The sequence below is a fragment of the Vitis riparia genome, chromosome 18, assembly GCF_004353265.1.
Source record: "Vitis riparia cultivar Riparia Gloire de Montpellier isolate 1030 chromosome 18, EGFV_Vit.rip_1.0, whole genome shotgun sequence".
Classification (NCBI taxonomy): domain Eukaryota; kingdom Viridiplantae; phylum Streptophyta; class Magnoliopsida; order Vitales; family Vitaceae; genus Vitis; species Vitis riparia.
In genome coordinates this window covers 5,996,166-6,208,276 of record NC_048448.1, presented here as the reverse complement: position 1 = coordinate 6,208,276, position 212,111 = coordinate 5,996,166, and the positions used below count along the sequence as shown (strand labels likewise).

The following is a 212,111-nucleotide window of genomic DNA, read 5'->3' as shown; positions in this document are numbered from 1 at the left end:
TTTTAAATTTTTTTTAAATTAAAAATTATTAAATTACAATTTATGATTGAAATTTAAAATATATATTTAAATAATAAATTATTTATATTTAAATTTAAAAATCTAGTATTACTTCAATAAACATTAATTGATAAATAGAAGATATTATAAATGAATATTTTATTTATTAATAAATTAATAATCTTAAAATAATAAACTTATATAACATATAAATAATATATAAAATTATATAATTTATTAATTTAAGATATTTAATTTGTTGTTTTTTAAGATATTAATTTATTTGTATTATGATAAATTTATCTTTATCGAATAATAATATACTTTTAAGCCGCAGTTGATAACTGAGATTTGAATTATAATTTTTTTTTACTTTCAAATTTAATTAAAAACTATTAAATTACAATTTATTATTGAAATTAAAAATATATACTTTAATAATAAATTATTTATATTTAAACTTAAAAATCTAGTATTACTTTAACAAATATAAATTAATAAATAGAAGATATTATAAATGAATGTTTTATTTATTAATAAATTAATAATCTTAAAATAATAAATTTATATAACATATAAATAATATATAAAATTGTATAATTTATTAATTTAAAATTTTAATTTGTTGTTTTTTAATATATTAATTTATTTGTATTATGACAATTTATCTTTATCGAAATAATAGTATACTCTTAAGTTGTAGTTGTTATATATAGACTTTTTTACAAAATTAGTTAATGAAATTAATTACAAAAAGTCTACTACAAAATGTAATTTTTAATAGTTTAATTAAAGTCACAAAAAATATCCACTAAACATTAATATAGTGGAAAATAAAAAACATATATAATCTCACATGCCTTCACAATGAGATAACCTATGTGTAACTGGTACTCTCTTCCTTTTTGAACACTTCTCTCTAACTATAGTAGGTACTGCATGTGACACATGAATAACATCTGTTTATAATGGGGCTGGAGTTGGAAATAAAGGTGGTGGTGGAGGTAGCAATCTAGGTCGACGTAGGCCCCGCCTACCCCTCGGAATGGCTGGCAATAAATCTAGCTGAGTAGATGTGTCAATCTGCACTGATGGTGGGTCTGAAGAGGTAGAAGGTTGTAATGGAGGTAGGTCTAAAAAGGTAGGGGATTGTACTGATGGTGGGTCTAAAGAGGTAAAGAGTTGCACTGATGGTAGGTCTGAATAAGTAGGGTGCTGCACTAATGGTACGTCTGAAGAAATGGGTGACTGTACTAATTGTGAGGATAAAAAGGTAGAGGGCTGTAATGATGTTGTTACTGACGATGTGATGGGCTGACAACTACTATATCTACCTCTCCTTCGAGATGTCGATCGACCTCGAACAAATGGTGGTCGAGCAACTATCGACTGAGTTGGTGACCTATCTCCTCCATGCTGTACATGTGGGAGACGATAATCCTCCCGAATAATACACATAACATCAGTGGCCATACGAATAATATCAACAATACCAATGCGACAAGCATCACTATCAGAGTCCTCCAATGCATGACCTCCTCGAGATATGATAGATGTCATAGTCTCAATCTATCACATAAAATGATATATAATTATTTGTTGGAATAAATATTATACATAGTATGTACATAATATTAAAGTGATGCAAACCAATAAGTGGGCAGATAAGGCAATAGCCTGGTACCGCATAAGTCTAAAATAATCCATAGGTGTAATAAAACGACGTGTAATACGATGATACCATGTCATGTACGGAGCATGGTAGTCCATATGAGGCTCTATAGGCTCCGCAATGACAATGTGGTCCCCCCTAGCCTGCCACGTAGTCGTGATACAACCTCCAATCAAACTGAGGTCGACCTTGTCGATCAATGGAGTGAAGGTCAGAATCTATAGGAGGTGTCGAAAAAATACCCTGTATGAGTCCAAACTGTCGCAACACATGCTCAGAACGATGCCACTCAATAATATAAAAAAAAAATAAGTGGTGACATCGTCCGCCAGATATCCTGATAAGCTAAACAAATGTTTGGAAACAACGCTAGTATATCATCTGTGTAAGCCTGCCATAATACCTTATATATTCAAATCTTAGTATGTATTTAATAAAGTTTAAATTATATTATTAATATTAATAATCTTGTTAAAGAATACTAATATTTAGCCCAAACCTGATCAGATCATTGTCTATCAAACTCATCTTTGTATATGACCAACACATGATGAGGAGTGTCTGTATGAGATAAGGGAACTCTCCACCTACTCCTTAATGCATCTGGTGGGAATCTGTCATCTACAGGCACTGGTGCATGGGGAAGTGATCTACTAGGACGACCCACATGTAATCACTCCCATGACCATAACTAAAAATGAAATAAAATTATGTTTAAATGCACATAATTATGACAAAATTACATAATTAATAAGACTTGTAGTTATACCTGCAACAAATGTAATGGTCCTGCAATATATTCTGCACTATCTAAGCTAGCTCGACATAACTTTCGATAAAGATGTGCTAGTGTCGCACTCTCCTAACTATACTGTGCAGTCTCACCAAAATCTCTTAACATGGGTATAATTGCTAATTGGATGTAAACCCCCTTCTTATCTGGAAACAATGAACCACCAACTAACAATAAAAGATAAGCTCTAGCATGACGTTGTAACGTGACCTTATCTACAACCCCTAGTGGTAAGTGGGAGAAATGGGTAGTAATAAAACGAACTGTAAGGGATGCTCCACGAATATCGGTCTCTATCGATCGAACACCCAATAACTCCACACAAAGTGCATGCCAATCAATATCTATAGAACCAATGACAGGATGACCATGTAGACGTAATCCAAATAAGATGGCTATGTCCTGCAATGTGATGGTCATCTCACCAATTGGCATGTGGAATGTGTGCGTCTTTGGGCGTCATCTCTTTACCAGTGCAGTAATCAAAGGTCAATCAACCTTAACATGGCCCGCTCGATGAAAGACATAAAATCCTGACTGTATAATGTATGGCCGAACACGATCATCCAAAACCCATTCTCGACGCATCCTGTGTCTGCAAGTCAAAACACTACCCATACCTGGATCAACACAAATGGTGGATGATTGATGTTGATACTGAAGAGTAAGCACAGATGTATCCTTAGGGTCAAGACGAGCACGAAACAACGGAGTATCCATGTTTGCATGTACATCAATACATGATATAAACAAAATATGAATGAATTGACAAGAAACAACAATATCTAACAACATGAATTTCATTATTTAAATTGTAAAAATTTGAACAGCATTTGCCCTAAACAATAGAGATTCAAATTTTTTCAATGTAACCTGATATAAGTAAAATATGAATGAATTGACAAAAAACAACAATTTCTAACAACATTAATTTCATTATTAAAATTTTAAAAATTTGAACAGCATCTCCCCTAAATAATAGAGATTAATATTTTTTTTCATATAACCTGATATAAGCAAAATAAAAATGAATTGACAAAAAATAATAATTTCAAACAAACAAACGTCAATAAGATGTTCAATAAGATAGTTTCTACATATATCTTAAAACGATTAAGGTCAATACTAGTAAATTTAAAAAAAAAGTACAATAAAATGTTCATGAAGTACATCAACTCCTCCTATCATTAGTTTATCTATTAGGACAAGAACGTCGATTGTGACCCTATTGCTTGCAAAGTCCACATGTTTGTGGAGTTCTAGTTTCCCTTGCATCCATCTCATTATGCAAACGACTTGATTTTGGTTGACCATAAGTTAGCCGTTTCATTGAGTCTAAAGGCACAATTATCGGTCCATTATATCAAGACCACTCCAACTCATCAAATATGGGATAAAACAAGGGAGTCCATGTTGATAGGTAAGCACGTGTGGTGTAATAACCTTGTACAAATTGTCGAAAATCAATAGCTCGACAATGACAAGCAGCAAGAATGTGCGAACATGGGAATCCTAACAAAAGTGTTTTGTTACATGTGCAAGACCCCGTTTGAAGGGTAACATGATATGTGCAAGGTTTCCTATTACTGCTTCCAACAGAGTGTCTAGTTTTAACATGAAAACGTCCCGCCACATGATCATACAAAAGAACCTCATGTGTACCCGCCTTAACAACTTTAGCCTTTATCTTAGCGTCAATATGTGGAGTGAATTATTTACCTGAAACGAGCCGACTGGTACCATGCTCCCGCCTGACTGTGAAGTAACTGTTAACCCGATAGAAAGTTAACTAGACTAAGCTGTTATTGGTAAGTTACGAGCACCCTTAAGGACATCATTAAAACTTCAGACATGTTAGTTGTCATAATCTTATATCTCCGCCCACCATTATGTGAGAGTGCCCATTTTTAAAGAAGAATTTGCTCCAACCAATTTCTAGCCTCGGCATTTATCCGACCAATTGTATCCATATGAGAAATAAATTTTTTAACTTTACTCTCCATAGCAGCCCTACACATGAGATCCTTTAAAGTCTTATCTTTGAACTTTGTGTTGAAGTTACTTGCTAAATGACGCATGCAAAATCTATGACAAGCATCTGGCTCAGTCCATCCCGAATATGTTTCATTGACAACAGCTATAATGTCAGGATGACGATCAGATATTAGACACAACCATTTCCTTTGTGTTACTCCAAATCTGATACATGCCAAAAACCAACTCCAACTATCTGTATTCTCTCATTCTGTAATGGCAAATGAAAGTGGAAACAATTGGTTATTACCATCACATCCCATAGCAATGAGCAAAGTCCCTTTATATTTTTCATACAAATGTGTCCCATCAATACTAAGAACTGGTCAACAGTAAGCACACTCTTTAATAGATTGAGCGAATGCCCAAAAAACACGCTGAAAATTTTCTTTGTTCGGGTTGTTTCCAAGAACCATTTTGGAATACGTAATGCATTTAGGATTTGACTACTCCAATGTAAGAAAGAAATGAGGCAACTCTGCATAAGACTTGTACCAATCACCAAATAATCGAGTCATTGTTTTCCTTTTTGTCTTCATTGTTTTTTGATAAGAAATTTGGTAACCAAATTGTTCCGTAACAATAGCTTGAATTGCAGCAACTGTAATGGTCATTTTTATATTCACCAATGTTTCAATATACTCAGATACAAAGCTAGAATCAAACTTTGAATGGTCTTGATTAATATATGGATTGCAATACACATGTATGAGGACCTTTGTACTTTGTGATTCTAAACATACCCGTATCTTTCACTGTCATTGCCCTTAGTTGTCATTGGCACTCTGGTGCTTTTTTACATTGAAGAACTAACACACTTACATTTGATCTATAAACAGTAAACTCCTGGTGCGCCTTTATGAAAAACATCTTCACAACATGTTGCAAATCTGATTTTGAGGGAAATATTTGGTCAATTGATAACTCTCCATCAACATTTCCTAAAGTTGGCTTTTTCCATAGAGTCCAATCACTTACAACACAATTAATTGCCTCGTCCATATTTAAAAATTGTGGTGTAGGTGGCATATGGCATGAAACGGGTGCAAATGTTTCATCTAGGTTGTCATTAGAGATATTAAATTGGGTGCCATGTGGGGAGGCAACTAGTGATGTGTTTTCAACCTCAAACTCAACCTTAGGATTATTAGACCTATCACCAAATTCAAGGTTCACAAATCTTGTGTTTTCTCATTCCACAACTTGTTGGACCATCGCCAAATCAATATTTTATCTTTGACAACAATTTTCATCATCATTAGGTAAATGAATCTCATCTGTGTCGATTGCATCATCTTTATCATCTTCCTCATCTCTCTCATTTTCATCATCAACATCAATATCACCTGTTGATAATTGTGTCAAATGACCCATTTCATTACTCAAATGATAGTGGTTGAGAGTTTGCTCTATGAATAATTGAACTGAAGACATTTCATACTTCGATGACACCAATAGCATACGTGCAATAGTCCGATCATTTCTCACTACTAATGGTTGAAATTTGTTCATTTCAATTGGATGTCGACATTTCAAGACTAATTGATAGTCTCTATCAACATCAATGATATCATATATCATCTTCAATAACTCCACAAAGGTCGTATGAATGGGCACATCTATAGGCTCAATCTCTACATTATTTCCAATATATCTCAAATCGGTTTCTGTCCTCAAAATCGTTCCATTCCAATAACATAACACTTCTATTGTGGAGTCAGTCATAATTGTCTGCACATAAATAATAACAAAAGGTTATTACATAAAAAAAATAATATTTATTCAAGTAAAAAATAATACTTTATGGTCAATGATTCATAAAATACAATAATAAACCAAATAAATATTTAAATCGAACAATATTGGATGCTAATTCTCCCCATAAAAGGAGTCCGGTGGTTCAGTCTCAGTTGCCCTCTTGCCAATTTTCTGTCAACTAAATGAACTATGAATTGGAAATACATTTATGCCTTGAGATCAATAGTTGCTTATTTTTTATTTATTTTGTTTTATTGACATCTCTGATGATAAAACAACATTTATTTTCTTTGTAAACCATTTTGAATCACATTATTGAGTCTGATTTGGTTGGATTATTTTACATCAAGGTTTTTAGTGTGATATTGTTTCATTAGCCGTTTCTCTTTGGCTTCATATTGTCATTGGCTTACTTTGTCCAATTATTTGATATTTTCCTGATTTTTGTTAGAACTCTATTTCTTCGATGTTTCAGGCTTCACTCATTACACTTGGTGGGCGTCAAGCTTTTGTTGAGGAAAAGAGGTCTAAAAACAGTTCTAGAGGCAAGTTGAATTTTATGTTGAGTTATTCATTTAAAATAAGAAATGTCTTTAAAAAATAAATGTCTATGAGTTGCATAGTGAATGGATAACATCTTTTGCTGGATTGAGGTCTGTCATTGTCAAGATAAAGGAAATATGTGATATATTTTCTTGTGTTGGTGCAACGGGGGGTTAGGGGTGGGGGAACACCGGAGAATGGGTATTTGTCAAAATGATGCCTTTGAAACCTATTTTGTCAAAGCAACAAATTGTGGAAAGATAACTATTTCAAACATTCTCTATAGAATTGGTCTTCTTGATGCAGATCATACATTTTTAAATGGTGGATGAGAATTGGTTTTATTCAGTGAAAATTTGGTTGCAGCTCTTTGCTGGAAGGAAATTTTACATCCAACACAGTCCAATTTATCAATCGTGCTTTTAAATTTTTTAAAAATAGCTATTTTCCTCCCCATTTTTCATATCATGATCCAAAGGTTAGGCTTCACCCAACCTTTCTTGATTGCTTTTGAATAAAGAAGTAGCTATTTTTTTTGTCTTGCAGTGAACAACAGAACACGCTTTTCAAACGAAATGGAGTTTTTTTCGGAGAGGACACACGCAGATTTTGAGAGCAGTAGATGGATTCTGACAGAGATCGGGTTGCCACTTTGAGGAATCAAAAGAGGATTTTATTTATTTATTTATTTATAGCACATGTTAGTTTTCACATATCCTGGAATCATAATAAAAAATAATAATGATAAAAAAAAAACACCAGACTCCTGTCAAAGGCAAAGTTGAAGGCAACAACATTCTATATATTTCTCACAAAAACTGTAACCCAAAAAAAATTCTCAAAAATTCTTCTCATGCAAGAAAACACAACACCTGTAACCCAAAAAAATTTCTCACGCATAAATCAAAACCAACCTCAATTGCAGCTCCAAAAACATCTCTGGCCCACTGGTGGGGCTAGGGCTTGAAGATGACCTCTGGATACGGGATGAAGCAAAGGGGGAAAGTAAAAAAAAATTACAGCAGAAAAAGCCAACCGCGGGATGAAGAAATGAGAAAGTTAAAAAAAAAAAATGGTGGGGCTAGGGCTTGAAGACGACCTCTGGATACGGGATGAAGCAAATGGGGAAAGTTTAAAAAAATGATAGCAGAAAAAACCAACCGGGTATGAAGAAAGGAGAAAGTTAAAATATATATATATAAAATAATTATTGGCTTTGCTTACGTGGAAAGAAAGGCTATTTTGAACATTACTTTGGCCTGAAAGCCAACTTTGATATTATGTTTGGGTGTAAGGCCATTTTAGGCGTTAATTCGAAGAATCACATGATAAACTGGTTGGACAAGGATTCGGACGTTGATGGGTACCTCCCCACCAAAAATACGGCAATAAACAAAATAAGATTAGAAGTTATGAGAATATTAAAAGGATTAAAGCCTTGTTATATTTGAAATTGTTAATCAGAGTGCCTTGAAAGGATATCAAATGTAGATAATTGTGAGAAAGTTAAATTTCACTTATCTCCTCTATCCGGTTATTAATTAGTGAAAAAGTCAATGGATAACTCACCCTTACTACCACTCTACAAAACTTTACATTATATTTTCGCCTCATTCTATTTTTTGTTCAATTATTTTGAATATATTAGATCATTTTCCTTTCTCCTCACCTTTTCCATTACGTCCCAAATAATAACTACGACCAATTCAGTCGCGTTTTCATGTTCTAATTGAAGACTTTCCATTTTTTATCATTCTCGAAATCAAATGTCAAAAAATTGCGTGCACTAAATTTTAATATAGATATATAAGTGAAGCCGATGAATTGAATCTTTAAAATCCCGCATCTAAATTCATGGAAAATTGAATATTCAATGGAAAGTTGTAGGAAATTTGATTGTGAAATAATATCCAAAATAATGTAGTTAAACCTTTTATGAACCCACATCTTTTTAGGTGAGTGGATATATATTTTTTCTTTTATTTTAAAACTTGATCTTTTTATTATTTTAAATATCCTCGCTTTTTTTTTTTGGTTTAAGAAAAAAAAATAATAAATATAATATAACCACTATATACGGTCTTGTAATATAAAAACAAATATGTGAACCCCATAATAGAGTAAGGCAAGTTGCCAAATACACTTTGCTAAATCTGAAATGAATTTACTAAGAAAGTTGAGTAAATTTAAGACATTTAATTAATTAATTAATATAAAATATATGATACAATTATAGCAAGTGATGGATGCTAATCTACGAGAAAATGCAAAATGCATTGCCAAATCACCTGAACTTGGTTCGGCGCATGAATGAAAACCAAGTTCAATCAATTGATAAGATTACTTAATTTAAAAATGAATTTTCAATAAATAAATAAAAAATACATTTCCAAAGCATTATAGAGGGTATAAAATCAATAGTATTGAGGTGAATATAATTTACAAATGGCAAAAAAGTAAAAATATATCATAAATTATCTATAATGGTGTCATATGATGGGAATGACAAATTTAATATGATGGGCCGATACGATGCGAGTCCAACATACTTTTTATGAGTTTTGGTTGAGTATAATATAATTTTAGTTAAATTCATATTGATTTACATAACTCGTTTAATAATTTTTTTTGTCAATTATATATAACACAAATATGATCTAAACTGGTTTATTAAATGATCCATTGATTGACATAATTATAAATTTAAATTATTTAACTTATATTTGACTCATTTAAATTTTATTTTTAAATAAATCAATTTGGTTATAAAGTTATTTAGTCGAAACATTAATCATATAGTTTTATACAAAATATAACTCAACTTTATTATTAAACAAGATAATTTAATTATTAAATTAGTTACACGATCTATTACATGAATAATAATTAAGTAATATTCGAGTTTATATTTTTTATATGATTATTGTTCCTCTTATGTTTAATTTAACTCATATAACAAAATGCCTATACCTTTAAGTGACACAAACACGACCATTCAACATATATTACCACCAGCTATCACATGATGTGGATTGGAATTTTTCGAAAATTGATCAATAGTGAATTCAATAGACAAATCGATATAAGTGCAAATAACGATATCAATTTTAATTTTAAGTATATAACCATGACATAAAATCGATAATAACGAAAAAAATACAATTAATACAAAATTTTATGTACCAAATCCAATAAAAAGTACAAATGAGTATAGGATTCGATATCGAATCGAAATAATCTAAAACAATATCACAACATTAGACTAAAATATGAAATCTATTGACGTGAATTTCTTGTCATAATCCACAATGCTAAAAAAAAAAAAAGGAATTTGGTATTGATTTGACATGTAAGGTTGATATTTAAATATTATACCAATATAGTATTTTTGATGTTATATTTGACATCGGTGGAAATCCAACATCAAATCCAACAGCAAATCTAATGAGAATCAAATAAGTCTTGAGACCACAAACCTTACCCATATCAAACCAACATTAAACACATGACATAAAAAAAATTTAATAACACATTTATAGTACTTTCCTTTTGTTTCAAAATCTGTCATAATGATAATATCAATAGAAGATATTTCGATGTATTAATACCGCACGATTTAATGTGACGTGTTACCTGCAGTTAATCACAGCCATAGAATATTTCATTTTGTTATTTAATTTTTAATTTATATTTCATTAAGGATAAAATATTCGTGAAAATTATTTTTACGTCATATCGGTCTTTTAATTTCTAACCGATTGAAGATATTTTATTTGTTTATTAATTATTTTAAAATTTTAGGTTATTTACTTGTATAAAAATATTCGAGTTGCAATTCAAATACACAAAGAGGTTCCGTATAAATTATAAAGAAGAAGAAAAGAGCTGAGCGTCTATTCAATATCTTTAACGGAGGCGCTTATGTTGGGGACAACATAATCACCGCCAAACCGCAGGAAAACCAAAAGAGACAACCTAATCACCGCCAAACCACAAGAAAACCAAAAGAAAAGCAGCGTTGACAAAAATCCGGAGGCAAGTCGGTGAATGAATTGAGAACAGGGAAGCAGGGAGTCACGGAACCCAAAATCCAAAGACCAACAGGCACAAGCACCCGAACCACTCCAGATCCAAGTCCATGCCCACTGGCCACTATTAATAAAAAATAGAAACTCTTCCGCCTCCACTCCTCTTCCTGCTCTCTCTCTTTCTCTCATTCGTACTTCACGGATCCGATCTATTGGTATAAATACCACCATTCGATGTTCACGCCTCGAAGACTGGTTCCTCCCCCAAATTAGCCTTTTCGACCATCCGATCTTGGACAACAATCCGACACTGTCATGTCTAGGGTTTCTCTTTGACATGAAGTTATGCGCACACAATGCGCTTTTCTCCCATTCTCTTCTTCATCTCAATTCCTTGTTCTAGATTCTCACGTTTCTGAGATCGATAAATTATTAGCTTCAAATGGCGGCTTCCCCGGCCAAGTTCTTGTTTGGATTCCTGTTGGTTTCTATCATATTATGGCTGATTTTCATGTAAGTACTTGGGTTCCTTTATTTATTTTTTCATTATATACGTTTTTTGATATACATCCGTTTGTATGTGTCGGAAATTTTTTGTTGAGAATTGGTTTGCATTATAAATTTGTAATGGCGAATTTGAGGGTGTAATTTGCGCGGAATATAATTGGTTGTTGTCCATGTGCGTGTACATGTTCCCAGTTGCAAGACTGGGTGGGTTGTCTTCTCTATATCGTGGTTTCTGAAAATGCTTTTGAGAACGAACTCATGACCGGGCATCATTTTATACTGTATACAATGTATCAATAAAACTAGTTTGCATGACATGGTGGAACCATTCATGTCTACCTTAATAATAATGAATGTATATACATACACACAAATATACAATGTATAAATAAATCATACATAGTTTGTTTTCTCTGTAATCGCTGCTACACCAATCAACAAGAACAAAACAAAAAAAGAAAAAAAGAAAAAAAAAGAACAAAAAGAAAAAAAGACATTGGGAACCTTCCCTCTTCTACTTTGATCCCAACCAATCAACAAAATACACCATAGACATACATGTCTCTTCTTTGCAATGTCTTAACACATTCCAAAAATGATACATAAAAATGAATTTGAATGCTTGCACTGATTGTAATATGTTTTCAAATGCCCTCTGATATTGTTCACTAAATTATCTTAAATAAAAGCAGCCATCCATTTTTTCTTTTGCCTCTTCCTAATGTAGGACCTATTCTAATCAAGGGCTTTAGTGTCCTCTCTTTCTGACTTGCTCCCATGCATTTGCTATAGAAAAATCTTTTGAATTGGCTATGACAAATAAGGTGGGAAAGAATCTCTCACAGGTGAGTTACTGCACCAAACAAAAAGTTTACTCTTTTCCCATCCATTGAAATAAAGTAGAGCCTACTTTTAAATCCTCCCATTTGCTCTTAATTGCTTTCCACAATCCTGCCTTGAAACCTTCCTTTATCACACTATAACGCCAACCTTTCCTTCTTCCCTAGACCTCCAATAATAACTTGTTTTCACAGAGACTCTTTTTGGAACAAATCTCCAATTCTACTTGGTCAGAGGAGTAACATTGAGAACATAAAGATTTCTAATGCCAAGGACTTCTTTTTTCTTGGCAATTCATATTATTGATTTTTTTCTTTTTTTGATGGGTAAACATAGAAGATGGCAATGCATATTATTGATTAGTTGACCATAGGAGATGTTTTCTCAATAGCTCCAACCCCCATAAGAAATCTATTTGAATCTTTTCAAACCTTAAGCTCACTCATCAATAATGACATGCAATAGATTGACAAGCTCGCTCATCTTTTCAATATTTTGTGATGGGTGTGCTTTGCCTTGCTTTTGATTTGATCAATTGTTCGAATGTTTTGTAATAATGCATTCTTTATCTCCTGAGTAGGGTTACCTTAAAAAAAAAAAGGAAGAGTTTTATTTCTCATTAAGTGTTTAGCATCACTCTCATCTTTTTACTTAAATGTCCTTCCAAGCATATCCTAACAAATATACGGTTTGAGTTCAATTGCTCTATCATTATTATTACTATTATCATCACCATTCACCATTATCATCAATATCAATTTTTAGAAGCTTGAAGTGATCCATTTTAACTTTGTACTTTTGATTATTGTTTTGTTTCAGATTTGCTGCCAGATTGTTGGCTTGGATCCTAAGCCAGATTATGGGAGCTTCTGTTGGATTTAGGGTTGGTGGATGGAAATGTTTAAGAGATGTTGTGGTGAAGTTCAATAAGGTTTTTCTTCTACATCATTTCTTGGATTTGGTTTGTTTTATTTATTAAACTTTTTAGTTAGGGTAGCCAAATGGGCATATGTTTCTTACCATGTTGTTAACCCTTTTAAGTGGCGCTTACAATCTTTGCTGGTTAGTGGATCACTTTAATTTATGCTGAGATAATGATTGTTTGGTTAAACAAGTAACATTGATTGCTGAAACTTTACAAGTTTTCACTCTAAACATAAATTTTTGATCTGTAGTTGAAGGGTAGAGATTTGATGTGCGGATGTTGATTTTGAATGATGCGAAGTTTCTTGAATGTTAGTTGCATAATATCTTAAGTTTTGCTAACTCACCAGGGTAACCCAGTTGGTTAGGGCGAACATTGGGAAGTGTGGTCCTAGTAAGTGACACAGGTCCTGGGTTCGAATCCTGTCTTTGATGATATTTTGAATTTACTCGGTGATGGTTGTTGTGTGACGGTCAACACCCTGAGGTTTGGGTCCTTATGGAGAGTCCCAAGGCCTTGGCCATGAAAGGTTCCTCGGTTATAAAAAAAACAAAAGAAAAAAAAAATCTGAGGTTTTGCTATCTATAAAATGTCTTTTGCACCAATTTTTATTGGGAAATAAAATTTAAGAGCAAGTTATATAATTCATTTCTCAAGTAGTCTAGTGAAGTTGTGCTTGTGTGTGGTGATAGGTGGTGATCTTCATGCATGGCATTGTGATTTGGCTTTGTTGGGATTTTAGCAGTTTTTCTATTGAATGGACAAATATAAGTTCAATTCACCAAGAAGGGATGAAAAAAGAATATATGAGAAGGCATAGATTTGTTCAAGGGGAAGCTCCTGGTCCAAAAGGGATACCAACAAGTAAAACATTGTTAGCGGGGTGTAAGTATTACTTTGATCAGGATTTGTACTTTCAAGGAAGGACTTCTCGTCCTTCTCTTATACTTTTATTATCATTAATAATTTTTTTTTTATGATAATAATTATATATTAAAAAAAAGTACCTTCCAAGCTTGCAAAAACAGGAAAACGTGCGTAACAAAGTACAAGACTGGAGGCCATCAATAATCTTTTTCAAGAAAAAAGAGGATGAAAATCCTTTTTTTCTTTGTATTTGAATTTATCCTAAGATTAGAAAGCCCTTTGGGAAGGCACATGTATTGGATTTGTCTTCTATCCCTAAATCTCATGGCAGGTAGCATGGGTTACATGACTTGATGATGATGTAGTACAAATGTACCTTTGTTCAATCACTTATTGTTATTTTGCTTGTGATCTGATACATGTATTAGGAAGTATGGAGTGCTCTATCATTCAAAATGTGATGTGATGTAGGAGAGTCCTAGGGTTGTTGTCTACAATCAAATAGGGTGGGCTGGGTCTTTATTCTTCTAAGGTTTTTAAGGAAGGGAGAGGAACACTGATAGAGGTTGTGTCAGTCGGGAAAAAGGAATTTTTTTTTTAAAAAAAAAAAGAAAAAAAAAAAAAGAGCTGAAAGGATAAAGGGATAAAACAAAGCTTTAGAGTCACTAAGGCCTTTTTGGAATTTCACTTTGAAGAAAAGGTAATAGTGTCTTATCATAAGAAACAATGATGCACCAAAAAAAGAAAAAAAGAAAAAAAAAAGCATTATTTGATTCACTATCCTTTTCGGTTTACATCAAGCCTTATTCATTGGCCGTAGAAAACCCAAGACCTATTAAAACTCTAATCAACTAAGTTGGACCCCGATTCTTTTCCTAAAACTCCTTTATCTTCCAAATAAAGGAATAAAATAAAACTAAGGAAATGCAAAATTTTTTAAACCCTATTGGAACTCAAATGACTACCACTAATTGTGACTATACCTAAATATGCCAAATTACCAAAATACATTGATTAGGCCAAAACTCTGGATTTCTTCATTTTCTTTTCTTTGTTCATGATTAAACTTTGTTTTTATTTTTATTTTTTTAATCAGATCATGAACAAAGAAAAGAATGTTCATGATTAAACTTTCAATATGCATTTTCATTAAAATGACTTGCAGTCATTTATAGATATTATTAACTTTAGGCTAAATAACTTTCATAGATTTTAGAGGAATTACCTCTTATGAGTGTTGGGAACTTCTCTCTTTTAGGCAATATTTCTTGCATTCACTCTCTCATATATGTATGGTGTCCTCATTGCCCTATGGTTCACAAGATGGCAACTCCACCCTCTTAGGCTAAGGGTTGGTTCTATGCATCCAGCAAAATCTACTTTCCCATGTAGATATTGTTTGTTTTGGTTTTAAAATGTAGAGTCACACATCCTGGAAGAGTCGCTTGTTGTGAGTGATAGTAACCTTTTGTTCTAGGCGATCTCACCCAAACCCATTCTCTTGGTTTCTGCTATATTCCTAACTCTTTTATGTAGAAGGTGCAGTGGAAAAAGGCTTATGGGAAATGACTCGCTTTTTATCTTCCTTCTTATGTTTTCCCTTCCTCTTTTGGTTTGAAGCTGTCTTGCCTCAACTGATAAAAAAAAGGTTGTCTTATCCCTTGTTATACATTTCTTTCATTTGAATATAATTCTTTATCTCCTAGAAAAACTGGCCGCAGGCCCTTGATTGTACATTATTGCGTTGTTACTACTTTGGGAAGTTAGAAGGAAAAAATGAATAATCAACATGCAAGAAAAGAAAATTAAACAGCATTTTGATGCAGAACATTTACACTAGTAATGGTTCTATTGAGGAGGATTTGGTTGGTCAGATTTCGAGACAATCCAGAATTGCTCAAATCAGGTCCTACCTGTTGACAAAAAGCAAAGTGGGCAACTTGTGTTAATTTTGTGATTGTGAGAGAGAGATCAATTAGGAGAGATTTACATTCAATGTTGAAAAAACCACAATTGAATGTGGATAATCATGTTGTGCCTGCTCCAATAAAATTGCATGTGATTTCCATTATATTGAATCAGTTACATGCATGCATATCAGTCAACAAGGCTGAGGAAGAGCTGGTCAAGCAAGAAGCCTTGTTAGATAATTTGGTTGGCATTTTATTCCTTAGAACTCTTAGGATGTAGATGTAGGTTCCATGTGGATCTTGGTTCTTGCTTTATTTTTCTTCTTTTCTTGGTTGTACTTTCTTTGTAGTTTTTGGCTAGAAAGGAAGCTCATCCATATATTTCTGATTCAATATTACTAAATTGGTTGTTTCCAATAAAAAAATTGTATTTCATAGAATATAAAACTACTTTCTTATAATTGGACACAAGTTAGCGCGTTGTTAGTTTTTACACAATTTATACTACCATGGATGGAGCAGAATCAAACATCATGTTGTTTGCATAATAGAAATGCTGTTGGTTCTACCTGCCATGCATGATCAAGGATGTTGGTGAAAGAGCTCCAACAAAAGGTGGGTGGGCAGGAATGTGGTCCTTTTTTTCCTTAGGCAAAATTATTTTTCTCTGTTCGTCTCCCCTCAATTGAAGGTTGTCTTTTCAGTGTAGTGTTTGGTGTTATCATGTCCATTTAAGTGCAAACAGGAGGGGGAGTCCTTTGATCATATTCTTCTTCACTGCTCCAAAGCAAGGATTCTTTGACACCTTTTGTTCTCCATTTTCAGTATAGATGGGGTGATCTCTTCCTCGGTTAAAGATACCCTTTTAAGTTGGCATGACTTCTTTGTTGGGAATAAAAGGAAAAAGGTGCGGAAAGCTGCTCCTCTTTGCATATTTTTGACAATTTGGAGGGAAAGAGCTTTTGAGGACAAGGAACAAAATGATCGAAAGTTAGAACTATTGTTCCTTTGTGATCTTTTTGCTTGGGTTAGCTTGTATATAAGAGAAGGTCCAATGGCTTTGCTTGATTTTGTAGAGTGGGTTGGGTCTTCTTGAGTGGCTTGGGGATTTTTTATGCACTATTTTGAGGCCTTCCTTTTGGTGCTCATTGTGTGCGTTTAATGTACTCTAGTGCACCTTTTTTCTATTATTAATTTATACATATCTTTTTTTACCTATAAAAAAATTTCCGTTTAAGGTTTGCTTCTTTACGTGGTTTGCAACTTTGAACAGAAATCTCACTGTTGACTACCTTAACCATAGAGATACGGTACCCTCCATCAGTGTGTTGTTCTGATGAATTACCTGACCAGTTTTCTTCCAGTTTACTTCCAGTGTGGTCCCTAATTGTTTGTCGTTTCATTTGATTGAATTTCTTAAGAATATCTTTTTGAAGGGGTTAGCAGAAGGATGTTCGAATGACTAGTAAAATATGATTTTTGGTAAGCTCTGTGGCCTTGGGAATGACTTGCTCTCATTTGTTTCTGTTCCCTTTGTCCTCTTTGGATTTGTCAGAACCTGGATCCTATGATTTTCAGGGAACTCTGTGGCCTTGGGAATGACTTGCTCTCATTTGTTGCTGTTCCCTTTTTCTTCTTTGCATTAGCCAGAACCTGGATCCTATTTGCTTTCTTTTTGGTTAAAATTTTTGTTTATAAAGTTCCAATCAAGGTAAGTTAGTTTTCAGGTAGCAATCAAGGTGGATTAGTTTTTTGGAAATTAATGCTGTATTGAAGTGTCATTTTTTGAATGTACTACATACATTGTGGATTTTCTATAACATAAACATTGCAGACTAGTGCCTCTACTGGATCATGTCATTCATGTTGTGATTTTTGTAACTTACAGGGTGCAATTGAATCTGTTTCTGTTGGTGAAATCAGGCTCAGCCTACGCCAGTCATTGGTTAAACTTTTTGGTTTTATTTCGAAAGACCCAAAGCTGCAAGTGCTAATTTGTGATTTAGAAGTTGTTATGAGGCCTTCTGGTAAAAGTACAAAGAAGATTAGATCTCAGAAACCCCGTAGTTCAGGCAGGGGAAAGTGGATGGTTGTAGCAAACATGGCAAGGTTTTTGTCTGTTTCCATATCAGATTTGGTTCTAAAGGTAACAATGTTGGACCAGGTCATTCCCTTTTATCTCTTTCTTTTTCTCTTGATCATTATGTTGACACATTTGTTCTTTTGGATCCTTTTAACCATTGATTCAATTCTTAGTTTAGGAAAAGGGTTAGGAAGTATTTTTTTCCATGGTCTTTGGACATATAGAGCTACGGCTAGGCCTATGGACATTGGAATCATAACAGTGGTTGCAAAGTCATATATTTTAGATCTTGTAAATTTTATGACAGGTAAATTGGCCTATACTTTGATATTTGAACATGGATGTGAATGCTGTGCATTTTTTCTAAGGCCTGTGATGCCTGTCTGTTTTGCAGTATCAGAGTTCATTTTGCCCAGTGATGCATTTCCAATGAAAAATTTCATTGCTGAAGAAATGATTTCTAGAGTATGACTCTGTTTTGCATTAGATTTCCATAATGGTGCATTTCCAATGAAAAATTGCCTTCTCAAAGAAAGATTTTTGTTACCTAAGTGAAATCTTTGTGAAACTCGCACTTCATCTAGCTTCTACTTCATAATGACCATTCACCATCAGTTTTGTGATTGCTTCAAGTTTCTGACACCAAAATGAGCCTATTGCCACCTGTTTCTATGACCATCACGTAAATGCCACCACAGTTGCCCCATCACAACCTCAACTGACCTCCAGTTTTTTCCACTTCCATTTTCATTTTATAAATTGTAGTCACTGCCATTATATTCATGTTAATTTTATATATATTTATTTATTTATATCAGAATATAGCCATGATTATTTCTATCTCTACTATCGTTGCTGCTGCTACTTTCACCACAGCAGCCACTATACCATCACTGTGTTTGCCGCTGATATGCCTGTACATTACCACCTGCTCCATGCACTTACAATCACCATCATTATCATTTTTGAGGACCCTGCCACACCCACCATTACCACTACTGCAAGTGTTGCTTCCTCTGAGTGTCACACTGTCACTACTACTACTACTACTACTACCACCAACACAACCATGCTCTTGACACCATACCATCTCCATTTTTATTGATCATTATGGATACCAGCGCCTACTCCACTTGTACAGCTGCCTTTTAAACATTTTCACTGCCACCGCCACCACTATCATCATACGGTTGCAACCATTACCTCCTCTTCCACCACCACTGCTGTTTTGAATACCATCTGCCATTTCTCTGCCAATGTCACCAGCATAACACTGAGCTGTTCTTAATATATATATATATATATATATATATATATATTATGAACTTTCTTTTTTGATAGGTAAACTAAGCAGATATATTAAAAGCGTTTGGAAAAGGCACACAAAGCACATATGGAGTATACAAATAGCACCATAAGGCAAGCAAAAGGATAAGGAAAACAACAAGCCACAACCTGAGACAAAAAACAGCACCCTAAAGGCCTATAAAAACCCGAAAGCCCCATACAAACTTCTTGCTTGCAAACCAGGCCTGCTTACTGCAACCTGAACTAAGCCTTGAAAGCGACCTCCTCATGCAAAAAGGTGATTTCCCTTTACCAAACCTCAGTTTAGCTGCACAACATTGTCTATGTCACCATGGGTCGCTCCTCCTTTTTTTTTTTTTTAAGTAAATAAATTAATATAATGATTAATAAATAACTAAAATATAATTCTACCTTTATTAAGCATCATTTTAACCATGTAAGACATATACTGTGGCATCAATGCATTAGAAGTCAATAATGATTGACTACATGAAGTAATTGATCCATATATCATTCTTCTTTGTTTCTTTTGTATGGATAATATTTTCCAGTCTTGTATAAGAAAATGAAGAAATAACCATAGGGTGGGTCCAATATTGCAACTGCATTATTTCTTGTGTTTCTGCAGGTTTTCAAAGTTGCCTATATGTATGTAAACATAATTGTATATGTCTGAATTAGTTAACATATGAGTGACTTAATGCAACCTTTATGATCAAGTATTTGATATGTAAGGTTGAACATTGAAGGTCGGAAACATCATATTCTCTCTCTCTCTCTCTCTCATTATCTCTTGGATTGCTAAAGCATACTTGTCCGTTGCTAAGGCTTACTTTTTAAGGTTTTTTTTCCTTATCCGTTGTTTTATGTTTCAGTCCACAAGGCTTTTTGTTGTATGTTGTGATTGCTTGAAATGTTGCAGACACCTAAAGCAACTATTGAAGTTAAAGACCTGAGAGTGGATATATCCAAAGATGGTGGATCCAAGCCAACTTTGTTTGTGAAGCTTCAAGTTTTACCTCTAGTTGTTCATGTGGGTGATCCACGGCTTAGTTGTGACCAATCATCCAACTTTAACCATGGTAGTGTTTCTGCTGGCCAGCCATCCTTTTGCATGATGGAAAGGTCCTCTGCTCCTTTTTACTGTGAGGAATTGTCTCTCTCATGTGAATTTGGCCATGATAGGTAGGTTCCTTTTTGGCCATAGAAAATTGATAATTTGTTGTTTATCTTTTAGATGCTATATGATTTTGAATTTAAGCTTTTTTGGCCTTAGTTCTGGGAAAGTTGAAATACAAGCTTATTTATAAGAAAAAAAAGTTATAGAAGATTATTTATTAGAATTTTGAATTCTAATCTGTTGAAGTTGAGATTTTTTTTTTTTTTTAGATAAGTGTGCGCAAATATATTACGAGGCAAAAAACCACAAAGCATACAGGAAGTATACATAGTAGCCTAAGCAAAAACAACACTCACCACCCCTTAGGGAACGGCAAGCCATTCCAAAAAACCTAAAAGCGAAGAGGACTCCTCTCCCATATACACCCTAGCCCAACTCCACAAGTTACAAACAAAAGAATTTTTTAGCTTCTGAATAGCTAGAGAGCCCCCCCTGAAAGCTAATCTATTTCTCTCCTTCCATACCGTCCAAAAAATACACAACGGAATGGAAGTCCAAATCATTTTCCTCTTTCTCCCCACAAAAGGGCCCCTCCAACTGACTAACATCTCTTTGACTTTCTCTGGGAACACCCAATTAGCCCCAAACAAGGCCAAGACAATCTCCCAGAGAGCCCTTACAACTATACAGTGTAAAAGAATATGATTTACATTTTCCTCTTCACAACCACACAAAAAACATCGATTTGGAAGATGCCAGCCCCGTCTTTGAAGCCTGTCCAAAGTTAGGACCTTCTCCCAAGAAGCCTCCCATGCAAAAAAAGCAACTTTGGTTGGGACCTTGTCCATCCAAATGCTCTTTTTCGGGAAGGTAATGACATTAGGGCCTATCAACAGCTTGTAAGCATCTCTAATCCAAAAGCAGCCGTGTCCCCCTCCTTTCCATATCACTGAGTCCTCTTCATGAGAAATCCTCAAATCCCTCAACATATGCAACAGCTCTCCTAGGGCGTCCAGCTCCCAATCATTAGAGTTTCTAGAAAGTCTTATGTTCCAACCTCCTTGATCAAGGCTAGAATCCCACATCTCATTTACCGAGGCATTCCTTTGGGCCGCCAAAGCAAACAACTGGGGAAAAGCTTGGGACAACACCTCATTTCCGCACCAATGGTCAGTCCAGAAACTAACCTTAGTCCCCTTTCCCACTTTGAACTCTATATTGTCCCAACACCAATACGACTCCTTCAAGATATCCTTCCAAACCCCCACCCCAAACGTTCCGCGAGCCTCCTTTGTTCTCCAACCAAAACCCACATGGCCATACTTCACTCCAATCACCTTCCTCCAAAGGATTTCTTTCTCAAAGGCGAATCGCCGAATCCATTTGCCCAACAAGGCCTTATTCAAGAGATCAATTTTCCGAATACCTAGACCCCCTCTCTCCTTTTGTGTACACACCACCTCCCAATTGATTAGATGGATTTTTCTTTCTAGGCTTCCCCCTCCCCAAAGAAAATCCCTTTGTAATTTTTCGAGCCTTTTTGCAACTAGCTTAGGCATGAGAATTATTTATTTTTTATTATTTTTAGTTGGGTGAGGGGTGGAAGGGTCTTGCAATGTCTTGTACACAACAAATAGTTCAATCTCCTTATCGTTTCCCTAGCCATCAATAAAATACAAAAAGAGTGATGTAAATACTCCATAGTGAAATGCAGACCAATGTAAAAGGATTTGGAGCAACAATGTTTTAGGAATGTGTCAGAAAACTCTTCTTTTCTCAAAATTCTACCATTTTGTTTTCTCTAAATGCACCGAAACAAACAAATGGAGCCATTATGTGCACGTTTCTTCTCCTCTTACCCCTTTTTTACCACGTCATACTAGTGACAACATTTTCGTATACCAAGGGAATATCCAAAGACATCCAAATAGATCAAGGAGAAGATTCAACAACATTCAAGTTTATTGCATCGATGAGGATATGGTGTGCAAACTTCTTATCCTTGCAAACTTCTTATGGTGTGCAAGCACCTCATTTCTGCTAAATAACTTCTATCCGTAAAGCTTGCCCTCAGATAGGGTGCTTCCTTTAAGTGAGATTTTTTGCTATGAGGAAATTGTCAATTTATGATAAACTTTAGTCACCATTATAAGGATATAAAAACAAAGCACATGCACGATTTTTCCCACCCAAGTTTTCATGTCTGTGTGGCGCTTAGAGGCTCTTTAAGCCAACCTACACCTTCCCCACGAGATGGCAACAATGCAAAGGCACACACGAGGCTTACAAGGCACCAACCTCAACTTGTATTTTATTAAATCACTGAATAAGAATACAAGACTGAAGAAAGACTCCCACAATAACTTTGATGAGTTCAGGCTTCCCTCATGAACTCTCTCTTTGGATCTCACTATATATCAAGGAGACCTTCCCATCCTCCTTTTATAGAGTGGTCGCCACCCACGCCTAGTTAGACTAGGAGTACACATCTTAGTCCTACTGGGACTCTTATTGATGGGTTATGGCACCAACCACTCCTATTAGGACTCGGAGTCCTAGTCCCACTTAGACTACAATTATGATAGACATCAAGACTCCTACTCGTGCTTGACTTGCAATCCTACTTCGAGTCCAATTCTTCATGCTGCTGCCGCATGCATCTATATATGTGGTTCGCACGCATGCCATGCTCTTTTTTGGCCTGCACATTCAGATTGCATCCATGTCGAGGCAACATTCTCCTACACCCATTTTGTTGCTGTTGTAGCTCCATGCCTTGCCCAAGCCCTCTTCTTGGTGCAACATGTCATGGCATTGCGCCCATGACTCCTCCATGCACAAGGCATTGTGCCCTTGTGTCTTGTATTTGAGTCGGCATCGTTGCTCCGCTTGATGTGTTCTATTAAAGTCTCTCTCTTGGTGTCGCCCCTGCCATTGCATTACACCCATGGTCACTAAGTCATCTCCTTGCACAAGGCATTACGCCCTTGTGCCATCTTGTTATTGTCCTAGGTCACTCATGAGGCCAAGGTGCTGCCCCATAAAGTCTTAGTGCCGTATAGTCCATGTCAAGGGGTTAACACCTACCATATAGTTTTATCTTTTAATGTCCTTATAATATTGATTTTGAAGGATAGATTAGCTTTCCTTGTACGTATATCTATTCTTATTAATTCAATTTCTCCTTTCCTAAAAACAAAAATTATACAAAGGGAACGACTATTCTTTGATAAAAAACAATCTAATTTATTAATATGAATTTTTAAGCATAATAAGTGACTAGAATCCATCCAATGTATATGAAAGCTGATAAAAAGAAAAAAAAGAAAAAGAGAGAGTGAACCTTTTGAATCAGAACAAGGGGACAACTATACATCTTAAGAATATAAGTTGAACTTGTACAAGTTAGATTAGTTGTACACTCCTCAAAGGGGAAAAAGTACCCCCAACAAAAGAAGTTTGATGCTTGGCTCCTTGTTTTGCTAAAAGATTAGATAAACAAGGAACCCAAGAGAAAGAACACCCAAGACACTAGCAATAGAGTTTGGAGAAGCCTTCCGTCATGCCTTTGAGGTCTTCTCTCTGATTTAGACCTCCAAATATATATATATATATTTGAATAAATAAGTAAAAGTATTGTATTACAATGAGGCACTAAAATAGTGACCCAAAGATATACGGTATAGAGACACTCACCCCCTTACAGTTGAACCAAAACAAGAAGATATGCAAATAATACCTCCTTCCTCATCGAGAACCCACTCAATCAATAAAATCTATTAAGATCGAATGACCACTTTTTATAAACAATTTGGTCTTCGACCACAGTAAATACACAACAGAAGCTTTTAGCCTTTGGATGGACAACACATTATCTTCAAAGACAATTCTATTCCTTGCCTTCCAAACGGACCAAAACAAACATAACGGGTCCGCTTGCCAAACAACCTTACGCTTTTTACCCACAAAAGACCTCGTCCACCCTAAGAGGGTTTCCTTTACCGAAGAAGGAAACACTTAAGACACTCCAAACAATGAAAAGAGCCAACACCCACAATTCCCTTGTCTTTTCACAATGGAGAAGAAGGTGATCGATAAACTCTGCATGCGTTTGGCAAAAACAACATCTATTAGGTAAAGCCCAATCCCTCTTCTGAATTCGGTCCAAGGTTAGAACTTTTCCCCACAACGTCTCCAAAGCAAAAAATCTTGTTTTAGGTTGCACACAAGAATTCCATATAATCTTCTAAGGGAAAGAAACTGGAGAGTCCAACTTTAAGGCTCTATAAAGAGACTTTACCGAGAAATTGCCATCCTTCGAATCCATCCACCTCATCTAAATTCACCTTCTTCCTACCCAAACAACATAACAACCTTTCCACCTCATCCAATTCCTAATCATTGAAAGGCCTAGAGAAGCAAGGGCTCCAACTTCCCCCCCTTTCCCCACTTGCTGAAACAGTCCAAACTTCATTCACCTAGACCTCTTTAGAAGTTGCTAGGGCAAATAACGAGGGAATGACTCACATAAAGGAGTAGTTTCACACCACTTATCCTTCCAAAAGCTCACATTCTTCTTATTGCCCACCACAAAGTCAAGTCTAGGGTTCACTAGGTGCCCCAACTTTCTAATTGCTTTCCACAACCCAACTCCATAACTCTCCTTAGCCTCGCGAGAGCTCCACCCATCTCTTTTCTCCCCGTATTTCCCCCTTATCACTTGGTTCCAAAGGGCCTTTCTTTTATTTGCAAAACACCAACTCTATTGGCCGAGGAGAGCCTTATTGAGTGTTGTAAGGCTTTTAACCATCCTTTCCTTTTAACTAGACAAACAATCTTCCACCTTTCTAAGTGAGGTCTTTGCTCAAGAGCCCCACCACCCCACAGAAAATCCTTTTGTATCTGCTTCAATCTCATTCTAATCATCCTAGGCAACAGGAGAATAGACATAAAATAAATAGGCAAACTAGACAAAGTGCCTCGAATTAAGGTGATTTGCCCCCCCATTAGAGATATATTGCCATTCCCACATAGCCAATCTCTTGCAGAATCTCTCTTTAATTCCGTTCCAAGCGGCTGAAGATTTAAAAGGAGCACCCAACGACATCCCTAAGTAAGCGGACGACAACCTTCCCACTTTACAACCAAGCTCTTCAGCCAAGTCTTCAACATTCTCTATCCTTCCAACTGGGATCAGCTCACTTTTATCAAAATTAACTCTCAGCCCCGAAATTGCCTTAAACCACATTAACAACCAGCACAAAAACGTCATCTGCACCTCCGATGCCTCACAAAAAATCAATGTATCATCAGTAAAGAGCAAATGGGAGACCTACCCCCTTTTCCCCACACCTTACAAGGCGATAAAAAGCCTCCACAAACTGCTCTCTTTAAGAGACAGCTGAGTGCTTCCATCGCTATCACAAACAAATAAGGCGAAAGGGGTTCTCCTTGCCTTAAACCCCTTGAGCTCTTAAAAAACCTGGTAGGGGTTCCATTAACCAAAACAAAAAACCTGGCTGTGGATAAACACCACTTAATCCACCTTCGCCACTTCTCCCCGAACCCCATCTTTTCCATTACCGCTAATAAAAAGACCACTCCGCATGATCATAGGCTTTCTCAATGTTCAATTTGCATAGAATCGCCCCTCTATTGCTTTTCAAGATTGAGTTTATTGCTTCATTAGCAATAAGCACAACATCCATAATTTGCTTCTCTTTCACAAACGCATTTTGGGCCGTTGAAATCACCTTAGCTAATACCCCCTTTAGCCTATTAGCCAACACCTTTGTTAGCCACTTGTACAACGCCCCACCCTCACAAGCTAATTGGCCTAAAATCCGTCAAGTCCTCCATTTTCTTTGGGATCAACACTAAAAAGGTTGCATTCAGACTTTGCGCAAAGCAACTAGAATCATGGAACTCTCTGAAGAAATTCATCACCTCCACTTTCACAAAGTCCCACGAAAACTGCTAGAAAGCCATTGAGAGCCCATCTGGGCTTGGCGCTTTCTTCCCGTTGAACCTTGACAACGTGCCAAAGACCTTCTCCTTCATAAAAGGCTTCTCCAACCATTCCACTTCCAACCCATCCGGTCTCTCAAAACTCAATCCGTTTATGCTAGGCTTCCATCCTCCAGGATCTGACAACAGAAGTTGGAAAGCTCTGCTCACTTCCTCTTTAATTTCACTGTCCTTAGTGAACTACATCCCATTGACTTTGACTCTAGCCAATTGATTCCTCCTTCTATGAGCATTGACCATCTGATGAAAAACCATGTGTTTTTATCCTTCTCATTTAGCCAAACTTCTCTTGACTTTTGCCTGCAAGACGCTTCTAAGAGAACCCACTTTTTATAAGTCTCTCTTGCTTCCTTTCTAGTTTCCTCTTATCGCAGATATAGCGAGCGAGCACTCTCCTCCTTATCCCAAAAATCCACCAGAATCAAAGCAAGTTGCTTCTGAATTTCAACTTTGCCAAAGACCTCTTTGTTTGAGAACATGTCCAAGTGTGTTTTTTGAGGATTCTCTATATAATATGGTTTATAAATTAAAACTTTTCTAGGTTGCTAGTCTACCTTAGAGTTTGGTGTCTTAAATTAGTTAGGATGCTATATATATATATGATAGGCAAATAAGCAATATATTAATAAGAGCCAAAAAAGGGCAACACAAAGGACACGGGAAGTATACAAGTGTGCAACAAAACAAAAAAAAAAAAAATGAAAACAAAAATTACTCCCTCCCTATACTTACAGTCTAATCAATTGAATAAATCAAACATGGTTATGGGCCCAACCTCTAAGCTTGAGCTGATAACTCAACGTTTTCAAATGCTATTCTATTTCTTTCTTTCCAAATGATCCAAAACAAACATAAAGGAGCAACTTTCCGTGCTTTCTTCCTCTTCTTTCTGATGAAACGACCCAACCAAGTTAATAATCTTGCTTTTCTTGAGAATTGCAACTCCCGCACGACTCCAAATAAGAAGACCAGATGCCTTAATAATTTTGCCTTGCTATATATATGAAAACAACTATTTTATTGCATTAAAATACTAAGTACAAAGAAAAATGAAAATTCCTCTGTACAAAGTTTGATTGAAAAGGTAGATAAGTGTATACTAGTTGAAAAAGGCAAATCTATCTGCACACATCAAAATGGTCACAAGGCTAGCAATAATTCACAGTGGTCTAGAATGTCCTACAAAAGAAACTTCATTAATTAAATTCAAATCTTTAAAGTGGGTTACTGATCCTCCCTGTTGTCTGTCAACTGGTTTGGAAGGGCCAATGAAGTTGGTTGATTCTCATTGTCTTTCTCTTCTTTTTTTGTTTATCTCTTGATTTAATCAAATGGAAAGATGATCGTTTCTGGTTGGTTTGGATTTTCTTTTCTATATTTATCACATTGGGCCTTTGGCATCTTTTTGTGCTCTAGGTATGCCAATCTAGAATTTGAGTTGTTTCTTCTTAAGGTTTTCTTTATATAAATATTTGGTTTGCTTCATTTCAAAGGAAGGTCCCAGTTGAGTCAGTCCTTAAATAGGCAAGACCAGATTTTGGAATCATTATTTATGCTGTGCAGTTAGAAATAAGATTGTTTTGAAATTATCTTATGTTCAGAAATCCCTCCTTTAAATAAATTACTTTCTATTATTATAAAGGCAGAAACTTTATACACTTCTTGTTTTCTGTGTAATTATTATGATGTTTGGTTTATCAATGATAGTTTTTATGTTTGTTGCTTTTGGCATCAGTGAAGTAGGTGTAATTATCAAGAATGTGGATATTGCGATAGGGGAAGTTGCTGTGAACCTGAATGAGGAGCTATTTGTTAAAAACAAGAGTTCAGCTGACAACTTTACTCACACAGATAAAGTTACAGGGTCTACTGTTAATTCTGGGACTTCTGAAGAGCCACCCAAAAACAAGGCACTTTCATCACTTTCAAAGTATACTTCCATGTTTCCAGAAAAGGTCAGTATGAATTATTGTGAAATTTAGTTGACATACTATTCATTCTCTTTCTCTCCCCCTCTTGAAAAACTTTAGCATATGATTTGCTTAGAGAAACTTTGCTTTCTTGGCAGTTCAGAATTTAGTTATATGTTAAAATTTAGGATTGAAGATTAAATTTTTATAAGCACCATTATATGACTAGGACTAGCTTCTTTGTTATTTATTTTTAATTTTAATGAATAATTGACACCATGAAAATCCATATATGAAACGGTACGTGTAATCCATGTACTTGGGAAGTATATGAGCTAGACCTAGCTTGAAGATCATAGGAAAAAGATGCCAGGATAACCCTCCTTTTGGTTGTCTTGAGTTAGACTGTGATGATTGGCCTTGGGTGATCCCTAATTACTAAGCACTAGTGGTGCATTTATCATCATAGCCATATAGTGAGAGCCTTCTCTAAGCTAGTGGGATTTAGGTTAGCGATTAAGGCTGAGATTTTAGCTTTGTTGGAAGGCTTGAGTGAGGCAAGTTTTGGGTCTTAGTAGTCTCATACAAGAAGGAATCTTGGCTATAGCTATCTCTTCTTTGTCATAAGGAGCAGAGGTCCTTGCAAATTGGATGATTGGGTTCCCAAAATTATTAATATTATGGGAGGTTTAGGCCGCTCATTTGCTTTGATACCAAGATCATCCAACCAAGATATGGATTAGTTGGCTAAACATGGAGACTTGAAGCTTGGCCATTTTGGTTGACTAGGGTCTAAAAAATGAAAGACTTTGTTACCTCATGCCTCCTTGAGATGATTTACTTTTAGACATTGTTATGGCCTTTGCACTTTTTGCTAGTTCCCCGTTGTGTTTTCTCATTTTTAATTTAACTCGTTGTAGCTTTTTCTAGACAGGGGCATTATAGCTTAGAGATTGAATTGAGGGTCTTCACCTCTTGGAAGGGCTAAGAGGTGCTTCTTCTAGTCATGTTCGAGGTTTACTGATTGAGGATGACTCTTAGGAAGAATTGAGACCTCTTTAGAAGTAGTTCTTTGTATGGGTAATGGGAGAAGGATCAAATTTTGAAAGGATAAATGGTGTGGAGAGGAACCTTTATGTATATGCTTTCCCTTTTTGTATGCGGTAGCTTTGATGTGTCAGTGGCGGATCTATGAGTCTGGACTAGAGAAAGGGGTCACTGGAATCCTTATTTCTTTAGGCATTTGAACAATTGGGAGTTTGACGATCTATGAGGAATGAAACTTTCTCCGTTAGAGCTTTATATTTCGGAGATCAATTCCTTTCCAATGAGGATACTTTGGAATTCATGGGTATGGTCTAAAGCGAGCTTCTTCATTGGAAGTTTAAATGGGGAAAGGTTTTGACTTCAGATCAACTTCAAAGGACGGGGTGGTTATTGGTAAATGGATGTTTTTTGTGTAAATGAGGAAGAATCCATTGATTACATTTTCCTTGACTGTGCCAAGGCAAAGGTTTTATGGCAATGTTGTTTTCTTTGTTTGACGTATTTTAGGTGATATCTTCTATTATGAGAGAGACTCTTTTTGGATGACATGATTCCTTTGAGGGGTAAAAAGGCATATGGAGTTGATACCTTGTGCATATTTTGGACAATGTGGAAGGAAAAGAATCAAACATTATTTGAAATGAGGAGCATTTTGACCAAAGTCTAACATACACCTTTCTTAGCACTCTTCTTTTGTGGGTTAAATTGTACATAAATAAAGGTTAAATTCCTTTAATTGGTGTTGTCTATTACTTGGGTCTTGTTGAGGGAGGAGAAGTTTTTTGTGTTCCATTTTTTTTGTTGTGCCTAATAGTAATTGTTGTATACGACCTATGTACTTTAGTGTTCTATTTCTTTTAGTGGTTTTTATTTTTTTGGATAGGTAAATGAATATGATATTAATAAAGTGACAAAAAGGGCACACAAAGTACATAGGACGTATACAATAGTCATTTGGAGGTGTTAAAAAAGGATAAAGGATAACAAAAAATTACTCATTCCCTCAATAAGAATCCAACCAATCAATGAATTCAAATAAGGATATTAGGCCTTCAACTATATACTACATGGTCCAAGACAATAAGTTACAAAGAAACAAGATTTTGAGCCTTTGATAAAAAAGCTCCTCTTTTTCAAACGATCTTCTATTTCTCTCATTCTAAATTGTCTAAAAGAGGTACAAAGAAGCTGCTCCCCACACTTTTTTCCATTTTCTTCCAACAAAGCATCTATGCCATCCTAATAGAGTCTCTCTTATAGAGGAAGCTGCCATAAAATCCTTGCCTTGTCACAATATAGCAGAATGTGGTCAATTTACTCCTCGTGGATATGATAAACGAAATATCTGTTAGCCAATGTTGGACCTTTCCTTTGAAACTAATCTAGAGTCAAAGCTTTTCCCCAAGATGCATCCCAAGCAAAAAAAACTTGCCTTAGATGGAACCCATGTATTCCAAACAACCGTTAGTGGAAAAGTCATTGAACTCCCAAACTTTGGAGAAAGTTCCACTTTTTGTCTCCAACCAAATCACCTTATCCTTTACTTTCCCATTTACCATCTTATCTTGTAGCCTTGAAAAGAAATAGTCCACAATCTCAATCTCCTAATAATTTAGGGAGTCCAAACACCCCTTTCGCTAGATTGAATCCACAAATCCCCCATCCACACCTTTTTTGAACTAGCCATGGCAAATGAGGAAAGAAAAGAAACATATGAAGTGTCATCCCCATACCATATGTTGTTGCAAAATAAGGAAAGAGAAGAGGCATACAAAAGTTTATCCCCATACCATATATCCTTCCAAAACTTTATCCTTCTCCTATTACCCACAAAGAAAAAGATTCTATTGTTGACAATCTCCCCCACCTCTTTACGACCTTCCATAACTCAACCCTGTTCCCGTCTCTTACTTTCTTAGAACACCACTCTCTTCAACCTCCCCTTTTACCACTAACAATTTGCCTCTAGAAAACTTTCCTTTCTGTTGCAAAATGCCAATCCCACTACAAAGTAGGATCATGGTTTGAAATATCGGTAAGCACGAATATATCGATACTTGGATTTTACGGATATATCGGAACTATCGGAGAAATATTGGTGGATATTTTGACAAAAATATCAATAAAACGACAATTATTCAAAATTCATGGAAAAATTTGAAAAAACTCCAAAAAATGATAAAATAAGTAAAAATACATATATTAAAATTATTTTGTAAGTGTAATTGATATAAGTATGGTTAAAGAGAAAAATATCGGTATGCAAAGATATATAGGTCTTAATAAATAATTTATTATTTATCTTATTAAATTAATTTTAATTTATAAAATATTAGAACTTCATTATTATTTTTTCTATATTTTAGTATTTTTTTTTAAATAAAGTCATATTTTTAATATTTTAAAATAAAAACATTCAAAATTAGAAGGATAAATGTAAAAAACTTAAAAGTGAAGTGATAGTAATTTTTAAAAATAGAATTAATGAGATAAATGATGATATATTTAATATTAAAACTATAATTTATTTAATTTAAATGCATTCAATAATGTAAAATAAATAATGATGCATATAATTTTTTAATATTTATATTTTTATATTTAATTATCGTATAAATAATATAAAAAGACTTGTTAAGAAAATTAAAATGTTGGTTTTTATATTGTTATTAATCAATTAAATAAAATTTAAAATAAAATAATTAGAATTAATTTATTCTTTTATTTTTTAATAGTGAAGTTTAACCAATGTTTTCGGAACCGGACTGGTCATTGAATCGGAAAAGTTACCGGTTCATTGGTCGGACCGGCAGTCGAACCGGTGATGTCATAAATATATAATTTATAAATTGTTAAAATTTAAAAATAATTATAAAAATAAAAATAATAATTATTTAAAAATTAAATTTTTATTTAAAAATCAGAAATTTATTTAAAATTGGAATGTTTTTATTAATTTAAATTAAAGTCATAAGTTTTAAATCTGAAGTAAAATAATAATAAATATAAAAAATTAAAAATTAATAAATAATAGTGAGATCACTAAGATGTGGTAAAAAATAATATATATATATATATATATATATATATATATATATATATATATATATATATATATATATATGGAAGAAAGAGAGAAGAGGGGGGTTGCAGTGGAGTCGCTGGGAGGAAAGGTTTCAACAGCATGGCGTGGGAGAGGGGGGTTGGCTTTTCCAGCACTGGGGTGGGTTCCGGCGGGCAAATCTTCCTTCCTGCCTCTCTGAAACGCCGCCGTATCTACCAGAATCATTGGCTGAGCCCTAACTTCTTTGCATTCTTCCCCGCGACGGTGAGTTCCGCGGCTTTCGTGGGAGAGATGCTCTGCAATTCAGTTGGGTTCAACTGGCTGGCGTGTCCGACAGGCAAAAAGAAGAAGGTTTTCCAGCACGGGGGTTCCAGCTGGGGAAGGAGAGCGCGGGGGGTGGGGGGTTCTAGCGGGGTCGCACGGTCTTGCTAGCGGGAACGACAACAGTGGGAGGAAAAAAAAAAAAAAAGAAATTGAACCGGATGATTCGGTACGGTTTGTCGGTTGGACCATCGGTTTAGCCGATCCAATTCCGGGCCGACCACTTTTTCGGTCCAATTGGCCGGACCGGACCGGAATTGTGGCTGGATGGCGGTCGGACCGGCCGGTCCGGTCCGGTTTTTAAAACCATGAGTTTAACATATTTAGTGCGAACGTTTATTTACAAAAGGGAACTTGGTCTAGTGGTATGCCATGCTTCAACCCAAGGCTTTTGGCATGGGTTCAAATCCCCTCAACAACAAGAAAAATGTGAGAGGGCTTGGGGGTTGGGCCGCTTGGCTGCAGGGCTTGCCCCGCTTGGCGTAGGGCTGAAGCACTTGGCGAAATATTGGGAAATTTCTCGAAATATCATAAAAAATGCCGATAAATTCTGAAATATCGGCGATATTTCAGAAAAATCTTTCAAACATCGGCCGATCAATTATCAAGGTAGAATATTGTGTCGACCCTCACTGATAAGCGAAATTTTGCCGACATTTCAAACCATGAGTAGGATCTTGTTGAGTGAAGAAATATGCCTAACTCCCAAACCCCTCTTTCTCTTTTTGAACAAACAATGGCCTAGTTCACTAAATATGACTCTCTTCAAAGATGTGTAGCTCCCATAGGAAGTCTCTTTGAATCTATTTTAACCTCAAACTCACTATCCTCGGCATTGAGAAAAACTACATAAAGTAGATAGGCAAACTAGATAAATTGCTTTGAATTAGAGTGAACCCCCCCTCCCCTCCTCCCCCACAAAAAAAAAAAAAAAAAAAAGAAAAAAGAAAAAATCTTTTATGAAACCTCTCTTTCGTCTCATCCCAAGCTGCTAAAGAGTTATAAGGGGCACCTAAAGGAAGACCCAAATAACTAGTCGGAAAACCACCTACCTTAGATCCTGATTTGAAAGCTAACTCATCTAAGTACTTTACCCTCCCCATTGGAATCAACTTGCTCTTGATTAAATTTATTTTCAATCCCAAAATAGTCTTAAACCACATAAGTAAGCTTAAATAGGTCATTTGGGCTTGAGAGGCCTCGCAGAACATCAAAGTATTGTCGACAAATAATAGATGAGAGACCTCCATTCCCTTTGCAACTCTACCGTTCAACTTGAAACCAAACAAAAACCCACCCTCCCTAGCGCGCTCCTTAGGAGGCAACTGAGTGCCTCCATATCTAGTACAAACAAATGTGGAAAGAATGGGTCTTCTTAGGCCCCTAGAGCTTTGAAAAAAGCCAGGAAGGGTGCCATTCACAAGAATTGAGAAACTTCTTGTTGAAATGCACCATCTAATCTGACTTATCAACTTCTTCCCATTCATAAGAATTGAGAAACTTGTTGAAATGCACCATGTAATCCAATTGATCAACTTTTGCCTAAACCTCATCCTATCCATAACCAAAACTAAGAAGTCCTAATTAATGTGATCATAATCCTTCTCAATGTTAAGCTCACACAACACCTTGGAATTGTTGTTTTTTGTCATTGAGTCAATTGCCTCATTAGCTATAAGCATGATGTCTAGAATTTGCCTTCCTTCCACATATGCATTCTAGAATTTGGAGACTACTTTGCTCACCATCTTTTTAAGTCTATTTGCTAACACTTTAGCCAATAACTTATAAAGGCTACTCACCAAACTTGTAAACCTAAAATCTTTAAGATCTTCTATCACCACCTCTCCTTTTCTTTGGAACCAAAACAAAAAATGTTGCATTGAGGTTTTTTACAAATCTACTCTGCTCATGGAACTCACTAAAAAAGTTCATCACCTCTTCTTTGCCAAAGTCCCAACTAAACTGCTAAACAACTATTGAGAAGCCATTTAGCCACAGTGCTTAGTCCCCATTTAGATCTAAAAAGGCATTGAATACCTCTTCCCGTAAAAAAACACATATAATGGGCCAAAATTTATATCCCTAATACTATGCCACATGCCCTTAGTTTTCACAAGAGATTTTGAAAGGCCCGGAAAATGGCCTTCTTAATCTCAATCTTCTATGTTAGACAAACCTTGATAATTTTGTCCTTGGCCAAAAAGTTCCTTTATTTGTTTGCATTCACTATTTTATGAAAGAAATTTGTATTTCTATTACCTTCCTTTAGCCAGACCTTCTTTGATTTTTGCCTCTAGCTCACTTCTTCCATAAGTGCTCATTTATGAAATTCGAACCTTGATTCCTCTCTAGCAACCACCTCCTCTCGAGATAAAGTTCCCATGCTCTATTTAGAATCCTAGAACACTTGAGAAGAGCTAAATTCTTTCTAATTGCCACATTCCCAAAAATCTCTTTATTCCAACTCTTCAAATTAAATTTCATCATTTTCATTTTCTCTGCTTGTATGAAGGTATAAGAACCCCTAAAACTGAACCCCATCCACTATTTCTTCATCATATCTTTGAATCCTTTCTCCTTAAGCCACATATTTTCGAATATAAAAGGAGTAGCGTCTCTCCTCACTCCACTCCCATCCAACAAAATCGACGAATGATATGAGACAAATCTAGGTAAAATACATTGCATTGCCCCACTGAAATGGCCTTTCCACCTCTCTGATATTAGAAAATGATCTAATCTTGATTCAGATTAATTATTTAAGCCCCCACTCCAAGTAAAAAGCCCCCCAAGCAAAGGAAGATATCTCAATCGAAGGTCCTTAATGACTTTTGAAAACATTCTCATGGCTGCAGAAAGCCTACTGACACCACTTTGCTTCTATGGAAATCTAACAATGTTAAAGTCACCTCCAATGCACCACAGATCATTCCAGAGCCTTCTAATGGCCCCCAACTCTGTTCATAAGTCCTCTCTATGTCTCTTAAGGTAGGGACCATACACCCCTGTGAAAATCCAAACAAACTTGTCTCCATAGTTCTTAACAGAAAGAAATAGAGTATTCCCCTACTTCCATGCCCACTAAATCAATCACGCTATTGTCCTAAAAAACTAGGATCCCACCTGTAGCCCTCTTTGCATTCACGACACCTCACTCTAAAAATCTGCCGATTCCTAAGCTGCACACCAGACTAGTTGACATAACTTGGATCTTAGTTTCCTGAAGGTAGAGTGTATATATATATATATATCTTAGGGAGTAGAGGTCCTTACTGTATTATTTAATAGGGGGTTTTGAATTTGAAGTTTTTTTTTTTTTTTTGAATAGGAAATAGAACTTGAAGAAAAAATACAAGGAAGGATTAAAGATCATTCAAGTGAGAGAAAACAAAGGAAATAAACAAAACACTAACCAAACACCAAATAATGTGGGAGCATATTATTTGGCTTGTCTTTGAGGCCTTTTAGAGAGGCTATTGTTTTTCCTTGACTTGATAGGATGCTGCAGCCAATTGTTGTATTCCATTCTGTTTTTTGTTTTTATTTAGTTCCTTTTTTTTTTTTTCATTGTTAGCTTTTTTTTTTTTTTTGGAAGGATATCTCGACTTTCCTTTGCAACCCTTCTTTGTGCTGTCAATAATTTGTTTTCTCAATAAAAGTTACACTTCTTATTAAAAGAAGTGGAATTGGATGTAGGAGAGCAGATGATTAGACATGATATAAGGGATGATGGGGAATAGAGAATGAAGAAAGAGAATGTGAGGGACAAAAGAACAGGAGAAAAAATTCACTTAAGAGAACTTGTAATTGGTGGCTTGATTTCTATATTGAACATCCCTTTTTTCCTTATTGGTTGTCTACTACCCCTCTTCCTAACATTCACTGATCTTTCCCAGGCCGGGGATCTCAAGCAGTAAGCTGATATGAAAGGTTGGGTTATTCATGAAAAACTGTTCAAACCTTTTTCATGTGGACATGGTCACTAACTTGACAATCCATGTTAGTTTTTCTGTTTTCTTTTCCTTCAGTTATATTTTCTTTTTTATTTTGGTTTTCTTATCTTCCCATGGCTTTATGAATGAAGTCATTTGTGATTAGTTTTATTATCATTATTTATGATTTTATTTGCTTAGGTGGTTGATTAAGTACTCAAGATACTTTTGACTAGGCTGTTGCTACAATGATTGCACAATCTTTGTAATTTTATTTGGGGATTGATTCTTCTGTTAGCTAGTGAACTTGGTTAGGGGTTGACTTATTAGTTGACCAAGGCCTTTGAATTTCTTTACTTAATTTTTCATCAATAGTAATATGCTATGGGTGAGAAGACCTTACAAGGTCCAGTGTATTACGTGCGTGGAGAATGGTGCATCAGCTGATGATCTCTTTCTGTGCTGCTTATTAGCACTTGCCACTCAGCGTTTGGCAGATGTTTAGACTTGGCACAACTGATGGAAAATGCTCCCTGGAGGCATAGTGGAAATGTTGATAATCTTTTCTAGGGGCTTTGGTCATCTTAGAGGTAATCTCTTTCTGTGCTGCTTATTAGCACTTGCCACTCAGCGTTTGGCAGATGTTTAGACTTGGCACAACTGATGGAAAATGCTCCCTGGAGGCATAGTGGAAATGTTGATAATCTTTTCTAGGGGCTTTGGTCATCTTAGAGGTAAGGTTCTTTGGTGAGGGGCTATCCCATTTTTGATATGGATTATCTAGCTTGAGAGAAATGCCAGGACTTTTGTAGGCAGAATTATTTGAGGCTATTTGAAACTTGGTTTACTTTTTCTCTTCTCTTTGGACCTTCCTTACAGATCCCTTTGTGGGTACTCGCCTGAGCCTACTGTTGCTAGATTGGAACAATGTTTGCTACTCCAAGAGATTAGCTGGGAAGAGTATTCCTGATTAGTTACCTTCTCTGATGAGTCCACTAAGATTAAATTTTGGTGGGTATTCTCTGGTTGACTCGAGAAGGTTAGGCATAGGAGGTTTATTTGTTGTAACAAAAATACTAGTGTTGTGGGAGGACTTGCAGCAAATTAAAGAATTGTGTTTCCAAATAGAGGGTTGTTATATCTTATCTTGGGTGTCCAATAGGGAGAGAGGCTTATGGAAGTTTAATGGTTGGCTTTTGGTAGAGAGTTGTAATGTTTTTTCCCTTGCTTTCCATGCTCAGCTAACCATGTAAACCATTAACCAAGCAAGGAGCAAAACAATTGGTTTCCTTTATTATTTTTAACCTCTTTGAGTGTACGAAACAGTTTTAGTGCATATGTGTTGCTTTGGCTGCCTTCAGTTGTGTTGACAATTTTTGTTTTATTTTTTCCTGAAGCAATGTGCTTTTCTATTTTTCATTTGTATTCGTATATTTTGGAAGGGTTTATCATCCTTCTTTGTACTTGCCATTTCAATATGATAAATCTGTTGTTTTTAGTCAAAATCAAGGTATCTGTGATGGGGGTGAAGAATAGCCTATTAAGTTGATCTATAGTGAGCAGAATGATTGAAATGTAACTCCACATATGCTTTATTGCTAATCTAGAACTATTGTCAGCCTCTCAGTGTGACTTCTTTTTAATAATGGTTCTTCATGAATCCTTTTAACTGTTTCTAACTAATTTGCAGGGTTAATCTTGGACAATTTCTGAGAAACTGTTTTATTAAGTCAAGTCACATAAAAAATGTATCAGGAACCAGACATTTCTTTATTCTATTCTCGAAGTGAAACTTATGATCAAATAACTTTGTTGGTTCCTTGTGCTAATAGTGGCCTCTGTGTTTGCTTTACATGATTCATGAACTGTATTAACTAAATGCTCCTAACTTTATAAAGTTGGAACTTATGAAATAAGAATAAGTATTTATCCTAGCTTTGTTCTGGTTCTTGCAATGTATTGAAGTTCTTTTTGGCACCTGTTTTTTTTTTGCAAACTGGTATTAGATGAAAATTAACAAAGATGATCATTATTATTATTTTTGATAGGTTTGCTTCAGTTTACCCAAATTGGACCTGAGGTATCTGCATCAGGGGCGTAATCTTGTTGTCGAGAATAACATAATGGGAATTCAGTTGAAAAGCATAAAATCACGCTCTATTGAAGATGTCGGGGAGATCACACGCCTTGATGTCCAAATGGATTTTAGTGAGATTCATGTATGGATATAGCTGTCAATGTCGTCATATGATTTTGTAATTCTTGTATTCATCATCTATGTTACATGGACACTTTAGGATCTGAGAAGTGCTTATGTTTGACACAACACTACATGGGTCTAGGAAAACTAAGAAATGAAAACATTCTATTTTCCTAGAAGTTCCCTAGGATACCTATTTTGGTTGGTTAGTTTTTTATGCAGGAGGCACAATATTACATAGACAACTCATTTTCCCTTGAGATATAGAAGGAGAAACTAAGAAATGCATCAAGTTGGTGTCTCCGAGAGCAATTAGAGATATTTCCATTGATATTCCCCCTAGGATTCTTATTTCAATGAGTAACATGGGATGCAGAATATTAGATCGATACTTCATTTCACCTCAAGATGCTGAGGGAGAAACTCTGGCAACTGAAATATATGTCTGTATTCTATAGTATGGAAATTGGATGGATCTGACACCTTGATATAAAAATGTACCCAAATGAGAACCTGAGTCCATGTAACATAGTTCAGCTTGTGATTGGCTCTTGATTATGATTTCTCTATCAATGTTTCAGCTTTTTAGAGAAGATGGCACTTCTGTCCTGGAGATACTGAAAGTTGATGTTGTTTCTTTTCTGTACATTCCAATGCAGGTAATCCATTTGCAATTAAATTATGGCTTACATGTATAAGTATAGTCTTCTCCATGAAGTTATTTTTTATGTGTTGTTCTAATGCATGCAACTTGTATACAATAAAACTATGGGTCATTTTTAGCAGCGTGGTTCTTTGTCAAATTCAATTCTTATTTGTTTTTCTTTGCACTTGTCAAAAAAAAAAAAAAAAAAACTTATTTGTTTATCTTTGTACTTTAACTTCAATCAAAGAGCCTTCCATCTACGGTACATGAAAGATTCTAGAGCAAAAAACTTAAATTTTGTCTTGACTCGCATTTGAAGTGGGCATGGTTTCACTGACCAGCCTGCTCAAGCTTGGGTGGTAATATGGGGCCATAGAACTGACCTGGGACAATACTTTGGGGTCGAATAAGTTTCTTCAGTCAGATCTTGGACAAGGATGATAGAATCACGTCTTTGATGATCATTTAGTGGACAATGTAAAAAAAGGTGATTAATTGACTCTTCAATTTTCAAACACAAATTGCAATGATTAGGATTGAGGGCTTTGAAAGGTCCTCTCACTTGAAGCAAGTCGTTTCTCTTAACCCTCTTGTTGGTCACTAACCAAGCAAATGCCTTGACCTTTTTGATGGGGTTTTTGAATTCCAAATGAATTTTGCTAGAGAGAAAAGGATTAAATTGATTGATTGGATGAGGCTAAGAGAAATGATTTGACCATGAGTAAGCTTGAGGGTGATGCTGTCGCTTTTTGGGGACCGTTTTGTACGTCTTGTGTACTCTGATGTGCTCTTTTTGGTGCTTTTTATTTACTACTCTCTTTATTTACCTATAAAGAAAAATTGAGGATGATAATGACCATACTCTCACATTTGAGAGGACAATGACAAGTTCACACAATTGAGAATGAACATGAGGCTTTTAAGACTCTCAATCATCGAATCAGTGAGGTTTTAATGAAAGTTGTTCTAACCAAAAAGGGAAGAGTGACTGATGATAGATGGTATAGGATAATCTATAATCTGAGATGTTAAAAGTTTGGCTTTTCTTAGGCACCATAGCAATGAATGTCGCATTTGTACTTTGATTTATTACCCCCTTGGTGTGGAACTCAAGAAACACCCTCATAAGATCCTCTTTTCTCACATCCCAACACTCTTGATAAGCTGCTATAGTAAAGCCATCAGGGCCAGGGGCCTTTTCCTTATTCAATTGAAAAACTGCCATTCGAACCTCCTCTTCAGAAAACAGCCTATCCAGCTAGACTGCACTCTCTCCAGAAATAGGGGTCCAATCACTTCCTTCAATCCTCCAAGAATCACCTTCAGGTTTGGAATAGAGTTTCCCAAAGAAATTTACTATCTCCTCAGAAATAACCTCAATGTTACTTAAAGTCTCCCCCCTCTTAGAAATCAGAGACTTAATGAACTTCTTGCTTCTTCTTCCAGTGGCCACTCTGTGGAAGAACTTAGAGTTGCAATCCCCTTCTTTAATCCACTTAACCTTAGATTTTTGTCTCCATTGAACCTCTTCCTTTAATAACAAATCCTCTAGCTCCTTCCTTTTTAAGGACCTTTCCAATACCAGATCAAGATTTAAATTCCCTTCTTGTTCAATTAGATCAATTCTGCCTAAGTCCGAAAGAATGTGCCTTTTCCTCTCTCTTAAATCTCTAAAGGCCACTATATTCCACTATTTCAACTTTGATTTAACAAACTTTAATTTCCTCATGAACTTGTGACCTTCCCAACCTTCAACCGTACACTCTTACCACCAATCTCTAAACTTCTCTTTAAACTCAAGATGAAACAACCACATATTCTCAAACCTAAAAGGGGTCGGCCCCCATTTTAAAGGATTAGTTTCCAAACGAATTGGGCTATGATTAGAAGTCCATCTAGGAAGGGCCTCTTGAAAACTTTGAGAGAAAAAAGAATCCCACTCAGAAGAAAACAAAAACCTATCCAATCTCTTGCAAATAGGATCCGCTTGCATGTTTGACCATGTAAAAGCCGCATTCCTTAGATGGGGATCCAACAAACCACTCTCCCTTATAAACTCGTCAAAACACCTCATGTTGACTGTTAACCTAGAATCACCCATCTTCTCAGATATCCTCCTGATAACATTAAAATCCCCTCCTACACACCACCTTGGGATGGTCAGACCATACAGGTCTTGAAGCTCCACCCAAAAGTCCTTCCTCCACAAAGGCTTATTTGGACCATACACTAAGGTTAACCAAAAAGACCCTTCCTCATCAGAGTTCAACTTTACAGTTACAGAAAAAGATCCTAACACCTTCTCTGTACACTTGAACTTAATTGAATCCCACAAAATCACAATCCCCCTTGAAGCCCCACAAGTAGGAAGAGCAGCCCACTCCAAGCTTCTGCCTTTCCAAACATTGCTCACAAACCTCCTGTCCCAAATTACTCTCTTTGTTTCCTGAAGCATCACAACATCTGGACTTTGAGTACTTAAAAACCTTTTGACAGTCCTCCTTTTCTTCCTAGAACCTAATCCTCTTGTATTCCAACTTAAGATCTTCATGTAAACAAAAACAACCCGTCACAACCAGCAACCAAATCTAATCCTCTTCTCGGGTTCCAGAATCATTTTTCCTCTTTCTTCTGAAATAAACCTTATCCGCAGAAAGAGTACTCTTGCTCTCTACTTCCACACCTTTTCCATTATCTCTGACGATTCTAATCCTCAAACTCTCCAAAATTGACTGAACCTTGACCATCTTCCTAGGCGTGAGTACCTTAACCTGAAAACTTTCCAACAGGAGGATGGAAGGTTTTGGCTCTGGGGACGAAGCCTTGCCTGAGACACAACGCTCCTCTGGGTTACTGAGTGTTTCCCTAAGGAAAGATTGGTCTTTAAATTTTCGGTTAGAGGTTTCTAGGGGAAACGCCACACCTTTAGAACAGGACACGCCACTACGACGACTGAGATCCACAACAAGAGAAATAAAAAAGGAACCACGCTGAAAGACAAAGCTTGACTCCAACGGAAACGAAGAAAAAGGCTGACAACGAGAAGGAAGAACAAAAGAAACAGAGGAGTCGGGAAGAAATTTTGGCTCAAAAGCCCCAACCAAAGGAAGACCCTGCTTGGATAAAGCTGAGAAAGGAGGACGCACCTTATTTACCAAATTGCATCGCAAAATCCCCTCGTCTCCCTCTGTCTCGCCGGTAAAATCTTTGGATATTTCTGGACCAGGATAAAGATCGCTCTTACTGGAGAGTGATCTGCCCCGAAGAGTGTCTCGAATTGCCTCCGATGAGCCACCCCCTTCTAGGTTACGCTTCGGGACAGAAGACGCCTCCTTTAAGCTCGGCGGCCAGCTTCTTGCTTTGCGTCTTGCGGAGACTGAGGAGTCTTTTAGCTTTGACTACTCTTGAGAATGATCTTTCGGCATTATCTCCTTTGCAGAGGACCCTGAGCGTAGGAGCTTTGAAGACGAAGGCACTGCTGGGCCACCATTAGAGGAACCTTCATGGACTGGACCCACTATGGGCCCAAAACCCTTCTCCCTAAACTGGGCCCAATTAGAACGGGCTTTAAAAGAGGCGTTTGGTTTTGTTGGCCCGATAGTGCTTCTTGCCGTTGGGCCTAAAATACTCCTTCCCTTTCCTTTCTCAACTTTCGACGATTTTGAATCTGGAGAACGAGAATGGGAACGATGATGAGGCCTCCAGTTGTGGCACTCATTGTCCCTAGCAGTAGCTCGTAGCCCCTTAGCGATCTTTGGTTTTTGAAGGACACAACCTCCCGCTGACCTCAACTCGTCCTTGCTGCGATTTGACTCAGGCCTGAGAAGGTCATCTCCTTCATCTTCTCCGGTGACTGTAACTGCAACCGTGAATGACCAATCTCTATCTTCTACCTCTAGTAGCGCTGAAAGCACAACATTTGGAAGCATCTTCACCCACAATTTTACCTTCGACAAGTCAACAAGCTTCAACGATTCCCTCGCCACCTTCGTTACCTTCTCTCACTTTTGCAAAATGTATCTTAGCTGAACCTCATCCCATAGATGAAAGGGAAGGCCTCTTAGTTCTAACCAACCCCGTCTAAATTTTCCATTAACGACTGAGTTTTCTTTTGGCGACCATCTCCTCAGAGCAATAACCCTTCCTCTCACTGTTAAACTCCCTTGATCTTGAAACCAATGAGCTCTCCTTGCAGAATCCACGAAAAAGCACCCCTTGTAATCAGAAATGGGGGTTATAGGCGCCATTCCTTTCATACCCATCCTTCTCGCTATAGCTTTTCCTACATCACACCAGTCTCGTATTTTTCCTTTGCTTTCACAAACTACAGCTCTTGCCCATTTTCCAATTGGCATCAATGCACAGTTCTAGGTCCTTTCTCTGCAACCACATCAGCATAGGACCGTTCTCCTTTGTACATTCCCTTGCTCACTTGAGGCTCTTTAAACTTCTCATTTGAGGCTCTTTCAGCTTGAATAGACAAGTCTTGGACTGAAAAAATCGCCTTCCTAAGGTTTTCCCACCCATAGCCTTTAACACCCTCAGGAACCACTAGAACTAAAGGTTTTCTTTTTGCAATGATTTCTGTAATTTTCATATATCTCCCTTTGCTATTAAAACAAATCTCCATCAAATGAGTCCTAGTCTTGCGCCTCATCTTTCGAATGAAACCCCTGGAAGCCTCCAACTCCACAGCTTTCTTCAAATGCTCCAACAACCAATCCAACTCCTCCTCTCCAAAACCTAACGAAACCACAAAACCTCGACTTTTCTCTGTTATTGAAATCCACGTTCCCCCATTGAAGCCTTCAAACTTTACCTGGAAAGCCTTTCTCTCCACCAACTACTAAAGCACTCTTTGAAACTTGGATGTTGCAGCCACATACTCTCAAACCTAAAAGGTGTTGGGCCCCACTTGAAAGGATTGGTATCCAAAACAATCGGCCAATGATCAGATGTCCATCTAGGAAGAACTTCTTGAAGGCTTTGAGGGAAGAAAAGCTCCCACTCATTTGAGTAAAGAAACCGATCCAATCTCTTGCACACAGGTGACTCTTGCATGTTTGACCAAATGAAAGGGGCGTTTCGTAAAGGGGGGTCAAGTAATTCGCAATCTCTTATAAAACCATCAAAATCCCTCATGCTAGAAGTAAAATTAGAGCCTCCTAGTTTTTCTGAACTTCTCCTTATAACATTAAAATCACCGCCCACACAACATAATGGAAAAGTAAGGCCAAAAATGTCTAATAGCTCTACCCAAAAATTCTTCCTAAGTAAGGGACTGTTTGGGCCATAAACTGCGGACAACCACAAGGGTCCGTATCCATCCAACAAAAACTTGACTGAAACAAAAAAAGAGCCAATTACTAGCTCCTCACTGCACAATTTCTTTGAGTCCCAAATAATCAAAATCCCTCCTGAAGCCCCGCACGCCAGAAGAGCAACCCACTCCTTATTCCTAACTGAGTAGACACTTCCTACAAACCTTCTGTCACACACCTTTTTTTTTGTTTCCTGAAACATCACTACATCCGAATTCTTGAGCTGCAAAAAATCCTTAACCACTCTTCGTTTTTTTCTAGATCCCAAACCCCTAGTATTCCAACTGATGATTTTCATAAATACACCTCATTGGCCCTAAACCTCCAAACCAACGCCAACAGGTCTCAATTAACTGTGGAAAATCTGTTCTTCCTCCTAAAATACACCTTAATATCCAGAGAACTGAAGACCTCACAAACTTTAGCCATTTTGCTGGGGGAGAGGCCTTCTATTTGGAACCCACCCATTGGGGGGAACTCTACTTCACCCTGGCTAACTGTAACCAGGTTGGGGGCCCTAAGAGAGGTGCGGGGCTTGGTCTTAAAAAATTTAAAACTCTCGGACATTTGGTACAGACTAGCTAACTGGGATTCTACAACATCTCGATTAGGATTGCCAACAGACTCATGACATAAAGCCCCATTGTCATTTTTTTGGAAAAAATTTCAGATATGACTTGAGGTTTCGAAGGATACTGAGTCTGAATGTCTGAATTGGGAAGAACGGGAATAGAAAGACTCTGGTGTGGAAAAGCCAAGCCAGAGGAAGGGGAAAGAAATGACAGAGATGACCGAGAATGTGGATAAGAAGATACCTCGAAGTTTTCCACTACCATCATTCCACAAGACCCCGTAGAGTTGAGCCCTTTTGCTCTGGTTATTGGATTAGAAGGAAAAACTGTGACTGATGAGCCATGGTGAGCAAAACCCGCAAAACCCTTAAATCCTGCTATGTCTTCACTTTTAGAGAATTTGCGCAGTTTTTCTTTCCCCTTTGAAAGAAAAGGAGCCTTAAGATGAGACCTTTGTTTATCTTCCACGTCTCCTCTCGTTGATAAAGTCCCTTCCCTGGAACACCTTTTTCGAAACCCTGACGAATGACAAAAAGTGATTGGACTCGCATTGAAACTTCGATCCAACTGTGTTCCCGCTTCGAAAGCATCTTCCTTTGGAAGAGCATCGCAATCTGACAACGGTCTCTCAAGCGTTAGAGGCTCGCTTTGACTTCGACCCCTTGTCGGCTTCCAGAACTTGGAGGGAACAGAGCATTCCACAGCTTCTTTGAACCACACTTCAACGCGGAACCCTTTAGTTGAGCTTCAGAAACCTCAGAGCCTACTTTCCCTTTTCCCTTTGCAGAGGGGTCATCTCTGTGTAAAGAGTCATTCGCAGAGATGGGCTGCTTACCTCCCAAATCTTGACCTAACTTCGAAAACGGGCCCTTTAAAATATCTCCCCTCTTCCAGCCCAAGTCTACTTCAACCTGTGGACTGGGCTTAGGAGAAGATTGGGTCCTTCTCACTTGCTTAGAGGCCCGAAGCCCTTCCTCAACAGTTGATTGGGCTTTGTCCTCTCCAACCCACACTTCGCCATGCTGCTTTGGCCCGGCGGACCCTGTTCTCAGATTATTTGAATTCAAATTAAAAGACGAGGAAGGTTGGGACTAGCTGTTCCCCACTGTCAGTCTACTGATGCCACGTGTCCCCACAGGAGCAATTTCAGCCTTTGACTAACTCTTCCCTCTTTTCTGCCAATTGCCCCATCAGAAGACCTACCATCAACCGTTGAACTAGCCTCCACAACCCTCTTTCTGCCACCTGTCCATGAGTAAGGCTCAAACTCTTGCTGAGTTTACTTACCCATTTCTCCACCTCGCTTAACGTCTTCCTCTCTAGCCACTGCAACTGAAATAGTGAACACCCAACCCCCATCTAACACCTCTATCAAAGATGGGAGAACTAACCGTTCCTTCATTAAAACTCTCACCCTTGCCTTGCAAAGATCAAACAGTTTTAACGTTTGCCAATCAATCTCTGTCACCGTCCCCCATTGCTCCATTATTTTCTTCATATGTACTTCAGACCATAAATAAAAGGGTAGACCCCGTAATTCTATCTAACCTCCTCTGAATTTCCCCTCTACTTCTGAACCATAAATAAAAGGGTTGACCCCGTAATTCTATCTAACCTTCTCAACAAGATTGTTAGCCCACCTTTAATCCTGATAAACCTTAAATCATGGAGTGAGAAAGCTTCCTCTATGGTTTCTACAAAAGATAATCCTTTTCCATCGGAGAAGGGGACGATGGTCACCACGCCTTTATGCCCTAATCTTTTCGCTAGAGCCCGGCCGACCTCAACCCAGTTAACAAAACCAGCATGACATTCGCACACCACAACTCTCGCCCATCTCCCAACTGGAACAAGGCCTCCTCTCCTCGGTTCTTCTTCTTTGACTACATTCGTGAAGAATCGGTACAAATGACCTACATGTTTGTGAAAAGTCCCTTCTTCCCTGCATTGCCTTCCCTTTTCAACAATACTCGAGGAGGAGACCACCAACACTGAAGACAACGCATTCTTTAGATGTTCCCATCCCCTACCCTTCTCTCCCTCAGGTATTACCAGAAAAGTTGACTTTTTGTTGGAAGCGAACTCTGAGAGCTTTATAAACCTACCATGGTTGTTGAAGCAAACCTCCATTAAATGGACTCTGGTTTTTCCTCTGAACTTTCTGTTGAAACTCATGTAACTCTTCATCTCGATGGCCTTCGTCAAATATTCTATCAACCAACCAACCTCTTCCTTCTCAAAGCCTAAGGTGAAAACAAAGCCTCTACTGTGCTCTATAAGCGATCACCATTTTCCACTAGACTCACCTTTGAACCTAACCAAGAAGGTCTTTCTCTCCACAGAGACCTTCAACGTCCTTACCATTCTTTGATCCTTGTTCAGGGGGTCTTTGTCACCTTTTGATGCACAACAATGTCTTTAGGTAATAAAAAAAAGTATTAAATGAAAAAAGGGTATGCATGGAGCATACAAAGTGCCCTAACTACCAAAAAACATGGAGACCTAAAAAACTGCAACCATGCTTTACACAAAACTTAGCCAATCCACAAAATCAACCAATGACATGGAGCCGACCTCGTTGTACAATCTAACCCAATCCCAAAAAAGGTACAAATTTTTTTTTTTGATCAGTTGATCCATGGTTTCACAATTACCAAAGGCTCTCCTATTTCTCTCCCTCAAAATGGTCCAAAATAGGCACAACATAGTAGCCTTCCAAGCTTTCTTTCTTTCTTTGCCTACAAAAATCTTACACCAACTCAAGAAAATACCCCTAATTATGGAATGCATCACCCATTGAACCTTAAAGAGAGCAAAAAATTGATTGACACAAAGATTGTGCTTTCGAACAATGAAGGAGTTTATGATCAATCGTTTCTTCTTCTGCTTTACACATGTAGCATCCATTAGGTATCCTCCAATCCCTTCTTTTGAGCTGATCCAAAATCAAAAACCTACCCTAAGTTGCTTCCCAAGAAAAGAAGTTGATTCTTAACGACACCTAGGAGTTCCAAATTATGCCAAATGGAACTGTCTCTGCTCTCCTAAATGCTAAAGAAGAATAAAAAGACTTAATTGAGAAACTGCTATTCTTTGTAAGCACCACACTATAATATCCTTAGTACCCATGGTAATGGAATTCTCATACAACCTCCCAAAAAAGACCTCAATCTCCTCAAATTCCCAATCATGCAATTGCCTCCCTAATCTAGGATTCCAATTATCGTTGTCCCAAACATCTACCACCCAAGCATTTTTTGAAGAGGCTATAGAAAAGAGTTTCGAAAAAAACTCACTCAAAGGTGTGTCCCTAGAATTTCACCCTGTTTCCAGACCCAATCTTGAATCTAGTTTTATTCTTAAAGTCCTCCCAACTACCTCTAATAGCCTTCCATATCCCCACTCCATGTCCTTCTCTCACTGCACACCCTTCTTGTTTGCCCATACTTGCCTACAATCATTGTTTCCAAAGGGGGTTCTTCTTGCTCATGAATCTCCAAGATCATTTCCTCAGAAGAGTCTTATTAAGGATGGATAAATTTCTAATGCCCAAACCCTTTTTTTTTGTTTTTTCATGGACATAGTAGCCTAATAAACCAGATGCAACTTCTGATCTAACCACCCCCAACAAAAGAAAGTTCATTTGAATATTTTCCAATCTAACAACTACCCTATTAAGGATGACAAAAAGGGACATAAAATAAATTGGCAAGTTGGGTAAGGTGCTTTTTATCAGACTAAGTTTTCCACCTTTAAGAGGTACTGTCTTTTCCAAAAAGCAAGTTTTTTCCAGAATCTTTCTTCCATTCCTTCCCAAATCCTGGATGACTTGTAAGGGGCTCCCAAGGGAAGAAGGTGATATATATGTGAAGTAGGGATGAAATAAGGCTAGTTGGCTCTTCATTCACTAGATTAGAAAGGTTTTGAGTAAAATTGAAATTCCAAGATGGATTGAAAGTGGACCAATCTACAACTAATGAAACAAGAATATTTCTAATCCTTGTGACTTTGAAAAGATTTGGTAATTGAAACTTGAGAGGAGGATCACCCAACCATATATCTTTTCAAAAACGAATTTTTGTGCCATCTCCCACCAAGTATCAAATGAAAATAGAGAAGTTCTTGAAGACTCGAGCAATGACTTTCCAAGGGTAACAGTGTGACTATCTAATCATAGTGTTGGCATCCCAACCATTGGAGTGAAACCTAAATTTGAACTGGTTTCTCAACTTTTTGAAATTCAAATTAATTACAAAGCTGGAGATTACAACTATTTAAATAGATAGCTAGAGAATAGCTAACAATTGTGCTGCCTAGAAACTAGGAGACTTATCCAATCTTAGCTAACAACCTGATGCCTAAAAAACAGGATAAAAGATTTAAATTTAAACTCTAAACAATAATTTAAAAGAACAGCTAACTCCTAGAATCTGATATAATTAGATTTATTATTTAAATGAAACAAAAATATTTGAATAATGGAAAATATCTCCTAGATTTCCTACAAAACCCATAGATACTTAGAATGACCCTATGCCAAGAAGCGTTAATCCCCTTTTGTTCAACTCCCCCCATCTACTCCTAATAGCCTTCCACAACAAATCAAGCATTAAAATACTCCTTTTGGTTTTTGTTTTTTTTTTTTTGGAGTGGTTAAAGATGGGCTTAAATGACATGGCAATGTCTATGATAGACTTGGTTGATTGGTTGGGGTCTTTGTAGGGGTAGCAGTTTTTTGCTTTTGCCTTTTGGTGCTCTTGTATACAACCTTTTTGATAGGCACTATTAATATATATTTTTTTACTTACAGAAAAAAAAAAAAAAAGAAGATCTTTGCTGTCTCCTCTAGCATTGTTTTATTGGACTTGATATCGATCTGCCTCTCACATAGAAGATATTACTTAATTTACCTCAGTTGATAGGGATTGGCGGACTTATACAGGATAACAGGGGTGTGATTGTCTATATTGAAGCAGAGGCACTGGTATTTAACAGGATTGGTATTGCATAAGGATTTGAAAATGACAAGAGAATTGGGCACCTGAAGTAAATGTTTCACTGTGAAGAAATAATCACACACAGAGGGATGAAAAATGTTTTGGTGCGCTCCCAGTCTGATGAAAAAAAAAGGATGAGAAATCCTTCCTGTGTAACAGCCTTAACTGATCAAAAGCAAGAAAGAGGTTATAACTATAAAATTAACTCCTCATGGTGGTAGAAAATCCCCCACAAAAGGAGGTATAAAAATCAATACCTCCAGTATTATCATAACAGGGGATTTTAAGCTGGTTCTTTCTTGGATGGCTAATCATTGGGAGGGTTCTGGAGATTCAATCATTAGGTGCGGGTAGTTGTGGATCTTGATATTTGAACTATTCTTTCTCTTGGAAGTTTATAATGGTTGAGTAGATTCAGATGAGGGACACACTTGTATATTTGGAATTTTGGAACATATTCCTGAATAAATTTATTTAACCTCCATTTACATTATTAATGTGCATGATTTGGCAGATTATCAATTGTGTGAAGTTTGATGGCAGGATTACTTTGTATACAAATGTTATCCTAATCTGGGTTCAGATTCCCAAGTAATTTTGGTTGTTCCACTTAAATGATGGCTTCATCTTTTTTCCTTTTCCTTTTTATTTTGTAAAATTTATAATGAATTCTGAAACATTGAATGGCCACTTTATTTTTTGAGCTTGTGTGCCAATATATGTATTTTTGGAATGTTTGCTTTTCAGCCAACCTCACCTATTCGAGCTGAAATTGATGTTAAGCTTGGAGGAACTCAGTGCAATATTATAATCAGTAGATTAAAGCCATGGATGCAACTTCATTTCTCAAAAAAGAAAAAAATGGTGCTACAAGAAGGAGCAGCTAATCCTGACAAGGTGCATTCAACAGATTTCAAAGCCATCATGTGGACATGTACTGTGTCAGCCCCAGAGATGACTACTGTGCTGTATAGTCTTAGTGGGATTCCACTATACCATGTAAGTGACTTTATTAATTACTTATTCATATTTTTGTTGGGATACTGAAAAGGGACTGGACCATTTATCTACTGTGTTGCATACTAGGTGGAACATCTAATAATTCCTTTATGTCAAACCCTCTATAATCTTTGGTTTCATCATGCAAATCAACCAGAATATTACACATAAATTTTCAGGATTCTATGTTGAATTTGGGCAGTGCTATTTTTTTTTTTTTTTGATTGGAAACGCCACAAAGATATATTAATATAAAAAGAAGTACAAGAAGAAGGATGAGAAATCCTCCCACCAAAGACAACTAAAATACAGGAAAAAACACAAAAACAAAAGAACTCCCACTAAGGACCAATCCCTAAGGAGAACACACCGCTATCCAATCCAACTGAATCACATTAAGGGGAGTCCCCTTAAATGCCTTGGAACAGAAAGCCCAAAGGGAAGCAAGGAAAGCTATAGAGTCCCAAAGGGACTCTGAATTCCTTGCTTTATCCTCGAAAATCCTTGCGTTTCTTTCCCACCACACAACCCGAATTAGAGCTATGCTCGCAGCTTGCCACAAGACTACCCCTCTCTTAGAATTACCGAAGCCTTGAAATTTGATGGACATCATGTCATATATGCTCCTTGGAGAAACCCAATCCATCTTAGCTAACTGAAATAACCTGTGCCACAACCCAATCGTCAAGGAACAATGCAGAAAAAGGTGATCTGCTGATTCCCCGTGCTTCATGCACAGGATACAAATATCAGGACTAAGGGCCTTGTAGGGTCTTCTCACTTGCAACATGTCATTAGTATTCACCTTCTTGTGTGCCACTAACCAGACAAAGGACTTCACTTTGAAAGGAACTTGAGACTTCCACACGAACTTTGAAGGAAAGTTCTGAGGAGATCCAGAAGATTGAGATAATGCTAGAAAAAAGGATTTGACTGAAAAAAGCCCTGAAGAGGATAATGGCCATAATCTAGCATCTGGGACCGAAGGAGAGAGATACAAATCATCAAGAGAGCGCATGAGGCCTTCTAAGTCCTCAATCTCAGAGTCTGACAGGTTACGGCGGAAATTCAAATTCCACAAGAAAGGCCGAGATGGACCGAGAACTGAAGAAATAGAAATGTTTTTATCCACAACTACTCTAAATAGTCTTGGATATTGGGTTCCCAAAGGTTGGTCCCCCCGCCACAAATCTTCCCAGAACCGAATTCTTTCCCCGTTTCCTACCACGAACCGAGTAATCAAAGAAAACCCCTGAAAGACTTGAGCAATAGCCTTCCAAGGACAGCGGTGTGACCATCTGACTAGAGTGTTAGCATCCCAACCATTAGAGTGAGCACCATAAATGCTTAAAATGACCTGATGCCAAAGAGCTGAACCCTCTCTAGGGTACCTCCATAACCATTTCCCTAGAAGAGCGAGATTCCTCCAAGAAATATTCCCCAAACCCAAACCCCCTATTGCCTTCGGTTTGCACACCACATCCCACCTCACTAAATGATCCCTTTTGCCTTCCCCAACCCCTGACCATAAAAAATCCCTTTGCAACCTCTCGATTTTTGCAGCCACTGAAGCGGGAATTTTGAATAAGGAAAGGAAGTAACTTGGCAACTGGGTAAGACAAGATTGGATAAGAGTTATCCTCCCCCCGAAGGATAAGTAGGCCTTTTGCCACCCATCTAATCTACTTGAGATTCTCTCAATCACTGGATCCCAAAAGCCATGCGCCTTAGGGTTCCCGCCCAAGGGGAGACCCAGATAAAGAATAGGCCATCCAGACGCCTTACAATCGAGCATCTCAGCCAATCTTGAAAGATGAACCTGATCAAGATTGATGCCATAAATACTACTCTTGTTAAGATTGACCTTGAGCCCAGAAATGTGCCCAAACACTAACAAAAGACTCTTCAGAGTCTGCAGCTCTTCCTCCCTTGAGTTAGAAAAGAATATGGTGTCATCAGCAAATTGCAAATGGGACACCCTAGTTCTATTCCTACCCACCCTGAAACCCTCCATCAAATTTCTTTCCTCAGCTCTCATAAGCATCCTACTCAGTACATCTGCGACTAAAGTAAACAAAAAAGGGGATAAAGGGTCGCCTTGTCTCAATCCTCTTGATGCCTTAACCCACCCTTTAGCACTACCATTCACCAAGATTGCATAAGATACCGAAGATAAGCATCCATTCATCCATTTCCTCCATCTAGGACTGAACCCCTTCTTTTCTAACACGTGATCCAAAAAATCCCACTTCACGTGATCGTATGCCTTTTCGAAGTCTATTTTGAATACGACACCTTCCTCCCTTGACCTTCTTCTCTCATCCACTATCTCATTCGCTATAAGAACCGCGTCCAATATTTGTCTCCCTTGAACAAAAGCGCCTTGAGAATAGTGTATGGTCTCATGTAAAACCCCTCTTAGACGCCCTGAAAGCACTTTGGCTATTATCTTGTAGAGACTAGTAATCAAACTAATGGGTCTAAAGTCTGATATTCTCTTTGACAGACTCTTTTTGGGTATTAGAACAATGAAAGAGGCATTAGTGCTTTGATTGATAATTCCACTCCTATGAAATTCCGCGAACACTCTCACCAAATCCTCCTTAATCACATCCCAACACTCTTGGAATACGGCAATAGTAAAGCCATCTGGCCCCGGAGCCTTGTCCCTATCCAACTGAAAAATGGCCTTATAAATCTCTTCTTCAGTGAAAGGGGAGTCTAACCTTAGCGCACTCTCATTCGAGATAGGGGACCAATCTAATCCTTCAACACCCCAAGACTCTCCTGTAGGATTTGTGTAAAGCTTTTCAAAGTACTGTAAGATCTCCTCTGTGATACTCTCGGCGTTCTTCAGCACTAAGCCCCTCTCATCCTCCAACTCCTTGATGTATTTCCTATTCCGCCTGCCATTAGCCACTTTATGATAAAACTTAGAATTGCAATCCCCTTCCTTGACCCATTTCACTTTGGCTTTTTGTCTCCAATGAATTTCCTCCCTCAATATTAATTCCTCTAGCTCCCCTTTTCTTGAGGCTCTTTGGCTTAACAAATCAGGATTGAGACCCCCTTCCTGCTCAATGGCATCAAAGTTAGCTAAATCATTGAGAATACTTTTTTCTTTTCTTTAAGCTCTCCAAAAGAAAACTTATTCCACTCCTTCAATTTAGCTTTAACATATTGAAGTCTCCTCATGAACTTATGACCTTCCCATCCATTTCCTTGAAACCCACTCCACCAATCTTTAAAGTTCTCCTTGAATTTAGAGTGTTGTAACCACATATTCTCAAACCTAAAAGGTGTTGGCCCCCACATAAACGGGTTGGTATCCAAAACAATTGGCCAATGATCCGATGTCCTTCTGATTAAGGCTTCTTGAAGGCCTTGGGGGAAGAGCATCCCCCACTCATTTGAGTAGAGAAAACGGTCCAATCTCTTACACACGGGAGACTCTTGCATATTCGACCAAGTGAATGAAGCATTCCGAATAGGCGGGTCAATCAACTCACATTCTCTAATAAAACTATCAAAGTCCCTCATGCTTGGAGTTAGGCTAGAACCCCCCATTTTTTCTGAGCTTCTCCTAATGACATTAAAATCACCGCCCACACACCATAGCGGGTAAGTTAATCCATATATGTCAAAAAGTTCCACCCAAAAATCCTTCCTAAGTGAGGGACTATTTGGACCATAAACAGCAGAAATCCAAAGGGGTCCACATTCGTCCAAAGAGAACTTGACTGAGACTGAGAAAGATCCTATTACCACCTCCTCTCTACTCAGCTTTTTTGAATCCCAGATGATCAAAATCCCACCTGATGCCCCGGACGCCGGAAGAGCGACCCAATCCTTATTTCTGATCGTCCAGACACTTCCCACAAACTTTCTATCACACTTCTCCTTCTTTGTTTCCTGAATCATCACAACATCCGGATTCTCTGACCTAAGAAAATCTTTAACCATCCTACGCTTATTCCTAGAACCCAAACCCCTCACGTTCCAGCTTATGATTTTCATGGGAAAACACGAAGACCCTATCCTTTCGAGCCAAACCAACAAGTCTCAATAACCTGTGGGGCCTCTATTCTTCCTCCTAGAATACACCTTAATGTCAAGAGAGCATAATACCTCTCGCACTTTGGCCATTTTCCCGGGGGACAGGCCATCAATAAGGAAATCCGAATCCTCCTTATGCGACCTGACAATAGATTCCTTAGGGGTACAGCACTCGGTCATCTGGTTAGATAAAGCACACTGGTTCTCCACCTCAACACGGTCAGGGATATCACCAGATTTTAAACAGTCAACACCACCTTTTTCATAAAAAAAATTTGAGATGCCTTGATTTTCCGTAGGAGACAGAGGAAGAGGGACTGAATTGGGAAGAAGAGGACCAGAGGAATTCATCAAGGGAGAATCCGGACTACAGAAAGGAAGAGAAGGAGACTCGGGTGGCTGAGAAGAAAAGGGCTGACATACCTTCAAGATTTTGGCTCCCGGAATTTCACAAGTCCCCTCAAAGTTTGGTCCTTTACCTCTGGTTATTGACTTAGACGGTGAAACCATGTCTGAATAGCCACGAGGATCAGACCCCACTCGTCCCAATAGCCCTCGGTTGACTTCCACGCAGCTCGCCGAGGTGTCCTCCTTCGAAATATTGCCAGTCAGAGGACATCTGGAGAGAGGATTCACTATGATTTCTCGCTCCATCTGAAAACCCATCCCAAACTCCTCTTCCAAGATGCGGTCTTTACTTGACGACGACGATCCCCGAATGATAATAGGCTCACTGCGACACTGAGCTCCCTGTCGTCGATCGGCGCTTGGAGGGAAGAGGTTAGACCATGTCTTCTTTGAGATTGCCGACTCTTTCTCCTGCGTAGCATCTCTCGTGTGAACCGTGGGGGCTTTCCCCTTCCTCGCTTCGATCTCTTCCCTTCGCGACGAGACTTCCATCTCAGAAGACTTCATTCCTCCTAAGATTTGGCCCAAACCCGACAGGCCTTTACACTTACAGCCCACGGTGTTGTCTGACGATGGCCTAGGGTTGGGAAGAGACTGGGCCTTTAGCTCAACGGCCCGACCTTCTTCTCCAAAGAAAGCCTCGGCGCCGGCCCTTGCATCATCTAGACTGAACTTCGCGATCGCCTTTGTAGGAGAAGCATCTCGCTGGGGAGAAAGGGACGACGTCGATGCAGACTGGTGGGCTTGAGGTTTTGGGCCACCTTGAAGCCCACTAAGCCTCATCCCACTTTGGGCCCTAACCTTGTGGGCTTTAGAGGAGGACTCATTCTCAGGCCCAATAAAATCAGCTGGACCCGATCTGCTCCATCCTCCTCCTATCTCCCCTTTCTCTGCCAAACGCATCCTTGATTGCCGATGACGTGCCCGGGGAAGACTCCTCTTTCTGTAGCACTCGATGTCCCTAACATTGCCTCGTAGCCTTTCTGCAACTTTTGGCAACTGAGAGACGCAACCACCCACTCTCACCCACTCGTTCCTGCTACAGTTGATTTCAGACGTGACAGCGTCGGCATCGTCGTCTTCTCCGATGACTGAAACTGCTACTGTATAGGACCATTCTCCATCTTCCACCTCAAGCATCGCTGGTAACACGACGTTTGGAAGCATCTCCACCCACAGCTTCACCCTCGTCAAGTCCACCAACTTCAAAGTTTCCTTTGCCACCTTCGTTACTCTCCCCCATTGCTTCAAAATGAACTTCAACTGGATTTCATCCCACAAATGGAAAGGGAGACCTTTCAGAACTAGCCAGCCCCTCCTGAACTTTCCTTGAACCACCATATTTTCCTTAGGCGACCATTTCCTTAGCAGAATCGTTCTTCCTTTCACTAAAAGACTTCCCTGATCGTGAACCCTTTCCGCTCTCCTTGTTGAACTCACAAAGAAACATCCTTTAAAAGCGGAAATGGGGTTAATGGACACCATTCCTTTCATCCCCATCATCCTCGCAATGGCTCTTCCTTCGTGAGTCCAGTCTTGGACTTTTTCTTGGCTTTCACATATTACAGCTCTGGCCCATTTTCCAGCTGACCACGTACCTCCAGTCCTCAAACCAGCCTCTGCCACCACTTCTGCATATGACCGTCCTCCTCTGAAAGTGTCCCCATTCATCTGAATATCACCATTCTTCTCCTTCGAAGCTCCTACGTCTCGTTCAGAATACTCTTGCACTGATAGAATTGCCTTCCTGAGATCTTCCCATCCTTTCCCTTTGACGCCCTCGGGGACGACAAGAAAGAGAGGTTTCCTTTTTGTAACAAATTCTGTAATTCTCATGAACCGCCCTCTGTTATTGAAGCATATCTCCATCAAGAGGGTCTTAGTCTTGCCCCTGATCTTTCGTACAAAACCCCTGGAAGCCTCCACCTCCACAGCTTTCTTCAAATGCTCCATCAGCCAATCCAACTCCTCCATGTCAAATCCTATTGAAACTACGAAACCTCGGCTCCTCTCTGTTACCGATACCCAAGTTCCACCATTCGAACCTTCAAACTCTACCTGAAAAGATTTTTTCTCCACGATAATCCTTTCAGCTTTGCACTTCATTCTCATGGTTTTAATGCCCATGCAAATTCAAGATTCTTCCCACCCAACAACTGTTTTATAACCAGCGCTATAATTTGGGCAGTGCTATAGTCATGTCCAAATCCCTCCATAAGAGCCTGAATCTCTTCCTCATTGGATAATCCCAAACCAACAGGTGTAGAGAAGGGTCTCAACACTCTACCATCATGTTCCCTAATCTTAGTGAAGATTCCATAATACCTCCAAATTCTCAGATTTAAGAAATAAGACATTTTCATCATGACAAGGTGGACAATCACAAACATTCCCTATTTCTTTATTGGCAGACTGTTACTACAATGAAAGTTTATTTTAAACCTTGGCACACATGTGTAGTGACTTCTTGAACTAGAATAAGACAAGGGAAATATTTACAGTAACTCTAAAATATTCTTCTATAAAAAAAAGACAAGGGAAATATTTACAGTAACTCTAAAATATTCTTTTATATAAAAAAAAAACTACTGAAGTACTTAATCTGTTGTTTAAGCTCAAATAAGAAAAAAATCATAGCCATAAAATCCCAATGTTTCACTTCGATCAATTTCTATCCAAAATTTTTTAACTTTTGAGAATATCTTTTCTTCTATATTTATTTATTTGATATGGACCAATATTTCATTAAATTATAAAGCAAATAGAGGTTATCTGATTAATGAGTCATCTTTCAAAAAAAAAAAAAAAGAACTAGGAGAAAAGAATTATAACCAAATAGGTTCAACAAAATCTATGTAATTGCGACCCTAACACAACCTTAATAATACTGGCAAGGACACTTAGGGGAGTAGGAAGTTCCCAACAATTGTTTCTACCAATGAACTTAGCTAGTTGATCTGCTATGTTGTTGGTGGACATCAGCATCCAGAAAAATGAACAGTGAGCTCATTGGAAAGCTGTTTCTGCAATTATTTGTTTGAGATGCTTAAGTTAAAGATATATGAGTTTCCCTTAAATTCTGAAGGCTTGTGTTGAAAAATAGTGGGAATCTGTCTTTTCCAAAAACACATCTTTCAGAGAGAAGTAGATGCCCCTAAGGTTGCAAATACTGCATTGTGGGAAATTGAGGAAAAAAAAAAAGAGACCTTTTCTAGTGAATGAAAATGTTATTCAATTTTAGAGTGGTTGATAAAATATCTTTTAATGTTGAAGCCTTCTGTTTCTGAATCAAAGAATACTAGTAAGGGAACTTGCCCAAAATCACATATTTCAAATATTGTTAATGGACCAGGGGTTGCTCATCTTTGATCAGCTACAAGATCTTAATTAATAGGAAGCTAAAAGTTGATTTAATGCTTTTAGGGGCTCAGGCAAAGGGATCCTTGATCCCATTTCTTATTTAGTGGGGTAGTGAATATCCTTAGTGGAATGGCCTCTAGGTTGAAGGTTTAGGATTTGTGAAAGGCATCAAAGTTGATAATACATATTAGGATTTCCCATCTCTATATTTTATAGGACAGTAATTTTTTCTCTTCCATTCATGAAGATGAGTCGTCAAACCTTATTGTTTTTTGATCTAGTGTTAGTCTTAACATCAACCTTCATAGGAGTGCGTTGTTTGGAGTCAACATTCATCAAGAGCGCACACACACACACACGCACACGCACACGCACTGTGAGATAAAGCTCTTATTAGTAATGTCTCTGGGTATTCATTCTCATAGGAGCAAAACTCTTTTGATACTTCTTAAAAGTAAATAATATTTATAAAATAATTGTTGGGGTGCCTATTCTGTTAGTATGATTTTCCATTGATGCCCTTGACTCCTTAAAATGGTATTTCATAAGGCTATCATCATTTCTCTGCCTCTTCTGATTCATCAGCAGAGATGTTCCAAAAGATCTTTGTTGGAGGGAGAAACCCCTCACTGTCTCTTTTCCCTATTGGCTTAGGCTTTCGCGATAGGAAAATTCCCCTATTTTTGTTATCTGTTCAAGCTATTTTGCTTCTACTTCTTATAACTATAACTTGTGCTGCAATTTTAATGATAGGGAAATTGATAGCTATCTTCTCTTTTCCACACCTTGGATTAAGTATATTTTCTTTCTCCACTCTAGAAAGCTACTATTAGGCTCTGGGTAGGAGCCTTTCTCTTCTATTTCTCTTACATTTTTTTTCTAAGGATGGAGCCATGGGCACTTTCTGTCTAGTTGAATTGATTTGGAAAAGAAGACATCTCCATAAGACTTGGTGTTGATTCCTCAAGAAAATAAATACACTTCAAGTTTAGAGAACTTCAAAAAACCATTGGCCTCATAGATGCGTCTTTTTTCTTGTGTTATATTTCTCCTTTTACTTCTAAAAAAAATCCTTTTTTTTTTCAGATAGGTAAATAAAAAGTGTATTAAATAAAATGCTTGCCAAAACGAATGCACTAGGGTGTACATGATGTATACAATGGCTGCCAAAAGGTGAAAGTAAAAAGGAAAAGGGACAAAAAAAAAAAAAAACTACTCCTTTTCTCAATGAAAACCTAACCAATCAACAAAGTTGATTGAGAACATTGGGCCTTCATCCATGTACAACTTGGTCCAAGAAAACAAATTACAAAGAAAAGAGCTTTTCAGCCTTTGTTTAGAAAACTCCTTTTCAAATGCTCTTCTATTCCTCTCCTTTCAAATTGTCAAAAAAAATGCACAAAGAAGCTGCACCCTTCACCTTTTTTCATTTCTTTCCAAAAAAGAATCATGTCATCCTAAGAGAGTCTCTCTCAACGGAGGAAGATAACACCCAAGACACTCCAAAAAGAGAAAACAGAAGCTACCACAATACCCTTGTCTTGCCACAATGGAGAAGGATGTGGTTAATCGATTCCTGCATGTTTATGTATTTCTATGCTTCATTCTTGTCAGAACACCACTTTTATGAGTCACCATATAGTAAGTATGAATCAAATGGTATAGCTTAGTAGATGGTATTGTCATTTGTAGGGTTCTTTTCCTATTCTTTTAATTGTTAAATAAAACAATATACTAAATGGCTTACGTGATCACAAGTTTGTTTTAGTCCATAAACAATAGGGCATATAGGTGCTTAATCTTTTCAATTATCTGGATGGATGGTCCTGATATGCATTTATTTATTGATTTTTGCAAGTGTTAAACTAAGATTTTATTGTATGAGATAATCTTTAATTTCCTATTGTAGGGTTGCTCACAATCTTCACATGTCTTTGCAAATAACATATCAAATATGGGAACTACTGTGCACATGGAACTTGGTGAGCTAAATTTGCACATGGCTGATGAATATCAAGAATGCCTGAAAGAAAGCCTGTTTGGTGTGGAAACAAACTCAGGTTCCTTGCTGCATATAGCAAAGTTTAGTTTGGATTGGGGTAAAAAAGACATGGAATCATTCGAAGGGGATGGACCTAGCTGCAAATTGGTTCTCTCTATTGATGTGACTGGTATGGGTGTTCACTTCACCTTTAATCGTGTTGAATCACTTATATCAGCTGGTATGTCGTTTCAAGCTCTCTTGAAAAGTCTTTCTGCTTCTGAAAAAACAACACAGAATCGCAAAGGCCGTTCATCCAAACCATCTGGGAAAGGAACTCGACTTGTGAAAGTTAATCTAGAACGGTGTTCTATAAATTTCTGTGGTGATGCAGGCCTCGAAAACACAGTTATTGCAGATCCCAAGCGTGTGAATTATGGATCGCAAGGTGGTAGAATTGTAATAAGTGTCTCAGCTGATGGTACACCACGTAATGCAAATATAATGTCCACAATTTCTGAAGAATGCAAGAAGTTGAAGTATTCTTTATCTTTAGACATATTCCATCTTAGTTTCTGTATGAACAAAGAGAGACAATCCACACAGATGGAACTTGAAAGGGCCAGATCTACTTATCAAGAACACTTGGATGAACACAAACCTGGTGCAAAAGTGGCACTGTTTGACATGCAGAATGCAAAATTTGTACGGCGTTCTGGTGGTCCTAAAGAGATTGCTGTCTGCTCACTTTTTAGTGCTACTGATATTGCAGTCAGGTGGGAGCCTGATGTACATCTATCATTGTTTGAACTTTTTCTACATCTGAAGTCATTGGTACATGATCAGAAGGTAAGGGGTCTTGATAAGGAATATGTAGGAGATGTGTTAAGTGCCGGAGATGTTGATCAGAAGAAAGATGTTTCAAAGGAATCAGGAGTACTTGATAAACAACAAAAGAAAAGGGAATCTGTGTTTGCTGTTGATGTGGAAATGCTGAACATATCTGCCGAGGTTGGAGATGGAGTTGATGTGACGGTGCAGGTTCAGTCAATTTTTTCTGAAAATGCCAGGATAGGAGTTCTTCTTGAAGGACTTATGCTCAGTTTCAATGGATGCAGGGTATTCAAAAGTAGCCGGATGCAAATTTCCCGTATTCCTAATACCTCTGTTAGCTCATCTGATGCAAAACTACCTGTAATGACCACATGGGATTGGGTAATTCAAGGCCTTGATGTTCATATCTGCATGCCTTATAGGTTGCAGTTGCGTGCCATTGAGGATTCTGTTGAGGATATGTTGCGAGCATTGAAGCTTATCACTGCTGCTAAAACTAAACTTATATTTCCTGTGATGAAAGAAAGCTCAAAACCTAAAAAGCCCAGTTCCACAAAATTTGGGGGTGTGAAGTTTTGCATACGTAAGCTTACTGCTGATATTGAGGAAGAACCAATCCAGGGATGGCTTGATGAACATTACCATCTGATGAAGAATGAGGCCTGTGAATTAGCTGTCAGGTTGAAATTTCTTGAGGATCTTATCTCTAAAGGCAACCAATGCCCTGGAACTGCTGAGGCAAATGATTCTATGCATGAGAAAAAGATCCACTATAATGGAGTTGAGATTGATATGCAAGATTCTTCTTCTATTTGCAAAATTAAAGAAGAAATTTATAAACAATCATTCAATTCATATTACAAGGCATGTCAGAGTCTTACACCATCCGAAGGTTCAGGTGCCTGTAAGGAGGGGTTTCAGGCTGGTTTCAAGCCTAGCACTTCCAGAACATCTCTTCTTTCCATTTCTGCTACTGAATTGGATGTAAGCTTAACAAGAATTGAAGGTGGTGATGCTGGGATGATAGAGGTTGTGAAGAAGCTTGATCCTGTCTGTCTAGAAAATAATATACCATTTTCTCGACTTCTTGGGACAAATATTCTCTTGCACACAGGCACTCTTGTTGCTCGATTGCGAAATTACACATTTCCTCTTTTTTCGGCAACTTTTGGTAAATGTGAAGGTCGTGTTGTGCTAGCACAGCAGGTTAGGTTTCAATGCGGCCTTTTCCTCGTTTAGTCTAGTCTTTTCTATTATTTTTTGGTTTACTTGGTTAACAATTCTCTTTTACCTTGCTGGAGGTGCTTGTTTATGTACTTTTCCTTGTAAACGTGCTTTACCTTTTTTTTTCTTTTCTTTTTTTAATATCACAAAATAAACTGTGCATTGATTTGAATTTTAAGTGTAAATCATGGATTAGAAATCTTTCAAAACACAAAAGATGATCGAAAAAAGAAGAAAACTCTAGCACGGCAGCTATATGTACAAAATATACAATAATGTACAGTCGAAGGGGGAAAAGAAATCCCCTGCAGAAGAAATCATCTGCTTGGCTTCATGTTTAGCTAATCGATTTGCAACATCATTAGTTGAACAAGAGGGGACTAAGAGAAGGAACAACCTAAGCTGCTGGAATTTGGGGAAGCCACTTGTTGTACTTCCAAAGACCTCTCTCTGACTTAGATACTCATGGGACTACTATAGTAGAATCTCTTTCCACCAAATAATTGGAACAATGCAAAGCCTTGGCTTGTAATAAACCCTTCAAAAGAGCTAAGATCTGTACCTCAACTGTAGAACCATCTGCTATTGATTCAAACAAGGCTTACAACCTAATGGAGGTGAGGTCTGTGTTAAGAGCATTTTACAACCTTCCCCGTTTGACCTACATACCATGTTCCAATCAAGCTATATAATGTTCAATTGAATACCTTAAAAAGCTATAGAGGTTTCTTGGAATACCTTAAAAATTGTATCTAACTTGGAATATATCAAATCCCAAATAGATTCTAGAGGTTTCTTGAGGAAAGTTATGCTCTTTGGCATTAGGTTATTTTGAGCATCTATGAGACACACTCTAATGGGTAGGATGCCAACACTATAATTAGATGGTCACATCGTGACCCCTTGAAGGTGATTGCAAAGATCTTTCAGGATTTTTCTAGACACTTGTTTTATGGTGGAGAATGGGGCAAGAATCCGTTTTTGGGAAGATTTGTGGTGGTGGGGTCAATCTTTGTATCTCATAATTTCTTGGATTTTCTTCTCCTTTCTCTTGGAACCTTAATTTCTAGTATCACCTCTCTTAATTAAATGTGGTAGACCTTAAAAGACACATGTCCTCTCTCACTTGTGTGTATTTATCTCCATTCGTCCCAGATGTGAAAGTTTGGTCATTATCTTCTTCATGATTATTCACTGTAAAGGTTTTTTTTTAGCATTGTCCAATCCATCGGATCTAACTCCTTTCTATCCAACTAAATTTTTATGGAAATAAAAAATCCCATCTAAAGTCAAGGTCTTTGCTTTGCTTGTTTGAGCCCTTAATCTCGATGTTTGCCTTTTGTGTATGAAGAGTAGAGAATTGGTGGTCATCTTTTCTTACATTTTCCATTGACGTCGGGGTTATGGCATGGGCCATTCAACTAGCTAATTTGGATTGGGTTTCTACTAGGAGCATTTGTGGCTTGATGACCATCTCATATAGGGGATTGGGGAGCCCCATTAGAGGCAAGGTTTTTTGGCAAACTGCTTGTCTCACATTGATTTGAATTGTTTAGTGGGAAAAAAATGCTAGGGTTTTTTAGGACAAGGTTAGAACTTAAGAGACTCTTTGGTGTCTCATTCATTTTTATTTATCCTTTTGGGTCTTATGCACCACAACATTTAAGGACATTCCTCTCAATGTGGTCCAAATTGACTAGCATTTGGTGTGTAGATTGAAAGATTTGGGTTAGCAAGGAGAGGAGCATTGATTAGGTCTCACTTGGAAGGAGAAGTTAACCTAATGTTGGAGCAATGAGTTGTTTTTTTATATGTTCCCATGTGATATATACTAATGTGTAGGCCTACTTAGTACTGTGGAGGTTTCAAACATGCTTTTTTTTTTATCGGTTCCTTGTATTTTAAGGAGAATTACTCATCCTTCTTTTGTATCTCTTTATCCATATTTAATACATTTTTTGTTCCTGATTAAAAAAAAAAAAATAGAGATGCCCGAGAAGTTCAAATCTTTTAATTTTTGTATTGGTGATGTTTCAACGAAAACTGAAATTCCAATCCAAATAGGAGAAAGAAGAATATAGAATGGATAAAATAGAGGAGCCTCTCATTCTCACAATTCTGAAGAGGTTAGGAAATTGAATGTGGAATGCCTAGTGCCTGGTTCCCCAACCACAGGTGTTCCGAAAAGTTGACTTTTGCACCGTTTTTCAAGCATTGTTACTGTAAGGATCTATTATTTTGAGGTTACTTCTGAGAAGTAACAATATTGGTTGCCGTATTGATAATGATACTGGTTTTTGTGGAATATTACCATGGATTTTCCTTAATTTATTGAGAAAAAAATTGTTTTATCAATTACCATATATATACCCACACACACAAATGTGCCGTAGGCTAGTTACTAGTTATGGAGTGATTTATTGCCTATAATATATATATATATATATATATATATAGTTTGTGGAGTATATTAGCATGGGAAGACATTTGAGCTTATGGCGAATTGAAGAAGTGTTTGCTATTGATGCTTTTGTTTGGAAGCCTCAATGATTTTAACTGAAATTAAAGAAGCTTTCTTATTTTTATGTCTTCCTATCTTCATTGATTGATTTGTTTTGTTTGTTGTTTGTTTGTTTTGTTCGTTCATATATATGCTCTTTGATTATTAATATCCTTTTTATTGCAGGCAACGTGTTTTCAGCCACAAATTTACCAAGACGTTTTCATAGGGAGATGGAGGAAGGTGTGCATGCTTCGTTCAGCTAGTGGCACAACTCCACCAATGAAAACATACTCTGAGTTACCTATACATTTTCAAAAGGGAGAAATATCATTTGGTGTGGGTTTTGAACCATCTTTTGCTGATATAAGCTATGCTTTTACTGTGGCCCTTCGCAGAGCTAATTTAAGTGTTAGGAGTGTTAATCCTATTGCCATACAAGCTCAGCCACCTAAAAAGGAACGGAGCTTACCATGGTGGGATGATGTAAGAAACTACATTCATGGAAACATTACCTTATTCTTTTCTGAGACCAGATGGAATGTACTTGCAACTACTGATCCTTATGAAAAACTTGACAAACTTCAACTGATTTCTGGTTATATGGAAATTCAGCAGTCAGATGGTCGTGTTTTTGTCTCAGCGAAGGATTTCAAGATTTTATTGAGCAGTTTGGAGAGTTTGGTAAACAGTTCTAACTTAAAACTCCCTGCTGGTGTGTCTGGTGCTTTCCTTGAAGCCCCAGTCTTTACCCTGGAAGTTACAATGGATTGGGAATGTGATTCTGGGAATCCCCTGAATCATTATTTATATGCACTTCCAATTGAAGGAAAACCCCGTGAAAAGGTTTTTGATCCCTTCAGATCTACTTCTCTGTCCCTCCGCTGGAACTTCTCATTTAGACCCCCTCTTCCCTCATGTGAAAAACAGTCCTCATCTATGGAGGATGGAGCTGCCATTGATGAAGTTAACTATGGCCCTCCTTATAAGTCTGAGAATGTTGCAATTGTTTCACCAACCGTAAATTTTGGTGCTCATGATTTAGCATGGATAATTAAATTCTGGAACTTAAATTACCTCCCACCTCATAAATTGCGTACCTTTTCTCGGTGGCCTCGTTTTGGAGTTCCTAGAGTTGCTAGATCAGGAAATTTGTCATTGGACAAGGTGATGACAGAATTTATGCTACGAATAGATGCAACACCTACTTGTATCAAGAATATGCCCTTGGATGATGATGACCCTGCCAAAGGTTTGACATTTAAGATGACAAAGTTGAAATATGAAATCTGTTATAGTCGGGGTAAGCAAAAATATACTTTTGAATGCAAACGTGATACCCTCGATCTTGTCTACCAGGGGATTGACCTTCACATGCCTAAAGCATATCTAAGTAAGGAAGATTGCACTAGTGTTGCAAAAGTAGTTCAAATGACAAGGAAAAGTTCACAATCTGTATCCTTGGATAAAGGTAACACTGAAAAAGGCAACTCTATGAGTGACTGTACAGGAAAACACCGTGATGATGGATTTCTATTATCATCTGATTATTTTACTATCAGAAAGCAGGCCCCAAAAGCAGATCCTGCAAGGTTGTTGGCATGGCAAGAAGCTGGTAGAAGAAATGTTGAGATGACATATGTGAGGTCTGAGTTTGAAAATGGCAGTGAGAGTGATGAGCACACACGATCTGACCCAAGTGATGATGATGGATATAATGTGGTAATAGCAGACAATTGTCAACGTGTTTTTGTTTACGGCCTTAAGCTTTTGTGGACTATTGAGAATAGAGATGCTGTTTGGTCCTGGGTTGGTGGACTATCCAAGGGATTTCAACCTCCGAAGCCTTCTCCTTCTAGGCAGTATGCACAGAGGAAGTTGCTTGAGGAAAGCCAGATAATTGATGGAGCAGAAGTTGTTCAAGATGATGTTTCTAAGCCCCCTTCTGTCAGCCGTGATGCAATTTCCCCTTCTCCACAGCATGTGGAGACCTCAGCACCAGTTTCATCTCCCGCACATTCAGTCATAGTAGAGAGCTCATCATCTGGTATGGCTGGTAAGTTGTAAGCTGATCTAAATATTTTGATTACAAAAGTAGTTTGAAAGTTTATATTCATTGGCAGAAGCGACATTCCAAAAATGTGAAGTCATCCTAGGTTCTATTGCAATGAATTCTGCAATGTTGTAGAAGTGCCTTAAATTGTTTACTACACTATCATGGTAGTTAATTTCCTGCAAGCATGACTTGTATTTCAGAAATTTCAAATTAAGAATATCTGTTTTGCTTTATTACCAGTGAAGAATGGTGATGTGAATGACTCTGAGGAGGGGACTCGTCATTTCATGGTGAATGTTATTGAGCCACAGTTCAATCTTCACTCTGAGGAAGCCAATGTAAGTTGTGGGGAAACATCATTATTGGAACCTAACTTCCTGATTAACATTTATAGACTGGTAAAAAATAATAATTATTCGCCTCAATTTTATTTATTTATTTTTTCTGGTTAATTTATTCCCACGTGTAGTTATATTTTCCTCCAACAATGGTTAATCTTGCTTGGGAAATGGAAATGGAACTGAGCTTTCAAAACTTTTTCATCTTCTACTCTTTTATCTTTTATAGCTAATGATATGTCAAAAATACAATTTTTTTTTTCTGTGACAAACTTATCAAAAAATAAAAAATAAAAAATTTCTGGGACAAATTAGTACATAGGTTTTGCAGTTTTTAAGCTTAGGACTAGAATATAGTAACATTTTGACCTTCTGGAAAAAGGATAATTAACATTCTACATTTTTTTGGTTTGCTTTACCAAAATAGAGCTTCCCCTGGTTGGAAGCAATACAAATTGTTAGGGGTTGTTGGAGACCATTTCCCTTATTGAGAGAATTTATTTATGACCAGTTGGGTTTTTCTTTTGTTGTTCTGATTCTTGCTCTTTTCTTTCCTTTTGTTTCTTCTTCAACTTGGAAGGATTTTACACTTCTTTGTACATTTCCTTATATTAGTAATTTTACTTTTGTTCCTTAATCCCCACCACATGCGTAAAAGAATATCCATTTTTTTTTTCTACTAAGATTATGTTTTCTTGCATATTTCAGTCACAGAAACACAAGATTAATGTGAAGTTGGTGTAGTACAACACTATGGTAGTTGCCTACAATCAAATAAGTTGTGTTAGGGTTTTGATTCTTTTAGGATTTAAAGAGGTGAACAAGGAGTCTAGGTTATGGCATGACAGTTGGAGGGGGAGTGAAAGAAATTGAGAAAGAAAACAGGATGAAGAGAAAAAAACCTTGAAAGTATAACTAGAGCCTTCTAAGATTATCATCTAGAAGAGAAATAATGGATTCTCATGAAAGTATACAACCCAAAAAAACAAATAAATAAATATTAAAACAAAAAAATTATTTATTGTTCTCATGGTTAGATCAAGTAGCCTTATTTATGTCTTAGAAAACCCAAAATACTTAACCATAGAAAAAGAAATCTAATCTATATGATAACTTATTATGACACTGTTTCTTCCTTGGGGATACGGGCAGCTTCTTCTCCTTTTTGTGGGACTGGTCTTGGTTCGGAGGGATGTGAGGTGGTTTTTGCTGTTGATTCTCTGGGAGAGGATAGCAGTCCCCTAAGGATGGTTTTGGTGAACCTCTCTGTTGGAGTTTGAAGAGGCTGGGGTGATTCCGATTGAAGTTGCAGTGGGTAAGAAGGATCAGGAGGAGGGGTCATGTATCTACCTTGTATCTTCTCCATTGGGGTGGCCTAATTCATAGCAGTTGCCTGTATCTACCTTGTATTTTCTCGCTTTTGTTTCATTGTAGATTTGTTTTTCTTTGGTGGGAGGATTCCTCATCCTTCTCTTGTACTTTCCTTTTTATCAATATATGCCTTTGTCGTTTCCAATCAAAAAAAAAAAAGAAGGATCAGGAGGAGGGGTCATGTCTTGGCTTGGTTTCAAGGGCAAAGGTGCCTATGGAGAATTTGTCCTCAAGCAACCTGGCAGCTTTCAGCGACTGGTTGGGCATGCTGACAGTGGGCTTTGAGGCTGAGATCTTGGCCCTCAGAAAAATGAAGGCTAGGAAAGAGGTAATGGGGGGAGAGGATAGGAAGAGAAAGAAGACCTCTTCTTCAAAATCTGAAAGGGAATTAAAGAAACTGGCGTGTTTTGTGAATTACAAGGGATTATAAGGTAAACAATGAAGGTGTGGACAGGGAGAGTGGGAAATCATAGCAGTGGGTAGAAGATGCCTTTTTTCATCCTTTTGGATTGTTAGATGGGCTTCTGCTATGTTTTGGTCACAGCAACCAGTTTGGTAGGCAGGCCTAAAAGAAGGTCATCTGGGGGTACTTTGTTTTCTCTTGGTCTTTTAAGCTTTAGGCTTGGTTCGGGGGGCAGGTTGTTGTTGCCCTTTCCTTTGGCTTGCGAGAAGGTGCTTTTTGTATGCTGTGTGTGTACTTTGATGCGCCTCTTTCAAGCACTTTTAATTTAATCACTCTTTTTACCTAACAGAAAAAAAAAAAAGTCTTTCCTAATATTTTTAACCTTCCAAGTAATTGAATTAAAAGAAAATAGAAAGTTTGAGAAAGTAAAGAACCTTGAGAAAATAGAAATTTTGATAAAAATTTTAGAGAGTAGAATAGGTTTAGTAAGCAAGATAGACATTGAGGCTTTTAGAATGGGATTAGTGTGCAACTTTTGAAACTTTAGACAAGACTTTTAGAAAATAGAAACCTTTTTATAAAAATACTTAGAAAATTGAAACTTCTTTTTAGAAAATAAAGTTTATGCAAAATAGAATCTTAGAAAATAGACATTTTTTGGGGAAAAGAAAAGGCTTTTAAGGAAAGACACTTTCTAAGAAAATAGACACTTTAAAATATAGAAGATTTTAGAAAATAGAAAGCTAAGTGTTGAAGGATTTATTACACTAAGGAATTTCCTGAGAAACAAGAATTTTAAGTACTAAATAGGAATAATATAACTAGCTGCTGCTAAATTTGACTCCAAATAATCCTTATGTGCAGGAACCAAAATACCCTTGGTGGCTCTTTTTGCATAAATCCTAAGGGCCTTATCTCCATTATCCTAGTCTTGAAGCCAAGAATGGTAAGGTTTGTAACGGCCAAATAATTGAGATTCCTTTAATTGAGGTTTATTTGAGCCCCAGGACACCTCTAAGTTTTTGAGTTGACTCTACCCATTTCAAACTTCCCTTTTACTGGCCCACAAAACTGAAAAGAAAGATTGTATTTTATTTTTATTTTTTAATTTTTTTTATAGGTAAAAAATCAATTGTGTTAATGGCACATGATGTATACAAATATGCCAAAAAAAAGCCAAAATAACAAGGTCAAGGGAATACAAAAAACAGCAACTGATCCTTTCTTAGTAACCTAGTCACTCCACTAGGTCCAAGATGGACAAGAAACAATCTCCTATAGACACCTTAACCGATTCCAACAAAAAGTACATGAAAGATTGTTTAATGGTTTAGTTGCTTCCCTTAATATTCTCAAAAGCTCTTTTGTTTCTCTCCCTTCATAAAGTCTAGAACAAGCATAAAGGAGTAGCTTTTCAAACCCTTTTTTTTTATTTTTTCGACGAAAGACCCATGCTAGCTCAAAAGGGCTTCTCTCATTAAAGAGTGCATCACCTACTAGACACTAAAATATGAGCATAGATCAATTGCTATAAAATAACTACTTTCAAGCAATGGAGTAGGATGTCGTTAGTTGCTTCTTCTCCTTCTTGCACATGAAGCATCTATTTGGGATCCTCCAACCCTTCTTTGTAAGCTGGTCTAATGTATGAATCTTGCCCCACATTGCTTCCCATGTGAAAAACAAATATTCGGCAGAACCCGAGAATTCCAAATAGGACCAAAAGGAAATGCCTCCACCCTTCCACTTAACTGAAAAAATGTCACTCTTCTAATTCAGCTAAGTCAGTTTCTCTTAAATGTCCCACCTAATGGACTGCTCATACAATCTCCTAAAGAAGGCTTCCACCTCATCTAACTTCCAATCATGAAATTGTCTTAAAACCCTAGGATTCCAATTACCCACCTCCTACATCTCAACAACTCATGCATCCTTAGAGGAGGCTATCAAGAAGAGTTCCAGGAATAACTCCTTCAAAAGTGTCGCCGTACCACCTATCCCTCCAAAGTTTCATTTTATACCCATTGCCCACCCTAAAACTAGTTCTACCCTTGAAAACATCTCACCCACTCCTAATTGTCTTCCACACCCATTTCATAGCCTCCTCAATACTCTAGAGCACCAATCCCTCTCTTCCTCCCTAAACTTTCCAACTATCACCTGTTTCCAAAGGGAGTCCCTATCAATCACAAATCTCTAGTGCACTTATAGGTTAGGCACATAAGTTCTTGAGAGAACTCTCCCAATAAGCATATATTAAAGAAACCTAGTGGACTTATAATCAATTTAGAAATCATATTTTACCAAAAAAGCAATTTATAGTAAACTTAAGACTCTTAGAAAAATTTGGAAAGATTTTCCTTTTTTTAAGTTAGAAAAATTTAGAAATATTTTCCTTTTTAAATCCTTAAATTAAATTGCGTTTCAAAATTCTTCTAAGATTTGGAAAGACTTTCCTATTTAAATTCTCAATTTAAAATTCTTTCCAAAATAATTTTATTTTCAATTTTCATATAAATCCACTTTATGTCTTTTATGTCATTATTCTCCATTAACTCAACCATACTTATTTAATCTTGAGTAAATTTTGTAGCAACATTGAATCTTCAAAAAGAGTGTAAATCACAAGAAAGTTTGCAGAATCCTAAGCTAGTATGAATGGAACAAAATTACCAAGTAATCTAAATAGCTTAAGGCACTAACACGTAGTATATAAGGCAGAGATGAGAGCAAGGGGTGGAGTTGGTGGATTAAGGGGAGGAAGAAGTAGTTTCGTGGTGGAGGCTAAATCTTTCGAAGTATTGATTGAGGAGTTGGGAGGCAAGCTGAAAGGTTGCATTTGGGAGAGAAGCAAAGGGGCCTCCTCATGGATTAGATTCGGGGAGGTTAGCTTAAGACGTTTACTAGATGGAGTGGAAGTTTGCTGTAGAGAGGCAAACAATAGTGATCGGGCTACTGGCTGGGAGGAGGAGAATAGAAGGTATAGGTTGGAGCGTCGATCGAACGGGGCAGGTAGGTTCATCTTCTGCTCAGTCCGCGGCATTGATTCAAAAAAGCATAGCATTATTGTCCCAGAGGGAAAGGGTCAGTCTTTTGGATGGAACTCTTTGGCCGAGAGGCTGAGAGCTCTTGGTGTGATCCCCTTAGGTGGCTTGCAGGGTCAAAAAGGGCCAGAGGACTTGCTGAGGTTGAAAGGGGGCTCGAAGGTCCAATGGAGGGAGAAAGGGGTGGAGCTGAAAACATATGCTGATGCTGTTAGGAAAAGCCCGGGAAGGGTAGGCCAGTTAATTTGGATAGAGGTGGGGGAAGGAGAAGTGCGTGGAAGAATAGAACAAATGAGTCAGTGTCTGGTAGGCTGGTGGGGTCCTAGATCATCTGTTTGCCCTGAGATGGAGTTCGTTAGAAGCTGGGCACCAAAGTATTGGGCCTTGAAGGGGAATCTGAGGGTGGCCATGCTAGGCAGAGGATTAATGCTTTTTGACTTTGAGTTTCCAGATGAGGCTGAGCGTGTTTTAGACAGAGGTCTAAGAATCTTCAAGGAGAATGTCCTAGTATTGGAGAGATGGAACCCTGAGGTGGGGTGTCTTCGCAAGGAACCAAAGTCAAAAGATGTTTGGGTAAGGGTGATGGGTCTACCTCTTCATTTAAGAAGCTCGGAGGTGCTTAAAAGAATTGGAGATGAATGTGGAGGATTCATAGCCGAGGATAAATCTTCTTTGCATGAGATGCAATGGGCTAGGCTACTGGTGAGGTGCGTGGACAGGGAGTTGCCCAGCACTGTCCATATTGTTGTGGGGTCGGGTTGTTTCTCCCTTCAGCTTTGGTGGGAGTCTTCTCCCTGGTTCACGAAGGTGGTGTCGGCGGGAAGATTCAGCGGGGAAGGTAGCTCAAGGGAAGGAGAAGAGGCTAATGGGGCTGTTTGTGACCTCAGGTGTGGAAGTCAAAGGGAGAAGGTGGAGCAGTTGAGGTTTCAGAAGGGAAAGAGTGTCGTGTCAGCCTGTGGAGGTGATTATACCCCATGTCCCGCTGTGCTCTATGAGGCAGGGGATGTAGTGGTGGGCAGAGTAGGGTCAGCTGATGGACAGGTTAGAGAGGGAGACGGCTGCTGTTTGAATAAGCTGGAAAGCCCAGCGTGTGGGCCTAGCTTCGGGCCAAAAGGGCCAGTCCATGGAGAGCTGCTGGGTCTCCCTCATTTAAGTGGGCTAAGGCAGGGGTCTTTTAAAGAAGCCCAGGAGAAGTTGGGCTGTGACTTAAGGCCCAATGGCTCTTGCGGGGAGAAGGGAGATGGTGTTGGGCCTGTAGGGCCTGTTACAGCGGAAGGATGTTTTTTACATGGGGAAGGTATCGTGAGCCATCGAGCTAGGGCACAATCACCAGGCGTGGAGAAAGGCTCTGGTGATGCCGACTCTCTTCTTGGGGAAGCATCTCCGGGCTCTCGTCCTTCGGCTCAGGTTTGCAACTCGGAGAATCAGATTTTTATAGTGGAGGATCCCATCGTCGACATTCTGAGAGCTGCGTCGCAGCCGGAAGCCCTTGCGGTGCCGAAAATGGATCAAGTGCTGCGTGATGAAGCTTCCAGGTATGTCAGATTATCTTCGTCTTCTGTGGGGGGTTGGGAAATTTCTCCTTCTACTCTTTTCTCTGGGTTCGATCGGGCGGGGACGAATGAGGGGGTAGCGTCGGGCTTGATCTAGGAGAGTGAGGGAGAGGAGCAGCTCCCTCTTAGCATTATTCTGGCAGATGGTTGCAATGGGGAGATGGGCCTTGAGGGGGAGAGATCCTCGGGTGACGAAGGAAGGGGGGATGAGCTCGAGGTACTATTACAAGAATTGGAAGGAAGAGGATGTCGATGGGATGATAGTTGCCTGGCGAGATTTAGCAAGTTACTGGGCTTTTCGACGGAAGGATTTGAAGGAGAAATTCTGAACTTGCTCCTAAGGAATAAGAGAAGAAGGGAGCAGAACATTAAGAAAGACATTTCGGGGTCCACAAAGTTTGATCGTGAGTTGAAGAAATTAGAGTGGTCCATCAACTATAAAGGGGCGAGAAAGGAGAAATCTCTGAGCAGAGATGGTGGGGACAGAACCTCGAACCTTAGATGAAGATAAAGATCATATCTTGGAATGTAAGAGGGCCAACGATAGGGATAAAAGGAAAGTTATTAAGGCTTTGATCAGGTCACAAAGAGCAAATTTGGTGTGTCTTCAGGAGACCAAAATTCAAGACATGTCCAGAGGAATTGTTCACAGTCTTGGAGTGGGAAGATTCTTGGGCTGGGGTGCTTTGAGTGCAAGGGGGGCAGCCGGTGGGGTAGTAGTGTTTTGGGATAACAGGGTTCTGGAGTTAATGGGTATGGAGGTGGGTCTTTTCTCAGTCTCCTATCGCTTTAAAAATTGTGAAGATGGCTTCTTGTGGACCTTCACGGGAGTATATGGACCCACTATGAAACGGCATAGAGAGTTGTTTTGGGAAGAGCTAGGAGCCATTCGAGGGCTGTGGTCTGACCCTTGGTGTATTGGTGGGGATTTTAACGTGGTCAGATTTCCTAATGAGCGTAGTAGAGAAGGTAGATTGACCGGGTCTATGAGAAGATTTTCGGAGGTGATTGAGGAGTTGGCTTTAAAGATTTGCCTCTCCATGGGGGCTATTCACGTGGAGTGGAGGGCTGAATGGTCTTTCAAGGTCCAGACTGGACCGTTTTCTGATTTCGGAGGATTGGGAGAATCACTTTAGTGGGGTGTCTCAGTGTACTCTCCCAAGACCGGTTTCCGATCACTTCCCAATCCTGTTAGATGGGGGTTGGACGAGGAGAGGTCCAATTCCATTTCGGTTCGAGAATATGTGGTTGAAGGAGGAGGGGTTTAAGGAGTTGTTGAAGGGCTGGTGGCAAGGATTTAATTATAGTGGGTCCTATAGCTTCATTTTGACAGAGAAATTGAAGGCCCTGAAAATTAAGCTGAAGGAATGGAATTTGGAAGTCTTTGGCAAAGTGGGGGTGAACAAAGGGCTGGCTCTGGATAAAGTATCCTACTGGGATAATCAGGAGCATCTCAGAGTTTTAAATGAGCAGGAGCTAGAGGCGAGAAAGGAGGCTAGGGAGGAATTTAAGAAATGGGTTTTAATGGAGGAGACTTCATGGAGACAAAAATCGAAAGAAATTTGGTTGAAGGAAGGCGATAAGAACACGAGATTCTTCCACAAGATGACAAATTCGAACAGAAGGAGGAACTGCTTGAAGAAGATAAAAATAAATGGCACCTGGATCTCAGAAGAGCACGACATTCAAAGGGGAGTGGTGAGGGCCTTCAAGGAACTTTTATCAGATCCTGGAGGATGGCGTCCTTGCTGCAACAATATTGAGTTTGACAGCATTGGGGATGAAGAGGCAGCCAGGCTGGAGGAGAGCTTTTCTGGAGATGAGGTGTTTTTGGCTCTTTCAGACCTGAATGGGGACAAGGCCCCTGGTCCGGACGGTTTCTCTCTAGCATTTTGACAATTCAGTTGGGATTTTGTCAAAGATGAGGTCTTGGGTTTCTTCAAGGAGTTTTATGAGAGGGGAAAATTCGTAAGAAGCTTGAATACCACTTTCTTAGTCTTAATCCCAAAGAAGAGTGGGGCCGAAGACTTGAGTGATTTCAGACCCATCAGTTTGGTGGGGGTCTCTACAAGCTGCTCGCTAAGGTCTTAGCCAATAGATTGAAAAAGGTTGTGGGTAAAGTGGTGTCCTCCTCCCAAAATGCCTTTGTTGAAGGTAGGCAAATTCTTGATGCCTCATTAGTTGCTAATGAGGTCATAGATTCCGTGCTGAAAAGAAAGGAAAGTGGGATCTTGTGTAAATTGGACTTAGAGAAGGCCTATGATCGGATTAATTGGGATTTTCTGATATCGGTGATGCAAAGAATGGGTTTTGGGGAGAAATGGATTGGGTGGATTAGATGGTGCATATCCACTGCCTCATTTTCGGTTTTGGTCAATGGTTCTCCTTCCGGTTTTTTCCGGAGTTCTAGGGGGTTAAGGCAAGGAGATCCTCTCTCTCCTTACCTTTTCGTCTTAGGAATGGAGGCCTTAAGTAGTCTCATCAACAGAGCAGTGAGAGGGGGCTTTCTCTCAGGCTGCAGGGTAGGGGGAAGGGAAGGTGGCGGAATCTAAGTTACGCACCTGCTGTTTGCCGATGATACTTTGGTCTTCTGTGATGACTCTCAAGAGCAATTGGCTTTTCTAAGTTGGTTATTAATGTGGTTTGAAGCCACCTCCGGACTGCGCATTAATTTGAACAAAAGTGAGATTTTGCCGGTGGGTTGTGTGGAGAATGCTGAGTTGCTGGCAGCTGAACTGGGCTGCAAGGTGGGATCTCTCCCTTCCACCTATTTGGGACTCCCTTTGGGAGCTTCACATAAGTCTGTGAAGGTTTGGGACGGAGTGGAAGAGCGGATGAGGAAGAAACTTGCCTTGTGGAAGAGGCAATTCATTTCTAAGGGAGGAAGACTCACCCTTATCCGGAGTACTTTGGCGGGCATGCCAATTTACCTTATGTCAATATTGCGCATGCCAAGAGTGGTTAAGCTAAGACTTGAGAAAATTCAAAGGGATTTTCTTTGGGGAGGGGGAGCGTTGGAGAAGAGGCCCCATCTTGTTAAGTGGGCTGTTGTTTGTACTCATAAAAAGATGGGTGGATTGGGGATTAGAAATCTATCCAATCTTAATAGAGCCCTCTTGTGCAAATGGAGTTGGCGTTATGCGGTTGAAGGAGATTCATATTGGAAGATTATTATTAGTACGAAGTATGGGGTGGAAAGAGGAGGGTGGAGCACTTGTGGGGCTAGAGAGGGCCATGGGGTTGGGCTTTGGAAGGAAATCAGCAAGGAAGGGTTGCTTTTGCACAATAATGTATCCTTCTCGGTGGGGGATGGTAAAAGGGTGAGGTTTTGGAAAGATATTTGGTGCGGGAATACCCCCTTTGTGAGGCTTTCCCCTCTTTGTTTGATTTAGCGGGGTCTAAAGATGCGTGGGTTGCGGACTATTGGGATCCAATGGGGGAAGTGGGAGGGTGGTCTCCACTTTTCCTTAGACCTTTCAACGATTGGGAGGTGGAGGAGGTGGAGAGACTCTTATCGTCCATTCAAGGGAAGAGGCTGGAGGCTGATGGGGAGGATAGGATGCAGTGGAGAGGGACGAAAAACGAGATTTTCACTGTAAAATCGCTTTACAAGTCCCTTGATCATAGCGGTGCAGTCTCATTTCTGGGTAATATCATTTGGAGTCCGTATGTTCCTTCAAAGGTGAGCTTTTTTGCTTGGGAAGCTTCTTGGGAGAAGGTCCTTACTCAAGATCAGCTTAAGAGGAGGGGTTGGATCTTAGCCAATAGATGTTGCTTGTGTTGCGTTGAAGAGGAATCAATAAACCATATTCTTGCTCACTGCTCTAAGACGAAGATTTTGTGGGATCTTTTGCTTTCTCTTTTTGGGGTCAATTGGGTGTTGCCGTTTTCGGTGAGAGACATTCTATTAAGTTGATATGTCTCTTTCAAGGATAAGAATCATAGAAAGGTTTGGCGGGCAGCTCCTCTTTGTTTATTTTGGACAATTTGGAAGGAAAGAAATAGGATAGTCTTCGATAACGAGGCTTTGTCGACTCAAAGATTGAAAAACTCATTTGTTTGTAACCTCTTATCCTGGGCTAATTCTTCTATAGGTGTAGGCCCTTTATCTTTGTTTTCCTTTGTGGATTGGTTGGGTTCTAGTTGAGGGCCGGTGAGTGTTTGTGTTTTTGTTGCTTGTTTTAGGTTTCTCTTGTATACTCCCTGTATACTTTGGGTTGCCTTTCAAGCTCCCTTTTTAATATATTTGTGCTTTTGCCTATAAAAAAAAAAGGCACTAACACGTAGTTCTCTTGATATTTTTTATTTTTATTTTTTGATTGGAAACGACAAAGGCATATATTGATAAAAAGGAAAGTACAAGAGAAGGATGAGGAATCCTCCCACCAAAGAAAAGCAAAACTACAATGAAACAAATGCGAGAAAATACAAAGTAGATACAGACAACTGCTATAAGTTAGGCCAACCCAATGGAGTTACACGCCGCTAACCAATCAAGTTGTATCACATTAAGGGGAATCCCCTTAAAAACCTTAGAACAACAAGCCCAAAGAGAAGCAAGGAAATGAATCATGTCCCAAAGGTTCTCTGAATTCCTTGTTTTATCCTAAAAAATCCTTGCATTTCTTTCCCGCCACACCACCCATAATAAAGCGATGCACGCAGCTTGCCATAATACAATCCCTCTCTTAGAAGATCCAAACCCATTAAAATTGGTAGATAGCATGTCACAGATGCTCCTAGGAGGGACCCATTCTATCTGTGATAACTGAAATAGTCTGTACCACAACCCTATCGTCAGAGGGCAATGAAGAAAAAGATGATCTGCTGTTTCTCCTTGCTTCATGCACAACATGCAAATGTCGGGACTAAGTGCTTTGTAGGGTCTTCTCAACTGTAGCATGTCATTAGTATTTACCTTCTTGTGAGCCACTAACCAGACAAAGGACTTGATTTTGAAAGGGACTTGAGAATTCCAGACTATCTTGGAAGGGAAAATTGAAGGCAAACCAGAACTTTGGGATAAGGCAAGAAATAAAGATTTGACTGTGAAAAGTCCTGAAGAAGATAAAGACCAAGATCTCTTATCTGGAACCGAAGGTGATAAATGTATATGATCAAGAGACCGCATGAGACTCTCTAAATCTTCTATCTCGGAATCGGAAAGGTTACGATGGAAGTTAAAGTTCCAAGAGAAGGGGCGAGTGGATCCGAGAATTGAAGAAATAAGAATGTTTTTATCCATTACTACTCTAAGTAGTCTTGGATAACGGACCCCCAGAGGTTGATCCCCCCACCACAAGTCTTCCCAGAAACGAATTCTTTCCCCAACTCCTTTATGAACTTTGAAAAACGCCTGATAGTTGTCGATCATCTTAGGTCCTCCTTTCCCCAGGAAATCTCACAACATTTAAATCCACTCCTACACACCAAGGGTCATGCCAAAGACTTCTTATATCACTCAATTTAATCCAAAACAACTCTCTTCTCAGTCTAAACTGGACCATAAACACATGAGAACATTCAAACAAAAGTGTCCTCACAAATTTTGAATTTACAAGAAATTGAAAAAGCTTCCACTTCCATTTTGATGGACTCAAACATATACTTTTAAAAGGCACAAGGTGCAGCCCAAGGCATTGGTCTTTAGTGAAGTGGGGTATATCCTAAGTCATATGTATGATTTTATATAATATAGGAGATTTTGGCATGTAAATATTTGTCCTGAACACTTATTATCAAATATTAGCCAAAGAATTAACATTTAACAAAAGAAAATTTGAAAAATAAATAAATTGATGATTAATGTCAAAGGAATAAAATAAAATTAAAATATTGCATAAAATAAAACTATTACCTTATTTAAAAGACGTGGAAAAAAAAATTCATATAAATAAGGGATTTGACCACTTTCTGCATATCCCTCTTGTTGATCCCTCTCACATTCTATTTCATTAGCAGACTTTTACTATTTCTCAAATGCTCTTCCCATTAGTCCTTCCTTTGATTGAAGCACTGTTGTAATTTAACAAGCATTCAAGCTTACGAAATTCCTTCTCAAACTTGGATCCAACAGTAGTCTTCTCTTTTTTTTTTTTTCTCCCTAACTTGAGGCACTTCCCCTTTTTCTTAGCTCCATCTTTCTTAGAAGGGCAAGAATCTCTTCTCCAAAACCATCAATCGATGCCCCCACAAACCTACTGAAAGAGGCTAGCTTAGAGAAATGACCATCAGAGGAAGGAATCCTAGTTTGGACAAATGGAATGAGGCTTTTTTTTCTGGAAAAAACCTTTGGTCCATGTCCATTGCACTCTTACCCCCATTATTTCTGCCAGAATTTTTCCTATGCTTCACCATTGTGCCCTCTGTCACCAGAAAGGAAGAAAAATTGGCACGCACCATAATTAAATCTTCATTATTTCAAAGAATAACATACATCCCTAATTTATTCTGAGACTCTTCAACAGAATCCTCAAATCTAAGAAACCTGAATATAAACTCAAAAAACAGGATAACTACCAAATAAATAACTATCTTTATTTTTAAACTTAGATACGACTCCTAATCTGATAAGCATAAAATTTAAATAACAAAGACTAATTCAAATAACTTACCTGAAACTAAAGGAATTCAAATGACATTTGATTCTGACTTCCAACACCATCCTTTAAGATCATATGCAACAAACCTTTTGCTATTGCGTTATCCACAATGTCCTCTCCGGCCACATCCCCATTTTCATAGGGAGCAACATTTTATTGGATAAGTAGAGGAAATTATTTAGAAGAGAAGCACAAAGATCCTTCAGAGTTGCAAAAAACAGAAAGCAGAATCCAAACCCACAAGCAATCATCAAATCACTTGGACACATCTCACTAGAACATGCCAAGATGCACATTCCCTCCCTGTTTAAAAAGTTCACTTCTTGATTAGCCAGTCTAGGACCTAAATAAAAAGTCCCTTGAGAAATCTAAGCTCCCCTGTATCAGATAATCATAGTACTAAGGATCAGTTCTGGTCAGTCTAACCCTAGAGATGACTATGAAAGAATCACCCTGAATGAGAATTGAGTAGTTGCCTTGATTGATCTCAACCCTTCCAACAAGGTTAAATGTTCTTTCTAATTTTTAGCCCAAAATCAACCAACTTGGAGAATACTATAACATGCTCTCTGTGATCTCTATTATTTTACATAGACTGTCCAATGAATACCCATTGAAGTTGAGCTGTATGACTCTGGGATGAGAGAGACCCAATAGTTCATAGTAAGCTTTCTCATCCGACAGCCTAAACTAATGCAATCATTAATAGAGGGTTGATTAGCAAGTTTGAACAATCAAAGGTTTGAAAGTTTGTTATTAAATTAGCTGCCAAAAGGTCAATCTTGTTTTACTAAAACTGTAATAAATAAATATATGAAGGCTACTATTATATCCAGGAAACCATAAGAAAGTAGTTAAGGGTTAGCATTATAAAAGTGGAAGAACCTACTCATTGTAGGAACTTTTATTTCCAGAAGAAATATATTAAGTAATTATCCAGAATTTTCTGGTTTCAGTTTGTGCAAAGATCTTTGCCAGATTTCTCCTTTAAAAAGTCTTTTTTTTTTTTTTTGGATAGATAAAAAAGAAAATTATATTTAAAAATCTTAGCTTCAATGATGTTTGGAGTAACTTGGTTCTAGTCTATGTGGTATTTGGATAGTAGCTGTATTAATTTTCTGGTTTTCATCATAAACAAACAGCACTAGATCTATAATTTTTATTTTTTTTTGATAGGTAAATTTTTGCCCCACAAACTCTCCCAATCCCTTTACTTGATCCATCATAATAATGATCAAAAGATTCATTGCAAACTTTTTGGTTATAAGCACGTAAAGAAGGTAAAAAAATAAGATCTTCAATCAAAGCAATCCCTAGTACTTTGAATTTAATGCATTGTTGAGTTAAGTTTAGTGGATGTGCACATTGAAGAGTCGATTCACCACCCCACAGATCATCCTAGAATCTCATTGAGGGTTGATTTCCTAGAAAAATTCATATTTGCTTTTGTAAGAGAATTCTCAAGCTTTGACATAGATGTCTAAAGTCCACAACTGCATGGGACTGAGATATGTTGAGAATCTAAATACTGTTGACCTCATAGTTGGCCGCTATGATGCTTCTTCATCATGTATTCCACCCAAACTTTTGGAATCAAGTATCCAAGACATCTTCATGTCATAATGGATCTAATTTCAAGATTCACACCCCTCTTTCTAAGTGAATCCTGAAGTTTTGAAACAGATATGTGAAGTCCACAACTGTATGGGACCAAGACCTATTGAGGATCTAAATAACTTCAACCTCATACCTTGCCACCACCACCCTTCCCCATGTTCTATCCCACCCAAATTCATTTCTCTAAAGTATCTTTCTTACGGAACAAATCTAATTTTAGTAAGAGCGTTGGCATTGTTCTCTCTTTCAAAAAAAAAAAAAAACAAAAAATCTACTACATTGTTTATGATAATACTTTGATTGTGTTTTGAGTGTTTAGTTATGATATTTTATAGTCATTTAAAGTTCCACAATCATCTACATGTATTATTTACTTTTTCTCAATAGACCTCTTATCTGCAAATAGTTTGCCATCTGTTTAGTCATGTCATCAAATGATATTCATGCATTATTGTCACCATTTATTTGTCTTCCAGGGTAGATTTCTGCTTGCTGCTGTTAGTGGCCGTGTTTTAGCCCGTTCATTTCATTCGGTCCTTCATGTTGGCTATGAGATGATTGAGCAAGCACTTGGTACTGAAAATGTACAACTTCCTGAATGTGAACCTGAAATGACATGGAAACGCATGGAATTTTCTGTGATGTTGGAGGACGTGCAGGCTCATGTTGCACCAACTGATGTTGATCCAGGGGCTGGACTGCAATGGCTTCCAAAAATCCGTCGGAGCTCTCCAAAAGTAAAGCGTACCGGTGCTTTACTTGAAAGGGTGTTTATGCCTTGTGATATGTACTTCCGGTACACAAGGCACAAAGGTGGAACTGCAGATTTGAAGGTGGATTTGCTTTCTTTTAGATGTGTATAAATTTCGTTAGATACTTTATTTGAAGTACCTCTGACCTGTGTATCAGAGGCATTGATTTTTTATGTTGGCATCCACTATTATATGTCACACTAGTGCTGGTTAAAACTTACTTCACATGATTCTCTGTTTTTAAGCAATTCACTTGCTGTATATTTGTTCCATGCAGGTGAAGCCCTTGAAAGAGCTCACTTTCAATTCTCGCAATATAACAGCGACAATGACTTCCCGCCAGTTTCAGGTTATGCTAGATGTGTTGACCAACCTTCTCTTTGCACGGCTTCCCAAGTGAGGATGTGCACTTTTTTTTGCTTATATTCTTTTGAAATCTTTTCTCTTGTTTTTTTTTCAACTATTTGGAAATTTAAATCAAGTGGTTTCTCATTCCACTTCTCACTATCACAGCATCTATGATGTCAGTAGTTATCTTTATTAGAATGCTATGTTAATTACTCAGTCTTCACATTTTTATATCAATGTGTTGTTGTGTGAAGTTGAGCGAGTCTAAACATATTTGATGTAAGGGCCAAGTTCTTAATTATATTTGTGGAGTCAAGCTTCATTGTTCTCATCAATATCTGCCTACTAAATATATGTATCTTCATGCATGAATTCTGGCTCTAGATTTACTGATTTGTATATTTATCTGCCAACTAAATGTATATTCACCAAGCAACCAAAAAACATAGAACTTATAAATTTGATGCAGTCACTTTCTATGCCACAAAGTACTTAGACTTAAACACATTATTCAGGATAAAATAATATTTTGTTTGATGCAATTACTTTCTTACTCTTCAAAATAATTTGAGTAAAGTATGTGATTCAGGCCAAGGAAAAGTAGTCTGTCATATCCTGTTGAAGATGATGAAGATGTTGAAGAAGAGGCAGATGAAGTGGTTCCTGATGGTGTTGAAGAGGTAGAACTTGCACGAATCAATCTTGAGCAGAAAGAACGGGAGCAGAAATTGCTTCTTGAGGACATTAGGAAATTGTCTCTTTGTAGTGATACTTCCGGAGACCTATGTCCTGAAAAGGAAGGTGATTTATGGATGACTACCGAGGGCAGATCTACATTGGTGAGAAGTTTTAATCTTGAGAAATAAATTTAAATTGGAATCCTAGATAATATTTGTGATGCTAGTCTTTTTATTTTTATTTTTATCTGATTTTGTGCTAATTTCCAGACCATCATTACGCATTGATGTAGGACAACCCAAGGATGGTTGCCTACAATAAATAGGTGGGTCAGGGTTTGTATCTTTTAGGGTTTAAGGAGAGTAATAAGGGATAAAGGTTATGGTAGAGAAAAATAAAATAAAAAATATAGAAAAAAAAAGTTACAAAGAAGATATAAAAACTATAAAGTCTCACTAATGCTTTCTAAGAATCTCACCTGGAAGAAAATCAATGGAGTCTCATCATCGAGAATTGCAACACTTGTAAAAAAACTAATATTATTTAATCACCAATCAATTACTATGATTTACATCAATTAGCCTTATTTATAGGTTTTTCTAAGAAATCAAAAGTCTAGTAGGATTTTAATAACCTATTATGACTCTAATTATAATTCTCCTATAACTTAATTAGCTATTCCTAATTTAATTCCAACTAAAAAAAATGTCCATCTTCATCATTCTCCATGACTTGAAAAAAGAACTTGATCTCAAGTTTTTGTGATTTTCCACGATCAATTGAAATCCTGAGCAATGCCTTCCATACTTTTTTTCTTCATTGACTTTACACCATGGTAAGATAGGATCTCAAGATCTTTGGAACTTTTTCAATTTTATGCAGACAAGTACCAAATTTTGAAGGACTTTTGTGTGTTGTAAAACAAATTGATAGTTCTCAAAATAATGTGTCATCAACAAGCTTGTAGTAAGTTGGATGTTATGCAAATGAGGAAGTTGATTTGGTAATTCTACAGTCCACAAGTTAGAAAAGTCATCAAGGATATTACATATTTTTACTGGATATTTGTTATCTTGCTCTTTAAATTCATCCACACTCTTAGTGGTTAGCATCCACTTAAGGGGTGGTGAGTCTCTCTTGGTTTTTTGTTTTAGAGGCCTTAGCCGCCTTGTATATCATCTGTATGTTGTGTGGCTTTTTGCCTCTTCTTTAATGAATTTCTGGTTTACTTATAAAAAAAAAAAAAATTCATCCACACTCTTCGGGCTATTAGAGAAAAAATAGTTTTAGTTTCCATGCTTTCCTTTTCAAATTGATGCATAGTAAACATCTTTTTATGGTTGGACCTCTCTGGCTTCTTAATTGTTAGGACTTATTTGATTCAACAAAGGATCTTCTTATGCTCATTGTGCATGAGAATATATGTATTTTCGTAGCTATAATGTTGAACCCTTCTATAAAAAGTCCAAGATCTTCTAAGCAAAATACGACTTTTCAAAATTTTCAAGCTTTTCATGGTTGGACTTACTTTTATTAATAAGACCTCACACCATACAAACTTTTCAAAATTCTTACGAAAAAGGAATATAACCAAACAACGAAAACTTACCGAAATAGAGGAGTCATTAACCCTTGCTACTTAGAATGGATTTGGATGTTTATCTGTTTTAAGATTTAGTTCTCAATAAGCTCTTACGAAGTATTCAAACTGCTACTTCCATCAATAATCATGGTACATAACCTTCCTTGGCAAGAGATACATATATGGAAAATGCTAGTATGGCGCTAATCTTTTTCTCTTTGAGACAACTAACAAAGGTTGTACTACAAGACTATGACCTTCTATCATACCATCATAGCAATCGTATTCTTCACTAAGTTCATCTTCATTAAAGGTCTCTTCTTTCGTTGAATAACTCTCCAATTCAAATTTTGGTTTTTCAATACAAAAGTGTAAACCTTTGCTTAGGCACACAACAACATTATGACCATGCCTATCACCCTTAAAGCATAAAGGAGTCATGCTTACCTTTTTATCTCCGATACTCATTGAAGTTTTATCCATAGTTGTTAAAAACTTACAATACACAATATGATACATTTTTTTATGAAAATCGATATGTATCACAATCCATATTTTATTTTAAAGTGTATCTTATCATACATTTACAATACACTATATGATACGTGATATCACGATACAATGATACATATATCTTTAACTATTTTTCTATAATTTTTTTGAATAAAATCAAATAAATTCTTTTTTTTTTTAATTTTTTTATTATATTATCTATTTAAAATATACTAAAAAATTACAAATTGATCATATAAAGGAGAAATAGGTAAATAATCTTATATTAAAAGTTGTATTTTTATTGTCAAATACTATATTAGAGTTCAAGTAAGTTTATTTTTACAATGAATAATGGAGAATTTTCATTTGAATGGTTTGAATGTTGACAATGAAAATGATGGTGATTAGTGAATAAAAATTTTTACTTAATGAATTAGCTTTTTTTTTTTTTGGGGGTGGAAAATGAATGATGGTAGACCTGAAAAGCTGTAACTTTGAAAGTAACACATAAAGACACACACATACACACACAAAGAAGTTTATTTTTGGGGATTATGTGATGAATCTATAAATTAAAGTTATATTATGTTAATTTGAACTTGTCAAAACATTAACATTCAATGTTCTCATATGATATAATATAGATTAACTCTTTAGATCCTACCATTTTCCATAAAATTGGATATATAATAATTTATACTTCATACTTTCACTAGATATTCTCACATATACTTATTTTCTATTTATTTTTCTCTATATAAAAAAAAATTTATGATATACAATACGATATGATACACAAAACGGAAAAATAGAAAAACGATACACGAAACATTTTATGAGTTAACAACTATGGTTTCACCCTTATTATCATCTCTATTAGGTGCATACGAAGCTTGTTGATTGTTGTCCTCACCATTCACATGGTTAGAAGTTTGGGAGTTTGTTGTGCTTATTGGTTTTCTTGTTATCTGGTTGTAGAAAGTGCTCCCAATTTGTGAAATTGGAAGTTTGGAAGCTTGACACTCTAGCCATTCGTCAATTTTAAGACCTAATTGATAAACATCATCCACGATATAAGTGTGTATAGCTATCTTCTCAAGCTGAATCTCCATTTGAAGTCTAGCTTTATAATAGGTTGCAAGTTGAGCATCACTTTCCTGCACTTGATTTTGAATGCTCAACTCATGAAATTCTTTCGTATATTCTTCAATTGACTTAGTACCTTGTTTAAGGGAAAATAATTTTGCGTACATGAGTTGTTCATAGTCAATGAGGAGAATGTACTCCTTCATTTTTAACTTCATCCCATCCCATGTCTATAGGTGGTTTTCGAGTTCTGTAAAGCCAATTCTTAATATTATGCTACCATAGACATGTTGCTCCTTTCAACTTTGCCTTCACAAAACGAACTTTTCTACTTTTGAGCATAACATACCAATCAAAGTAACCTTGGATTGACATAATTCAACAACTTCAAGAAGTACATTTTTTGTCACATCATCATTTTGCTCAAAGATTTTGCCCCTTTTTTATTTCCCATCATAAAATTGCCTTGTTCTTCATGTGGTCTACGAGGCAATTATCTGAATCAATTAGGCATGGTTTTTTTTACTCTTTTCTATTAGCTTCATGACCTCATCAAGTTTGCTATTTAGTTGTATTATAGCATCTTGATGAGATTGTTGTGTGGTAAAGATTTCTTGTAAGCGTGTCTTAATGACATCTTGATTGTTAGAAGCATTTTTTAAACTCATGCTTGCATAAGTTGCACCGCTCCTCAATTGCATATGCCTTCAAGCCAAGAACTTTTGCTTTTGATAGCAAAACAGATATAGGACAAACCTAGGACGGTTACCTTCAATGAAATAGGTGAGTTAGGGTTTAAAGAGTGAAACAAGTGATAAAGATTATGGTAGAGATAAATAAAATAAAAAATATAGAGAAAGAAGATACGAAGAAGAAGAGATAGAAACCTTAGAGTTTCACTAAAGCCTTTTAGGAGTCTCACCTAGATGAAAATCAATGGAGTCTCACCCTTGAGAATTGCGACGCTTGCAAAAAAATTAATATTATTTATTCACCAATCAATTACTTTAGTTTACATCAATTAGCCTTGTTTTAGGCTTCTCTAAGAATCCAAAGTCCATTAGGATTCTAATAACCTATTATGACTATGATTCTAATACTCCTATAACTTAATTAGCTATTCCTAATTTGACTCCAATAAATACTAATCCTAATTTAATTCCAACTAAAACTATTGTCCATCTCCATTACACATTGATAGGGAAATTTCCTCAAAATTTAATGTGGTTTGGCTGGACTTTTAAAAAAAAATGTATATAGTATGGTTATATTGTTGTTCTCTACCACTCCTTGGATGATGTCCTATTAAGGGAACATTTGGTATATGGCCATGTTAATTTCAGCCAAAATACCTTTGTCAATATGATATGACATGTGAGTATGAGATCTGTGTCGAATGTATTTATATTTCATTGGATACTAGCTATTTAGCTCATGACTGTACTATCTTTTCTAAAAATAAAAGTAATTTTTTTAATCATGGTTTATTTGCGTTAGATACACAATTATTTTGTTCTTTTATCTCTTTGTTATTTTTTTTTTCCATTAAAAAAAGGCTTTATCTCTGAATTTTTTTAAAAAAATATATAATTTATTAAATTTAAAGATAAATATAATAATTAATGTCATATAAATTTTAAAAATTAATATAATAAATAATAGCATAAAAAGGATAAATATCAAAATTAATATCTTAAAAAATAAATTATAATAATCAATATAAAAAAAGCCCAAATTTGTGCATGATAAGAAACCAACTATGAAATAGATTTTATCAACATCTAGCTTATTAGAAGATTTTTATTACAAAATCAATATAAATTTTGAAGCTTTAATTGAATCAAAGTTTACTAATAGTATGGTATATTGTTTTCTAAAATATTTTTCTTAACATCCTATTAGATTACAAGACTGATAATAAATAGGTTCTTCGTGTATAATCAACAGTAACATCAACAAAAAATAATGCTTAGCATCTTATTAACCATGTAATATTATAGATAACTTGTACCTTTTTTTATTGTGCTTATGTTTAGTGTTAATTTATTTTTCATTAGTGCTATATTCAAGTACTCACACCCATAGTTGAGATCTTTTTCAGTTGAATCCCCATGTCCTAAGGTTTTGGGATGCAAAGGATGACACCTAGACAAGTACTCGCACCTAACACCTGTACCCGAACCCATGTAATATAGAAGGGAACTCTTAGGATTATATCAAACCCTTTTATCATTTGGAGCAATTTAGGTGGCATCAGTGTGCACTTGTAGATGTTTTGAAATTTTGTGGGTGGATTCTGCATCTACTGTTCTTACAATGGGATATCATACTCCTAGTCATTGTTATGTTAAAATTTAGATTGCAACTCCTTAGTTGTGTTGGAAATCCAATTGGGAGTATGATACTCCTGGTACTCTATCACATGTTATCATATATATGATCCTGTATCACATTTGTTCAAATTGGCACTGTCTGCAATTATTGTATTTATGTGATTATTACTGAGATGTGATGTAACTCCACTGTGAGGCTAGTTGTCTTTGTATTGAAGGCCAACTTAGTAGTCCTTCCTTGCAAGTTATAATCAGTTTCAAGCATTTCAAGCTGTAAACCTAGTCTTAGTTTTAAAAACTCTAATATGCTTTAGCGTGGATTAATTTGACAAAGATATTTTATTTTCAGTACTTGTAATCATCATAGACTTCTTCTTTTCAAGACAGCGATGCCATTGTAAACATAGAATTTATTTGGTTCAAATGCTATTTTGCTGAAGATTTTGCTTTAATGTTGCACTTGGATGAAATTTGTTCAGAAATCTGGAGATTCAGTAACCATTTTTTGTTCTAATTTCTTGGCTTCTCATTCATCTTTTCTTGTTCTATATCTATGTATCTATCACCGTCGGCCTTAAGCTGCAATCTGCTTTCTAAATAAGATTTATGTCTGTAATGTATATGAACTTTCAATTGTTCCACATGTAATAGAATATAAACTGCACAAATTCACCTCTCCAGGTGCAAAGACTAAAGAAAGAGCTTGGAAATGCACAAAAGGCCAGAAAAGCAGCTTCTGCATCATTGAGGATGGCTCTGCAAAATGCTGCACAGCTACGACTGATGGAAAAGGAGAAGAACAAAGGTCCTTCTTATGCTATGCGCATTTCTTTACAAATTAACAAAGTTGTTTGGGGAATGCTTGTGGATGGTAAATCTTTTGCTGAAGCTGAGATAAGCGACATGGTGAGTGTCTCAAGACGATGATTAAACACCTTTTATTTTGTGAAATAGCCATGATTATTCTTCCAGATTCCGTCTTGTTGCCTTAGCTATTATATATTTTGGTGCTAAATCTGTTCCTGTATACAAGGGATTTTTGTTATCAATGTTCATAAGGCAGGATATATTTGGAACATTTCATGGATTTAAGATGTTGACTGCTAGAACTGGAGAACAGTTTTCATTGAATTTTTCAAGTTGTATTGAATCCCTTGCATCTGCTTTCATTTTGTTGAAAATGCCTGCCAAAGAGTCATACCAGTGCCTTATTCACCTCATCAAGCAGGTAGGCAGACTTCTGACACAGATGAACTGGATAATCTCTTTTTTCTTTTTCTTTTTTCTCTTTCTATATTAGGATACTGGTTGACAATGATGCAGAACCGTGACTATAGAACAGCCATGGTGGTGTTGGACATGTTCAATGTGGCAAGAATTAGAATTTTTAAGTTGAACATGAATGCCAGGCACTTGGTTGACATGTACAGACACTATTTGGCAGTTAAATTGTTCTCTTTGGAAAAAGGATGAGACAGGGCAAGGGGCACGGGAAGAGGAACCCTGATTACAGGCTTATTGATTGGATCCCTAACTTTGTCTAGGAGTTGCTTTGGCTTCAGATTTCTTTAACTGGAGTGGTTTTCATTACTCTTATTGCCCTCTGCATGGGGATGCTTGATTCTATTGTGGCATCCTTGACTCTCCTTTTAAATACTGAGTTCCAGATTATGGTGATAGCAACATTTAAACACTACTGAACTTGAATCAACCTGTTGCCCTTGAAATGGGAGAGCTGACCCTTGTATTAGTCTAAGGCTCTATGCAGATTTGTGGTTGACTATCTCTTCTTTGTTCCAACCTTTGGATGTTTAAAATGTGCCTCAACACTAATTTATTGGAGAAGCCCTTGAGCCTAGTGTAGCCAGCACAGGTTGGGATAGGCATAGAGGAAGTTCCATGTTAAACAAACCTATGTATAAAAGAAATAATTTATTAAAGATATGAATGTATCAGAGACTCTCTTGACTACAATTGGAGAGAAGGAAAAAAATAAATAAAGAAAGAAGCATATAGAAATCAGAAGCTAGTGGCTCTTCGAGAACATCAAGATTCTGGTGGAGTATATTCTAGTTGTATTTTCTCTCCCTCCTTTAACTTGTTTTCTTGTCATGAATCATAACATTAGGGAAAACTTGGAATATTCAAATACCTTCTCAACTGACTGATCAAAATTGCTAAAATTTTCCTATTTCCTTCCTGCCAAATTGCTCAATTATTCAATAGGCTGTTATTTTGGGAACTGTTTGTGCTGGACATAGTGGGATATATTCAATTAAAATTAAAATTGGTATTTATTGGTAACTGTCTCTGTCCAGGCTGAAGGGTTATGAAACAGACAGAAAATTACATGTGAGCTTATTGAGCTCTGTTTCAGAAAGAAAATATATCCAGTGTTGGTTACTCTGTCCCGTGTGAGTGTGTGTGCATGTGCGTAAATACTAATGTTCATGTATGATGCAATTTATAATGTTCTATGTTCATGTGGCAATTTTACTTAATTATTGGTAGCTGTGGTTTTTTATGAGACCTTTCTATATTTTTAATTTTGTTCTGAAATTTAAACTTGTTATAGCTGACTTATTCCTCATGAATGCTCTGTGATGCATTTTGCTTTAATTGCAGTTTTGGAAACATTTGATTTTTCCAGAAGTATGGCTGATACCATTTTTTTTTTCAACAGTTTTATGATTTTGACCGGGATTACAAAGATGTTGGTATTGCTCAGTTTACAACGAAGTATTTTGTTGTGAGAAACTGCCTGCCTAATGTAAAATCTGATATGCTTTTGTCTGCATGGAATCCTCCGCCTGAATGGGGAAAGTATGCACTTTTTCCTGCCTTGTTTGCACTGAATGGTACCTTTAGGTTATTTTTCTTGTAGTTAATGGCCATTGCATTTGTAAGACTAATTTCAAAACTTCAGATAGTCTAGCCTTGAGGCCTGGCTGAAATGGTAAGAGGTTGGGGTGGGGTTGTGGGAGGTTTTGGGTTGTCCCATAGGGACCAAAAAGGGTACCTATCAAAATAAGATAAAATTAAATTTAGATGGTTAATTTACAACTGCACATAGAGATATATACTCTGATAAAAAAAATATACATACATGTACATACAACACAGACATGGTTATTATATATGCACTTAGGTGTTTGTATGTGTGTCAATGGCATTTGTACATATTTACCATAAAAATTATTGCCCAAATCTATCAAAAAGGAGGAAAAATGGCAGAAGTTATAAGATGGATGGCTTTTGTAAATTTATGTTTTTTTCCAACAAATTGTTTTTAATAAGACTAATCTTCTTCTGAATATTGGCTTAGTCACCTGTTCCAAATAATTCTAAACATCCTCCAGAAAATTCACAATTCCAATTTTTCTGGATGCAGAAAGGTTATGCTACGAGTAGATGCACAGCAGGGAGCTCCGAAGGATGGACACTCTCCTCTTGAACTTTTCCAGGTAGCCAGCTTTCTTATTTTTCTTAATTAGATTTTTCTTATCTTCTGATATAATAATGACTCAAAACTAATAGAAATTTAATAACTGGAATGAAAGTCCAGTGTTCTTATAAACTCTGATGTTTCTTTGCATGCAATTGATTGGGCAGAAGAGGTGGTTTTCTGATGGGTTAACTGTGGAAGAGAGAGGCATAGAGCTTGATACATCTGTTTGCAGAAGTCATTGATCCATCATTTTAAAACCTTTGAAAACAAGGACACAGCATATAACAGCCTTTTTCATTATGATATTGATGAAGGATCACCAACTTTCTAAAACCTCCTCGGACCAGGAGGATTTGATGAAGGTTTTCTTGGAATTCCACTATAGTGAGGTCATTAATAAGAGTACCGATGCCACTTCTATTGCTGTGGTTCCCAAGAAAAAATTCAGATATTTGTAGTGGCTGATTTTAGGCCCATAAGTTTGATTCCTAATCTCTATATGGTTAGAGCCAAAGTGCTTTCTCTCCACATTCACAAGGTTTTGCATGATACTATGCATTGGTCTCAAGGTGTTTTTTGGTGGAGGTAGACAATCCTAGATGATATTCTAGTGGCAAATGAAGTGGTAGATGAAAGAAGAGGCTCTGAAAATAAGGAGGGTTCTTTAAGATAGATTTTGAATAAGCTTATGACGATGTGAAATTTGGGCTTTTTAGATCATGCTTGATTGAGGAAAGGCTTCAGTCCGAAGTGGATGCTCTGGATGTGGAGATGTTTATCTTTTGCAAGTTTTGCCATTCTAGTGAACAAAGTTGCCAAAGGTTAGGTCAATTAAGATAGGGTGATCCTCTCTCCCCTTTTCTTTTTTACCATTCTTGCAGATGCTTTGAGTAGGATGGTTGTAAGAGCTAAAGATAAGGAGTTTTTAGAAGGCTTTTTGGTAGGGAAGGATAGGACAAGGATATCACTTTTTCAATATGCAGATTATACCATTTTTTTTCTCAAAAGCTAACTGGGAGTAGTTGCAAAATCTTGTGTATCTTAATGATTTTTAGACATATATCAAGATTAAAGATCAATCTAAAAAAGCTTCTTGGTTGGTATTAATGTGAGTGAGGACTCTATTCAAGACTTAGCCTTGTTGTTGGATTGTAGAGTATTTGTTTAACCCCTTACCTATTTAGGTCTCTCTTTAGGGGGAAATCCTATTGTCTCTTCTTTCTGTGATCCGGTGTTAGATAGGATCACTTGTTGTTTAGGTAGTTGGAAGAAAGCCTTTTTGTCTTTGGGTGGTAGAATAACCCTCGTGCAATGTTATTTATCTCTTATCCCCACTTATTTCCTTTCGATGTTTAAAGTCTCAACCAAAGTAGCTTACGAGGTTGAGAAATTATAGAGAAACTTCATGTGGTCAGGGTTTGGGGAAAGGAAAAGAGACCACCTAGTTAGGTGGGATCTCATTTGTAAACTGAAGAGGGTTAGAAGATTGGGTTTGGGGAGAATCTCCTTAAGGAATAAAGCCCTTCTTGGAAAGTAGTTGTGGAGGCTTTCTAGAGAGAGCAACACTTTTTGGCATAGAGTCATCCTAAGTATTTATGGTTGCGCCAATTTGGTTGTTAGTTGGTCACATCATTACCCTTAGAATGCCATTGTTCAAGTTTAAAATGATTTCTCGAATTCCACCATGGGAGATGGCACAAAAATTCGGCTATGGGAAAATACTTCTTTGGGTAAGAGTCCTTTCAAATTTCAATTTCTAAATTTGTTTTGAGTCATAAGGATAAGGAATATGTTTATTTTCTCTAATATAAATCAGCCATCTACCAGTCCATCTTGGAATTTCAGCATTTGTTGAGACCTCTAGATTCCCCTCTTCATTGGGTCGTGTACTTATCACCTTCTTTTATAGATGAAAGGGTCTGGTCATTGACATCCTCGAGTCTTTTCACTATCAGCTCATCTTACAAAGCTCTTTCAATTAACCCTCCCTCTCGTCTTCACCTCATTTGCCCTTGCTAACTTAATCTGAATCTCTAAAGCTCCACCTAAGTTATAAGGCTCTTGCTTGGCTTATTGCTAATAAATAGGTTAGTTCCAATGACATGCTTTAATTGAGGAAGCCTTACAAATCTCTTATGCTAGATCTTTGTGTTGTGTCTGAAAAGTAGTGAGTCAATTGATCATATCTTTCTTCATTATACCACCACGCTAGCACTTTGGCAAAGATTGTTTTGCTTAGCCAATCTTGATTGCATTCCTCCTAGAAGGCATGATGGAAATGATGGGTATCTCTTTGGAAACCTTCAGAAAGGGAAAATTTTTTGGTGGATGGCCATATTATCCTTGATATGGTTTATATGATTGGAGAGAAATGCAAGGATTTTCAAGGACAGATGGAGATTTTTTTTAATTTATTTATTAGAAACAAAGAATATTGTATCAATAGTAGTAAAGATACAAGAGAAGGATGAGAGATCCTTCGCTCAAAATACAGAATTTGATCACAGTAGGAATACACCCCTCTAAAGAAAACTATATACAAAGATAATCTCTAATTATCTCAAACTTTTGAATCACAAACTGCAGTCCAGTTGAGTTGTAAAACACTAAGAGGAATTCCTTTAAAAGCAACATTACAAGAGGCCCATAGGGAGGAATAGAAATGAAGTAAATCCCATAACATTCCTTCCGTTCTCCCCTTATCCTAAAATATTCTGGTGTTTCTCTCTTGACACACAATCCGCAACAAAGTGAGGCAAGCAATTTGCCAAAGTGTCATGCCTCTAATTGAATTCCCCAAACCTCTAAATGCAATAATTATCATGTCTTCAATACTCCTTGGTGGAACCCAATCCAACCTTGCTAGATTGAAGAGTTTGTGCCAAAGCTTAATAGTTAAAAGGCAATGTAGAAAAAGGTGGTCAATCAATTCTCCATTTCCTTTGCATAGAATGCACCACTGAGAACAAAGGGATTTGTAGGGTCTTCTCAATTGCGGCTTGTCATTGGTGTTTACTTTCCCATATACTACCAACCAAGCAAGAGTTTTAACCTTTGAAGGGGCTTTTGATCTCCACAAAAACTTGGCTGGAAGGAGCAAGACAGGATTTGAGAAATTTGATAAGGCTAAGAAAAAAAAATTAATAGTAAACAAGCCTAATGAGAACAAAGACCAATTTCTTGAATTTGCCACAGAAAGAGAAAAATGCACTAAACTAAGGGAGGACATGAGTCTTTGAAGGAGTTCAATTTATGTATCAGCGAGATTACTACAAAAATTAAAATTCCAAGAGGACAGATGAAGATTTATAGATGTTGATTAGGACTTGACTTACTTTTTTTCTTTTCTTTGGGCCTCGGTTACCAAGCCTTTTACAAATATTCTTTTGTTTCTTTTAATGTTGGATTGGAAAAGTGTTTGCTTCTCAAACAAGTCGAGGAAGATAGTTGTAATTGGTTGGTCCACCCTTGTAGTGGGTTTAGTAAAGTTAAATTTTGATGAATGTTCCTTAGGTAACTTTGGTCAGATAGGTATTGGAGGCATGATTAGAGCTTACTCTAATATAGTATTGAGAGCTTTCTTTAAGTAGGTGGGTGTGGGGTTGGCTATTAAGGCAAAGATTTTGGTATTGTTGGAAGGATTGCTATAGGCAAAAGCTTTAGGCCTTTCTACACTAACCACAGAGGGAGCTTTTGCCTATTATATCTTGGATCATTAATAAGGAAAGAGGTTCATGGACGTTTGACGATTAGATACGCAAAATCATAGATGTTGTCAATGATCTAGGTTACTCCCTCCTTTGTTGGAGACTTTCTTCCCTCTTAAGTGTGCTATATTTCTCATCTTTATATTTTTTGCTATGTGGCTTGACAGTTGGTTACTTGATCACTTTTTTGTACATCGTTATTGGATTGCTTGTCCTTTTTGTATTTATTTTTTTAAGATAAATGAAAATGGTTATCTCTGTCCAAATAATAATAATAATAATAATAATAATAATAATAATGTATTAATATCCATTTACTTTGTACTGAGATATATTTATTATTTTAAATGTTACATAGAATATGATAGTGAGTCGAGGATTTTTGCACCTTTGAAGATTTGGTTGCTTTAATGTCAATGAACCATTAGTTTGACTCTCTAAATTTACTTTTGGGATGTACATTTGTTATTATGTAAAAGATTGATAATGAATTTGTATGTTTTTTTTTCTTTCTAAGAATGAGTTAGAGAAATTAATTTTTCTCATAATTATGAATGGATTATGAATTGAAATTTCTTCTTGAAACATGTAGTGTAACTCTTATAATTGTGATGGTTGACTCGGAAATTGTTTCAAAATGTCATATAAACTGGTAGAATGATAGTTATTTTATTTTGCTTTTGTTTTTATTTTAGAGCTTTTGATTCATTTGATTGGCCATTGCATAGGGTTGTAGTTATGGGGTTGGTTGAGCAAATGGATGTTGTAAAATTTACATGTTGGCATATTGGTTTGCAAAGGTTCAAAACTTCTGGTCAGGTTTTTATTCATTAAATATGGTTTATTAGTAAAATATTTAGTGGAATGGATGTAAAGTTTATATACTACATACTAACCCGACCAACCTAAACATATATTTTCTAACTTGATTTTGACCAAGTTTAGATACATAGGCTTAGGATGAATCTTGGGTTGGATTGGGCTTTGGCAGTTGAACTTAATATATGAGTTGAACTTGGTTGGCTATCATCCCAACTCAATCAGCCTAAGTTGCACCACTAGGTAAAATGATCCACATGTGTTCTTCACTAGTTATATTAATCAGGCTCACATCTCATCAAATAAATAAATAAATAAAAAAAAAAAAAAAAAATTAGTCAGTCTCACTTACTGGATAGTTTTAAGTTTTGGGAATTTATTACCTGTTAGTTCTTTGTGTAACACTTGCTATGCTTCCACCTCCAGGTCGAGATCTACCCCCTAAAGATACATTTGACAGAGACGATGTATAGAATGATGTGGGAGTATTTATTCCCAGAAGAAGAGCAAGACTCCCAACGGCGGCAGGTTAGTTTTATTCTGTTTTTTTTTTTAGATAGGAAACGACAACGAGATATATTGATAATAAAAAGGAAGTACAAGAGAAGGATGAGGAATCCTTCCACCAAAGAAAAACAAAAGTACAAGGAATCAAATACAAGAAAATACTGTACAGGTTAGTTTTATTCTTAAGAAGAGAAATGTAGAGAATATGGGAGATCTTTCATAGTTGAGAAGACCCTCAAACAAAAGTACAAGGAATCAAATACAAAAGTACAGGTTAGTTTTATTCTTAAGAAGAGAAATGTAGAGAATATGGGAGATCTTTCATAGTTGAGAAGACCCTCATCTAACAGTGATAGATTAGTTGAAGACACTGGTGCTTTAAAAGAAGTGGCCTATTGCAGAAACTAGGTGATGATGGTGATTAACTTTATGATATGCAGGAAGTTTGGAAGGTTTCAACCACTGCTGGTTCAAAACGAGTTAAAAAGGGTGCATCAATACATGAAGCTTCATCAAGCAGTCATTCAACCAAAGAATCAGAGATGCCCACCAAATCAAGTTCCTCCATATTACCCTTTACTTTTGCTGCTAGTCAATCTTCTGTTCCTCCTGATTCTGCTCAAGTGAGTTTCACATGACTCTTTATGTTATTTCATTTCTACTTAAATTGTTTTGTTAGTCATAGGGACATGTAACAAAAAATGCAATTGCTTGAGCCAATGTTTTGACTTAAACATAATAGATCTCTTTAATGATTGTTAGATTCTTTAATGATCTCATTCAGGCCGGAGCCAGCTCTAACTTCATAGCATTCTTTCGTAACGTTAAATCAACACATCATTTTTCAACAAAATTTTCTTGAACCCATTTGCAGGTGTCAAAGTTGCAAAACCTGAAAGCAAATATTGTTTGTGGTTCAACTCCAGAGCTAAGACGATCATCTTCTTTTGACCGAACATGGGAAGAGAATGTGGCAGAATCTGTGGCTAATGAACTTGTCTTACAGGCTCATTCTTCAAACTTTCCTTCATCAAAAAGTGGGCCTCTTGGTTTCATTGAGCAACAAGATGATCCCTCTAGAAATAAACTCAAAGACTCCAAACCTATCAAATCTGGACGTTCATCTCATGAAGAAAAAAAAGTAGGGAAGTCAAGTGATGATAAACGATCTAGGCCTCGAAAAATGATGGAGTTTCATAATATCAAGATTAGCCAGGTTGGTTCAGTTTTTGCAAAATCATAATCCAGAGATTCCTGTCCCTTTGATACTGGTCTGAAGTAAAATGTTTCATATCATAATACTGTAGGTTGAGCTACTGGTTACTTATGAAGGATCAAGATTTGCTGTGAGTGATTTAAAGTTGCTGATGGATACATTTCACCGTGTTGAGTTCACTGGAACTTGGAGGAGGCTGTTCTCACGAGTAAAGAAGCATATTATATGGGGTGTTCTCAAGTCTGTGACAGGAATGCAGGTACTATTCTGCATCCATGCCTTGATATATTGAACTGAAGCATTATATACCCCTGCCCACCACAAGTGCAAATTTCAACAACCTGGAATCTGTTTCCATTTAAGAGCACAGTTTGAATCAAATTCTTCTTTCTGCTGCAAGTCTGACCTCTTTGCATGTTGAACCTCTGATATTCGGTCTGTGTAGGGTAAGAAGTTTAAAGATAAGGCACATAGTCAGAAGGAACCCAGTGTAACTGGTGTTCCTGACAGTGATCTTAATTTCAGCGACAACGATACAAATCAGGCTGGAAAATCTGATTTACCAATATCCTGGCCTAAGCGTCCCACTGATGGAGCAGGTGATGGATTTGTCACCTCCATAAGGGGCCTTTTCAATACTCAGCGTCGCAAAGCCAAGGCATTTGTGCTTCGGACTATGAGGGGTGAAGCAGATAATGAGTTCCAGGGTGAGTGGAGTGAAAGTGATGTAGAGTTTTCTCCCTTTGCTCGGCAGCTGACTATAACAAAAGCCAAGAGGCTTCTTAGGCGGCACACAAAGAAGTTCCGCTCAAGGGGGCAAAAAGGTTTGTGTGATATTTCTTTTGATTGTAATGATCTCCACTTGATTCTTTGTGGATGTGTACAAAATATCCATGGGGTTTTCACGACCACTATTTTATTACTACTCAAAACTAATTCAAATCCTCTGTATCAGGTTCATCCTCTCAGCAGAGAGAGTCGCTTCCCTCATCTCCAAGGGAGACCACAACAGCATTTGAAAGTGACTCTTCAAGTGGAACTTCACCTTACGAGGATTTCCATGAGTAGGAAGCTCTCGTTATTAAAGGGGATTCTTTTAGCTCTTGGGCGGCACTCACCATAATAGGGTGTTTTGGTTTGTCCATACCATAGTCCCAGTTGACTGAGTGGTACAGAGATGGGGCGATTCTAATTTTATTTGACTCGGTGACTCCCTTAGATGAAGATTCGGATGATTCAAGATGTTTCTGAGTTGTCTTGGAATAAGAGCAGGCAGAGGAACTCTTTGCATGGAGGAGTATGTGAAGATACCCGATAATGGTGTTTGACTGAGCATCTGGTTTGAGCTCTTCCTGTTCCCCTCCATGACCCTTGCAATTTTGAGCTAAGCCCTTCTGCCTAAAATGTTTTTTCTCTTTCTGTTTTTTTTTTTTTTCATTTTTCTTTTGAAATTTTCAAATTGGTGTACCCTGTTGCATCTGAGTAGAAGAATCGCATGGATTCTAGAAGTCCATGTTTTTCTCTTCTGAGGATATAGAAACATCATAGCAATATTGAGGATTCCATAATTTTGTACATACCTATTAAGAAATAGAATAAATGCGAAATGTTTATGCCTTGAAGAAATGAAATGAAAGTTTCAATAATACACGCACACACGGATACAGATACATATGCATGCATATGTATTATTTTACTTCCCAAAGCTCGTCTGTCTGATCTGATTAAGCTCTACAGTATCACTTAGGAAAGTGACAGTTGGCAGAGCGTTTAGAGTAGATAAAGAGGATTTTTAGGTTGTTTTGAAGAACTCCGAACCCAAAATGATACCATGACCTACCTATTAGCAATTGCTTTGGTGCCATTCGATAATTCACACTTTTCCTATCCACTCTTATTTTTTAATAGCATGCGCTGCCTACTTCCATCCTTTCATACAATTGAGGCATTTGTGGCGTGTGATTCCTACCATCTGCATGGAAGCAGCTACCAAAAGATCAGTGGCATTAAAATGTAAATTACATGGTCTTTTAACTTTCAGGATTTAGGAATTGCATCTATTCTTAACAGAAATGACCTGTCTTGGTTCCTAGGCAATCCCAATCCAAGTACTTCAGAATTCGTTGCTTAGTGAATCAAACACAAGTAACAAGAGCATGCATATTCCCAGCATGTGCATTAAGGGGCAACCTGATTTGTTTATTGCAAAACTTGCATTCCATATCAGAATAATGCCAAATTATATTCATCCTTGCAGAATTTTCGCTTTTTTAATATAAATTATCCTCAAACATTTTAACCATGTTAAAAATTGAAAGTGTAATAATATCCAACTAGAATAAACCCTAGCAAATTGATCATACATTATAGACTGCTAAAAAGCACTCAAAGCATGTCTCCTAACTCCACAAACAGGATCCCAACATTCATATCAACAATAATCATCTTCTCAGATATATCTACTGTACGTTAAACCAGCAGTGAGCCCCCTTAGGTCAACAGATGATCATTCGGTTGGTGCACAATTGCTGTGGCCATCAACTCACAATTTTCAGGTTGCCTTGTCTCTACTTACATGGGAATCAGCAAGTTTGACCTATACATAGAAGTGTGAGAAAACATTAGAGAGGCTACTATGGCATACCCCAACTGGCATTCACATAGCACACTGTAAAGCTAAGTAAAATGTTACCTAATCGAAGTTACCAGGAATGTCCATTTCTGTCTCTGAAGCATTAGCAAGCTCAACCAGAGTTTCCTGCAGGTTGACAACTGAAAATTCAGTGCCATAGAATTGCATGCAAATAGAAAATAATGAATAGTTTGGGATTTCGAAGACATAAGTTATATAGCCTTGCCCAACCAATAAATGCCGCATGCACTGTAACTTCATATATTTGTGCACACCAGAGATGGCAAAATATATGTTCAGAAAAGACACCACCCCATCAGTGAAATACTATTCTTGACTTAAGGCATTGAAACAGAAGAAGTTGGAAACTAAATATCGAGGACTCCAGAAACAAATACAAACTGCAAAAGAATCATGCCACCTTTAATTTGTTGTTCAGGAATAACAAACCTGGTCATCAAGGTTGCCCGAGGGATGGACAATACCCATAGGCAGTGTGTGTGAAAGATCATCAGCAGTTTCATGTAGATCCTGCACAGTAAAATAATGGCAGTTACAACACAAACAAAAAGTCCACATTTTGATGTTCTGGTTCCCCACATGACCTAAGAGATTTAGGAGGTAATGCCAATTTTACGATCATATAGTCTCAACATGAGAAACAAATCGCATAAAGATAAAAGGAAAACATTAACACTTACAGTGAAACTAGAAGGATAAACACCACTGCTCATTACCTAACACCAAGAAGAACTCTAATAAGGTGAAGACAACAACTCAATAATGAGGTTCAATTATTGAATGCCTGGATGGAAGGTCAATTGTTTAGGATAATTTCATCTTTGGGCTAAGGGATGGAAATCCCTCCCAATCTACAACACTGACATATTATCACAATGGAAAAGCTGATGACATTCACCGGGAAAGAAAAAAAAAGTGACATGATACTTTATAGGATGCTTTTTATAAGGTAAACTGATTACTAGAAAATATTTATTAACTCAGATGGAAAATTAAGATAAAACCTCCTCTAGAAGATTTTATAGCATATCAGTTTGCATGGACATATGTGAGAAACAAGCACCAGCTTGGGACAACCAACCAAAGGAAATTTATGTTCTATAATTCACAAGTATAGGCAGCTTCATCTCGTGGGCAACAAGCCAAACCAGAAAAAAGCTTAAAGCTATCATCTCTGGCTTTAAGGCTATAGGATACTTAGTGGTTTCAGATGTGTCAGGTGTGGATATGTGTCCAAATGGGATCCTTCACGCCCCCAGATTTTAACAGATATGAATACTTGGATATGACATTAATAATGGAAAAAATAACAATTAAAGAATCAATGAAAGCCAAAGTTATCCACGTAAAAACTCCCTATTCTCCCCCAAAGTTTAGGATAGATTCCCTCTTCCCCATGTATACAAAGGATAGCAAAAGGAGAAAGGAAAAGGCTAGCCATTAAAAAAAATGCTACTGACCTACTTAACCATCAATGAAATCCAACAATGAACCATTAACAAACCCATAAAGATTTTAGACCATTTGCATGGAGGTTAGGTGAAAGCCATCTTCCATTTATAATCTATAACTCTACTACCCGACCATTCTGCTCTTTAGATATTTAAAAAAAAATGATTACATCAGTTGACTACATTAGCAAACTAATGGCTCCCCGATGGTGAAAAAGGGTTAGGTTATTTGACCAAAACTCAAGGAATGTTCATGAAAATTTTTAAAACAAAAGGAGGTTTATGTAATAAGGTCCACACAAAAGGTTAGGATGAATTTGGAGTTTTGGAATGTGTGACAATCGACCTTCTCTTTCTTCATTGTCTAATAACTTTGGATCTTTAGCACAATCTATTCAAATGAACCGGGATGGATTGGGTTCCACCAAAGAGCATATGCTACATGATGATCATTTTATATAGAGGTTTGGGGAAATCCAATAGAGATGAAACCCTTCGACAAATCGCTTATTTCACTTTGCTTTGAATTATGTGACGAGAAAGAAATGTTAGAATCTTTTTGAGGATAAGTTAATTAGAGACATGGGATCTACTTCACTTTTATTCCTGTTTTTGGGCCTATTGTACCGACACTTTTAAAGGCATTCAAGGTGTAGATCAAAAGGAACTAGGCAACAATGAGAGGAGCTTAGTCAAGGTTTAAGGTGATGACATTCATGCATATTCTTATGTGGATTTAACATTTTTGTATAGGCCTCCTTGTATAGTGAATGTGCTCGATCATTTTCTCATCAGGTTTTTGTAATTGTGGGGAGGACCCCCCCCCCCCAAAAAAAAAAATCCTTCTCATGTACTTTTTATCTATAATTAATACAACCTTTGTTTTCTTAGTAAAAAAAGAAGACATATATGAGTTTCAAGATTTATGAACAAGAGATATCCCTAAATATCCATTTGAAAAAAGAGATGAATGGATAGGGTGGAGCCAGGTGAAGGAAGGTCGCGTTAATGCCCCTGCAATCTTTCTAAAGCCTTGGTCAATTAAAGTGCTTCTCTCTCTAGCAGTTCTCCATTCAGCTAGCCCAATGGCATAGTGTAAATTACCCAAAGCATACAAACCTCCCTTCAGATTTTGATCAAACAACACAACATAATGTTGTTATTAGTGTGCTATTAATATACTGATGTCAACCATTTGTATAGGCCAAAAATTTTATCGAAAATCATTTAAGTACCTTGAGTCCAAAATTAATTTCACCTACAATTAAATCCTAATAAACATCAAACAAATCCTATTTAATTTCTAATCTTAAATGCAACTAGAATCCATGTCCAAAAGGGAAACCGTTTCCTCATCCTTGACCACCAACTCCTTCCCCAAGGGCTCCATATTGCTTTCTGAAAGCTCCAGCTAGCTGCCGCCATGAAGCATCAGCCTAAGAGGCTGACAACTTTGGCTCAGAGGCCTCATGGCATAGGGGCGAGAAGAACCGAGATGCATGTTCACCTCCTCCACAACTGCTTCGTCAGTGATCGCAACGCATGAGCTCACTGTCACCGACTCTGGAAAGTACTCTGGCCTGACAGCCCCAAATCCTCTACAACTCCCCTGATCATACTCTTGAGACCCAGCAAGAACCACACTTCCTTTGCAAAGCCCTAACGATTCCTCTGCTTTCTCAAAATTAACCCTTAAAAACTGGCCCTGGGCTTGGCCCAAACTTAACACACCCCCCACTTTGAGAGTTGTAGTTGAGGGGGCCTCATCAACAACACAAAAAGCCTAGGCCTGGCCCAAACCCCCCACATTGACCATAAGAGCCTCAAAACTACTAGACTCTTGGGCTTCAGAAGGAAGCGACCCTCCAATGACATGGGCCTCACCTAGCACCTGACATCCTCAACTTGAAGACCAGCACACCTTCGCCTTGGGAACCCACACCCCCCACCCCACCAACCCCCCCTCCCCCTTTTTAGCTTTTGTACCATGGCAGTCTGCAACCTCACCTACCGCATTTCTCCCGTTAGAATATGACACCTCAACGCTTGCAAACTGCAAGGACTGCACAGCGATTCCTACCCCTACACCAGTGCATGTAGAACCCTCCACTTCTCTTTCCTTCAACATGCAAGGCTCACCGCTTCTTTGCGGGATTGCAAACGAAAACCTGGGTGGAGCTTCCCACCATGACTAAATAGAAAAACTGGAGAGACCCACAACCACTTGCAACCAACTGGGTAAGACGCTCCTATTAGATTTTAACAAGATTCTAGCCCACTACAAATTATACAGAAGAGATGTATTTTCGTCCACAACAGCAAAACCATCGCAACAATCACCTAATTTTTTAAACACCCCCTCACTCCACAGATGCAAAGGGAGACCCAAAACCCTTACCCACACTTACATAGCAAACCCCCGCCTTGTCGCAAGCAACCAACCTCGGGCGTCCATCTCATCAGATGCAAAACTCTCTCCCTAAGCCTTCTTGAACCTCTTGCAAGCACCAACTCCGCCTCAAAACTAACTTCAAAATAAAAAAGAAGCAAGGCTACCCTAAAACCTGAAATCTTCACCCCTTCCCCCTTTGCAAAAGACCACAGATTCGTCACAAGTTTTTCCACCGAAGTTAACTTTGGTAACGGGACTGAGACCTTACCAAACCACCAGACCAAGCACCGACTCAATTGCTCCTCCCTAAATCCCCCCCTTGCAAAGACCACAGATTAGTCACAAGTTTTTCCACCGAAGTTAACTTTGGTAACGGGACTGAGACCTTACCAAACCACCAGACCAAGTACTGACTTAATTGCTCCTCCCTAAATTGCACCTCACTCTCCCCAAGCTGAAGCCAAACTGATTCTCTGACCACACCCAAATCCTTCCTAACCGCATCTGCAAATGTCCCATCTTCTGTCAACTCCCTTGGCGTACTCCTTACCTTTGCAAGGGAGACCACTTTCCTAACTTCTGTTGAGGGGACAACTCCTAGATGACAAAGCTTCTCCGCCAATACAAACCATCCCCTGTGTAGATCCCTCCCTTCAAGGAAGATCAATGAAGATCTCTTCGCCCCTTCAGCCACAATAGGGCAAAACAAAAACCTCCCCGACTTATTCAAACGTCGTTCTAACTTAAACTTCCTTCCACCTAACCAAATCTTCATCTCTGTAGCAAGTTTCCACCCCTTCCAACAAGCAACATAAGATCAGATCTTCAAACCTAATCCAGGCAGAGAAACCTATGCCTCTTTCCTCAATAACACCTCTCAGCTTTTCCCCTATCACCACCTCTACAGAAAGGTCCAAAAGACTTGGAGTCCACTGCAAACCAGCACGTTCCTCCTTTCACAGCCATGAAAACACTACATGGCTGCTCAGTCCAGGAAAGTTGGTCCCTTCAAAATGTTCTTCAAGGTTTCATGGACTTGGGGATAGGCAAAAAAGTTGGAAAAACACAGTTCACTTTTAGTCATTGACTCCATTCTACATTTTAAAGAATTATGAGTTATATACGTATAAAATATGCAGTTATATACAAACACTGAGATCTAAGTTACTATTTCAATTGTCACTCTTACCCCCACCCTCTTTCTTGCTCTTAAGTTCTGGTTATCAGCCACAAAAAGAACCAATATATCATCTCACCAATCACAGTAAATAACATTTCTGCTATTGACAGAGGTTGGGCAGCACTCACTGCAAGTTGAATTGATAGTTTTAAGGTTAATGCTATATGTTTTTCTTTATCATATTTCTCTGTAACGTGAAAGGATCTTATTCTTGTATATTTACTCCTTGATTCTCTCAATAACATAAGGAAATTATCTCAACCATTCCTTCATCCAGTTAAGATAAAGTGGTCACTTAGATCCAAACACAGGTAGACCTATCAAAAAAAAAAAAAAAAAAAGATCCAAACACAGGTAGAAAATTCCTTTTTCAAAGACCACTGGTGAATTCTTTTTTGCTTGGAACAACAGAAAATTTTTCAAGGTTATAAGGCATAATCAAATTTTAGAAAAATAATCAGCAACAGGTGAGTGACTCATCTTAATAATAAAGCAGGGGCTGAAAACATACTTCCTCATCTGCATTCACAGAAGGATTATCAGTCCTTTCAGCAACAGCCTTAGAAGGATCTTCAGGAGTTATCTGAATGCACACAAAAACAAGTTAGATAGTTAAACCAAGCTTGTACAATTTGCTACCAATTTCTTTGTAAAGGGAGTTAAAATATTAATAATAAAAAAATACAAACGAAGTTACTTATACATGCTCATCTTGGCTGCCAGAAAAATTTTCTCCTTCCATGATTGAAGGTTTGACATCAATTGGGGTTCCCTACAGATCAAATGCAAATTATAAGTAAATCAATCATCCAACAATAATCATAACAAAAAATTAACAAGTCTCTATTTGAGAAGGATTAACTAATATTTGGCCACAACAGCAAAAAATGTTGGCCATATTCCCACAAAAGGAACTCCCTCCCTAAGAGTGATCTCCAAAGCATAGGCCTTGCCACATCTAATCTAGATGTAGAAATATAAAGTACTGTAAAATATAGATCCACCATACGAATCTTGCTTGTACTCTAAGATCAAACAAAATAAACCTATTGAGAACACAGTGTTGCAGGTCTTACTCGTGGTACATACCAGTTCAATCTGGTCCAAAGAAAGATTTCTTCCTCCCTTACTCAGATCTCTCAATGTTCCCTGCACATTCAATAAACCAGTGAATGAAAAAACATGAATCAACCCTGCAGAAAAAGAAGGAATGGATTTCTAACAATAGCAACAACAATGAAGCTCAATCTGAAGCCATCCTCAGATCCAAACAAAGCTCAATCTGGAATTCATGAACACCTAAAAGAGCAAAGAAATTTCCTGACTACCACAAACAAATACTGTATCTTCTGCATAAGCAATAAAAAGAAAAAACTACAGAAAGATTTAATAGCAAATAAGTCAAATATAGAAAATATAAGAGTAGCAGTACTATAAAAATTTGCATATTAAATGACTAATTAAATGTCACAACTCACCTTTTTTTTTTTTTCAAATGCAAAGACTTGACAAAAATGTCCCTGTTAGGGCTACATAGTGATCTTTAGGGTAGGGTCTACAGGACCAGGAGTTGTCGCACCTATATAGGCTTGTGTACGTTTTGTATATCCCCTTGTATAGAGGAGGTTTACTTAGCTCTTTTTTATCAAGTCTGTATTTCATGAGGAGGATTTCTCATCCTTTTCATGTTTTTTTTATTCTTATTTAATACATATGTCTGTTTCTGATTAAAAAAAAAGAAATATATTGTGTAATATATGTTTATATATAAATATGCAGCACATATATATTGATATATGTAATATGGCATATGTGTGTATATACAATATGCACATATATGTATCTTTATGAAGCACGATGGAGAAACATAAGGAGGAACCAAACATCCCCCAAGGGAAAGATTTCACCAGACCAGGAAAGAACCCTCTAGAGGAGATCAAGGCAAAACAAAATATGCTAAAAGGAGAAAACTGAACATATCAAATCATGTAGAAACGTCCTCACATTTACTTAGGAATTCACTCCTCCAGCTGGAACATCTAATTTCTGAGTTGGACCCATGATACTCCTAGGTAAGATTAGAAGTTGGAAAGTGCAAAAATATCACCAAGGGCCTCCAAAAACAGAGCATTTTCCAGAAGAACTATCCTCAGAAAATCAAGCTGGCCTAATTCCTAATCCATAAAACCCAACCAAGACGGTCAATACGTCATTGAACAGCAACCAACAAGAATCTTGTCAAACATTCTGCTTAAAACTACAACAAGAAAGCCATACAAATACAGATCAAAGCACAAAGCCTGGTGGGAGTAGAGAGTTGTTCCCAGCTAAAGAAATTTGGAGGCCCCACGCTCCTCTAAGAACCCCTTTTTTTTTCTTTTTGCATGAGGAGAGTGGACAATAGTAAATTGATGTAGCCTCCATAAAGAATCCCAATCTGTAGCCGATTGATTCACTATCCCAATAATGAAACACTGACACACCATCAATTTTTAATCACAGAATGCATGACATTTAAAACACAGCAGAATAATATTTGTTTATAAAATTCACACAAACCTTGTTTGCCCACATAAGCCCACAAGCATTACATAGAGTCCTTGGCCCAGCTGGCCCACGACGCATTGCAGGAGTAGAATTTTCACTAACACCACAATGTTGACATCTTCGAAGACTAGAAACATTGCACGTACAAACAGAAGACATAAAAAGAAGTACAATGTCACAAAAACACTTCAATCAAACCAATCATGAAGAATGTCTATAAATGCTGAAAATGAGTATTAGTTTGGAACTCACACAGTTTCCGGACGAGGTGTGGTGTCTCCTTGAAGGCTTTGTGCAGAATCCCAATTTGAAGGACCCGAGCTTTCTTTCAAAGAAGCGAACTGACCATTCTTACGATGCATCCTAGCAGGATTCACAAAGAAAAAACAATAGCTCATTTAACATCAAGACTACATGTACTGAAATAACCATCTTAGGTTGAAGTTCAAACCAAGTAACTAGTCAAGTTTAAAATGATAGAAATCAAGGGTTTCAGAAGACCATAAAAAATAAGAAAATAATTCAGGGCTTGTACATTGTCATCCTATGCTCTAATGAATATAATACATATATAAAAAAACAACAGATTTGTTGAAATTTGAGGTACAAAGATAGACAAGAAATCCTTCCAAAAGTACAAGATTTGATCAGAAAACATAGACAAATCCAATGTAATAACAAAATATACTATACAGCTGAAGGGTGTAAAGAAACTAATAGTCTATAACAGCATTACACAATTAGAGGAATTTTTTTTCTACAAGAAATACAAACTATTTTGCTTCTAACTTGGCTAAAATCCAATTCGCTAAATATGAAGCTCAGGAAAAAAGAATATCAAGTCGCTTGCAATATCTAAAATTTGGAGGATCCAACCATCAACCTTCCACAAACCTCTTTCTTTCTTAGACACCCACAAACAACAATTGCAAAATCCCCTGCCACCTACAAATTGGAGAAACTCAATGCCCTAGTCTCAAACCTTTAACAATGTTAAGATCTCTACCATAAGGATCAAACCTTCTCCCATAGGTTTGAAAAAGGCTTTCAACACTATCATTGTGATGTCTAAAAACACTTGCAAGTAATTGTCCTAGATTACCCAAAGAACACCAATAAATAATTTGTCCTCTAAAGACTCGAGTCCTCTCTCACCTGTGTAGACTTGTCACCATTTGTTCCAGACATGAGAGCTTGGTCATTATCTTCCTTAGGGCTTATTTTCAGTAAAGTCTTTCTTCTCAGCATTGTCCAATCCTATAGACACAATTTTTTCTCTACAGTCATCACAATCTAAGGTCAATGCCTTTGTTTGGCTAGTGACACACAACAATGTAAACACCATTGACATGCTATAGTTTTTTTTTTTTAAAAAAAAAAAAAAAAGCCTTTAGCCCTAAGTTGTGCATTTTGTGTATGATTGGAGAAATAGTTGCCCATCTTTTTTCCAATTGTTCGTTGGCTTGTGGCACAAGCTATTCAAATTAGCAAGTTTGGATTGGATCCCTCCTAAGAGCATGTATGACATGATGATCATCTCATATAGGTGTTGGGCTAGCTCCATTCAAAGCAAAGTCCTATGGTAAATCACTTATCTCCCACTTATATGGATTGTGCGAAGGGAATAGGATTTTTTAGGACAAATAGGGGACTTCAGAAACAATATGGGATCTAATTCATTTCTATTAATCTTTTTGCGTCTCTCGTACCATGGTGTTTAATGGCATTCCTCTCAATGTTGTCCACCTTTATTGACACTCAATGTGCAAGTCATAAGGATTATTATAGCGAGAAGAAGAGATTTGTTTCGATTTCTATTACAAGGAGATGTACTAACCCTCGTGGAAGAATGAGAGGTTTTATATTGAATATTCTCATATGATTCCATTTACATGTTCAAGTCCTATTGTGGGAAGGACTCCTCATCCTTCTTATGTTTCTTTTTAACCATAATAAATACATCTTTTGTTTCTAATAAAATAAAATAAAAATAAAAATAAAAAGTAGATGTTAAGGTCCTATTAGTATACTGGAGAAGGTTCAATCTTCCATTTTTTTTATCAACTTCCATAAATCTAGGGATGATCCCTCATCCTTCTCATCTAACTCTTGATCAGCTTAAAAAAAGGGTTGGAATCTCCTAAATAGGTGTTATTTATGCAAATTAGAGGAAACTACAAATCATTTGCTTCTTTTTTGCTCCAAAGTAAGAATGTTGTGGAATTTGATTTATTCCTTTTTTGAAGTGGAGTGGGTTTTGCATTCCTCAATTAGAAGGAATCTCTTGGGTTGACATGACTCTTTCATGGGTAAAAAACAAAAGAAAGCGTGGAGGATTGCTTCCTTGTACTTGTGGTGGACTATTTGGAAGGAAAGGAACAGAAAGACTTTTAATGATGTTGAGCAACCTAACAAAGTGATTAACCCTGCTTTCAAGTATACTTTTGTGAATTGGGCTAGGGTGTATATAGAGGACCACACACTATCTATGTCAGATTTTGTAGATTGACTGAGTTCCTAGTAAGAAAAAGGTTTTATTTGCTCCTTAGCTTTTCGCCTATACTAGGCTTTGACTGTATACTTTGTGTGTACTTGTTTTCCCCTCTAAGGTGCTTTTAGTACATGTGCTCTTTTTGCCTATCAAAACACACACACAAAGTTGCATACAGCTTCCAAAGACATCCATTTATCTTCTCTTGCCAAATAATCAACATCGCAATGGATGTAGCCACGGACCACATAACCTTGCCTCTAGGGAGAGATAATCTCATATCTATACACTTTAAAGGAAATCCAATCTATCAACAAGTATGAATAGCACATGTTGAAGCCTCAAAGCTACTATGTAAGGAAGTAAGAGGCGATCATTTTTTTAACAAGCAATATGATGAATATATTATATTAACAAGCACTAAAAATAGCGAACAAAGATACACACAATGTATACAAAGAGCTCTAAAGGATAAAAGAAAACCCCTCCCTTAACAGAGCTCAATCAATCAACAAAATCTATTAAAGACTTTGAGTCGTCATCTATGTACAACTTAAGTCACCAAACAATTGTATTAAGAGAAAGACTCTTAAAAACATAGACCGACTCCTCGTTTTCAAATGACCTTTGATTACTCTCTTTACAAACCATCTAAAAAATGCATAACGAAGTAATGTTGGTGCTCTTTGGAAGCAAGGAAGGGTTATGGCATAGGGTTGTAGAAGACTATAAGGAGAGGGTGGGATGCTTTCAAAAGCAGGGTTTCTTATGTTGTGGGCAATGGAAGAAGGGTTGGATTTTGGAAAGACAATTGATGTAGGGATTCTTGTTGTTGGTTCTTAATAAGATGGGTCTTGGAGAAAAGTGGATCAAGTGGACCAAATGGTGCATTTCTACTATGAGCTTTTCAGTCCTTGTTAATGGTTCTCCATCGGGATTCTTTCAAAGCTCTCGAAGCTTGAAGCAAAACGACCCTCTCTCCTTATTTATTTATGATTGTCATGGAAGCCCTTAGTTGCTTACTAAAGAGGGCTAAGATTGGTAGTTTATTGTTGGGATGGTGGGTGGGAGGTAGATGAGGGGAGAAGGTGGAAGTTTCACATATGTTATTTGTTGATGACACTTTAGCTTTCTGTGAGCCGTCTGAGGATCAATTAACTTACTTGTGTTGGTTGTTTATGTGGTTTGAGGTCATTTCTAAGTTGAAAGTTAATTTGGAAAAGAGCAAGCTAATTCCTATGGGAAGTGTGGAGAATATTGAAGAGTTGGCTCAAGAGTTTGGGTGCAAGGTCGGTGCCCTCCCCCCTTCATACTTAGGTCTTCCGTTGGATGCTCATTTCAAGACTGTCTCGGTTTGGAACAGTGTAAAGGAAAGGTTTCGTAAAAGACTAGCGTTGTGGAAAAGGCAATGCATTTCCAAAGGAGGGAGACTTACTTCAATCCGTAGCACCCTTTCTAGCATGTCTATCTATTTTATGTCCCTTTTTTGTATTTTGAGGGCAATCAAGTTGAGAATGGAGTAAATTCAAAGGGATTTTCTTTAGGGTAAAGGGGCCCTAGAGCAAAAACACCATTTGGTAAAGTAGGTCATCATATGCTTAGAAAAAATTCAGGAAGGTTTAGGGGTGAGAAACTTGTCGTCCCTCAATAGAGTCTTGCTTTGCAAATGGAGTTGGCATTATGCAGAGGAAATGGGGGCTTTTGGAAAAAAGTAATAAGTGGAAAATATGGGAAAGAAGATGGCAGGTGGCGATCCTGTGAAGTAAGAGATGGATATGGGGTAGAATTATGGAAAGCCATTCAAAGACATTTTGGGTGGTGGAGTTACTTATTCAGTAGGTAATGGGAGGAGGGTGAGATTTTGAATAGACAAGTGGTGCAAAGACGAACCACTAATGATATATTTTCCCTTTTCATTTCCACTTGCTACTCCCAAGAAGGCTTGGGTGGAGGAGGTTAGGTTCTCTTCTTTAGATGGGGGTCGTTGGGCACCCCACTTCTCTAAGCAACTCAATGATTAGGAGGCGAATATTATGGTCTAGAGGTTGCAAGGGTTGAGAGTGTACATGGATGAGGAGGATAAGTTCATGTGGATAGGGACGAAGAACATAAAATATTCTATTAAAGCCTTGTACAGGGAGTTACAGCCGGAAAAACAAATGGATTTCTTAACAAACATTATTTGGAACTCTTGGGTTCCACCCAAGGTGGGTATCTTCACATGGGAAGCCACGTGGAATAAAGTCTTTAACTATGACTCGCATTCAAAGGAGAGGATGGGTTGTGGCAAATGAATGTTTCCTTCGTTGCAAAAAGGAAGAATTGGTTGATCACATTCTCATCCATGGTGACAAGACAAGGACTATATGGCATCTCCTATTTACTCTTTTTGGTGTGACCTAGGTCCTTCCATCTTCGGTGAGAGAGACACTCACAAATTGGCATAGGTCTTTTATAGGTAGGAAAAGGAAAAAGGTGTGGTGGGCAACTCCTTTGTGCCTTTTTTGAACAATTTAGAAGGAAAGGAATAGTAGGGCATTCGAAAACAACAAGCATTTTGTTCATAGGATTAAACTTAATTTTCTATGTTATCTTTGGGCATGGTCCAATTTGTTTATAGCTCTTCGCCCTTCTTCAATTGTATATTTTGTGGGTTAGTTAGGGTCTTGTTGAGGGAGCCATTTTTTTGTAGTCCTTTGTTTTTTTTGGTGGCATCTTAGGTGCCCGTTGTATACTCCCTGTGTACTTTAGGGTATTTTTTCAGTGTTTCTTTTATTAATATTCGTTCTCTTTACCTATCAAAGAAAAAAGGGACAACCCTTTAAGGGCCTCTTTCCCTTTTTTTTTTCCCAATAGCCACCTCAAAGGATGTTTAGGTCTGTGACACCTAGGAACAAGTTGATAATGGGAGGATTTGGAACCCTTGTTTCTCAAGGAATTTTCAAGACTAGGAGTTGGATTGTATTGAAGCTCTCTTTTTGTATTTGCAAGTAAATCAATGAGTAGGGAGGTAGATGACGAATCAGTATGGATGGCCACGAAGGTAGGCAAGTTTTAGTTAAATCTTTTTATTATGGAATGGTTCAAAGGGGTTCAGATTCTTTCTCAACAATGCTTATCTAGAATTCCTGGGCTCCAACAAAAGTGAGTTTTTTTTTGTTTAGGCAGCAACTTGGAGAGAGATTCTAACCATGGACAACATGAAAAGGAGAGGGTGGATGTTGGTGAATGGATGTTTTCTATGCAAAGGCAAGGAGAAATCTTGTGATCACATCCTTATTTATTGCTCTAAGGCAAGTTTGTTATGGCAGTTGGTATTCTCCTTGTTTGCAATGGTTTGAGTATTGCATTCCTCAATCAAAGCAACACTTATAAGTTGGCACGATCGTTTTGTTGGAAAGACGTAAAAGGTGTGAAATATTGCTCCTTTTTGTTTGTTTTGGAATATTTGAAAAGGGAGAAATAGAAGAGCTTTTAAAAATGTTGATCTTTCGGATCAAGAGCTACATTTCTCTATTCTATGTAACTTTTTAGAATAGATCAAAAGGGATCTAGGTGTTGAATCCATGTCTATGATTGATTTCATCAATTGGTTAGGTTGCCAATAAAGAGAGGGTCTTCTTGGTTTTTGCTTCAGAGAGCACTTATATACTTTTTGTGTACTTTGTGTTGCTTCTTTTTTTTTTTAGCTCTTTAATCTATTGCTCTTTTGCTTATAAAAATAAAAATAAAAGAAAAAGAAAAGAAAACAACAAAAAAAATCATTTCTTCCCCCTCTCCCCCAATCCTCATGCAAAAAATAAAAATTAAAAAATTAAAAAGTAAGACATGGATGTGAGAGGGAGAGAGAGGAGAAAAAAGTTAGTTAGAGCTTATTTGGGACTGTTTTTCAAAACAGCTTTTGAGAAAAAAAATATTTCAAAAACAGTTCTTTGATGTTTTCTAAAATAAAAGTCTATTTCAGAATTTTGAATGTTTTTGACATATTTTTTGTGTTTGTAAATGTTTCTTAAAAATAACTTTTATCTGTAATGGTTTCTTTTCAATCGTTTCCCATGTTTGTACAATTATTTTTTAAAACAGCCCCTAGAAAATAAGTGAAAACAATTAAAATATGTTCTCAATAAACACCCTGTTTTCGGAACAAGTTCTCAAAAAACTGTTTTTTGTCAAAAAATGTCAAACGTGTTTTTGAGTCTGGAAAAAAAGTTCTCTTTTTAAGAACAAAAAATATTTTTAAAACAGTTCTCTTATTTATCCAAGCAATTCAATTTTGTTGTTCTAGAAAAATTCAAAGGGATCACATCTAAGAAAAGCATCTATTACAAATAAAAGCAGAGGACTTGAATTCATCTTACGATGCATCCTTTGAGCAACCTCTTTTCGCACAGTGTATCTGATTTTCTTGTCAAAGCATCTCTCCTTCCTTTTTTCACGAAACCTAACTAGGGAGGCTATTCTTCTTGAAAGATTCGAGCGCTTCGGGAGGTCACCCACACCCTAGGGAATATTTCATAAAAAATATAAAGTTGCATAAACATAAATGTAAAACTACTGCACACAACAGTTTGAAATTTGGATTTTACCCTGTTACTTTGATCAAAAGGTACTTCAATAGTAGGCACACCAGTAGGTATATCACGCCCTCCCAAAAGCAAGAGGACCGCTTGCACCTGTTGTGTACAAGCATCATAAACACAAGAACAAGAACATAGCAAACAGAATAAATAGACATGGTGATGTTAGCTGCAATAAACAGGGTGATTTTAACTGTAAATATCTAACTGATTACAATATCACAACTAGCTTGATACCAAAGCACTAGTGAGATCTGAGAAAAATAAAGAGGACAAAAGGAAGGGGGAAAGAGCTACATCAAAAAAGAAAAAGCCCTCCTAACCAGGATGGACCAAAATGTCTAAAATTGAAGAAAGGAGAATCCTATTCCTTCCTGTTACAGCCTCCATGGTCGACACAAACAAAGAATGGAAAACGTTCTCTATATGATTTAGCTTTGGAACCCCCTATGTTTTAAAAAATTTCTCTTATTTCCTTCTCTCCTGATGCAGCAAGCTACACATAGTGGGACTTTCACAACTCCTTTCCGATGACCAAATATGCCAGGCTACAATCCTTTGACACTCTAATTGTTTCCAGCAACATCCACACCACACCACACCAAATAGTGCAAAGATCACCATACACACACAAACACAGTTTTCATTTTGTAGGGGACTAGCAATACAAAATGCGTAGCCCTACGTTTTTTCTCCTTCAACTCATGTTTTTGTAGTGCTTTCTGTACGCTTCATGTGTACTGGGATTGCACCCTTTTTGTTTGGCATTTTTTGCTGTGTTTTCTATATGGTACCCTATGTTCAGTTCTTGGTTGGAAAAAAATGAAAACGGAAAAAGTAAAGGAAAATAGAAAATAACTTTAAAGTTTGAAAAAAAAAAAAAGATTTTACATGCTTTTTCAAACTCATTTCACTTATTTTTCCTCTTCTATATAAAGATTAAATAATTTGAAAATGAGTAAGTTTCTACCTAATTTTAATTATATTTGACTTTCTTTCGTATTTTTCATGACAAACCAAAAATAAAAAAAAATCATTTTTCTTCACAATTTTTTCCTTTTCTTAGTACTTTCCTAGAAGGCTAGAACCAAACATAACATTAATGTGTACTTGGGTCGCACGGTTTTTGTTAGGTCCTTTTTTATTTATTTCATCTCTTTGCCTATTATAAAAAACTTTAGAGTGGTTTTATTCTATGGCATTTTAAGTTTTAATTTAGGAAATACCATTTGGTTCCTTCAATGAATAAGTTATTTATTTAGTCAATCTAAGAGCTTCCACTCATTTTAAGAGGTATACTCTGGATCCTGTTAAATTACCTATAATTAAACTTATTCACCACTAAGCGACGAAATTATTGTTTCTTATCAAAAGAAAATAAATAAATAAATAAATAAATTAAAATATATATATATATATATATATATTTGATAAGTAAAAAGAAAGTATATTAATCAAAAAGAGGAAACACCAAAAAACCAGTGCCCTCGAAGTATACAGGGACTATATATATATATATATTCACCACTACAAAAGGCATTATCACCTTGGGTCAAATCAGGCTAGAACAAACAAGGAAAACCAAAATTGGCATCATCTGACCAGGAGTGCAGAATCTATCTTGTTCTGAGTCATACACATTTCAGTCAATTGTGTTAGTTTAACCTGAATAGCAGAAACAAAACCAACCATCACTTGAGCATTGATTCAAAAAACTCATGCTTATTGAGATCCCTCGGATCCTTCTCGATTCCCTTTATTTTGTCACTTGGCTAGGTTTACTTCTCTGCCATTAAAGCAAGGCTTTGTATTTTTTTTATCAGAAGCACAGTATTAATTGATAAGGATTTAAAAGTACATGTGAAGGATGAGAAATCCTTTCCAAATATACAAGTTTTGATCAAATGGAGCAAATGAATAAATTTTCTCCAAAACAAAAAAGAGACCCTATACCTTAATATAGTACCCAATGGGTAAAATATAGAAAATTACAAAATATCGGTGGTCGGATTGTGTGGAAATATCGGCTGGAAATTCAGACAAAAAATATTGATTAGATGAAAAGTAATTAAAATCACATAGATGTTTAAAAAAAATCCAAAAAAATAATAAAACAAGTAACAATACACATATTGAAGTTATTTTTTTGAAAAAAAATTGTATATGGATGATAAAATCTATGTTTAGCAATAACATATAAAACTTGAAATTTTTTTTTTTTTTGGTAGGTAAAGAGAAATATATTAAACAGAACGAGGAGACACCAAACTAGTGCCCTCTAGGTATACAGGGAGTATACAAAAGCAGCCCACAGACTCTAAACCAAGGAAGGGGAAAGAACAACCCCTACCCTTACTTAGAGCCTAGCCACTCAAAAAAGCAAACAAGAGAACAAGGGCTCAAAACTATAAACACCCTAACCCAAGACCACATATTACATACAAAAGAATGTTTCAGCCTTTGGAGTGAAAGCACCTCATTCCCAAAAGCCAACACATTTCTTTCCTTCCATACTAACCAAATATAAAACTTGAAAATATATTTTATACAAAAACGATGAACTGTTTAGTTTGAATATATTCAAGAAAATAAAATAAAATAAATAATTGATTGTATAAGTATAATTATTTTCTTTTTAAAAAAATTTGTAGTTTTATTTACAAATTAATATTTATTTTATATTTAATTACTCATGATAATTTTTATATTTTGTATTTTTATATTTTTAACAACGAGTTAAAGGAAATTTGAAAGTTATATAGATATAAGTTATATATAATAATTACACAAAATTTAATTTGTCCTAGGCCCGTTGCTTTTAATTTTTGTAGAAGCCCATGTTGATTTTGTGCTTGGGCCCATTCGATTGAGCCCATTTTTTAGGCCCAACCTATTTCATTTTCTAAGGCTTGTAGAGGACCTATCTAAAAAGGATTTTTCTAGGGTTAGGGCTAGCTTTCTCCTCATTTTTTTTCTCCACCAATACCATCACACTTTCAGATTCTTCCCTCTTTCTATCTTCATTTTCTCTCACTTCCCCACACACCAAACACTCTCTATTCTTCCATTATGGACACTCCAATCTCCATAATGGGAAAAACTCGCTGAACCATCTAATAAATATGGGGAAAATCTAAAAAATAAAAAATTCACAGTGCAATTGTTAAGACTCTAGGCTTTGTACCATCTTATCACCTATAGCAAGTTATTGATATTGACCTTCTTGATGGCCACTAGCCACACAAAGACCTTAACCTTAGATTGGACTTTAGATTTTCATATGAATTTGATTAGAGGAAAATGAATAGGAGCTCATAGGTTGGACAAGGTTAAAAACAAAGATTACTATAAATAGGCTTGAAAAATATAATGACCAAGTTCTCACCTCAAGGACAAAAGGTCACAGGTGCATGCAAGAAAGAGAGATACCTTCAAGGTCCTCTATTTCCAAATCAATGAAGTTACAACTAAAGTTAAGGTTCTAAGAAAAAGGAAACAAGATACCAATGATGGTTGTAATAAAAGAATTTGTAGTTGTCACAACTCTGACAAGACTTGGAAATTGAAAACATGAGGTTGATCCTCCCACCAGAAGTCTTCCTAAAAACAAATCATTGACCCATCACCCATCACAAAACGAGAATGCCTGGAGAAATCTTGGAAAACCAATATAGCCTTCCAAGGACACCGATGTGACCACTTGACTAACATGTTGGCATCCCAACCATTAGAGTGAGTCCTTAGATGTCAATATCACCGTATGCCAAAGGGCAACACACATTCCTTAAATATTACATGCTTACTTTAAATGTTTTTTCTTTCATGTATCTTAAAAAATGAATGTGCCAAATTTCTAAAATTTATATTGATTGGTCTTCCATTACTATTAAGAATGTAGAAATTTTAGTGCCACCAATATTTGAACTGCATTAATTCCAGCTCTTGAGATTTTTATTCTATTTTGATAAGTACATAATTCAATTAAAAATGCCCAAGAGAACACAAACCAAGTTCACACAATCATGCCAAAATTGTAAGATACCTCCCCAAGATTGTACAGTGATACCTACTGTTTTGTACATAGGAGTTTCAGAATATTTTTCCTTCAACCATTGAATTGATAGCAGAATCCATGAACGGACAAACCACAAATGTGAATTTACAATCAAATTACTTGTGCAGTGAAAAACAGATGTATGACAAGTCTCACTTGTATGTATATGCATACTCTTATTTGCCTATCAAAAAACCAAGCTAGCGCAACCCAAAAGAGGTTCTAAAACTGCAAATTACATGAATAAACCTGGGACCTAAGCACGGAAATCAAAAGTAATGGAGATGTTCTCAAAGCATATTGACCCATAACCAAGAAGAAATGAGTTGTCAAAGAATCCATTTATGCCTTGTTTGGTTGCATATACAAGCTATAACTTGTTTTTCCTTTTTGGCATTGGTTTCTTAAGAACCAAACAACAGAAAACAGAAAGACTTCAAATTAATTTTCATTTCCTCAATTCTTCAGAAACCGAATAGAGCGTTTGCTCCAGACAAAGGTTAAAACAAACCGAAAATTCAATCAAACTGATATTTGCTTTGAGTGAACTCAATTCAAACCCAAAAAAACAAGAAAAAAAAAAAAGAATAAAATTAACAGGAAACAAAAGAAACGATAATTAAAAGAACAAGAAGAATAAACAAACAATAAAGTTGGAGATGAGAGGCAGGCACCTTTTCAGGGGTAACAGCAGGGAAGACATAAACCTCTCCTTCGAAAGCAAGAGTGAGCTCGCTAGTCCGAGAAGCGACGACGACTCCAGCATGGTCGATAGGGTTGATGGAATTGATATGGGGGTCATCATCAACGTCGTCCATAGCATCATCAGCAGGAGCAGAGGCACCACCATCGACTTCGAAGTCCGCATCGTCGTCGTGGATCTGAATAGGGATTTGCATGTGATCTTCAAAGGGGCGAGCCTGCAAAGGTTGAGGATTGGCCATCGCCATAAAATCGGAAGAAACCCTAGCAGCACAAATGAAACCCTAGGTACGGGAGCTGTTCCATTAAAGAGCCATATGCAATCAGAAACAAAAGCCAAAACCCTAACCCCGAACCTAAGTTGAAGTAGAGGATTGATGAAGTTGCAGAGAGGGAGTGGAAATGGAAATGAAAATGTGGGGAGAGAAAGAAGACAAGGGGTGGGAAAACAACCCTAAAATGGGAAATAATTGCAGGTTCTACCCCTGTGTTTCCTTGGAGAGCCTCAATTGGGTAATTCTTTTTTATTTTTGAAGCAGAGCAAATGTACCAACATGTCAAGAGGGCATTCTCCTTTTTCTTTATAATTTTGAGATTTATTAAGAATAATAAATAAATAAATAATATAAATAAAGAAAATGAAAGATGGTATATATATATATATATATATATGGAGATGGGATAGGCGATCCAAGAAGAGAGTAGTGGGGGGAAGATGTGGCGAGGGCACTGGGGGCCGTTCGGAGGGTGGATGGTTCACGTGAGGAGTGGTGTGTGTGGGGGTGGTAGAGAAGAGGGTGGGGCCCCGTGATGGGACAACCACGTGGGCCCCCACAGGTTTGGGTGGACGATCCAACGGCAGCCGTCAAGATTTTTCCTTTTTTTTATGATAAGTTTGGTATTCAAGTGATCGGACATTTCATGGTAAATTACTATAATGGGATGGTGTGCTTCTTGAACAGATAGACCCTTTTTTATTTTTCATTTTATTTTATTTTTATCATCGGGCCCTGAAACCGTTAGTCAAAGTTTTTATACCCGTTTCATTTAAAACGCAAAGGATGCCTCATGTATTCTTTCCATAGGAATTATGGAAAATATATTTTACAATCAAAACTTATTTTCTATATTTTCATTGGTAATAAAATATTTTTAGATAACATATTTTAATCATTTAATACTATTTTCACATGTTTTCTCATAATTATTTTAAAAATTATTTATGACCCAAAACCCAAATTAATTACACCTACAAAAACAACCAAGTCCAAGTCCAATTGCCTATCACATGATTAAAACATATAAATTTTTTTTTTTATGAAAAGTATTTTGGAAATATAAGATTTTGTTAGAAAAAACAATTTTTAGTTTTTCATGTTTTTAAAAATAAAATTGTTTTTAAAAACTGAATTTTGAAAAACAATTTTTTTTTCTTAAATAAAATTTGGTTGAATTGATAAAAATGTATTTGAAAGATGTTTTTAATTTTTTTAATTAATTTAATGTTGTAAATATAAATAATTTTTACATCAACGCTTTATTAAATTGAAAAAAATGCACATACACACACACTACATCGACTTTTAAAATTACTCATCAAACCAAGTAAACCTAGAAAAATTTGAGATTGGAGAGTGTTTTGTAGAGATTGGAGTGTTTACAAAAATCTTAAATGGCGATGTATTCAAACACTACACAAAATGTGTGGAAGAAATCTCTGCACACCCCATACAAGGTAGTCATTTTTCACCATTTTCAGCTATTCCAATCAGGTCTTTTTCCCTTTATGCTTCCAAATTAAGTTGAAGATGGGTTATTGGGTACGATAACTTCACTAAATCCCGGGTTCATTAGAACCCTTCACCACTGAGTTTTCTACGTTTTTTCCTTTCTAGAAAGCCCATCGTACACAAAGGACGTGGAGAGCACCCCTTTGAAAATATAGAGAACAATTCCCTTTTTATTTCATCAAATAGTGCAAAAAAAATAGGTGAAAATAGCTTCAAGTTGTTCTTAGAACATGGAAAACTCGGACACAGGGAACAACATTCCTTGCCAAAATATTTTTAGTGGTTTTTTTGTGATAGAAAATACAAAAATTCTCATCCGTTGGAAATTGAGCACATTGAACACGTACGTATCCATTGGTAAGGTGGGAGTAAGGTGGGCCAAGGCAATGAAGTCCTCGGATGAAATATTAATACAGTAACATAATTCATTTCTCCTGCAATGCAAAATTATATGAAGAAGATTTAAGACAGCTGAACAAAAGTGGGAGTTAGAATTAATTCCCCGATCGAAACCTACACCAAACCGGTAGCATTGATTGATAATCCGCTGCAACCGTGTTTGGCTATATTAAACAATTTGAAGGAAAAATATCAGGACTTATAATGTGGCGTCCACATCTGCCACGGCAGTCTGCTGAGATAAAGGCGCACCCAAAATGACTGAACACCTCATGGTTGAAAGAAATGAAGATTAGCGTCAACCTCAATCCCAGTAAATAAACTTCATATATGAATTCATTAGCACTAACACGTTAGGAAAAATAAAAGACCATATACAATAATGAAAGAAATAGGCCATAAATCTAAAAAGGCAGCAAAGTGTTGAAGAATGATATAACATAATTTGGTTTATGAGTTCAAAATAGGATTGACTGATGGTGACAACCAAGTTAATTTTTCCTAAACCAGACTGGGCAAACATAAAAGGAGTTTAAGAAATAGATGGGATGGGCGGGTGGATAGAATCTAACCCAACAGTGCCTTTTTGTGTGAAAATATTAGCACACAGAATTAACCCCAAAAGGCAAAAAAATGGAAGGGCGTAGAATTGCCAAACATGTACCAAGGCCTTATACAATTAAAAGTACCCAAAGAGTGTAAAAGAAATACAAAGAGAGAACCTCATATATTGATTAAGCCACTACTATACCTGTACATATATAAAGACAAGTAGAAGAAATTACTAAAACACCTTTGTACTTCATTTGAATGATGCTAGAGGTAATGGCAGAAGCCTTTCTTGTGAGGGAGCTTGACAGTTACTGCTCAGGTATTAAAGCCGGGTTATCACTATTTGAGAAAGCAACATGATTGTTATTTATGTATCCACTAGTTCCACAGTCAGAATCATTAGCTTCACCATCACCCTGTTAAAGGAAAAAAAAATGTCAAAAAAGAAAAAAGAAAGTGTGTAATAATAATAATGATAATGACAACCACAACCACAACAATTATAAAGCCAGTTGTTTCCAAGCCAAATACAACTCTAAAATTCTCTGAGACATACCCGCTCAATTTGGTTCAGAGAATGATCCTGGTTTTTCTTGGAAAGATCCCTCAAAGATCCCTGCAGAATTTCATCTTTTAGAGGTAAGACATACAGAAAACTCAGCAGCAGAGAATTTGTAGATATACATTACTGCTCAAATCTTTCTGAGGAGGCCCATTATATGGCAGATTTACACACAAATACTAGAATTAGGGCTGTCAATTAATGGATGAATAATCTGTATTCCTCTTGATCAAATTATGGTGCACAACAGTATGCATGAATGTATTTGATGCAAATAATTAACAAATTTTGTTTAACAAAACAACCTACCAAATAGGAAAACAGTTGAAACATTACTAAACAAGCTTGGCCATGTTCCAGAATTACAGACTGTACAAGTACAAAGACCAAAGATTACACTATAGAGGCCAAGTTCTGCCCATTTCCCAATCTTGAAAATTCTGCAAGATACCTGGTGCCAATGTCAACAGAAATAGATTTTGAACCATTTTCACACTAGAGCAGCCCTATCTCTAGATATTATTATGATCCCAAACCCTCTGGCATTCTTGTGAGCCTGTCTAGGGAAAAACAACCTTCCCATTCTCCAACTATTCAATGTTATTTTCTGAATGCTTGCCCTGATAAGATGTTTCAGACAATTAAAGTTGGATCACTTTATCACTCTTGAAAGGCAAGAAATCCTAAAACTGCTACTTGATGTGACCTCGGACCCAAAGCCAAATTACAGACTCATAAAACAGTTCTGTAGTTCTAAGCAAGGCTCTACAAGAACTGCACAGGGAGAGAGAGAGAGAGAGAGAGAGAGAGAGATCCTAAGGCTGTTCTACTCCAAATGTTGTCAAATTTGTTGATTTGATTATCCTAAACCAAAAGGTAAACAAAAAAGAGAAAAATTTTACAAAACACAAATTATTGACAATGAACCATTGTTTGCATGGTGAAAGCCCCATTTGAATGATAATTTCCATAATTTTCTATTGACAGAAGAATGACTGAAAGGACTAGGACTGAAAGTTGGAGCAAATCAAGATGGGAGTGCGACGACATTAAACAATGCATTAAAAGTTTCATTCTAAGATGTTTTTAGAGATGAGGTACCTGCAATCGGTTTTCCAAGCAAAGAATGGGCAAGAGAATGGAGGCTTATCCTTACGGAGAGATGGCCTTAAAAGAAGTGCTGAGTAATTGAATTTACTTACACAAAAATGAACTTATATAACTTATATGATACACTAGTTATATTATAATTGCCTTATAGAACTCTATTAAAGTCTACTACCACCAAATCTTCCTGAATCAAACAGCAACTCGCATTAACCTTGTCAGATCGATACTATAGTACTTTTTTAAATAAGAAATGGGAATAGCATTACATGCACAGAAAAAGAAGTACAAAAGAAGGATGAAATATTCCTACAACACAAACTATAATTAAAATTAAAGTCAAAAGCAAAGAAAAGAAAAGAACAGCAACAAAAGAACACACAATCAGTAATTACCAACCTGGATCAGAGGGTCCTATAATTCTTGATCCTATGAAGCTACACCACAAACTTTATTGCAACCTAGATTTGTGACAACTATGTCAGTAGAATCCAGTCTGACTACCTGGGTTCCACCATGAGCACTATGAACACCAAATTGATGTGTAGCATGAAAATTCTAATGTCATAACTAGGCTTTTTTCTTTTCTCTAATGCCAGGCCAAGGCTTTTCTTCCTTTCTCCATTTCTTTTTTCAGTTTAGGTTGTATCACTTTCAACCACCACCTTAGTCCATTCTTTGATAATCCACTTTGTGACTGTCAACCCTTCTCAACATAGTTGATCATCTAGAATAATAAAGGAACATGGTCTACTTTCAAAGAAAATTGGAATGTATTTTGACTATCTCCTTCACTTAGAATCACAATATTAGTAAAATAAATTTTCAAAAAAAAAAAAAAAAAAAAACTGGTCATCAAATCTGTTTGTTTAAATTTCCATTAAATCAAAATTATTTTATAAAAATTAAAATCTTAAAATTTCCTGCTAAGAGGATTTCCAGCTATTCCTTTCTTTTATAGTATATATACTCTACAAAGCATGTTTTATATTTGAAATAAATGGCTTGTAATGATTTTTTTCCTTTCCTACCTTTAAAAAATAGATAAAATTCGCCGTAACCTTTCTGATTCTGAGATAGAAGATTTAGAAGGCCTCATGCGGTCACTTGATGGTTTGCATCAATCACCTTCGGTTTCAGATGCGAGATCCTGGCCTTTATCTTCTTCAGGGCTTTTTTCAGTCAAATCTTTCTTTCTAACTTTATCCCAATTTCTAGTTCTCCAGCTTTTCCTACTAAGTTCTTTTGGAATTCTCAAGTCCCTTTCAAAGTCAAGTCCTTTATCTGGTTAGTGGCACACAAGAAGGTAAATACTAATGACTTGCTACAATTGAAAAGACCCTACAAAGCTCTTAGTCCTGATATTTGTAATATGTGCATGAAGCAAGGAGAATCAGCAGATCATCTTTTCCTACATTGCTCTTTGACAATAGTATTTTGGCACAGATTATTTCAGTTAGTCAAGATGGATTGGGTTCCCCCGAGGAGCATCTTCGACATGTTATCCATCAATTATAATGGTTTTGATTCATCTAAGAGAGGGATAGTTTTGTGGCAAGCTGTGAGCATCGCTTTAATTTGGGTTGTGTGGCGATAAAGAAATGCAAGAATTTTTTTTGGATAAAGTAAGGAATTCAGAGTGTCTTTGGGATTCTATTCATTTCCTTGCTTCTCTTTGGCCTTTCTGTTCCAAGGTTTTTAAGGCGACTCCCCTTAATGTGTTACAACTTGATTGGTTAACGGTGTGCAATTCTAAAGGGTTGGTCTAATCTAGAGAGTTTGTTTGTTTTTATTGTGTATTTTCTTGTTTTTGAATTCTTGTAGTTTAGTTTTATTTGGTGGGAGAATTTCTCATCCTTCTCTTGTACTCCTTTTTTCTATCAATATATCCCTTTGTCGTTTCCTATCAAAAAATCAATAAATAAATAATTTGTTCCCTTCACTGATAGATTTTTCTTGGGGTCTTTCTCTCTTATACCACAAGTACTCTCTATTAAGCTTGCTTAATATTTGAAATAAATGGCTTGGGTAAGTTCATTATTTTTACTTTTCATGATCCCATTTTTTTAAATGACTTTTTTTGTTCTATCACCTTTTCTGTCAGAATAGTTTGCTTAAGTATTTCTCTACATTTTCTCAAACTTAACAATACTTGTACACTTTAATACAAGTGTTAGATAGTGTACAGTTATTTCAGTTATTTACTTTTCCTTTTTTTTCTTATTGTATTGTGGGTCCCACTAGCATGTATATATATACCCAAATCCAATGTGTATTATTAATAGTTTTTTAATAAAAAAAAAATTAGGGATTCTCCCTTTTCTCTCTTTTCACATGGTATCAGAACCTAGGGAGAAAAAAAAAAAAAAAAACCTAATTATTTCTGGTTTATCCCTGAATCAATTCTAGGAAACCTTTCAGTGACCGTATTTCATTCCGGTCACCTTCCCCATCTCCTAAAGCTTTCCGATCAACCGTATCGCCGTCAGAAAACCCTCACTGCCGACGACTTTTCCGGCGAAGTCCTTTTCTGACACCAACCATACCATCAAGTGCGCAATGAGGAGATTTTCAAGTTTTGTCAAAGCACCGGAGGGAGAATCTCAGTCACGCGCCGACCACACACGTTACTTCTCCGACGGCCTGAACCTCACGCGTCAGCACGTGGAGCATTTTCCAGCAACGCGCTTCCACCTCCAGCCTCGCCTAACGTCGTCTAGCCACTCTCCATTTGTGTTTGTGTCATCCGAGCCCTGCAAGTGCATTTTTTGGGGGTTTTGTCTCCACCGGCCCTTTAGACAATTTTTTCGGCGACCTCCGGTAACTTCCTATCCACCCCGAGCCCTGCACGTGTCTTAGGAAGTGTTCTTCTACCCTTCCAGTAGTGCCACATTTGTTTTTATTTACTATTTGGTCTCTCACAGCCACGGATCCTCTGTTTTTCTTCTTTCAGCCGCGATCTGAAACCGTATTAGGGCTCTCTTCAATCCAAACATAATTCATTCTCCAGATAAGTAGATATAGTTACTAAAAGTTCCATTCCTCTATTACATCTGGATCTCCTATGATTACTTCGGAGAAATTGGTTGGCAGTGAAAAATATTTATCCCGATCTGCCTCTGTGAAGCTTTGGTTTATGGGTCAAGGTTATGAGGATCACCTTGTTACGCAGGAGGCGGATATTCCTGAGGTTGACAGAGTACAATGGAGGAAGATAGATGCACAGTTATGTAATGTGTTATGGCAATCAGTTGATTTTAAGATTCTGCTTCATCTTCGAGCCTACAAAACATGCTTTAAATTTTGGAATCAGGCAAAAAGGCTATACATGAATAATATCCAACATCTTTATAAGGTGGCTTCTTCTATTGTCAATGTCAGACAACAAGACATGGATTTATCTACTTATATAGGCCAGATTGCCTCTCTTAAGGAGGAATTCTTGACTGTGATGCCTCTTACTAATGATGTTGGGGATCAACGAACACAGATTGACAAGTTCTTCATAGTTCTTACGCTTATTGGCCTCTGTCCAGATCTTGAGACAGTCTGCAATCAGATTCTTGGCAATTCCTCCGTTCCATCCTTGGATGATGTGTTTGCTCGCCTCCTCCGTATCTCCTCCACTCAGACTTTGTCATCTGATAACACTTCAGATTCTTCTGTATTAGTTTCTCAAACTAACTCTCGAGGAGGACGTAGTGGTAACCAAAGTAGAGGTCAACGTCCTCATTGCACCTATTGCAATAAGTTTGGTCACACTCGTGATCGGTGTTATCAATTAAACTGGCAGCCTCCCCGCACTGCCCACGTGGCCCAGTCATCTGATCCTCAGCCTCCGAGCTCTTCCACATCTCATGGTATTTCCCTCATTGACAGTGAGTATGATGACTATCTCCGCTATCAGGCCACCAAGTTAGCTTCTATTACTTCTATTGCCCAGACTGGTAATGCTTCTGCTTGTCTTACCCACACATCTTCTCTTGGACCTTGGATTCTAGATTCTGGCACTTCTGATCACATATCTGGTAATAAGGATCTTTTTTCTTCCATTACTACTACCTCTGTCTTACCCACTGTTACCTTAGCTAATGGTTCTCAAACTGTGGCTAAAGGCATTGGTTTGACACATCCTCTCCCTTCTCTACCTCTCACTTCTGTCCTTTATACTCCTGAGTGTTCCCATAGTTCTAAAAGGCGCGCCTTAGGCTCGGGGCGGCGCGACGCCACCCTCCGGCGCCTTGCCTGAAGGGAGGCGACGCCCCATCACGAAGGCGCCGCTTAAGCGCGCAAGGCGCTCGCCACCAGCAAAGCGCGAGGCGGTCGCCCGAGTCGCCTCCGAGGTTCCGACCAGGTACGCACTCCTCCTTCTTCTTCTCCCTCCTGCCGTCGAGTTGCAAAGAGGAGGCGGGGCCGTGGGAGCCCTAATTTTTTTTTTATTTGCTGGGCCCAAAACGACGTCGTTTTGGAGCCTGTTCTTTTTTTATAAAAAAAAGGCCAAAACGATGCCGTTTTGGCCTGTTCCTCCCATCCAGCCCCCTTTTCTGGCTTTCTCAACCCAAGACCACTGCCATTCTTTGCCCTAACCTCTTTCGTGCTGGAGAAGTGAAGAAGAAAAAGAAAAAGAAGAAGAAAAATAGGGGGAAAATAGGAGAAAATTTTGTTTTTTAATGATGTTTTTAAATTGTGGACAAATTTCATGTTTTGGACCTTTAGGTTTAGAAACTTTGGATTTGGATATGTATTAGGCAATTAGCAATATGGATTTGGATTTGTTTTTATGCTTGGAGTTCTTTATTTTTATGTTTTTTGTTTATTAAATTGAAGTTTTTGATGATATTTGATGATTTATGTGTTTAGGACAAATAAATGATTGTTAAATTTGATTATATTATATAAAAATATATATGTAAATTAGGGTGCGTCTCACTTAACTAAAGTCTGCGCCTTAGATGCGCCTTGCGCCTCAGGCTCCAGGACTACTTTGCGCCTTGGTGCGCCTTGAGCCTTTTAAAACTATGAGTGTTCCTTTAATCTTATCTCCATCAGCAAAATCACTCGTACTCTTAACTCCTCTATTACTTTTTCTGATAAATTTGTGACCTTGCAGGACCAAAGTACGGGGAAGACGATTGGCATAGGACGTGAGTCTCAAGGCCTCTATCACCTCACCTCGCATTCAACTCCAGCAGTTTGCATTTCCACTGATGCTCCCCTCCTCATCCACAGTCGCCTAGGCCACCCTAGTCTATCCAAGTTCCAAAAAATTGTCCCTCGTTCATCTTTGTTGTCGCTTGCATGTGAGTCATGTCAGCTTAGGAAACATACTCGTGTCTCGTTCCCAAAGCATTTGAATAATCAAGCAAAGTCTCCTTTTGAACTTGTCCATATTGATGTTTGGGGTCCTTGTCGAACCGCGCCTACTTTAAGATTTCAGTATTTTGTCACTTTCATTGATGACTATCCTCGATGTACTTGGTTATTTTTAATAAAAAATCGAGCTGAGTTATTCTCTATTTTCCAGAAATTTTATGCTGAAATCCAAACTCAGTTCAATATTTCTATTTGTGTGTTACGCAGTGACAATGCCAGGGAATATTTTTCTACACCATTTACTTCATTTATACCCCAACATGGGATCCTTCATCAGTCTTCTTGTGCTCATATTCCTCAACAAAATGGGGTAATTAAACGTAAGAATCGACATCTTGTTGAGACAGCTCGTACTCTCCTTCTCCATAGTAATGTTCATTTTCGTTTTTGGGAGGACGTTGTTCTTACAGCATGTTATTTGATTAATTGTATGTCATCTGTATTACACGATCAGATTCCTCATTCCCTTCTTTTCCCTGACCAACCACTTTATTTCTTTCCTCCTCATGTTTTTGGTTGTACTTGCTTTGTTCATATTCTCACTCCTGGACAGGACAAACTTTCTGCCAAAGCCACAAAATGCATCTTCTTGGGATACTCCAGACTTCAAAAGGGTTATCGTTGTTATTCCTCTGAGACCCATCGCTACTTTCTCTCCGCTGATGTCACCTTCTTTGAGGACTCACCATTCTTCTCCATCTCTGAGTCTCTTCCTGTTTCTGAAGTCTTACCCCTTCCCATTATCTCCCCACTTGATGCAATGCCTTCTCGCACACTTCAGGTTTATCATCGCCGTCATCGTGTCGCTATTCCTCCTTCTTTGGCCGTGGTACCTGCTGACTCACTTCCTATCCCTTCGGCTTCTCCTGCCCCGGCTCTGCCTCCTTCTGCTGACTTACCCATTGCTCTTCGGAAAGGTAATCAATCTACTCGTAATCCTCATCCCATTTACAATTTTTTGAGTTACCATCAATTATCTTCACCTATTATGCATTTCTCTCTCCTATATCTTCTGTTTCTCTTCCCAAGAGCACCCCTGAGGCTCTTTCCCATCCAGGTTGGCAACAGACAATGGCAGATGAAATGGCTGCTTTACACTCCAATGGCACTTGGGATCTTGTTGATTTGCCCTCTGGTAAATCTACAGTTGGTTGTCGTTAGGTCTACACAGTTAAGGTTGGCTCTGATGGTCAGGTTGATCGCCTTAAGGCCCACTTAGTTGCTAAAGGCTATACTCAGGTTTATGGTTCTGATTATGGTGACACTTTCTCTCCTATTGCCAAGATAGCTTCTGTTCGTCTATTGCTCTCCATGGCTGCTATGCGTTCTTGGCCTCTTTATTAGTTAGATATTAAAACTGTTTTCCTTCATGGGGATCTTGCTGAGGAAGTTTATATGGAGCAACCACCTGGTTTTGTTGCTCAGGGAGAGTCTGGTTTAGTGTGCAGGTCACGCCGTTCTCTATATGGCTTGAAACAATCTCCTCGAGTATGGCTTAACCGTTTTAGTTCTGTTGTTCAGGAGTTTGGCATGTTTCGTAGTATAGCAGACCATTCCGTTTTCTATCATCATAACTCTTCGAGGCAGTGTATTTATCTAGTAGTTTATTGGGACGACATCATCATTACAGGCAGTGATCAGAATGGTATTCAGAAACTAAAACAACACATTTTCACCCACTTTCAGACTAAAGACTTGGGGAAACTCAAGTATTTCTTAGGGATTAAGATAGTTCAATCCAATTCCGATGTGGTTCTTTCCCAAAGGAAGTATGCTTTAGACATCTTGAAAGAAACCGGTATGTTAGACTGTAAACCGATAGACACTCCTATGGATCCAAATGTCAAACTTATACCAAGACAGGGGGAGCCTTTAGGAGATCCTAGGAGATATCAGCGACTTGTAGGTAAACTGAACTACCTCACCATTACTCGTCCAGACATTTCTTTTCCTGTAAGTGTTGTTAGTCAATTCCTATAGTCACCATGTGATAGCCATTGGGATGTTGTAATCCGCATTATTCGATATATCAAAAGTACACCAGGCCAAGTACGAGAACAGAGGTCATACCCAGGTTGTTAGTTAACAAATGCAGATTGGGCTGGCTCACCCACAGATAGAAGTTCCACTTCCGGGTATTGTGTTTTTATTGGAGGTAACCTAATATCCTGAAAGAGTAAGAAACAAGATGTAGTGGTCAGATCTAGTGCTGAAGCATCGAGCTATAGCTCTGGCAACATGTGAACTCATATAGCTGAAACATCTTCTTCGGGAGTTAAGATTTGGAAATGATGAACATATGAAGTTCATCTGTGACAACCAAGCCACTTTGCATATTACATCCAATCCAGTCTTCCATGAAAGGACCAAACACATTGAAGTTGACTGTCACTTCATTAGAGAGAAGATCGCATTAGGATGTGTGGCGACTCGATTTGTCAATTCAAATTATCAACTAGCAGATATTTTTACTAAATCTCTCAGAGGTCCTAAAATTAAATACATTTGTAATAAGTTTGGTGCATATAACATATATACTCCATCTTGAAGGGAAGTGTTAGATAGTGTACAGTTATTTCAGTTATTTACTTTTCCTTTTTTTCTTATTGTATTGTGAGTCCCACTAGCATGTATATATATACTCAAGTCCAATGTGTATTATTAATAGTTTTTTAATAACAAAAATTAGGGATTCTCCCTTTTCTCTCTTTTCACAACAAGTATTTGGATTTTTTTTTTCCAAGTTCTTTCTTTTCATGGATACCACAGTTCTTGATTCAAAACTATGAATTTGTCCTTGCAATACCATATTACTCTTGTACAGTGCTGATACTAACAACCATCAGAACAGGCACATAAGTGAACTAAGGTTGAGGACTTATTCTAACAAGGCACAGAATAAAATATATGGAGAAAGAAAACCATAAATCAGGTGAAACTGCCAACAAAAATACCTCCTAACCCCCATCACTCAAAAAATGATCCCTGTAAGCAATGGAATGAGAAGATTGACAGGCATATCTAAACAAGGCATGCAAATGATTTAAAAAAGAAGCAGATGCAAAAGGGCAACTTGATGCATATCAACTGAACTAAGAAAGTTTTTCAAATAAAGGATGCAAGGCACCATCATGCACCAAGACTATAGATGCATGCATATATGGAAAAACTAACTACTAGAAAATGAAAACATTGGGTATCACAACTTGAGAAGATACTAACCCTGTTTGCCCAAAAAAGCCCACATGCATTGCAGAGAGACCTCGGACCAGTTGGCCCACGTCGCATCATTGGAGTGGACTTTGAACTGGTGCCACAATGTGTACATCTGGACAGAGAATGCAAAGTATACACAAAATAAAAGAAATAAATTGTAAAATTACCCTTTTGTGAATGAAAGAATTAAAGAAAGCTATAAATATTGAGAAGTAAACCTTGAAATCAAAGCCTGATGATAATGAAATATATGTGATCCACAAACAAGGAAGACGAGAAATATAGTATGAGGGATGTAAAAAGAACAGAACAAGAATACTGATGATCATATCAAACAAAGGAAGTAGCCTATTATGGCCAACAGTGTCATAGATGGTTTTCAGAACAACCGGATCCAGGATGATGGTATGGAACTCAACCAAATACAAAAAAACAAAAAAAAAAAAAATTGTACAATAGGATCTCACAGGAAGTGATGTTGTTCCAGAAACAATCTAGATAATAGAGGAAACTCACAAGGTTTCAGGAGGGCTCTCATCTTGTCCAGAATCCTGGACAGAATCCCAGCTAAAAGTTCCCTCAGACTTCTTTGACGAAGAAAATTGACCCTTGTTTCGCTGCATCCTGATGGCATATACAAATCAGAAATTCATAAGAACAACTGTTTCCTGTTGCAAATGATACTGAGCAAAAATAATTTACTACAGAAGTCATCATGAAGGCAGTTCTTTAAGTCATGCATGCCTTATCAGCAAACCTAACCTAATTGTAAAACATGCAGAAAAAACACAAAAAGAAAAAAAGCAGGAGTTCGCAGTAATTGAATAGTACAGTCATTATGAGAACCGAGATAACCTTTTTTTACAGGCAAACGAGATTTTATTAAAAATGCCTAACAAACAGGTTACATCCAAATACATAGGAAGTATACAAAACACACCCAAGGCAAGAAAGAACAAAAAGTTAACGAACACGTAAGCCTCTTCCTAGAAAGAAAATAAAAATCAAATATAGAGCCAAAAGACATAATCCAAAATACGACATTAGACCAAGAGAAAACAGTTTGATAAAGAAAATTTTCACAGCCAATTCTGAACTCCCCACTACCTCAAAACATCTTCTATTCACTCTTTCCAAATGAACCACACCAAACGAATAAGAACAAGCCTCCAAACCTTCTTTCAACTCCTCCCTAAGAAACCAATTTCACATGACAGCAGCTTCTTAAGCAAGCAAGGAGTACACATGAAACCTAAATATATAAAATACCAGATCCCGCAATTAATGAGAGTTAGCAGACTCCTCCTCCTACTTGCAAAGGAAGGGTCGGCAGTTAAGCGCCAACGTGTTTCATAAGCTCATCTAATGTATGAAACATCTCTAAACAGCCTCCGAAGCAAAAGGAACTGACATTAGAATATTAGATGATACCAATGGAAAACCCCCCACCTCCCTAGTAGGAAAAGAAATAAGCAGCCTTGGGCTCCAAAAGCTGTAAAATGAATGATTGTCATTCTTAGCTAACCTCCATCCCAACTTGTCAGGACAACCTTCTCTCACAGGCATCCAATCAATGATAACTTATAATTTGAAGGCGACAAGTAATTATTTGTTTTCTACCTTTGTAATTCCTCCTTGATGAAATTTGATGAAACCAGCAATAAAAAGGAGTGCTTAATGTTTATCTCATTTGTGTTCAAACAATTTACAGCACAGAACCTACATGTATATATTTTAAGCGCCCCATGCTTGGCACATCATCCTTTTTCTCCCAATAATACATGACTGATCATCTATATGTAAGAACAGGAAAAAAAATATATACAAAAAAGGTTGGCCAACTCCACCCTAGACATCAACTAGGGCAAGCTTTTGTCCGCTGTCATTATGTTGAGAAGAGATGTCCCCCATTGTCATGTAAACCACAAATATGTCCCACAACCAACCCCACAGAATAATAAACATAAACATAGGACATCGAAAAGAACAACAAAAACAAGCAACCATAATACTAGCAATCCTCATCAAAAACCATACCAACAAGGCAAAAACCATGGGCAACATGGCAAAGGGGCACAAGAAGGAATCCACCAAGTGGTAGATGAGAAACATTTAAGGAATCGGATTCATATTAGGACTTAAGATTAATTTAGCAAGAGTACTCACTTTGGTATCAACACAAGTCAAGTTTAGATCACTAGATTGGCTTTGATGCTTGAATGCAAAGTCTCAAACCAGCCCCCAAAGGGAAGTGTTGTTTGAGATCCAGTAGTTGACAAAATTTTGTGGAAATTGAATGGATGGAAAAATTCTTTTTGTCATTAGCCGATAGAACAACTCCAACACAGCCTTGCTTGTTTCACATTCCTAGTTATTTCCTCTCTTTATTCAAGATCTTATCATCAATAAAAATTAAGATTGAGAGGTTGCTAAAGGATTTTCTTTGGTCATGGATTAGGAAAGGTACAAAAGATTATCTCATTAGTCGGGACCTAGTGTGCAAGCTTAAGGTGGAACACGGTCTAAGGATTGGGAAGATTTCTCTAAGGAATCAAGACCTCTAAGAGAAGTGGCTTTAGAGGTTTCCTAAGGAAAGTTTTGCTCTTTGACATCGGGTCATATTGAGCATTATGGGACACCAACATTCTAGGCAGGTGGTAGCATCGTTGCCCCTAGAAACCCATTGTACAAGTTTTTCAGAATTTTTCCAAGCATATTCATTTTTTTTTTCTTTTGATAGGAAACGACAAAGGAATATATTAATAGAAAAAAGAAGTACAAGAGAAGGATGAGGAATCCTCCCACCAAAGAAAACTAAACTACAAGAATACGAAAACAAAGCATACTCATTTTATGGTGGATGATAAAGCAAGAATTCGTTTTTGGGAAGACTTATATGATAGGGGGATTAACCATTGTGTTTTCAATTTCCAAGTCTTTTAGAGTCATCACGGTTAAAAATCTTTCTATTTCATTTATCTTTGGAATTTCTTCCCCCTTTTTCTTGGAAACTTAACTTTCGTTATAACCTCACTGACTTGAAGATAGAGAAACTTGAAAAACTCATGTCCTCTCTCACTCGTGTGGACTTGTCACCATTTGTTATAAATGTACAAGCTTAGTCATTATCTTTTTCAAGCTTATTTACAATAAAGTCTTTCCTCTTAACCCTATCCAATTTATCACAATGAATTCCTTTATCTCTAACTAAATTTATATGAAAATCTAAAGTCTCATCAAGGTAAAGGCCTTTGCTTGGCTAGTAGTCAACAAGGTCAATAACAATGGCATGCTACAGATGAGAAGACCCTACAAAGCCCTTACTCTTGACTATTGCATGGAGAATCAATTGATCATCTTTCTCAACATTGCTTATTGACATTGGAGCTATGGCATAGACTATTTAGGCTAACTTCAAGAGGTAAATGGATAGGGAGGATTTGTGGGAGGTTCCAAGTTTAAGTCCCACTGGGGACAAAAATTTGCCTATAAAAAAAAAATGAAAGACTATTCAAACTAATTAGCTTGAATTGGACTCCTCCTAGGAGCATATGTGACATGATGACTATCACCTTAAGGGTTTGGAGATTATCATCAAAGGTAAAATTCTAAAGCAAATCACTTGTCTCACATTGATTTAAATTGTGTGGCCGAAAAACATTGCAAGGATTTTTTAGGACAAGTGGAGGATTTCAGAGACACTATGGAATTTAATCTATTTCTATTCCTCTTATTGAGCCTCTTATACCACAACATTTAAGGGAACTCCTGTCAATGTTGCTAATCTTGATTGGTATTCAATGTGTAGATTGGGAGGGTTTGGATAGCAAGGAGAGGAAGTGAGGAACATTAATTTGATTTCTTTTCAAAGAAGATGGGGTAACCCTCATGGAATATTGAGTCACTTTATATTGTATAAAGTCATGTGATACTATATTGATGTCTAGGTGTTATTAGTATATTGGAGAAGATTCAATCATCCATTTCTTTTGATAAGTTTCTTGTAAATTTGGGAGGGAGGAATGCTTCACATGTACGTTTTAACTATATCGATGAATATTTCTTCTAATAACACTCAGGGAGTCTTTTTCAAGTCAAGTTGATTCTTCGAACTTCAAATACAAATATGCATCAATGCACTTAAAACTATCATCAATGTTAACCTAAAAGTCCTAGAAGATTTAGTAACAAATCATCTTTTTTCCAATGTCAAAAGGATTTTTGTATGCACATGCCAACCAGTTTGCAACTCTAATGATTTCTTTGCAAAACACCACTTCGTATTTACTTTAAATATCTTGATTTTATTAAAAGTAACAAAAAAATGGATAAATTCAAACCAACTAAAAAACAAAAAAAAAACAAAAAAATATGGATAAATTTGAACAGATTAAAAAGAAAAAAGAAAAAAAAAATCATAGTACCTGAGTGCAACTTCTTGGCGGACATTATATCTAATTTTCTTATCAAAACACCGCTCTTTTCTCTTTTGACGGAACCTATTTAAAGAAGCTGCTCTATGAGGTTGATTGTATGGTCCAGGGAAGTCTGTTAAAGCCTAGATAAAGTGCAATAATCAATCATTAAACTAACTCAACCAATAGTATGTATTAGGGAAAATAAGTTGCAAGGCAAGAAATACCCTCTGATTTTGAGGTACTATTTCCATATTATGTGCAATGGAAGATAGTTCTGGTGTCCCCAAAAGTAATAGCACAGATCGAACCTGAAATGACCAACCAAATAAAATCTTTAATAATCAAATCCTAAAACCCTGCAAATGATGAACCCTAATTCGCTATCTGGTTGCTCAGAAACCCGAGCAGAGAAAATTTTTGAGTCACATTTAGTCCCATTGGAAGCGCACCATCACTAAACTAAATAATCATGTTAAGCCTTAAGTAATTGAGATTTTTGTTTCTTAATTCGCAATTAACAACAAAACAAAGATTCAATAACGAAATCATAAGACTCTAACATAGCTCAATCTTAGTTCTCTGTTTGATTGCCGGGAAAAATAAGAAAAAGGGAAATAAAATTTTTAGTCCCATATTTTTTATGTTATATATTCAGTGTCACTTGAAAAGCAACACAGCGAAACCAAATAATCGTATTAGGCCCGAGTAATTCAGAATTTAGTTTTCTTGGTTCGCAAGTAACTCAGATAAAGAAAATCCAAAATTTTTCATTTTCGTTTCGTTTCCTACATTTTCTCCGCAACCAAACAGAACCAAGAAATAAACCCTAAATCAGGGAATTTAAGCACAGAAAATAATAAAAAATCAACCTTTTCATGCGTAACAGAATCAAAAACATAAACTTGGCCGCGGAAGGAGAGCGTAAGCTGATTGGTAGCGTCGCTGGGTTGAAGAGCGACTTCGGAGCCATCGGCGACGTACACAGCGTCGGAGGGTACGTCTCCGGCGACTTCCATGCCGGGGACGACTCCGTCTTGGAGAACGTGGGCATCATAATGGACATGAGGATTATCGATGGACTCCGAAGCAGCGCCGTCGTCGTCGTCGCCGGCGATCTGGTTGTGCATGCTCATGTGTTGCGGGTGACCGTACATTGCTGTTTTCGAGATGGCCTCAAGAACTTACGAAGAAGCATTACATTTAAAAGAAAAGAAAAAACCCTAACCCTAAACTTAGGTTTTTGAAGGTTGGGCGTGGAGGAGGGTTCCGAGAATGAGAGTAGGAGCAGAGAGAGACCAGAGAGTGAAGGACACCTCAGGACAGGACGGCGTGGCCATTTAAACCTTTGACCCGGAGAGCCCATATATTTACCACCCATGCCACTGCCCGTGCGTTGGTTGGGCCAATGTTTTAAATTCAAATTTTCAAATGGGCCTCAGCTTAGGCCCATACAAAGGAAAAGTTAAAAATAAATAATAAAAGAAGTTATATTCTCAAATTACAACTAATTAGAATTTATAGAATAAAAGATCTTGTTGATTTAAATTATGATTTATTTTTATCATCAAAATTAATAAGAGATATTTGATTGAAAAACCTAAGATACTCTTTACGAAAAATGAGATTCTAATTATACCAACTTAAGATAAATACCAAAAAATGATAGTGAATTGGGTGTTGGTCTCTATTTTAAATTTTAACAAATATAAATTATGAATATAAGAGATAAATAAGTAACATTATGACATAAACAATAAAAAATAATTATATATAAATAGAAAAAATGAAAAATAGATTTTGATTCACTAATTTAAAAAAATATACAAAAATAAAACTCAAGTTTTATAAATTAGTTTTATCTTCAATAATTGTTTTTACAGGTCAATAATTGTTTCCTTAAATAATCTTTATTAATCAAGTTAATAACACAGTTTTTCTTCTTCTTTTTTTTTTTTTTAACCATAAGAATTGATTTGACATAGATAAAATAAGAAAATTTAAAAAAATAATAAAAATACAATTAAAATTAAAAAAAATTAAAACTAAAAATATAAAAATAAAATATTAACTTTCACTTTGTTAAATAATACTGATAGAAAATATAGATTCAAAAAAAATATTAGAAACACAATGGGAGTCAATATTTAAAAAAAAAATTGAATTTTTTTTGTTTTAATTGTATTTAATTTTTAAGCATTTTAGTTTTAATTGTATTTTTTATTTTTAAAATTCCTGTGTTATTTATCAATTTTGGAGAATTTTTTTTTTAAATAATTTGTATCTCATGTTATATAATAAAAATGTATAAAATAATTATTTGTAAAATAATTTTATTAAATTAAAATGATAAATTACTTTTTATAATTTTATTTAATATTATCAAGTAAAATGATATTTTAAGAAATAACTATCTGATTTATAAAAAAGTGCATATATTTTAAAAAATATTTTTAAATGAATAAAAATAAAATGGATTTATAAAAGTTGATGTTACTTTTTTTAAAACTCACTTTTCCTTCATAAAAACAATAAAAAATAATTATATATATATATAAAGAAAATATGAAATATAGAAAAATAAACTTAAAATTTTATAGTGATTTGGTGCAACCTATCCTATATGTATTATTCTAAAGCTTCAAATCAAGTCGGAGGTTCTAGGCTTAGAATGTAGACATCCATGCATACAATTGTATTCTAGTTGTAATTTGCCTTTTTAACTTATGATTTAAATCGCCCTTTTAGATTATGGTTATGAGGAGCACCCTCTACATACACATGAAGAGAGCAGCTTTTGAATCCTCCAAGTGCTATTCCAAACTTAAGTGTTACCTCATACCTAAACCCACCTCACTAGCTATATGCAAATAGATTTGACAGTATTATAACTCGTAGTTTACAATTTAACATGATATAAAATAAATAAACTCTAGTTGAACATTACACTAAATGGATACAATTGACATAATAGAATACAAACAAACTATGGTTGAATGGTTATACTAAATGGATACATAATATTTTGAACAAAGGTGCACTAAAAAAAACTTTCAATGAATAATGAGTCAATATGAGGTCCTTAAAAAGAACAACAATGAGAGTCATTGATCTTTTATATATAGATTAGAAGCCAACTAGTCATTAATAACATTTTCTTGCAAAGTTGATTGTTTAGCTAGCTAATGTTCATAAATAAAGTAAATAATATAATACAATTGTATATGACTACTAGGAAAGATAACATGATTAAGTTTAAAAGGTCTCTGCATTACATAAAAATGGAAAACACTTGCACAACTTGCTTTATTTAACAATATCTTCCTTGCACCAACTTTGATTCACAAACCATTTGAAACATTGGATTATCAACTTTCCAATCTTCAAAACCATATGTAACATACCTCATAATCCCAATAGGAAGTTATCCAAAATTCAATGCGAAGTTAAAGTTGATTTTATTTAATTCCACCTATCTTGCTTCTTCACTTTATTTTGATGATCTTTTCTTTTTTCCTTCATTATTTACTTTTGATATGTCTTCTTGAATGTCCCTTTAGAAATCTTTTTTACCTAACAACTGGTCGGACGTCGCTTTCCCCGTGGTGGCCACCCCCTGATGGCCCCCTCCCATGGTGTCCATCTCCCTCTTATTTGGAGGGTGCTGTAAAGTTGCGCTCCCTCCCCCTTCCCTCCCCAACCCACACCAACCTAGCGAACTAGCCCCCAACACACACACCAACCCAACAATTTATTATATAAAATTTAGATGTAATTTATTATTATTATTATTATTTTAATAATATATAAAATATATATTTATGACGTCACGTCTAAGTCATCAAATGCAGTTTTAACAATTTAAAAAAAAAAAAAATTCAAAACTATAGTGGAACAACTATGGTTTTGACCCATATGAATAAGAGAAATTATTTTTGTTCAAAACTCTCTAATAACAATATTTAAGAAAGAATCATGATAATTAATAAAATTTTAAAATATATAATGATTGATTTTTAGAAAAGAAAGTTTGATCATTCCAAGATTTTATCAAATTTTAATTGGTTATAAGGAATGTAACAATTTTCAAAATTGTGAATGTAAATGTTTGATATTTTGTCTTAAAAGGTAACCCATTTTTTATAAAAATAATTTTTACTATTTTATAAAAGAAAATTTTATTTTTATAAGAAAAGAATAAAAATATTTTTGTTAAAATTAGGCTAAAAAAACGGATGGAGGGTTAAAATTGGGTGTTCAACCATCTTTTAATCAAATAACCCAACGTCTTATATTATTAAGTATTAATAAAAAGCAAAAATCCGCTGCTGCTCAGTGCCCGCCCACCACCATGAAACTACCCTCATTCTGTCACATCCTTTCCCGTCGTCAACTGTCAATCTACTCCACCCCCTTCCCCGCTGCGGCGCCGCCACCGTCATCGGACCATTTTCTTTATCTGAAAGACCTATTCTCTATATTCACAGCCCTCTCAAACAATCCCAGAAACTACAAAGCCCTGAGCACTTTAAATTCGTTGCTCAGCCAAGCCCATCACTTGGATGCCGCAACTTCAGTTCTCGTAATCCACGCTCTCTCTCAGTTGAACAAGCTCCAGAGAGCTAAATCTCTTATTTTCAATCTCAAATCCCATGCTAATCTATCCCACTACTTCCTCTACAGCGTTGTCATCGATTCTGTAGTTAAACACGGTACGATAGACGAGGTCGAGGCCTTCTGGGCCGACATTTTCAGGCCTCCTACAATCGATGTTTCCGATTATGTGATCTATGTTTGTAAATTCGGCGACGCGAATGATATTAGGAGGGTTTCCCATAGAATTTTGATGGGTTGTAGCGGGTTAAGGCAACAGAGCTATGCGGGCCTGATTGGGGCTTTGTGCAGGGAAAATGAGGGGGTATTAGCCAAAGAGGTTCTTCGACAGATGAAGTCTAGGGGGTTTAGATGCGACGATATTACTTCCTTTGTGTTGTTTCGGTGTTTTTGTAGGAACGGGCATTTGGATGAAGCTGATTTGATTCTGAGGAAACTGGTGAAGAGAAGGTACCACATTGATGTTTGTGTTTACGGGAGTTTCATTCACGGGCTTTGTAAATCGGGCAAGTTCAGAGAAGCGGGTAAATTGTTTCGAAAATTGATAAAGAAAGATTGTTTCAAGGTCGATGGGGCTGAGTTGTTGAAGGAGGGGAGGAGGGCAATTTTTCAATTGAATTGTGAGGGTGTGGTTCCTGAGGTGATGGCTTATGAGATTTATTTCCGGTCATTGTGCAGTGCTGGAAAGCTTGATGAGGCGGAAGTGTTGTTGAAGAAGATGATGAAGAGGAGAACTGTGCCAGAGATATGTGTCCATGGTTCTTTCGTCAAGGCGCTGTGCCGGGCTGGCAGGGAGGTGGATGCTATGAAGTTCTTTTATGTGGAGAGAAAGAAAGGGCTTATTCAGGTGGATGAACTTGCAGGATTTGTGATCAAAGAGCTTTGTGGAATAGGGAAAGTGGATGATGCTGGGAGGATTTTTCATGAAACTCTTGCAAATGGTGGGTTTGTTAATCCCACGGCTGCTTCTAACTGTATACTTGCTAGTTATTGGGAAGTAGGAAGAGTGGCTGAAGCAGAGAGATTGTTTGGCAATATGCAGACTGGTGAGTTTGGATGGCCTGATTTATTGACTTATACTACCATGGTGAGTGGGTATTGTAACCAAGGAAATGTTTCGAAGGCGGTCAGCTTGTTTGGAGAAATAGCACATAGTAATATCCCAGTTAATGGAAAATTGTATGAGATAATTGTTAGAGGATTGTGTGATGGTGGGCGGCTCAAGGAAGCACATATGTACCTGAATGAAATGATCAAGAATGGGCATATGATTTCTTTCACCAGATGGAAAGCTCTTTTTTATTCCACATTTGTTGGTAATAAACATGGTTTCTCACTTGGATTCTGAATTTGGCAGACAACAGTTGAGAAATGTGGTTTCTTAGTAGAATGATGACATCCATGAACTCGGTTATAAGCATTATTTGAGCTTATATGCAGAATAGTTAAGTTTCTGTCTCTACAAGTAGAAATTTTTAGGAGGTATGTAAAACTGAATAATGTTAATGCCCTGAGAACAAAGGTGTACCTGCTTGGATTTGAATTGAATCCTCAGGTGTCCGGTCAGGCGCATCAATTTTCCATCAAGTGATGACTGAAGCAATAAAATGAAGCCTTCACTGCATTACCAAGCAACAGGTGCAAACGGGAAGAGGCTGTCAGATTTCTCATGTTCGTGTCAATAGAAACTTTCTGCCATGCTAAATTGAACGCTTCATAAACCGAGAATATGATGCAAAGACAGCCTAGAGAAGAGGAAATATGATGGATAAATTGGACATTCTCCCCCATACAATGAGAAGATGATTCTAAGGAAGCCTGGAATAATCAGCTACGGTTGTAGACAGTTGACTAACCTTGATTAAAAGGAGGATATGTTAGATTAACAAAATTCCATTTACTTTAGGACAAGGCCTGAAGCCTATCTGTACAAAGTTTTTAATACACTCGCTGTTGCAGAAGGAAAATAAAAATCTGAAATATCACTATTTGTTACATAATGTTTCTGATATACCCGCCTGTAAGAATATAGTGTACATGAATGTGTTAGCATCCGATTCTGACCACAACTAGCCTCCTCATAGCCTCCTCAAGGTAGATGAGACGGTTTAATAGAATGTAGCATCTGCCCACCTTTTGCATGAGTTTATGAGTACAAGTAGCATCTTGCAAACCATTTGAGATGTATGTATGTTGCTGATGAAGCGGAAGACGCTTCCATCTAGTGAAGCAAAATGCCGATACAACTGTGAATCTCTTTATCGTCTTCATACATGAAACATTTAAAAGAGATAATTCCCCAAGGGAGAAATTTGGGGGTCTGAAGATCTCCACTCAGTGATGGATGCTTTCTGCATTTGAGTAGAGAGACTCCTGTGAGGAAAAATAGAACATAAGAATGAAACTTTAACAACCAAGTTATTCCTAAAAGTACAATATGATAAGCACTATGATACGAGTATAATACAACTGATTTTCAAAAGATCAACAAAAAATATGCACATAACTTTTGATAGAATATTATGCATTTCTTGCTAGTGTAGAAGGCAAAGATGTAAATGAGAAATACGAGGTGGCTTATAGTAGGATAAAAATTTCTTGGTAGCAACTTGTGAAATGAGAAACTCTTTTTGGCTGCATCTGTAGACAAGTCTCTTTCACCTATATCCATTTTTCTTTTTTTTCTTTTTTCGTTTTTCCTAAATGGGGAAAAGTGGAATGACTTGAGTAGATCTCTTTTTGGCTAGATGAAAGCTAAATGACATTCAGATGTAAGGAAACAGAGTTCAGTTCAGTTTTTTAAATTTATTACTAATCCTTTTTTTCTTTTTCTTTTTTATGTTCTATTTTTTAAATGTTTGATGATTTTCTGACTTATATAATTCAAAGTTTTGACAAAATAACACTTAATTCCTTGCTACATGGAATGTAAAACATCACAGTTTAAGCCGCAGACTTGTTTTGCAGAAAACCAACAAAACATCTCACTGAATGGAAATATAATATACTGAACTACAAATGGTATATGAAGAACTGATTAAGATCTGTACATATAATGGTGAAAATCAATACTTAAAAGAGAGGCATCAAACAAGTAAAATTGTATAACCATTGAATTGAATATGAATGATGAGAGAGATAATATTGAAGTGTGGAAAAGAGGAAAGTATTGGTCGTGTGAGCTCCTGAAAACATTCATGGCAAGCCACATACCTTAGAGCAAAAATCATAAACACATCATAGCAGTCCATATCCGTGGATCTATCCAGTTGCAGAAACTTTGGATTTCAGGTTTCGAGGAAGGCTAGCTTTTTGAAGTTGAGGATTTTCTATGGAGTACACAAGAAGACTTCCATCCTTGGTCCCAGCTAGGAAGCATTCTTCTGGGGTTACTGTTAGAGATGTTATTATCTTTCCAATTCCATTATACCTTTTCACAACCTCAAGTGAGTTCATCGAACGCACGATTATCTGCCCTTGGTCACCAGCACAAGCCAAAAACTCACCGCAATCACTTAGCTGAACACAGTTGAGGCGACCGTTGGATTCAGAAGTGGCAATGTGTTTTCCGTTAATAGAGTACAGGTGCAAACTGAGATCATCATCAGAATAAAGCACAATCCGTCCATGCCGAGATGCAACAAGCTTTGACAATGCACTTCCAGATGGATGGCGAAGAGATCTTACATATCTCCCCTCCCTCAAGGTATGAAAAACACAAGTTCCATCTTTTGATCCACTGATAACTATATCCAGCTCCACACTAACAAATAAGCATGTAATTATATCATCATGCCCACAGAGTATATGAAAAGGAGTTTCAACAATCACATAGTCTTTACGGGGTAGCTCCGCTTGTGTAGTTTTAACTCTTTTCTCAGAGCCTCTGACACGAGAAACCGCCCATACCATGACTGTTGTGTCATAGCTTCCAGTTGCAAGGATACGTCCATCAGATGTGACTGCAATAAGTAATAATTGCCAATAAGACAGTGAAAACTTATGAAAGCTCTCATACATAGTGTGTTGGTTGTGCATGAGCATAGGGTGGACATAAAAAGGTTGTTCTCAAAACTCGTTTATACATAGAGGCATAAGAACACAGAGGGAGAGAGAGGGAGAGAGAGAGAGAGAGACCCTCTTTAAGAAAGTATCTCATGCACCATGCCTAGCCTTACAATTTATTTTGTTCCATTTTTGTTGGTTATTTTTTTCTGACCTCTCTAATCTCATAGGTGGCCAATGAGGAAAGAGGACCTTGGAAGTTGGATAGGTGGTTTCACCAAAATTATTGATGTTGCTAGAGACTTGAGATGGTCTTTCTCTTGGATGCCACAGTTACCTAATAGCATCTTATCTCTTTGCCAAGCCAGGGGCTAAGTAGCTGGTTTCTTTTGGAAGGGATTTTTTACATCCTTGAGTTGTATAGAATCCTTTAAGATTTGCATACAACTTTGTCTCCAAGATTCATATTTTGCAGCTTGTTAGTCATCTATACTCTTACTTTGCATTTCTTTTTCTTTAATCAGGTTTTAAATATTTTGGAAGAGTTTTCCATCCTTCTTTGTGATTTTTAATTCATTATTCATATTAATGAATTTATTTTTTTCGATCACAAGAGAGTATTTTTCATATAACTACAAACTAGATGAACCACAAGCTATTTCTGAATTTCATATATAGGACCAAGTTTTACGAAAAATTTCAAACATCATCATACAACAATCTCAAAAATATTTGTTTATCTTCAGGGTTTATTGTGGCTTAATCCTCAATCAATTTGCACACTAGCATGTGCCCTTTGGAGTTATGTCTTTGCAATTGCAAAACAAGTTTGAGAGCCCAAGAGAATCGGTACCATGGGAGTGCGTTATGATGGCTACTATTTTGACCATTGTGGTGAGAGAAATACTAGAATGGTTTCTCAAGTAAATATGATAATAGATAAGAAATAGTGAACATGATTAAACATCATATGTGGCCTTCATCTACAAATTTTTATTTTTTTTCAGAGTATCCGTCCTTCTAACAATGGATGGGATTGCAGAAGCATATTTTAGAGTATCCTGGACTATTATAAGGAAAGAATGATGCCTTCATTGTTTAGAAGTTTTAGAATGACTCATGCGGTCACTTGATTGTTTGCACTTATCATCATCGGTTTCAGATACGAGATCCTGGTCTTTATCTTCTTCAGGGCTTTTTACAGTCAAGTCTTTCTTTCTAGCCTTGTCCCAATTTTCTGGTTCTTCTCCAGTTTTCCCTACTAAGTTCATTTAGAATTTTCAAGTCCCTTTCAAAGTCAAGTCCTTTGTCTGGTTAGTGGCACGCAAGAAGGTAAATACTAATGACTTGCTACAATTGAGAAGATCCTACAAAGCTCTTAGTTCTGACATTTGTAAGCTGTGCATGAAGCATGGTAAATCAACAAATCATCTTTTCCTACATTGCTCTTTGACGATGGGCTTGTGGCACAAATTATTTCAGTTATCCAAGACGGATTGGGTTCCCCCGAGGAGCATCTCCGACATGATGTCCATCAATTATAAGGGTTTTGGATTATCTAAGAGATGGATAGTTTTGTGGCAAGCTGCGTGCATTGCTTTAATTTGGGTTGTATGGCGGGAAAGAAATGCGAGGATATTTGAGGATAAAGAAGGAATTCAGAGAATCTTTGGGATTCTATTCACTTCCTTGCTTCTCTTTGAGCTTTTTGTTCCATGGTTTTTAAGGGGATTCCCCTTAATGTGTTACAACTAGATTGGCTAGTGTAGCTCCAATGGGGTGGTCTAACTTAGAGAGATTGTTGGTCGTTTCATTGTAGATTCTTGTTCTTGTATTCTTGTAGTTTAGCTTTTCTTTGGTGGGAGGATTCCTCATCCTTCTCTTGTACTTCTTTTTTCTGTTAATTTATCTCTTTGTTGTTTCCTATATATAAAAAAAAAAATGATGCCTTCATTGTTTAAACATCTAAACTTGAATATAAAGGGTTCCTCACTATGTAATTCCAATTATATGACTGTTGCTGGTTTATGTAGAAATCCCACCAGATCCATCCTTTTCACTTTTTCTACAGTTAATGGATAGGCTCCAAGCAGACTCACCTTGAGTAACACAGGTGAGATGAGATATAGGATAACTTTTCAAAGACCCTCTAGATCTAGGAGTGATAACAGTAATTAACATTCACCTGCCACAACCCTTTGGATGCCTTTACCAATTACCACCATGCTAGATTACTTTGACCTTTTAATTTGTGGAGTCGATACACCCTCAAACATTACCCCAAATAAGTCTAGTCCAAAGTCATGTAAAGTAATAACACATAAATAAAATAAAATTTTCAATTTCACAATCTCTTGAGTGTTTTAAGTTCATGTTTCAAGCTCATCTTGTTTTGATTTCTCAACTGAAAAATCTACAGGTCAATACAAAACACCTAACAACTCAATTTGAACTTATTCTATGTGAAGATTTAGTGTTTTTCAGTTATGAAAATATACCTGCAACACAGCTAACAACGTCTTTATGCTGTCGGATGCTCTGCACCATTCTTCCATCATTTAGGGATATGACCTGGAAGCTATTTTCCCAATTGCCACATGAAATTAAAAAATTTTCAGATGGTGTCTGCATTATTGCAAAGCATTGCGCTCCGAGTTCAATATATTCAGCCAAAGGACTTCCAATTTTTCGAGAAGAAAGGATGTCAGAACCAATCCCAAAAAAAGGATCCTGCAAAAATTCCACAGGTAACTGTGAGGACAAAGGCATCTTAAACTTTTCCATTGTAACTGAACAGAGTACAACAGTTCCACCTGTGACCCAGAGAAGGTAAAATTTCCACCGGATTGAAGCTGGGTTGTCAACCACATCTTAACTGACATGGTGAGCCCCTGGTTGACAAGGACAATGTTTGAGTCCAATATACCAACATATAATACAGCTGATGTTGGAGAACTTGTACTAGAGATGATAGAAGTCAAATTAATAGAACCAGGAGCGAAGTATAAAGGATGAGCAATAGGTATTGGTGGTCCTCTTCTAGGGTGCTTTTTACGAAAAATCTGGATAGGCGTCTGGCCAAAATTTGCAATCTGGTCTTCGATGGCTGATCTTTGCAAATCATCTTCCATGGTTTCCAGCTCCACAGCACCTTCATAAGTTAAATAGTAAAAAATATTTGCTGCCTGTAATCCAATATTATATCCAAGGAATCATAAATTGAAAACAATAATATCAAATTGTTCCACATTTTTTAAAGCAAAATTCTCATGATGCTAGAGGATACCTCAACTGCTGGTTTTCCACGTTGCTTGTAACCAAACACCAAATCAATCCAGTGGTGAAGATTTGAGCTAACATATTCACTTTCAAGAGCCTCCCGGTTTCGATTTATAAATTCTTCAGGCGAGCCCTGCAGATATAAGTTCAATTTAATTATTCTTCTTGGAGGTTAAAACAGAATACAGCTAGATTTCCAAAGCAAAAATTGCTTGTTTGGTTGGACCCAACATAGCAAGAAAATTATTTTTATTTGAGAAAATTTCTAGCCACTTCATAAATGAGAAAATGGACTAGCTTCATCTCAGAATAGAATGATTCAGAGGGATAACTAACCAAAACAATGGGATTTACCACAATTTGCTTTAAATGACATTAACACTCATCTTGATGTAACCCCAACTTATGTAGTCCTTTCTTTACGAGAAATACTAAATTAGCTTAAAGAACTTGATGATGTACAAGATGCACATTTGCTTTAAAAACTCACATCAATGAATTAGTTTGTTTATGATGAAAATACAAAAAAACAAAAAACAAGATGTACATTTGCAACCAAAGATCTAAAATCACAATTTTTTTTTATTTTTTTATTTTTTGATAGGAAACGACAAAGAGATATATTGATAGAAAAAAGAAGTACAAGAGAAGGATGAGGAATCCTCCCACCAAAGAAAATCTAAACTACAAATACAAAAACAAGAATATACAAAGTAAAAATAATCAAACTCTCTAGGTTAGACCAACCCATTGGAGTTACATACTGCTAGCCAATCAAGTTGTAACACATTAAGGGAAATCCCCTTAAAAACCTTGGAACAAAAAGCCCAAAGAGAAGCAAGGAAATGAATAGAATCCCAAAGATTCTCTAAATTCCTTACTTTATTCTCAAATATCCTCGCATTTCTTTCCCACCACACAACCCAAATTAAAGCAATGCACACAGTTTGCCACAAAACTATCCCTCTCTTAGATAAACCAAAACCCTTATAATTGATGGACATCATGTCGGAGATGCTCCTCAGGGGAACCCAATCCATCTTGGCTATCTGAAATAATCTGTGTCACAACCCCATCGTCAAAGAGCAATGTAGAAAAAGATGATTTGTTGATTCTCCATGCATCATGCACAACTTACAAATGTCAGGACTAAGAGCTTTGTAGGGTCTTCTCAATTGTAGCAAGTCATTAGTATTTACCTTCTTGTGTGCCACTAACCAGACAAAGGACTTGACTTTGAAAGGGACTTGAGAATTCCAAACGAACTTAGTAGGGAAAACTGGAGAAGAACCAAAAAAATGGGACAAGGCTAGAAAGAAAGATTTGACTGTAAAAAACCTTGAAGAAGATAAAGACCAGGATCTCGCATTTGAAACCAAATGTGATAAATGCAAACAATCAAGTGACCACATGAGGCATTCTAAATCTTCTATCTCAGAATCGGAAAGGTTACGACGGAAATTAAAGTTCCAAAAGAAGAGACGAGTAGTACCGAGAATCGAAGATATAGAAATATTTTTATCCGTGACTACTCTAAATAGTCTTAAATATTAGGATCTCAAAGGTTGGTCCCCCCACCAATAGTCTTCCTAGAACCGAATTCTTTCCCCATCTCCTTCCACAAATCGAGTAAACTTGGAAAAATCCTGGAAGACTTGTGCAATAGCCTTCCAAGGACAACGATGTGACCATCTAACTACAGTGTTAGCATCCCAACCATTGGAATATATCCCATAAATGCTTAAAATACCTGATGTCATAGAGCTGAACCCTCCCTAGGGTACCTCCACAACCATTTCCCTAAGAGAGCGATATTCCTTAAAGAAATCTTCCCTAATCCCAATCCCCCTTTTGCCTTCTGATTACACATTACATCCCAACTAACAAGATGATTTCTTTTACCTTTCCCAACCCCTGACCATAAAAAATCCCTTTGCAATCTCTCAATTTTTGCAGCCACTGATGCGGGAATCTTAAACAAGGAGAGAAAGTAGCTAGGCATGTGAGTAAAATAAGAATGGATAAGAGTTATCCTACTTCCAAAAGATAAGTAAGTCTTTTGTCACCCATCAAATATCCTCGAGATTCTCTCAATCACTGGATCCCAAAAGCCACAAGCCTTTGGGTTCCCTCCCAAAGGAAGACCCAGGTAGAGTATAGGCCAATCAGAAGCCTTGCAATCAAGCAACTCGGCCAACCTCGAAAGATGATCCTGATCAAGATTGATGCCATAAAGATTACTCTTGTCAAGATTAACCTTAAGCCTAGAAATATGCCCAAACACTAATCTACTCTAGATATACATGGAAATGCACATCTAAAAGTGATTATAAATATGATTATAAATGCACATCCAAAAATCACAATTTTTTTATCAGTAGTAAACATTTTATTATCATGGAATAAGTAAATACAAAGATAGACGAGGAACCCTTCCCCCAATCACAACCACTGCATTATTTTGATCAAAAGTGAAAAAAAACTATCTACTCTAGATATAAATGGAAATGCACATCTAAAAGTGATTATAAATATGAACTTACAAGCTTAGAGGGGTTGAGAATCCCCTACAAAATTAGTAAAACTGGTAGGCTCCCCGTTTTGCTAACTTATCTACTACCCCAAGGAATCTGGCAAAATGAACACCTAAACTCTAGAGTAATATAAAAAATTTGGCACAACCATCCATCAAACTTGCATAAGCTACTCTCTTTTTTATTTATTCAAGAAAAGATCCTTGTAGAATCCCCTTCTACTAGAAGTAGAACACTCCTCTTGGATAAGCCTCGATCTATAGCAAGTTCTAGGCCTTCCAACAAGGCTAATATCTTTGCCTCAACGGCTAAACCTACTTTGGCACTGTTATAGAATGCACTCACTAAAGTTACATGATGATCCCTAAATGTTTCTCCAATTCTTAACTGTCTTGAGTTACCCGAGAAGTATCCATCAAAATTCAACTTGATGTTGCCCATTAGAGGAGGTATCCATGTAGGGAGTATCTCCTCAACCAACTAACTTGATTTGCTTACTAGCTTCCAATCTAGTAGCATATGCTCAAAGGGTGCCCACAAATGGTGCATTAGCTAATGCCTAGTGAGAAATGGAGAAATAAATTAGATCCTACATTGTGTCTAAAGCACTGCATCTATCCTAAAAATTCCTTGCATTTCTCTCCCCCCAAATATTATAATGGTAAGAGCATGCATAAGAAGTAAGTTTGATGGATGCATAGATTTATCGATATTCTTTTTAACTACTAAGAAGAAAGAACATGCATAGATTTATCAAGAACCAGATAGAAATATTACAAAATCCAACCAACAATTCTACTCAAAAACTTTGTTGAAAGAGAGAGAGAGAAAACCTTAATTCTCATTCATATGATTAACTTCTTACAATAGAGAAATATATATACAAGGCTAGGTTGAACTAATTACCATATATGTGACCTATATTAAGAAAGGAAAGAAATATTGTACACTATAAATACATTATATTCAACAATCCCCCTCAAGCTGGAGCATATATGTCATATGCACCAAGCTTGTTACAAATGTATTTAATCCTAGGACCTCTGAGAGATTTAGTGAAGATGTCTGCTAGTTGATCATTTGAATTAACAAAACTTGTAGCAACACACCCTGATGCGATCTTCTCTCTAATGAAGTGACAGTCAACTTCAATATGCTTGGTCCTTTCATGAAAGACTGGATTGGATGCAATATGTAATGCGGCCTGATTGTCACAGACTAGCTTTATCTGTTTATCTTTTCCAAATCTCAATTCCTGAAGGAGTTGCCTCAACCATAAGAGTTCACATGTTGCCAAAGCCATAGCTTGATACTTAGCTTCGGCACTTGATCTGGCCACTACATCTTGTTTCTTACTCTTCCAGGATATTAAAATACCTCCAATAAAAACACAATACCCTAAGGTGGAACACCTATCTGAGGGTGAACCAGCCCTGTCTGAATCTGTGTAACCAACAATTTGGGTATGGCCCCTGTCTTCATACAACATACCTTGGTCTGGTGTTCCTTTAATATATCGAAGAATGCGGATCACAGCATCCCAATGGTTGTCACATGGTGACTGTAGAAGTTGACTAACCACACTCACAGGAAAAGAGATGTCTGACCGAGTGATGGTGAGGTAGTTCAATTTGCCTAGAAGTTGTTGATATCTCCTAGGATCTCTTAGAGGCTCCCCCTGTCCTGGTACAAGTTTGACATTTGGATCCATAGGAGTGTCAACAGGTTTACATTCTAACATACCTATTTCTTCCAAGATGTCTAAGGCATACTTCCTTTGTGACATAACCACACATGAACTGGATTGAGCTATTTCAAGTCCCTGAAAGTACTTGAGTTTACCCAAGTCTTCGGTTTGAAAGTGGTTGAAAAGGTGTTGCTTTAGTCTTTGGATACCCTCCTGATTACTACCTGTAATGACAATGTCATCCACATAAACTACCAAATAGATGCACTGGCTTAAAGAGTTATGATAATAGAAAACTGAATGATCTGCTTCACTCCGAAGCATTCCAAACTCTTGAACAACTGAACTAAAACGCCCAAACCATGCCCGAGGAGACTGTTTCAAGCCATATAGAGAGCGGCGTAACTTGCACACTAAACCAGACTCCCCCTGAGAGACAAAACCAGGTGGTTGCTCCATATACACTTCCTCCAGAAGTTTACCATGAAGGAAAGCATTCTTAATATCCAACTGATAAAGAGGCCAATGACACATAGCTGCCATGGAGAGAAATAAACGAATAGAAGCAATCTTGGCAACAGAAGAGAAGTGTCACCATAGTCACAACCATAAATCTGAGTATAACCTTTGGCAACCAAGCGGGCCTTAAGGCGATCAACTTGACCATCAGGACCAACTTTAACAGTATAGACCCAACGACATCCAACTGTAGATTTACCAGGAGGTAAAGAAACAAGATCTCATGTGTCATTGGAGTGCAGAGCAGCCATTTCATCAACCATTGTCTATCGCCACCTAGGATGAGAAAGTGCCTCACTAGTGCTCTTAGGAAGAGAAATAGAGGATAATGTAGAGACAAAGGCAGAATAGGATGAAGATAATCGATGGTAGCTCAAAAAAATTATAAATAAGATGAGGATTATGAGTAGATCGATTACGTTTCCGAAAAGCAATAGGCAAATGGTCAGTAGATAACAGGGCCGGGGTAGGAGAAATCGGTGGGACAGGAGGTGAGTCATCAGGTATCTCAGCTGAAGAGAGAGGAGGAGCAACAGCACGATGTCGACGATGATAAACCTGAAGAGGACGAGAGAGCGCATCTGAAGGGGGGGATATATAGGGAAGTGGCAATACTTCAGAAATGGGAAGAGATTCAGAGAATGAGAAGAATGGAGAGTCCTCAAAGAAGTGACATCAGCGGAGAGAAAATAACGATGAGTGTTAGGGGAATAACAACGATAGCCCTTCTGAAGTCGAGAGTATCCCAAGAAGATGCATTTCGTAGCCTTGGCGGAGAGCTTGTCTTGTCCAGGTATGAGAGTATGAACAAAACAGGACATTAATCTCTGAAGGAGATCAATCGTTGAAGCTATTAACTTCCAACACATCTCCTTTGTTTGCCTTTGTTTCTTGCAATGAATACATTAGAGGTTATCCCTATTACTTGGACGCTCAAATACATCTCTACCAAAATTTGTGCTAGGGATTAGACCGCTTTTAGAGCTTAAAATTGCAAAAGTAGACCCTTCACTTGCTAGAATGTCCAACATTATGCTCCTTATCACTTCTTCAGCCCTTACAATCGAGAATACCTTATTTAAGGATGTTAGTGATTCCTTCCTAAGTACTTGAACAAGTACTTGATCACATTCCATGTTAAGTCTAGCCAAAAATTCGAATATTCGCTCTCTTGCAATAAACTTAAGAAACAAAACAGCATCCTCACTATTCTTCATTTCAAGGTTTTGGTAATGGTCCAATTCAAACCACAAATCTTTCATAACATTATAGTACTCAATTCTGGATGAAGTATCTTGCTTTGTAGAATGAATCTTAGCCTTTATCTCATAAATCTGAGTAGCATCTTTGACTTTGGATAGGTCTGTTACATTGCCCCAGATTTCCTTTGACATAGTCAGGAATATACTCGTTCCATTGACTTCAAATTGCATTGTGTTCCAGAGTTAGGACATGATTATTGAGTCCTCATCCCAAGCAGCAAACTTAGGATCATTTTCACTAAACATAGATTCGATTAAGTGACTGAGCTTGCCTAAGACCATACCTGATAGTATCATCCCAAGCAGCAAACTTAGGATCATTTGCACACATGCCAAGACCATACCAGATAGTATCAGGCATTAAATCTAAATGAGGGCTGAAAGGTTTTGATATTTACTGGTAGGTGGGTGGTTCTAGAATGCAATGCTTGAGATCAAGTTTTCTAAGGCTTTTGACATAGTGGACAGTGAAATAGAGACAACTCAATGGTAAAAAAGGTCATTTAGAAGAGAAAATGGTGATGATAATTAAAGCCACTTGAAGTAGATAATAGCAGCAATGAAGGCCAATGAGAATCGGCAGTACCGGGAAAAATTAGAAGAAAATTTAGAAACCTTGAAAAGACTCTAAAAACATGTGGAAAATAATGATTGTAATCATTACATTTTTGACAAAATGATATAGTATTTAAAGTGTATAATCATACAAAATTAGGAAACTAAATTACACAAAAAAAGTTGACTAATTACTGAAAAAACTCTTATCAGAAAAAATAAAATAGGAAATATAAAGCTATACAATCTCAGAAATCAGAGAACTACACAACTATATAATCTCATAAATCAGGTAATTAGTACCCTAGTGTTTGCAATCAAATCTCGGAAACTAGGGGGTTGATTCTTTTGTATCTTCAATCAAATTAGTCGATGCTTTTCAAGTAGCAAACTGCCCCACAGAACGAAAAAAATGAGGCAAAAAATAGAAGAACTATGCATTCTGAAGTGCATGGGAGAGAATTCACATACCTTGGCCCAAGGGGGGAGGCAGATATCACCTATAGGCCCACCATCCTGTTTAACTCCAAGATGATAAGAGTTTGAATTAACAAGAAACTCAGGCATGTAGAAGAATTCAGGTATTAACTCCTTCACATCACTTGTATTAGAAAGGCAGTTCCGATATGTGGCCTCAATGCTTTGAAAAAGACGATCTGCATGGTCAAACTTACCACCCTGACCAATAAAATAAGTGACATTTTTGGACCATGAGTTAAGATAGAAAAATAAAGAGATAAACAAGAAATAAATTAGTCCCTAGGAAATCTACCAAACTTGAGGTATAGTTGAAGAACCATCAACAATAGAAATAACAGTTTATGGAAATTGCAAGGCCAGAATTTATCAATACCTGCAAATTACGGTGAAGAGCTGTGAATGGCTCTAATCTAAGCAGGTAAAAAAGCACAATCCCCATGCTTGAGTAATGAGATCCATAGTAGAAACTGCAATCAGAAACACAGACATTGTTGTACATGAGACAAAATTAATTGAAGTATATTGCTACAACTTGGAAGGCCACCATGAATCCTAAAATAAGGGTTGAACATTACCTGGGGATATCAGGATCACAGAAGTTACGGTATCTATCCTCAAAAACCTGAATAAGTGAAATATAACAAGAAGATATTTGTTAAAATTTCATGTCAAAAGATCCAACTCAGTATATAATTCAACAACAGGAGATGACATGAACCAACCTCAAACCGTTTCAAGTCCAGTGCTCCAACAGGCTTTGAAAGATCACGAAAGGTTGATGATTTGTTAAAATCTAGAATCTCTGAGGAATAATCAGCCAATACCCAAGGAAAGACCGGATATTGGGTTAAATCATTATAAGATCTTCCTGCAAGAGTGTTGAGAATCATCAGATATTCGAAGTTTGTCATTTCCCTTCTTTTCCAACTTTCTCTGGCAGTTTCTGCCATTTCCAGTGCTACACGTCTATCAACAAAGGAAATAGCTCCATTCTTGTCCCTGTTACTCCCTTTTGGAAACATAGAGTCATTCCTGGTGGCAACTATCAATGTTCCAACATCTTTTGCATCCTTTTGTGAAGCAAAATTAAAAAATATGGGTGCAACTGAATCATTGAAGAAGATCTCTATAGCAGTGTATCTAAGCAAATATCGAGTCCAATGAACAGATTTTATCTGCAAACAGGAACAATAAGAAAAATCAAATTGTGGGGTAAGAAATATAAATTAAAGACAAAACTGTGAAAGAGACTACTGCAGTTTCCCTACCTTGACAATATTCCATCTTCGATGGCGCTTCATATTTTTTGGCTGTTTTTGGAGCCTGTTTTCATGAATTGCATCTATACTAATGATCCCTTTCTCAGATTCAAAATCAGCATTTATGGGCCATTTATGAAACCTCTGCTTTTGAACTCCTCCCAATTGATCAGGCTTGGTCAGGTCAGAATTGCTTGAAGTATTCAAGTTCTTAAAAACAGATGATCCTCCAGTTCCTTCCACCGAAAATTCACCAAAGAAATGCAAGAAATTTTTCATGACTGCTAAATATCCAGCTAATTTTCGCTTCGGTGTTACAAGTACACATGCAACAGACATAAGAACCTGAAACAGCAATCCATACCATGGATGCAATTATGCACTATACCGATTGTTGCCTATTGTAAAACATGGTCATTTGGTTGTACGTACCTCACTAGCTTCTGTCTCTGGTGGAGAGGAAGAAGAATCTTTTCTGTCTTGAACATCCTTCTGATCACTGCTGTCTTTTACCAGTTCAGGGTGCTGACTCTCTGAAAGATCCACTGAGACAGAGGCCTTTTGTCCACCTAGGTCAGCATCATTTTCAATGGTTTCTGAGGTCCCCTCATCAGTTATCCTATGCACCCCTTTCAGTAGAAACTGCTTCATTTGCTCTGGAATATGTCGCCCTAAACCAGATTTGCTTTCATTAATAGGAACAGTAGCTTCTTTGCTTGGGGAAGTGGATGGAGGATGACAAAGCTTTTCATCAAAATGGTAATTCTGTCTTAATTTCAGTCTGCGCCGCCATGCATCTTCCGTCTTATCAAGTTTCCAATGTCTTACAGCACTATTTGGAAAAGGATTAGCAGACCATGGACCTCTCTCATCAATCAAAGTGCGAAACAAGTGCATCCATTTTTCCTGTTAAGGCGATCATTGCAATTTAAATACATGATGGCAAAAGTTCAGCCTAGCTCCCATGGAGAAAACAAAGAGAATGAGCCTACAACAACAAATGAGAGAGAGAGAGAGAGAGAGAGTTGTATGATTACAGCCACATTTTGCTGCTCCTCATCATGAGCAAGTTGGTATACAGCTCTTCTACTGTCATCTGAAGCCAGAATGGTGCTTAGGCTACTCTGTATTTCATCTTCAAAAGCTTTATTGTGGCTAGATTCTGTGGACAAATTTTCATCCAGCCTAGTGTGGAGCTCATGCAACTGTCTTGTGCGTTCACTTTTGCAAGTCTTTATATATTTTGCCTCATCAGAAACCTGGAGAATAAAACTAGTCAATTAAAAGGCAGGTGTTACAGCAGCATTTGAAAAGAAATGTAAGAGAGAATTACAATTTTATCAAGAGTTTTCTTGAATTTAACAGCAAAACATGGCTTATCAGCACCACTCAATAGTATTGGACTAGGGGCTTGTTTAATTGTAGACAGCTAGGCATGTAGCATGCAAATTGCAGAGATAGACATTGGTCAATGGAAATCTAATTAACTCATTGATGGTACTGGTTTTCCCATGTTTAACAATAAGGGTACTGCTAGGTTAAAAACAAATATCTTAGTATAACATTATATATTTAATGTCAAATTATCTCTTTTACGTTGGATTCTTCATTTTTACATTGCATACTAGTTATTTAATACAAACTTCCACACAAGCTGATGCAGCCCAAAGTTGAGTTCCTAAGTTAGTTTCAAGTTATTTAAGAAAAAAAGGCAGTTTATGGACAGTATTTTTTATTTTCTTTGTTTAGTTTGTCTGGAAATTTAGCGTCAGGCTTGTAATTAAATTTTACTGAGTTCAGAATTACTCCCATGATAGTATTTAAATTGTCCAGTCAACAAGTCCTACAAAACTTTAACAGCAAAGTTTTGAAATAGAGCAGTATTTATGTAGTTGTTTATGTTGTTTTCTACAAGGAGAGAGAGTATTATTTATGTGTCTTGAGAGCATAATTTCTGTAGTCCTAGATATAATGACAACGAAATTTCTGAAGAGGCAAAATTTGTCAGACAGAAGTCATTCAAATTTGGGATTTCTTTTGGGTTGGTAACCACAACTTTTCCTTCTCCATGTTCTTGAGCAGTATTAGCAGTCTATTTCTAAACTCTTATTTAATCCAGAACCAGTTTACTCCTGGTGAAAATGAGCCAAAGAAACTTATACAGAAGAACAAATATATGTGCAAAACCAATAACATGAAGTATTGAAGACAAAAACACTATAAATAACTTTGCGACGCACCGCACCAACCACTCGATCCTTTTGAATTAGATTCTGAATAGTGCCTGTTTCTTTTGGATTGCTGCCTGAATCTGAAGGATCTTCTCTGCTTACAATGCTGGTGGCTAGCATTGACTTTCCGCAGTTGACTGTTTCTCGAATCAAGTGTGATATGACATGGAAACGAGCACCATCATTTAGCATTCCATACTGTGACCTGACAGCCACCAAAGCCCTGCCCACACGGCCTCAGCAAGTCAGAACCTCAAGGAGAAATTAGTAAATGAGGGAAATCACAAATTTACATCATAAGTTACCACAGAGAACCTAAGACAATTTATATTTAAAATCCACAAACTTGTTCAAAATTCATTTTGAAATAAATAAACAGTACCAGATGAAAAGCTGCAATCTGCTCTTGCTATGCTCATCATCAGCAGCAAGAAGACAAGACAGAAGTGGAATGAACTGTTGGACACATCGCGATGCTCTTTCTAGAGAAGATCTACAGAGATATAGAATCATGAGTCGAAAAACAATTCTTGGGCACTTCTCACCTCTTAATAGCATAGCCTTATCAACATTTTTATTTGGTTTTCCACCCAAGGCATTGCCAATCCCTCCTGATACAACAACTGCTGCCATTTCTGCAGCAGGTATATTCAATGATTCTACTAAGCCACGTGCCCTTTGGCCCAAAGATGGCCCCACGGTTGACGAAGATTTGGGTAATAATTTGCTTGGTCCCTTGCCATTCATCTCACTAATAATAATCCACAAATTGTCATATATATTCCACCACTTGTCATCGATTATTTCTTTTTCATTTGAGATAGGCTTCTTGTGAACCCGTGGATTTCTAGAACTGGAACAATCAAAGCATAAGTGTGAACCAAAGATCTCAATACAATACATGAACAAATGGCAGCTGAAACTGCTAGGGGAAATTGAAATTGAAAAAGAGACATTCAAAGTGAACCATTAAATAGATATTATGTATCTTCCCAAACAGGTTCACTTGCTCTACATACAAATTATTGACCAACCCATGAGGGGGGATTTTCACCACTTTGCATGCATACAGATGAAAAAAGGAAACAAAGATAGACAGGGAAAAAGCAGAGGAAACTACTCTCTTCAGTCTCCTAAGTAAAAAGATGCCTTTTCTATGCAAAATCTGGATAATGTTTTTTACATATTACCATCTGAATATGTCTACAATTAGAACCACTCTGCTTGTACTAATTCAAAATGATGGGAACAGTAAAATATTTTCCACCAAAACTAAGGAAAACTTTCAAGCATAATTCCAACTCTTCAAATAAAGTTTGATTATGTTTTGAGTAGCGCTAATACTAGGAAGACAAATCAAACCTTCTATATTCAGGAAAACTACTTGCAAAGTTGCAGTGATTGCACAAAGAATTTTACATACTAAGTCATCAGATACAGTAATCTACATCCATTACATGTTGAATAAGTTGGCACAAGATCAAAGAGTGCTGACATTATTCCAAGCATAATATATAGAGAGAATGAGTGACAATCAAGGTCAGTACCTGGACAGTAGGTCATCAGATTCTCCATGCAAGGCCTCAAATGAAGAGGAAACCAGATCTTTTAGACTTTCTAAATCCAAGGAATCAAGAGAAAAATCTGAGCTACTTGCAGGAAGCTGCAAGGAAAAGGACAAAAAGTTGACATTTACCCTCTTCAAAATTAGTTGCCAGCAAGCACATAGAAAGGGGGAAAAAGATAGTTTGTCACAGTAGAAACCGAGACAAGGATCTGTCATGCAATCTAATAGAAATTAATTCCATCATACGATAAGACTAAAGCGGCAACTAATACCATCAATTTTTCTAAACAGCAACCAATTCTATCAAGTGGTCTGTAGATCCAAGAGTTAGGATAGCAAAGGCAGGAGATGCTTTTATTGCAAAGTTTCTCATGGTTCTCTAATGCTGTACACTTCTCCTTAGTATATCGGAGAAGGTTTTTCCACCTCTTGTTTTGATCAGAGTTCATGAATTTTGGGAAGGACTTGTACTTTTAAATCCATATTAATGACTGTTAGTTTCTGATCAAATTTTTTTTCTAAATAGCAGATATTGACCAAGGGAATGTTAAATGACAACAGGTAGAAAGGTACACAGCTTTTTCATGCAGTTCTGGATAAATGAGTCATCGTTGAGGGGGTGCAAGTTTAATTTATAGCCAAAGAAGAGGCAGAAAAATAAAAAGTAAAAACTGTGACACATGTTCAATATTGGGTTTGCCCATAACTATAATTGCAAACATGAAACAAAGTGAAGCAAATATCCACACATAATGACACCTAAGTGACAGTCAGCACAAGAGAATTTACAATTATGGGAATCTCAACAGTACAGATTCCTTGCCAAAGAAAAAGATTCAGGTTATTCATTAAATTTTTTAATATTCTAGTAATAAAATGACATAAATAGAAGTTCTGACTGCAATATAGACAAAAAGAAAAACCTATAATTTCGGGTATGTTTAATACCGGAAGTTTAATGTCGAGTTCAGAAATAAGCATCTCATCAACCAGTCTTAGAAGGTATAACGTATTGTCTCGACATGGCTGTGAAACAAAAATATTGTCATCGGAAGATATGTCCACCAGCCTCTGTATTAAGTCTTCATATATATCACGAAGCAAGTATTGATATGACATGCCACCCTGAGGAAAGAACATATGGAAGGAAATCCTCCTTAAAAAGTTAATCCATAGATAGAATTACAAATTCAAGCATAAGAATTTTTCAAGGAATAGGGGATTTCTACATACTTCTTCACAATGCGTTACTAGGACATTCACTGTCTCTTCTAAATGTTGCCAGCCACCTTTTACAGAGAGCGTGTAGTGACAAAGAACAACACAGAATAAGTTCCTCACAAGATTTTGCTCGTTTATTTCTGCGTCACTTTGAATTCGTGATTCAACTTTGTAGTTTTTCAACACGTCTAACCTCATAGATGCTGTTAACCATGCATTCCACGCATATTCCTATTAAAAATGTTTAATTAATTAGATAATAGTTTGACCATTGTATATGAAACATAAAAGAATATATAGTACTAATACCATTAAAGCTTCAATATTTGAAGGATTTGAGTCAAGAAGATCAAGTAGGTCAGTCATTATTTTCAATCTTGCTGATGCATCCCCACAACCAGACAAGAATCTAAAAATGAGAACCAAGATCTGAGGAAGGAAGAAGTGGGAGCTACTTGCTTTGCTTCTATGCTTGTCAACATGGCTATGTTTCTGTAGCACCTGTGAATACCAAATTTGCAGAGAGCTCTTAAAAAGAAATCCTCTACAGCATTGAAATATCTATGCACTACTCACAACCTTAAGTTTAATTTTGTACATAAAACAAGTCACCTGTTTAGGGCTAGCACCACCAAGAAGAACATCAAACAAGGTGGCACACAAATTATCTGTCAGTGAAAATCTGAACAACCTATCAGACATGGCAAAGAAAATTGGTTGCATCCTTAAACTGATTTTTCTTTGACTTTCTGAGGCGGATCTGGATCTTCCAACTGCAAGGTTGAAAAATTTTGGTCCCTTCTTCTCAGATGGAAGACCAACCAAAAGTCTTCCCAGGAACTGCAAGCCAAGCAATCTGACAGGCTCAAACTCCCTACAATAAACAAATTGGAAGAGACATTCAAAGGAGCACATAAAAAATAAAAATAAATAAAGAAATGCTTCTGCAGCTCTAAATCACAGTTTCCCACATAAGCCCAAAAGGTGTGTAATGTTAAAAGGAACTTTGAAAATATTGAAGCCTAATTGTCAGTTAAAATTTCAAACCTAATGTTGATTTTGAAAGAAACTAGAAATTTTGTGCTGTGTGATTATAAAAGAAATTTCATAAACAATCCACAGAAAGTAGAAATTAGATAATCAGCAGATCATTTTCAATAATATATAAACTTCCCAAAAATTTCACAATTATATAAAGCATATTTACCTATCCTATCCACAAGGATAAAAATGCTAATGACTCTCAACATCAATTATATCATACTAGCTTTTCTTCATAAAATTTTCGATAAAAAAATTTATTAGAAAAAATTTGAATTTTATGTATTTGTTTCTAAAAAAAAAATTGTACCAATTATTACTTCAAATTGAATTGTTAGTTCATTCATAATAAATTAAATTATAGAATATAACAAGTAGAACTGTAATCAAGCTCGAAGCCATGAAGAAACAGATATATATGAATGCTATTGGTTATTTTAGGATTACAGTGCTACATAAAATGCTAATAAAAAAGACAAAATCAAATAGGAGCATGAATCTAACAGAAGGTGCTTGTGCAGAAAAATAAAATTAATTTCAGTTTTCAAAATGAAAATAAAGTTCACAAACAAGACATTACTAAATCTGGAGGTTCCAAAGAAAGCAGGATTGTCTGTTATTAGGAGGAAATGTAGTCTTCAAATTAATGGTAGGTATGCCAACTTGGCCATCAATATCAGAGAGACTCATTAAAGTACTTCGAAATGCTTGGAATTTTTTCCTTCATATATATTTATTGTTGGACATGGATCTAAAGTCAGCTTTAGAAAGAGAAGTGGTAGAAAATCTTTCTTTTATTTTTATTTTTTTGTAGGCAAATAGAAATTTATCATAAATGGGGCATACACGAAGTACAGAAGAAATATTCAAAGGGCACTGACAGGCATGAAAATAAAAATAAAAGGCCAAGACAACCCTAGTAAGGTCCCAAATACCCAATAAAATCTAATGAGGAAAAGACACCACCTTTGGAAGACTTCATAAACCAAAGGAAAAGCAAATACAGAAAAGACAGTTTTGAACAAGTATTCAAAGGGCCTTTGATTAAGTTCTTAAATGGTCTAAACAAGTACACTAGGCCTATTCTCCAAACCTTTTCTTCACTTCTTCCCAGAAAAGTCTCATACCAACCTAATAAATACCTCCTTCACCAACCAAGACAGAAGCCATGAGAGGCCAAAAATAAAGATTAACAAAATCCATAATGCACAAGATTTATCTTAGTGCAATAGATTATGGTTGGCTGATCCTTATTGTTATTAAATAACAGCCCACAATTAGCTAATGTCCACCCCCTTTTAATAATCAGGTGAAAAGCCAAAATCCTTTCCTAGAAGAACTCCCAAGCAGTCCAAGGGAGCACAATAACCTCATATTTCCTTAGGAGGAAAGGACCTCCCTAAGGTGCACTCCAAGACAATGAAACAGCTTAACTGAAGACTTCATCTTTGACACAACCCTTCACCAACCTATCCTCACAACCCCTAAGCACCACTACCTCATCGAAATACTTAGGGACAAGCTCCATGCACTTTAGGTCCTAATCTCTCCGTATCTTTTTGTGTTGGTGATGGAAGCTTTTAGTAGTCTCCTAAGGAAGGCAGTAGCTAGGGGCTTTGTGTCTGCTTGTAAGGCAAGAAGCAAGGGTGGTGAGGGAGTTAATGTGTCACACCTCTTGTTTGCTGATGCAACTTTGATTTTCTGTGGAGCTTCCAAGGTTCAATTACTGCATTTAAGTTGGATTTTAATGTGGTTTGAAGCCATGTCGGGCTTGAGAATTAATCTTGACAAAAGTGAGCTTATTCCGGTGGGTTGTGTGAATAATGTTGAGGAGTTGGCTGCAACTATTGGTTGTAAGGTTGGAAGTCTCCCAACCACTTATCTGGGCTTGCCGTTAGGTGCACAGTATAGGTCGTTGGCTGTTTGGGACGGTGTGGATGAGAGAATGAGGAAAAAATTGGCTAGATGGAAGAGCCAATACATATCCAAAGGAGGCAGGATTACTTTGATCCGGAGTACTCTAGCTAATATGCCCATTTACTTTATGTCCATGCTCTCTATGCCTAGAAAAGTCAGATTGAGGTTAGAGCGGATTCAGAGGGAGTTCTTATGGGGAGGTGGGGCTCTTGAGAGGAAGATTCATCTTGTTAAGTGGGAGTTGGTTTGTCGTGAGAAGGATAATGGGGGGTTGGGGGTCAAGAGTCTTCCTATCCTCAATAAGGCTCTTTTATGTAAATGGAGTTGGAGATTTGCTATAGAGAGAGAGGCTTTCTGGAACCAAGTGATTAGGGGAAAATATGGGGAGGAGCAAGGGGGGTGGTGTTCAAAGGAAGCAAGGGGGGAGGGGCATGGTGTGGGATTGTGGAAAACTCTTAGGAAAGAATGGGAAGTCGTGAAAAGTAGGCTTGTTTTCGTTGTGGGGAATGGGAAAAGGATAAAATTCTGGAAAGACATTTGGTGTGGGGATGAACCCCTTTGTGTTTCTTTTCCTTCTTTATTTGCTTTGGCTGTTTCCAAGGATGCTTGGGTTAAGGATGTTTGGAGGTGCAATGAGGGTGGTGGAAGTTAGAGCCCGTTGTTTTCTAGACCGTTTAATGATTGGGAGTTGGAAGAGGTGTGCAGTTTTTTTGTGGCCTTAAATAGGAAGCAAATTCAGCAAGGGGTGGATGATAGGGTGATTTGGAGAGAGACTAATTGTGGGAAGTTTTCGATTAAGTCTCTCTACAAATCATTAGTATCAGGCCATCCAATCTCCTTCCCATCGTCGGCTATTTGGAAAGTTACGGTGCAGCCTAGAGTGAGTTTTTTTGGGTGGGAAGCAACGTGGGGAAAGGCTCTCACCTTGGATCAGCTTCAAAGGAGAGGTTGGGCTCTAGCGAACAGATGTTACCTTTGTCAAAGACATGAAGAATCAATTGATCACATTCTTCTACATTGTGATAAGGCTAGAACTCTTTGGGTGCTGCTTTTCTCAATGTTCAGGGTGCAGTGAGTGCTGCCAGCCACGGTTAAGGAGACGCTTTCGGGGTGGAATGGGTCTTTTGTGGGGAAGAAAAGGAAGGGTGTTTGGAAAGCAAGTCCTTTGTGCCTTTTTTGGACGGTTTGGAAGACAAGGAACAAAGTTGCTTTTGAGGAAGAGGAGCTGTCAATCCAAAGACTTAAGGCTTCTTTTGTTTATTTTCTTTGGTCGGAGACGAAGAGGTCTATAAAAGATGGTCCCTCGACCTTAGTTGATTTTGTTGAGTGGGTGGCTTCCCGTTAAGGGTGTGGGTAGGGTGGCTCTTCATTCCTTGGCAGGCTGCTAGGGAGCGTGGGGCGTTTTTCTTTCTTTTTCTTTTCTCCTTCTTGTACTTTTAGCCACTGCTTCGGTGGTTTTTAATACAATCTCTTTATTTATAAAAAAAAAATATATTTTAGCAACCCAAGCCTCCTAAGTCACAACAATACTAAAAGGAATTGGGAATACCTACAACAAAAATTCTACCAAAAATTCAACTAGCCTCTCCTTATTGTCCCCATAAACCCACCCTAGCCTCTCATCCCCTTCCTTAGTGCACCAAACCCTAAGCACTTCCCAAACTTTCCAAGAATAATGTTTCCCCATAGTTTATCCCACTTCATTGCAAACCTCCAACACCATTTACCAAGTAAACTCTTGTTAAGATTTGAATGGTTTTTGATGTCCAAACCACCCTTTCTTCTATTGAAATAAACAACCAACTAATTCAGAAAATGGGGTTTCTTCCCTAGAAGACCACATTCAAATAGTAAGTCATGTTGAGTTTTTTCAAGCCTTAAATGCACCCACCTTAAAATGACAAAAAGGGACATTAAGTAGACAGGCAAGCAGGACAATGTACTTCGTCCAAGAGTTAAGTCTTCCACACTTAGTTAAATACTAACGTTTCCAAGAAAAGCAAGCCAGTTTATGGAATTTTTCTGATCACTTCCTAAACCATGGTTGACTTGGAAAAGGAACCTCAAGGAAGGCCAAAGTAGAAGGAAACTTGTCCATACCACACCCTAAGAAAGAAGTCCATTTCTCATATTAGCTCCTCTCCTAAAAGATTGACACTTCTCCAAATCAATATTTTAATAGGCTACAGGTGATCTTGAGGCGTTTTCCCCAAACGAAATGAAAAAAAAGCCTTGAGACAAAACAAGGCCATTAGGGTTAATGTTAACTCGTTTTTCCTCTTCATTAATTAATTATAGTGATCTTTTTTCTTTTATTTATCAATAATAAGATAATGATATAATGATTATATATAAGCTCAATCAATGTAGTGACCAATAATTCATTTATTTCTTCTTCTCAATTTTTTTTCCTTTCCATTTAAAGGGTTAATTAGTAGACAAATAAGCTCTTATTTTTTAAAAGGCATATCCCTAGTCTTGGATGGAAGACAAAACTAATAAATCTATATCAAAACCCCATAAAAGCACAACCCATAAAACCAATGAATATTGAGACTTAATCCCCTTATAACATGTATTTAAAAAAAAAAAAGCCCATGAAGGGCCTAAGCCCATCAAAACCTTTTTAAATTTAAGGCTTAAGCCTTAATAGCCTTGAGGTTATAACTTCTTGGTTATTAGCCTCAACAAGGTCACGGTCAAGCCTCGATTACCCTATATTACTCAGACTATAGCCTCAAGGCTAATTTGCATATCCTTGCCTTAAGGCGAGTCTCAAGGTGTAATCCTCAATAGCCTTTTAAAACACTACTCTAAATTGGTTTTAATTCCCAAAATCACCTCAACCAAAAATAGAATCCACTCAAATATATCATATGCTCACTACACCTTACCCAACAAGAGAGTGTCATCACAAAAGGGTAAATGAAAAACCTCCATATTTTCTCCACCTCGACCATCTAACTTGAAACCTCTAATGAAGCTCCTCCCCCTTGCTTTATTAAAGAAACAACTTAAAGTGAGTCTCCTTGCCTAAAACCCATAAAATTTGAAAAACTCATATAGTGTTCTATTCACCAACACTAAGAATCTCATCATCAAGATATAAAATTTAATCCACGTAATCAATTTTCAACCAAAGACCATCATACTTATTACAGAATAAGAAAAGCTTAATTAAAGTGGTCATAAGTCTTCTTAACATCCAACTTATATTCTAAACTACATCCCAACCTCGGGTTGTACCTCAACAATAGTGTCCTCTTGAATTTGAGCTTCCTAGGTATTTAAGTGGTGTAAGGGGGAGACACGATCTCATATCACTTAGGGTTTGCATCCTTTATGGTTAAGCTCAATCTTTTGTTATTAAGTGTGTTGAACAACCAATTTTCCTAAAAGCTTAAGCTTGTAACATTTGGGCTCATAATGTATATTATACACTCTTAACACCCTCTCTCATCCGTAGCTTCTATTTTTGGGCTTACACGTGCACTTAATAAATTGGGTAAATAAATATATGAAATGATTAGGTTCAAACACATGACCTCCCACCAAACAAGACTCTGATACCATGTTAGACAACCAATTTTCCTAAGAGCTTAAACCTATAGGATTTGAGCTCACAATGCATATCATGCACTCTTAATAGGGTGGATAGCTTATATAAAATATATTAATTAATTAAACCTCCAATTAAATATATTGATTTGGAGATTGTCTTATTAGAAATAAGGGCCACATCTAAATATTAGCTTACTCTCCATAAAGGCATTCTGAGAATTATACACAACGTAGTCTTTTTAGACTTTCGTACCTGGAAATAGGTTTTTTAGCAGATTTTTGGATGTTACTCTATGGAAAACCTTCTTAGCATAACCTCCATTGCCATGTTGAGTGCTCTCCACTTGTCCATTTATAACATTGGTGAGAAATGTTGGTTTCTCGAGTTCTTAACTCTATTCTTTCAAGTCCTTCCTATATAATCCTAAAGGTGGTGGCATCCCCTTGATCCAATGCTCATATAAAAGGTGAATGCAAATTAAAACCTTGAGCTTCAAAGGCAAGGAGTGCTATAAAACTATTCATCACCCATTATTCATTAGCCAATGATTCATGGATGTTGATGGCACATCTTCACTTTAAGTGAAGCAGTTTGAATAGCACAGGAAGTTTTCTCTTTCCAGAGAATTAGTGATGGGGATCAAGACCATCCACTTTAATTTGAATATAAGTGTGTAGATGTGGAGAATAAGACAGATTCTATTTCAAATTAAATTAGGATTCCTACTCTTATCATAAGGTTAGAAGGTTTTATTCTAATCACAAAATTAGGAATTCTACTCTTATCAGTTTAGTATTTTATTTCATGTAAGATCTTGAATTGTTTACAGATAGGGTTGAGTACATCAAAGGAAGGCAACAAATGTTATTGTGATTCAAAATTTGTCCATGTTCTCATCTAACTTATATTCTTTCATCACCGACTTTCTTCCTTTTTTTCCCCTGTTCTCATCTAAATTTCTCTGTTACCTATATTTTTCTCTACCTTGATATAATTGCTTTTGTTGTCCTACATCATATATGTGAGGATAAGACAAATAAAAGGAAAGTATTGTGATTAGGTTGCAATAACATTAGCAACCAAGCTTGAAGAATTGGAAAAAAATTTGAAGAAAATATGTCATCAATCAAGAATATATATATGGCAGGGAGAGAAGTTGCAGAGGCAAGACAAATTGGGGATGGTGCGTGGTCTTATGTCTTATTTTCTATGATATGAATAGTATAGCTTGGAAGAATGATATGATCTTCTCATCAAAAAGAATGATATGATCTTCAACAAAGATTTCATCAGTCAAGCATAAGGTGTTTTAACTTTGCAACATGTTGTCTGGGTGATAAAACTCCTTGTAGGAAGAGCAGTAAAACAAGTGATTACATGGTAAGGCTCAAGTAAAATATTTAGGAAGTTAAAAAAAGATCTCTAATGTAGAATCAGAAACAACTTCCTAGACAAAGGAAAGAAATATTCCCTCTCTCAGAAATGTACAAAACTGTTCATTATCACGTTTGTTCATGCATTATTGAAATTTTCCTACTGAACACATACCTCTGAAGAAGATTGACAAATATGTGACAACCCCCTATCAAATTGACTTGTTCCAGAAAAGAAGCAAGCAATGATTTTTGAGAAACAGCACGAATAACCATATGCAGAACATCCTCAATGCATGCCATATCCTGACTCGTCTCGAAGAATGCTACAAGGGCTTTTATATCTGATGCTGCAATATTCTGCCTGCATATTGCTCATAGCTTTAAATTTTTTAAAAACATGATAATGATAATCAGCTAAATCAGAATAAACTCATAGGGAAAAGGGTTCAAGAAGTTTGGAAACAACAGTGGGAGACACTACACAATTGAAAGACAATATACCTGACACTCATTTCACCAAGGCTTAATAAAAGAAGACGAATTTTACGTATTTCTTCTTTACTAGGTCTCTCTCCAATAACTTGTTTCGTAATGGGATGCAAAAGAGGCTTGCTTCCTATAGCAGATCGAGATTTTGCATTACCCCAGTAAAATTGGCGAATTATATCAATAACACGTGGGAGCCGACACAGGCTCTTAAGCAACCTTGGGTCATTATCAAATTGCTGGATGAGAAACATATACAGTTCACGTTGCACCTTGTAAACTGTGTACACCCAGATAAGAGGATTAAGGAAAACACTAGATATAGCATCTTTCACAAGCAGCTCTGACAAGCCTGACAGAAGCAAAAAATAATTATTAGAAACGAAACCATATTCAGAAAACTGCTCATCTACGTGAATACAAAAGAATCATCAAGTGCACAAACTAAAAGAAACACTTGCCACTTAAATAGATGAAAGAAGAGCTCAAGCTACATACCACAGTTTGCAACAACATTAAACATGTGTTTCAAAGCTGAGAGCGTCTCCAAATTAAGTTGCACAGGAGGAACTGATTGTAATAAAAATCCAAGAATTGAAAACCCAGAAAGAAGATGCATCTGGTGTTGGTTTGCTGAATTCTCGTCTAAGACAGAAGCTATAAGCTCAATGACTTCAGCAGTTAGACGCTCTTTTGTGATAGGTGTAAGCAATGTATGCTCCAATTTTCCACTTTCAACATTTTCATACCTATCAGACTGGGAAAAGAGAGGGAAAAACACAGAAACACCCCCAACACAGTAAATTATCTGCTGCAGTAATCGCCGTGAACATAACTGCGTGCCTAGCATCACTGTTGCTTCAAATGAATTTTTATCCAGTGCATGATCCAGGAGTGGGGAAACGTTAAACAGAGTCCGGCCATCACTTGCCTGAAAAGAAAACCAACTTCATTCAGCTTTAATAGCAACACAGAAAAGCAAGTTTAGCAAAGACTAGTCTCTTGTGAAAAGAAAAAGAACCTGTGCATTAAGTCCAAAGATAATTTTAGATGCAAGGCCGTCTTTAGCATCAAGTATTCCACTAGGCAATGGGTTATCATAAGAACTTGCAATTTCATTATCAAGGAAAGAATACATATAGCTAGGTCCTAGGGAATAGATACCCAGGACTTGCTCAGAAGTAATAACATCATTAAACATATAAATGGGACCAATCTGACCAAGAAAAGGGGATGACTCCTTGATGGAGTACAAAGCATTCTCTTCTTCATATGGAGGCAGATTTATTTTTGTGCCGATTGTGCAACTTGTCAATAATTCACTGATTTTTGGATATCTGGACCAATCAGAACATGAGATTAGGGGGCAATTATTCATCCAAAGAAATCTATAAATTTTATGTAAGACATTAGAAAATAAAAAATAATAATAATGATTATGGCCAAGGATCAGAAGTGGCATGCTACCTGCATTTTTCAGATGATGCCAGATTTCCATCCACATAACATCTCAATTGGCTACCCCCAGAAAATGCTCTCCCAATACTATGGGTTAGACAAAGAAAATGCCATTTCTTTCTGACAAGGTTGACATGCAGTGAAACACATTGTCGCTTCTGATTGATAGACTGCAAAGTTAGAAAAATTTATAATTAATAGCTTGGTATCATTTTTCCATAACCTTAACAAAATAAAATACAGTTAAGATACAGTAATAACAAAGGCAGTTAACAATGCGATAAGTGAATCTGAAAAATTGTGCAAATAGAGCAAGATAGTTCAAGTGATGCATTCAGAGATAGAACACAAATTGGATAACATAAGAAATTTCCAAGGGAAGACATATATCTTACCTCATAAATCAGCTTGTCCTTAGCAACTGCAGCCAAGCATCCTCTTCCATTTTCTGTGAGAAAACTAAACAGCCCCATTGTCCCATTCCTAGGGAAGCTTTCTACTCTGAGCCAACATGAAAAAGAGAACCCCTTATTGAGAGGCCACTGGACAGGTGTTGTGATCTTGACCCCCTACAAGAATAAGAAAGAAAAAGAAGATTGGATATAAATCAGAATGACAAGATAGAATTGGTAACCGCATACCTAAGAAAGATTACAGAGGAAGAGAAGATATAGAATCCTATCCTCCTGAAGTGAGTCTTCCTTTAGACCCTCTTGCCCCCACCAACCAAAAAGATAAATAAATAAAAGAATAAAAAATTCCACATAAGATTCCCAAAGAGCCAGAGTTATGAGGATTAAAACATCTAAACATCAACAGAAATATCAACAAGATATGGATACAAAAAGAAACTTAAAAATGATGGAAATAATATGAAACAAAGGAATAAGAAATGGAACTTTAGGAATTATTTGTGTGAAATAATAATGAATTATTTGGTGACAAGGCACTATTACAAGAATGCAGTGATATAAGTTGTGTGATGTTTAGGGTAAAAATCAGGTGTGACACAAGTATATTTCAGGTTGTATATTGACTCAAAAAGAAAAAAATAATATATTTGAACACTGAAGTGTCATAAAATATTAATTTCTTATAGTAACAAATAATTTCACATGAATAAGAAGAAAAATACATAGTAGATAGCAAGTGAACACTAACGCACAACATGAAGAGAAATTATGAAAATATGGAAATATATTTGAATATTCATAAATTTCTCCAATAAGGCTTTCAGAGAGAAATCAATGAAATATCATAAACATTGATAATAAGAGAATATCAGAACCACCTGACAAAAAGATGCCCCATTATGATTATAGGATCACCAGTACACAATATTATCACCAAAATTTTGCCGATACTTCTGATTAACATGAGATCTCCAAGAAATGGGCATCACCATTTTTCTCCCTAGTCAGTTCATTAGTTATGGCAGTTGCAAGTTAACACACCCCAGAAACTTTGGAATAAAAAATTTACTACAGTTGTTCAGCTTAAAGTAATAATTCTTAGAAGTTGCATTCAGGGACACCATAGGGACTTACAGAATCACTCCCATTGAGATCAAAAAAGGCAGTAGGTCCTTTCTCATTTAACATAGATAAAATGCTGGTCAACAATAATGAGCAGTACTTTTGCTGAGTCCCAATTTTCTTGCTTCGTAGGAGAGCAAAGATTTTGCGAATATCCTTCCCAGATATGCTATGCCCACCAGTGACCTGAATTAACTGAGCAATTTTCAAAATGACACTATCCATGTCCTCTTGCGAGAACCAGTCAAGAAGAAAATTAAGCATTCCTGCTCTGACACACGAAGCGCGATTGGAAATGGAGTCTCTAAGCAGTTGCTGAAATACATTGAGCCCATAATGCCGTGATGAGTCACTGCTCTGCCCAGTTACAAAATGGCAAAGTAATGATTCAGGATGACACCAAATGATGTAAAAGAAAAAACAAAAAGACTATGGCAATTATATGTAGAAAGAAATGGCAGCTCCAGCAGGGATGGAGCCAGAAATGGAATCTAGTGGGGCAAAATGAGAGATTGATTTCAAAGGGGCAAAAATAAGCCACAAAGTATGATTTAGCTCACTGGTTGTTTTGTTTCTCTTTAAAATTGAGGTCATAAAATCAATCCCTGACTTTGTAGCCACATTTTAGAAAATTAAAATTCTATCAGGAGAGGCATGATACTAGCAAAGGGAACTGAATTACCAACCTTCTGGAGGATACTCAAATAAAGGATAATTACATCTTCATTCTGAGTCAAAACAAAAAAGAAAGAAAACAATGATATGAGAACCATGAGATAGGCAACTGTATACCAAGGATAAATCCATACCCAGCATGCATGAAAAGAAATTAGAATTCAAGAAATCAGCAGACCAAATAAAAAGAACACTGATATAGATGATACAAAATGTTCAGAGAAGATTTGCAATGCAAGGTCACCTTAATTACAGGGCTTGCTTTTATATCAAACTTTCCATCTACAAGCATGTCAAGCAGTGCATTTAGAAGCCCCTCACTTGGCCGCCATTGGCAAAACTCCAATAATAGACTTTGCAAAGTCTGATAGCCCTTGCCAACAAGAGCTCTAAATGCAGCCTGCAAAAATAAATTAATTAATCAGAAAGTATGATTAACTACAAATTAACACTCTGCATCTTAAAGTAGAAAAGAAGAAACAACAAAGGTGTATCCAAATATACAGATACCTGTTTAATTGACAATATCGCAGCATATCAGGAATAAGATAGATGTCAAACAAAAAGGGAGGTGCAATGCTAGCATATGGGAGGTATACATGTTATGCCTACAAAGAAGGACAAAAAAAACAAAAAAGGTCCACAATATGTTCAGATGAGAAGAGCTTCAGTGTGATTGAAGATCAGGGGGCTTGAGCCTCTCAACAAGGCCTTGTTAGGGAAGTGGCTTAGCAGGTTTGAGGTAGGGCATGGTATTTAGGAAAAAGGTGATTGTGGAGAAGTATGGGGAAATGGAAAAATAATGGTGAACTAAAGAGGGCAGAGAAGCAATGATTCAAATCTGTGGAAGACTATCAGGAGGAACATTTTAGACTGGGAGTTGTCTCTAATAGGAATTTTTTTTTTTTTTTTTTGATAAGTAAAAGTATTGTATAAAAACCACCAAAGCAGTGGAAAAAGAATTACAAGAAAGAACACACCCCCCACTCCCTAGCTGAAAGCCAAGGTCAGAGGAGCAGCCCAACACACACCCTTAACGGGTTCCCAACCAACCAACAAAATCAACTAAGGTCGAGGGACCATCTTTTATAGACAATTTCGTCTCCGACCAAAGAAAATATACAAACGAATGTCTCTAATAGGAAAATCATTGTTGCAGTTGTTGAATCCTTTATTTGTTGTTAGAGAATGACCGATAAGTTGATTACTACAAGAAGGTTTCATTAATCTTTGACACCAGGTGAATGTACCACCTTCCCAGATAAAAGATTTGGAATCCTAGGTATCGTTTAAGGTTGGTTCCTTTAGGCAAGAGACAGCGTGGAAAAGAATCCTTACAATGGATCAGCTTATTAGAAGAGGTTAGAACATGCTTAATTGGCGGTACCCTTGTATACAAGATTTTGAGTCTAGTGATCACATTCTTATTCACTACAAGTAGGGTTTTGGCTTATGGACCTCATCCATACCTGTAAGAGTAGTACAATATATTGTATCCTATCCTAAGACTAAGACTTCTCTCCCATACTTGTAGGCCTTGTTTCCTCTGACCCATGGATAAGGAACCTAGGTAAGAATGTTCATTGAGAGAAATAGTAGACCCTGTTTACAACCATCTTTGTTTGCTCTCTTGTCGAAACTCCAAACAAAAACTTATCAAGAAATAATGCTCTAACTTCCAATCTATCTTTTTCTAAGCCCTATATAACTAATCAAACATGTATATATTGCACTCAGGCATGTCAACGCTTAATTCTCTTAAGTTGTACTAAATCCAGATGTCCTCTCTATGCAAGAAAGTAGGACATCCCTCCAACCAGAGTCTAGTCCCAACAGTTTCTCCAGTGGTGTTTAGTTAGCAGCCTCCACTCTTGGGTTGCAACATTGAAGGAAGCCAATGCTCCCACTACATTATAACAATAAAAAGTTCCTTCCATGTGGGTCATATCATAATTAAGGAAAAAATTTGGACGTAGAGGAGTAATGTTACGAGTCTTCCATGTTGTATTCCCATTGGAGTATGTGCTGATGAAGATTTGTTCCCTATTGCAAATATTTGGCATAACTATAGTTTTAAAACGTGCAAAGCACACCTAAGGCACAAAAGCCTTCAACAAACAATTAAAAGCACACCTAAAGCACACCTAAGGCATACGCCTAAGTGAAGATGGATATCAATTTTATAAAATATGATTCAAAATATAATTCAATCAATAAAAAAATTAAGATTCTAAACCTTGAAAAGAAGCATTCAATAAAAAATATATTGAAATTGTATAAAGTTCAATAAACAATTAGAACTTTCAAGAATTAAGAGTATTTAAAAAGGAAGAGTAAAGTTGATAAGATGTGCCTCTTTAATAAGGCACATGTCTTAGCAAACACGACACTATAACTAGAGTGGTTGCCCCTTGAGCCTAGGTGTGCTTAAAGTGTGCCTTTTAAAACTAAGGGCATAATGAAAACACAATCAGGAGAAGTTGGAGCAGATGAGAATGTGGCTTGGTTTTCCCAAAGATATTTACGCTTTTGACCTCATTGCCACTTAAGTCTAAGCAGTGATACAGTCTCTTTAGTGACAGGATTATAGGCATAATAGAAAGTAACCTTAACAATCTCATAAACCCTTTTACCGAAAAGGACCCAACCAAATCTGGAAGCACAGACTCCTTGTTTAAGATTCCCGCCTCAGTGGCAGCAAAAATTGAGAGACTTCTTTAGTGACAGGATTATAGGCATAATAGAAAGTAACCTTAACAATCTCATAAACCCTTTTACCGAAAAGGACCCAACCAAATCTGGAAGCACAGACTCCTTGTTTAAGATTCCCGCCTCAGTGGCAGCAAAAATTGAGAGACTACAAAGAGATTTTTTATGGTCAGGCGTAGGGGAAGGCAAAAAAGATCATTTAGTTAGTTGGGACGTAGTGTGTAAGCCGAAATCGAAAGGGGGATTGGGTTTTGGAAAGATTTCTGTAAGGAATGTCGCTCTCTTAGGGAAGTGGTTGTGGAGATATCCTAGGGAGGGTTCAACTCTGTGGCATCAGGTTATTTTAAGCATTTATGGATTATATTCCAATGGTTGGGATGTCAACAATATAGTTAGATGGTCACATCGTTGTCCTTGGAAGGCCATTGCACTAGTCTTCCAAGAGTTTTCCAAGTTTACTCGGTTTGTGGTAAGTGACGGGGATAGAATTCGGTTCTAGGAAGACTTGTGGTGGGGGGATCAACCTTTGGGAGTCCAATATCCAAGATTACTTAGTGTAGTCACGGATAAAAATACTTCTATTTCATCAATCCTTGGATCTACCCGCCCTTTCTCTTGGAATTTCAACTTTCGTCGAAATCTTTCCGATTCTGAGATAGAAGATTTAGAAGGCCTTATGCGGTCTCTTGATCGTCTACACATATCACCTTCGGTTCCAGATATGAGATCCTGGTCTTTATCTCCTTTAGGATTTTTCACAGTCAAATCTTTCTTTCTGGCCTTATCTCAATATTCTGAGTCGCCTCCAGTTTTCCCTACCAAGTTCGTCTGGAATTCTCAAGTCCCCTTCAAAGTCAAGTCCTTTGTCTGGTTGGTGGCTCATAAGAAGGTTAATACTAATGACTTGCTACAATTGAGAAGACCCTACAAAGCACTTAATCCCGACATATGTAAGTTGTGCATGAAGCATGGAGAAACAGTAGATCACCTTTTCCTCCATTGCTCTTTGACGATGGGGTTGTGGCACAGATTATTTCAATTAGCAAAGACGGATTGGGTTCCCCTAAGGAGCATCTCTGACATGTTATCTACTAATTTTAATGGTTTTGGATCTTCTAAGAGAGGGATTGTTTTATGGCAAGACGCGTGCATCGCGTTAATGTGGGTGGTGTGGCGGGAAAGAAATGCAAGGATTTTTTAGGATAAAGCAAGGAATTCAGAGTATCTTTGGAATTCTATTCGTTTTCTTGCTTCTCTTTGGGCTTTTTGTTCTAAGGTTTTTAAAGGGATACCTCTTAACGTGTTACAACTTGATTGGTTAGCGGTGTGTAACTAGAGTGTTTGTTTGTTCTTTCTTTGTATTTTCTTATATTTGATTACTTGTAGTCTTGTTTTTCTTTGGTGGGAGGATTCCTCATCCTTCTATTGTTTCCTTTTTATCAATATATTCCTTTGTCGTTTCCTATCAAAAAAAAAAAAAAATCTGGAAGCACAAACAATTGCACGTGACAACAAGTTCCACACCATTTCATCTTTCAAAATGTAAGGAAGTTTGCAAAAAAGTTCAAAGAGTGAGCATATGGTAAGATCAGTCAAAAACCAATAGTTCATTATCCATGGCAATTTATCAAGTTGAATGTCATGAATTAGTGCTAGTAGTCAATTCTTGCAAACTACAAGAAAGCAAATTCAATCCACTAGGTGTAATCGTTCCACTATTAGTAATACTATATCTTGAGAAAGATTAAACCATGGCCCGCTTTTTGTCCAAAATAATAGGACTTGGTCAAGCCTTATCTTCTGGTTTATTTTTAAATTCAAACTCCTAAAAATCAAACCTCCGGTTTCAACAAGATGTAATCTTTGTACATTCTTTTGTGATCTATCTTTTTGTATATATCTCTATGTATAGTGAAGGAGTTCTTTGTTTTGATCAAGTTTGTGTATGTGTAGGGAGGATTCTTCATTCTTCTCATGAACTCTTTATTCATAATTAATACATCTCTTGTTTCTAATATAAATATAATTAAAATTTTCATATGAATTATAATTTATCAACATCTAGTGTATTAAAAGATTTTTATTACAAAATCAATATAAATTTTTAAAAACTAATTAAAGCTTATTAATAATGTGGTAAAATATCTTCTTAAAGATGTTTCTCAACATGCTATTAAAATAAAAGACCTATAATAAATAGGTTCATGTAAAATTAACCGTAACATCAAAGTAAAATGATGCTTACCATCTTATTAAAATAGAAAATATAATAAATATATTTTCATTAATATTGTATCCAAATACCCAGACTTATAGTTGAGATCCTTTTTTAATAGAATCCTCATGTCCTCAAATTTTGGGATGCAAAGGATCTGACACCTAAACATATACCCACACCCAACACCCATATCCTAACCCATGTAGCATAGTCAGTATGTGTCTTTGCATGAACATGCATTTTCATCTACAAACAAATAAATGGTACAAATTTAGAATTGTATGCATAATGAAAAACTTAGAAACCAGCAAGCCAGTAAGCAAGAAATCTCAAATCATTAAATTAGAAGTGAAAAAAGGTCAAATGATGAAGTTGGTTTCCAGTGATCTCAGATAGTTTGCAAAACAATCAAAGATGACTAAAAGATAAAAGGTCACACATGCTATTACACGAAATCTCACAAAAATTATTTGTATCGAACAAAAACATGAAGGTAAATGGAGCCATTGACTAGTTTACTAATAATCATAACAAAAATTAAAAGGAAAAAGGAGTACCTTTGAGGCATCATTCCTTGCAAGCAAACAGGTAAGAGTTTGCAGAACATTCAGAACTAACTTCTCTCCATTTGCCTCATCAAGGTTTCCATTTAACAAAGAGACAACATGCAAAAAGCATTCTCCATCACGAAACAAATCCTGATAGTGCTGAACAGGTATAAATTTGGTGAGGAATCAGAACAAGCAAACAATTGTATAGACCAACTCACCAACACACACAGACCATGTAATATAAAATATAAAATATCCCATATTAGAAAGGAATGGCTATTAAGAGTAGTACCACTTGATCAGTCAAGAGCATATCTCTCATTCCAACCAACAGATCAATTGACAATTCTGCAAAACTTTTTTCCCGCTCCTTTATTTGAGTAAATGTTTCTAGGTATTTAGAACATAGACGCAATTTCGCTCTCTGATCTTCATCAGAAAATGGTACAATCTGTAAAGGCAGTAAACCAAAAATACAATAGTTATTCCGTTGCCTCGCCATAATGATAAGGAAAGCAAATATCAAACAAATAAGATCAAGAAGGAGAACCTTCATTAGGTCAAGAATAAGATTAAGCACACGATTTCTGAAAGTCTTTTCCCAGAATAAATCAAACAAGCAATCAACACATGTGGAACTACGCAAAACCAAAATTTCAGCATCATCTGAATCTGCTATTGAGATGTATTCCATTAAGAGATCCATGGATGCTTCCATGCTTTTCAGACAACTTTGGGCCTTCTCAGATGGATCAAATCTCTGACAACTTTGGGGTGAAATTACTTCCACACTGTTGTTTTTAACATTGAGGCCTATATTTCCAGGTCTTCCATATTCCTGGGCCTGAATGCAAGCAACTTTCAGCACCCGGGTTATTGCATCAAGTGTCTTGAAAGAAGCAATAGTTTTCTCACATGAAAGCTGTAATATCCGAAGCAAACTCTTCGCAAGAATGCTAGCAATCTCAGGATTACAAGCAGATTGTTCAAGGGCATCTAATAAAACAGAACATTCAGGCTGCCATAAATAAAATGAAATAAAGGTGAGAATCCCTGAGGAATGTGATGAAGATGGAACTAGAAATCCCTAAAACAGGGAGTTAATCTTCAACAAACCGCTAGATGCTCTTCATATATAGAAAGCATAAAAATTTGTGCATAAAAGCGTACACGCATGCATAAATATCTGTGTAGCACCAAGTCAAACCAGAAAATGCCTTAGCACAACAATGACACAGACCAAGAAGTTATGTTAGCCATCAGAAAGATGCTTTCAATAAAACCAACATGATGAGGATAATCCTGAATTCCCTTTTTGGCCTTGTTGGACACCTTGTCTCCCATATTGAATACTGAGAAAACCAAGCCAAACACAGGACACTAACACCGTCCCAATCTTATGTCCTAGTAATACATAGAACAGAGCTTATAAAGCTCAATGAAAAAGCCAATGATTACACACTAGAACTATCATAAAGGATATAAAAGAAGACCTACCAAGTTATGTGCACTCCCACTAAATGTTGCTGCAAATTCCACAAATGAAATTACTTCCATTTGAAGGATTTCAACTCCAACAGCCTTCCCTTGACAGTCAGTGTAATTAGAGGCATATATTTCAGAATTACTCAGAGATCCCTCATTATATGTGCAACACTCGATAGAAGATCCTTCTGACGCTGGTCCAAAATAGAAAAAATTCTCAGAGAAGATGAGGTCCCACATTCCCTCTTCTCGAAATACCTCAAGCAATAATGGTGAGGAAACAAGAATCGTCCTGAATGCATGAAGAACAGAATTCTGCAGGGTATTGACAAAGATCCTGCAGAAAATGGAAGAAAGAAGCAAAAAAAGAGAAACATTAAAGAAAAAGGCTGTGAGAAACAAGCCAACCAAAATACCAATGGGACAGACAAATACTTGTATCAGAATGTAGATCAGTTGTACCTTAAATATTTGACAGAAATGTTCAGAAAAAAAATATTGCACACACTGGGTACTATTCACCTTAAATGAATTGGCAGCTCATTTTGGTTCGAAAAAGCCTTGATGCATGGGAATATTGTAAGAAGAACCCTCATAATCCATTTTATAGAAAGTTCTCCATAAACCGAAGAGACTGGCATGGCACTTCGACCAGTTGATAACAAGACAAGATGAGATCTATTTTCTTCTGCGGCAAGAAGGAAAGAACAGAGAACTCTGTTCAACTTGACAGCATAATCACTCCAATATTGCAAATAAGAAGCATTGTCCGGAAGTGGCAGAAAAGACTTCCTGATACAAATTTCTACTTTATTCTCATTTATAGAGTCAAAAGCAGATAGTTGAAAGTCATCCTTGCTCTGTTGCTTGTACTCTTGAACCATGAAAGCAAGCAAGCAAAAGCTATTTGCAAATTTATGAACTCTACCATTTTCACATAGAAACTGCAAGTTGTTCAAATTCCCAAAGCTGAATGATCATTAAGGGCAGCAATAATAGAGAGCACTTATATAACAACAAAAGAATAAAAAAAATAAGTTAAAGACCACAGCAAAGGCCCCTACTTATGATAAATAAGAGTTATTAAAAAGCATAAGTTAAGGCCACAGCCACACCCCCCTACTAATGACAAATGAGAATAATTGAAAAGCCAAAGTAGTATAGCATAGAATAAAAAAGGTCATTAATGGAAATAGCTGTTACTGAAACAACAGTTGGTCATACAAAGGATACACAGCCTCTCTAAGAACTTCCAAAGAAAGAATATGGAGCCGAAAAACATCCAAAGAAGGATTTTCATCTCTGCAAAAAATACTTATGCCAATATATTAGATTGTGGAACCAAGCCAAAGGAATAGTATAATAAGAATGTTCTATAAACAACTTAAATTATTATCCTAGCAAAGCAGATGATAATAATTCAACTTTTAAGTGTGTGAGTGTGGGCACATCAAAATACAATTTTTTGTTTATATATGCTCAATCCAAACACTTCTAGGATGGAAAGAAAAAATTCCACCTCATAGTAAGACACATAATTATGAACAAAACCATTCAGCTGCCACATCTCAAACTGGAAAAAGTTAAACAACAATCAGTAATAAGTATCTAATAGGTTGCCATCAAGGCATCAACAACTAACTCAGGATTATCGCAAAACATTTTAAATAATTAAATATATTAGTGTTGAATTGGAACACGATGCATGCAGCATGACATGTAACAAAGCTTGTTTCAAGTTCCATTAAAGTTTTGCACTGAAAACCAACCAGATGTTAAAGAAGGAAAAGATTTGATGATTAAATTTAAGAGGTAAATACACACACGTCCAGGTGCACACACAGAGACAGATTATTCCAGCCAAGGAACAAAAATATCGTATCTTACAGATAGGTTGTCCATCCAGAACACAGAAATCTGGATAGAATATTGATATCAGAAATTTTATGAAAGAAATGAAGGAAACTTGAATCAGCCCAGTCATTCAAACCCCTCCTAAATAAGATAGTCCCATGGGAAGTCACAGCGTTAAGCAAAAAGCAGTTCATGCCTCAAGCAACCTAGAGGTGGCAACCTGGACTGGTAGGATCATTTCATGGCTCAAGCTAGGCTCAAGCTGAAGAATGAAGCACCTTTTTTCTGATCCAGCCTTAATTCTAACCCAAGAAGGTCAATTAGAGCTTAACATCAACTTTAAAAGCTCAGATGGAGCTAGGGTTGGGATAGGATGGATAAGGTTGGTTTACCAGGTTATTCAAGTTGATTGGATTAGAACAAAGGGACGGTGAAGCAGTCAGCCCAGTCACTGGCTGAAGTTAGAAGACAATGAATCTCTATGGAAGAATCACTGAAGATTTTGAAAAGAATTGGATGCATCCAAGAACAGTGATAAACCACATGTCACACCTATAAGCAGAATAACAGATCAGTGATAGATTTTAAGTTTTAAAACTAAAATTGAACAGAGATTAGGTGGAAATTAAACTTTTTGTTACATCAAGAGTACAAAAACCTGGAAGGGAGAGCATCTGAAATGGATTCTTCAGCACCAGTTTAGAAAGATAAAGTGCAAGTCGCAATAATAGAGCTTGTAAGATGGACAACAGAACAAAGAGTTTATTTTACAGCTGCCCTCAAACATCCAATTGCATTATAAATAAACTGTTATATATTATCTACCTGCAGTCATTCTTATCCATATCACAGATATGAAGATATATTTTTCTTTTGATCAAAATGGGAACAAATATCAAGTCAATCACAACAACTTCGTGTATATAAAAAAGAAAAAAATAAAAAAGTTAATCATGAAAAACTAAAAATACTAGTGTAGTCATCCAGCAACTGAAAGGATAGATCACCCTGTTATAAGCAGTAGAACAGCATAGGAGGCTTAAATGAAAGTTTCAAATATAGTAAGGACCTCTCAGCAAGTTTACCAATCAGTTTAATTTATCTTACATCTTAAGAACAAATTCCTCACAGAATCAGGAGAAATACCAAATTTTAAGGAACTACTATGCCTAAACAGTGAACTGCTAACTGTTCACCAATGTTCTCAGAACCCCGAGGTCTTAAATGATATCTGAAAAATAAGGAAGCATAATATGAAAGGTGTAGCTACCTACATCCAAAAAAATTACCTTTCTTCGTCAGAACAACATGAAATTTTAGATATTAATGGATTATTCGGCGGAAGTCCAAGTCCATCCAATAGAACTTCAAGACCTCCAATACTTCTAAAATGATTTTGTCCCCTAGGATTCTCCGAGAGTGCAGAATAGAGTGTTCTCAAAGTCAAATACTGAAGTGGTGTATCTGTCCATTGTTCTTTCATACTCAATCTTCTGATGACACGCAACAGTTCTGAAACACAATATATTTCTTTGAGTGAAAAAGTAAAATTAAATAAGATACATAATTATACAAGAAGTATTGAATTTTAGTGAGGATTCAAGACACGTGAAGAATAATGATAAAGAATTTCTTCAACAATTTTCAATATTAATGCTTCCACAAAAGTTCAACTGCCAATTTTTTCTTGCAGGAATGGCAACTATCAGTGCTGTACCATTTGCCTCTAGCATTAAAATAACTCAGACTTCTGCAAATTGGAGACCAGATACTTCATTCACAAGTCATGGCAGGCATATGAGCATACAAAACCAAGAAGATGCTGTGTCCCACTAATTTAATCAACCAGTCGAAGATTCTCAGTAAAATCTAACGCTCCATATATACTACAAAAATGACTAAGATAAGGCACTCACAATGTAATAGATATGCATAATGTTCAAATTAAAGCATTCGTCTGTGTAAAAGGACATATAACAACTGAAGTTGCAGAATTTTTTTTATTTTTTTTTGACAAGCAAGCAAATAATATATAAACAGCACCTATCAAAAAAGCGCACCAAAGTATACAGGTTGTACACAAGGGCACCAGGGCAAGAACAAAAGAGAAGCAACAGCAAAAGCCCCTCCCCTTACATAACACCAAGCCAATCGACTAAATCTACTATAGACATTGTCACATCATTTAAGCCCACCCTCATGCACTCCAAAAGACGGCAAAAGAAGGAAGATTTTAACGCTTGATCCAGTTTTTGCACATCCTTGAAGGACCTCCTATTATCTCCCTCCAAACAGTCCAGAAAATCCATAACAGGGCAGCCTTCCAAGCTTTTTTTCCTCTCTTCCCCACAAAGGACTGAAGTTGCAGATATGTAGCACAAACAAGCACAATATAAGGAACTTGAAAAAATACAAGATTTAAAGAAAGGTATTCTTCCAAGCAGCCATCAAGGTAAAAATCAATATCAGCCTGGGTGATTAATTACCAACAGATGCAGTGTAAATCCAGGTAGCCAAGAACCCAGGCAAACCACAAGTGATATAGGCATGTAACAAGGGTTCATGGAATTATCAAGAGTCAACCAATTTTAACCTTCTAAAATGACATTGTGCAAGAAATTAACTCCCACCCCAACCCCCAAAAGAACCCTAAAAAAATGATACGATTATTAAATAAATATATAAAATAAAATGAAGGACTTATGAACCACTTAATAAAAAATTATAGGAAACAGATGAATTTTATAGATGAGAGACAATCATGCAAGAGGTCTGTTCCAAAAAACATAAAACAAATAGAAACCCAAAGACAAAAGGAGAAACTAGGAATCACAATACCATCCCAACATGACCAATTCTATCCCAACCATATACATCCCATTCCAACTTGAACTTCACAATTGAGGCCCTGGAAAGCCACAATTTAAAAACATAGCTTTCATTATGTCCACCATTCTATCCCAATCTCTGTACATCTCAAAAGGTTAGACATCAGACCTGACTGGTACAAGTTTATTTTATGTGTTAACAAGTCGATACAGTAATAAAAATAAAAATTGTTTACTCATCAGGCTTGTTTACTGTTATATCTTTTTTCTTGGCTTTGTCAGATTTCTCAAATCCTGTCTTGTTCCTTCCAACCAAGTTTTTGTGGAGATCAAAAGCCCCTTCAAAGGTTAAGGCCCTTACTTGGTTAGTAATACATGGAAAGGTAAACACCAATGACAAGCTGCAGTTAAGAAGACCCTACAAATCCCTTTGTCCTTGGTGGTGCATTCTATGCAAAAGAAATGGAGAATCGTTTGACCACCTTTTTCTTCATTGCCCTTTAACTATTGGGCTTTGGCACAAACTCTTCAATTTAGCAGGGTTGGTTTGGTTCCACCAAGGAGTATTGAGGACATGATGATTATTGCATTTAGAGGGTTGGGTAATTCAATTAAAAGCAAGACATTTTGGCAAATCGTTTGCCTCACTTTGTTGTGGATTGTGTGGTAAGAGAGAAACGTTAAGATTTTTTAGGATAAAGGGAGATCAGAAGGAATGTTATGGGATTTACTTCATTTCTATTCCTCTCTATAGGCCTCTTGTACTGTTGCTTTTAGAGGAGTTCCTCTTTAGTGTTTTATAACTCAACTGGATTGCGGTTTGTGATTCAAAAGTTTGGGATAGTTGGGGATTATCTTTGTATATAGTTTTCTATAGAGGGGTGTATTCTTACTTCGATCAGATTCTGTATTTTGTGGGAAGGACCTCTCATCCTTCTCTTGTATCTTTACTACTATTAATACATATTTCTTGGTTTCTGAAAAAAAGAAATAAAAAATAAAATAAAATAAAATCTGAAATCTCCTACCTTACCTACTAACCAATTAAGACCACCAGCTTCCATCACAGATACAACTGCCTTTTGATGCCACTGTAGCCTTGTTTCACAAATAGAAACTTTCAACCTACTAGGAGGATCACTTGAGGATGCACCACTTCTGGGAACAGAAAACTCCACAGCATTACTGTACAATTGAGTCTTCTCCAACGTATTTGTATGTAAATCGATGAAACTACATATTATTGACACCACATATACAAGTACTTTTTGCAAGATTCCTGTCTTCTCTACTGTAAAATTTGATAAACTTTCATCGGCAGAAAGTATACTGGCAACTGTTTTGAGTTGGACAACAGCCGCTGAAATAAACAACATCCAGTGTGTTAAAATGAAAATATCCAAATACTTCTAAAATATAATACACTTAGAACAAAGAAATAGAATAACAAAATCACCCTATCACAGCTCAAGGAAAACAGAAAATGCATAAGATATTTAAAGATCCACAAAAAAAAAATTGTCAGTGCAAGCTCATTAAGGGCACACAGCAGTGGAAAAATGAAAAACAACAGGAAGAGAAGTCCAAAAGGTCACGAGTGTTTATTATGTGTCATCAATAGCATCTTTATAAATATGCTTGACTAATGATCCTTTGATTAATATTTTCCATGTAAATATAATTGGCACATGGTCCTTGGTTGATTATGTTTCCTTTTGTTTAGGGGTTTACCATATATTTTAAGCTTTTTCCTATACAACTCTCTTCTCCCTCTTTGCTCAGTTTGATATTATGTTTAATGAGGACTTAAGGGTTTAGCGATTGGACTTGATGGGTTACATTCAACTCAGTTGATGAGGATCAAGTATGGCCTGAGAATCAAGGAGTAGGAGGATGAGGAGGTCATCATGGAGACCCTAAGGATCTAAGGGAGAATAAGGCAACAAGGCAACGTGGTTTTGCAATGAAATTCTGGCAACACATATGGCGGAATGTTCGAGTGTAAGTGATGAGTATGTTGTATGCATTCCAGAAGAAAGGAGAATTTAGGACTTGAATGCTGCTGTATTTGTTCTCGTTCTAAAGAAGAGGATAGAACTTTAAACCCATTAATCTAGTAGGAGGAATTTAAAAGTGCTTATTAAATTTTGGCACAATGCCTTTGGAGACTGATAGATGAACTGGTGTCAATTTTGCGTTGAACCATGATAGAGTAAGATCCTCCACCACTGTGCATGTTACATGTATTTAAAAACACATATTCTAGATTCAGGTGAAAGAAACTCCTTTTTTTTTTTATGATAAGAGAGAAAGATTTCATTGTTAAGTACAAACTACAAACAAGGATGAGAAATCCTTCCCAAAGTACATAATCCTCTATAGAAAGTTTGATAACAAAGGTGGATAACAAAATACTAGTTCAAAAACTAAAATCTAGCTACAATTCACATAAGTAGAAAATCTTCTACAAAGGAAACCATATGTCTAACTCCACATTTTATTAACGCATCTACCACATGATTGCCTAAGTGAGGAGCCAAAGAATAGGAACATCTTAACTCTAAAGAAATATCAATAATTTGGCGCAATCACCCATCAAACTTCCATGGTCATCTTTCTTCTTAGCCCGTGATATGACAATAACAGAATCACCTTCTACTAGAAAATTGGAGAGACCTAAAACTTTCGCTTATAGCAACCTTTCCAAAAGAACTAGAATTTCTACCTCAATGACTAAACCTCTACCTACAAGTTTAGAGAATGCTCTTAACACTCCGCCAAAGTGATCTCTAAAACAACCCCTCAATCCCTAATTGCTTTAAGTTGCCCAAAGAACATCCATCAAAAAATTTAGTTGAACAAAAGCCAGTAGAGGTTATAGTCATTCACAAAGTGTGTCCTTAGTCAACCTCATGGTTCGGCAAACCAGGTTTCAAACTAATAAAATGACACTCAAAGGGATACCTGTAAAGGTTCACGAGTAGAAGCCCACAAGGTAGAAGAGTAGTAAAACAAGTACCCAACTAGTTCTAGAGGCCTTCCCCTATCCTCAGAAAATCATCTTGTTCCTTTCCCACCAAACAATCCAATTCAAAGTGAAACCAACAATTTGCCAAAGAGTTCTGCCTCAAGGAAGTCCCCTACACCTTTGAAGGACAAAATTAACACTTTTTCCACGCTTCTAGGTGGAACCCAATCAATCTCTACAAGTCAAAACAATCTACACCATAATGTCAATGTTGTGGGGCATACAAAAGATATGATTCTACGATATTTGGATACTTCAATTTCATCCAACGTACGTGTGTTGATGCAACATCACATGGGAATCCTCATCAAACACTCCTATTTTACTTTGGGTAAGGTTGTTTGATTTTTTCATGGATATCCTTCTATTATTTCGACTTTCTTAGTAATAATTACATTATAGAAAATGAACAATTAGCTTAAAAGTGAACTTTTGTAAAAATATTTAGGAATAAGAGGGAAAAAATGTTAAGAGGGAAAAATGGGAGATTTAAAAATGGAAATCTTCACTTCCAATTTATTTTTAATTGAAATTTCTTTTATTATGTTGTATCCCAGTATCTGTACCCTTTTTCTAGATCTTTTTTACTTGAATCCCCATATTGTAAAATATGAATTGTGAAGGATCAAACACTTAAACACAGACCCGCATCCAACACTCATATTCGAACCCATGCAACATAGATATGATCTATAAACTCCTCACTCCCCTCCCCCCTACACATAACACACCATTCTAGGCTAAGCCCTTTTCTATGTTCTTCTTCCTAAGAGCACATTACTAGTATTGATCTTCTTATTTGTCACAAGCTATGCATAGGCCTTCACTTTTCATGGAACTTTGGATTTCCAAACGAAATTTGCAAGAACAAAAGGAACTAAATTGGTCAAAGCAAAAAAAGCCTTCAAGAATGAGTTAATTGAGAATGATTCCAAGGATGTTAAATACAAACCACTTGCATCAATAATGGGTGACAAATAGAGATGGGCCAAAGAAAACATTAGATGAGCTAGTTCCTCAACTTCTTGCTCTAAGAAGTTATAATGAAAATTGAAGTTCCAAGATATAAACAGAGAGAGGGAAACTAGCACGGAGGAAATAATAAGAGTTTCTCAACCTCACTACTCTATAAATGTTTGCAAACTGCTCATGAAGAAATTTATCACCCGACCAAAGATCTTCCTAAAAGTGAATTTTTGTACTATCACCCACAGAATAATGAGCAAAACTAAAAAGTCTAAGAAGGTTTGAGCAATAGCCTTCCAAGGGCATTTATGTGACCACCTAACAACATAATTGGCATCCCATTCATTAGAGTTTGAATTGTAGATAGTCCTAATGAAAAGGATATCTATTTTCTACCCTTACTTAGCAATATTGATACCCATAGAAGCAATTCATTTAATGGTGCACAAGAATTTATAATACAATAGCAGCATTTAACAGTTCTTTTATATTTCATCATGATTTAAGCATTTCTATACATAAAATATAAAAGTACAATTGCAACTTGCAAGTAATGCATGCAGTAAAAACAAAAAATAATCACAAATAGTAATTCAACTTTATCAACATTAGATAATACAACAAACATTTTTTTTTATCAAAAATAATACAACATAAAGAGTCAATAGCAGAAGGGTAAAAAAAGTAGCCAAAAAAATGTTCAAGTACACCTTTCATTAGTGTTGTAAGCTTCTGAATCCCACCATAGTAGCCGAAAACTCTACAATTATGCATTGAGCGAGTAACAATTTTTAGAGCATCCAAGACAGGAAACCCTTCCGAGGTGATAATGAAGCTGGTGGATGCCCCTGATACTGTTATTGATTGCACCGAGTTAGTGATTACTAGATTGACAACATAAAAAGTTAAAAAATGGCAAACAACATACTACAAAATCTTGTTAATATAACAAAATAATCAATAAGGAAAACGCAACTTGCAAAAAGGAAATAATTAAGGTGCAATTTGTATACACTTCTTGTTTTCTATTTTTAAAAACAAAAAAATGAAAGTAATTCCCATACAAAATGTAAAAACTCTTTTGAGACTTATCTTAAAAAGATAATGACTTTTAAAAACAGTTAAAAGAATTGAGTTACTAAAAAAATTTTACTACCTCAAATTTTAAAAGTAGTTTTTAAGGAAATTAGATAAGTCCAAACTTTTTATATAAAAGTTATTCTATTTTTATTTTTTAAAACAGAAAATATGAAGTACATCCAAACAAGCACTAAATAATCCAATCACAGTACTAAATATCAACCAAATATTCAACCTGAAAGTTCAAGAAGTAATTGAGTATTTTCCCAAACAAACGACAAAGTAGTTGCACAATTCTAATAAATTATAAGATATCAATTTTAGATCACTCATATAAAGAAGATAGTGTATAGACAAGGTAAAGCTGCGAACAGAATTACTAAGAACTTGAAAAAATATATAATTTCCTTTTGCATGCACACTTTGCCTTTTTAAGGGATGTTCATCAAATTAACATGTGTGAGAAGATAATCCTTTTGCATCGTCATTCATCGCTACCCATAAGCAAAAGATCTATGAGCAGCACACTGCTACCCTATTCATTTCTTAAGAGGTTTGGCTTAGGTTGACTGGTTTCTGTCCCTCCCTTGATCTTGAGGAGATTTTGAAGAATTCAGACCATTTACTTATTTCTACTGCTGGGGCTATCACTCAACTTCACAACCAGCAATCCACCCATGTTTTCATAAAAAAATAAAAATAGGTACAAACGCTGAAAATTTACTAATTACATTAGTGAGAATACCAAACAAAAATCTATGAGTTGAACAAAAAACAAAAAGATAGTAGTCTAATGATGGATTAACATGGAACACCAAAAAGGGTACGAAATGCAACTCAGCTGAGTTGAACAATCCAACCAAATCCCTAACTGAACTTCGAGCAGGCTGGGCAACTTTCTTATTAAAGAGACATTTTCTGCAAATACCCAATGAACTAGCATGATAAACAGAAATTTTTAGTTCCATCATCCACCAGAAACATAATATCAACGAATCAATTTATTAAAGCCAACTTACACTCTGTGACTAGAGCAGTCAATTGTCCAACCTCTTCGGTTAGGACCAAAATAATTTCAGCAGGATGCCCAGCTGAGCAACCAACCACTATATCATCAAATCGTGATGAATACTCCCCAGTTGGAGCTGCAGAGGAAGCAGTGTCCAGAAACTGGCCAGAATCAACAGGCTCCCAGTTCTTGTATACAATTAAGAATTGCTTGAGGAAAACAAATAACAACTTTCTCTTCTCCACCTAAAAGTTCAAATCATTAAACAGAAAATATATAAGATTTACCATAATAGTACTAAAAAGGGTAATTGCCGCCAACCACCACAACACTACAGTTTTATTTACTCATAGCAGGGCAAGGCAAAAGACAACTATAATGAGAAAGCTGGAAAGTAATATCCCTAACAATACAAACTAGATGTAAAGGAATATTAAATGCCCCATTGGTTTCGCTTGGTGGGCTGGAAATGCCCAACTTATCAATTTATCCAGTAAACTACTTGGGCTCATGTAGCCCATGCCAAATTAATCAAACTCTGGGACGGAGCAATTAACCTACTTGAAGTAGCTTATTTCGTACCAGATATTCAAAAATAGAAGCCTCTTCCTGACTAAAAAGTTAGTGCATCTGGGCACAAAATAATGCACCCAAAAGAAGCAAACAACTACTTACACAGCTCAAAAGCTCTCAGATATACCAATTCAACCAACTGCCCAACACTCCCCTGACAGACAAAAGGGCAAAGAAAACCTCAAAGAAACAAAGGCAATAAATCTTTTGAGAATAGAAGCAAAGAACAAAGTTACAACAAGGTACTGCCTTCAGTCCAACTAGACATTCAATGTAATGTTTGGGACCAAAATTCATTCACTATAAGAAAGCATGATATACATCAACCACCAAGACATTTCCAAGCATACCTTGTCAATGGCATTCTCATATCTCCCCCAGAGTGTACAAAGAATTGCCTCATCACCAACTTCACTGGAAAGGAATAAATGGAAAACGAAGAATAAGAAATATAAGATAAAGTGAACAACAATTTACTCACAATGTGATGGAAACTTAATAAAAATAAAACAAGTAAAATTAAAAGAAGCTCCCTGCATTTTTTATCAGAGAAGAAGCTCTATGCATAGCATCCAAAACAATAGTTGTGGCAAGGTTATATGTATCAGATGGTTGTCTACAAAAGACTCCAGCCCAGGGTTAAAAAATGAGTAACTTACTTTAAATAATACATCTTAGTTTCACCAAGTCCAAACCCATGGAAAGGAAATCTAACATCAGCATCTAAAACAAGTAGTCCTTCAGCATTTCCAATATCATACAAACTTTGCTTGTTGCATGTAGAAACATTGTGAATATGAACTTTAAACCAAATATGTAAAACGATGTTGCAGCCATAATCCCTAAACATAAATGAATAGTTACAACAGCTACCTGACGCGTGAATATGGAAAGCAACACCATTAAGAAATGATAGAAAACATTTTAAACAATTAAGAGAAAGAAAGGAGAAAACCCACAAATGGCAAAGAAATACAGAAGGTAATAGATGTAGGACATCTTAAAAATAATAACCAACCCTCTAGGATGACTCACACTGAAACATGTCCAAGGGTCCAATTTGCTTCCTGGGTTGTTGGATAAATCCCCAGCACCATTATGCCCTTAGAGTGGCAGTCAGATGGTCTTCTTGAAACTTCATACAAGTCCCAAAGGTGTCTCATAAAAATTAACTAATTGGAGTTGCCTCAAAATTCAACACACTTCACATGGTCCCAACTCCCATCTCTAATAAAATGACAAATTTGTCAATGTATACATACACAAATTCATGCAGCTGGGTCCATGGCCCATCTTTATATCTATAAACAATAATGTGCTGATATCTTGAATCAAGTTCATTTCTTATCCTTGTAATATCAAGGTAGCACTGGCTACTTAAATTTCAGTCCTCCATATTAATTTTTTCTATTTTAAGTTCAGTTCTTACAGTTGCAAATTTCTATACTTTATTTATCTTCCCCAAAAATATGAATCCACTGGCCAGCCAATTTTAAATTATTGATCTCACCTCTAATCCACTTCTACAGAAACCTAAAAACCCTTTGTTGTCCATATTCAAAAAAGGCTCAACTTGACACAACTAAGTGAACTCTCCATTACCCTATTTTTCATCATGTTAACCGTTCCCCACCAAACAGTGTCCCCTACCCTCTATAACACTAAAAGGTCATAACATAGCATTTCCTCTATTGCCACAATCATTCAACATAATTAAGCAATGGGAAGTTTCCTTGTCAAGCCCTAAGTTCCAACTACCTGGGTTCAATTAACCTTTTTTGTTGTTTTTCCTTTTTGACATGTAACCTTTCTTTGTTGTTTAGATCTATCTAGAGTTGTATCCTCCATTAACTTATCAGAAATCATGTCTTCTCTCACATAGCAATAACCCATATGCTATTTATCTTTCCTCTTTGTCCTTGTGGTGCTATCTGATTGATTCAAGTCACTCCTCTTAACTTGCACCAAACAATCACCCATGCATAAAACAATACAATCTCATCTTGTCCTCAATTGTTATCACTTCCAACTTCTCATGAATGCATTCATTTGTCATTCTATATTTTCTTATTTCCCACTCACCCAATTTAATATCCATGTTCAACCGTAAGATGCAATTCAAGAGTGAGGAATGACTTCTGGTGTCAAACCTACTTTCCCTTCAAAGTTCAATACATGATGTGGTTCATTCCCCGGTACTAATATAGTAGTCCTACACTCCTGTGAAGGCCCTTTTTCCTCAAGTCTTTAAGTTCAAACTGCCATTTGAAGGTGCAGACAGTCAACCAACTTCACAACCACTTTTATTTCACCAGCACTCAGATTGGACACGTTTATTAACTTATTTAAAGAACTTGTGTTCCCTCTAAAGCTATATCAAGTTTGTCAAAAATGATTGTTTGCATGATAACAGTGCAATAGTTGACGAGTAAGTTACTTGTTTGCCAAGTTCAACTTATAACACAACAACCAAGTGAATAGAATTTGATAATTCATCCGACACAAAGCAGTGATATAATAGGGCACAATCGTTTTTAAACAGTGATTAAACAAGTATAAAATACCTGAACCGGATTTTCGGACTGGGAGCAGAAAATTTCTCCACTTGGGGCCCCGAAGTAGACTCTCCAGTTTGGCCACCAGATGTCCTTCGGATAAGGTCGGCAACCCCCTTGACAATGTTCATGCTTCACCACTAGTGTTATTCACAAATCAAGATCTCAGAATCCAACAATTAAAATACACGTGATCACTCCAGCCCATCACTTTTGCCAAGCTCAACATTCTATTTCCATAAATGAAAATAACAATTTAGTCAGCATAACTTTCCCGTTCTTGGAAACCTAATGTAAACAGGCGCCATTAAGAACAAACAAGAAGGTTTCACAGCCATAATTTATAAAACAAGAAAACAATAACAATTACACTTTCAATAATATACCCAAATTTCCGCGTCATCCGTATATTCTGAGAAATTGGAAGGAAAAACAGAAGACCTATTCTTTTGTCACTTCCGTCCACGAAAACGAATAAACAAATATACATATATTATAACTAACACAACCGTTCCTTCTGAATTCAGTTGGTTTTTTTTTTTTTTTTGCTTTCTTCGGAAAAGGGACAAAAAATATATTTTCTCGGCATCAAAACAATAGATTGATTGATTTATCGGATATTGGAACGCCGCGCATAGAATGAAGAATCCAAGTGAAATTACTAAAAGATTGATCAATTTTGAGAGAGCAATCGGAGTCAGATGTTCTTGTTGTGAACGATTGAAATGATACGTACCTGATCAGATCACATGGTCGGTGTCTCCATCGAAGTTCTAGGGTTTTTTATGCGAGATCTGAGGTTTCGAATTTCCCTTCCCAGCTTCAATGGCTTCTGAAGAGAGAGAAAATGCTTGAATGATTTTTTATTACCTATCTCAGAAAAAAAAAATGAAAGAGATGGAAGAGAAAGAAGATTTTTTAGATTTCAAAATTAGGCCCCAAATAACTGATTTATTCTGGAGATTCCCCAGCCCGGCCGAGGTTTATTTTGTCGGTGACGCGGCTCCTTTTTATTAAAAGAAAAACAAAGAAAACGTAGTCGTTTTGATATTTCTGAGAAGTAAACGGCGTCGTTTAGTAAAGTTATAATTTCCAGATTATCGGAAAGTGAACGTATATTTGATGTGATTTTACCGTAATTTAATCATTTGAAATATGTTAAGTATAAAGTCAGATAAAATCCCAAATTTAAACTTAGAGTACCGTTAATGATTTTTGGAAATGTTTCTATTTTTACTAATACTTTAAAAATAAAAAATTTTAAATATTATAAAAACTTTCTAAAAATGATTTTCTTGATATTTTTATTGAAATTTCTTTTTATAATTTATTTTAATTTTTTACCTTTTTTAACGGATTGTGCCACTAAAATATGTTTTAAAAGTAATGAAACTCCATAATAAGTATATATGACTTTTTAGTCAATAAATGTGATTCTTTGTGTAAATCCCGCTAATCCAATCCATAATACCATACTCAGTACAACGAATAAATGACAATGAAAGTTAATTATTAACGGTTATTTGAATAAAATTGATGATAAAATAGATGGATATATATATATATAATGATTCTTTTAAGTACACTTTAATAATGTTTAAAATTTTTATTTTTTATCAAATATTTTTAAATATAAAGTCGAGATATCATAAAATAAACGTTAAGATGAGTTTTGGAAAATAGTTTTAAAAAATAGCTTTTATCAACAATTTTTTAAAATATTTTTATTGAACAAAATTCAATCAAGAAACCTAAAATGTTTTTATCATATTTTTAAATATGTTTTAAAAATAATTTTAATGTCTATTTTTTTTTTTAATCATTATACATACTTATATAATTATTTTTTTAAACAATCATTAGAAAACATATGAAAACAACTAAAATATATTTTTTTTAAATCACCTTACTTTCTATTCTTAATAATAGAAAACATAAAATAGTTTTTTTTGTAAAAATATTTTTTTATTGATAATAAAAAATTGTTATTGGAAAAAATCTATTAAACACCCAAACCTAAAATCTCAATAGCTAGGGATAGCAATTGTGTATTAAGGTAAAAAATATCAGAATTTTAATTAATTTAAATAGAGTTTGTTTAATAATCATGAATGACATTAATAACATGACACAACTCATTTAACCCATTTAATCGAGTTAAATTAAATTGTATATAAATCGACACAAATAACCTATTAATATAATTATAACATTTTAAATCAATTTATACAATTATAACATGTTTAATTTTTAAAAATACTTTTTAATCCTTTTGACTTCCAAGTTTAATTTTAAAATTTTAATTAAATTATTTATTTTATTTAATTGTAATCTTTATAATATAAAAAGCAAATTTAATCTTATTTTTACACTTGCTTATTATTTCATTACATGTTTTTATCATATTTTTAATGTGTATAATGAAATATAAGACATTTTCGTAGGTTAATTATTTAATAATTAATGGTATTTATAATTGGAAAATATATTTTAATTTTAAAAAATTTAAATACATAAAATTATTAAATTGTTATTGATTAAACATATTTGACACGCAATTAAGCAAATAAATTAAATAGAAAAATCAGAATCAAGTTAGTCAAAGATTTTAGTCAACGCATAAACACATTTTTTTTTAATAAAAAAGTTATATGGTAACAAAAATCTATTAAAATTTGAATCATTTTTTAATTATATCATGATGTGTCAAAACTATCACCTCTCACCTAATTGTGACCCGTTAGTTTTTTTTGTTTTTTTTCAAAAAGTGAAAAAGATGATGGGAAAATAATCAAAGTAAGAAATAAAAGAAAAGAAAAAAAGAGTTAAAGTATTGGACAAATGAAGATTGAATAATAAGGCATTTTGATAGTTTGACGTATAAGTTTTTACTTTTTGCTTTTTTAAAAAGCAAAGGATTTGGAGAGTTTAGGTGAGAGTGTTGAATTATATTATCATTACTTGTTCTAAATACAAAACAATCTTCAATCATATTAATGCATAATAATATTTTATCAAATGTTTCTTTTAAAGAAATATAGGGTCTTATCTGTTTTTTAAAATAGTTTTGAAAAATAATTTTTAATAATAGTTTTTAAAAACTGTTGTCTAATATTTTGTAAAAGAAAAATCTGTTTGAAATTTTAAAATATTTTTAATATTTTAAAATATGTTTTAAAATAAATTTTATGTGTAGTGTTTTATTTTTAATAATTTTAAATGATGTATAGTTATTGTTTAAAATAGTTATCAAAAAACAAGTGAAAGCAACATCAAAACAACTAAAAAATGTTATTTAAAAACACCATATTTTATGTTTTTAAGAATAGAAAACAAAAAATAATTTAAACAAGTTTTTTAGGTTTTTTATTACGGAATAATAGAAAACTGTTTTAAAAAATAGTCGTCACACAGATCCTTAAAATTTTCAATGGATTTACAAATAAGGTCAATTAAAGTCTTTAAATCTTAATAATAATAATAATAATAATAAATATCCAAGTCTTCAACTCCAAATCCTCTAAGCTTTCAAGAATATAATTGAATTTTGGTTATATTTTCTTAAGAATTTAAAATTTAATTGACAGTTTAAAACTTTTAAGTCCATAAATTTGCTTGATTATTTAAGAATTCTAATGATTTGGATTAGAAAAATTGCAAAGACTTGCTTATAAAACCGTAAATTTGATTGGAAACATGTTTTCAAAAACAATTTTTGGAGACCATTTTTAAAAATAGTTTTTGGGAATCATTTTGTAAAACAAATTTTCAAAATAGTTTTTGAAACAATTTAAAAAAAAAAAATCAAAACAGTCATTGAAAACAATTTTACAATGTTATTTATGAATAAAAGTTCATTTGAGAATTTGGAATATCCTCAATTTGTTATTTATCTTTTCAAATGTTTATTAAATATAATTTTTATAAATTATTTTATTTTTAATCACGGTCTATATTTATATAATTATTTTTAAAAAATATCATCATAAAATAGCTAAAAATAATTACAATATATTATTAAAAAAAACAATAGGGTCTGTTTACTCATGTTTTCTAAAATTTACTTTTAAAAAATGTTTTTTATTTTTTAACTTAAAAACAATGTTTAAAAATAAGCTTAAAAAAATATGACCAAACGGGTTTATATTTTCCCTTTTATTTTTAAAAATGAATAAAAACAGTTTTTACTTGTTATTTATTTTATTTTATTTAAAAAAAAAGTTTTCAGATAATAATAATCAGACAGTGTTATAATTTTTTAAAAAATTGTTTTTTTGTTTAAAAAACAGAAAATTATTTTTAAATCACATGTCTAAACATATTCTTATATTTTTAAAATAATTTATCAAAAAACTATTTTATAAACAAAAACTACCAAACATATTTTCAAATCTAAAAAATAGTTTTTATATATTTAATATTTTTTAAAAACAATTACCAACCCAACTTTCTTTCCCCTTTCTTTTTTCTCTCATTTATTATTATTTTTCTTTCTCTTTTATTGCTTTTTTCCCAACATAGAGGGTGCTCAGGGTGGGTGGAGATTTAGCTTAACAGAAATGATTTTAATGATATATTTGTTGGTTTTGCTCTGTGTGTTCAATTATTACAATGCATGCCATAATCAATTCTTGAATCATTGATCCACAAATCAAAACTTAGTGGAAAATTCCATGATATCTTTCTTTTTAATTATCATTATTAAAAATATTTGGTTAGCATGATATTTATATTTGCTTTAGAGTAAAGATCATTCACATTGTTTCATATCCGTACAACCTGCCCACTAGCTAACAATGACTACGTGTCAAGGCCTAAGACGGTCCATGACCAAGAAAGTTGGTATTTTGCAAAGGCTGAGCTTTTATGGTTGGAGCACATTGGCAAGGGAGGACATATCTGGTATTTGTATATTTATGAAGTTGGCACGTGGATGTTCCTAGTAGCACAATGTGTTTCACACGCTTCAGTCACTTCTTTATGCAAGTCAACAATATGCATTTTTTTCCCACTCCTATGGAAGCTATATTGTATTATTAATTTTGGATTCAAATTAAAATTACTTCTGGAAGATGATGTTTGTATGCATCAGTGTATGGTTGGCATGAGAGAATCTTCAATAGCAAACTATCTGCACTATTTATGATTGAAGATATGAGTTGTCCTTATGATTTGAAAGTGGGTCCCTAGCGTTACAAAAGAGACAAACTATTTGTTATTATATTTTGAAATTTTTTAGAGATAAATTATTTTTGTGAAAAATAGTAAATTAAATTAAATAAATCGCTCCATGGGTGGATTGGGTGTTAAGAATTTTTAATAAGTATTTAATCGAATGCAAAAATTAAGTAATTAACTGATAAAATACTAAGAAATTAAGAAAAAGAAATAAAAAATATGTAAACTCCTATGGTTTCCACTCTCCTCAAGTTGACCAACTCTAATAGACATTACAATCTTTTCAAGTATCCTACCAATTTGAAGTCTCTTCACTTAAAAAGAATAAATAAAAAAGGTTTTAAATGTTTTCCAATTGTATAAGAGTTATAACTTATTATATAATAGAAAGTTAAAGATGGATTTTGAGGTGTACTCAAATTATTAGTTAAGTTTGCGCATTTTTAAATAACTTTGAATATGAGAAGACAGAGGTTTTTCAATTCAATATAGTTATTTTTATTTCAATAAATATAATGATACTTTTCAATTTATAAAAAATAGTATTTGACAACAAAAAAAAACACAAAATACTAATTATGTTCAATTCAAATGATTGACTAGATGTTGGGATATTAATATTTTATAAGTGATTGTTGGGGTTTTTAATGCTTAATTAACTCTCAATCAATTAAGACAAAACCTTAATTACTTACATTGTAGAAAAAATAAACGTTTTATGTAACTTCCCTCAACTGATTGCACCTAAAAGGCATAAAAAACTTTTCGTTTGAGATTCGAACCTTTTAGCAATGTGTAACTCTTTTTAAAACCCTTTTAAGTATGATTTGAAATAATTTAACTTGAGGTATTGAATTACATGCAAATTTATGATAAAAAACAATGCTTCTAAGCTTAAGTGAGGATAGAAACCGACTTTTAAGTTCATGAGAAAAATATTTAATCCTAAGTGCACCAATAAACACCATCTTACAATTTTCCTATGACACTTAAAGTCCCAAAGAGGTCTAAATCTTCATGTCATTAATTTTCTTCCATAGTTGCTTAAGCTTTTTTTATAATTTTTTATTTAAACCTAAAAACTTCACTTGATTTATGATGTTAATTGACTTAATGCTGTTTCACAATTATCAAAATTTGATTATGATAACTTTTGGACCAACAATCCCCCTTTTTGATAATGATAAAATTGAGCTATTTAAGGAAAAAAATTTCCCGAAAAATATGTGTATTAAAGATAAAAGTAAATAAAGTTCAACATGCATGTAAGAATAAATTGAATAATGAAAGGAGTCAATGTAATATTCAAAACATTCAGTCATAAGTGCTAAAAATGTGAACATACAAAATATCCATGTAACCATCGTATCCAAAATAGCCTACTCTAGGCCAGAAGGCCCTCCTCATGCAAATATAATAACACCCTTTACAAGATAAAACAATGGAATTGAAGAGTAAATTTGATACAATTTGTAACACTTTTAACTTTGTAGATATTATTCGTTTTTTATTCAAAGGATCATCATGATTTTAAAAAATATTTAAAAAGTTAAAAAAAGTTCATATATATATATATATAACGTCATAAATTTTTTTATCTATTCGATATTGAATATCATAAGATGAATCGTGGAAGTTCAATAAAATAGAACCCACATAAAAAATATCCAAACCCACCTCATTTCCCATATAAAGGAGTATAAAGGGAATGATCATCTTATCCCATGTTCTAAGTTAAATCAAGTATTCTATAAAAGGACATTTGATCATCCTTGAACCTATGATTGTCCTCGCCAGAAACGATTAAGCGTCATCATGCGATACTACTAAACTCGTAACGGAAAAAGGAAGGATAGTAATCATCCTTGCCTTGCAAAACTCATGCAAAAAAGGAAGAATGTTTGATCATCCTTGAAGCCCGGCGACGTCTACACGTTATCACCAAAATGATTAATCGTCCCTTGAAGTTCGAGAACGAAAAACAAAAAAAAAAAAAAAATTAAAAACAAAAACTGAAGATTTGAGTGTTAAAATTTTCGTGATGCGCTAGTCTCGGATTTTGTGGACCGACCCACATACTATAGATCAATCGTTAACAAAGACGGTTTGGGGCACGCTACAACCTTAGTCAGGTCCCATGGGAAACCACAAGGATAAATAGAACGTACCTCGTCCTTTGAGTTGTGACCACATACAATAGTGGTGAAAGCACCAACCCACCCGTGCTCTCCACTCTAAACCAGTACATACTCGATTAATGGACGCAATCATTTGTGTTGGTCATGTGGTAGGGATGCAGCGTGTTAGAACATATTTCTTCATTCCCATCTTGTTAGTTACTAAAAAATAGATTTAAAAAAAAAAAAAGGTTGTTAAATGAATCACACTCAAGTTATCTTTAATGGACATGGAGGGTGGGATGGCCCCACTGTGGGTTTTCCCTTCAAGCCCAAAACAATCAACACATTCGTTTTTGCAGCCCAGCACCAAAGCCCATTTAAATCACGACAAGTTCCGCTTAACCAACACTGCAGGTCGAACTGGTCAGAACTTGTCACCAAAGATTAGTTGTAGGTAGGCTTATTTTGGAAGCTTGTGACTTAGAATATTTCCTCTGCTCCAGCTACCTCAGCCTCCGACCTCCGAATGCAACTTGCATTATAAACTCATAGCCACATATAATCCTTGTATTCCACTCCTAATTCTTTTTTTTTTTTTTTCTTTTTTTATATTATTATTATTTGTAAGGATAAACTATGATGGTATTTATATTTTTGGCTTTTTGCTGAAAACCATTTAGTTTTATAATTTAGGTTGTTTGTTTTTTCACTTTTTTCATGACTTATTATAAACTTTTTACTAAATAGAAAAAGTCAAAATATGTGACTTTTTCTAAATAGAAAAAATAACACAATAGTTTTTTTTTTTACTTTTTAATACTTAATAGAAATAAAATACTACAAAAACAAACAATCTAATATTTAATACTATTAAGTATCAAGGTTCTATTTAGAATTAAGTAAAAAAACAAACACCACCTATATCTCCATGCTTACTATATCATACTTTTTGATCTTCATCTTGCAACAAACAATCTATTGTAAAATAAAAATAAAGTTACGAGAAAATGAAAATGACTTAAGGATCTAAAATCTTACTTATTACATCATCATTGATTTGGATGAACACGTTATGATAATATTGAATGACATAATATTTTGATGAACTTGGTGAAGATGTTTCGTGACGTGTGTCAATACCCTTGAATCATAATTTAAGTTTTAAATTTTGGCATATAGTGGGTGTATTGCTGCTACAAGTTCAATTGCTTTACTTCACTTCATCTCCATGATTTCATGCATTGAATTAGTTGCGATAAATGAAATCAACTATGTCACATCATTTGAAATGTCTCTTAATCCATTCAAATAAATATCAATAAAAACATAAGACTACAAAGAAAAGATAAAAAACAATCAATATGTGAGGAACCCAAAAACTTTTCAAAAAAAGGGAAAAAAAAAATTGAAATCAATAACTAATTAAATAATTACTAATAGAAATTAAGTTTATAAAATTCATTTTTAACTTAAGAAAATGATATAATTTAAGATGAAAGGGGGAAAGAGGAAAAAACCAAGGTAGAGCCAATGTCCTTTTATTCAAACGTATGAATTTATTAAGTATTGATCATGATATTTTTGTTGTATTTTTCTCTATTTTTTTCTTATCATGTTTTCAATTATTATTTATTGTTTCTTTTTTTGTGTGTCCTTTAGTAGACATTACTAATACAATTACTTTTGTGCATCAAGAAAGAGAAAAAAAAATTATTTGCTATTTATTTTCATTCAATGTCAATACAACACAAAAGAAAATGTGTAAAAAGGGAATAATAAGATAGGAGTTACAAATTAATCCATATTAATCAATAAATTATTACTATGAGTTTATATATAAACAAGGAAGTAAGGAATAACCCAATGGAATCCACCTTCCTTTGTCTATAATGATAAATTCATTGAATGGGTCGTGGGAGGGCTTATTTTGGAAAATTTCATTTACTCCAATCAATATATTATAAAATAAAAAATAAAAATAAAGTTATGAGGAAGTGAAAGTGGCTAAAAGGCCTAAAATCCTATTTATCATATCATCGTTGATTCAAATGAATACTTATAATATTATTAAACAACATAATATTTTGATGAACTCGATGAGGATGTCTCATGATGCGTCCTCAATACTCTTGAATCATAATTGAACTTTTAACTTTTGGCATATAGCATATATGTTGCTATTTCAAGCTCAATTGTCATAATTCATTGGATCTCTATGGCTCTATGCATTGAATTAGCTAAAATATATGAAATCAACCATGTCACATCTTTTGGAATGCCTCTTAATCCATTCAAATAAACATCATTAAAAAAATAAAATATACAAAATAAAGATGAGAAACAATCAAAATATGAGGGTCCCAAAAACTTTTTCCAAAAAAAAAAAAAAAAAAAAAGGGTAGTCTATAACTAATTAATCATTGATTAATAGAAATCAAGCTTATAAAATTCATTTATAAATTAAGAAAATTAGATCATTTAAGATGAAAGGTGGGAAGAGAAAAATCTGAGATGGAGCCAATGTCCCTTTATTCAATGTAGGGATTTGTTAAGCATTGATTGTCATGTTCTTGTTGTATTTTCTTCTATTTTTTGCTTGTCATGTTTCATTTATCATTCACTATTTGTTTTTTTATGTGTCATTCCATATACATTATTAATACAAATGTTTTCTATATATCAAAAAAAGAAAAAAAAATTATTTGCTATTTGTTTTCATTCCACGTTGATAAACACAAAAGAAAATTTGTAAAGAGGGAAAAATAAGATAAGTAAGAGTCACAAATTAATCCATATTATTCAATATTTATCTCAAAATTAGGAAGTAATTATACTTTTCTTTTTCTTTTTTTCAATTTTTTTAAGTAATAAAGCAATGGAATCCACCTTCCTTTGTCTACAATGATATATTCGTTGAATGGGTTGTCATCCACGATTTCAAAGTCAATGTGCCTCCCTCAGTTCCATCGACCATACCCATCTCTGCATGCCACTCTAAACCTCCAATAAATAAATTGTTAAGATTCTTCAGATTAAATCATATAATTTCATCTCAAAATTAAAACTTTACCGGTTCAGATTGAAGAAAGCGAGAAAAAGCGGGAGGCGTGACGTGGGTGGAGGCGTGGAGCCCATTCCACACTTGGGTAGGACTTCAGACTTCAGACTTCAGACTCACACCATCTAGACATGGGCTTTATTATATTTTAAATTTAAACATTTTCAGACTTTTAAGTTTTAACTGTATCATCATGTGGGAAGCCCCCAACCCCAAGGCAAGTTTCCTGACCATTACGAAATTCCCAGGTTGTCCTCCCTTGTCCCTCCAGCCCTCACATTTTCCTCTCTTTACTAAATGCGGGGCCCACTCCTTTCTCTTCTAGATATTTTTCTTTTTTTATTATTATTATTTTTCCCTCTCTTTTTCCGAGCACTTCATTTACATCGGAATCTGTAAACCAACGTAATCCGTTGGCCCACCCAGATGTGACGGAAATGACATCGCTCATGATAGATTTTTTTATTTCAAAGTTTAATTCTTTTAAAATTAAAATTCGCAATAGATGTAAATTTGTCCATTTGAATGGACCGACCCCGTCCACTCACCGAAATTTCTATATATTTAACTGTCCACCCACGGAAACTTCTATATATTTAACTGTACTGTAACTTCGGCCACATGGTAATTACTAATTAGTCATCTGCTCAAAATCGCCATTTAAACTCATCCATGGCTGTGGTGTGATGACATGACATGAGCGCGGTTGGATCAAGATCAGACGGTGTGAAATACGTTGTATAATCTTGATGATCCAAATCTGATTAATTGTCGAATCCGACGTGGCATCCATTAGGCATCCTTGTTTTAATATTCAATTATAGGTCACCAACCCAATGAGCAAATAAATGTAGATTCAGGAGTCTTCCATATCATAAATGATTATTATTATTTTTTTATTTTTTTGACCTAAATAATGAGAAATTCTTTATCATGTCTAAGATATTTGAATACATAGAAGAATATTCCATGATATTCCTTGAACTTGCCTGTTGTCAGAATTTGAACTTATCCATTGGAAAATTTATTAAATAAATAAATTTAGTTCGGGTTTTTTAATTTTACAAGCTCCGAAAAAAACGTATGTGGGATTTTTTTCCTTTTAATTATAAAAGAAGAAAAAATGTAACAGAAAATATCAAGAGATGAACAAAATCAATATTTTCATAGATTGAGAGTAATAAACTATTAATAATATTTAATTTTCTAAATTTAGGAAATAATATTTGTTTTTTAAAGAGTAATTAAATGTTAATAATATTTAATTATTTTAATTTATAATGTAATATTTGTTTCTCTTAATTTTATGATATTTATTATTGCTTTATTCGTATAATTAATAATTCAGTCTTATAAATTCTTGAAAATAAATAAAAATTATCAAACTTTTCCTATTATAAAGTTTGGAATTATCAATATTCTAACTTTCCATCAATATTCTTTTTTAGTTTGATATCCGTTATTATTCTTTTTAATTTTATTTTAATCAAACTAAATGCCACAAAATTTTCAACTATATTGAAATCAAATCATTCTCTTAGTTCGAGGCTATAGTGTATTAGCATTTTATCAATGCTATATCATTTCTTCATTGTTATTTCTAGTTTGATTTTAATCAAACTAAACATCACAAATCATCCTCTCAATAAGTGGTTTTGATGTGTAGCCAATCATTAGTGTTCTACCATTTCATCAATGTTATTTATAATTTGATTGAAATCAAGCTAAACATTACAAATTTCTTATTGTGGCAAAATTAAATCATTATTTTAGTTCATGGCATCAATGTTCTTCAACATCTATTAAAGAGATTCAAAATGACAAGGGGAACAAAAATGTGTACAATATTAGATGTTTTTTTTGTCAAATACTAGTGTTCAAGTAATATCCCATGTACTTCTCCATAGAACGGGTAGATGTCATAGATAATGAATTGATTTTTTTTATACTTTTTTCACTTTATCTTTGTTATTATCATTCATAATAATTGATCGACGAATAAAAAATTTTCAATTGATATTTTTGTTTATTCCAATATCTCGTAAAAATTGGAACTTAGGTAAGTGTCTTATAAACATATGTATAATAAAGAATATACTTCATTTAGCTCTTTCATGCATACTATAACTAGTGATTTCGATTTTCTACTAATGGTTTCAACTATAACCTTGATCCTGTATTTGGTATAAGCAAGATATGACTTATTTGAAATTAATTGAACAAATAATTTATACAAATAAAATTTTTCATGAAATTTCATGTACTATATAAGTTCCTTGTCATGATCAATTCTTAGTCATTATCGTTCTTTTCCCATTTTCAAACAAATTGAAGTAATAACCTATCCACAGAGAAAATATGTATTTCTCTTTGGATAGGTTACTTCAAGTACGTGATTACAATAATCACGTAGTCATAATGGAGCGGCCATTGTCCTATAGAAAGCCACTTTAATTATTATTATATTTGAAATAAAATTATTAAATTTTGTATTCTTAAAATATAATTTGAAAGGGTTGGAAATTAGTAGAGTGGAACTTCAGCCACATATTAAGATTAAGTCATCTGCTTTGAATCTCCATTAAATCAATGTAACTACTTTATAACTAACAAATCATCCATGTCTATGTTCAGATGTTGAAGGTATAACAGATCTTGCTGACCCATATCTGATTGATCATAAATAGTATAATCTGAAAATTGTCCAATTAGCCTTGCTAATTTTGTATGTGTCACGTGACATGCATCCAGTTTCCTTGTTTTAATATTAATATTTAATATTTAATATCTATTAAAGCTCACCAACCAAATGAAAAGATAAATATATGCCCAGTAGTCTGCCCCTGTAGTGGGTGATGATTATTATTTTTTGACCCAAATAATAGTAAGTCTTTATCATGCTTAAAGCTTCAAAATTTAAAAAGCTAAAGCTATTTGACAGGGATAGCATAGCATTTAATATTGCTCACTTAGGCAATGCTGGTGGTTGGACTCCTCAAATCTTTCATTTTATTTTTATTATTTAAAAAAAAACTATTTTTAAAAATAATTTTATGATGTTTTATTAAATAAATATTTATTTGGGAATTCAAAATGTTTTTAACCTTTTTTTGTTGTTTTGAAATATGTTTTAAAAATAAATTTTAAATAAAAGATTTTCTATGTATTAAGCAATTGTTTAGATACATTTCCATTTTTACTATTTTTAAAATATATAACCTAAAGGATTTTTCAACTACATTTTTATTTTAAAAATATTAAATATATCTATTAATTTTACACTTTTTTTTTTAAATAAAAAATAAAAACCATGTTTGGTAATTTTATATCAAAACTCAAAATTTTCTTTAAATTTTAATTGACTTTCAATAAATTGCAATAATTTTTGAATGTGGTGCATATATATTGCAGATTTAGTAAAAAGTTTTGATTTTAAAATTTATTTTTGAAATATATATATATATATATATTTTTTTAATCTGCGTGGCACGTGAGACGTGACAATGAAAATCAGAAGTAAATGAAAATGCGGTACGGCTCATGGAAATAAAAACTTCTGATATTCCCACCTAAAATCCTCGTGGGCACAAAATGGAAAAGCATCCATTCATGGGCACAAAAGCTGAAAAGCTCCCTCCCTTTTACCCACATCTACTATAGATGGGGCGCCGTAGTGTAGCCAGTGACATTCCCTCTTTCACCGAGCATGTGCTCTGTTTTGAGTCCTTGACCTATCTGCATACTCTCTTCAGCACTGCATCCATAGACGAGGGATGATCATATCAATGTGACTCATTCTCCATGCTACAAATTTAATAATCATTTGCACTAAAATAAGAATAAATTATAAACCAATGCGATTCGCTTCCACCACACGAAAAGTGATTAAAAAATGGGCATGTTTGTTATTTTGGGCAAAGGCACAATGCGCGAGATCTATTCCCTCACTTCTTTAAATAGAACCTTTCTAATAGAAAATGGCAAGTGGTCCGTTTTTTAAACGAGGAAAATCCGGCGATCAACACTAATGCGCTTCATGATTGGAACGATCCATGATGCTACGTCTAATGGCCAATACGGTCAAATAAGTTCATGGCTTGAGGCCATTACCATGCCTTGTTATTAATTAGGTGGTAATGAATAAGAGTACGAGGGGGTCGATACATTGCATCGAGAGCCAATCCCTTACAAACCATCGCTTTTGATGAATTGACGGAGGTGTCCCATTCAAAGCAGACCAAAGAAATTTGATCGACAGTGGCATGAAAGCAATATGATGTATTTATTTAGTGATTCAATGGCTCACAGATTTAATAATAAATTGGGTGGACGCTTTCAACAACCAACTGTCAATCGCAATAAAAGGCACAGCTTAGGAAAGGAAGCAACACACCATGTATGAATACTATATAGGCTATCGGAAAAATTAC

At 36.2% G+C, this 212,111-nt stretch overlaps 6 protein-coding genes across 15 annotated transcripts; 2 read left to right on the top strand and 4 right to left on the bottom strand.

Annotated features, from left to right (window-relative positions):
* Nucleotides 1–10,718: 10,718 nt before the first annotated feature.
* On the top strand, nt 10,719–101,376 carry LOC117906346 (protein SABRE). 5 transcript variants are annotated; one of them, XM_034819341.1, is made up of 23 exons: nt 10,725–11,341; nt 12,995–13,106; nt 17,766–18,023; nt 20,191–20,453; nt 28,151–28,370; nt 38,741–38,911; nt 39,474–39,551; nt 51,176–51,427; nt 61,161–63,272; nt 65,977–67,837; nt 68,087–68,184; nt 83,251–83,607; nt 83,804–83,922; nt 84,464–84,713; nt 90,730–90,954; nt 92,732–92,871; nt 93,440–93,512; nt 98,449–98,550; nt 98,970–99,152; nt 99,404–99,745; nt 99,837–100,004; nt 100,191–100,569; nt 100,701–101,376. In XM_034819341.1, exons 1-23 carry the CDS (start codon nt 11,271–11,273, stop codon nt 100,811–100,813), a joined length of 7,947 nt encoding a protein of 2,648 aa, XP_034675232.1. In that variant the 5' UTR covers nt 10,725–11,270; the 3' UTR covers nt 100,814–101,376. The 5 variants fall into 5 exon arrangements, with proteins under 5 accessions (XP_034675233.1, XP_034675232.1, XP_034675230.1 ...); XM_034819339.1 differs by having other exon boundaries at nt 17,766–18,041; XM_034819338.1 differs by having other exon boundaries at nt 17,766–18,041; nt 65,977–67,846.
* Nucleotides 101,377–101,968: 592 nt separating this feature from the next.
* On the bottom strand, nt 101,969–122,335 carry LOC117906348 (GATA transcription factor 24-like). 2 transcript variants are annotated; one of them, XM_034819343.1, is made up of 12 exons: nt 121,765–122,335; nt 117,046–117,132; nt 116,813–116,959; nt 110,221–110,318; nt 109,981–110,095; nt 108,511–108,570; nt 108,125–108,193; nt 107,933–108,004; nt 103,079–103,114; nt 102,828–102,908; nt 102,438–102,503; nt 101,969–102,341 (listed from the first exon to the last, which is right to left on the bottom strand). In XM_034819343.1, the coding sequence occupies exons 1-11, from the start codon at nt 122,038–122,040 to the stop codon at nt 102,438–102,440; spliced, it is 1,107 nt and encodes a 368-aa protein (XP_034675234.1). In that variant the 5' UTR covers nt 122,041–122,335; the 3' UTR covers nt 101,969–102,341. The 2 variants fall into 2 exon arrangements, with proteins under 2 accessions (XP_034675234.1, XP_034675235.1); XM_034819344.1 differs by lacking the exon at nt 103,079–103,114 and having other exon boundaries at nt 121,765–122,333.
* Nucleotides 105,969–107,926, bottom strand: LOC117906349. Its single transcript, XM_034819345.1, has 2 exons — nt 106,645–107,926; nt 105,969–106,522 (listed from the first exon to the last, which is right to left on the bottom strand). The coding sequence occupies exons 1-2, from the start codon at nt 107,014–107,016 to the stop codon at nt 106,244–106,246; spliced, it is 651 nt and encodes a 216-aa protein (XP_034675236.1). The 5' UTR covers nt 107,017–107,926; the 3' UTR covers nt 105,969–106,243.
* Nucleotides 122,336–124,380: 2,045 nt separating the features above from the next.
* LOC117907732 (GATA transcription factor 25) lies at nt 124,381–140,513 on the bottom strand. Its single transcript, XM_034821375.1, has 7 exons — nt 140,079–140,513; nt 139,434–139,517; nt 139,216–139,349; nt 135,308–135,415; nt 134,798–134,903; nt 125,090–125,149; nt 124,381–124,949 (listed from the first exon to the last, which is right to left on the bottom strand). Exons 1-7 carry the CDS (start codon nt 140,361–140,363, stop codon nt 124,842–124,844), a joined length of 885 nt encoding a protein of 294 aa, XP_034677266.1. The 5' UTR covers nt 140,364–140,513; the 3' UTR covers nt 124,381–124,841.
* A 3,044-nt stretch (nt 140,514–143,557) lies between these two features.
* On the top strand, nt 143,558–145,168 carry LOC117907282 (putative pentatricopeptide repeat-containing protein At1g12700, mitochondrial). Its single transcript, XM_034820777.1, has one exon. The coding sequence runs from the start codon at nt 143,558–143,560 to the stop codon at nt 145,166–145,168; it is 1,611 nt and encodes a 536-aa protein (XP_034676668.1).
* Nucleotides 145,169–145,677: 509 nt separating this feature from the next.
* On the bottom strand, nt 145,678–198,231 carry LOC117906502 (BEACH domain-containing protein B). 5 transcript variants are annotated; one of them, XM_034819535.1, is made up of 41 exons: nt 198,062–198,227; nt 197,335–197,555; nt 195,121–195,184; nt 194,208–194,442; nt 192,819–192,962; nt 189,148–189,474; nt 186,576–186,798; nt 184,666–184,734; nt 183,955–184,401; nt 183,445–183,769; nt 182,498–182,965; nt 182,240–182,398; nt 181,954–182,103; nt 176,714–176,869; nt 176,481–176,522; nt 175,807–176,151; nt 174,655–174,828; nt 174,269–174,429; nt 173,823–174,138; nt 173,300–173,732; nt 172,817–173,153; nt 172,488–172,676; nt 165,032–165,293; nt 164,729–164,920; nt 164,432–164,650; nt 164,147–164,323; nt 163,179–163,294; nt 162,014–162,484; nt 161,641–161,854; nt 160,438–160,659; nt 159,833–160,306; nt 159,410–159,745; nt 158,864–159,316; nt 158,717–158,763; nt 158,515–158,608; nt 158,133–158,339; nt 151,112–151,237; nt 150,639–151,010; nt 150,324–150,555; nt 147,034–147,782; nt 145,678–146,193 (listed from the first exon to the last, which is right to left on the bottom strand). In XM_034819535.1, the coding sequence occupies exons 2-40, from the start codon at nt 197,454–197,456 to the stop codon at nt 147,082–147,084; spliced, it is 9,801 nt and encodes a 3,266-aa protein (XP_034675426.1). In that variant the 5' UTR covers nt 197,457–197,555; nt 198,062–198,227; the 3' UTR covers nt 145,678–146,193; nt 147,034–147,081. The 5 variants fall into 5 exon arrangements, 4 of the variants coding, with proteins under 4 accessions (XP_034675426.1, XP_034675428.1, XP_034675427.1 ...); XM_034819537.1 differs by having other exon boundaries at nt 145,678–146,171; XM_034819536.1 differs by having other exon boundaries at nt 197,335–197,465.
* Between the last annotated feature and the right edge of the window lie 13,880 nt (nt 198,232–212,111).

Bases quoted from the DNA above. Each gene is read 5' to 3' on its own strand.
- LOC117906346 (XM_034819338.1), top strand. From the start codon at position 11,271: ATGGCGGCTTCCCCGGCCAAGTTCTTGTTTGGATTCCTGTTGGTTTCT. The intron at 13,107-17,765 runs GTTTTTCTTCTA...TGTAACTTACAG, and splicing joins TTGTGGTGAAGTTCAATAAG to GGTGCAATTGAATCTGTTTC. The intron at 63,273-65,976 runs GTTAGGTTTCAA...TTTTTATTGCAG, and splicing joins GTGTTGTGCTAGCACAGCAG to GCAACGTGTTTTCAGCCACA.
- LOC117906349 (XM_034819345.1), bottom strand. From the start codon at position 107,016: ATGAAGATTTGGTTAGGTGGAAGGAAGTTTAAGTTAGAACGACGTTTG. The intron at 106,523-106,644 runs GTCTGGTGGTTT...AGTCGGTGCTTG, and splicing joins AGCAATTAAGTCAGTACTTG to GTCTGGTGGTTTGGTAAGGT.
- LOC117906348 (XM_034819343.1), bottom strand. From the start codon at position 122,040: ATGGCGATGGCCAATCCTCAACCTTTGCAGGCTCGCCCCTTTGAAGAT. The intron at 117,133-121,764 runs GTGCCTGCCTCT...TGTACACAACAG, and splicing joins CTGCTGTTACCCCTGAAAAG to GTGCAAGCGGTCCTCTTGCT. The intron at 110,096-110,220 runs GTGAGTTCCAAA...CAATGTTTCTAG, and splicing joins ACACCTCGTCCGGAAACTGT to TCTTCGAAGATGTCAACATT.
- LOC117907732 (XM_034821375.1), bottom strand. From the start codon at position 140,363: ATGTACGGTCACCCGCAACACATGAGCATGCACAACCAGATCGCCGGC. The intron at 139,350-139,433 runs GTATTTCTTGCC...CACTTTATCTAG, and splicing joins TAGTACCTCAAAATCAGAGG to GCTTTAACAGACTTCCCTGG. The intron at 125,150-134,797 runs GTTAGTATCTTC...GAAATTCTGCAG, and splicing joins GGCTTTTTTGGGCAAACAGG to GGATCTTTGAGGGATCTTTC.
- LOC117907282 (XM_034820777.1), top strand. From the start codon at position 143,558: ATGAAACTACCCTCATTCTGTCACATCCTTTCCCGTCGTCAACTGTCA.
- LOC117906502 (XM_034819535.1), bottom strand. From the start codon at position 197,456: ATGAACATTGTCAAGGGGGTTGCCGACCTTATCCGAAGGACATCTGGT. The intron at 164,324-164,431 runs GTATGTAGAAAT...TTCTTTCCTCAG, and splicing joins TAGTAACGCATTGTGAAGAA to GGTGGCATGTCATATCAATA. The intron at 158,609-158,716 runs GTAATGTTCAAC...TTCTGATTGCAG, and splicing joins TGTGATCCTGATATCCCCAG to TTTCTACTATGGATCTCATT.